This window comes from Halichoerus grypus, chromosome 12 (assembly GCF_964656455.1).
Source record: "Halichoerus grypus chromosome 12, mHalGry1.hap1.1, whole genome shotgun sequence".
Taxonomy (NCBI): Eukaryota; Metazoa; Chordata; class Mammalia; order Carnivora; family Phocidae; genus Halichoerus; species Halichoerus grypus.
In genome coordinates, this window is record NC_135723.1 from 80,333,359 (window position 1) to 80,618,367 (window position 285,009).

Consider the following 285,009-nt stretch of genomic DNA (forward strand, 5'->3'; position numbering starts at 1 on the left):
TCAATTAGTTGCTTTCTCTGTTGCAAGTGTCTGTCATTGCATTCTTTATTTAAACTAAGAATTTTGGAATTCAGTGTAAAGAATATGGAAATACGTGGAGCCAAAATTTTCAATGCTCTCAGTTAAACTTTGTATATTGCTTTTGTACACTGACAGCTAAAATTACAACAGTTAATTGTAGGCGGATCAAGCTAACTGCTCAACACAATAAAATGGCAAGTGATCTTTTAATACCTTCATTTTTATAATAAAAAATAGTTGCTTGTGTAACAAGAAGGCGCACCATGGTAGTTAGCCTATAAATCATCTTGCTACCTGGAAAGAAACAGTATATATGAAACAGAACATGGATGTTGAGTTATAGTCAAATTGATATCTTAATGTCAAGGGAGAATAATGTCATAATATCTAAGAATTACTGAAGCATGACTATGTTCCTAGCACACTTCCATGCTCTAGAATAATTTGCTTCATCCTCACAGTACTCTATTATTATCAACTTAAGTTTAAGGAAAAAAGGCACAGAGAAATAAAGTAACTTGTTCAAGGTCACATAGCCAGGAAGTTGTAAAGCCAAGACTGAAGTCTAGACTTTCTGAAGCCAGAGACCATAATTTTCATTCATTCATTCATTCATTCTTTCATTCAGCCATCCATACATCCATTTATGTATTTATGCATGTATGTAGGTCTTTACATTGCATTATAATTTATATACAGTGAAATGAACAGATATTAACTACATAGTTGAGTATTAAAAACTGTGTACACCTGGGCAACCACCTGCTCAATCAAGATAAGGAATATTTCCATCACCCCAGAAAGTTCCTTTGTATCCATTTTTAATAATTTCCATACCACCACCTCACCACCAAAGGCAATTACTACTCTAATTTCTAATACCATAGATTAGTCTTGCATGTTTGTAGTCTTCATATAAACGGAATATTATGGTATGTACTATTTGTTTCTGGCTTCTGTCACTCAACATAAAGTCTGTCAGATCCATCCATGTAATAGTTCCTTTTTCTTTGTATTGCTGAGTAGTATTCCATTGTATGGTTATACCTCAATTCCTTTATCCATTTGCTTGTTTCTTTTATTGCGAAGCAGCAGGCTATTGTATAGTTTATACCTCAGTTTGCTTGGTGGTGGAGATCTGAGTTGCTTTCAGGTGTTCAATGTTATAAATAAAGTTGCTATTAACACTCTTGCACAATTTTTTTTGGACATATTTTCTTGTGTGTTGAGTAAATTCTTGCATGTGGAGTCGAATCGCTGGGTAGTGTATGTTTAACTTTGTAAGAAACTATCAAGCTGTTGTCCAAAGTGGCAGTGCCATTTCACACTGCCTGCAGCAGTGTTCTTGAGTCCCGGTTGCTTCACATCCTTATAACATTGGTACAGCAAAGACTGTGCTCTTGCAAAATGAGTCTTCTGAAAACATGGGATGAGATTATACATAAAAAATTATGTCAAGGAATAATTAGCTAGTGAAAATAGCTGTGGTCACCTAACTTTTACTAAATAACTCATTCCCAATCACTGTTTGACATCTATTGCTTAGTCATCCACAAATTAATCTCTTATCCCTATCTATCAAACATTTCTAGACTGGAGCGCCTGGGTGGCTCAGCCTTTAAGCGTCCGACTCTTGATTTTGGCTCTTGTCGTGATCTCAGGGTGGTGAGATAGAGCCCCAAGTCAGGCTCCGCACTGGGTGCGGAGTCTGCTTGAGATTTGCTCTCTCCCTGTCCCTCTGCCCCTCCCCCTGCTCAGGTGCATGCTCCCTCTCTCTCTCAAAAAAAAAAAAAAAAATTCTAGACAAATAATAGAAAAAGAAGAAAATTTATGATCAAGTTATGGAGCACAATTTAGGAGTTATTTCAAAACTACTGACTTGAAGCAGCTGCATAATGATAAAATAAAGCTCAAATCAACTGAGGATTAGAAAATTCATTCTATTAAGTACCAGCATAGATAATCAACCAATATAGCATAAAGATATAGGGGGTAAAATACACATTGGAAAACTTTTGCCTCAGAGGGAGACCTGATATGGATACTGATTATACAAGCAGTTTGGCTAATCATACATTTGACATAAGACAAAACTGTGGGTGTTCAGATGCCCATGAGGCTTTTGGTCATAGGTAATAACCATAATTGTCTCCAACTAGTGTTTGCTTTGAATATACCTAAATAAATGTGGCTAAAACATACACTTTTATAATTCTTTCATAAAGTAAATGACTGACAAATAAAATTTTTTCCTAAAGTCAACCAATTCTACCCTGTAAGAATGATATATAGATTGATAAAATGGTTTTTTAATTATGTCAAAAAACCTTTAGAAAACCACTATGATTTTTCTTTCCAAGGCTCAAAAGAACATAATTCAATCTGGCAGCTAAAATTTTGAAATCAATTTGCAAAAGGCATTTAACTAGCAGTTAATAATCAGTGACAGGCTCTTTGAATCTTCCTAATATCAGTAATAAAAGTTTTTTTCTCTTAATTGACCATATTAAAACATCTTCCTTTTTATAGAAAATAGTTAACATTTTAGTGATCTTGTTAAAAGTGTTTCTATGTTACACACACCAAAATTTCCATAAGAGATTAATAAGTTTTAATGTATTATATATACTCTTACTGTCATTTACTGCAAATTCTCAAGAGTACCAAGGGAATAAAAATCATTGATAGTTTTCTATAACTTCTGATTTTCTAGCATATGCAATTCATATGGGTTATGTAAATAACTTTTAGTATTTATTAATGGTGTTTTAAGAATCAACAGTTTAATTAGCAAAATGGTGTTTCTGACCAACCAAAGAAGTAAGCTTATTTTAAATACCTGACTTGCCTTTTAAATTAGAAAACCTTATTATATTTTCAGTATCCTGGGGCATTCACTGCACCAGCTCACCCTAAGGACTTTGCTAATTAGCCCCCAAAGGTTACAACGATTGAATCTACAACTGCTTACTCAGATGGAACTCCCATTCATCATCCTTCTCATTTTCTCTCAACTGTTTATGTTCTCTTGTGGCCTCATTGACATTTATGGTTTCTATGCAGCCCATAGTTAGCACATATCATGGCAGATGAATTCAGAAAACTTTTCTTTTTAGAATAATCACCATCTCTATCCCATATATGTTTGTGTGAACGAAATACTATGAAGAGATGATGGCACAGACATTAACCTACTTTTGTATTACCTTTCAGTTAGGTCAGCCATCCTTACAAGAGTAGCTGCTAAGTGGTTGTAGTATATTTTTATTTAATTGATGAACGGTCTTCCAGGATATCCCATGTTGAACAATAATGAAGAGTTTAAAAAAATACAAAGCCTATAAAATTTTCATCCATCTTTCCCAAACTAAAAATTCTACTTTTTTTTAATACACTGAAATAGGTGGGAATTTCGTTATTTGCTTGCTTGCTCTCCTAGAAACAAAGAAATAGGATTGCAGAGAATTGCTTTAGTCATCTTTGACAAGAGATTGAATGAGCCTAGTGTCCTGTTTATACAGGATGTAACTAGTAGTTCATTGTTTAAATTAACCACATGGGGGTCTTCTGTAAAAATATGTTTATGAAGTTTATCCTTAATGATTCTGATTCTGAATAACTGAAGACCCAAGAATCTGCATTCTTAATAGTCCCCCAGGTGATTTTCACCAGGATGGTTCACAACCATATTTGAAAACCCTGGTTTTATCTGTGGTACTGTCCTCTTTAACAAGACACATGAGCTAACTGGATATAGACAGATACAAGTGGTTGGCTTTGAGAGGTTACTATGATGCCAAGGACAGCATTCTGGATTCTTCCAAACCTCTCTCTATTTCTGATTCACTTTCCCTTTGCCATGCCAAAAATTCACCCTCATCTGTGTCTTAAAGAGGGGAGGTTAAGTGGGAAATGTCTCAGGACATGTGCTAAGTGATCAGGTTAGGAAATAAAAAGAAGCACCCATTTTGTGATAAAGGAGTAGTTATGACAATTGGTGGATACACAGATATACAGTAGGTTTGGGGGAGAGGCGATGAAGATGAAAGAAAGCAGCAAACACCCCCACCTGGACTGGTCTGAATAGAATAGGCAGGGGGTATGGTCAAGGGGAGCCCGGTAGCTGAGACTCCTCAAACTGGGTTGCTGCTCTGCACAGGTAACCAGAAAAATACAATACAAAAGGAGTGAGCTTATTATCACACTTAGCATTTGACCACAATTTGATTTCTCCCAGATCTCACTTGATTTTCAGATGCCAAGACTGCAAAACTATATAGATACCATACCTTTAAAAGATAGAGTGGTAAATCCTTAAAATGACCCCCTGGCCTCCTAGCTGAGTCTGTCACCACCATCCCCTTGATTTTCTTACTTCCAAGTTAATGCACCTGCCATCCAATTAACACCTCATTTAACTATACACCTGAGGCCTTTGCTTCAGCACTCTATTTTGAAACAATTAGCCCTCTACTGAATAGGGTAGTGTGATTATAATTAGGTGGGAGACACAAAGAACAGTGCTATTAAGGCTTTGTGAAAACCCTTAGTGGAAGTGGGGTCACAATAAGAGAAACAAATGAAGTTAGGATAAAGACAACTTTCTTTTAAACTGTGGGATGTTTTGGTGCATAGTATTATTTACATTACTTATATTACTTTTATCAACTCATAGCAGTGAATTTTCTTATATATTACATTCTCTCAAGTATGAGGACCTGTAATATTTTGTTTGAAATTATTATCATATATTTTGGTCAAATGAAAACTTGTAAATAGTTGTACCTCTGAATTTCAATTCTACCTAGAGACAATTGGGATTATTTGTAATGAAAATACTGTAGTATTTTATAAATCTGAGTGATTTTTACATACAAATATGAATTTAATTTTACCTGTAAATTTGTAAAATCTACTAATAAAAAACACATATTTGTATTTTCACAGCTATGTGGATTTTTCTTTATTCTAGATTTTTGTCATATTAAGACTTTCTAGAGCAGTGCTTCTCAAACTTGAAAGTGCATGAAAAATGCCTGGGGCATATCTGTAAAAAGCAGAATCTGGTTTACTAGACATGGAGTGAAGACTTTTAATTTTGCATTCTAGCCAGCTCCTGAGCAATGCTCGTGTTGCTGGTTCAAGGGCCCACTGTGTAGCAAGGTTCTGTCTGGAATATATCTCCTAAGTAGCCAAAATGGGTTTTCATTGAAGAGGAATATTCTTTTCTATTTCAAATGTTATGTTTATGAATTATCACTGGAACACAATGAGACTACATTTCATAGCAGAAACCGATACATTCTAGTCCTTTGAAAGTTCTTTATGACATATGGTATCTTCAATGGACTTCAATTTTTTTCTGGTACTCTATATAAAAAGGCTTACCACTCTTGCTATTTTAGATGAGAGGTTTAATTAGTATGCATTAAGGAAATACAAGTAACTTGACCACTCATCCTCTCACTCCCAATCTGGAATCATCTCAGTAGTAAAAACCCATAATATATTTATTTGATCATTGAGGTGTAGAAATGAGTGAGGATAGGTTCCTTTTTATGCCCTTAAATCTGCCCTTAAGTCAGCACACAAATATGTCTTTTCTAGAGAAGCAGCAGCTCAAATGAGCTAATTTGTAAAGGGTAAGACACTTAACTTTGTTAACTGGCTGATATAAAAAATGAATAGCAAAAGAGAGAGAAGACAAAAATAACTCACATGGGGTCACAAAAAAGCAGGGAGGGAAAAAGAGGAAGAGTCAACAATAGAAGCCAAAAGTGAGAGCCAGTGAAACACTGAGGGTTTCTGACCCCATGGGTCCCACATAGATGTGCACATAGGAGGCAGAGGAATGAAAAAACTTATTCCACTTTCCCCATCCTGAGAAATAAAAAACCAAGGGGTGGTGGGAACCGTTTTCTTCAGTGATCAGGAGAGTTTAGGAGCAGAGCTTAAATTTGGTTTGGGAGTGAAACAGACAGCATCTGGGAAGACACAGTTCAAAGGAAACCAAAAAAACACAGGCTTCAGTTGGGGAGAGGCAGGACTTCAGTGAATGGCAGAGGCTTCCCACCTGGAGATAGTAAGAAGGAAGGACCTTGTGCTGGTCATCCCTGGGGCATGTCCACTCTGGATCAGCGTGCCATCACTTCATTCATTCCTGGAAAATCACATCACCGATAAGGTGTAGACTCTGGGTGCAGGAGGTCACATTCGGTCTCACCCAGTCCTGCTCCTCCAGTTTGTAATGCAGTGGACTAGTTCCCCCCAAAGGCTAGTGACTGGTCCAAGGTCAGATTTTAGGCAGAGCTAATTGTGAAACCCAGTTCTCCAGACTCTTAGTCCCTGCTTGTGTCACAACAACAAAACCCACTGAATGGTGCTCTACTTGGGCATAAGATGAAGGTAGAGGAAGGATTAAGAAGAGAGAAGGAAACCCCTCAAGCTCCCCTCACCCCCACACACATGTGTCTTAGTAAGGGACCAGACAGGATGGCCTGACATGGCATGTCATCTTAGTGTAGCCTTCAGTGCTTACAAAGAAACTGTGATTAAAGAAATGGAAATACAACAGTTAAGATGAGCTTCTATCAGCTTCTATCATCCTTTTTCTCCCAGATCTCAGTCAGATTTTAAACCATTTTACATACTTGTAAGAGTTAGATGTGAATTTATATATGTAAATGAGCTTTGCAATTATCAAGGGTAAAAATTTCCTTTATAGGCAAAGACGCCTTTAAATGTATGATCAACATTTTTGACAATAAAGATATGTGTTTCATTTCACAAAACATTCTTACTTTCAGAATGTTGTAAGTGCAACTTAATATATGTACAACTTATGAGAGTTCTAATCAATAATTCAAAAAGCAAAGCCTTGTTTCAATATGCTGTAGGACACTGTGTATTAATAAGGGGCATATTTGTTGGTCCCAATATTTGCTTCCCCAAAACAATAAAAAGCTGTATTTATTTGTAACATAATTATAATAGAAAGGCTAAATTAGATGAGGAAAATTTGAGGCAAAAATTTTCCCCAAAAGACAAAAGTAATTATTCTACCAATAGCAATTTATTAAAGGCATATAAATTCAGATATTAAACTCCAAAGTACATTGTAGGCTGCATTTTTTATTCAGTTTGTGAGTTTATTGACTAAGCTTAAGGAAACTGCAAACTTTAGAATTCCTGTTGTTTAACCTATTTAGGGTTGAAGAGTCAAGTTATAGTTAGGCTATCTCTCCATATAGGAATTAAATGTGAGTACTCCTATTTGTATATAATATCATATATTTTTCCCTCCATTAAATCCTCTGAACAACCAGACCCTCTGAGGCAAAAATTTTTAAGCGACATTGAGTCTTTAACTCAGAGTTAAAGTGGCCTTAGGTGACAGAAGTATCCTGGACATTTCCTCATTATACTCATTTGTGAATACTGATAAATATACTGGGATATTCAGTTTACATACTAGTACCAATTGACTCTCACAAATGCCAAATTTTCTTTCCTGTACTAACAGGCAGAAATTGACCATTTAGATTTTTTCCATGAAATAGGCCAGCTGTTGGGAAAGGTCAAATAAAGACACTAATGTTAACAACTAGAAGAACATTTATAAAAACTAGAAAAGAATAAACCACAAGGTTAAAAGGAGCCAGGCATATTGAGCTTTACCTACAAGCACACAGGAGGTTCATTTATCAATTATATCAACCATTTTTCTGATGCAGCGTTCCATAGGGCAGTGCCATTAAAAAATAAATAATTGTACATTTGTAAAAATCTAGTAACTATGAGATGCAGGATAGTTTAGGGGCTAAAGATGTGCTCTTTGGAATCAGATCTCTGGTTTAAATCCCAGTGCTGTCACCAATCTATGTGACCATGAACAAGTTACCAGGCAGAAAATCACAGTCCATACCTTATACTATTAATAACCAGAATAATCTTCCCCCAGAAGATGCCCCGAGATAATAAACTATGCTGCTTTAAGCCACTAAGTGTATGGTAATTTGTTGCAGCAGCAATTGGAAAATAATATACAACCTTGTAGGGTAGATGTAGTAAATATATGTAAAGCATTTAGAATGGTGCCCAGAACATGGTAAGTGCTATATGCACATCAGGTATTATTACCATAAATCAAATTATTTCACTTCTGTGCTTAAAAATCTGCTGTCTTCCCGAAATGCTGTGAATGAAATTAATTTGCTGAATTATATCTTCTAAAGTTTGTGTGCTTCAGTTCTGCTGACTTCTCGAAACGTTTCATGCCACCCTCCACCTCACCCACCCCTGCCCAGCCACAGTGACCTTCTTTCAGTCTCTCTAAAAGACAAATGCCTTTGAACCTCAGGATATTTGTAAGGGTTGTTCTCTTAACATGGGGAGCTTTTCCTTCATGCTTATCCCACCTAAATCCTACATACATTTCAAATCTATTAAAATAGCTTGCCTCAAAAAGGCCTTTCCTGAATACAGAAACTCTCTCAGAATATCGTATTCTTAATGGCCATAAGCACATGAAAGATGGTCAGTATTATTCGTCATCAGGGAAATGTAAACCAAAAACTGCAATGAAACACCACTAGATAACAACTGGGAGGGTTAAAATAGAAAAGACAGACAATAGCAAGTGTCAAGCAAGGATGGAGAAGAACTGGAACCTTCATATATTGTTGGTGGGATTATAAAACAGTGCAGCCACTTGGAAAACAGTCTGGCAGTTTTTCCAAGTGTTAAACATAGAGTTATGTTTCATAATGTATATAATGTTGTATGCCTGAAAATACTATACTATTGTATGTCAACTATCCTCCAGTTAAAAAAAATAGTGTGACCAATGATCCAGCAGTTCTACTCCTAGGTAAATACACAAGAGAAATGAAAACATATGTGCACGCAAAAGCCTGTCCATGAATGTTCACAGTGGCATTATTTGTAACAGCCAAAAAGTGTTAACAACTCAAATGTCCATAAACTGACAAATGGACAAACAAATATGGTCTACTCATACAATGGACTATTATTCAGCAATAAAAATGAACAAAGTACTGATATATACTACAACATAAATGAACCTTGAAAATATTATACTAAGTGAGAGAAGCCAGTAACAGAGATAGCATATGGTATAGTTCATTTACAGGAAATACCCAGAACAGACAAATCCATCAAGGCACAAAGTTGATTAGTAGTTGCTAGGGGATGGGGGAGTAGGGACTGGGGAGTGACTGATAATGGGTACTGGAGTTTCTTTTGGGGATGCCAAAAATGTTCTCGAATTCTGGTGATGGTTGCAAAACTTTGTGACTATACTAAAAAATATTGCATTGTATATTTTAAAAGGGTAAAACTCATAGTATGGGAATTATATCTTCAAAAAGCTGTTATTTTATTTTATTTTATTTTATTTTAGATTTAAAGAATACTGCATTCTGTATCATGGTAGCAACTACCATAATTTGAAATCACTGTAAGTTCTAAAAAGCCAGAAACATATCTGGTTTTTCTTCATTGCTATGTTGTACTCCCTCTGCTGCTTATCATGCCAGGTATGTGGTAAATGTTCAATATTTGCTAAGAAGTGAAAAGGATTCTGACTGGTATGTGTAAATGACAACAGCAATGATGATGACATATGGAAAACTGCCATCAGTTGTGCCTAAACAAGGCAACTAAAGCTAACCTTGAAAACCAGCTCTGTTTCTAGTTTTCTTTTCTTTAATTTTTTATTGTTATGTTAATCACCATACATTACATCATTAGTTTTAGATGTTGTGTTCCACGATTCATTGTTTGTGCATAACACCCAGTGCTCCATGCAGAACGTGCCCTCTTTAATACCCATCACCAGGCTAACCCATCCTCCCACCCCCCTCCCCTCTAGAACCCTCAGTTTGTTTTTCAGAGTCCATCGTCTCTCATGGTTCGTCTCCCCCTCCGATTTCCCCCCCTTCATTCTTCCCCTCCTGCTATCTTCTTTTTTTTTTCTTCTAGTTTTCTTTTAAATCAAGTTCACTTGCTGTTACCCGATTCCCATAGCAACTGAGCTTATCCACAATATTCATTTCTGAACTAGCTTCAGAGAAGCATAGAATGTCATTTTTGGTCAGAGAATAATATGGGGCATCAGCATCCTCATGATGCCACTGATGAGTACATTAGAGCCTCAATCTTCTGGCATGTTTCCTGTCTTACAGAGCACAGACATGGCTGGGTCTTTGCTGTTCATCAAGATATCCTTTGTCTTTCTCATATTTACTCATTCAACATGTGTTTCATGCACCCTTTCTCCAGGTGATAAAAATATAAAAATTAAAACCACCAGATATGCCCTCAAGAAACAAACAAACAAACAAAAGTCATAGGGAGAGAGATAGAGGGTTGAGATAGTTTTTTTTTTTTTAATTTTTTTTAGAGATTTTTTATTTATTTTTTGACAGAGAGAGACACAGCGAGAGAGGGAACACAAGTAGGGGCAGTGGGAGAGGGAGAAGCAGGCTTCCCGCCGTGCAGGGAGCCCCATGCGGGGCTCAATCCCAGGACCCTGGGATCATGACCTGAGCCACCCAGGCACCCCAAGATCAGTTTTGTAATAGAGTGTCCTATTGGAATGTGGAGGGAAACACTCTAAGAAGAGAACTGCCTTGGTAGTTTTGCTACATCTGCCATGTAATTCCAACCAAGCACAATATCTAATACCATTCATCTATGATTTAAGACATTTTATTAAAGTCCTACTATTTGCCAGGCACTGTTCTGCTGGGGATATGGCAACAAAGAAAAATGACAAAAATTCCTGCCCCCATTGAGTTTACACCGCAGTAGTGGAAAGTGAGTCAAAAAAGTTAAGTAAAATAGGGGCGCCTGGGTGGCTCAGTTGGTTAAGCGACTGCCTTCGGCTCAGGTCATGATCCTGGAGTCCCAGGATCGAGTCCCGCATCAGGCTCCCTGCTCAGCAGGGAGTCTGCTTCTCCCTCTGACCCTCCCCACTCTCATGCTCTCTCTATCTCATTCTCTCTCTCAAATAAATAAATAAAATCTTTAAAAAAAAAAAAAGAAGTTAAGTAAAATAAATGGTATTCCAGATGATAATAAATGCTGAGGAAGAAATTCAGCAGGAGCGGGAGGTAGGGAGGGTGGGCATACAAATTTGAATGGATGGTCAAGAAAGACTTCAATGGGAAGGGGATATTCAACAGGCAAAGACCTGAAGAAAGTGAGCTGGTGGGCGTGGTGAACTAGCTGGGGGAACACTACAGGCAGAGGGAAAAAAAAAAACAACCAGAGCAAAGTCCTGAGGTGGAAGTGTTCTGGTGTGTTGAAGAAACATCAAAGAGGCCCAGGTGACACGTGTAAAGTGAGCAAGAGGGACCTAAGTAGGGGAATAGGGTGCAAAAGTTAAGGAGGGGATTGAATCTCACAGGACACTCACTTTTACTTTGAAAAAGACAGGAAGCACTGAAACATTTCAGAGTGAGTAGATCTGTTACCTTTCTGTTATTTGTAACAGATCATATTGTTGTACTGAAAACAGGTATATGGAGGAGGGAAATAATGAGGGTTGAAGCAGGGAGACAATGTTGGGAGACTGCTGCAGTGATCCAGGTGGGTTATGGTCCAGGTGACTTGGACCAGGGTGATAGCAATAGAAGTGATATAAAGTGATGAGGTTAGGGGTGTAATGTGAACCTGGATCCAAGGGGATTTGCTGATTAAGAGGATGGGGAAGTTACTGGTCATCTTAACAAGACAAATTTCAGGGGCATGGAAGGAACAAATGCCTATTCACAGCAGGTTTAAGAGAGATGGGGAGGAAAGGAGTTGGATGCAGATTATAGACAACACTTCTGAACCGTTCTGTTTTAAAATGACAGTAGGTGGACAGGAAGTGGGGTCAAGAGAAGGTTATTTGTTTTTTAACAAGGAGAAATAATAGCAATTTTTATATTAATGGGAGTGATATAGCAGAGAGGAAAAACTAGTATGAGAGAAAGGGATAGCCAAAGCAACTGAGGAGATGGGAGAGGGTGGGAGCTTGTACAACAGAAACAGTTGTTCCATTAGGAGCATCGGCAGTGAATCCACAGTCATGAAGACAGAGGGTATAGGCTGTGATGATCTAGGTGAGTAGAAAGGGTCTTATAGTTTTGGGAAGTTGTCTTCTTTTTTTTTCCCTGTTAAGTCATGAAATAGAAAGTAAGGTTTTCAGTAGAGAGTGAGGGTGGTGGAAACAGAGTTGGCCATGTGGGGAAAAAGGTGAGGGTAAAAAGTAGGCAATCATCTAGGAGAGAAAGAGAAAAAGAACTCAAATATCCAGGTGTAAGTGTGGGAGTGACTGAGGTTGTGTGAAGGACATTACTGATGGACAGGAAGTCCAGGAATAAGAGGCCAGAATATCATATATAGATATACTGAAATCAGTCAACAAGAATCATAATAGGGAAAGTATTACAAAAGAGAATAAGCTAGAGCTGAAATCTTCAAGTTTTACTAGACTGTTTGGCTTAAGTTTAAGCCTCTGTTTTCATTTTTATTGAACACTCAGTCACAGTTTCAAAAATGTTTATCTTTTACCCATTATTTCCTTGCTTTATCTTCCTTTAAACAATTAAGAATGGGAATTTACAGCTAGCCTGTGACTAGTACGTCTATGTGAATTTTTAAAATTATAAAGCACATAGTGAATATAAGCATATACCTACAATGAATCCAAACTTGAAATAGTCAATGATTTATATCTCGAAAATTTTCTATTGCGTAGAAGAGAAAAAAATACCAATTTTATTTCTTTTATACATAGTTTTAGAGAAAAGAAAGTTTTAAAAAGATGTGGCTGGTAAATGTGTGCAAATTTAAAATGTTGCAATGATTGAGTTCAATGACTCTAGCTGGTGAATGTCTAGCCAGAGAAGAATGTTAAGCAAAACAGTCAAAAAACAATCATAAGTGAAATCCATCACAGACCCATCACTTCACATTCATCCATTAATCTTCAGCAAGATGCCACCTGTGAATCACATGAATTTCTGGATGTGGGAGGGCATCATCTATAATACCCAGTGTTAATAGATAACCATCAGACCCGTGCTCAGTTGCTTACTGGTGATGGTGATTGATCTGTTCTTATAGAAAGACAAAGACTTATGAATTTTGGACCCCATTTTGAAGCAGGGTTCTACATGCTGCCCCATCAGTCACCTACAGAATATTAATCAAACTCTAGCTATTTTTAGTTTCAGATGGTTCAGTCCTTTCCAGACTGGATACTGGGGAAGTGATGTATAAGATTAATGAGGGACCTAAGTTGATATTGGAGGGCTAAAAGCTAAACAGCTGAACTGTTTGGGCTATATCTCAAATTGTAAGCCTATTCCCTCACATGAGAAACACAAACCAAATACGGTAATATTTATTAACATTTGAGGACCCCAGTGACCAAAAGAATTCAAATGTCTTCTTTGTAAGTGATCTCAAATTAAAGCATGGAAAATTGTACATACTGTGAAATTTTCAGCACTCATTTTTAGTTCATACATAGCAATCACTCTAAATTTGTTTAAAGGTAAGTGTTTTCATTTGCTATTTTTAGAAAAAGAACTTTAATGTGAAAGAACATGAGGGCCATTTTAAGATATGGACATTAAAAGAACCAAGTAAAAATTCAACTTAAGGAAAAACAAGAGGTTTGAGGAAAAGGAAGTTTGATGAACAAAATAAATATGTGTGCATGGGTGAGGACAGGCATAGAGTGGTTTACAAAATTTAGGGCAGCATGACCCACCACCAATCATTTCCATCTGCACTGTAGAAAAAAACTCCATAAAGAAAATCACCTGATGTTCTAACAAAATCTCAGTAAAATTGATGCAGTAAAGTGACCATCATGAATAACACATTTCTCCAGTTATGTGTGAGAAGGCTGAAGTTATCCCATGAGTGCTATATGATGTTATACATTTGTGGTTAAGTAACCCATCTTAGCCAATTTGAGTGGCTATAACAAATTACCATAGACTGGGTTGCTTAAACTACATTTATTTCTCACAGTTCTGGAGGATGCAAGTCTGAGATCATGGTGCCAGTATGATCAGGTTCTGGTAAGGTCTCTCACTTGGGTTGCAGATGACTGACTTCTCATTGTATCCTAACATGGTAGAAAGATGAATGAGCTAGCTCTCTGGCTTCATCTTATCAGGGCATAATTCCATTCATGAGGTCTCCTCCTTTATCACTTAATTATCTCTCAAAGTCCCTACCTCCAAACACCATCACAATGGGGATTAGATTTCAATAAACGGACACAAATCTTCAGTCTATAACACAGGTGTTGACTCATGAGAAAAATAGGGACAAAGATATATTGGAACCAAAGAGAAAATCAGAGTAAAAGTGTGAATTAGAACAAAGCCACTGGAGCAAGAACATTGATATTTATGTATCCATATAGTGGATGAAGAGGAACTGAGTGAACCAAGAAGGAACTGCTAGAAGAACTGCTTTTGGAATTTGACCCTGGGTTGAAGGATAAGGAAAGAACTGATTATGTTGTTCTTCATGTAGAATCCAGGGTGAGGAGCAACTAGTTCGGTTTTGTTTTGTTTTGCTTTTTATCAAAGCTGAGCTTACAGGTGCAGAAATAATAGTATTATTTTAAATTAGCTGTTATAGGGGTGCCTGGGTGGCTCAGTTGTTAAGCGCCTGCCTTCAGCTCAGGTCATGATCCCAGGGTCTTGGGATGGAGCCCCGCATCCTCCTTCCCTCCTGCCTTCAGCAGGAAGCCTGCTTCTCCCTCTCCCACTCCCCCTGCTTGTGTTCCCTCTCTCACTGTCTCTGTCAAAAAATGAATAAAATCTTAATAAATAAATAAATAAATAAATAGGCTGTTATACCGAAAACCCAGTCAGAAAAGGGCCTTAATTTTCCACCAAACACTGGTAGTTAAGAGAAACAGACAAGTCGAACAGAGAAAGAAACATGTAATAATCAATAATTCGGAAATCTAGTTGATCTTTGCAACAGTACTATCAGTCTATACGCTTGCCTACCTTCATACACTTTGAATACTAACATTTTCCCCACTGATTCTCTCCTACTCATGAAAAGCTAAATATATGACCTTCTGAAGACACTCCTGGGTGGTTGGTAAGAGAAGTTGAGATGGAATATGAAAAACTATTATTGAGCCAACCTATTGTCCAACTGCCCTGTGCTGTCCCGCCGTCCCTCAAAACTTCTAGTATCATCATTCTGGATACATGACATAATCATAGTTCCTTATCTCTTTGAGGTTAGGAATGGCTATATGACTTTTTTTTAATAGAATGCAGGTGGAGGTGATATGTGTCACCTCTGGGCAGGAGCATTTAATTGCCATTGGAGACTTTTCAGAATTCTCTTCATGGCTCCTGCAATCATGGAAGCATATGTTGATATTGAGATGCAAAGCTGAGCTGTCATGTGGAGGACAGGTGCCTGGAAGGTTACCCGAGGTACAGTGCACTCTGTTTGAACAAGATTTAAACCTTTGTTTTTAGGCCACTGACATTTGGGGGTTGTTTATTACTGAAGAATATCCTAGCCTATCCAGATTAATACAAGCTCCAACCTCCCCAAAGACTCAGAATAAACCAATGAAACACCTTAACTCTTTGGTATCAAGCTGGCAGACAATTATGTTGGCAGGTAGCTTTATGTTAGAAGACTCATTTGCAACTCTATCACTGAAGTTTACAAGACTGCCTTTTAGTATTTTTTTATTAAAATACAACCCTCAGTGCAGCTATATACTGAAAATTGTGTGCCAAATAAATTTAATTATGAAACAACTACCCTATTGACTACATTCCATATACCCACTCACCTCTACTTGCTAGGCTGCCTTTGAATTGCAAGTCCTTTAAAGGAATGCTGATTTAGCCTAAGACCCTAAGATTTCTTCCACATCCTTTAATTTAGATATAAAATAGGACTGTGTTTTATTTTCAGCCTTTTATTCATTTCATAGGACTTCTTTCTAAATACTTTTGCTATAGATCTGGGTCAGAAAGATAAATGAGCAAGGTAGTACATATTTTCAGTTTTGTGGGCTCTCTGATCTCTGTTACAATTTCTCAATTTTGTCATGGTAGCAGAAAAGTTCCCACAGACAACACAATAAGTGAATGTGCCTATTCACAAAAATTAACAATGGGCTGGTTTTGGCCCACAGATAACAGTTTGCTTTAGGTGTTACTTCCATTTAAGTCACATCCATATAATTCCATATTATCAGCTACTATTATAGCTTATTTTGGGAATATATTAATTAAATCACCATGCCATCTGACAACTCATCTGATACTCTACACAATCATGAAATAAAATACATACCCTATTTATGCTCTAGGCTTAATATCCTTTTTTAAAAAAATAATTTCTTACAATACTAGTTCTGGAGGGCTAGATGCAAAAAAAGAAACTAAATGTTCTATCTTTGTAGGATATTCATAAGCCCATTTTTGCCCAGTATTATATTTTAAATGGACATCTTTTATGGAAACATCTATTTTTTGCTTCAAACAAATACCAAGAGATAAAAATCTTGGTGAGATGAAAGAGAGAAAGAGATGATAGTAGCCAGTGCAGAACAGAATGGATCTGTAAAACTGTTTTCAGAAAATGAAATCATGACTGACATGATCTAACATCTCTCCCTCAGGAAGACACTAGCCCATACCAATTTAGGTCTGTGTTTATTAGTTCAAAATAAAACATCTCTGAAATAGCCGCATATACAGGAGACTGTTGGAAAGAAGAGGAAAGGAAGAGAAAGAAAAAAAATGCATATATCTGAATCTCCTAGAAGGTAAACAAAATAGTTTTACTCTTTTTCATTTCAATCTCATGTTAATTTCTTTTAATGCAATATATATATATTTTAAGTTTTTATTCAAATTCCAGTTAACATACAGTGCACTATTAGTTTCAGATGTGCAATATAGTGATTCAACACTTCCACACAACACCGGGTGCTCATCACAGCGAGTGCACTCCTTAATCCCCATCATCTGTTTCTCCCATCCCCCACCCACCTCTCCTCATAACCATGTTTGTTCTCTATAGTTAAGAGTCTGTTTCTTGGTTTGCCTCCCTTTCTCTCTTTTTTTTTTTTCCCTTTTAATGCAATGTATTTTGAATTACTGGGGCAAAGAAGCAAACAAGGAAGCCAGCTATGGCAAATGAATTCAAGCACAAAGTTATTTAAAGAGATGAATTATGATAAGACCCAAGGCTATTTTTGTTTCCTGCTTCAAATAGCATGTGTATGGGGGGAAAATATATATATGTGACACAGTAGTGCAGTGTCTCAATGAGCTCATTAGAACACTAATTAAAATCAATTTTATTGGCTTATAAAAGATATATGAATGAACTTTGTCTTTTAATGTATTTGGTTCGTTCGTTCCTATATAAACTCCTGAATATACCCGTCAGTTGGTTTCTAAAGAAACTGGGATAAGTCAAGCTCCACTTGACTGCTTCATTGCTCACTTAGGATATAACCAAGGACAAGATCTTCTTCAAAGGGAGGAAAATAGATTGATGCAGACTGGAATGGTTCAAGCATGAAATGGATTGTAATGTGCCCCTGTATCCCAACAAAAAATGGAAGCGCTTCTGTGTTCAGGGTGCTTTCCTGCAGTGTACGAGCCACGGAGCTGGAGATGTCACCAAGCCTGAGCAGCACTGAATACTGAAAACAGACCGGCCGAGAGATTTGTACACAGACAGACTTCGGATAAAAGCTGGCTCACCTACTACAAACTACAGGAGCTTGTGCAAAATATTTAATCTTTAAAAGTTTTGGCTCTCCGCTGTGAATTGTGCAAGACTGTTGAATCACAGATCTGTACCTCTGAAACAAATAATGCAATATATGTTAAGGAAAAAAAAAAAAGAAGATAGCAGGAGGGGAAGAATGAAGGGGGGGAAATCGGAGGGGGAGACGAACCACGAGAGACGATGGACTCTGAAAAACAAACTGAGGGTTCTAGAGGGGAGGGGGGTAGGAGGATGGGTTAGCCTGGTGATGGGTATTAAAGAGGCACGTACTGCATAAAGCACTGGGTGTTATGCACAAACAATGAATCATGGAACACTACATCAAAAACTAATGATGTAATGTATGGTGATTAACATAACAATAAAAATTTAAAAAAAAGAAAGAAAGAAACAGATGCCTGCCTCAGTGGAAAGCTGGACCTGAAAAAAAAAAAAAAGTTTTGGCTCTCTCAACTATTAGGCTGAGCTATATTAACTGCCAATATTTGGCTATTTTTAATCTACAAAACTGGCAATTTCATGATTCATCATCTGCATCTACATCATTCTATGGCTGTGATTAAATAAAATGTTTCTAGAAACTTATAGGTGCCGTATGAATGCATTTATAATTTTTTTTACTTCCTCTAAGAAAAGCGATTGATTAGCAGGTATTATTTAATAATAGTTGCAATTCATTTTACTTAATAGATTTATATACACAAATTAATAATTGATAAGTTCATATTTGTCACTAAAGAAACATAAATTGCATTCTAGAATAATTGATTTATTTGTGTATATACTCTGTGGTCCTGGGACCCTAAAGTTTATTTCATTATTGGTAGAGTCTTTGCCAGTAGTCATGTCATCAAGTTGGACATGTTCTGTGCAATAACATGCTCTCCTGACATAGTCTTAAGACACCTGTTTGATACCTTTCTTATTCCAGGTTAGTATGCATTTGTAAAGTTCATTTAATGATACTGGCAAGCTCTGGTAAGATGTTGCAGCAGTGATTTCACTTGTGACCTCCATCTGCATGAATAAACCTCCAGGTATAGAGCAGAACTCCATTATTAATTGAAATGGGATCTGTTTCTTACACATACATTCAGCTCCAGCCACGCTCAGTTGTACAACACTGAAATGCGCAGATGTTTGCTTTAAAAAAAATACACATTCATAAAATTATTTAATTCTTTAACTGAGGGCATATTTGCACAGCATTATAAAACCTGGGAATTTTAGTCAAGTATCCATTTCATATATCTTAAGTTTGAATTAATCCAAGGTGAAGAGTTGAGTGTTCTTATGGGGAGAAGATTGAAGCAGGACAGCAGAAAATGGTCACTAAGTCTCTAGGGTAATTAAGGAATCTCTAATGAGTACTTTTAGAACTGAAGAAACAAATAACAATCCATAATTAATAATGAGATGTGACAGATTTGCTGATAATGTTTATAATTATTATTAAACCACGAAAGGCACTTGACACCCATTGGAATGTAGCAAGTGTTTTGTGGTTGCAATGCATCTCCTACTCAAATTTTTCAAAATGATTTTTAAATACTCTATTAGGTTAAAAACCCTCAAGAAAACCATTTACAGTCAGAAGGACACATCACCCTTCTCCTCCTTTATATCTGGAGTTTACTGAAGGTGACATCAGTGGGAGAGGCTATATACCTCCATGGTTTCAATTATACTCTGCAAACTAGAGAATGTTAAATATTTTATTAGTCTTTCATCCTCAATTATTTCACAGGTTGCAGACAGTTGTGGAAATTACTGGAGATAAAATCTGAACACTGGTGAATTTTCTGGAGAGTCAAGATCCATTGGAAACTAGGCTGAAACCAAAAATCTTGGCCAAATTTTAGAAGGCAAATGTTGGGACACTGGGGTGGCTCAGTCGGTTAAGCGTCTGCCTTCAGCTCAGGTCGTGATCTCAGGGTCCTGGGCAAGCCCTGCATTCAGCTCTCTACTCAGGAGCGAGTCTGCTTCTCCCTCTCACTCTCCCTCTGTGCTCTCTATTTCTTTCTCTCTCAAATAAATAAAATCTTAAAAAAATAGTTTATATAGAAGACAAATGTTCCTTGACAAAATTTTCCATCAGATAGCCTCTTACTGTGTCCTTGTGAGCTTTGCCCACTTCCTACAGTCCCATGGTCCTTCTCATGCTTTAAGCAGCCATGGTCCAAAATACAAAATAGGTTACTTTCGTATCCATTTTTAATTTTACAGATTATTTCACAATTATTTTATAGTTTACAATAATGGTAACTAATAGAGTAACACTCACTATTAGTAATAATTACATTTTATCTTCAGGAGAAAGTCCAAAAGAGTCACTAATGATGTAAGTTTTAAGTATCCTAATGCCGATAGAAGATATTTACTGGTAGATATCTTGAGAAATTTTCAAAGCATCCTAGTGACATAGTCCTATGTTTCTGCCTTACGTAACATCACTCCTGTTACAAATCAATCAAGAAGCATTAATTCTGTGCCCAGTACTAAGGTAGATGTTGTGGAGCATTACAGCATGAGATAAAGTTCTTCTGAAAAATATCTGGCTTTTTTTAGCCTTCTAGGTATCGCAGTGTCATTGGAGAATGCCTGGCTGCTGGAGGAAAATTGCCCAGAAGCCAAAAATTGCAACTTGCAAAAATCTAACCAGAGTACAATGGGAGCCTTTGGTGTGAACCCCTGAATAAAGATCTAGCAGAGATCTTATTCAGAAAGCAGAAGTTCCCCAGAAGAGCTTTGCATAGAGAAGCACAACAAAAAAAAGAAGGAAACAAGTGTCACAAAAGAAAAACCTGGACTTTACAACCACGTGTCTTTTACTGAATATCTTGTGGAATAAGCATTTGAGGAGATCTGGGGGGTGGGGAGAGAATTCTGTTTTCCTCCTTCGAAGAACCATGTGCAGGCACCCCGTTCAGCCCGCATCTCTGAGGGTAGTTTAGCCTGATAGACTAAGGTCTAAGGAATAAGGACAACAGGGAAAGTCCTTCATTACTTGAGAAAAACCCCTCCCAATGCCACCTTCTCCCTCACACCTCCCATCTATAACTAAATTCATGCTCAAATGACCAGCAGTGCACGGCAGCACGAGTGGGAAAATAATGTAGAAACTGCAGCAACCCGTGGAGTATACAACTGTGAGTGAAGTGAACTTACTTACTGGCAATGAGGTTATAGACTGATGGCCTTTGGAACAGGGATGACAAACAGACCGCCCATGGAACAAATTTAACTGACAAATGGGTTTTAAATGGGTTTATTTTCTCAGACATGTAATTGAAAGTAGACAGAGTCTTCTAACAGAATATAAAAATTGTATCTTCCCAGACAGCGAATTTAAGGCTTAAATGTCTGCCTTTGCAATCATTACTTTCACAATATTCATTTTAAACCACCATATCCTTAGCTTATTCTAAGAGGGAAAAACATGAATGTTAAAATATTAAGTGTTAATGCCCGGTTTATCTCTAAGCATTATGTGACTTGAATCCTTAAAAACTTTGTTTGAATTATACGGTAAAGAATCCTGTCAGTAGAACTTTGGATAACTTTTTTTTCATCTTCCTCAGTTAGCTTGGAAAGAAAAAAAAAATATTGTACTATATTGTAAGTAGTAAAAATAGTTTCAAGTTAAGCTTAAAATCATGGTCCATGGAAAATCACTGGGGGAGGGGGGTGTTAGAGAAGAAACAATCTGCACGGGGAAACAAAAACTACGGACACTAAGGAGGTCTTTTTGTTTTGTTTTGCAATATTTTACAAATATGTCTTCTGAAATACATTGGAGGTAATTTTACACTTTTATTATGAAGATTTAAAAAATACCTGCACTACTTCTCTTTTCAAAATATTATAGTTTGATTCTCTAGTGTAATTAAAAACAGTTGAAGACCAGTAATCTCTGATGTTAATAATAATCCCTTTTACTCCTAACTATGTTTTCCTCTCATTATTTCCTTACACTGCCTTGTTAATTATCACTTTCTACAGTTTAAAAGTTTTTCCCTAGGGAATATAAAACAAGAGGAGGAAGAATTTAGCTTGAAAGTATAATTCTTTATTTTTCTTTTTCCAAACAATGTTGACCTAATTTTATGACACCCACTTTGCAAATTATAACAGAACCTAGTTCCTTAATTACCTGAAATATCAGAAGGAAGTATACTAATAAGGTTCAGTCTCTGGCACTATATTCTTCATATATTATATCCGTATCCTCAACTTATTTGATTGCTTTAATTAAACTGAATTTATGAAAAATGGCTGTATGAAACGAAATACAATGGCCATTCTTAGAAAACATCTATATCAGTATCTTTTATTTGGTATCCATTCCTTTCTCCTTTGAATGTTAGTGATGTCTTCTCCCTGAGGTTCTTTGTGTTTTCTCATGCTAGAAGTGAAAAGAATCTCCTTCCATCTCTGAGGTTGCATAACATGATAAACATGCCCTATTCTGCAATAAGACAGAATAGCCTCATTGGTTTAGAATTTTTCTGGGTCCTGATGTTAGCAAAACTTTTAAGAGTAGGATGGATAGCAAGCTTGGGCAATACTTTAAGCTCAAGTGACCTGCATGCCATTTATTTACCCAGCAGGTGTATCGCCCAAAGGTAAGATCTGATTGGGTCCAGGTTGCCTTACTCAATTCTGGGGTGTCCTTCCTGGGAAAGTTTATGCTAGGTCAATTCAGTGGTGATATACTTCTGTTATATCAGTACTGTACTATTTAGGTTTACCTTTGTGACAATCCTTAGTTTGTTGCTAGATAGCTGAACTAATTTATTCCCTACAGGTTTCAGAAATCATGTATAACATACCAAAATGAATCATTTGGAATATATATATATATATATGTATATATATATATATTTATATATTATATATATATATAAAATGTTAGGATTCCTCAGGTGAAAATAATAAAATATCCACCACCTTGGTCTTAACCCAGTGAGACAGGAATCAAATTTCAGGCCTACAGACCTGTAACAGAATAAATTCATATTGTTTAAGTCATTAAACTTATGGTAATCTGCTACAATAGACACAGAATACTAATGCACTGAATTAGGACACGTGGATTGGACAAATTTAGACCCACTGCTGAACATGTCACAGCGGCAAAGGGAAATGCTATGAGCTGGCTGACTGAGGCAAAATTAAGTAACCAAACAAATTATTCTGGAGAGAAAGATGGGGTAAGAATCAATGAGCCTACCTTTGGAGCTGGGAGAAGCAATCCACACGATTTGTGACTGTCTCACAATAAAGAATAAATGTGGATGAGAAGTCTAGAATACGTTCTTTAGTACACTTACCTCAGAAGGCACGCGAAACTGGCAGGTACTTTCAAGACTCGATGGTCTGTTCAGCCAAAGGTCATTCAGAAAAGTGGTTTCTTCTTTTCTTTCTAAGAGGGGCATGGATTAATTTTTCTTCCATGTCTTACAACTTCTCTTGATCAATGTATTTTTAATGTCTGAGGAGGCTGTAATCTGTCACAGGGTCTGTCTGAAATGAGGTGAATGATGTTTCATGCTTGGAGACTGCTTGCTCAATGCCTAATGGAGGAAAGAATGATTCAGTGGAAGAAAAATGAGGCTGAGACACAAGTATTACCAAGTGTTTATGGGAGGACAATGTTTTTATTACTTAGAACAATATAAGATCATAAACGCATGAAAAAATATTACAGCAACCTGTTTAAATTTATTATGTAATTCTTGTTCACTGAGGTATTTCAAGAATTCTTTAAATGTGTATTAACAAAGACCTATTCTCTTAACTTTTTATGCTTATTTTCATTTCTGGCATAAAGTAAATGCTCCATAAATATTTGCTGCCATCAATGCTATTTTATCTATATAATGAGTATCTACAGTATATGAGATGACTCATTTCTTCCTGAGTCATCAGGAAGAACTCTGAGATATGAGGAAGACTATTTCCCTCTAAAGGTAAAATTAATGTCAGCCCCAAATAGGAAGCAATAGATCATTTCCTAGACATGTGGGAACAGTAAATTTGGCTAGAAACAGAATACAATTTAATCAGTGAAGTTAACACAGAGGTATACAGAAGTAAATTCTTTCAGCTTATCTACCACTTTCCAAAGAAGAGGGAATCAAAATTGTGAGGGACATGGTCATTTCAGTCATGAAAGGCATTTGCCCGGGCATCTTCATGGCCTAGAGGAGCTAGCCTTCTGGACCTGTCATTTCCCTTTAATCACCAAGTAACTATGTGGTTACTAATGCAAATCCTCAGGTTCTTTGATCTTAAGACATAGCACCATAGATAGAGGATATGAGAATATGTTTATATGGCCCCAAATAAACAAATTAATTGATATTCTTATCACATCTAGGCCAGTGAGCTTGTCATCCTAATCAAATTGTCCTAAGTAATACTGAAAGAGTTCAAGGCCAAAAAAAAAAAAAAAAAGAATTCGAACTTAGGCAAATTCAACTCTATAGGGTCTCTTACCTCATGGCAACTTCACACCTCAACAAGCCTTTGGCCTTTCTATTAAAAAACTCTACAATTCATTAAATAAACCTTGGAAATGCAGCCTAATGGTTTCTATGGAAAAGTGTGTATAAAGTTATAAATAATTTATAAAAATGTAAACCTTTTTGGAATACTTTAAAAGGCAGGGATTGTCTACATATATTCTATTGTTTTAGGGCTGAATGTTACTTTTCATATTCTAATTTTTATAAAACATGGTAAACTATGGATAGTGGCTATGCCTCTGTATTTTTCATAATAGTTCACTAATCATACTACCTAACCATGGTTCTCAGTCGGGCACCACTCCACAGTTTCCCAGAGACATGTGTAAATATGGGAGGTGGGGATGAAAAGAGAGGAGGTTTCTCTTGTCAAAACTATTAAGAGATTGTGGTATCTAGGTCCTGAAGGGTCAGGTATAGTCAACTTGCTGCAACATTGGGAAATCACACCTGAGAAAGAACAACAAAAAACTGTCTCGTCTCAAGTGCCAACTGTATTTCTGTTGAGAAACATTGCTCCTAGCTTCTTAGGATATAAGAATTGATTGTGACTTTCTGAGGTTATGATTTAAAACAGAAAGACACTGAGTGCATTTCCTGCTGCTAGATCAGGAAACAGTATCACCAGTCTGACTTTTTACTCCCATATCATTTTATACAGCAGTGGGGGGGGGGGGGGGCATGGGTGTGGGTATAGCTGGCTTTGCATGGGTTTCTTTACTCTTTCAAAGGCTCTAACAATAAAAAATATTTTCTCTCCTTTTTCAGTGGCCAAAGCCTGATGACACAGTGTTTGGGTCTGTAGGAAATGAAAATCTTGTAAACTTGTAAAGTTAATTTGATCAATCAAAGCAGCCAAGTCAGATAGCTCACCTTGGTGACAAGGCATTGCAGAACCGAAAACAAAGTCCCAGTCCTCATTCAGCCTGGCATGGATCAGTCATTCACTTAACACTTATAATTATTCAGTAACACTTCTTTCCACTAGACTTAATCATCCAAAGGTGACCATATAGGGGGAACCTCTGATCACCCATGCATTTTCTCAACCAGATTACAAAGACCAGCATTATATGCACGCTTTGCTGATGTAGAAATAGTTTGAGATACAAACAGGGGCTGATCAAATATCAGAGCAGAGCTGACCATTTACACAAAGGCATTCATTCCAGAGACAGATGCAGCTGGGGCTCACAAGCCTACCCTAGACAAAGACTCTTCAGCTAAAATCCTTTATGAGTGAGGTTTAAACAATCACACAATCAGTTGGCATTACAGCATCCAATCTTTTTAAACTTGGTGACCAAAGATCAGTCCCAACCAGTGAACTTTCTAATTGTTGCAAATATCATGTAAATGCCTGGCTTGTCCTGCCCCAAGTTTTTTAGGAGATAAAAGTTAATTCAGAAACAAAGTTCTATGGAGGTCAAGGAAGGCTTCTAAAGAAACATTATTGCGATTTTTTAATCTCTTGCCAAAACGAAGAAAAGAAAAAGTTAGATTTCTGTCCAACAATCTCAAAATCAGCAAGACAAAGAAAAATAATCCAACCCCCAAAGGCAACAAAAGGCCCATTTACTATCTGACACCCTGGGTGGACTTTGAAGCCACACTTCTCCAACAATCACTGTATTATGTCCATAGAATAATGCCAACCTATTAATGTGGGGTTTGTTCAATCAATTTGGAATTCAAATCAGAGTAAATCAGGATAGAAGGCTGCCCTAACACCAAGTCACTAAGGCTAATCAAATATAGAGACAAAAAACAAACAAATAAAAAAGTCTTCATTCCAGGAGTAATAAAGGCAAGATTACAACTTAAAGAACTTGCCCACATTAGCCTAACTATATGGTACAAAAGCATATTTTCAAAATAAAAGAAAACGTGACCTTCATGACTTTCAGGGACTCAAATGTGATTTGTGGTGTCCCTCATGTCCTCATGCTATTTCACAAAAGAACATATTCATCTTTACAAACTGTTCTTAAAATTTTTAGGCTTTAAACTTGAAATGCCAATGTGACAGAAACAAGCTGTAAGATATTTTAAATATCTACATGTCTAAAACTTGCTTTTATACAGAAACATGGAATGTGTTTTTAGAATGAGTAAAGCACATCCCAACATAATTTCTCCATTACCAAAATGCTTCCTGACTTAGGTCACTGTACCAAGCCTTGGAAGCACTAGTAATCAGAGCCCACTTAATTGGTAAACAGAATTAGAACAATAAAATATTCAGGAATAAAAGTCATTAGAGGAAGAAGTAGATAGAAAAATATGATTATGTCATTTATATAAACTACTTTGAAATCACAAGCCCTTCTAGACATTTCAAATGTTTTCTCTCTCCATCTCCTTCTCCCTCTCTCTCTCTCTCAGAGACACTATTCCCTTAAACTTCCAAATTCCGCCTGAGACAAACTTTCACATTTTATCAAGTTCAAAATAGTTTATTTGATTACGGAAAAGAAATCCTAGTTGGCCTAGATTTCTAAATACATTATCAAAACAAATACAAATAAAAGAAATATTACAAGAGACCATTTTTCTTAAAATTCAGGAAAATAAATTATGATTAAATAGAAAAATTTTAAATGTGTACGGTTATGCTTAAATTCAGGGTATATAAAATCACATGTCTGTCATACAGCAAGGCATTCAGTGCAGAAGGTTTCTATGGATTTCACAGAATGTATTACATATGAGTTATTTATATTTCTTAAAAATTCAAGAAAAATATGTTTAATTTAGTTTGTAGAATTGACAACAATTGGACTAGCAGGAAATGGAAATGTCATTTAATAGCTATGTGATTGATTAAAGTATTATTAGTTCAAGAGGATGCTCACTTTGAGATTGATTAAAGTATACTATTTTTTTTTAATCACTCTTTAAGTTCTGAGCATTTGAGCCACAAGACTTCTAATCCTCTACAAATGTATAGAATGCACCAAAATTCCAGGAACCAAAGATCTCATAACTGTGATAGTAAATAATAATTGTCTTCTACTTATACCAATACAATCTCTTCAGTCAGATTTATTATTATCCTATTTCAGATTGCAATATTTGGGGTACAAGTGTGGAAACACAACTCAGCAAAATGAAATGAAAAATCAAGACTGAGAATTGTGAGGCTGTTACATTCAAATATATAGGAAGTCAGTTTTCTAATAACCATGATAGGTGGTCTCCTATGAACCATACAAGGGCAGTCTAACATTGACGAAGTGAAGTTACTCTAGCTACATACAACAGAAACCCATTGCTGGGGCACCTGGGTGGCTCAGGTGTTAAGCGTCTGCCTTCGGCTCAGGTCATGATCCCAGGGTCCTCGGATCGAGCCCCGCATCGGGTTTCCTGCTCGGCGGGAAGCCTACTTCTCCCTCTCCGCTCCCCCTGCTTGTGTTCCCTCTCTTGATGTGTCTCTCTCTCTCAGATGAATAAATAAAATCTTTAAAAAAAAAAAAAGGAAACCCATTGTAGATGAACAGCAACTTGTTTCATACAAATTCTGTCCTCATGCTACTTCACGCTTGCCTTGGCTTTTTGCATGCCAACCTTCCTTAGGTTGCCAACCTTCCTTTGCATGCCAACCAGCCATTCTTAGCTCTTGAACTTGCTCTGTTTTGTCTCCACAACGAACCTTAATAAAGTACAGCGGTCTCCCCTTATCCACAGGAGATACGTTCCAAGACTCCCAGTGGATGCTTGAAATCACAGCATATATATATATATACACTACATACTGAACCCTATATATACTGTTTCTCCCTAGGCATACACACCTATAATAAAGTTTAATTTATAAGTTAGGCACAGTAAGACATTAACAGCAATAATGAAACGGAACAGTTATAACAATTTACTATAATAAAAGTTAGGTGAATGTGCTCTCGCGCATACTTGCAAAATATCTCACTGTGCTACACTCACCCTTCTTCGAGGATGATGTGAGATGATAAAATGCCTACGTGAGGAGAGGAAGTGAGGCGAATGACGTGCGCACTCTGACGCAGCGTTAGGCTACCATTGAGCTTCCGCTGATTCGTCGGAAGGAAGATCATCTACTTCCGGAGTGCAGTTGACCGAGGAGCCAAACTCGGAAAGTCCGGAAAGCCAAGCGGCTGGTAAGCGGAACTAATAGAGCAGAACTGCCCTCTGCCTGGGCTCATCACCCTCCAGTCCTTTTCTAGCGCTTCCTCAAGGAAATGTTCTTGGACATTACCACTAGGTCAGTTTCCCCTATGATATACTCTCAGAGCACTTTTCTTTCCGAGCTTTTCTTTCTAAGCATTACTCACGCTTTCAGTAAATATTTGATTGAGGAAATAATGTTTAATGCCTGAAGGTGCTGCCATAGTGTAAACTCCAAAAGGGCCCGAACTGTATCTAATTCATATACTGTTAGGTCTCTAGGATTTAGCACAACGTTGGGCAGTGCAGTGTTTAACTGGATGCAGGGAGTGAATGAGGGAAGGAATGAAACGGGAAGAATATTAAAGTGACTTTTTAGATACTTGGACTCAATAACTTTAGGGTGGAGAATTTTGAAGATTCCATTGTAGCACCCAGATGTTATAATTTGTCTAGAACATATACTGTGTACATGGCCATAACTATGTATCTAATATCACTTGATTAATGCTGGACTGCTAATTTTACAGTTTGAACCATCTTATGAAAAACCTTACTTTCTTCCTTTTTCTTTTGCTGCTGCTTCTTAACTCACAGCCCTGGTTTTCCATCTGTTTTTGCTAAACTGTGTTTTCTGCATATTCTTTCAGTTTAAAGATTTATTTATTCTTTCATTGAGTAAGTATTGAACACCTACTTTGTGTTATCCAAATTAACACAAATGAAATAGTATTTCATAGATTGTTTTAAGTGTATCAGTTAAGTAGAAAAGAATTATTTTTTATAATTCCTGGAAGGAGATCTCCTAATCTTAGAATTCCAATACTAAATCGATACTTAACCAGGGTCAAATTACATGACTTGCTGTGTCAGTTAACTTTTCAGAGAATCCATTCTGTATACATAAAGAAAGAGCTGGGTAATATCAGAAGTTTGAGATCATTTTGAGCTCTAAAGTAATGTAATTCCAGTCTATTACATAAGCCCTATGTTGGGTAATTTCAAATTAAAAAACTGACAGCATAAGTAGCAAAGCACAACAGGTATTCAGTAAATACTCTTCAATTGCCCATTCACTAAAAGACCAGGCCAAAGAAAATATAGCATGTATTTTTCTACTCTCAGAAAGAGGCCATTCAAATACTTTCTTATATCTTTTGAATAATAGTTGCATATTTTATCAAGAATATACAGAAAAATAACTTGAATTTTAAGGGCTGATATAAAAGCAGACATAGAAATAAACCAAAATATCTAAATTGTGGGGGAAAAAAGGAGGAAGGGAATACTCATAAAACATGATTGTGAAATTGTAGAAACTTTAACATGTTTTTTTCTCCCTCTTTATGAAAAAGTTTAGCCATAATCAGATATGCTGGGAACACTCTTCCTAGAAAGAGAACATAGAAAGCTGAACCAACAGAACGTAATTAAAGAGTACTTTAAAATTGGAGATGAATTCAAATGATCAGGAAGAGGCTTTAAACTGTTACCTTGGAGAATCCTTGAAGACTAGAAAAGCCCAACTATTTTTAAAATGAGGGGCAAAGTTTGGAGAAGAAAATTTCCTGAATATCTTATCTGAGTATCTTAAATGTTTCTTAGAGGAACCAAGCTCCCTGACAAACATTTTCCAGTTCAGGACCAGGTGTGATTATAGGGGAGAAGTTGCTACACCTGCTGCTAATTAACACATAGTATTTGAGTGCGGGATAGAGGGAGGGTAGGGCCTCTCCTGTGAACACAGGACATGTGGCATGCCAAAGACATAAGGCTGATATTACTGCTTGCTCACTGATATGAGCTTTAGGAATATGGACTAGTCTGCAGGAGTGTAAGTCTGTGTTTTGAATATCTGATGGTAACAGCATCTTCTGTCGTGTCAGGCCAGCTCTTCATCTCGGTAGTCCTGAAATGGAACATTCTGGTTGACACAGTGTGAGTATTGCTAAGTAACTATGGAGGTGAGGAAAAATGAAGTGTGTGGTTTTTTTTTGAAGTTCATAGTACTGCTAGGAACTGTAGCACATAATAATATTGATATGTATTGACAATATTGATATAATAATAGTGGCTAATACTCAGTGAGTGCTTACTCTATGAAAGACACTGTTCCAGATATGTATTAATTCATCTACTCAATATTATGGGTCCCTAGAACTATCAAACATGAGAGAATATTCATATACTTATAATTCAGTCACAAGTTCTTAGAAATTCTAAGGAATTGTACAAGGCTAAAATGAACAAAGGAGGAGTCATCACAGTTATTTAGAACATCTAAGGCAATTTTTGTCCAAGTGAGGTCCCTAAGAGAAGCACCTGGGTGCTTAGCCCACCATAGACTTAATCAGATTTTGATCCCATGGCTCAGAATTAACTTGGAAAAGAGATGGTGTCTCATGTGGTAAATAATGGACCCAAGACTTTTCACACAATCAGGGAACTTTTTGAGTATGAAATATTCAGAGTCTGAAACAGAAATCCCTGTATGAATAAAGTCTATAAGACTCAGAGAGGTAAAGGATTTGAATATAATCATTGCCATACACATCATGAAAATGAATTAGTAATTTAAATTCTTCCCACAATTAAAAGCTTCAACCAAGATGACCTTGCTCATGAGTTCCATTGAATATTTAAGGAGAAATAATAGCAACTCCTCAAAAGTTCTTTCATAAAATTAAGAATGGAACATTTCCCAGCTCACTTTCTGAAGCCAGTATTACTCAGATAATAAAATCAGACAAGGACATCATAAGGAAAAACATACAAACTATAGACCAATATTTCTCAAAAATAGGAAAGAAGGAACAAATAAGTCACTGGCACTTAAATCCTCCTCTGATTTTGCTTTCAGGAACCCCATCTAAGATGATAGCAATGCTCCAAATTTAAAAGAACCAAGAAAGAGGGGAGGGATTAGGAAGGAAATTCTATAAGGGAAACTCCTATAAAGGACATTACTGGGGATAATTGGGAAATTTGAAAATGTACTGAATATTAGGAAATATGACTGTTTCGGTGTTTAATTTCTTGGCTGTGATAATGATGCTGAGTTCAGCAGGAGAATGTTCTTGGTCTTAGGAGATACACGAAGTGTTTACGGGTGAAGCAGCACTAATATCTGTAACTTATTTTCAAACAATAAGGAAAAAATAAAGCAAGCACAGAAACTGTTAATTTGTGATTCCAGGTGAATAGCGAACTTGTGTGTTCACTGTTGTTGTCTTTTGATTTTTCTGTTGGTTCATCTTTTTAAAAAATAAAATTGATTAGAGAAGTGCAAAACCCATGGATATGACTATGCACCTATTACAGTGGCTAAAATTTTTAAAAATTAAAAACTAGCAAGTACTGTTGACAATATGGAGAAAGTGGAGCTCTCATACATTGTTGGTGAGAGGGCAAAATGGTATAGCAACTTTGGCAAACAGTTGGTTGTTTCTCATAGTTAAAAAATGGACTTACCAAGTGACCCAAAATTTCTAGCTGTTTACCAGAGACACAGAAACTTACGTTCACATAAAAACCTATACATCAATGTTAATAGTGACTTTATTCATAATCACCAAAAACTGGAAACAATGCAGATGTCCCTCAATTGGGAAAGAGAGGGATACACTGTGATACATCCATACAATGGAATATTACTTAGCAGTAAAAAGAAACAAACTACAGATACACACAACAACATGGGTGAATATCCCATATATTATGCTAAGTTAAAAAAGCCAGAGTCAAAGGCTATGTATGGTATAATTCCATTTATAGGACAGTCTGCAAAAGGTAAAGTGTAAGGACAGAAAACAGATTAATAGGTGGCCTGGGGGTGAAATAAGGAGTTGGCAACAAAGACACATGGAGGAACTTCCTAGAATGATAGAACTGTTCAGTACTTTTTAGTGGTGGTTACATAACAATGTGCTCAGGACTATACGCGAAAGGTGGTGAATTTACTGTATATTTTAATAAAAATTTTGTATTAATTTTAAAATTAAGTAAGTAAATGTTATTTAAAAGGTCATGTCACTCCTCTCTCCAAAATCATGGAATGGAGCCTTAACAGGCATAAACAGCAGTCACTGCAATAGCTTCCCAGGCCCTACATCATCTGGCATCCTTTTAGCTCTCTGATCTCATCTGGTACTTCTCTTCTCCTCCCTCCAATTGTTCCAGCCACATTGGCCACTTTACATTCCTGAAACCTATCAAAAGTGTTCCTGCCTCAGAGCTTTTGTACCCTCTGCCCTTCCCCCAAATAGCTATGTAACTTGTTTACTCCAGTGTTACCTTTACAGTAAAGTCTTCTTTATAACCTCAGCTTATACTGTTACTCCTTTTCTTCATGTTACTTTTCACTATCAAACATACTGTATATTGTACTTTTAAATTTATTTGGTCCAGTTTCTACAGCACATGCACCCACAACAGTGTTTAACATATAGTAGTACTCACTATTGGTTGAATAAGTGAGTTGAGATACAATGAAACAGCCATTACTTAACGAATGCTCTACACTCAGTATCACTTGCATACTTTTTATAACACGCTAAAATCAATCTTACCATAATTATTAAAGAAGTGGACCTTTATTCTAATTCTACTTTTATGAGAAAAAAAAGCAAATAATGAGGGAAAAGAGTTATTAAGAATGTATTTGTAAAAACAAGTATCAGCATTTCCTTAGAATAAACACAAATTCATCATTCATTCAACATAAATCACTTAGATCTAAAATCACTTAGATCTGATATGGAACAATAAGCATTTGATCTTTCTCCTCTGTGAAGCCTTCGTTCTTACCTCCTTCCAACTGCTGGGCCCTCAAAGTCTGTTCACCTTCAGCTTCTCACCAACCTCTCCATGTTTCATGCACACTGCAATTAGCACATTAAATTTTATTTGCTTATAAATATGCCCCTTTCAGCAAATAAACTACTTGATGGCAGGAATCTTAAGGTTAAGAGAAGTTAAATTATGTGTTCTAACTACCTTGCCTAGCACCAGGCACAAAGAAGTTTAATAAAGGTTCATCAAGTTAAATATGAGTTGATTTTTGAAGTCATAGATTTGAAGCCTTCAGAATTGTGAATCATCCAAGAAATGCTAAATTGATTATGCTATCCAGTTGTAGATACAGGTGTAGATATTTTGAAAAGAGTTTTGCTGACTATCCTGAAACTACTGAATTGATTTTGTTCATGAACTCAAACACTATCTGTAGAGATATCTGGCCAATCAAAATTTTATCAGACTTAATCTAGGTGTGTGTTTCTCTTTTTAAGGAAACTTTGAGGAGGGGAAGACATGGGACAGAATCTCGATTAGAGAAAAGTAGAGCATAAAAGGGTAACAATGAAAAAAAAAAATACGCTGCAGGAATTCTTATGAGAAAGCAATGAGCAAGGCTATGGAGAAAACTTCCAAACCACTTTACACTTGGGACAACTTCATTGGAATTATCAAAGTTTCTACTTTGACAGAGATAGGATTCAGTAAGAAGGTGTAGGTTTCAACTACTGAAAAGTCAAAAGTCAAGGATAAAAGAAAAAAAGAAATTTGAGTCCCAACTGCCCTCATTGTGGTTCAACCTTTATAATAGCTTCCTAATTGGTTTTTCACTTTTAGACTCTCCCCAACAGCCTGTTGAAACTGTTTTCAAATTGATCTTCCTTTTACAGAGTTGCAGTGATGTTTCTCCAACGCTCAAAAACCATTAAAACCAAGCCACATTTCCTGAAGGACTCCATCTAAACATCTTTCAAAACATGACCCTTTTATAATATGGTCTCAATGCATATTTTCATCAGCATATTGCACGAGGCTTCTTTTTTTTTTTATTATGTTATGTTAATCACCATACATTACATCATTAGTTTTTGATGTAGTGTTCCATGATTCATTGTTTGCGTATAACACCCAGTGCTCCATGCAGTACGTGCCCTCTTTAATACCCATCACCAGGGTAATCCATCCCCCCACGTGCCTCCCCTCCTCTAGAACCCTGTTTGTTTTTCAGAGTCCATAGTCTCTCATGGTTTGTCTCTCCCTCCGATTTCCCCGCCTTCAATCTTCCCCTCCTGCTATGCCCACATAGTACAGGAGCCAAAATAGACTATTCATTTATTCTTCAGTCATACCCCATAAGTCCTCCCTCTATTCCTTTGTTCAATTGGCTCCCTCCTCCTGGAGTGTCCACTCCTCACACTACCTTTTATCAACCTTCTCAATGGACTAACCATCCAGTTATCTTACACAGCCTTTCACAATCTCCTCAATTCTGATGGCTCTCTCTCTCTTCTCTGATCCATCGTGGGACATTACACCTCCCTAAAAGGTCCCAGATTATACCATTGTTGTTTACACATTTATCTTATTCCTGCCTTCTTATCCCACTCCTGCCTGGTTTTATAAAGTCTGACACTAAGCTCTCGTTACTTTTATTTACTATAGGTAATTTCACGGAGCATTTTCTACATCATGTGCTCAGTCAATGTTTTATGATTTATAAAGTTGACTAAATATCATGAGAGACACTGTGGAATCACAATTGTTGATATGCTCAGCAGCCCAAACCGAGTTTAGGCATCCTCGAGAAGTTTTCCAGAGATCTATTACAGGGATCTGTAAGAAGACAATGATGCCTTGTTTTCATTCCCAAATCCCTAGAGGCAGGCATCCTACACAACTGCTGGAACTTAAACTCCTGAGGGGAATCAAATAATTCAAAAGGAGAGGGTTAGTTTTTTTGTTGGAAGCTTATGGAATATCAATTTAAAGGTAGTATTTGAATATTCAAGTGTTCTAATCAAGATACATATTTTATTATTCCACTACTGTACTTTCATTCCTTTAAAGAAATTAAGTCACACAGATTTAACCATGTTTGTTTTTTAAAAGGAGAAAAGTTAGAATTCAGAGTGCTTCAAAGGTCAATGTTCAGAGGAAATTAGATAAATACATGGTGTTTTAGTCCTTGATTCTGCTCATATCGTAATGGGAAAACTTGTAGCTCTACATGATGCTTCAGAGATAAATAATAGTAACTCTGCTGTCTATTCATATTTTATAAATATTTGGAAGTAATCTTACATCTGTATCTGAATATTAAAAATACAATTTTGTCTGAACATACAACATAGTTTTATATGAATCATGCACATAAAATAGTACTATTAGAAAAACTGCTTTGTAACATGGTGATTACCTGCTTTAAAGGAAAATAGAATTTAAAACAATAAGGCTGATTTTAAATTGTGCGTAGAACCAGTAATTGTGTATTTAAGGCAATTAAAAGATTTATTGAATCTTGGTTAAAAGTAGATTGACAATGACATTAAAGAATAAAGTATAATTTATTTGGTGCTACTTTGTGAATGCTTCTTAACATCTCACGATACCATATACAATATACTTCCAATCACAACTCAAACATAAAATAACCTACAAAAGCACATGGCTATAATCAATATACACTGATTATATTTTTAAAAGAAAGAAAGTTAGCAATTAATTAAGGTGCAGTAACTTTTTTCAAATAAAATATTAGCACCATACCAGATAAAATGACCTAAAACTACTGGCCTCCTCATATTTCTTAAATAACTAAATATAAACATTTTTTTTCAAAGCACAAATATTAATTTGCAGAATCAGTTCTATAGTAGTTAATATTTCTCTCTTTTGTTGCATTTTTTCCCCCAGGAGGGAAAAATATGAAGTAAAAACTTTCACAGGATCTGAAAATCAAATAAATCTAACCAAACAAAAGGTTGTCCTTCAGCAATGAGTTCCCACAGAAGCAAACGTGGACATTTCCCGGCGTATGGTACTAAAAGGTGAGAGTTCAAGTTCTGTGGTATATTCGTTGTCATTGTCATCGCTGGTCACTGTTGAAGACTTCTGAATGCACTCATCACAGCAACAGCAACAGCACTCCATAAAGGCCCGACTGAAGGGTTTGCAAAGACAGAAGAGGAGGACAGGGGTGACACAGGACTTAAAGAACAAAAGGAACTGGCTGATGATATAAAGCAAGTCCATTGTCTGCTGAGAAACCCCTGTAGCCATGTAGGCAGTAACAATGTTGCAGATATTTTCAGGAATAATGCAAAATCCATATAAAATGGTCAGAGCCACTACTGTACAGTTCATCTGGCTTTCTAGCTGAATCTGTCGTTTATTCCCCCGGGTACAGGCTTTCTCTGCTTTGCGGATTTTCCTTGCAGTCACCAAAGAGCAGGTGATGGTGAAAAGTGTGGGCAAACAGAAGTAACAGCCAAAGTACCACCAGAGTCTTGCACTGTCATAGGTAAGGGCTAAAACGTAGATGGTGTCCGGTAAATCTGGGGAGACCTTGATAACACAGCGTTCCGCAGGAGCTTGGCCACTAAACCCCAGATCCTCCTTGCTCAGCTGGCGGAGAACAACTTCCGGAAGCGCCAACAGTAGGGCACCAACCCATATAACAGCAAGCTTGGCAGTTGTTGAAGAACAGTTCTCGATCATTTCATAGTACATCTGCACGTTGGTGGCTGCCCGGAAGCGGTCTATACACAGAGCACATAAGGTGAAGGTAGTGACTCCGAGGGAAGCAACCTGTGGGAGGAACACGGAACACATTTATTCTGGGTGATCTCTAAAAGATCAGAACACTAGGCAGTAAATACAGATCGGCAAAACAGGACAAAAAAAAAAAAAAAATTTCCTGGAATGAGGCATGGGTAACTGGGTTGGTGTCTTTAGCTGAATTATTGTAAGATAAAAATAGGAGGGGAAAATAAAGAAATGCAGTGGTTCAAGGGTCATGGAGTCAAAAAATTTTACAGCTGAAAGGATCCATAAGGATCAGCTAGTCCAATACCACTTTATTTTAGAAAAGAGCAGAGACACCTCAAGAATTTCAGTCACCACGAAAATGCTGGCCACCAGAAGATCCAGATAAGGAGTAAGGATAGTTGAGTGCATCCCATTTTCATTACTGAAAAGGATAGTCATGTTTTTCAGTGTGTGGGTCAATAGCATGCCTCACACACAGCAAACATTCAAGAGCTTATTAATTCCAACAAATGAGTAAAGATCTCCAATTTCTCCTAAATGCAAAGTATTTTAATATTATTTTCAAATACATACACTTGTGGAAAACAAGAAAGGGAAATTCTCCAGGGGTCAAAATCAATGAAAAAACAAATGCCAAACAGGTCAGTGACCCCTCCCCCTCCATGTTGCATGCTTGCCCTAGGGACATCTGCCAATCCTGATGAGAGTTTCAAGTTGGTTTTAACTAGGTGGTGGGGCAGGTGCCCAAGTACACAGAGGCAGGAAACAAAGCTAGAGCCAGTGTACGTGGGGATTAGGTCAAAGATCCCCTTATGAATTGGGAACTCCCCGAATAGTGACATCTTCATGGGTATGAAGAGGAAAAATAGAAGGAAATAGTAGAGAAACGTGTCAACCTTATATGATTTGGATCTAGGTGAACTGGAGATAAAAAAAAAAAAGAGCAAATTCTAACCAGGAGCTCAAATTTACACTGGCCTAAGGCCAGAATTCACACCATCCATGTGGCTCAGAAAAAAACCAAATTACAATTTTAAATTGTCCCAGGCACCTGGTAGAAGAAAACACAAAACCTCTTTGGAAGAATGCACCAGACCGCAGAAATCCACAGATAAAATCTGAGGGAACATGGATTCACAATTAAAAATCACAATATGCAAGAGACAATCCACCACTATGAATTTATGTTGCCCAAAGAAGCAACTTACTGGATCAGGTAGGCATAAAATAAGTACAGTTATCATGAATTAAGTACATTTATCAAATTTAAGGTTATATGAGATACTGAAGGAATATCAAAAGATGGGAGATAGAAAACATAACCATGAAAATATGCAAAAAGGAGCCAGAAACAATGTCTAGATGTACCAGCCACAGGAAAATTTCAGATCAGAAAACCCTTTGACGCCGACCACACAGAGCACTGCATGCAAACTCTTATATGCATATGGTCCAGACACCTAAATAAATCAACTAAAGGTTAAGAACCAAAAACATGTACATATTTTTTTTCACACAGAGAATATAAATGCATGTTCCTAATGTAAACATACTATCATTCAGTAGCCTGTAAAATATTTACAAACATCCTACACACTCTCTAATGCGTCGTATTCACCACAAGCATACATTTATTGCTATGGACTCTGGCCCAAGCACTCTGCTAGATACTGGGGATATACAACAAGAAACAATTCCTCCCCTTAAGGAGGTCATAGTCAACCAAAAGGGGGAAGGTAGTTCTCAAAGGCACAAGATAAACACAGTAATCATCTGGGAGCATCAAATTTACTCAACTATTTACAGGAAATTGAAATAATTTAATTTTTAATAAATGTAGTCATTATTTATATATTTAAATAAAGACAATGAGGATAGAAGGTAAAACGTTCATGAGGTTTAAGATGAAACAGGAGACGAAAACTCTGTAGGTGGGAAGGATGTTTTGGGGTGTACCCTAGGCTCTCGGATATGTGCACTCACTCTCCTCTGTCTGCTAGTGGGAATGTTCAAGAAGCACAGCTATAGGTCATGCCTTGGCAAAGGGGCAAGGAAACAGATTTATATATATATATATAATGTTCCTGTCTAATTTGTTAGAACTCAAAGGGATCATGTTGAAAAAAGGAAAACCATTTGTCATAACAATTTTGACACTCAACACATTAGTTGTTTATCTGCTACATTCAAGCTGTCACTCTTCCCAGAATGATGGCAACTTGCCTTATGGATTCTATGAGAGTTCCAATGTCAAATACTCTCCCCTTTTTTACACGCTAAACATTAGTCAGTGTCTACTGGTTCCACTATGGAAAATAAGGACATCGCATCCATGCCCTGACTATTCTCATAACTCTTAGTGGAGACAGTCTGAAAATGAGATATAATGAGGGCTTAAGTGTATGAAAAGCAAAACTGAAGAAAAAGTATGATTCATAATCTAGATCAGGGCAGATCAAGACGACATGGTTGAGCTTATAACCACGATTCTTGTACAAAATCTTCAGAAAGTTTCCCATAAATACCAGTATAAGAAATATCCATCCAATATGACTGTCATAAAAAGTCAACTCTCCATACACCTTTTTATTTTTTCTTAAAGATTTTTATTTATTTATTTATTAGAGAGAGAGCACGAGTGGGGAGGAGGGGCAGAGGGAGAGGGAGAAGCAGACTCCCCACTGAGCAGGGAGCCCAATGCCAGGACTCGATCCCAGGACCCCAGGATCAATGACCTGAGCCAAAGGCAGATGCTTAACTGACTGAGCCACCCAGGCACCCTCCATACACCTTTTTAAAATTAACTTTCAAATTAACAAATTGTTCACCTTGATGGAAATTTATTTTGCCTCTATGCCAGAGATTCAAAATAATTCTAAAATTGAGGTCCACACTATGCAACTGTCTTAAGATCAGATTATTACTTTTCTTAATGTCAGTAATTGCCACACTTTGCATGGAAATCTGAGGACTGGCTATTTTCTAAAAGTCTGCATCAAAAGTATTATTTAGAAATTGCAGTATTTTATTTTATGGGTCTTTGAAACTTCACTTTATATATTTTTCAAATATTTTGATTCATTTCTCTATAAGAATGTAAAACAAAACAAAAAAATCCTCAAACTATCAAATGTACACAAATCCTCAGCAAGACTTTCTGTGCCATCTTCACTAACGCAAATCTTTGTCGCGTGTCCCTGTCGCCCACATATCCAGAGTCAGTCCACAAATAACAAAGCTACAGAGCAGTGCATTCTCTTAAAATTATGAATAACATTTCTACTGACAAAACAGACAAAATACTAGAGAGTCTGATGAGAGGCAATCTCTTAGAGGCTTGGCACATCCATTTCTTGATAGTTTTCGATCATTATTTACAAAGAACACATAACACTCAAGAGATAGCATCTTCTCCTCCAATTAATCTCCTTAATTTTAAACACAGAGATTTAAAATCTGGACCAGGGGTGCCTGGGTGGTTCAGTCGGTGAAGCGTCTGCCTTCGGCTCAGGTCATGATCCCAGGGTCCTGGGATTGAGCCCACACTGGGCTCCCTGATCAGTGGGGATCCTGCTTCTCCCTCTGCCCCTCCCCCTGCTCGTGCTCTCTCTTTCAAATATATAAATAAAATAAAATCTTTAAAAAAATAAAATCTGGACCAATTTGCACAAGAGCTAGCATTTGCATACCTACCTCCCTCCCAGTCTGTTACAAAGCATTTCATGAGAGGGAATAGCCAATGAATGCAGGTGGACATGTATTAAGACAGGTGTGTTAGACTGCCTCTCCTTAGATAGTTATAAACCGTGCTGCACATCCACTTTTAATTAGAAGACGTTTGCTGCTTCAAAAAGCAAAAAATGTTTTCTAGGTTCTGTATATTTCCTTGCACATGGTAACAAAAGCCGGGGCAAATTTTAAGCAAGATTTACATGTTCTCCAACTTTCGCTCAGGAATTCTACATTGTACTTTATCTGAAGATGCTTAGTTCTTCAGCCGTGTTCCCAAAAGCTTTCGGACTGAGCACCAAATGCGTTTGAAAGAATGTATTTGATCTGTAGTCCTCTTGACGAATCACAGATTGAGGGAAGCTTCCTAGGTTTCCTACACACATTGCAGGTACCCAGCTTCCTGTTGTCCAATCGTACTTCTCTCTGATCGTGTTCTCCTCAATTAGGAGCCAGCTGAAGCAGGAAGGTCACAAGTGCTGGGGCCTCCGAGGAAAACGCTGCCCCAAATGCAGATAGCGCTTACTACATAGTTGCCAACAGCAACCGCCCGAAGGCCAGTCCTGGGTACCTCCTCCCTCCTGCAGTGTTATTACTTCAGGTAGGTTTCTGTAAATTCACTTCTGCACTTGATTTTATGATGTGAAAGAGAAAGAAAGGTACAAAGCTCCCGCTCAGTAGTTTCCCAAATTATTTATAGAAGGCTTTAAACATTTGTCAAGAATCAACCTCAGAAATTAATTGATAAAAATCATCTGGATCATGGGTGGTGGGCTAATTTCCGCTTTCTCTGACATAAAATCTAACCATGCAATTAAGATTGCTAAACATTGGGGTAACATGAAAAGATTTCAGTCACAATTTTTAAATATATGTGTTTACTTACAGCTCATTGGAAATTCTACCAAGATGAATGGTGCAATGATATGCAATTATAAAACTGTGTCATAAATGCTGGATCTTCTGCATTTAATGACCATATCTGATTGCTAAAATTCAACGTCACTAAGAAATTTGCTCTTGGGAGTAAAACTGGTACGGGGTAGTTTCTTTTTTTGAAGCAACATCCAGAGAGATGGAATGAGTAAGATACAATCTCCTATTAATTAAACTGCAATGGGAGAAATAATTAACGTCAACAAAAGCAGAACTGTAAACACTTCTAATGGACAAGACTATTAATTTTGAGAATCGAGATCAGAGGAAAGCTGACAGCAGAAATTTTTAACTATTTGGGAAAATGAGATATGGAGTGTTTTGAGGGTGGTTGGCATCAAAGTGCACAAGCAAAGAGAATCAAAATAAACAACTCTGAAAGCTTTCTTTCATACAGCAATGTTCTGCCCATCTCTGTATCCCAGAGGAACAACAGCACGCGCCTTCAGCCCCTACCCAGCCCATGTGCAGGGCAGCGAGGCTTCTGGCAGCTCAGTGACCTGCAGCATCGCGTCAAGGCAGGGGACAGGCACAGAGTCGAGACCTGAGGACTCAGGTGGGAAAGCAGCAGCCGAGGTGCCAAAGCATTCTTCCCACTGTTCAAGTTCTCATTCGGTACAAACATCAGGCCATGAGAAAACCAGAGCCGCCATGTTCACTTCATACTACATTAAATTTGAGTTCACTCAAAATGATAGGAACAAAGAACACACGGACGCTTTATGAAAAACAGTTAGGATCCCGGCAGGAAGATCCTGAGCTATTGTCTTAGCTGTTGCTCCATTTCTCAGAAGCTTACTGCAGACAGACAAATAAGAAATCTTTTTTTTTTTTTAAGTATTGTGTTTTTATTTTTTTAGAGAGAGAGAGAGAAAGAGAGAGATGGTGGGGGGAGGGGCAGAGGGAGAGGGAGAGAGAGAATCTCAAGCAGTCTCCATGCCCAGCGCAGAGCCCAATGCAAGGTTGCATCTCACGACCCTGAGATCATGATCTGAGCTGAAATCAAGAGTTGGATGCTTTAACTGACAGAGCCACCCAGGGGCCCCCTAAGAAACCATTTTGAATGAGAGTAAGCTATGAAGGTACAACTTTTATCAAATAAATGGTACCTTTTGCTAAACTTTCTGATATAAATCAGTGATAACAATGATGGGGGGAAAAAGACCCATGTACTTCCAAACAAAATTTCTTTCATATGAAATTGAGTCAACATGCTTCAGTACAGTGAAGTGACTGAAATATCCTGATTTTTATAAAATAGGGCAATTTCTAACCAAAGCCATGACAACTGTACTCTAGCCTAACTTATATTTTACCTCAAAAAGATGTTTAAGTACGTCTATTTCTGTGCTGTCCTTTGTATACAAGTAACTCACAAAACAAGGGCATTATTGTTAAGAAAACCCATTCATTTGGACCATGAATGATAATCTATTATAAGTCTGTGGTTACAGGCCTAACAATCAGGCAGGAAAAAAGCAGGAGGAGCACAGGGTAGAGTTTCCTTTGAAACTCTAAATGGCTTGAGCTTGTCTGCCTTTGGCTTCCTCTTGCATTTTCCATAATCCTTACCCTTGCCGCACTTCAGGGCAACTTCTCCAGGAAAGAGGCACTTCTTTGATCACCAGTGGGGAGAGCATGTTTATCAGAGCCTCTGCTGTGAATAAGACGGCCTTTATCAAAAGGTCTTCCTTTCAGAATGCATGCAAGTCATGATACTAGGGTGGTAATACACTTCCATTAGTGTTTCCAAACCAAAACAGAGTGAGTGGGAGAGATCTGCCTCACCCCTTACAAACACGCATGGATCTCTAAAATGAAATAAAGCCATTTACAGCCGCTCTTCCACAAAGAGAAGACTTCTTCCCTTTATCAAAATTACTGAGATTTAATCTGACACACCCACATATCACAAATATCCATTTACTTCAATGATACCCAACATATTTCATCTATACTTGATTCCCAATGCCGGAAAAACACTGAAGGCATCAGCTGTCATTATAGTCTCATTCTCCACCTTCCTCCCTCTTGCTTAAGCTTGGTAACATTCTCTTCCTTATTTTAAAAACAATTGAGACTATTTAAAAGCTAACATAGCACTCCCAAACGTGTGTTGATTTTATAAATCTTTCTTTACTTTTACAGTCCGACCTTGACATAAAGTTTCCTACCAATTGTGACATATGACCTCTGTGGCACAGTATATTTCTTTCGCAGTTAAAAAAAAAAATTACTACAACTTGTCTAAAACATTGTAATTTGGTTATAAGTATGTCAATGCTCATTAGTATAAAAAATACCAATCAGCAAGATTAACATCATTTGTCCTAAGAGGGACGAAATCAACAGATCTTAAGGAATCTATTTAGTCTCAATAATTAGTATTTATCCCAAGCCCAAGCAGTTGTTGGTATTATTGTAATGTTTCTAATCAATCTTAAAGTGACCTGGAATCCTGGAATTTCTGTTGTTCACCTAGGGGTTCTGATGAGTTTCCAAAGAACAATAATAAATTTTCACCAGTTTTCCTTTGTTCTTAACGACATTAGTTTACATGACAATAAACCTAAACTAAAAACACATTCCTCATCCATTTGTGGTTGGGTAATTATGATTTGAATGACACCAAGAAACAATATTTTAAGACAAAATTTCTCTGCTCTTAACCAAAATCCCACCCTTGGTAGTCTATTAAGGAAGTACTTTTTCTTCATAAATCCTCCTATAAAAGACATGTATCTCTAAATCTCACATCTTGCTGTAAATGAATTAACAGATGCTTTTCCCATACATGAGAGATAGGAACCAAGAAGACAATGAAGATAGGCGAAAAGGCCCTCGGAGGTGGAGTGATGAGCAGGAAGTAAAAAATGGCAAACCTGAGCAGTCACAGACCTAATGAAAATGACTCATTCCAGTCCTGGATCAAATCAGTGACCTTGGCCTTGTTAATGCTATAACCATTCAAGTGTGCTGGCAACTAACATTAAAAACTATCATAAATTCACAAACCGAAAGTATTCTGTCTCAGGAACAAGCCTTGCACTGTGATTATATCCTGTGTTTTATAGAAGTTTTATGGAAAGTATGTATACCTACTTTTCAAATAGACCCCATATTTGAGGTTGCAGCAACCCCATTCTCCAGTCTACCTTGAAATTTTAGATGAGATCATCTCCTCTGGCACAAAGAATACCATTCTAATGAGGATACTTAAGAGTTAGTCTTGGCAACAAGGTTGTGTTAATTATTGGACTTTGGCAGGTCAATTCTTGGGAAGTAAAAGGACCAGAGGATCCCCAGAGGGTGGGAGCAGAAGTGCAATGCCAGAGACAAATCTCACTGCAGAGCAGCCTGCCCATCCCTTTCTGCACATAGTCCACACCCCAGACACAGATCCGTGTGCTTCCAATGTGACACTGTTAAATCTAGTAAAGAGCTAGTAAAGGTGGAAACATTCTATCAAGGTCCCTGCAGGGTAAGGGTAAAAGGCAAGGTAGATAGACCCCCACCTACTCAGCCTAGGAATCATAAACCCAGATCTATTTTGCTTTTCCAGACATACTTGCTTCCTTTTTGCTGTTGAAGGATGCTTTGTTGATATAACCAGATACCTTGGCAGTCCTTGGGAACTCAGGATAAGTCCTCACTCTGATTCTGTGCTTGAAAGATTAATTCAATTTTGAGAAAGTCCATTCTTTATGCTTCCCTTTCTATAACAGGGTCTAAGGGATCTATAATAGGGTCTAACATATCTCCCTTCTCAGCTTTTCTTCCTAGGTTCTCTAAGATCAAATTATTTTTTTTTAAGATTTTATTTATTTATTTGACAGAGAGAGCACAAGCAGGGGGAGCAGCAGAGGGAGAGGGAGAAGCAGGTTCCCCACTGAGCAGAGAGCCTGACACGGGACTCGATCCCAGGACCCTGGGATCAGGACTTGAGCCAAAGGCAGATGCTTAACCGACTGAGCCACCCAGGCGCCCCTCTAAGGTCAAATTAAGTAATAGGTACATTTTTGAGATTTTCAGAAGAAAGGGACTCAATTTAATGTACTATTATTACACTGTTAAATGAACCAATCATTTAAGTAAAATTTTAAAATTTGATTTACCTAATTCCTTATGGCTAATAAGGACTAATAATTCCAAAGCAGAGACGGTTATCTCAGGCATTGTATTCTAAATAATAATTTAGAATTCTGTATTCCAAATGAAAATTTCTAGGGCTGTCCTATCTGCCAAATTATCTTGCCAATGATTCTTATGGGCTTCCTATCCCACAAAAGATTGAGAAAACAAGAAAGCAAGAATTAAAAGATTTTTGTATTTGTATCTTTTCACCAGGGATCTAGGCTGTGTAGAATTTATGAAGACTAATAATAAGAATATAATAGAAAAAGAATTAGAGTGAGCACAGTTTTCACTTGAATTTGTCCATCTTTGGTCCTAAGTAAGTACAACTGTGAGCTGACTCATTCCAGGACCCATTCCTGACCTTCCATAATACCTTGTTTTAACCTCTAGTATAGTGCTCATTACACTGTAGAACGTTACTTTAAAAGCAGTAATGCAGATGTTACTCATTTCTGGAAACTTTCCCCCCTTTTCTCCCACTCCTTCTACTCCCATCCCCACCTATTATCATACCCAATACAGTAGGAAAGCTCAATAAATGTTTGATGAATAAATGGATAGTGAGTAAATGAATGAATGATGACATATGTGGAAAAGGATTATAGAAAATAATGAATTATTCAAACTGTTCTTTAATCAGGTATTGGGTACTGCTGTTTTATATATAATCCCTCCAGGCTGAATGCCAACAAGTATCTCTAGAAGGGAAGTAAAGAAAAATCCATTTCTGTGTGTACTTCACTGACAAGCTTTAGAAAAGAATGGCATTCTCAGTATAATCACTAGTTAAGGAAATTATTTAAATTTCACATTTGAATATCATAAACTTCTATTTCTTTTTTTTAATTTAATTTTATTATGTTATGTTAGTTACATACATCATTAGTTTTTGATGTAGTGATCCACGATTCATTGTTTTTGTATAACACCCAGTGCTCCATGTAGTACGTGCCCTCCTTAATACCCATCACTGGGCTAACCAATCGCCCCACCCCCCTCCCCTCTAAAACCCTCAGTTTGTTTCTCAGAGTCCATAGTCTCTCATGGTTCATCCCTCCCTCCGATTTCCGCCCCCCTTCATTTTGCCCTTCCTTCTCCTAATGTCCTCCATGCTATTCCTTATGTTCCACAAATAAGTGAAACCATATGATAATTGACTTTCTTTGCATAGTACTAGAAGTCCTAGTAACAGCAATCAGACAACAAAAAGAAATAAAAGGTATTCAAATTGGCAAAGAAGAAGTCAAACTCTTTTCGCAGATGACATGATACTTTATGTGGAAAACCCAAAAGACTCCACCCCCAAATTACATTACAACGCATACAGCAATTCAGTAATGTGGCAGGATACAAAATCAATGCACAGAAATCAGTTGCTTTCTTATACACTAACAATGCAACTGTAGAAAGAGAAATTAAAGAAACGATTCCATTTACAATAGCACCAAAAACCATAAGATATCTCAGAATAAACCTAACCAAAGAGGTAAAGGATCTATACTCCAGGAACTATAGAACACTCATGAAAGAAATTGAAGAAGACACAAAAAGATGGAAAGACATTCTATGCTCATGGATCGGAAGAATAAACATTGTTAAAATGTCTATGCTACCCAGAGCAATCTATACCTTCAATGTCATCCCGATCAAAATTCCAATGATTTTTCAAAGTGCTGGAACACTTTGGAACACTTTAGGAACAATCCTAAAATTTGCACAGAATCAGAAAAAACCCCGAATCACCAAGGAAATGTTGAAAAAGAAAAAACAAAGTTGGGGGCATCATGTTGCCTGATTTCAAGCTATATTACAAAGCAGTGATCACCAAGACAGCATGGTACTGGCACAAAAACAGACATATAGACCAATGGAACAGAATAGAGAGCCCAGATATGGACCCTCAACTCTATGGTCAAATAATCTTCGACAAAGCAGGAAAAAAATATGCAATGGAAAAAAGACAGTCTCTTCAATAAATGGTGCTGGGAAAATTGGACAGCCACATGCAAAAGAATGAAACTCGACCATTCTCTAACACCATACACAAAGATAAACTCAAAGTGGATGAAAGACCTCAATGTGAAACAGGAATCCATCAAAATCCTAGAGGAGAACATAGGCAATAACCTCTTTGACATTGGCCCCAGCAACTTCTTTCAAGATACATCTCCAAAAGCTAGTGAAACAAAAGCAAAAATGAACTTTTGGGACTTCATCAAGATAAAAAGCTTCTGCACAGCAAAGGAAACAGTCAACAAAACAAAGAGGCAACCCACAGAATGGGAGAAGATATTTGCAAATGACACTACAGATAAAGGGCTGGTATCCAAGATCTATAAAGAACTTCTCAAACTCAACACCCAAAAAACAAATAATCAAGTCAAAAAATGGGCAGAAGACATGAAAAGACACTTCTCTGAAGAAGCCATACAGATGGCTAACAGACACATGAAAAAATGTTCATCATCATTAGCCATCAGGGAAATTCAAATCAAACCACATTGGGATACCACCTTACATCAGGTAGAATGGCAAAAATCGACAGGGCAAGAAACAACAAATGTTGGAGAGGTTGTGGAGAAAGGGGAACCCTCTTACACTGTTGGTGGGAATGCAAGTTGGTACAGCCACTTTGGAAAACAGTGTGGAGGTGCCTCAAAAAATTAAAAATAGAGCTACCCTATGACCCAGCAATTGCACTCCTGGGTATTTACCCCAAAGACACAGATGTAGTGAAAAGAAGGGCCATATGCACCCCAATGTTCATAGCAGTAATGTCCGCAATAGCCACACTGTGGAAAGAGCCGAGATGCCCTTCAACAGATGAATGGATAAAGAAAATGTGGTCCATATATACAATGGAATATTATTCAACCATCAGAAAGGTTGAATACCCAACTTCTACATCAACATGGATGGGACTGGAGGAATTATGCTAAATAAAACTTCTATTTCTTATATAGAACCCAAATTCAGTAAACTTTGCCATACACTGTTCATAAATGGCATTATAAATAAGAGCTCATTCTATAACTTTTTAAATCCTTTCTGCAAAAGTCATCAGCTAAATATTTTTACTTGCATGGGAATGCAGGAAATGATTATAAAGGGATTAATGGGAAGTCATAAAATATTTGTTGAGTACCATTCGCACACACTGAGTTTATTTTCCCTGAGAATATTATTATTAGTGACTTTCAAATTGCTCATAAAACTGTATGTTTCCAATTAAAAGTCCATCAGAATACCTAATGGCTAATCTACAACTCAAGCAAATTTACCATCTGTCATGATAAATGTGCTCTTACTTGAATGTAGGGGTTCCAAGGGAATCTTTGTGGCATCGCATACCTGTATGGTAAATCATCTTCAGCTTCCAGGACCCTTCCTTTCTTACCTGTCAGTGCTAACTACAATCTAAGGCAATTAAAGAGCCATTTGTTTCACTCAGTTTAAAACGAGTATTTCTAAAGCCATTGGAGAATCTGGTTCTTTTCATCACAAAACACTGTAGATCTTTCCCAAATCATCTCTGGTCCAGAGGCCCTGGTAAGATGCATTTCCTTTATCCATCCTCCACCCTGATGCAGGAATCTTGTATCCCAGTAAAATAAAAATACAGTTAGGAGTGCCCGGGTGGCTCAGTTGGTTAAGCAAAGGACTCTTGATTTCGGCTCAGGTCATGATCTCAGGGTTGTGAGATCGAGCCCTGCCTCAGCCTTCGTGCTGGGTGTGGAGCCTGCTTAAGATTCTCTCTCTCCTTCTCCCTCGAGCCCCTCCCTCATTCAAAACTTCCAATTAATGTCCAAACAGAAATACATATTTAGCAGTGGATCTGAATCAGATGATACACTGACTCTGGTTGGCTTTCATCAAGTAATGAGCAAAGATCTGTTCCAGTTGCCACATTCAGTGCCTGAATTATTTGGCTTTAATCATTTGTTAGATCCTTAAAGGAATAGTGTGATAGGGAACTCCTATGGCAATCTCCTATTGCAGTCCACACCCAGACCTCCATATCTATCCATCTCTCTCCCTCCCTCTCCCCTACCCCTCTTTCCACATACAACTATCACTTTGAGTATAGTTCTGGTTTTTTTGTTTGTTTGTTTTTTCTGGTGACTATCTGATAAACCAGTTGAAAATGATGTGTCTGTTAGGATGGCCACCATCCACTCAGATTCTCTTCTCTCCTATCCCGTTTTCCTACCATTCCATCTGCCCTTGATCCTTAAGGGACTTACCACTGGGCTACAAAGGCATCAGAATCCTGGAATAGAAAGAGAGAAGTTATCAACTACAACATTTCCCAGTATATTTCCACTCATAGCAACATTAAATATGATAAAACTACTTTCTAGCAACAGACCCTGGAAGCTGGCTACTCTCCCCAAGGCTTATGCCAACAAATTGAAATAAAACAAGAGTTGAATGTAAATTACAAAGATATGTAATTTCTGCTGAAGAAACGCCTCCTATTTTTCTACACAAACCCAACTCTCCCCAAATTCCACTATCTCCTTAAGATTATGCTAATACTCAAGTTGTAGGGGGAAAAAAAAGAACTATGGTAGAAGAAAAGAAGGCAGAGGGGAAGATAGGAGAGAAAATTGAGAAATTTCTTAAGATTAATAAAATTAACTGTGGTGTAGCTATTATGAAAATAGAATGGAGATTACTCAAAATTTAAAGAGGTGCCTGGGTGGCTCAGTCAGTTAAGCATCTGCCTTTGGCTCAGGTCATGATCCCAGGTTCCTGGGATCATGCCCCACATTGGGCTCCCTGTTCAGCAGAGAGCCTGCTTCTCCCTCTCCCTCTACTGCTCCCCCTGCTTGTGCTCTCTCTCTCTCTGTCAAATAAATAAATAAAATCTTTAAAAAATTAAAAATAGAATTATCATATGATCTAGCAATTCTACTTTTGGGTATTTATCTAATGAACATGAAAACACTAACTTGAAAAGATATATGCAACCCTATGTTCACTGCAGCATGATTTGCAATAGCCAAGGAAACAACCCAAGTGTCTACCCATTCAACCCAATGGATGAATGAATGGATGAAAAAAATGTGGTGTACATATACACATATACACACACATATATATGCACTGGAATATTATTCAGCCATAAAAAAGAATGAAATCTTGCCATTTGTAACAACATAGATGGACCTCGAGGCATTTTGCTAGATGAAATAAATCAGACAGGAAAGACATATACCACCTGATCTCACTTATACGTGGAATCTAAAAACAACAACAACAACAACAAAACCACATACACACACAACAAAAAACCTAAAACAAAAAACCTAAGCTCATAGATACAGAGAAGAGATTGGTAGTTGCTAGAGGCTGGGGGTTCTTGAAGGGTATCAAAAGATACAAGCTTCCAGTTATAAAATAAGTCATGGGGATGTAATGTACAACATGGTGACTACAGTTAATACTGTATTGCATATTTGGAAGTTGTTAAGAAAGAAAGTAAATTATAAAAGTTTTCATCATAAGAAAAAAAAATGTAACCTATGTAAGGTGACAGATACTAACTAGAGTTATTGTAGTGATCATTTCACGATTATACAGATATCGAATCATAGGGGGAAGATTTTTGAGAAAGTTTAAACAAATATACTTATTTACAGTGTCTTTTACCAGTCTAAAACACTTTGTGATTTTTAAGAATATAAAAATGTAACCTACATAGCTTAATTTGATCACTAAAATAATCATCTTTGACACATTAAAAAGTGCAATTGACTCAGATGATTGCAGTTTTTAAAAATTTAATGAGCTACCAACTCTGGAACTTACTGTTAATTTATGAGAAGCAAGATGAAACTTAAGAATATAAAAAGCTATAAATTTCATCATATAGCAAATGATGTTAACTGGGTTAATTTTTACCTACCTACTGGGTAGAAAAATCTTTTTTTAAAAGATGCCAAGAAGGGACGCCTGGGTGGCTCAGTCGGTTAAGCGTCTGCCTTCAGCTCAGGTCATGATCCCAGAGTCCTGGGATCGAGTCCTGCATTGGGCTCCCTGCTCAGCGGGGAGCCTACTTCTCCCTCTCCCTCTGCCTGCCGCTCTGCCTACTTGTGCTCTCTACCTCTCTGTCAAATAAATAAAATCTTTCAAAAAAAATAAAAGATGCCAAGGAGCAGACATAAAAAGGAAACACTCATTGGACATTCTTGCCTCGTAGATGTTTGTCTAATAAGCAAACTTGAGATGAGGAGTCTGGCTTCCACGGACGAGGTATATATGCTTAGGATGATCATTTCTCCTCTCTGGGCCTCATGTTTCGTCTTTAAAGTCAGGGGGTTGGGTCAGAGTGCCATCTGGTTCTAATTTAACCTGATAATTCAAAAGCCACTGTGGTGCAGGCTATGGCTCCCCACCCAGATTGCCTCCCCACAAAATTCCTTCAGGTATGCAGGGCTGATTCCCCCTAGTACTGGTGGTTGGTGGCTCTCAGCTGCATCCCCCTCTAGGAATTGCCCTTTAGAGAGATCCACCCAGATCGAGGTTATGCCCCCGCTTCCTGGGAGCAACTTCCATCCAGTGACCGGTCCCTTAGGAGACAGAAAGTCCGGGCTGTCTTGCCTCATTCAGGACACCAGGCAAGGTCCTCCAGCCCGGGAGCTCCTGTGGTGTCAGCCAAGGTCTCCGGCATCTGGATCACAGTTCAACTTCTCCCTCTGCCCAGTCCTGCCTCCTTCATTCCCTACTAGGTGTTGAACCTGAGCGCATGCCCCAGTAAACTTCCTGCAAAGCAAATCTCCACATTTGGGTCTGTTCTTTCGGGAACCTGACATGGAACAGGCACTCAATCTCTCTTACTTCTGTGAAAATAATAGTGCCTCCTAGAGGCAGAAATGTTTTATTTTGAAATTTGGACTGTATTTCCTGTTCTCGTCATCAGAAATTATAGAGCTGATAACTACTATCCAATAATTATTTTCACAAAACATACTAACGAATTATAAAATTATTTCAGAAGAATAGGATAGGAATGTAGAAACACTACTTAAGAAACTTAAGATTTTCATTCATTACTTTAACAGTAAAAAGTCTAATTTTTAAAGAAACAAAATGAGTAAATTTTTTTTTTCTAACCTTTGCTTCTCTGGGGAAAATAAAGCCTAGTACTAATAACTAAAAAAAAAAAAAAAAAAAAAAATAGGTCTATAAAGAAGGGGGGGAATACAGAGAGAAAAAAATAACAACAGTTGTTTTAATAATAAAAAAGGTAAAAAATATTCTTAAGGAGCAGAGAATTAAGTTTAAAAATGAAATAAAAATGAAAACATACATTTTAAAAAAATCCTCAGAGTTAAGAGAGAAAGAAAAGACATACTCGATAAATACCATCACTCAAAACTCAGAGGTCTCATAAACTAACGAAAGTTTTTATATTCTTTTCTGAATTTGGATGGGATTCCTTTCTTTTAAAGTTTTTTTTTTAAGAACTGGGTAACTTCTTTTTTTCTTTTTTCCCCAGTTTCTTTTCTTTCTTTTTTTTTTTTGTTCTCTTTATATTGTTTTTTCCTCTAATGTATAAAGACTTCCATCATGCCCAGTACATTTTAGACAAGCCAATACACTTCTCTGTTACTGGGGGTAATTCTCCTGTTCACTTTATAGTTTACTTTTGTCTCATTCTTGCATATGTCAATTTCTTCTGCATTATTCCAGCAGAGAAATCATAAATCTTGACCTTGAAAAGGCAATTGATAGACACATTTCTCTTACATAAATTCAACTACCTCCCCTGCAATTCAAAAATGAACTATCTACCAAATAAATTAGATATTTCAGAGCTACTTGGCACCTGGCAACAAGAGAAACCTTAGGCCTTGGTAAAGTAGCAACAGCTGATTTAACCAGCATGGAATGATTCTGCATCTGATCCCTGCCAGGATAACAGAAGGTCTTATTTACTGTCTCTTCCCTTGGTTCTTCTAAGTAGGTACTGTTTTCTGTTTACTTATCCCCTAGCTTTAGGCCCTGGAACAATGTTGAACATAGTGTCATTGGCTCTGGTGCCAGACAGGATCAGGGGCTCTGGAATATTTACAGTTTCCCTTCTTCTGCTTCCATAAATGAAATGGGCAGTTTGAATGGAGGAAATCAAGGGCCAGCTGGCTAAAAACACAACTGGCTACAAAGCACTTGGGCTCTTTCCAAGAGCTGGTGTTTAAACAGAGGCCATTTAAAGAGCAAATTCCAACTACCATAATAACGGTTCAGGACACTAGCTGTAAGATGAAACAATAAAATTTTACTCAGCAATATTTTTGTTTCCAAAGTTTGGAAACTATTATATGCCCCCTTCTTCTTAAGAAATTTTTCTAGTCTTAGTCAATCCTTTAAAATAGCCAATCCATTATATACTAACAAATGACAAGTATATATTATATACTTAGTATATACATAGTATATATATATATATATACACACTTTATATATATATATATATATATATATATATATTTATACACACACACACACACACATATACATATATATGAATTCTGTGCCAGGATGGCCAAAGTGTTATTTTTGCCTAAGCTCATTCATACAAAATAAATAAAACTGTTAAGAAATTGAGAAGGAAAAGGAGAGAAATAAGAAATGACATAGAATTTAGATGGGATGGCATGGCAGACAGCCAAAGGACACTTAAACTAATTTGGGAGGTTATTAATACATCATGAAGCCAACTGACAAAGGCAGATTTCCTTTGTCAAATAAAATAGTATTTCCATTTTGATATTTAAGAAAAATTCAACAATCCTCATGGGGAAAAATCATGTTGGAGTACTACTCAATAAACAATACATGGTTTTTTGTTGTTGTTGCTGAGTTCTGGTAATGACAACCACAGAGTGGCTATTTATTAACCCTAGAATCTCTGATAGGTGCCACATCAGAAATATATATAAATGCCATATTCAGTGAGATAAATTTAAAATGTAAACAATTCTATACATGATGAGATCATAATTATTTCACAATCCAGGAGCAGATGAGTTTGAAGGTGAGCGAACAAAGCTGCCTCTCTCTCTTTCTCAATGATTGACATGAGAAATGGAGGAGGGACCCAGAAAAAAAGTAAAGGGGTTCAGCAGCTAGGTACGTGCATGGCGCAGCTGTTCTGATGCTATAAATCCCAGAAATGGGTAAAGCCAGTAGTTTGAGACCCCCTGGAAGCCATTACCTCTATATAGGGCACAATCTTGCAAGAGAAGTCCTCCAGCAGCCACTTCTTCGTCAGCTCGTGAAAGATGACGAGCGGAAGGCAGAAGAAGATGATGAGAAAGTCCCAGAAGGCCAGGTTGGCCAAGAGGGAATTGGAGATGCTCCGCATGTAGTAGTTGTGACACACGATGCACATCACTGCCAGGTTGCCAATGATGCCAGTCCCGAAGATCACCACAGACAAACACATGACTGCATAGGCTCCGTATGACTCCTGGGTCAGCGGGTAGAAGGGGTTCTTTAGTCGCAAGCGCCGGTTTGTGCTGTTCCCCTGGCGGGAACCCCCGCGTTCGTGGACCCCTTCACCTGAGGACCCATTCTGGGCCAGCGCCCTGCCAGGGGGTGCGATCGTCCGCCCTTCGTGCCCCGACGGTCCACTGACCATCTTGGGTGAGGTGTCGTGGTGGGAACCCTGGAGTTTCCCGCCTCTCCTTGGCCAGTAATAAAGGTCGCTGGCTCCGGGTTCTGTCCTCACACTCTGCTCCTGACCGTGCTCAGAAATGCCAGCGCCTCTGGGACCCTTCTCTTTCCCCTCTGAGGTCTGCAGGAAGAGTTGGAGAGCCGGGAGGTTCCCTCTCCCCAAAGTTCCAGGGGGCTCCTGACCCCGGGCACCTTTCCACCTCCAGGCTCCAGATGGCCTGGCTGGAGGTCCCGAGGGTTCTGCGGCCGACGCCTCCGCCCCTCTTCCCGCACCTGGGTCACCGCCCCGGGTGGCCCTTAGGTCCCACAAGGGCGCCGCGCGCACCGCTGCCCCCTGCTCCTCCTCCTTGGGCGCACGGGTTCTCAGAAGGTCTCCTGCAGAATTTCCCAGTCCCCACGCGTCCCTACTGCGACGCTGGCTCAGTGCAGGTGAACAGTTTTCCCCGAGGCAAGTTTCGTTCCTGGGCGAAAGAGCGGACCCGAGAGCAGGAGAGGCAGAAACCTTGAGCAGTAGCAGAAGCAGCAACCGCAAGGTGCGGGCGAGAGGCGCGCCCGGGGCCCGCATGGCTCGGTGAGGGCGTACCCAGCAGCCGCGGCTCCTGGTTAGGACCGACACCTGCTGCCTAAGTTGCTGCTGAGAGTTAAGCACATGTCACAACTCACCCCCGCCCCGGCAGTGGGGGACGGGAGATTACGGGGAGGTTGGGGGATGGGTCTTGGGTCACAAACCCTCCCCCTCTACAATCCTTCCTCTTTTGGCTTCCCGTGCATTTCTCAGCCAAATCCAACCCGAGCGCTGCGTATCCCCAAGGTTCAGAGAGGGAATCGCTGCTCCCGGTGGCTGACCTTGAAAAGTTGCAACCAACACCTGACTGTTGATTAATGTTGCGACTGGGAAAAGCCCGGACCAAGCCCCACGTTCCTCCCTGCCTTTGGGCGGTTGCCTTCTTGGTAACAGTTGCTCTGCCTATTTACATCCTTCCCATAGCGCCTTATCCAGTTCATAACAGTTGCTCTGCCTTTTTACACCCTTTCAATACCGCTTTATCCAGTTGTAAGCCGAGGTCGCTAAAGGGAGAGAAAAACAAGTTGCCCTTCTTCACATGACTGGCAGCCACAACCCCGCTCCCGGCTCGCTGGAAACGGGTAGCAAACAGCCAGACGCCGCGCAGATGCACCGGGAAACTCTTGCCCCACCTAACCCCAGCGACTTGTGAGGCTACTGCTGCCGAGGAGAAGCGGGATTCCAAACCCGCGGCCACTGTCAAAGTTGCTTCTCCTCCAGCTCAAAGTTGACCAGGGGGCGGCGCGGGCTGCTGGGCGGCGTGTCCTCGCGGACAAGGGAATCGGTGGTGGGGGTGGGGAGGGCGAACGCTGCTCCTCGGTGGACGGTGCCGGCGGCCGAAGGAGCTTGTTGCTGCGACAGCAGGCGCAACCCGGGCGGAGAGTCTGGTGCCTGGAACCGCCGCGGGCGAGGCGGTGCATGGCCGGAAAGGGGGAGGTGGCCCGGCCTCTCCCCGCCGCTCCAGTCGCTACGCGCGCGGGGGAAACCCAGCGCTCGGCTCCTTGCCTCCTCCCCCTCTTCTGCCTCCTCCGAGAGAGGCTGGTTTGTGGGGAGACTGGATTCCCTGGTGGGTTACGACTCACTAAACCCACACATGTTTCATTCAAGCCCTTTGTAGCGGCTTTCGCTCGTAGGAGCTGGAAGCCGAGAGGGAACAAGGGCGGAGGCGCGGAGCTAGAGATGGGCGGGACGCGTTAATTCCCCAGATGTCGGAACCAGCTTGACAGGTCCCAGAGACCCGTGCTTTCGCTTCCAATCCGCCGCGGCGGGTGCGCATGCCCAGGCCTTGGCCCCGAGGGAGTAGTAAGGTGAACCGCTCACCTCCTTTGGTATTCCCAAGAGCTGAGACTCGAGAGAAAGGAAGCTCAGAGGTCTCAGTCGTAGAGAATGAGCAGTTCGACAGTGGGACGAGGAGTGAAAATGTTTAGGATGAACCATTACCTTTAACACTGAGTTAGGAAGCATGCTGACAGGGGTTACTTAGAACGCTCAGAGTACAAAGAAAGTAGTTTTGTTTGATGAACTACTGGGAAATGACAGGTGGGAGGAAATTAACTTGAACAGAACTGCCAGTATGGCTGACCATGCCTTTCCAACCTTTACAATAAACCCTCCACTCCTGCTACAGTTGTTCAGGGTATAGTTAATAAGGCAAATATAATATAAAATAGACAAATTGATTAAAAGAAAAAGCGATAGAGGAAGATATAAATGTATTTTGAAATTTAAAAAGGCAAAATATAGAAAAACAGGAGAAAATACAATGAAAAATATGATGCCAATTGTGGCAGGTATAGAATAATGGCCCTCCAAAAGATGTCCACATCCTAATTCCTAATACCTGTGAAAATTTTACCTTATTTGGCAAAAGGGACTTTGCAGATGTGATTCAGTTAAAGATCTTGAGATGGGAAGAGTATCATGAATTATCATTCAGGTGGGTCCACTGAAATCACAAGGGTCCTTACAAGAGGGAGGTAGGAGGGTCAGAGTATTGTGGGGCAGTAAGCCAAGTAATGCTGCCAATCTCTGGAAACTGGAAAAGTCCCTGACTGCTCATTTTAGACTTCTGACCTCCAGAACTATAAAATAATGAATTTGTGTTGTTTTAAGCCACTAAGTTTGTAGTAATTTGTTACAGCAGCAATAATAAACTAATATGCCAATTAATCTGAAAATGTAGACAGCAGCAACAATTTTATTGAAAAATATTAACTACCAAAAATAGCTCAAGAAGAATTTTTTAGAAACCTAAAGATAACCATAACATTAAAGAAATCAAGTCATTCATCATTTCCTACCTATCAGAAAACACTAGACATTATCAAATCCTAAGGAGTAATTATACTTTATATGAAATGTTCCATAGCTACCCAATTAACTTTATGAAGTCGGAATAACCTTAATATCAAAATCAGACAATGACAGAAAAAGAAAAAAAAGGGCTAATAGCACTCATTTATACATTTACTCATTTACATAAAATAATTATCTCAAGTACATTAGTCCATTAAACAAATATTCTGCTCATGTTATATACAGAAGAGCAGTGAACAAAATAAAGGTCTGCTCCCTCTGAATTTATATTCTCTTGGGGGAGACAGATAATAAACAAATAAATATATAATATGTCAGATGATGATAAGTGCTATAGAGAGAAGAATGGAGAGTAAGGAAATAGAGTAATGGATGGGGGAAATCTGTTCTTTTATAAGCATGGCAGTGAAAGCCTTTCTAATAAGGTGATTTTTGAATACTTACATATAATCCAATAATCCCAAATAAAAGCCTGACAGATTCAACACCATCTTTTTTTTTAATATGGCATAAAATAGGGCTTATCCCAGAAATGTCAGGATAGCTTAATATTTAGAGTATTTTTTAATAATTTATGAAATCAAGCAATTTATGAAATTAAGGACAAAGACATATTAATCTCAACGGATGCAGAAGAAGCATTTGATTAAATGCAATCATCATTCATTATTAAAACTATTAGCAAACTAGAAATAGAAAAAAAGCTTCTTTAATATAACATGTTAATTTAAAAATAAAGCAAACATTAATGTCAAAATAACAGAAACATTCCCTTTAAAATGAAAACAAGACATCGATCACCTCTTCTATAATCAGCACTGTACTGAAAATACTTACCAATGAAATAAGACAAGGAAAAGAAATAGTTATAGTAAAGAAGTACAATTGGTGTTATTTGTAGATTAGATAAACCTATATACAAAATTTAAAGTGAATTAACATTTACATAGCTACCAGTTGTAACTTACCAGATATCAAGACTCATATAACTATAGTAACAAAAATAGCATGACATTGGTGCAGGGAGGACCAAAAAGACAAATGAAATAGAACAGAAAACAGGGAAGCATGCATAAACTTATGTGAGGATTTGATATAGCAAGAGAACTGCCATTACAAATGGATGGTTGAACTCGACAATAAATGGTACTGAAAAAAATTGACAATCCATAGAGGAAAAAATAAAGTTGTATTTCTTTCTTCATACTATATATAAAATATATTTCAGATTAAAGATCTCAATATGAAAACTAAGTATTTAACACATTGAGAAGAAAATATAGGAAAATGTCATTATGACATAAGAGTGGAAAAGGTTTCACAAGATTGAGGAAGAAAAAGTATAAAAGATAAAAATGATAAATATGATTTTCTTAAAGTTTACATTTCTGAACCAACAAGGAAACCATCAGCAAAGTTAAAATCAAGCCACAAAGTGGAAGCTGGCTGTGGTACAGAAGAAGGAGTAAGATCTAGTGCTGCCTACCAGTGAAAGTGGGTCTTTTAAAGACATAAAACATGCTATGGTACAGGTTTATAACTGCCCACTAGAAATACCTTATAGAAAGCTGAATTATTATTACATAAGTGATCATAACAAAATGATATAATTTCTATGAATTTGCATGCACATTGGTAAAACTCCTGAGAGGGCTTTCCAAGGTGTCCCCCCCCCCCCCCACAGCAGTATCCTTGTTTTGGGACATAGTTATTAAAGTTTTGTTCTGGGACTAAGAGGAACAAATATGGGAACACTCACGCATGTTGTGGTCTTGAGGTTCTTCTCTACCATTTTATCATTTTCTCTCAAATAATCCACATTCCACAGAGATCTTTGGAATTTACTTTTTGGTCTGCAATGGGACAAAAAGACTGGCTTCCAATATCTACAAAAACACCTGCAAATATAAGAAAAAAAGGTTAATTTTAAAAAGATGGACAAAGGATGAGATCAGGAATTTCACAGAGGAGGAAACTCAAACGACCATTAAAAATGTGGAAATATGGTCAATTTAATAGAGAACTGCAAATTATAATAACAATGGAATGCCATTTTACCTCTACTAGACTATAAAAGAGAATGTCAATATCCAACTGTCTGAGAGGATAGGAAAAAATGAGAGCTGACATAACCTGCTCTCGGAAGAGAGAGTAATTTGTCAATACCTTAAAAAGTTGATGATGTTTATACCTTGTGAACATGAAATACTACCCATAAGAATAAGCCCTAGAGGAGCTCTTGCATGTGGGCATAAGGACATCTTTACACTTGTTTTTAAGAATAAAAAGAATGGAAACATTGCAAATGTCAATCAATATAGGAATGGAAAAATTAATTGTAGTATATTTACAAAAAGGACAAACTAGATTTACACATATCAACAAGGCTGAATCTCAGAAATATAAATGTCAGGGGGAAAAAAGCAAGATTCGATTGACGTCAACTATACTATGCTGCCATTTATGTAACTCTCAGAAAGAACACAAAACACTATGGTAAACCATACATGATATACCCTAAAAGTAGAAAATATATAGAAGGAAAAAATACACATCAACTTCAGGATATTAGTTACCTCTGGGGATAGAGGGATGGGAATGGAATGAGAGAGAGCTTCTACTCTAACTGTAATATTTTGTATTTTGTTTCTTTAAAAAAAATTCAGGAGGGGGTAATCTGAGTTAATTATGGAACAAGAAAAAAGTAGTTGCTAAAATAAAACCAGAGATATTGCCTCCCCTCTTACCTCATTAGTTTGAAGTTTGGGTTTACAGAAGTAAGCTATTTTTATATCCTTTTAGTCTAGATCACAATAACATGTCACCTTTACCCAGAAAGGAATCCAAACTCAATAGGGACAAATCCCTTTTGCAGCCCTCCCAGAAACCCACTGTAACTTACACAGGCTTGCCCTAAGGAGGGCATCATTTTCAGGGTGGAAGCTGCAGAAGAACTAAGGTATCCAGCTTGGGGAGTTGCTAAGGAAAATCCTGGAGGAGGGGCTGCCATTGCCTGTCTGAGAGGATACCTCCTTATTCATAACCTGAACAATAGTGCCTTTCTATTAGGATGGCGGGCATACTCTGGCTCCTTAAGTCAGGGCTTGTTGTGGCCATGAATAAGACTATACAGAGCTCCCAGCCACCCTGCTGGAGCCTGGGACAATGTAAATCATTTGTCTTCTTGGAAACCATTTTCTTATCTGTAAAACAATGATATTCACACCTGCTCTCAGCTCTGCCCATTCAAGTCATTATGATGATGAGGCAAACATGAAAAAACTTCATAAATTGTACAATATTCATCTTTGTTCCTTTTAGTATTCAACTATTGGTTGCTATTAGCAAAATTTAAATGACATCAAGAACACAGAAGCCGTGAAGGAGATCATGCTTGATAAATGAAAGTCTGAAGTAATAGATTTATTTTATAAGAAAATGGAGAAAGGGGCACTTGGGTGACACAGTCCGTTAAGCATCCAAATCTTAGTTTCATCTCAGGTCGTGATCTCAGGGACCTGAGACTGAGCCCCTAGCCGGGCTCTGCGCTCACCGTGGAGTCTGCTTAGGACTGTCTCTCCCTCTGCTACTCCTCCCTCCCACTCCCTCTACTGATTGATATAAATCAATCAATAAAAAAAAAAGAAAATTGAGAAGACATTCACTTCAAAAACAAATGTCATTGAAATCTTTTCTCAAAGCTCATCTCACCTGTAACTATAGTTTTTGAAATAGGAATAGTCACAACTCATCTATTTCTGTAGATTCTACTATAGAAATATAGATCAGAAAATATGTTGGGTAATTATTGTCTGGTTTACATCAGAGATCATTTATCTGGACAAGAACTGATGTGAGGGGCGCCTGGGTGGCTCAGTCGTTAAGCGTCTGCCTTCAGCTCAGGTCACGATCCCAGGGTCCTGGGATCGAGCCCCGCATCGGGCTTCCTGCTCCGCAGGAGGCCTGCTTCTCTCTCTCCCACTCCCCCTGCTTGTGTTCCCTCTCTCGCTGTGTCTCTCTCTGTCAAATAAATAAATAAATAAATAAATAAATAAATAAATAAAAAAGAACTGATTTGAACATAGATTTTTCTGTGTCAGCATTCTACAGGGTTTATACTATATAATAATGATTTTTTTTTATATACAAAACAGAACACGTAAGCTATTACCTATCTCGGCATTTCTGTACAACCTATTACACTGTGTTTAGTGTTTGGTGTGCTGAAGTTAAGACACATTACAAAAATCAGAGAAATGACTATTTCAACTTTTAAGATACATCACTGAACATAGGAAGTTTTCCTCAGCATCCAATTCACTTCTCAAATAATATTTTTTTCCTTTTGGCTTCAGAGAATTCAAAAGGACCATTTTTCTAAAAGAAATTGTAACATGCAACCAATAGATTATTATTTTCTGAGATTCAAAATATGTCTTTTTTTTTACAGTTTGTCGTGGCAAACCCTGTCCCTAAGTTACTAAATGTTAGTTTGGTAATTTTTCTTGACTACCTACTCTATCCTTCCATTTGCCACATATGAAAGCCTAATTAGAATTAATGGTAAAAAATGCACTGTTTGGGATAAAACACTAATATGACTATATCTATCTTAAAAATAAAACATCAATGTTAAAAGTATTTAAAATTTTAAATGAAACAACAATAATTAAAATGGTCCTTTATTTGTGCCAGAAAAAAATACATAGCTGTTGGGTGGCATAAAATCTGTTTAAACCACTACATTATATTGCATAGCTAAATCTGTTTTTTTTTTAATTGGGAAGAAACTTGAATGCAGAAAGGGATAAAATTAAGGATTAATTAATGCATATATAATCAAACATTCTAACCTTTCACATCTCTTTACCACAGTAAATGTTTTATCAAATACAACCCACCCTTGGAGGAAAATCCATTGAGAAGCAATGATACTTAGTTGGCACTGAGCCAATAATGATACCCCAGGAGACCAGAGAACCTCAGGCTTTAGTCCCTCATAACTTCTCAAATAATATATTTTCCCTAGCAATTATATGACTTTGGTTTTACTCCTCTAAATAATCATAGGAAGCAGAACTTTTCAACACTCATCCAAAGAAAATGTAATATTATAAAGATATATATTTTACTTCCTTCTTCTATTGTTTGGATCCAAGCTGTATATTGCATCAGTAAGATTCCTTTTAAGACTCTCCAAAACAAATTGCCCTATTCTACTGTTTCTCCATCTCTGACTAAGCAGCATTCTTTAAATCAGTTTTCTGTGTAATGTTGATACTGAATAATACTCAAGTATAAAAGCAAATCAAGCCAAGCTTTTAATGCTACATAAGCATCGTCTTTGTTTAAAATACTAGTAAATTTGACCAGAATGCAGAGCCAATAAGGAAGATCATGCATTTCTATATGAGAAGTGAAAAGCTGAGATAGTTAGAAGGATTTCAAAAGAGAATACATCATTGAGTTGGCTGTCTTTCAGCAACCTTTTAAATTTTAGCTCCAGCAAAGAAATCAATTCAGGGGATACATCTAAGCCTTGAGTCTTGGCACTTGTAGCAATTATTTTCTTGATTAGTAGTTGAAATATAAATGGTTCTAAAACAAGGTTTGCTTTGTGAGAGTCATAAAACTCTACCCTAAAGATTGGTCAACAAAAGGGAAACAATAAACCTTTCCAGTATAATCTTTCTGCTTTGTTTGTATTCCCTTTTTTAGAAGATCTCCTTTAAAGATTTTTATTTTTAAGTAATCTCTATACCCAACATGGGGCTCAAACTCACAACTCTGAGATCAAGAGTCTCATGCTCTACAGACCAAGCCAGCCATGTGCCCCTAGAAGATCTCCTTTATATTCCTTTTTTAACTTAGTATGTGGAGAGGGTATGACTGGATATAATCACTACAATAAATTGATCTGATAATATAAACATATTGAATGGTCAAATTAATAAAATGTTAAGATTTGGCCCAAGGTAATTAAATTTGTACTTGAGATTACTAGTTCTTTAATGTTTGCATTTTCAGGCTACCATATGCAGCCACTTCCAAGGCCCCAGCTGGTCCACAGAGTGCTTTTTTTTTTTTTTTTTAAGATTGATTGATTGACTGATTGATTTTTAGAGAGGGGGGACAGGCAGTGGAGCAGAGGGAGAGGGACAAGGGACTCCACACTGAGCACAGAGCCCCATGCGGGGGTTGATCCCACAACCCTGAGATCATGACCTGAGCTGAAATCAAGAGTTGGCTGCTTAACCAACTGAGCCATCCAGGTGCCCCCACAAAGTGCTTTTTTAGGACTAGCTTTATGTTCACCCCTTCATGAACTCAATATCCTTCCCTGAGCACCTACCTTTTGGAGGAGGGAAGACTTTCATTTTGACTCTCAGAAAACAAAGAAGCTCTATTACAAGCTTCTCTTGTATTAGAGAGAGGACATATGTAATATGACTGAGGCCCCTTGCAGTGTTTCACCTTCTAAGGGAGGTGCCCTCTGGTGATGGCAAGCTGTCCACAAGGGTGGCCCTTTTTAGGCAGTGTAGAGTGGGGTAGTTTCCACGATTTCAAGATATTGAACTTCATGAAAGAATTTTACTTATAAAATGAGATCTGGCTGCTAAAAAGAAATTAAACATCAATAATCTAGTACAACGCCTTTCATTTTAGAAATAAGGAAAGTAAGGGGCGCCTGAGTGGCTCAGTTGGTTAAGTGGCCAATTCTTGATTTTGGCTCAGGTCAAGATCTCAGAGACCTAGGATCAAGCCCTGGGTCTGGTTCCATGCTCAGTGGGGAGTCTGCTCCCTCTCTCTCTGCCCCTCTCTCTCTCAAAAAAAAAAAAAAGAATTAAGGAAACTGAGATCAAAATGGGTGAGTAATTTCCCCTGTATCATGCAGTGCGGTAGAATAGAACTTGAACTAAAAACCAAGTTCTTTGAGAGTGAAGAGAAAGGGCCACCAGTCAGTGGTTCAGAGAGGCTACCCGAAGGAGGTGGATGGTAAAAGGGCAGGAGGGTAGGAATTGGTTATTAAAGTGGGAGGAGGAAGAATCCATGGAGCAAGCAGAGGGATTGATTCCAGCAAAGATGGGGAGAAGAGAAAAAGGATGAAGTGTATGGAACAAGTAGTTCGGTGTTGCTAGGAATAATGTATGAGAATTTGTGTTCTTAAAGAAAAAAAGCTCAATGTCTGTGAAATCACAGAAAAATTGTAGGGGCATTTCCCAGTAGAGAAGGAGTTCTGAGTGGGAAAAGTCATGGGTCTTCACTTCATGGACTAGCAAAATTGTTGTAATGATGGAAAAGGTAAAGCATATACAATCAGAGGGCACTTTGACAGGCACCCACAGTCAGTAAGTAACTGTTATTTAACTGATTTATTTTAGTTGCTTGAATATCAATGAAGAGATTGAAGTTTTTATAAGAACCATTTGTTTTGTCTTACCACCAGCCACACGCACTCTTCTGGGAAGTATGCCCATGCAGTTTATTGTCCTAGTACTGGCTCAGTCAAATTAACTGAAGTTTAGCCAATTAATCCCAAGCCTGGAACTTTGCCAACTAAGAAAGAAAGAGAAAGAAGGTAGAGGGAGTACCTCCACTTTAGATAGAACTTTAGACAGGAACTATTGGCAGCCATGTTTCCAATGAGGATGAGGGCACAGAGAAAAGCAATCTGTAGTTAGGAAGACCAATGAAGGAGATTCAGAAATAAATTTAAATAAACAATAAATTTATGTTTTAGATTAAAATATTTAAGACATGCATGAATCACTTTTTAATGACTTCTCACATTCACTGTTTTTCGATGATATAACCAACTATAGGTTCTACTTGAGTCAGATAAGAAAATTCCTATTATAACTATTTCTTTAGATATAGTAGGATAAATAATCCTTCTGTGGCTCCTTTCCTACTAGTCTCACAAATGAATCTCAAATACTTCCTTCCTTTTTGAATCATTCTTAATTATCAACAAAGCATAGATCCCTCCTGAACTATAACAACCTGAAAGAAAACAGCCTTAAGACAATTATCTTGGAAATACCATTAATAATTTGCTTTACTGCTATTTTTTAAAGAAAATTCATTCTTTGTCAAATCAGTCCATTCATCCAACTTTCCTGTACCATGCAGAACCAAGGATTAGTACTCTAAAGTTTTGAAAATTAAAAAATAAACATTATATCTTGACTAAATTAAATGAAGAATTACTATCTCCCAGAATGGTCTGTGAGGGGAGAAACATTAATTCAACAAATGCTCACAGGCTATCTGTTATGCACAAGACAGTGCGGTGTGCTTGTATGTACATTAAAAAAAGAAAAAAAAAAGAGATCTTATATAAGGAAGTTTGATATATCTATGGTTCTAGCTTTAGGGAAGGTTTCTTTTGATGAATTTAAACTAAGAAGTATGAAATAGACTATGTAAAAAGTGAAGGGAAATCCAATAGTGTAGCTAACATTCTCTGATGAAAGCACTTTTCCCTGAAAAATACAAGGGCAAATGTATGAATTTTCAAAAGATGGGCAACAAAAATCAGAAAATAAAAATGACAAGGGAAACTCTCAAGATTTAGGTTAAAGGTCATTGTTGGTCTAATCTGTATTCAATATCCTGAAAATTCTTCATAGTTTTCTACTAAAACCTATACACTGAAATAATACCTGACATATTTTCGCACTGCATGTCTTCAGCAATGCTTGGTTGCTAATGACAGCATTTGCTCAGGCGCCTTCCCTGCAGGAGAGCCTTTGGGTGGAGAATTTTCTATAACAGCAGACCTGCCATAGCTGATCTGTCAGGGTGAGTCAGACAGGCATTCTGCTCCCTGAGGATGACAAGAAAACAAATAAAAATTAAACCAAATGCAAACAGTTTCATCAAAGGCATTTGACAAATTAGCAGGTGCCCTAAGGAATCAAAAGCAAGGGCAGAAATAAAGAGCACTTCATTCATTGAAATCTTTTGATTTCAAAATTCTAAACAAAAAATTAAACCATCTCTTATGTCTTTTGATATTCCATTGCACAAATAGATGAGTCTTGAAACTTGGCCAACATTATATGTTTTCATGCACTACTCATACTCGTTTTCCACTCTCTCTTCACCAAGCTTCTACTATTCCAAGGCACAGTGCTGGGCACCGGGGGAATGTAATGGTGTACAGAAACTGACAAGGACTCTCCCTCACAGAGACCACAGCTTAATGGGGATGGGGAGGCAGTCATAGCAATTAAGTGTTCACACAAGTACGTGTGAAATTTCACTAGAAACAAATTCGACAAAGGAGAGCTATGTGATGCTTGGAATCTGTGACTGGATATTTTACCCAATTCAGAAGGTCTAAGATGGCTTCTATAAAGAAGTTCTGAAAGATTCTTAGAGGTTAGCTACTCAACATGGGGAGGGAAGGATACTCCAGGCAGAGTGAACATCCATGTCCTAAGGCATGGTGGCAGAAAGAGACTGTGATCAGTTGAGACTTTCGAAAGGAGGTCCCTGTGGCTAAAGCACAGAGTGCCAAGGTGCTGTGGCTGGCAACGGGGCTGAAGAGAGACAGAGGAGCCAAATCATGAAGAACCTCACTGACATGATAAAGGGCTTGCTTCCGTCCTGGGTGATCTATAAAGTCAATGGAGTGTTCAGGTGTGTGTGTGTGTGTGTGTGTGTGTGTGTGTGTGTGTGTGTGTGTGTGTGTGTGTATCTGCTGGGGGGGGCAGGTGTCATGCTATTTGAGTGGCAGATTCAGGTTTGCTTTCATACTCTACTGAATCACTTCTGAATTTTACCAACAGACAACTGTCCTTGCTAACAGTTTCTTATATGGTAAGACTAATTGGAGTTGAATATAAAGTGGCTTACATCTACATTATGGAAAACACAAATATAGCATCATATATAAAGAAAATATTAAATCAGTAGACATCACAAGTTTTGCATGTTTTTCACTTGTAACATAAAGTAGTATAATTTGCTATTCTTAACACAAAGAGAATCAAGAAAAAGCTCGTTCTGACAAAGACCAATTAAATGTTTGAATAATCACCTTTAAGCATAGACACTGTTGTTCCTGAGCAAAATAATGAATAAAATATCTGGTTACACTCAAAGATGAATAGTGCTCCTCTTTTAGAGAATTTACAATATAATAAATGCACAGAGGTTGGGAATATGAAAAATCTGAATATAGTCTAAGCACAGTACACTGAATGATAACATACAGAATAGTATATTAATAATAATATAATAACTTGCAGTTATGGTTGACTTTAGTAATAGCATGCAGCTCTTAGAATATTATCTTTTCAATTTAATTTAATAATTCAGCAATACACCTACAGAATTATGGACAATATTATATATGTCACAGAATTCCAGTTTTTAATTGATTGCCTGTTATATGCTAGGTGCTTTAAACATTTCCACATTGAATCTTTGGGGGCTCATTGATTGCAGGAAGGGCTGTAACAGAGCTTGAAGCCCAGGCCTGCTGAAGCCTGATCATGGGTAATAGAACCTCACTTCATCCCACCTCCATATAAACACTTGGAAAGGTGCTAATTTTGTTTTGCACTAGTTATTTGCACCTAGCGAGGAGGCAGGCATGAAGCCAGAGTCTCCGTAACAACCTGGTTGATACCAAGAACAGGGTCTTTAAAAACTCCTTGAAAACGGCAAAGGAAGCTTCTCCCACCTGGTGGGATGCTTACTCCATTCAGGCAGTGTCATGGGAAGCTGCACAGTTCCACTGGAGTCCTGGGAGAATATGAGAAGCCATACCTGCACCTCTGAAACCTGTGTTAACCCCTGCTTTATGTAACTGGGGCTGTTTTTGCTATCTCTGTAAATTTCCTAACCATTTGCCACTAAACCCTTTTATCTTTAGGTCAATCACATTACCATTTTATTGTGACAACGTGGAAATTATTACACTCACTTTAGAAATGAAGACACGGAGGCTCTGAGCATGACAGTAACTCTTCTGAATTAACAAGCAACAGAGTTGAGGTCCTGATCAACACAAGTGTGGCCTTTGTGGATGCGACTTTTAGAAAAGGCGAGAAGTCTGATGGCATAGTTACAGAGTGAGCATTATGAAGAGAATGAGAAGCACCATAAATGTGTAATTGTGATCCTAAGGAGAGATAATTTGGGGTTTTTTTTCATATTGCACATGAAAATCATAACGTGATATTACTAATACGTTTATCTTACCATCAAACTGTAAGTTCTATGAATACAGGAAGTTTATTTTATTCACCTGTGCAAGGCAGGACCAAGCAAAGGGCCATGCATGTAATAGACACATAATAAATACTTAAAAATTTAAACTTCTGAAATGCCTTTTGAGCTGAATTATTTCATTACTTAGTTTGAAAAGATGTAGTTTGGTGATTTGGGGGATATATTCTAAGAACTAACTCTTTCTGTGAGGGTTTTTTGGATGAGATTTACATTGAAATTGGTGGACTTTCAGTAAAGCACCTCCATCCTGTGGGTGGGCCTCGTCCAATCAGTGAAAGGACTAAATAGAACAAAAGACTGACCTTCCCTAAGCAGGAAGGAATTCTGCTAGCCTACTGCCTTCAGACTTCAACTGCAACATCGGCTCTTCTCTGGGTCTCCAGTTTGTTAGCCCACCCTGAAAAATTTGAACTTCCCAACCTCTATAATTTTAGTGTGAACCAATTCATCACTAAATCTCTCTCTCTGTTTCTTTAGATAAACTTAACTAACACAGTCAGTATTAACATAACTTTTTTTTTCTTTTTTTTTATTATGTTATGTTAATCACCATACATTACATCATTAGTTTTTGATGTAGTGTTCCATGATTCAATGTTTGTGTATAACACCCAGTGCTCCATGCAGTACGTGCCCTCTTTAATACCCATCACCAGGCTAACCCATCCCCCTACTCCCCTCACCTCTAGAACCCTCAGTTTGTTTCTCAGAGTCCACAGTCCCTCATGGTTTGTGTCCCCCTCCGATTTCCCCCCCTTCATTTTTCCCTTCCTGCTATCTTCTTCTTCTTCTTCTTCTTTTTAACATATAATGTATTATTTGTTTCAGAGGTACAGGTCTGTGATTCAACAGTCTTACACAATTCACAGCACTCACCATAGCACATACCCTCCCCAATGTCTATCACCCAGCCATAACTTTTTAATAATTTAAATGTTTTGATATATAGCCTTAATGGTGTACAGACTATTAAGGTGGGGTCATATCCAATATTTTTCTATTTATTTATTCATTCATCAAATACTTCTTGAGCATCTAGGATAACCCCAGCCACTTGTTCCAGGAGCTGAGGGTACAGCGAAGAATGGGGTTGCTTAAGAAAGTGTATATATTAATTTCTGAAAAACTTTTTGACTTAAATACGTAAGTCAAAGTAATTCACTCAATTTGGAAGCAAAACAAAACTTATTTCCACAGGATAGAAATATTTTACGTTTCTTTTCCTTTTAACTCAAGAAACTTGGAAACAACTTTGCCATGAAAAAAAACAGAAGAAAATTATTACCCACAAACTATTTTTCTCCTTCCTTTGTACCCTTTACTTCTTATTTCACCATATTGCCTTATCTGGCCATGTTTGTGTGTACCTATAGCTATCTGTCTATATCTACCATATAGTTATTATTTCTTTATAGCTATATATATATATATATATATATATATACACATATACATGTAAAATATATATTATATATATGTAAAAAATTATTTGCACATATATATAATATATGCTTCCATTTCCTCTAATACCATGTAAGTATGAATAATTTTAACTCCTCACATGACTTTCCCACCTGCTATGCCTCATTCTGCACAGTTGAAACCTCTGTAGCCTGAGACTCAGAGTAGAAAACAGACATTGCACTGACACAGCTACTTAGTGGTAGACCCAGGATCAGATGTCTTCACTCTCCTGCTTTTTCCTCGATGGCCCCAATTGCTTCCCTAGCCAAAGATTGTAGTTGAAGAACAGCTAGATGTCAATTTGCCAATAAAATGCCATTTAGGTTCCATTTTTCTTTTCCTTGAAAACATATATAACCCCTTTGACTAATTTCTGAATGTTAGAAACCTATTGAAAGATGTCATCATTTCAACATAATAACTTATGTTTACAGATTATATTTTTATTTATTTCTGAGAACAAATTTAATGTGAACTATTTAATTTACCCTATCAAATGCAATATCAACTCTGCTTTAAAAATAGGCCTAGATGTTATCAGTATAGTCACTCTTCTTAAGGATGGGGAGTATGCAATGTTCCCTCTCATTGTTAACAATAATAAGTGTTTCCATGCTATCATAATGTTTTAAGTAAAGAAATGAGGCTCATGACAATCATAGTGCAAATTAAAGCAAAATAAAAAGAATGCAGGAGGATTCTGTTAAGCTCCCAAGATATATAGCTAAAACCATTCTTTAAAGAGTGCAATGGCAATTCAAAACTTCAACCCTCCAAAGACCATGAATTTCTTTGTATTTCAGAACTCTTAAAGTATATGTGAAGAGAGAGATCCAGGATCCAAAGTCACAGTCCATTGTCTATATCAGAAGGCACTCACCCACATATATAGCTTGGCTCCAGCACACTTCAGACTGTAGGCTGGGAGGGAACTTGAATGAACCTCCTGATTTGAAAGCCCTCCATTTTTAGCTCTGAGTAGATACTGTAACTTCCGTATTCCTCCAAAACAATTTAGACTGTTGAATCTCAGATCTGTACCTCTGAAACAAATAATGCAATATATGTTAAGGAAAAAAAAAAAAAGAAGAAGATAGCAGGAGGGGAAGAATGAAGGGGGAGAAATTGGAGGGGTAGACGAACCATGAGAGATGATGGACTCTGAAAAACAAACTGAGGGTTCTAGAGGGGAGGGGGGTGGGCGGATGGGTTAGCCTGGTGATGGGTATTAAGGAGGGCACGTTCTGCATGGAGCACTGGGTGTTATGCACAAACAATGAATCATGGAACACTACATCTAAAACTAATGATGTAATGTATGGGGATTAACATAACAATAAAAAAATTAAAAAAAAAAAATCTCTGAAAACCTCAACAGAATCGAAAAACGTCCTCCCACCCCCAGCTGTGATAGGTCTAATTATGTTTCTCAAGGTCTCCAAACACTGCACCGCCATGATGTTGCCCAAACTTGTGGGGTGTTTCCTCTGACTGGGAGGCCTTCTCACACCTGTTTCTCCTGAACATTAGACCAGAATACCATGGGAAGAGCTCCCTCGCCTGACTCTAGAACGTAATACCACTGTGGGAGATTGCCAGGGTGGTTTCATTAACTGCCTCTTGCAGCCAAACCAGTTAATTTGATTACACAAAGTTTGCACTTTAGTTTAGCTAAATCTTTTCTGTATTTATCATCTTTCATTTGGAAATCCAAGTTTCATGTATAAACAAATGTATAATTAAAACATCAACTATAGATTGCATGTATAAACAAAATGTATAATTTGCACATTGACTACAGATTTTCTCCAGAAAAACAACAATTATTTCATATGAGGTTTTGGAATTAATAGGGATCTGTTCAGTTGTGATTTATGTGCGTTTCCAATCTGAGATTGTTACGGAGGAAATCGTGGCAGTTAATCAACATGCAAATGACATGTTTATGCCTGAGTTAAAATGAATTTTGACAGATGTATGAATGCCAAATATTAAAATTTAATGCTTTAGCCTTGTAATGAAAATGACACAAAGCACAGAAAAATCTATCTTACCTAAAGACATGCTGAAAGTCAAGAGAGTTTTAATTAATACCAGATAATTTTTCACTTGTTGGTAATAGGTGAAATATAAAATATAAATACTCAAAATGCCAGAAGAAAACACTCTTATACTCAAAACTTTACGTGGCACCTCCATCACAATGTGTTGTTATAATATTCATTCCAGTAAATAGAGTTTGCAGGCATGTCTTCAGAATTAAAATGAGTATATTTAAGTAACCATTCTGAGATCAAATTCTTTCTCTCTGTTCATAAATATTTGAAAATATATTACAGTTTCTGAATCTTAATCAAGAAAGTTCAACTTCTGTTAGGAAGGAGTTGTTTTGAAAAAGTATGAGATTAAAAGATAAACACAAAAGTAATTAAAGTAATTTTCAGTATTGTCACTCATCTGCGCTTTATTTAGTTCTCATCACTCGTTTGGAAGATCCTCAAATTAATATGAATTAACACTTACAGAGTATTCCCCAAATGTTAGCTACTATTATGTACGGTGCATTGTGCTAACTGCATTACATTCATTATCCCCTTCAAACGTCAGGAATTCAAGGAAATCTGAGCAAACCGAGGCCGAAGGAATGAAATATCTTGACCAAGCTCACGTTGCCAGGAAGTAGTGGAACTGTTTTCAACCAAGGTCTGGTTCCAGACTCCATGTGTTTAACCATCACACTGTAGATTTTGGACTAATTAATTGACTAACAGCTATGCTTTTTCCCATAATCCTTTGCCATTTCCTGAGTACACTACTGGTCAGTGAATCCACTGTGGAACTGGAGTTGAGGATCCAGGATAGCACCCAAAATGCCAAGACTGCAAGAAGGAGAAATACTAGCTTTTTCTATGAGAGACAACAAGAAGTCAATCGAGGATAACTAGAAAGAAGATAAGTGGATCTAGTAAGGATCTGGGAAGAGATTAACTTAAATGTTTGGGCTTCAGTGAGATAGATAGTAAGGCACCAAGTAGAGAGTGGAATGGGCATAACAAAATGCAGAATGACAAATGTAAAATGTCTATTAGAGAAATCTCATTATAAGTGGAGAAGAAACATGAACCATTCATTCGAAAGGGGTTATGGAAAGAAGGAAGAGAGAAAGGAGAAGGTGAGATGAAGAAAGAGGAACTAAAATGTGTTTAGAATCCTCCATGGGATAGGCATTTTTTAATATGTTTCACTCCATTTAATTTTCATATTAACCACTCTAAGCACAAAACACCTTAGAATATTTTTCCTCATTTTTACAGATGAAGGTACTAAACAACATTTTGGAGAACACTCAGCTGATAGAATTTAGAGTCAAGACTTGAACTGATACCCTTTGATCCGAAATGCCACGTGTTTAAGCCTAGGGAGGGAGAGAGTTGATGGAGAGGTATTTGAGATTTTGAATGGATAGTTTGCTTGCTACATTGGAAGCATTCTGCATATTATTTCTAATTTAAACAATTACACATGCTTATTGAAAGAAATGGGAAAAAATGTTCTAAAATTTCCTGTTGCTTTCTTTTTACAAAGAAAATGTTTGTACTTGTTAACTGGAATGTATTTTTACTAAGTCTAATAATGACTTTTTTTTTGTTTCCATTGACTCCATCCTTTAAAGGAAGGTCTACACTTGAAATGAGGTCTATCAGACCTTGGTACAGATCCCTGTCTGAATCTTTTGGGTGCAAAGGAAGAGGAAAGGAAGAAATTTACTTGATTAGCTGAGAGATCCAACAGACTGAAGGAAATAAAGAGGTGCATACTTCTCCTTTGAAGATACTGTGTTTCTTGTTTTGTTTTGATTGGCAACCAGAAATCAACTGGCATAGGCACTATTTTGTGTGCACAATGAACCAGGACACATTAGCTATGGAGGATGCAGCATACTCATTGTGATTTTAAGACCAAATAATGTCACAGCCTCCCCAGATGGTGAGCATCAAGGGTTTCTTTGAGATGTTCTCCACTTACTCCCAGGTACACTTTACTAAGAAATGGCAGTGTACATTTGCCCTTCATTCTTCTCCTTGTTCTACATGGAGAAAAATCTCTGTTTCTGGAGAGTGGCCCTCACTATTCTGTATTTAACTGCACCAGTGAAGGGTTTCTTTTCTTTTTCAATGTATATATTTGGTTAAATAATCCACTGTTCATTTTAATGGCAATCTGCATAGAGGGAATTAGATACAGGGTAATGTTGCCATCTTAAATCTAAGGCCCTTTTGAGGAGACTCTCTTCATACATTTTTAATAACATTTAAGTCTTTCAAAACTAACAAATGTATGTGGGAAATCCTGTAAGGGTTTTTTTTTTTTTTTTTTTTTTGGCATATTTGCAAACCTAGAGGATATCTCAAAGTACTTTTAAGTACATTGTATTAATGCAAGAAATAGATTGTAAATGTTTTATTTGCCTTCAAATAAATGGACCTAATGTTCTTGTCTGCCTTGTAATTATGTGTCACAAATTTGATTAAAATCTCAGGGAGCCTGCCTGTATAGGAATCTAAACATGGTGGGTCCTCAATAGCTGTTTGTGGAGTTTACAGAATAGGAAAAGTACTTTTTTTTTCTTTAGATATTTACTCAAGTTACATGTTATTTAAAGAATTTTTAAAAAGTCATTCTAAAGAATTATAAAGGAAGTCAAATCCTAAAAAGTTCTAAGCAAGTATTATTTATGAAGTTTGTTTCACTGCCCACAGGATGGTTACCGTTCTTCTATCCATTTTCTTCTATACTACTCAGGAAGATTATCCATTTATAGGGATAATCTGTCAATTCCCCCAAAGGCTGGTGTTCATGTTTTTTGGAGTGGTGCCTAAACATTCTCACAATTAATCCAAAAGACATGGACATACACTTACTGATTGCACTTCCTTTCCTTTCTAGGGATTTCCAGCCCTCTTCTTTCCTCTGAACTTTCGTTTTAAAATTTTCTGTTCCTCATCTCTATATATTTCTGGGGTCTATTTGTTTTTGATTTTATTTGTTTTCTTCAGATAGTCTCTTAGTTTTCCAAGCACCTTCACTGTGTGTTCCTCCCAGTCTTCCTTCCCTTTTATATCTGCATTTATCCTCTTGTTTTCTTTTCGCTCATCATGCTACTTTCCCTTTCTATCTTCAAGCCTTATTGCCCACATTCCCTGTTTTCTCCTTCCCGACCTCAAGCACTCATTTTATCCCTCTCCTTTTCCCTCCAAGATGACATAGTGCTATCATTTTACCTTACCTCCCATGCAATGTTTAATTTCCACTCTAGTTCCTTTTGCTTTTATAGTTCTATTTTCTTTCAAGGAATAAAAAGGAATAAACATTGAAATCATAGGGAAGATTTATCATTTGCTTTCTTTTTTTTTTTAAAGATTTTGTTTATTTATTTGACAGAGAGAGAGACAGCGAGAGAGGGAACACAAGCAGGGGGAGTGGGAGAGGGAGAAGCAGGCTTCCCACTGAGCAGGAGCCCGATCCCAGGACCCCGGGACCATGACCCGAGCTGAAGGCAGATGCCTAACAACTGAGCCACCCAGGCGCCCCTCATTTGCTTTCATATTAATTATGTTTGGCATTTTCCCCTGATTTTTAATAAAAGAAGAATACTTTATTTGACCATATAACATACATTCAATTTCTATGTTCCAGAGCAGATCTCCCAGGAAATTGCTGATGGGAAGCAATTTTTTTTTCCATTATGATATAAACTGCACTCTTCCTGGGAGGTACATATGTTTCCTTAACACAAGCCAACCTTCTCTTTACCACTATTGTCTTAGATCTTGAGTACCTCCATGTTCATCAGACTAGATTCCTGCCTCATCCTGTGTGACTCCAGTAGCCTCACTAACACTCCGGGCTGTCATTACTCCTGGGAACTTTTACTGTCTACTCTGAGGAAGTCCTCACTTCTTGTCTCTCTCAGAATTTGGCTTCCTCCTGCTTCACTGTGAAACTCAAACGCTTTCAAGTTCTATACCTTGAATGGTCCTCCTACTGAAACAACAAAAATGGTAGATGTAACATCAAAAAATCTTTTTCAATGCCTACCTGACCTGGCACAAAATTGAGGAATAGAGTCAAAATCTGAAGTGAAAGCAAGAACACGAGGAGGTAAGTGACAAAATTAGCTTTATCAACGGTTTCTGACAAGTCTGTGGCAGGACTGGGTAGAAGGAAGCGGGAAGTACAGCCTACAGCCTGGATACAGCATGGACCTCAGTATACTAAACTCTCAAAGTAAAGATGAATGAGAACTAAACGCTCTCTTTAGAAGACGATAACAAAGAACTTAATGTCTTTGCTGAGGATTTATAACCATTAGCAAGCTTTCACCTGAGCCTCTAGTCCAAATTATCACTTTTGTTGTCTGAAGAAAGTCTGAGTGGAAATTTTTGTTTAAAGAACTTCTGGTTTTGCCTGATTTCAAGCTATATTAAAAAGCAGTGATCACCAAGACAGCATGGTACTGGCACAAAAACAGACATATAGACCAATGAACAGAATAGAGAGCCCAGATATGGACCCTGAACTCTATGGTCAAATAATCTTTGACAAAGCAGGAAAAAACATGCAATGGAAAAAAGAGTCTCTTCAAACTACAAAGGCTAGTGAAACAAAAGCAAAAATGAACTTTTGGGACTTCATCAAGATAAAAAGCTTCTGCACAGCAAAGGAAACAGTCAACAAAACAAAGAGGCAACCCACAGAATGGGAGAAGATATTTGCAAATGACACTACAGATAAAGGGCTGGTATCCAAGATCTATAAAGAACTTCTCAAACTCAACACCCAAAAAACAAATAATCAAGTCAAAAAATGGGCAGAAGACATGAAAAGACACTTCTCTGAAGAAGCCATACAGATGGCTAACAGACACATGAAAAAATGTTCATCATCATTAGCCATCAGGGAAATTCAAATCAAACCACACTGAGATACCACCTTACATCAGGTAGAATGGCAAAAATCGACAGGGCAAGAAACAACAAATGTTGGAGAGGCTGTGGAGAAAGGGGAACCCTCTTACACTGTTGGTGGGAATGCAAGTTAGTACAGGCACTTTGGAAAACAGTGTGGAGGTGCCTCAAAAAATTAAAAATAGAGCTACCCTATGACCCAGCAATTGCACTCCTGGATATTTACCCCAAAGACACAGATGTAGTGAAAAGAAGGGCCATATGCACCCCAATGTTCATAGCAGCAATGTCCGCAATAGCCACACTGTGGAAAGAGCCGAGATGCCCTTCAACAGATGAATGGATAAAGAAGATGTGGTCCATATATACAATGGAATATTACTCAGCCATCAGAAAGGATGAATACCCAACTTTTACATCAACATGGATGGGACTGGAGGAGATTATGCTAAGTGAAATAAGTCAAGCAGAGAAAGTCAATTATCATATGGTTTCACTTTTTTGTGGAACATAAGGAATAACATGGAGGACATTAGGAGGAGGAAGGGAAAAATGAATGGGGGGGAATTGGAGGGGGAGATGAACCATGAGAGACTATGGACTCCAAGAAATAAACCGAGGGTTTTAGAGGGGGTGCGGTGGGGGATGGGTTAGCCCGGTGATGGGTATTAAGGAGGGCATGTATTGCGTGGAGCACTGGGTGTTATACAGAAACAATGAACAGTGGATCACTACATCAAAAACTAATGATGTATTGTATGGTGACTAACATAACATAATAAAATAAAATAAAATTTAAAAAAATAAAGCACTTCTGGTTTTAATAAAAAAAACAGAACTTTAAGGAATTGAAAAAGAAACCCAATAAAAGGATTATATGGCAGATGAATTGTTCAATGAATCCCAAGCAGAAAATGATAAATAAATTCATACCTCAAAATCTTATAATAACATTGTAGGGACCCCTAACAGCAAAGTAAAGATAGTTGAGGCACAATTTTTGCTTTCAATGATCTCACTGTTTGGAGACATGTAAAATGCCCTGCCTTTCCCATTTTATAGCATTTACTTTTGGAATGAGAGGCCCTCATGCTAATTGTTTCTATCAAAACTATTTGGCTCCTCCATCTCACTTTTGTTTCTCCCATGCCCCTGTTAACAGAAAGATATACTCCTGCAGACCTCTGATTTCATTCTGGCTCCAGTCCTAAGAATCCAGAAACTCAAGGATAGCAGTCTATCTAAAACAGGGTAGAGACTAAACATCTCTCCTCTCAATGCTGATCTTTGTGATTCTCTAACTTCTCATGTTTTCAGTCTTCATGCTTGTCTATGTCCATCCTGACTACATTGTACTTAAACACTTGTCTATATACTCCTGACTACATTTGGATACTTAGCTGATCTCTCATCATGGATTCATCTTCTTATCTTCACAAAGAATCATTGAGCCAAAATTGGAACACAAAAACTGTTCAGGCAGAATGACCATTATCCTCCAGTCTAGGACCCCCCCCAACACACACACACACACACACACACACACACAGAGCGGCACACATGCTTGCACACATTTCCAAGGAACTACACATGTTAGAATAGGGGAAACCATTGGAGTAAGACTCCAGGAGGACTGGGATTCAACAGGATCCTATAATGGTGAATCAGCAGAGGCTAAATGAGGTAGAGATGTCAAAGATGTAACTAGGCAGAAAAAGTAACACTGCAGTCATCAGCTTCCATCTGGGAGACTTGGCAAGGTAGAGAAGAATGTCACCAAAGGAAATTTTTTTCTGCCTGTTCTGAGTTATATAGACAGGCTCACTTACTATCATGTCATTCAGACTATACTAACCTCTACGCCTCCTTACTTCTGTCATCTACAGACTTCCGGGTAACTCCCTCTCATTCACTGAAGCCTTTAGTGTCTGACTCATGGTTTTCATTTCAGCCTCAGTTTTCATTTTAACATTGAAAAGAAATGTGGAGATCTCTTCTAGTGTGCTACACCACCTGCCTCCTTGGCTCTCTGCCTTCCATGACCTTCACCTCCACTTAATTTCCATCACAAGCTCCCAATGTCACATCCTGGGCTTTATCATCACCTGACATTCCACTTCTGAAATCTTGACTTGAAAGTCCCACTCTGTGCACAAAGTCTTACTCTCCTAGCTCTCTCAATCTGTTACTTTCATTAAACATTAAGTTTTACTTCATAGTGACCTCAGTTCTCTTGAAACCACTTTTATGTATTCCTTTTGATATTCACATCTTTTATGACACTTTAGATTCCAATGACCTTTTTTTTTTTATATTGCAAGTCCTGCAATTCTATTGCTTAAATAGTTTAGGAATCTGCACTTCTCTCTCTATCCCACTTCACCACCCCATTTCAAGTCACCATTACCTTGCACACAGGTTAACTAACAGTTTCCACATAGGTCTTCCTGGCCCTAGTCCTTCCAAACTTACCATCCAGCCCAATCTCTACACTGAAGCCAGAGTGATCTTTCTACAATACACATCTGACCATGTCAGTCCCCTCTTTAAAACTGTCATGACTTGTAGTTGCTTCAGGAACAAAGTACAAATTCCTAAATATCACTTCTACATTTTTCATGATCTCAAACCTACTTTCTTCACCCCTCTCTCCCTCTCTAGTTACCTTCTTGCTCTACCTCACTCCATGTTTCAGGTGGACTGAATTGTTTGGGTTTACTGAATTTGCCACGCTAGGCTTTTGCATGTGCTGGTTTCTCTTCCTGGAACATTCTTCTGTGATATATCTCCTTCCTCTGTTGCTTCCCAAATCCTAATCATTCTTTAAATTTCACCTTCGAGATCACATCTCTCAGGAAGCTTTCCCTGACCTCCCAAGTCTGAATTACATGCCCTTTCCTATGTGTTTGTACTTCCTTATCACAGCACTTCATGCAGTATCTGCTAACTCTAACTGTGGCACCTCTCATTAGATTGAGAGAGGTAAGGATAGGGATAATATCCCCAAGCCCTAGCACAGTCTGAAATACATGAGCTATTGAATAAAGATTAAGTGAATGAAAAAAAAAATCCCAACTCAAAGAGTCATAAATAGAGACATTAAATTAAGTAGACATAACTCTAAATCAGGATATTAAATTAAGAAACTAGAGGATTCCTATGAGATTGTGTACCTGGAAATATGGAAGCTTACCTGCCATCCTGGAAGGCTACTGGAAAAAAAAAATCAGTATTTCCAAAATGATTATTAAAATTGCCTTTACTTTATACTACATTAAGTAAACATTTATAATGCAAGAATTCTACTCTTTTTTAATCCATATTGAGATTTGCATGTGTAATCTTCATGTTCAGCACATGCACATTACCACTATAAATTACTCTCATGACTTTAAATCAGTTTATTTCCTGAAGAGATTTCTTTTACATTTTTGCCTTGACGTGATGGAAGGTGACATCTAGAGCACAAGAAATAGGCTTATATCAAATCTCTCATGACTTGCCTGATGATGGATGTACTGCAGGTCCCATTGGACTGTCTAGCATTTCTGACAGATTCTCCATCTTTCACACAGCTTTGGTTTTATACAAATATAGCAAGTGCCACAATCTTGTCTCCTTAATGCCTCAATGCCAAACCTGCTCAGGCCACAAATGTGTGAGAGAACACTGATATTCCCTTGCAAGTCTCCTTTTCCTGTAAAAATGGAAGTGTCAGATTATGATAATTCTCTCTCCATCAAATGCCTATAAAAGGCAGACAAACTGAGGGAAGATAAAAGTTAGCAAGCGGTATGTAAGAATAAAAGAGAAAATATCAAGCTGTTAAGCTCTCCAAGGCTGTCGTAACTGCTGTCATTTTGATAACATAGTTCTTGCAGACCATCGGGCCATATCCAGCTTCTTCCAGCTGACAAGTCTGAGGTTCCTGCTGGTCTTACAATTGAGAGATGTGTCTCAATGGAGAGAACAGCCCGAGAGAGGCCTTGTCCTCTTGTCATAATCACAAGAAGGTTGGGGAAGTCAATCGGCATTAGTAGTTTCAAACAAAAGTGATCATCATACTTGGGGGAAGTGGGTGTTCTATAAGTTCCTGAATCCCACTCCCTAATTCTGATCCACTAGATCTATTTTTGTTCATTTTATTTTGTATTTTTCTAATGTTTGATTAAAGTAAAATTTTACATACAGTGAAATGCACAAATCTCTTTCTTGCCCTCCTTTGGGTTAACTATTAATCATTATTCTGTTTCAAATCTTTTAGGCTTTTAGCTCCACCTCTGTGTTGAATTTTTTTTTCAGTAACTTATATGTAATTACCACCTGCATATTTAAGTTATCAGTCTACTTAGAGTTAACATTTTTCCACTTGAATTAAAATAGTAGAGCCTAACAGCATGACTCTATTTATCACCATTTTCTCTGTTATTGTTGACGTGTTTTTCAAACCCACATACATTCTAAACCCCACAATACAAACTTATAATATCTGTATCAAAAAGCAGTGGTCTTAAAGTTAAAGGGGGAAGAAAAAGATATTCTTTCACATATATGGACATTTTTATCTTTCCTGCTGTTCTTCAATCCTTTCTGAAGATCTGAGTTTGCTAGTGATTATTTTTCTTCAAACTGAAGAAAATCCTTTAGCATTTCATGTAGTGCAAGTCTGCTGGTAGGAAGTTACCAGCTTTTATTTATTTGAAAAGTCTTTGCCTTTACTTTTAAGAGATATTTATTCTGAAGATAGAATTCTGAGTTGAGAGAATTTCCTTTCAGCACTTTAAAGATTTTGTTCCACTGTCTTCTAGCCTCCACTATTTTTGGTGAGATTTCAATCATCTTTGGATCATTGTTTCCCTGTACATAATAATATTCCAACACACACATACACACACACACACACACACACACACACACACAACTTCTGACTGCTTTCCACATTTTCTCTTTATTTTTTGTTATTAGCAGTTTGATTATGATGTGTACACTTACGGTTTTCAATGTATTAATTCTACTAGGAATTCTCTAAGATTTTGAAACCTGAAGTATAAGTTTTTCACCAAATTTGGAAAATTTCAGACATGTTTTTAATATATATTTTTTCACATTTTCTCTTTTTGTCAGCCGCAGATTTCATGTATACATACATTAGACAACTTGATATTATTCCACACATCTTTGAATGTCTGTTCCTTGCCTTTAGCCCTTTTTTCTCTTGTTTTTTAAACTGGATAATTTTTACTGCTCTTCCACCATCTTCAATCTACTTTCAAATCCATCATGTGACATTTTCATTTCAGATATTTTAGTTTTCAGCTCTAAAATTTATATTACATTCTATTTTATGTTCAGCATTTTTCTGCTGGGATTCTCCACATGTTCACTCAGTAAGACCATCTTTTTCTTTCAGCCCTTGAACATATTTATAAAAGCAGTTTTAAAGGTGCTTTAAAATTGGTTAAAATTAAATTAAATTTAATTTAAATAAATTAAAATTGTTAAAATAATTCCAGCATCTTATCCATATCTGGGTCTGTTGGTCTGTTTCTGTTGACTGCTTTTCCTCTTGATCTAGCATCATAATTTTATTTTGCATATTTAGTGATGTTTGTTATATTCTAAACATAGTGGATGATACATTGGTGAGAAACTGGGTTCTATATTAGTCTCTGAGTGCTACTTTTTCCCCTAGCAGTTACATTATTGGTTGCTCACCCTGAACTTGTGAATGCTAGCTTTTACATATTGTCAAAGCAGGCCTAATTTTAGATTGTTTGTATCTCAGGGAAAATCCATTCGGCAAATCCTGTGATACAGTTTTTAGTCTACAAGTATGGTATTTGAATATAACACCCACGGTATTCATCAAGCCCTTTAATTTGCCACATGATTCTCGCTCCAAATGTCTGTCTTCCCTGTGGTGGGCAGCAGCTAACATCTCTATCGAGCCTTTTAAACTTCCAAGCTATTGTTTTTCATGGATCTCCGTGGATTCTCCCTTACGCTTACACAGTTACCAAGGATTTTAGGAAAGTTAATATTTATAATGTGGTGCTCCCTCCTTCGTAACTCTTTCCTTACTGGGGGGAAATTCTCAGACACATAGGCAGCCCTACATCCTGTCTCTTGACACTCAAACCAAGAATACTGCAGCTCTCGGCCTGAGAGCTGTCTCTTGCTCCCCTATACTGTGCAAAGCAGTGGAAAAGGACAAATGCAGTCCCCTTATGGCAAGGGTCAAATTCTGCTTTGGTCATTCTCCAGTGGCTTCATCATTTTTCTTTAAGATTTTGTAATTTGTAACTATGTGAGGTGATAGCTATTAAGTAAAACTTATTGTGATAATCATTTCACAATATACACATATATCAAATCATTGTGTTGTATACCTTAAACTTATATGATGTTGTATGTCAATTACATCTCAAAAAACGGGAAAAAAAAGATTTTATAATTGTTACATAAGGTGGGGCAGGGGGAATGTCAATCAAATACAACCTACTCCAGCATTACCAGAACGAGAACATCTGTTTGGTCAGTTGGCTGGTTGGTTTTTAAATAAAGCTTCTCTTTTCTTCATTCATTAAACAAATTTTTATTTGCTGAGCACATCTTACATGCTGGTCACTCTTCCTGACTCTGACAATGCAACAGTGAACAAAATAGAGAAATTCCCCATTTTTAGAGAGCTTAAATTCTAGTGAAGTAGGGAGATGCTGTATTTTCATTTTAGCTCGATTGCTCCACTTGTCACACATAAGTAAAACTGTGAGTAAAAGAACCACTAAGAGAATCAATAAATAATTTCTTAATTAGGGAATTCTTTTGTATTATCATAGTCCAAAAATATTCCCTGTGGCTATTGCTAAGGTGCAAGGTAAAGTGGCAATGTATATTTTTTCCAAAAATAAGCTATGGAAAATAAGTCACTTTCTATGTGGCTTGGTCTGTTTGACAGGATGCAATATTAGATCAATGAGACAACTGTCATTGACTTAAGCTCCAAGGGGCTCTGACATTATTGCTGCCTGCCTCCCTTTTGCTGTCCCACAGGATGAGAACAGTGAGGGTAAGAGACTCATGGGAGAAGCAGCATGGGTTGTTCGGCGCAAATCCATCCCTACTGGGGAGCCTGGGTGGCTCAGTCATTAAGCGTCTGCCTTCGGCTCAGGTCATGATCCCAGGGCCCTGGGATTGAGCCCCGCATAGGGCTCCCTGCTCCGCAGGAGGCCTGCTTCTCCCTCTCCCACTCCCCCCACTTGTGTTCCCTCTCTCGCTGTCTCTCTGTCAAATAGATAAATAAAATCTTAAAAAAAAAAAAATCCATCCCTACTTTTGGAAACAACTTGAATTGCATGCCCTTTGTGCCTGCTCTGGTCATGTCTGACCTTGACCTCAGTTCTGCTTTGTATCCAGGGAGGCTGACCCCTGCAGTCTGCTTTTCCCAGGCTCCAGGACCATCTGCAGGAGGAAGGGAAAAGCCAAGGAGCTCCTTTTTCTGCCTTTGCAGTAACTACCTTCACTTTCGAGGTTCCAGTTCCTGCCAGAAAAGCCCACTAGCTTTAGCCTTCATGTAGTAACCCACAACCATGGGTTACCATCATACCTCTGGCTCCTTTGTCCTTCAACCTGAAAATGGTGTGAGTTTTGATTTTACCAATCTTTGGATAGCCTCATTGCCTCTGGATAGCTTCTCCGCTCCTTCCATCACGCACGCAATCTACTTCCTATACTAAATTCCTTATTTTAAATACTGAGAATGGTTTCTCTTTTTTTGTTTGGTCCCTAAACAATTGCACGCTGCTAATGGAGGGTAACATTGTCTTTTTTTTTTCTTTTTTAAGGATTTTATTTATTTGTCAGAGAGAGAGAGCACAAGCAGGGGGAGCGGCAGGCAGAGGGAGAAGGAGAAACAGGCTCCCCGCTGAGCAAGGAGCCCAATGCGGGACTCAATCCCAGGACCCTGGGATCCTGACCTGAGCCGAAGGCAGATGCTTAATTAAGTGAGCCACCCAGACGCCCCCTCTTTTTTTTTTTCTTAAGAAGAGTTCTTTTTAAAATAGATCAATAAAAACCCATGTAGACACACACTAAAAAGAGGTGATAACATTTTTAGGCATTCTGACTAAAATGTTGCTTAAGGTCATTGTACTTTGCTCACACTAAATTCTGTAACAAGATGTATATAAGAAAGAAAACTATAAGATGACAACTTTTGTATGTGATAGATGGAATACATCTAAATCAAAAACAAGAAGATGATCTATAGATTCAAAGAGTTCAAATGTAATTTTAGATTTATGGTCAAGTGAATTATCTTAATCAATAAAAGATTAAAATTGCAAGAAACAGGACAGTTTTCTTGAGATTTGCCTGATTCTTAAATTTGAATATAGTTCTTACATGTTAAACAGCTGATTGGTTTACAGATAATTAAATACAAAGAGTCTTCAGGGGTAAACCATATGAATCAGTCAAAGGATCAGTGAATCCTAAACCTTAAACAATTGGTAAGCCCCAGCTTGGAGGAGCCTGGAACCACTATTATGGCCATCTTTTCCTAAGAAGCTACGTTATTTGCCTAAATGGATTATGAGATTATATATCATCATTTCCTTCCTTTGTAGAGTCAATCACACAATGCCTGCTTACATAGTAGTTGCTAAAAGATGTATTACTATACATGATTCAATAAATGAACTGACAAGGCCTGTCAGATACATATTTTGTGTTTGCCTAAAATTGCTAATAGAAACACTGCAGACAGGCCAAAATTGCAGTAAAACTATGTAAGAGCTTTTAATAGCTTTCAAGTTAGCCCAAATCCCAAACTTGAGGTTATAAATGGGAAAAGAAAAAAATAAATGGACTCATAGACCCACTCAGGCTTACTGATGAGAGATGAAGACAAGAAGGCCTCATTCTTTCTTATCCATATTTTTAGCAAACATGTGCACTTGATTGAAATATTAGCTATAAGAAGCACAAGTTTTTATTTTTAAATTTGTAATTTTTTTTTTTTTAGATTTTATTTGAGAGAGAGAGACAGAGATAGTGAGAGAGAGAGCACAAGTGGAGAGGAGAGGGAGAAGCAGGCTCCCCACAGAGCAGGGAGCCCAATGCAGGACTCGATCCCAGGACCCTGGGATCATGACCTGAACCGAAGGCAGACGCTTAACCGACTGAGCCACCCAGGAGCCCAAATTTGTAATTATTAAAGTAAAGTAAATATTGTAGGTAGTCTAACACGTTTTAAAAAATCTATTCCCATTTTTTGGGGATTTCTTGGTGATCTTACAAGACTTGAACATTTAAGTAGTCATATTAAGAACTGTTTTAGGAACAGATCAGAATTCATTACATAGAAAAAATCACACAGCCTTATTTTAAGGGCCTCTCTAAGGTCTTCAAAACTAGTGCATGAAAACTTGACAGAACTAAGTTTAAAAGGAGGCAAAGAACTCAGAGCACCTGGCCCTCCTGGCATGAGTTAGCCTCATGATCGCACCATGAACTGCTGGCCTGTTTCCCCTCTGCCCTCAGGAGCAGGTGTAACATATTTATCTTTAACACATCATCCTAACCCGCAATGCACATATTTATCTTTAAGACCATCATCCTAACCAGCAATGCAGAATGCATTAAAAAGGAGAAAGGAGACAGATTACAACTTTCTATGGATAGTCTTCCAGTATCTTGAGAATATACATCCCAAGGCACTCTGGCTCCACCTCCTTTATCTTCCCCATAAACCCTTTAAGGTTTCCTAAGTATTATTCAAAAGTCTTTGGACAGAAAATGTCAGAACATATGACGAGCCATTTTTGCTTCCTGGTCAGTCAATGCTCCCCTGAAGAAATGAAATGCAGACCTTGGATTTACTTAAATTGTGGATGTTGAGAGGGGGAGGGTAGATAAAGAAGAAACATAAATCTTAATCTCAAAACATTATCCAGCCTCAACGATATTTAAGAGAACTAATGATTTGGGAATAATTAAATTTTGTTCTGCTGATTTACTGAGTTGTTTTGATTAGTTCTAATAATTTTCCGATTAATGCTTGGATTTTCTAATATCAGATAATTTTTTCATATATTTAAATTTTTGTTTTCTTTCTCTATGTTTATGCTACTGGATCTGTTTCACAATTTATTACATCAGCCATAATCTCCAGAATCCTAAAAAGCTATAGAATAATTTCACATTCTTCTATTTTTCCTAAATAAAACAAAAAGATTTCCTATAACTCTCTATTAGGTATGATGTTTATGCTGTTGACTACAGTCATGAAAGAGATACTCTTTACCATGAGATCAATAGAAAGGAACAGAAACTTTGGTTATAGACAAAATATATGGGATTTTATTTTTGTTTTGGTTCGGTTTTTGCACACGATAGAGGTGGCATTCTAGTAAACTGGGAAAATTGTAGTCTTACCTCACTCACGTCTTACACCAAAATATAGTCTAGGTAGATCAAGGATATAAAAGCAAAGAATTAGACTATAAAAGTACTTAAGTAAAATTATGGGATAAATATGTTTTTCTTAGAAGTCTAAGAAATTTCTACATAATAACCAGGGAGTATAAAAGAGATTATTAATAAATTTAACTTCATAATAAAATTATTTTGCATGACAAAATAAATAAAATAAAACTCTTAAGCAAACTGAAAATGACAAATGGCAAATAGGAAAGAATGGAAGAGGTTCAGCCCAATTTCTAATAAAAAGAATGCCCTGGTAGAAAAGTGGGCAAAATTCAGATAAAGACAAATGAATTTGAAAAGAATTTCAGCATTGCCATAAATAAAACTTAAGTAAAAATGAGCTTCTTTTAAGTTATGGAAATTAGAGAGCCATGACATTTGGTAATATGACTGACATTGTTTGAATTCTAGGATTGCCACTTACTAGCTATGCAAAGTCGCTTAACATTTTCGAGCTCCAGTTTCCTCATTTGATAAATCACCAGTCATGCAGGGATCCACCCACTCATACGCCAGTATGTTGTCTGCAGTGAAGCCTCACTTTCCTCATAGCCGTCATGTGGCTGAAATTAATTAATATATATGAAATATTTAGCACGATGTCTGGCACTTAGGTACTCAATTAATAGCAGATAACTGAAAAGTCTACAATTGTAAATTGATTAGGAATGGATGCAGCTGCAAATAACAAAGAACAAAAATAGAAGTTTAAACAAACAGGAATTCATTTTTCATACAGAACAATAAATCCAGAAGTGGGAAGTTAGTTCAGTGTCCTGAAGATGCTATCAGGGACTCAGGCTCTTTTCTGATGTTGTACTCCACAATCTTCAGGGTGGAAGTTTCTGTATTCATACTTACTACCTCATGATTGTAAAGTCATGCCTCCATTCCATACAGGAAAAAGGAGGAAGGAACGAAAGGCGTAAAAGTTACAGTGGAATGCCAGCTCAGCTTCTCTCTTTTTATCAGGAAAGCAAACCCCTAAAAAACAGTAAACTGCTACTTATATCTCTGACTCAGAAATGTATTATATGGCCATCACTGGCTGAAATGTCTCTGGAAAGAAGGGGCTAGTAGATAGGTACTGGGTCCACCAACCAATTGTGTTCCCCATAAACAGAAACAGTGAAAAAAACAAGACACTTAGCAGTGGCTTTCACCTTTATACTCTTATCAAAACTCTTTATTGCTTCTCCCCCACACCTCCTCCCTACTCCAACCTCTGTCAACCACTAACCTCTTTTCTGTACCTATCAGCTTGGTTGTTTTTATATTTTAGACTCCAATTATATGAGAGATCATAGAGTTTTACCTTTCTCTGACTTCTTTTGTTTAGCATAATGCCCTAAAAGTCCATCCATGTTGTTGCAAATGGCAAGATTTCATTCTTTTTTATGACTGAATAATATTATATATATATTCATTTATATTCATTTAATATTCCATTATATCTAATATTCCATTATCTATATATCTAATATTTCATTTTACATATAATATATTCATCTATCCATGGACACTTACATTGTTGCCATATTTTGGCTATTATAAATAATGTGGCAATGACCATGGGGGTGCTGATATCTTGGTATCTTTTCAGTTAAGTGTTTTTGTTTTCTTTAGATAAATACCTAGAAGTGGAATTGCTGGATCATATGGTAGTTCTGTTTTTAACTTTCTGAAGAACCTTCATACTGTTTTCCATCATGGCTATACCAATTTACATTTCCACCAACAGTGCACATGGGTTCCCTTTTCTCCAGATCCTTGCTAACAATTGTTATTTCTAGTCTTTTTGATAATAGCCATTCTAACAGGTGAGAGGTGGCTTTGATTTGCATTTCCCTGATGATTAATGATGTAGAGCATATTTACATGTACCTGTTGGCCATCTGTATGTCTTCTTTGGAAAAATGTCTGTGTGGATCTTCTGTCCTTTTTTTTTTTTTTTTTTTGATATTGGGTTGTATGAGTTCTTTATATATTTTAGATATTCGTCCCTTATCAGATATATGATTTGCAAACATTTTCTCCCATTCAGTAGGTTGCCTTTTCATTTTGTTGTTGGTTTCCTTTGCTGTGCAGAAGCTGGTTAGTTTGATGTGGTCCCAATAGTTTATTTTTGCTTTTGTTGCTTTTTAACAGTAAAAACTAATCATTAAAAAAAAAAACCTCTGATATTTACACTTCTCTCTCTACTTCTCTATAACCCTAACCCCAACCTCACACCCACCTCACACACACACACCTAAATAAAAGGGAAAATAAGAAAAAATATATTACACTGCAAAATCATTTTGGCACTTGAAGATGTTCATAGATTTTAATCTCTGTTGCCTATAAAGTATTAGGGACATTTTTTTTGTATTTGTGAGATAATAAGAAAAGTGGAGACTTCTCCCTTGTACCAAATGCATACATCTTTCTCTACTTTATAATAAATATGAGACAATAAGACAAAAATATTGCACATGTGCTCAACTGGTTTCCTTACTAAAGTTTCCCTGTTTCAAAATCCCACTTCAAGGATAAAGACCTGAGAAATTTCATACCTAAACCCTAAATAAGTATTGGAAAAGATTATAGAATGCAGTTTCTCACACTGAATTTTAATCTGATTCATTTTTAAAATTTATTATTCTAATTCCAGTATAGTTAACATACAGTATTATATTAGTTTCAGGTATAAATACAGTGATTCAACAATTCTACACATTACTCAGTACTCATCATGATAACTGTACTCTTAATACGCTTCACCTATTTCACCCATCCCTTATCCACCTCCCCTCTGGTAACCACCAGTTTGTTCTCTATAATTAAGAGTCAGCTTTTTTTTTGGTCTCTGTTGGAATCTCTTCTTTACTCCTCTCCCCTCCATATCTTAAGTATATGGTGTCATCCTTTACATCCTTTTGTTTTGTGAATTCCTTGATTCATTATTTTTTAAAGATTTATTTATTTTAGGGTGGGGGGAGGGGCAGAGGGAGAGGGAGAGAAAATCTCCAGCAGACTCACCACTGAGTGAGGAGCCCAACGCAGGGCTCCATCCCACCACCCTGGGATCACTACCTGAGCTGAAATCAAGAGTTGGATGCTTAACAGACTGAGCCACCCAGGCGCCCCTTCCTTGATTCCTTTTTATAGATAGACTTAATTTTACTGCTTTTGTGCTTCCTACTTTTCTTACTCCTGCTTATGGAAAGAATCCTCTTTAAACATTTATTGTGAGGTTGGTTTAGTGGTGATGAATTCCTTTAACTTTTTTTTATTTGGGAAACTCTTTCTCCCTCCTTATATTCTCAATGACAGCCCTGCTGGATAGAGTATTCTTGGTTGTAGGTTTTTTCCTTTCAGCACTGTGAACATATCATGTTGCTCCCTTCTGGCCTTCAGTTTGCTGTAAAATCAGCTGATGCCCTTATGGGATTTCCCTTTTATGTAACTGTTTTTTTTCTCTTGCTGCTTTTAAAATTTTCTCTTTATCACTACTTTTTGCCATTTTAATTTCTATGTGTTGACTTTGTTCGGTGCTCTCTGTGTCTCCTGGATCTGGATTTGTTTCCTTCTCCATATTTGGATAGTTTTCAGCTATGGCGTCTTTAAATAAATTTTCTGCCCCCTTTTCTCTCTTCTTCTGAGATCCCTGCAATGGGAATATTTTTTACCTTAAATTCAATTTTTATTTATTTTTTTTATTATGTTCAATCAGCCAACATATAGTACATCATTAGTTTTTGATGTAGTGTTCAATGATTCATTAGTTGCCTACAACACCCAGTGCTCATCACCACATATTCCCTCCTTAATACCCATCACCTGGTTACCCCATCCCTCTCCCTTCCATAAGCCTCAGTTTGGTTCCCAGAGTCCAGAATTTCATGGTTTGTCTCCTCCCCATTCAGTTTACCCTCCCTTCCCCTGTGGTCCTCCATGCTATTCCTTATGTTCCACATATGAGTGAAACCATATAATTGTCTTTCTCTGCTTAACTTATTTCACTTAGCATAATCCCCTCCAGTTCCATCCATGTCGATGTAAATGGTGGGTATTTATCCTTTCTGATGGCTGAGTAATATCCCATTGTATATATGAACCACATCTTTATCCATTCATCTGTTGAAGGGCATCTTGGCTCCTTTCACAGTTTGGCTATCGTGGACATTGCTGCTATGAACATTGGGGTGAATGTGTGCCTTCTTTTACTATGTCTGTATCTTTAGGGTAAATACCTAGTAGTGCAATTGCTGGGTCGTACAATGGGAATATTAAGCTTAATGGTGTCACTGAGTTCCCTAAGTCTATTTTCATTTTTTTCCTCTCTCCTGTTCAGCCTGGTTGCTCTCCATCACTCTCTCTTCCAGGTCGCTCATTCATTCGTCTGCTTCCTCTAGTCTATCCCATGTAGTGTATTTTTAATTTCACTTACTGAGTTCTTCATCTCTGGTTCTTTTTTGTTTTCTCTTTGTTGAGGGTCTCACTGAGGTCCTCCACACTTTTGTCAAGTCCAGTGAATATCTTCATGACTTATTTTAAATTCTCTATCAGGTATATTGTTTATCTGTTTTATTTAACTCTTTTGCTGTGATTCTGTCTTATTCTTTCATTTGGTACATATTCCTCTGTCTCTTCATTTTATCTAACTCTCTTTGTTTCTGTGTTAGGAAAGTCAGCTATGTCTCCTGATCCTGAAACTAGTGGCCTTATGAAGAACAGGCCCTATAGTGCCCTGCAGTGCAATGTCTCCTGATAATTAGAACCTGGTGGTTCAGGGGTGTCTCCTATTATGTTGTACGTGCCCTGCTATTGTGGCTGAGCTGTATTTGCCTTCAGTCCTGTCATCTGCAATGGCTCTCTTTGCCTATTGTGGGCTGAGTTTGGTCCTTGTGTTGTTAATGGGCCAATCTGGGGCCACCTCGGTCTTGAGTTGTGTCAGATCAGGCACTTGCCAGAAATGCAGTAGTACTGAACTGCAGGGCACTTTTCCTGGGTTGTCCCTTGAGAAACTTTCATTGGTGGGCGGGGCCTGCAGTCAGACCAGATGTCTGCCCCAAGCCCACTGCTATGGCCACAGTTGGACTGGTGTGTGTGGTTATCTTTCCCTCTCCACAAGGCAGGAGTCACTTTGGAGTTGTGCTGGCCCCTGGTGGAGCTGCTTGCAGCTGCCAGACTTGTGACACTGCTTTGGATGGGCTCCAGCCAACAGTGTACTGGGGAAGGGGGGGCAGGACTGTTGGAGAACACTGGGGCAGGGCACATGCTGTTAGCAAGGTTTGTGCAGGTCTGTTGTGGGAGGGGACCTGGAGCCACTTTAGAAAACTCCTGCCACAGGGTTGGAGGGGTGAGTCTCCAGGAGAGTATGGGGGCAGGGAACATGGTGCCAGCAAGGTCTTTGCCAGTTTGCTGTGTGAGGGGAAAACTCCCACCAGGTACTGGGTTGGAGGAGGCATCTCCACAGGAGAACATGGGGACAGGGCACACTATTAGCAAGCTAGGGGGAGAGTGGTGGCACTGAGCTGCTTCCCACGGGTGTCCATGTGTCTAGCCTGGTGGGTAGGGGAGGGAAATGGTGCCCACCAGCCCCTTTGTTCCTCAAGTCTCCTAAAGTTCTCTGCCCCTCCAGCACATGCTCTGAGATCAGTAAATAAATCTCTCTCCCATATAGCCCAGATGTTTCTCAAACTTCTATGCTGTATTTCTGAGGGGGTTGTTCGTTGTGCTATTTAAGGGTGGGGACTCAGTTTCCTCTCATTCTCCAGGCTCTCCCAGAGCAGAGCCTGCTCATTTTTAAAACTACACATGTTAAGCCCCACTGATTGTTGGGCCCCTGTGCTTTTCAAAGCCATATGTTATGGGGATTTGTCTTCCCTGTGCCTGGGGTGTCTGGCTTGAGAATCTTATCCTCTCCCCTCTCCATGTCTATGGCATCCCTCTCTCCTATTGACAGTCCCATGGGTCCATCTGGCTCCTGACCATGTCTCCGCCTTTCCTACCCATTTTGATGTGGCCTCTTCTCTACATTTAGCTGTGCACAGTTTGTTCTTCCAGTCTTCTGGTTGTTTTCTGGATTCCTTACACTAATATGGGTGTTATCTAGTTGTATCCATGGGACAAGGTGAGATTAAGATCTTCCTGTCCGGGCGCCTGGGTGGCTCAGTTGGTTAAGCGACTGCCTTCGGCTCAGGTCATGATCCTGGAGTCCCGGGATCGAGTCCCACATCGGGCTCCCTGCTCGGCAGGGAGTCTGCTTCTCCCTCTGACCCTTTCATGCTCTCTCTGTCTCATTCTCTCTCTCAAATAAATAAATAAAATATTTAAAAAAAAAAAAAAAAAAAAAAAGATCTTCCTGTCCATCATCTTCCTTGGAAGTCCCAATCTGATTCATTTTAATCAGAGAATCTCTCATTTCTAAGAAAAGGTCATGAAAGAAGAGAATGACATACTGGAGAGAACCACAGTTTCAAATAAATACATTAAGACAGTGGAGAGAGGTCTCATCAATTGTTATGTGTGGTGAGAAATACATAAAGAGTAATTATTTGATGTGATGAAGGTGTTAACTAATGCTATGGAAGTAATCATTTTGTAATATATAAGTGTATCAAATCAACACATGTACACCTTAAATTTACAGTGTTACATGTCTTGACTTTAAAAAAGGATGACTGAAGAGTGAATGGATGACCATCAAACTAAATTAGACCATTCTCTGCCTCTGCTTATTTGAAATAAAATCAATATTAACAAATCAACCTTAACACATTTTTTCTTATATGAGGGAACACATCCATAAAATATTTATTTTGCTATTTTGTTCTACTACTACAGAAGGGCAAAATCTGGTATTTAGGACAAAGTTGTAAATAATCTTTGTTATTTTATTTTGTGGGGGAAATTTAAAGGCCAAATATATTTGCATGTGAGATCAGAAAATGAAGATTGCTAAAACCTCGAGAAAAGTTTTCTGCTGACCTTAATGAAAATGGTTTGCACTAATTTCATAACAAATAAATACCCTGATAAGCTTTACAAAAGCATCTTCTTTAATTCTTACAAAAGTTCACTGCAGAAGACAGGTAGTTAATAGTGCTTCAAAAGATGACAGATATATTTATACCTGAACCTGGAAAAAAATGCAGACCCAGGAAATAGAATCATCTGTGGTAGATAACACAGTAAGTTAATGTCAGAACCAATAAGATATTTGAGTCCAGTTGACTTTTCTCAGTTATAAGAACATTCCTGGCCTAGTAGAGATTCCCATTCTACTCAGAATCTCACACAGAGTTGTTCAATTTGTTCATGATAGCCACAGTGGATTATGAATTATTATTGTTACAGCTGATATTCATGCATATATGTTAAGTGAAGAGACAAAAGACTCTCCTAAATGAACCATGTAAACTATTCAGTAAAATTCACTGAGTAACAAAACTTTTGAGACTAAAAGTTGGAATCAAAGCTTCCTAAACTCATCTAAATTCATGCCTGGTTTTCAAATTTTAGAGGAATATTGGCTTTCCAATAGACTCAGTTTTCTTGTTTTTGTTGTTGTTGTTTTAGACTATTAGGATATGAACGGGCAAGAACAAGGACAATTTGGTTTGGGTTTAATGCAAAACTAATCTCATAGAACTTTACTTACGATACCTTTACTCAGATTTATTTGGGCTCAAAAGGAGTTGCTCTCTAAAGAGATATGGATAGCGGCTATATAGAAAAACTGGTTAGTATTCTGACATTCTCCATCATACTCATGGCTCAAATATTATGCATCTGATACAAAGTATTTTAAAGCTTGCAGCCTAAAGCATATCTGTTACATGTGCAGTAAGTTTTCATTTGGCATCACAAGCCCCAAATTCATCCCCTTTTCCTTGTGGAAAGCAATTTCAAATAAATTTCATATGGAGGAATAAACAAATCCAAAGTACACAAACCACATATATCTGCTCAGAGTCAGTGAAACAGAAAAATTTGAGTATTGCAGGAAAGATCTATCTAATGGATAGATTTTCTGCCTATCAAATCCAAAACTGCTAAAGTGAAGGCGATGACATGTATCAATTATCACAATTTTATGAGTAAGGTTTAAATGGCCTATTGCAAGCAGAGATTTGAATTTCCTTGGTTATTTCAAGTGTAAGTGTTATTTTCTCTGTAGCATGATTTTGGTATTTAAGGGTGTAGCAAAATTTATAATCATTAAAATCATGGCCCAATTCACAACTAAAAAAGGCAGCAAAAATTCCTGTCAAATCTTTTAATATTAACTTGAACTTCTATTCATCCACAAAGCCCTAACAAAAACTACCCTCATCACCAAGGACATAAGAAATAATAAATTCTGCTTAATGTTAACCTTATGAAAATGTGTAAGACTTATTTTACATAATATTAACTTAAAATCAGCAATGGTTTCCTTGAATTATGCAGTACATCTAAAAGCCCAGTGGAATAAAGAATTTTTCTAATGATAATTATGAATTGATATTTCAACTATTTAATAACATCTTTTTTTTTTTAAGATTTTATTTATTTATTTGACAGAGAGACACAGCGAGAGAGGGAACACAAGCAGGGGGAGCGGGAGAGGGAGAAGCAGGCTTCCTGCTGAGCAGGGAGCCCAATGCGGGGCTCCATCCCAGGACCCTGGGATCATGACCTGAACCGAAGGCAGACGCTTAATGACTGAGCCACCCAGGCGCCCTTTAATAACATCTTTAAATGGGATTTGCAGCTTAATTAAAAATGATAGACCATACATAGTATTCTACTTTATTGAATAGATATTAAATTAGTGATTTTACACAAGTTCTAAATAGCCTAAGCATTAGTAATGTACTGGAGTTCTTCCATTTTCCTATCAATCCTCCCTGGAGACATTGGATTCATTTTAACATAATGCCTCTCTTAGGTGAAAAGTGGAAATACCAAAAACCAGAGTGCTCTTTTTATTCGTTCTCTCTTTATCTTAGAGAGTAGCATCACGCTGTGAAGACTACCATAAACACTATGATACACTGAGACTGCTTTTCTCAAGCTGCTTCAGAAAACCACTTTTATTCTGCTAGGGTCTCTTCTCAACTATGCATAAAGTTACAACATGTTTATGCTTTAGTCCAAATATCAGCTGATAACATGATCCTCCTAGGATCCTGAAAAATACAGATAAGTTTAAAAAAAGGAAACAGACACCAAAATCCCAAACTGTCAGCATTCTGATGGGTTCTGCCTGTAATTTTTAGCATGTCTGTGATTTTGAGGAAAGGGACTCCCTTGTTTACTGCGGCATTCCCAGTTCTCATCTTGTCACGTGCTCTTAACAAAGTAAATGCTCAGTGAAATTTGCTCACTGAATAAATGCATTTGATTTACATACTGAAATGGGGCCAAACTGTTAATATACTTTTTTCATGTAACAGTAAATATAAGAATGTTCTAAGATTCTTCTAAAACATGATCTTTGAAGGTTGCATTATATTCCTCTTTTTCCCCCCCTTAGGTGATCAGTAATTTATCTAATTAGTATTCTGGGGACATTGTAGTTGCTTCTATTTTTTTTAAACATCATTTTTTTGGGCATTCTCAATTTTTCATAGTTCGTAAAAAAGGAAAAACTGACAGCAAGAGGACAGTTTTTAAAAAGCTTTAAATCTGTGCCACTAAACCTTACAGAAAAAGTTTAACTCCTAACAATATATGAAAGTGTTTTTTTTTTTTTAAATCTTCAGAAAAAGAATTTCTAATACATAGATGGGAATATTTTTTATCCATTGTCTTTGGATGAAAGGCCTTTTGAAGGTTTTCTCATGATCCTCTAGAGAGGTAGATTCTAAATAAACATTGTAATATAGAATTTATCTATTTAATTTATCTATTTAATTCATACTACATACACAGAACCATAGTTGTGAATTCTTTCTACAAATGGAAAAAATCAAATTAATTATTGTTCCAAGGTTGGAAGAGGTACCTAAGAGAATCTGGACACTATAGAAGTACATTATAAATTGTGAAGGGTCATTCAAATGTACATTATTATTTAAGTCTGTAATTTTCCATTTAAAATATCACCTACTTCCTAAATGAACTGCCAGGAACATAAACAGTATTAATGGTTACATTTTGGTTTGCCAGAACACTAGTGTTTGACCTACTAAGACTGAAATCAATTGTTAAAAAAACCTCCATTCAGATGAAGAAGGAGCTAAGTAATTGGTTTTCTTCTTTCTTAAAACACTGAAATGACTGTGGACAACTTAAAAGTTCTCCAAGAAAGATCTTTCAGATGCCAAAGAGATAGTCTCATTCTGGAAGAGGAAAGAAATGATTTTAAAAATCATCTGGTTGGCTGGTTTACAATCTGCATTTCTGAACTATTGGAGGACTTTAGAAAAACAACAGGTAGAAAGTGAGGTTTTTAAACTATTTTCAACATTTCAAAAAGCTTTAAAAATTGTACAATTACCCATGAGAAATCTGCGCTGATTCCTTGCTTTTGCTTAGGATTAGATGAATTTAGTTACACTAGTTACATTAATCAGACCAAGAGATACAAATCAGGTAATGAATGTTTGCAGAGTTGGATTCCCTTATAGGGGAAGTAACTGAATTATACCACATGGTTTAACCTCCTCTGCCATGATCCTGCGGGTGTAGTCCTGTCTGAAAGATTTGTCTTATCGCTGCCTTACAATAACCAAATGTTGTGCCACAAAGACTGAGGAATATACATGCAAGCCAGGTTTCAGTAAATTTTAAGTACTGAACATGTGTCCTCTTTATAAGAACAAAATCTTATTTTCTGAGACATAAATTATGTGTCACATGCTTTTTGTGATCTTAGAGTAGAAAGTAATTTTGCACATTCAATATTGGAAATTCAGTGCTTTCAAATAGGTGTCAGTTATGGTCTGTGGAACCATAAAATAAGCATTAAAGTATCTCACCAAATATCCTGGCATAAAAAATGCATTTTGATTTGCATTTAGATTTAACTAAAACCATAGGGACTCAACACTAGTAGTGTATTACATCATTATTCTTTGTTTAAATCTCTATTATAAGAAGAGACAGGTACATGGAGTCATATAAGCCTATTCCAAAATTAGATCCTACCAAATATTAAAAAAAAACTTTCCTGAGGACTTTGTGAGAAATAAGTGATGGCTAGTGACTTAATATAACCTTAAATATAAAAAAAGTATAGATATAAAATATAAAAATAACATTAAATATAACCTCTTTTGAGTAATAAGAGCACTAGGAAATCCATAGCTTTATTTGTATTTTAGTTTTAAGAGACTCAAAGAAACTGAAGAGACTCTTATAAACTGACTATACTGCCAAAGAATTTCCACATGACATGAAATTTACAGATGACATTTTCTTCCTTTTCTACCATTGCTTCAGAGTTGTGTTTTTTAATCAGAACAAAAATATTTCCATTCTTTTTTAGTGCTTGCACACTGTGCTATTTTCAAATTCCTCCATGTGAGAAGCTATCCCCTATTTTAAAGTAAGTATCAGCCTTACTGGCACATAATGATGGATGTTTATCTTGAATTTTTCTTTCTCTTCCTTCTCACAATAAGAATGAGATATTGAGAAAATGGGATTTGAAGTAATAAAACTATCCAAAATGACCATCTCAGCAGAGGATTCTTTGGTCAGTTGGTTCAATGCTATTCACTCCATTCCATTCCCATTTCTGTAGCAGCTTCACTAGATTGGACCTGAAATGACCCAAGTATGTAGCTGTTTCCCTCTGTCACCACTGCAGCTGGGTTTGCTTGGACATTAAGGAATCAGCAAAGTAGAATAAAATAAATCCCAAATCTTCTTTGTAAGAGAGTAGCAGTAAAGAGGATTAGTTTTTGTCACCAAAACTTAGTAATAATATCAAATCCTTTATGAGGGTTTCCTATGTTAAGTGTTTTTCATATATAATTTCATTTCATCTACCATGGACCCCTCCATGGTCTTCTGAGGTGGGCACTATTACTACTCAGTTTTCCAGAGAGGATAACCAACTTGCTGGAGGTCAAAAAGCCAGTGAGAGTGCGGCCAGAGATTTAATCCGTGCAGTCTGGAGCAAGAGCTGAGGGTGACATCCCAGGATCTGATGCTTTGAGAGCTCCTTCCCGAGATGATTAGAATACGAAGCCACGGTTAAGACCCACAGACTGGTCCAGATGCTACATCGAGGTGCTTCAACTCAAACACTTTCAGGATCAGGCAGTTAATATATCTGAAGCAAGCAGATACAGACCCCATCCTCTAACTTCTAGAATGGTACTAAATCTTTTACCTGCCAAGGAATCACCTGGGGAGATTGTTATAAATGCAAATTACTAAACCTCAGCCCCATAAAATCTTTGTTCAGTCTCCATCAAAACTACCTAGGGGTGCCTAGATGGCTCAGTCATTAAGCGTCTGCCTTTGGCTCAGGTCGTAATCCCAGGGTCCTGGGATCGAGCCCCACATCGGGCTCCCTGCTCAACGGGAAACCTGCTTCTCCTTCTCCCACTGCCCCTGCTTGTGTTCCCTCTCTCCCTGTGTCTCTCTCTGTCAAATAAATAAAATCTTAAAAAAAAAAAAAACTACCTACATTTTATTTTTAAATGCAAATTTCTGGGTCCATGGTAACCACTGCTCTAAAATCACTTTACATGCTAATACATTCTAGTATTCTCAGATTTTGAGTCTGGGCTCTCAAATAGGAGATGATCATTTTATTCATTCGAGAAATATTTCCTGAGCATCTATTATAAAAAAGGAATGTGTAGGCATTGGGTAAACAGCAGGGAATAAATCCAACTCCTTCCCCAAGGAGTTCATATGCTGCTGGGGAAGGGAAACAGTATGAGCAAATAAATATATGTCACATGAGTAAGTGCAAGGGAGAAAAGTCAGTCAGGGGTAGGCTTTCTGATAGGGTCACATTGCTACAAAGGATGTGAGAGAGTGAACCATGGAACCTGGAAGAGCTCAACAATGTCCAGACTGAAGAAACAACAGAAAAGTACAAAGTCTGTGAAGGGAGAGTTTGCATGGTATGTTGAAAAGACAGAGAGACCAGTGTTTGGACAAGAGAGAGAGAAGAAAAGTAATAGTATATGATGTTGAACAGGTGGTAAGGAAATGGATCACATTGAGTGCTGAAGGCCAGGTAATCTCAACTCTGTGTGACATTAGAAAACACTGGAAAATGACATTATCTGCCTTATGTTTTAACGGATCAGCCTAGATACTGTATAGAGGATATACTGTATGGGGAAACTGTAGGAACAGGAAGACCAACTGGGGAGCTATCGCCGTAGTTCAGGCAAAAGAAGATGGTAGCATGACCAGTGGTTAAGAAGTAGTCAAATTCCGGATATATTTTAATGAGTGTACCATGATGATTTTTCAAATGGACTGGATATGGGCCATAAATGAAGAGAGGGATCAAGGATGACTAGATCTAATGTTTTGGCATTTAGAGCTTAGTAAATTTGGTATAGGTAAAATACACTCCCAGCAAGTTCCCAGCCGGGTACCAGTGTGAAGCTTGTTTTATTTATAACTTAAGCAACATCTTCCATGGAGCACTGAAGGCAAAATACAGGAGTACATATCATCCAAATGACTGTGATTCATTAAAACCCATATTCTTCCTGACTTAAAACACTGAAAACAAGACAATTATTTCATTACCAGTAAATAGAGTAGGAAAAGGTAAAAAGAGCTTATTTTCTCAGTGATATTTATATCAGAAGGGAGTTGATTTTTAATACCAGAAAAATACAAATTTTTCCTGTAGTAATTAATGCTTCTAATAATTCTTGAGTATGTGGAGATATTGGAAACATTTTACATTCATCATTAACAATAAAAACAAAACAAGAAAGTACTTCAAATAAGAGCCAAAAGGTGGACAGTCCATGGAAAATTCCCCTGCTCTATTTCTTCCATCTTCAGAGTTTACATCCTACCATTTTGGATCAAATTTCTGCATTTTTAAAAAATACTATTAGTTACATAAAATATTGTTTAGTGTGCCTAATATAAAAATCCACCTTGCTACTCTTTGTCGAGATAAATAAAAGGTTTGTATCTACTACAGATATAAGAACTTTGTTAATAAGAGCAATGTAACCTGTTGCATTTTTCATGTATAGTTAAGTTTTGTTCAAAGCCTATAGTATCCCTTAGGTTAGGAATAATGAATTGTTTTAATAGTAACTCCCCTATTTGGCTCTTGCCTTCCTGCCCTATTTCGAAAGATTGGGTCCTATGTCTGTCTTTTATTTTAAACCATCTGAAATTCTTTGTGGATACAGATACCGTATGAATAATAAATGAATGTAAATGTATGAGCTGACTTTTAAATACATACCTATTTTGTACTCTGTATTCTTTTTCTTAAGCTCCATTCAAGCTTTGATCATTGTGCAGAAATATTTGTCAATGATTCCAAAATTTAAGTACAAGTTTATTGCTCCTAAACCTAATCTAATGGGAATAAACACACAGGATTTCCTATCTAACCAAATAAAACCACAACTATGCCTATCCACTGCAAGCTATGTTTTCATGTGACTCACAAGTTAATACTTTTGATTTTAAAATGTGTTCTCTTTCCTAATTACTGTTACGGAAGCTTGAGACAAAAAGTCATTTAAAAGGTAGCTAATTTGGTACAAGATTTTAAGTTCTAGAAGGACTCTGCCCTCCAATGGAGGACAAAAATCATTCTGAAGGAATAGGAAAAAAAAAAAAAAAGGTATATACCAGAGATTCAGGGTTGTATATAAAAATGTACTTGTTTAGAAACTGTAACAATATTTGATGGAATATATTAATAGATGATAAGAAGGCTTTCAATGAACACATGCTCCAAATCTTCAGACTACTGTCAACAGATGAAATGAAAGAAACCTTTCACACAAGTTGAAAACGTCTTAAAAATGTCTTTCTTTGGTAGTTGTGGACTAGGTTGTCAGGTAAATTCTAATATAGTACCCTGCAAAGTGAACTCAAAGCACAGAATAAAAGCAAGCATGTGCATGCACACGTGCACACACATGCACATGCTATACCAATGTGCCTTTATGGCCTAGATTTCAAGGGGAAAAAATAGACAGTCTCTGAACTATCCATGTTTCACCAGCTGGCACATCTGAGGGAGAGCTCCCATATACATTAATGCATTATCCTTATCACTGTAATTGATACCTAACACTGTTCTCAATCCATCATATGCAGTCCTGAATGGAAGGACATTTATCTCCATGTAAGATGACCATCACTTCGAAACCCTAAGTGATCTCAAATTTCTTAAGAGCTTAAATCACAATACTGCAGAGAAAAATAATACGTGGTGCTACTGATTCATTCCCTGGCTGCCAAACAAAGATGTGATCTCACATACCTGAGCACACTGCAGATTTCCTGTTTAGTGAGTTCTGATACTATTTCCAAGTACCAGAGGGAAGAGAAGAAAGATTACTAGGCCCAGATTTTACCAGCTGACTAGGTCTTTTTCCTGGAGTGGGAAGGAGGCTTTGACGCCATCCAGAGATCCTGCAGGGCAAACACGGGAAGACATATCTTTATTTCCCCTCTAATGATGTTTTAGAACTTTAGGGTGACTCATCATGGCCATCATAAAGCCTTTTTTGTAATGAAAAGCCTTACAGGAGGCATCCTCCTTTCTTACATTAACATAAATTCTTCTTTTTCTACAATGAGTCCTTTGAAGCATTAAAGAATATTTCAAGACAACTGTGTCATGGCAGAGTCCTAATCTGTACTAGAAGTTGGACAGGTCTTCAAAATTCTCATCACCTAAGAACCTCCAGTAGAAACAATGAAACCAGGTCCCAGGGGCTTCAGATTTATTTAAAGGGAAAATAACACCAGACAAATCACAGACTAAAGCAATAATAATAAAATATTATTATGAATAACTATAAGGCGATAAAGTCAACAAAATAGGTAACATGCATACATTCCTATAAAAAATTCCACAACTGTTTACAGTAAGAAATAGAACACTTAAATAGACCAAAAATCAAGATAAAAGTAGAAAGTGAAATAATCAGAGAATTCCCTAAAAAGTTACTTACGCTGAGTAATTACAAACAAGTTTCTCCTTCTATATGTATTGTTATAAAGAACAAGGTCTACTTTATAAAGTGACAAAAGTTGCAGAAATATATTTATAGCATGTTATTTTTAAAAAGTATACATACACATATTTACCCATTCTTAGGGAAAACAGTCCAGAAAATTATACACCAAACTGTTAAAAGTGGTTTCCTCTGGGGTACTAGTTAGAGTAAGAATTAGTTCAACTTCATATACTTTATGCTGTTTCAATTCTTACAAATACATATTACTTTTATTTTAAAAAATTCTGGATAAAAACAAAACTTGGTGAAACACATGGTCAAAATTCAAGACACTGAAAATAATCAGAAGAATCCAGCTATTTCCCCAGATACCAAGGAAAGCTTCCAGAAAGTGTAGAAGAGAATTAGTTGGATTGAGAGTCACAAATAGTGACAAACTCATGCTTTGACTTTGGAAACAGACGAGCACAGCTGGTTAAAGATTCTGGCCCATCTCTGTGACCTGCAAGTAGCTACAGCCCAGGAACTATACGGACTCAGAAACTGCGCAGCCAGTGCCCCATTGCGTGGAGACTGCTTTCTCAGGTAGACAGAGGTGTATTCAGCTTCTTCTATTCCATTCACACCAGCCTCTCTATATTCATTCAGAAACAACTCCCAATGTGCAACACGGCCAGGTATAAAAAAAAAGAAAGGGGGGAGGAAGGGGAATTATGCACTGCATCTCGGCCGGTATAGTTCCCTCAAATAAAGCAGTATAATGGAGTGTAGGGACAGAAAGAGCGTATGAGCAGTGCACTTTTCATTACCGTGTAATCGACTGCCTCAGATTTTCTAAGCTATGCCTTCTCTTCCTCATACAGAACAGGGCAGGGGCTAAAGAGACAATCCAGTAGTATCTAAAGGATGCTGCAGAGAATGGAATTTGAGCAAAAGGCTGTACACAAACTACATGCTTAAATTTATGTAATTTTATATCTGACAGGAAGGCTACCATTATTCACATGGACAGTAAAGGGGACATAGCTCAAATCGGGGCACAGTGAATGCCTGTCTACTTGTTGCTCCAGAAACAGAATTCTCCTAGCTTTCCCGGGTCCTGATAAAGGTAAGATGCACACATCATCACTGGATAAACACTATAGGTATTAATAGAACTCTTCTTGTTCAAAGCTGAAAACAAATGAAGACAATGTGAGGGTTTATTTAAAAAAAAAGAGAAAAGAGAAATGACCTATCCCAGTACAGATTCATGTGAGGAGTTTTATTTTATCAACTTGGAGACAGCACTGTGACCTGCCGTACCTTCTGACCCCTCCCTTCTAGACTCGGTGCTTCCTGAAGAGAAAATGGCTCTCTGGCCTTCGTATCCCCAGCATACCATCGATACTGAAATCAATCGGTTCATTCACAGGGTTCCTAAAACTTTTCCCTGAAGATGTTTTGAACTAAGAGTTTACACCCAAAACAGCAGCATCAGCCTCTTTTTCTACCATCTCCGACAAGATGGTAATTCAGTGATGGGAGATGGGTAGTTAGGTCTGGGGATGGGCTAATGTACTCAGGAACTAGAATTTGGAATTATTATGAGCAGAGGAAATCGAGTATTTGAACCTTTTTTGCCAATAAAATGTTAAAAGCCTTTTGAGAGTGTAAGAAAACGTAACACTGACTTCTCTCATAATCTGTTTCCAATGTTACTTCAAGTACGTAAGGGAGGACGCATTTGCAGAAAACCCCATGCTAGCTTGTTGCCCCAGAATCCTGGCGTGGTGGGCAGTGCAGCCTCTGAACAGATTACCAGAATGCGCGTACTGACTGGCACTTAGTAACCGTGTGAACTGCGTGAAGTCAGCTCACCAAGCCTCAGTTTTATCAGGAAAATGGTTGTTGCGAAACTCAGATATATGTTAAATGCTTTGCACAGTTCCTGTTGTATAGACAGTCTTAAGTATCTGCTATATTGGCATTCCTGCTTTGATTCTTTGCCGCCAATCACGCCTCAACTCAACAAAGGGCAAATAAAGAAAACAGGTGAAATATGTACATTAATTTATTCTTCACTAATACTGAACTAGGCATATGTGTATGTCTTAGTCTTTACCAAATAATATACATACGTCTATACATATATACAAATATATAGAAGTATTTGTATAAAACTGAATATTCATGATTTAAAATTTCACAAACACTGTCAGATAAAAAGCGGACTACTCTTTGAGTTAATATCTCATTCCATGTTCAGTCTGAAATATATATTACGTAAGACTATTAAAAAAGGGTAATGTAAGTCAGTAACATTGTAATAAACCTGACTGCTTTATCAGATCAAGGTGGAATGCAATAACTTCTAATATCATGTAGAGAAACAAGCAATCAAAAGCACACAATTCAGGTCTTAGAAAATGGATTTATCCTAAATTGGTCTATAGCACCGGAAGACAGCAACTCTGCCACATACACCTAAAGTAAACCACTCCTGTTAAGTACGCTGTAGCTCACTCAGAAGAGCACTTCTCCACAAGACTACTTGTTTAAGCAGATCCCTTTGTGCAAAACCAAACCGCTAGCCGTTACATACCTTGCACTCAGTAAAAGCTGAGTGAGTTAACGTAAGGACGTTTTCTAACCCCATACCCATGCTAAAATCATTAACAATGCTGATATAAAAACCAGGGTAGGAAAAGAAGGCCAAGCACAGATGGTGGTGGGCAGACAAATTAGTGGCTGACACATGGAAAAAACAACAAGGAAAGCGATTTTTAGTGTAGGGTACCAGAACAGGTTCCCCGAAAGGGCTGCAAGGGGTAAATGAAGACAGTCCTTCTTTATTCCCCTTTCTCCTTTATGCCCCTAGCCGCCACCATACTGGAAATTTTGAGCAAAAGGAACATTTTTAACTTATTCACAAGAAGGCATTAAGATAACACAATGTTATTTGTGAAAAAAATTTACACTGTGGTTAAAATGAAAGGTAAACTATATAGTTAAACCTTTTACATGTTTTATAACAATCTCACAGAAAATAATGTTTTCTAAAATTACAGTATTTTACATATGCTAAGCTGAGTGACAATATTAGATTACGTCTTCTGCAACTGTGGTGTCAAAAATCTGATAGCAAATGTGCTGCTCTGTTCCACTCGTGACATTGTACGACCTGATGAAGCATTCCAACCACGGATATGCATCTACAAATGAGAAAAAAATGTGACTTAACCATTAAACCTAAACAAATACCTCTGAAATATGTATCTAAGCATAATGCTTAGCTAGAAAAATTAAAATTTAATTTAGCTTGAAAAGTAAATACACTTACCAAATTTAATATTATCTACTCTTCCAAATACACACTGGTTTCTTGTTACTGTTTTGTAACAATCCTAATTTGATTTTTTTTCCAACAGAAAACAATAATTAAATGTAGGGTTTTCCAAATGTTTGACAACAAAGGTAGCAGCCATCTCATTCCCAACTTTTCTTCCTTTTCTTCCTGCTGCTGACCTCCCCAGGTTTTTTTGTTTGTTTTTCTTTTTTTTCTTGGTTGACTGCAAAGAAACCGAACCTGAGGTTCACATCAGCTCAGGCTCTTATACACCTGACTAGCTGAAACTCCCATCAGGTACCAGGCACCGAGTCCAGACAATGTTGGTAGCTGTAGGTGCTATTTCCAAGCTTCGGTCATGACAGCAATAAATCTATTTAATATTTCTAGAAAAGTTTCTTAATGCTTCTTCAAGTTCAAGTTTAAAAGACACTTAATATAGTCAATATTGGCAAGAGTCAAGCAAGACAGGCACTCTCCTCCACTGCTGGTAGAACTATAAATAGGTAAAACATTCTTGAAAAGCAATCTGGCAGCGTGTATCAAAAGCCTACCAAACCCGTGCTTTTTAATGAGATGTTTATTTCAAGAAATCTATCCAAAAGAATTAAAACCAAAATCAAAGCTGCCATCAAATAAAAGTATGTAAGTTAAACCTTGTTACAGATGTATAAAAGCTATCTTTTTGGAATTGTTACAATATTCAAAGACTGACCAGGGGAAAATAAAGTCCGATTAAAAATAACCTAAAAAAATTAAACTGACAGCAGCTAAACCTGCAGCTGGCAAAATTTGTTACTGATGAAAAATTGTTAGAAGAATCAAACTGTCTTACTATGATTGAGGTCTTCAAATTTCAATGTAAGCAGAAATAATGGCCACAAAAGGAAGTCAGTGGCAGTAGATGTAATCGATACGATTTGACCTGAACATCTGGTTGATGAATCAAATGTTATCCAGACAACTACAGCTGATAAAAAACAATTAGTAAAATAAAAATGCATAAAACCTGAAACTAGTTAATATTATGATATTAATAATATGAACAGAAATTCATGAATGAATTAAACTGGCTAAATGAAGCCTGTTATAGAAAATGTTTCTTGTCAAAATTTCAAATGTTTGTATGCATAAAAACAGTATCAAATGTCCTTGTGATCAAAACTGCCTCCCCTTTATTATATTTCAAAAAATTTAAAAATCTTTTCATTTCAGGAACTATGATTCTTAACTATTTTCTCCCTGCCACTGTCTTCATCAAAAGGCAGATCAGACAATAATTTATTTAGATTCAGACTTCAAAGTTTTCATACCTCTAAGTCTACAGATTAGATACATGTTAAATACTGTTTCAAGAAAAAGAATGATGAGATTGTTAAACAATATTATTGCCTACCAATTTTTATTCCTGAAGGACAAAACATATCCAAGATCATATCCATACTCTGCTGAAGGCCATCATTGATTAGGATTTCTGATGCTGGGATCTGGAAGAATTTGTCCTTAAAAAAAATTATAGAAGAAAAAAGGAAATTAATCTTTTTTTTTTTTTAAAGATTTTATTTATTTGAGAAAGAGAGAGAGAGCACTACCAGGAGTAGGGGGGAGGGAGGGGGAGGGGGTGAGGCAGACTCCCCACTGAGCAGGGAGCCCAACAACAGGCTCGATCCCAGGACCCTGAGATCATGACTTGAGCCGAAGGCAGATACTCAACTGACTGAGCCACCCAGGTGCCCCGGAAGTTGATCTTTTTTTTAAAGTCATAATTAATATGAAAAGTATTTCAATATTATCTAATTAAAATAATCTAGACTATTTTATTCTATCAAGATTGTAGAATTCAGAGTTCTAGTCTGAACTCTTAAAATCTGATTTACTACTTTAATCTAAAAAGTTATTGAGATATACATATAAAAAATCCAATTAACTGCTCTGACTTAATGATAGTAAGAATAATCGTATTTAGAAAAGAGTGATGTCTATCATTCTCTTTGTGTATAGGAAAAAATCTAGTGTTAAGTTTAGAAGAGTGTAACATATTGTTGTACATTTATTTATTTTTCTTTCCTCTATCAGTTTATACTATACTTTCTTGAAAGAAGGGACTTTGTTTGCTTTGTTCACTGCTATAACCCCATCATATACAACAGTACCTAGCACACAGCAGGTGCTCATTAAATATTTATTCGATAAATGGACAAATGAATTGTTTAGGTGGGAGGAAAAATTCTCTCAACCTTACCCCAGATTGTTTCCCAATGTGTGCAGTAAAAAAATTCGACCTTACCACTAACAGAAATCTGGCATCTGCCCTTGGCTTCTGGAAATAATCTTTAAGCCCTTCGAATACGCCTGTTAGGAATGTCCTTGTTTGTCACACTAGAGATATAGGGTGCGGAGGTTGGGGAATGTGATATTAGCTTGATCTTCAGAGGGGCTGAAAACTGAGATCAGCCATATGGGCTGTCAACCACGACTACATGACAGAGCCCCAGTGAAAACTCTAGACACTAAGGCTCAGTGAGGCTTCCCTGGCTCTCAATACACAATACACGTGTACGGTGACACATCATTATCAGGCTGGTAACACTGTCTGCTACTCCATGGGAAGAGGACAACTGGATGCTCCATGTGTGGAACTTCCTGGACTCTGCCCTATGCAGCTCTTCCCTTGGATGATTTTGATTTGTATCCTTTAGGTGTAACAAACCATAATAGCATTTATAACTGATAGGAAGTTACTGGGAGTCTTTCTAGTGGATTATCAAAACTTAAGTGTGGTCCTGAGAACCCCCAAACTTGGAACTGTTGTTAGAAATGAGGGAGGTTTATGGATAGCTCCCTAGCTTCACACAATATAACCACCGACCTTCCAAAGTAATTTAGTTCCCTTTAATATGGAAATGTGGAGACTTCAAAAACCTAGTGAAATGCTGCTAGACAGGAGGTGTGCTCACACCTCTGCCTTTGGCTCCTGGAGCAAAACTGAAGAGTCTCTCCTCAAATTCCTATTCTTCAATTTATCATTACATGGATATTAAATTTAGAGTCAAATCAAAACAGCATAAATATACAGACACCTTAATTTATGTGCTTGCATTTTATTTTTTTAAGTTGTCTTAAATCCTCTCAGTAATAAAGTAGGAATGAATAAATACATTAAAATTAAAAAAATATTTTACTTAGAAATATCTACACTACCTCTGTTACTTACAGAATCCATGAGATAAGCTTCCAATACTCCTGTTCCATCATCAAGAGTAAATGTCATTACAAACACATGTTGAAGGGGTACAATACCCAGTACTAGCGAAGGGAAAAAAGATCAAACCATATGAATCTTCTATTCCATAAAATCAAAGTAAAGTAAAAATTGTTGTATGATATTGTTAGTTTTGTTTATTAAAATAATTTAAGATAAACAACTTATATATATGCCTTTTGCTCTCCAATAACAATATATATTAAACTCATTTAGCAGATTCATTTTAGAACATTACACTATACCTATATAGGGGCAATGACTCATGAGCATTGATGAAATATTAATATAATGTATCTTTAAAATGAGTTGATAACTTGATAGAAAACATAAAAACTGATTCATGTACTACAATTCATTGCATGTTAGCCTCATAAAAGACAAAATTAAAATACCAGAATGTTCTAAAAAAATTTGATTTTGTAACGTCTCTCCCCTTTGTATTATAAATATAGGGATCACTTATTTTTTAAGATATCATCTAGTTGAATGGACAAAAATGTCAGAAGATGGGATTTCATGATTTGATAAGATGAGGAAGAAGAAATTAAAGAGATATTAAATGATATGAAAATTCATAGGTTAAAATGGTACTTTGTGTTTGGAAATGGGAGACATTTAATATGTTTATAAAATGAAATACTGTCTTTCATTTGTGGAATCCATATTTAAAAGGATTAATTAAGGGACAAGTAAGAAGAATAAATCAGAGTACAGAGAAATGAATTAGGGCATACAGACATGACAAAAATTGTTAATACAGAGGACTTGATTTGTAGGATTCTAAAGGTCTCCATAGGTTAAAACTGAGCTAATACCAAGAAGGGTGAATGTAAAATCTACCCGGAGGGACCACACACACAAAGAATTGCATTAAGAATGGGATGGGGAGACCATGCTGGAAAGCAGGGAGCTCAAATGAAAGGAACCTGGAATTTCACTGGACCACAAACAAAATATGAGATAGCAGTATCATACAGTTAGATTGCAAAGAAAAAAAAAACAAAACCAAGTATACAAATAAATATTGATACAATAAAATTTTCAGGCTAGTAGAAGCAAAGTGCCCAATTTTAGAGAAATAAAGGTTTTCTTTATATTCTGAACTGGCCAACATTTGCAGCCCTATTTGCAGCTTTTAATGCCAAACTTTGAGAACATTGGTAAAATGAGATGTTTACGAAGGAGGAAAACAAAATAGTAGGGAATGTGGGAAAATACCAAATGAAGTGAGGGTGCCTAGTTGGAAAAATAAAGACTCAGTGAAGGTTTGACAGATACCTTCAAATGTGCAAAGCCTGTTAATCTTACAGAAGGCATGTATTCTAATTCTAGTGGACAGAATGTGGTCCGTAGTTTTGCTTCACTAACAACTACTTAAAAATTAAGGGGTATGTTGCCTTGCAATGTAATGAGTCCCCTGTCAATGACAGAGTTTTAAGCCAATGCTGGATGATCACAGTTAAAGAATATGATATAAAAAGTTTCTTATTATTCCAGCTAAAGATGTGTAGTGGGTAAAGAGCTGTAATAGCCATCTCTAAAACTGTTTTTAATACAAAAATACTGTGAACTGGAGGGATTTTTCAGAATCTGTATTTATGATTAATAATCAATACTAAAACAAATTATTGAACATTAAATTGTAATGATTAAAGATACTGGCAAATCCTGGAAGCAAGTTTTCAAACATTTTAAACTTCACTTTATACTTTTATTATAATCACCGTGAACGGTTTTGTTTAAGTAAAGTTTAAACTTTAGCTCAGTCTTTGCTCTGGTTTTACAATATCAACAACTGAAATAGAATCAGTGAGGTCACCTTATACGAACACAGTTATAGTTGCGGGACACAGAAATTTGCTAACCTTCTGCCACAGAAGAAGGAATCCATGGTGTTTTATCAACCAGGGAATTTAGAGTTTTTATTGGTCTCAAAGTAGAACACTGTTTACATCTGAAATTAATGACAGAAAAAAACCATAGGCATTTAAAAATAATTATTATAACATTTAATTATAACTTATCTTCGCTGTTCAAACATGCACAGTTTGAAGTTAATTATTAAACAACAGTGTTGCACCTTTCATATTGTAATGCACATATTACAAGCAGAATTGTAAAAAAAAATAAGCTTTTTACAACAGAAGCAATCAAAAAGATAGTATGGTTCAGAATAAACAACTAAGTTGAGAACAAGAGAGAGGGTCCAAATTCACATTGTTAATTAATTTGGCTGATTTTGTTGGCAAAACGAAAAAGTTGAAAGAGACATCTCTGAGGACTCTTTCATTTGATGGCTCTGTGATAACAGCTAAGGTCTTAAGTAAATATAACCAATAGGAGAAAACTATTCTCAATAAGGAAGTCGGTACTAGCAAGACTTTGAATAATATATTCAGTGAACACATATTTAGAGGTTCACAGTTTATAATGCCTAATACTATACTTATCTTTTGTAATATAAGTCAATCTGAAACTATAAAATATACTAAAAATGCACATTATTTAGTATAGGTATTTTGATTTATATACAAACATACTTTAAGTACAAGTAATTATTTTTTATATCATCATAAGATTAGATGTTGATAAGAAAATATACTTGAATAAAAATATAAAAATCAATGTCCAAAAGGTTCATGCAGACTCCTTTTCATTTCTAATCTGGCAAAAAACAGAGGGTCCCTATATTAAATATTCTCCTCTTCCACCCTTCAAATACATAGATATTTCTTCTTTAACAGAAAAAGGCAATGGAATGAAGACATATTATTTCCTTAAAAACAGGCTGTGATATTAACTCTAGACATTGATAAAGCAAGTATGCAAGCTAAAAATTAAGTATACAAATTAAAATATAAGGGTAACAAGTAAAAATTAAGTACAGAATTCATTACTTCCAAATCAGTAAAAGTGGGAAAAGGGGAAAATTAAAAACATTTTTATAAATGAATCCAATAGAAGACTAGAGGAAAAAAATAAGCTAAATAATAACAAAAAAAGGGGAAAGAGTAGAAGTGTGAGTGCAGAACAACATAAAACATAGAAATAAAACCTAAATATATCAGTAATTAACATATTTTAAACTCATCTATTAAAAAACTAAAATCTAGTCCTAATTATTTATTTATGAGACTTCCTAAAATGTAACAACAAAGAAACATGAAAGCAAACCATCAAGAGCCTCAAAATATACAAAGCAAATACTGACAGAATAAAAGATCACAAACATACCACCACAGAGGACATTAAGCACACTCTCTAAGTGATTAAACAGACAAAGTTACAAAGGAAAAAGAAGTTTTGAATATGATTAACAAGCTTGTCTAATGGACATAACTAAACACTATTAAACATTAAACACAGCTATTAAAGAATACATGTTCTTTTTAAAATATAGGCAATATATACAAAATCTGAACAAACATTTTGGGATAAAGCAAAGCTAAATGAATCTCAAAGAATCATTATGATATATATCAAGCTATTTGGCTAAAAAGTAATCTAATTAAAATACAAAAAAAATATAGAACCTAAAATGCGTCTGTGAAAACTTTAAAACACAATTAAATAATTCATGGGCCTAAGAAGAAATCATAATGAGAATTAGGAAACATTTAGAAGAGAATAAAAAAAAAAAAGAACAAACACCACTACCTATCAAATCCTGGGTTAAAGCTATGGCCATTTTCTCAGGGGAAATATTATGGGCTTAAATGTAAATATTAAAAAATATACAAAAAATTAATAAGTGAGATAAGCATTCAATTAAAAAGGTTTGAAAAAGAAAAACCAAAGAAACCTAAAAAAAGTAAGTGCAGAAAATAAAGATAAAAAAAGAAAAGCCAAGGAAACCTAAAAAAAGTAAATGCAGAAAATAAAGATATGAACAATAATATAACAATAGCGAGTATCAGAACAAATCTAGTTGCTTTGGCAAAAAAGGTAAAAAAAAAAAAAAAAGGTGCAAATAATATTAAGTGGATTCATGAACAAAGTGGAGATTTAAAAATCATCAAAAGTACTATAAACACATTTTATGTCAATAAATTTAAATTTACATAAGAGATGAAAACTTTCCTAAAAAAAAATTCATTAATAAAATAGATTCAAGAAATAAAAAACCGGAAGAGATGTATAACTGTTAAAGAAACTGAAGCATTAGTTTAAATTCTGTTTAAAAAGGATCAGGTCCAGAAATCTTGAGTAAAGTAACTAAAACCTAAGTAAGCAAAATCTTTAAGATTTCACAAGCATTTTGATAAATATAATCATATTACTATTTTAAAAATTTGTAAAATAAAAGAAACCATAAAGTTAAAAAAGTACAAGAGAGACTACAAATTTCTTGAAATGCATGCCTGTTTCTAGCTCCTAATATATTCTGATTATCTTCCAATTCCTCAGTGCCAACTACTCTGTAACTTCCTGGCACAGAAACTTTGGAATTCAATCACTTAACTTTTATGAGGATACAGCTCTGAACCTTTCTCTGTACTATTATCTAAATCTTTATGAAAGAAAACAAACGAATATTAGCCCCTGGGTTAGCCTTATACTTAGCACATTGTAGGTAGTCGATACATATGCTACCAAAAGAATAAATATATACCACAAAAATCTAGTACATATAAATTGGTATCCATTGACTATATAGCAACTACTAGGATAAAATAATAAAAATTACTGCTATGCAGTTTTTAATTCCCAAAATTCCCAGATTTGAAAGCATACCCATAGTGATGTATTTTTCCTTGTATAAGGAATGGTGCTGAAAGATCAAGGACTTCCAAGTCTTCATGGCCAGATCTCACAGGAATTACACTATGAAACTTGTTTGCGAGTTTGTAGATTTCACCGAGTGTACCTCCTATTAACAAAGAATAAATAAATCCTTCAAGTAGTACAAATATAATGAAGGCAATTTCGAGTGTCTATTAAGTAACACATGACGTATAGTAAAAGACTAAGGGGACTGAAAGAAAAAGACAATGAAGACATGAATTTAGATGATTAATACATTTATACATTTATTGTAAAATATAATAATTTGTAAAGTTAGTATCCTGCTCTGATTTTTTTTTTTTTTTTTTAAGATTTTATTTATTTATTTGACAGAGAGAGACACAGCGAGAGAGGGAACACAAGGGGGGAGTGGGAGAGAGAGAAGCAGGCTTCCCGCAGAGCAGGGAGCCCGATGTGGGGCTCGATCCCAGGACCCTGGGATCATGACCTGAGCCGAAGGCAGACGCTTAACGACTGAGCCACCCAGGCGTCCCATATCCTGCCCTGATTTAAGAAACCACTGCACAAAAATGCTGAGACTTGACAACAAAACCAAAAGACAACTGACAGAATGGGAGAAGATATTTGCAAATGACATATCAGATAAAGGGCTAGTATCCAAAATCTATAAAGAACTCATCAAACTCAACACCAAAAGAACAAAGAATCCAATCAAGAAATGGGCAGAAGACATGAACAGACATTTTTCCAAAGAAGACATCCAAATGGCCAACAGACACATGAAAAAGTGTTCAATATCGCTCGGCATCAGGGAAATCCAAATCAAAACCTCAATGAGATACCACCTCACACCAGTCAGAATGGCTAAAATTAACAAGTCAGGAAATGACAGATGTTGGCGGGGATGCGGAGAAAGGGGAACCCTCCTCCACTGTTGGTGGGAATGCAAGCTGGTGCAGCCACTCTGGAAAACAGTATGGAGGTTCCTCAAAAAGTTGAAAATAGAGCTACCATATGATCCAGCAATTGCACTACTGGGTATTTACCCCAAAGATACAAAAGTAGGGACCCGAAAGGCTACGTGCACCCCGATGTTTATAGCAGCAATGTCCACAATAGCCAAACTGTGGAAAGAGCCAAGATGTCCATCAACAGATGAATGGATAAAGAAGATGTGGTATATATATACAATGGAATATTATGCAGCCATCAAAAGGAATAAGATCTTGCCATTTGCAACGACGTGGATGGAACTGGAGGGTATTATGCTGAGCGAAATAAGTCAAACAGAGAAAGACATGTATCATATGACCTCACTGATATGAGGAATTCTTAATCTCAGGAAACAAACTGAGGGTTGCTGGAGTGGGGGGTGGGGTGGGAGGGATGGGGTGACTGGGTGATGGACACTGGGGAGGGTATGTGTTCTGGTAAGCGCTGTGAACTGTGCAAGACTGTTGAATCTCAGATCTGTACCTCTGAAACAAATAATGCAATATATGTTAAGAAAGAAAAAAAGAAGAAGAAGAATGTAGCAGGAGGGGAGGAATTAAGGGGGGGAAATCGGAGGGGGAGAAGAACCATGAGAGACGATGGACTCTGAAAAACAAACTGAGGGTTCTAGAGGGGAGGGGGTTGGGAGGATGGGTTAGCCTGGTGATGGGTATTGAGGAGGGCACGTTCTGCATGGAGCACTGGGTGTTATGCACAAACAATGAATCATGGAACACTATATCTAAAACTAATGATGTAATGTATGGGGATTAACATAACAATAAAAAAAATAAAAAAAAAAATGCTGAGACTTGAGCAAAATACAAGGCTTGTGAAATTTTAACCATTTTCCTAAATTTTTATACAAATTGCTCTTTTATGCCAGAACACTTTGGTTAAGTATTCAAAAGAAAATAAAATTGAGAGCCAAAGTATAACAGGATTCTTATTATTAAATTTGCTATACACACTAATAATGTCTAGGTAAATGTAGTCTTGAGTTTGAAATAAATCTTTTAAACTTTCAGGTCAACTTTATATTTAAATACAGATGCAAGGGGGCGCCTGGGTGGCTCAGTCGTTAAGCGTCTGCCTTCAGCTCAGGTCATGATCCCAGGGTCATGGGATCAAGCCCCACATCGGGCTCCCTGCTCAGTGGGAAGCCTGCTTCTCCCTCTCCTACTCCCTCTGCTTGTGTTCCTGCCCTCGCTATCTCTCTCTGTGAAATAAATAAATACAGATGCAAACAGTTCAGATAATAATAATTCATGTATAGTGTTTGTTCGTTTTTCCTGAAAAATCCTCAATACTTCCAATTCTATGACAAAGTGGCCATTAAAAGCCGTCATGTGGGCTGAGAAGAAAGAGGATGCCCAGTGGTGCACTACTACCAGAAGGCAGTACTCTCTCTAATCACTCAAACCTACTGGTACCTTTTCTGGTGTATTTTTCACCTAGATTGATAATTCTTCCTCTCCAAGGAAAGAGAGTACGACTTATAAAAATACTTTCGTGTACTTCCTAAAATTTGTAATGTTAAACTCAATTGTGAGGGGGAGCACTTCCAGCAAAGCAGAGTAAGGACTTCCAAAAATACACTGCTCCATAAAAGGAAAAAGAACATTGGCCAAAACTGTCAAATTTGTTTTCGGAACTCTAGAAATTAACCAAAGTCTTGAAACAATCCAAGGAGTATTTATTCAGAAAAAGGAGATAAATCTTGGTAAGGACAGCAACTTGCCCGGGTCCCGTTCCTCTTTGCACAACTTTGTGGAAACCACAGTTCTGCCATGTCATACTGCAGTTAGATCCTAGCTCTGATTAAGGTTATAATACTCAGAAATTTGATAAAATAAAAATAGCTTGCATTTTGATGGAACACTTTTAAATTTTAAAGTGCTTTCAGATATATTTTCATTGACTTTCATTAAAAAGTGTTATTACTCTGGATATACTTATTTACTTAATATATATTTAATGAGAACCAGCTGCATGCCTGTTGTCCTACCCTAGATGCTGAAGATATAGAGATTAAAATAAACATGTATCCTGCGCTTTAGGGCAGTTACATTCTAATAAGCAAACAAATCTATAAACAGACAGATATAATGCAAATATAATACAAGAAGAAAAGTGATCTACTGAAAGTTCATATACTATGCAATAAGAACCACTCAAATCTGCCTGGTGAATCAGAAGACTGCTTTGTATGTGTAGATGCTCATTAAGTATTTCACATGAATTGCTGAGTAACAGGAATTACTGAGTTACTTCTCAACATGTACTAGAGCAAAAATTCTCAGAACAGCAATGGAATGGCAAAGAGGCACAGAGAAATATCCTGGGTTTAGGGTAGATATTTCTGCCACCAGTTTGATATGGCTGGAGGGTGGAATGAGAATTGAGAAATCGTAGATGAGATTGAAAGTTTGTGGGATGGGGGCGCCTGGGTGGCTCAGTTGGTTAAGCAACTGCCTTCGGCTCAGGTCATGATCCTGGAGTCCCTGGATCGAGTCCCGCATCGGGCTCCCTGCTCGGCAGGGAGTCTGCTTCTCCCTCTGACCCTCCCCCCGCTCATGTGCTCTCTCTCATTCTCTCTCTTTCTCAAATAAATAAATAAAATCTTTAAAAAAAAAAAGAAAGTTTGTGGGATGAGTGGTAATTAAAGATAGGATCAGGAGCTAAAGGTACTTCTTCAAGCTTCTTTTGAACCCTTAAGTTTAACTTGATTGACTTCATCACAGAATTGTGGGAGGCTGTGTAACATAGGAGAACCCTATGTTATACTTGATATCCTCTTAGCTGGCCCTACAAGGACAGTTCTTACAGAACCTGATAGGTCCAGGGCTTTATTTTATTTTTAGAGCACACAAATAGTCTTACTCCATTTTTTGTGTGTGCATGTGTCTGTGTGTTTTGTTTTTATATCTATTTCCTGGTAGGGTTTAAAATATTGCTAATGGAATAAGATACCACATTTCACTCACCAAGGTGGACAAATTTTCTTAAGTGCTAGTATATGATGATGAGGTTGGGGGAACAGATAATCTCATATGCTACTAAAGCATATGAATACTATGACAGCTTTATTCGAAAGTAATTGGGCAACATTTACTTAATTCCTTGTGCCCCCCTAATTACACTTCATCCAGAGGGAAGATAAAGTTCACTGTAGAGTTACTATGTCAAAAAAAACAGGGAACAATTCAGTTCCACTTCTACCTGTACTGGGAAAGACCTACAACTTCTCTATGATTCAGTTTTCTCATGTATAAAAAACAGCTTATAATAGTACTAACTGAATAGGATTATTGTAATTAAATACATAGAAATGAAAATCATTTCTGGTAATCCATAAATATGTTAAAATAAAAGATGTTCATGAAAATAATACCAATGGTAATATTCATGTGTATTCATATATATATGTGTGTATATATATACACACACATACACTAAAACAATTACATATTACTTTTATAAACAGAAAAATGTGAGTAATAAAAATGATCATAATCCACTGTAATAAAGATCAGTTCATTTATAAAATGAAACTAAAGATTTCTCTGCAAATTAAAGATGATGTTCTACTTTTATTATGGAATGTTCTCAAGGAAGAAAAGTCTCAAGGAAAATAATGAAACTTTAAATTTGGCATGGGAAAAAATATGTGGTATATATATGTGATAAACATCAGATTAAAATTAGACAAAAGTGGAAAGGAAATGCAAAAATAAATATGACTCAGTTTCATTCTTTTAAGACATATGTCGAGTTATCTTCACTTGTTTCAAGGGTCCCTTCCTTGACTTACATATCAATAGATGACTTTCATTCTACTTTTATGGAACAACAGTGACATCCAGAGGCCAAAACAGCAGCAACTGCACCTAACCAGCATCATCTTGATTAATACTCAGCTCCACAATGAGCCTGAATCTCATTAAGATTATATCCAAAAAGATGGACAAATGCAAACACTTGAGTTCAATGTATAACTTCAAAATGTCATTCAGATTAATTTATGTATGTGTATATGTATATATTTAAATCTACCCGTTATATATAATATACTCCATTTTACGGAAGTTAAAATAACATTTGACTTTATATGTCCTAGGTTGCCCCTAAAATACATTTAACAATCATTAATCAGAGAAAGACATAAGCAAAAGCTGTATTCTAGTAAAACAGTAACTAAAATACTTTACCTTCTATCAAAATCAGACAGTCATTTGAAAGTGGAAGAATACCATTATTTTTTACAAAATGAACAGTAACTTTTCGTTCTCCTTGATCTGTAGTGGTCCACATTTTCGAATCATATAATGATGTATTTTGTAGTTTGATATCTGGGGTTTTACTTGCACCCTCTTGTAAAATTGTATCCAAATCACCCTCATGTGGAACTTCTTGCCTAAAATCATTGACAATGAAATACAAAACAATTGGTATAAGCTTAGAAAATCAAATTTAACAAATTATCCAATTTAAAAAAATTGTTTATATGCTGATGAGCCAGCTACTTATTTTAAAATATGGAGATAGTTCACTTTGCAGATTAAATGACTCTTATTCAACAAAAAAGGTATTTGATGATACTTCATGACTAAGTAGATCCATACCATAATTACATTAACTGCCAGGAATTTCCTTATCTGGTTTTGTGATACCAAGGATCTTATAACTATTTCTAGCACCAATTAATTCTCCTCTTGTATAGAATGTTAAACTTCTCTGTGGGGAAAAAAAGACAGCTGCCCATTCAATATCTACTTACCACCTAAGTAATTCCCCTTTCATAGGGGACCTACTCTACAAATCAACATTCTCTTCGATTACTTTTAACTTAGAATAATAATTTTAAAAAGTCACCTGGTAAAGTATGTATGCAATAGAAATGGCATGATCTGGAATCAAAAGGTCTATGTCCTTATCCTGGTTCTGTCCCCAACCAGCTGGTGTAACTTTAGGTAACACCTCTTAACCCTTCTCAGATGATTTTATTTGTTTAAAAAAATGCTCAGAGAGGATGGCTTTGTTTGGCAAAGCTATATGACTTTAGAGAATTTGACAAACTGTAATTTAATAATACTTCAGCAAGTACCTGATCTCTGTCTTTATATTTTAATTCCAACTACCATTTTAAGCTCAAATGCGTAGCAGATGGTCCCCCATTTTATTTAAGGTTTGATGATCAAAAATCTCTACAAACAGTACCATACTTAGATTTTGGAGGGGAAAATATACATACATTAGTATTAGTGTAGACAGATGTGCACACACAAGTAAGTACTTTAAAATGGAAATGTACTTTATTTACACATTATATATTTAGAGGAAAGACAAATTGTATAAAAAAGGAAAAGAGATTAAAAATAATTTCAGAATGTCTTGAGCTAATAAGTACATATTCATTCTAATGTCTTATAAATTTATTTATATATATAATAATTGATGTTTGGAATAAAGTCTGATGCACTGAGAATTCTCAATGATTAATAAAAATTTAAATTATATTTAACATATTATAAGACAGAAGTTTGCCAACAAGGCTTTCTCTATCACTTAGAAATTTCATCCAGGGGCACCTGGGTGGTTCAGATGGTTAGGCATCTGCCATCGGCTCAGGTCGTGATCTCCAGGTCGTGGGATTGAGCCCCACATCGGGCTCCCAGCTCAGCGGGGAGTCTGCTTCTCCCTCTCCCCCTGTGTGTGCTCTCTCTGCCTCTCTCTCTCTCTCTCAAATAAATAAAATCTTAAAAAAAAAAAAATTTCATCTAAGCAGAATTCTCTATTTAAAAATTTTAGTTATTAAAGGTTTATTTTTAAGAAGTTTTTTTGTGAAGAGAAAGCCTCCCCAAATATATATATATATTTTAAGATTTTATTTATTTACTTGACAGAGAGAGAGAGAGGGAGAAGCAGACACCCCCACTGAGCAGAGCCCAACACAGGACTCGACCCCAAGACCCTGAGATCATGACCTGAGCCGAAGGCAGACACTTAACAGACTGAGCCACCCAGGCGTCCCTCCTCAAATATTTTTATAGTTTATTATTTGTTTGCATGTATCAGAGCTACTAAATTGAATTTCAGATTGCAAAAAAGCACCTACTTATCATTATTAAGAAATATCAGAACGACTTACTAAGATTTTAGTATTTTCTCTTAAAAACGTTACCACTGGAGCACTGGGTGTTATACGCAAACAATGAATCATGGAACACTACATCAAAAATTAATGATGTAATGTATGGTGATTAACATAATAAAACAAAAAAAAACAAAAAAAAGTTACCACTGTTTCAAAATACAATACACAAAGTCATAATTTACTCATTGCCAGGACTTAAACTGATATATATGAAAATGTATATTCATAAACATTATGAAATAGAAACTTCCATTTTATTATGGAAAATACTTACAGTGCATGACATTTAGGACAATGAAGTTTAACAGACTGAGAGAGTATTCTGGGCTTATATGACCTTAATTTTGCTCGAATACGATACTGTTGAGGAGCGTTTTGTTTCAAAATAGCACATATTGGGGTTTTCTCCAAATATTGATGATCTGTAAGTACTAAAAAGAATTTTTAATTAGAATAATCTACAAGAATAAGAATATTCATAATATAAACTCCCCAAACCAGATACAGAATTGAATTATTTAAAGTTATATTGTCAGCTTTGTTAATATTTTGCCACATTTATCATCATCATGTCTTTAGCTCTCTCTCCATAACATCTCCTTACAGATTCATATATATGAATCATTTGAGAATAATTTCCAGATATCATGCTCCTTTATCCCTAAATATTTCAGTGTGTATTTCACAAGAAATTTCATTGTCCTATTACAGTGCAATTTCCAACTTCAGAACCTATAATATTGATGTAAAATTATCATTGAATCAACAGACATTATTCAAATTTCTCCATCTGTCCCCCACTTATAATGTTCTTATTCAGAATTTTATTTTCAGGTCCAGAATCCAATCCTGAAGCATGTATTGCAATTATTTTTCCTGTCTCTTTAGACTCCTTTAATGTAGAACGGTCCCTCAGCTTTTCTTTATCTTTCATGACATTGATAATATTTGAGGAGTAGAGGCCATTTATTTGGGTGTGTCTGGTTCTGCTCATGATCAGATACAGATCAGGCATTTTTGGCAGTATGCTATACAATAAGTGATACAATTGTCCTTCTCTGTATCATATTAAGAGGCATATATTTTATCAGTGTTTTCACTCCTGGGAATGGTAACTTTGCTCAGTTGGTTATGGTGGTACTCAACAGATCTCTCCACTATAAATTTATTATTTTCCCCTTTATAATAAGAAAGTACTTGGAGAAATATAAATATCCCACTCCTCAGTAAACATTTAGGATCCTGATAGTTTAGGACCTACTGACGATTTACAACTAAATCAATTATTACTATCATGGTTGCAAAATGATTTTCTTCCCTAACTTCATCATTCCTTTTACATTTACTAGTCATCTTTCTATTGTAACTAAGGGCTTTCCATTTAATCTCATTTATTTATTCATTCATTTGTTCTTTTATTTACTACCCACATGGACCAATGGATTACTACTTTATTCAGTTTTATTCCATCGCTAGTATTTTTTATTTTAATGCTCATATTGTATCAAATTTGACATGCTCCATTATTAACTGAGAACTTCTTTACCTTCTGGCACAAGATGTTCCAGACTCATCTTATAATTCTCCTGTTCCAATCCTGGAGTCTGCTATTTCTATAAGCAGCCCTGACTCCTTTTAAGGGGGAGTATTATTTATAAGCCAAGATTTGTGCACCAGGTGCCTTCATTGCTACTGGGCCGTGCCATTATTTCAAAGCCCTTTAACTGGACAGAGATAGGGTATATATGCACACGTGTTCATACCTATACTTACACACATGCACCTATATGAGTATGTATTTGAATGAATACATATATACAAAGACCTGTTTGCATCGACTTCTGTATCTGTGTATAAAACCATGAGTACACACTGACACTTCCTATTCCAGTAACACCACCATAAGCTTCTTTCTTCGAGCTTTCTCCCATTTCATAATTATATGTTATTTCTCAAATAATGAGAAACTCATATTTTTTAAGAGTATATTACAGAATTTCATTTAATAGACGTGCTTAAAAATATTTGTTCTTAAATTTTTTTATCTGAGCTGAAGTAACAGAAAGAGGGCATCTGACAGATTTACTATCACTGCTAACATTAAAGTTTTGGGGTATATTGTAAGGAGCTCCTTTATGGGCACACAGCTAAGGGCACAGCATGAACAGATAAAAATTATGTCATATAAGATATTTTATGTTCTCAAAATAAGCCCCATTGCACTGTTAAATAGAGTATGTTTTATAAATCTTACATATATGTGACTTAATTATATAGTCGATGTAAAAACATGTATCTTTCTGGGTTCCATTTTATATAAGCCACTTAGGATGAGGGAGGGAAATAAAATATAAATAGGGATATATTTTTGCTCTCATGGATATCTGCTCTCAAAATTAGATAGGAACAAATCAGTTGGTAACAACAGACTTTATTATGCACACTATTATACCCACATTTCAAAAATGAAACATGGTCTTACTTGTAGCTGATAGTTGCTGACATCTTTCTACCTCATATAGTGATACTGATCCAGAGCCTACAGGAAGAAGGGAAGAAGAATTATACAGTTTTAAAATCCATTAAAAATCCCATGTGGCATTGAAAACTATAAATATTGCTGACTGGAACTGAAGAAAATCCAAATAAGAGTAAAATTTACAATGCTCACGGACTGGAAGGCTCAAAACTGTTAAGACATCAATTCTCCCCAAATTGATCTGTAGATTCAATACAATCCTAATCAAAATTGAGGAGGCTTTATTGCAGAAAAAGACAAGAGATTCTATCACTTAAGTGAATACGTGAAGAACCTAGAATATAAAATATAATCCTGAAAAAGGAACAAAACTGGAGGATTTATACTACCTGACTTCAAGACTTACTATAAAGCTATAATAATCAAGGCAATATGATACTGGCATAAAGACTGACAAACCTAACAACAGAATTACAAAAAAAGCCTAGAAATAAACCTGCATTTCATTTTTGATAAAGGTGGCAAAGCAATCCAAAGGGAGAGCAAAACTCTGGTACTGCAACAACTGGAAATTAGTATGAGGAAACAAAATGCTTACTTCACACCATTCTACTAAGTATTTCTGGCTGGAAAGCCCAGAAATAAATCCACATTTATACCCACTTGGTTTTTGACAGACACCCAAGTCATCTTACAGAAAGGAAACTAATGGTGCTTCAATGACTAGAAATTCATATTGAAAAAAATGTCTACCTCATACCATACTACTAGGAATTAAAAAGGAACTACTAATACATGCAATATGGATGAATTTCAAAAACATATAGTACGTAAAAGAGTACATAATGTATTATTCCATTTATTTGAAGTTCTGGAAGAGGCACAATTATCTATGGTGCAAAAAAAATCAGAATTTATGGGGCTAGAGTGGGGGTCAGGACTGACTGGGAAGGAGCATGAGGGAACCTCCTTCAACAAGCGTGATGTTTTAGGTTTTTAAAGGGATCTAAGTTACACGGGTTTATATATTAGCCAAAGCACCTGGAATGGTACACTTACCTTGTCCATTTCACTGCATATAACTTTACACCAAAAATTTAAAAAATCCTCAACAAATATTGAATTCTAGTTAATGATATTCATTCTGAAGTGTTTAGGAGGTGTTATTTATGTCTGCAACTTACTTTGAAATATATCAAAATATAAGATGGACTGACGGAGTAAAAGACAGAGAGAGTATATGACAGAGCAAGAGAATCCAGGTAGTAGGTATATGAGTGTTCACTATACAACTGTTTCAATTTTTCTGTATGTTTGAAAATTTTTATTATTTTGGAAAAAACACATTGTGAAAGAAACAAAGGGAGAAGTAGATAAGATAATAAACTTACTAAACTGAATAGGATGACTTGATGAACACTTAATCATAGGATTTTACTTTAACAAGAAAGCAGAAATAGTGAATATAGTAGTAAGTTTTAATGGTGCTTTCTAAAATGAAGAATTTGAGACTAAAAAAGTATCCATATTTTGCAATTACTTTAGCTTACATTCTATTACATATAGTAGTACAGTATGTTTTTATAATTTATTTTATGTGGCATCATATACAAACATATGAAACTGTCCTTCTTCCTCAACATCACTAATAAATGGCATAAGAATCCATGACAAGAGAACCTGAATGGACAACTTAAGCTGGCAAAGTATAATTTCAATGAATCTGATTACTTAATATCAGCCATTCTGCATTAAATGAAAACAATGGCAATAAAAGCAGTCAAATAAAAAGAAAATCAGTGTAAAATATATACATGGTCTCCCACAAACTGATACAAAAAAAAAGAAAGGTTAAAAAATCCAGCAGAAAATCAGGTAAAGGGTAAGAACAGACAATTCAAAAAAGAGGAAGTAAAAAGGGTTGATAAATATATAATATTTTCAGGTTTCCAAGTACTCAAGGAAACTAAATAAGATATCACCTTATATCTACCAAACTGTCAAAATTTACATATAGTGGTAACCTCCAATACCACTGAGAGTGTGAGGAAAGGACATTTTCCTACACTGCTATTTGCATATGAATCCTATGACATTCTGTCATATAATCTGACAGCATCTATTAAAATAAAAGATGTGCTTACGCTTTGATTTATCAACCCCTCTTTTAGGAGTTTATTTTAGAGAAAGAAAACCAGGAATGTACAATTGTTCAAGGATGGTTTTTAAAGCATTATTTGTTAAGAGCAAACAACTGGAAACAACCTGAATGTCTATCAAATGGAAAATAGCTGGATTTATAATGTTAGAGTCACATTATAAAATACTGTGCACTATTAGAAGAATGAGTTTGAGTAACATGGATTAGCCCATAAAAAGGTCTATGATCCACTGATAAAGAAAGCAACCGTATAGTATGGTCCCATTTTTTAAATTTAAGTAGGCTCCATGCCCAGCATGGAGCCCAACGCAGGGCTTGAACTCACAACCCTGAGATCAAGGCCTGAGCTGAAATCAAGAGTTGGATGCTCAACCAACTGAGCCACACAAGCGCTGCATTTTGATAAATATTTTAAACAGAGGGGAAAGTCAGGTCTGTCTATGTACAGGTATATATATTTGTATAAACATGAAAGTGTTGAAGACACCACACTAAACATTACCTCAGGAGTGGGCACAAGGGCATGGGGAAGCTGTGTAACTTGATATTATGACATGTATTAACTTTATAATTTAAAAACAATTTAAAAATCTTTGTAAAAGGAGAAAAGAGATTTCAAAAAGTATAATTACAAATTATGCTGTCCACAAATGACTGTCAAAAATTGAAGTAAATTGACCTGCTAATGGTAGTTTAAGTAATCACAGATCAGGCTAAAATGCCATCACCAAGGTGCTAGGAAATGTGGAGAGTTTTAAGGCAGAGAGAATAAAGAAATAAACTTAAAATATGTAAAAAAAAAAAAAAAAAAAAAAATCAAATAAGCTGTACTTGAATCTGACTGACTTTGCTATTAGTTAATAGCTAAGTAACCCTGGGCGAATTACATGACCCCTATCACTCAAAGCCTCAGTTTCCTTTCTGTAAAAGGGACAAAATAATTTCAACCTCAAAGGAGTGCTGTTAGGATTAGGCACTTAGTACCTAAACCAAGCAATACATGTTAATTTTAATGCTTATCATTACTGGTATAGAAAGAGAAAATACTCTTAAAATAGCTTATATCATAAGGGAAGGAGTTACACTGAAAAAATAAATATGGGATAAAAACATGACATAGATTCTAGGCCCCAGAAAGTACCAGCAGATATTAAAGCAAAATGGTAAAGGAGAAAATCTGTAAGATTTAAATTTAGATTTGAATAGTCACCTATTCAGGCAGGCAATAATATAAATACAGAACTAAGTGTTTAAGATCTTGTAACTAGGAACTTGATGAACTTGATAAAGACTGGGAAGCAGGTGTATTTCTAAAATATGTATGATCAAAAAATAATCTAGCTCTTTGAAATAAAGTAACAAAAACAACCATTGTTCATTTTAGAAACTGACAAGCAAAGTGGTTGCCTAGGAAATACAGAATTTTAATGAATATACACACACACACACATATACATATACACACACAATGTAAACATACATACATAAATACTACATTTTTAACAAATCAAGTAATCCCTACCATTCCAATTTGAAAATGCAATTATACAATTCAGGGAGAAATAATGTTTACCTTTACATAGGACACAGATATAGATTTAGCCTGTTCCTTTACAATGAATATGGATTTAACAAAAAAGGAGAGGCAGAGATGGGAAGATATTAAAAAAGAGAACTAATACTGATAAAGCCATTTCAGTTAGCAAAGACTAAACTGTTAACATTAAAAACTGTCCTTACTTGAAAGAGTCCGAAAGCTGTCCTCGTGCTCTGAATGACATATACCATCAAAACACTGAATGGCTGTCAAATCAGCAGATTCTAAAACCCTATAATTGAAAGAATATAATTTCAAATCTAATTGCACAAAACAAAGTCAGTATGATCAGTTTAGTTCTATCCTTAGAAACCAAGAAATCACTGAAATTGTATAAAAATTATGTGTGTGTGTAATGGCTCTCCTCAGGTGGTCTGGGGGTTCTAAGGCACCCCAAATTTAAAAAAACCAGATTCTAGAAAGATATGAGTAAAACAGTAGGACAATGAAATGCTGCAAACAAAAATAAACTGGGAATTTAATGATGGCATTCTGTCAGAACAATCTCATTCCAGTCCAAAAGAGAAATACTATGCTCTATATAAGGCAATATGAGGAATAAAGAAAACTGATACAAGATTATTAAAATAGCTTATTTAATTGGTTTTAAAAGTCATGCTGATTTCAATATATTAAAACGTAAAAATATTATTTCATTTCAACTTACTGAATGGGTTTATTTTCTAGAGCTCTTTGAAGATATGCAGAAGATTTATTTTTACTTCTTTAGATTACTGGCGAAAAAGTTTCTGTACACAGTGAGCCCTGGAGATACTTCACAAAAAAGAGAACTGCCTATGTAGCAGGACTTACTATTCACTTTCTGGGCACATCTAAAAGTTTTTAAAATATGATACTCCAAAACACTTCTGTTACCTATTTTATCAGTCATAGGCACTTTAAAGAGATATTTTTTCAGGATTAAGTATGTTTGGAATTCTAGATATGTATCAAGTTTTCCAAACTCTAGCTAAACTCCAGGTTCAACTGTTTGCTGGTGTACTTGGGAAATGTGCCAAATGGTGGAAGGAGAGCACAAGCACAGAGCAGACGTAAGTGCACAACTACTGGAAACCTTAGACCACATCCCCAGCTCTGCTACTATTTAGCTATTTGAACCTACAGTCGCTTGATTTGTTTCATTTGCTTCATCTATTTAAACAAATGGATAGTTGGCACAGGTTATGAGGATCAATTACAAAGAGCTTACCGGATCCATCCACCCCAGTCCAGAACAATAGTATCTTGGAAATCAGCTTGATTAATACCTTATTTACAATTTCTAAATAGGCATATAATTTGCTTACTTTTTCAGTTGGTCCACATCAGAATTACTTTCTGGCAAGACTCTGATTCCCCGGCCGTAACTGGTACCCCCGTGGAGATGAAACTCTAGAGCTAACAATGTTGCTTGGTTCTCCGAATTCACTGACTGAAGTTTGGTATGGAGGCTATAAATTCTAAGAAAACTTCCAACCTAAAAATATATTATTTATTATTTAGAAAATGAAGAAAAATCAAACAATTTCTGATACATAAAATACTTAAGCAATATAGGGCATAAGACCAACAATTAGGGGTGCTGACTAATCAGAAAGGATCCTGGTATGTTTTACTGGTGTGTACTGGGCATCAGCCCAAAGGACACTATATCAAAACCAAAACATGTGTTTTTGTGTGTGTGTGTGCACACGTGTGTATACATATATACATGGATGTGTGTGTATGCATGTATATATGTATGTTTATATATACCCATGTACATACATCTACATATAATATGTAAGTGCATGTATATATGCACATATATATGTATCCATTTATATATATTTTTTCAAATGGAAGACATATTTCCATGTCAGAGATATTAAAGCGTGAAATAAGATTGAGTCTTAGCATTGATAAAATGGAAGTAGTTAAGAAACCCATTACCTAAATCAAACTCAAACTTAAGCCCTCTATTTGATTTGGAAAACTGTCTGAGGTTTCTGAAGATAACTTGTTTTAGGTACTTTACGGTAAGATTTGGGGTGCCTGGGTGGTTCAGTCGGTTAAGCATCTGCCTTCGGCTCAGGTCATGATCCCAGGGTCCTGGGATCGAGGCCCTCATTGGGCTCCCTACTTGGTGGGGAGCCTGTTTCTCCCTCTCCTCCCCATTCATGCTCACTCGTCTCGCTCGTGCTCACTCGTCTCACTCATGCTCTCTGTCGCTATCTTTGTCTCTCTCTCAAATAAATAAAATCTTTTAAAAAAAGATTTAATTAAATGATTGCTAAAATACTCTCATTATGAGAATACTAGAAATTTTTTTAGTGTAATATTAAAATATTCTCCTATTCCACAAGTTTTATGGAAAGAAAACTTTTGTAATAAGCACTGTGTCTGTACACTATAATGTGAAACACATTTTATGAGTTCAAATACAAGATTAAACCAATTATAATTCTGAACTAAATGTTCTATAATTTAGATGTCTTGTTTAATCTTTTTTTTTTTTTTTTTAAAGATTTTATTTATTTATTTGACAGAGAGAGACACAGCGAGAGAGGGAACACAAGCAGGGGGAGTGGGAGAGGGAGAAGCAGGCCTCCTGCGGAGCAGGGAGCCCGATGCGGGGCTCGATCCCAGGACCCTGAGATCATGACCTGAGCTGAAGGCAGACACTTAACGACTGAGCCACCCAGGCGCCCCTAGATGTCTTGTTTAATCTTAAAAACGTCTTTAATTATAGACTATTTGATATTCTTTTAACGTAGAAGACTTAAAATGATAGATGTAGAATGTTTATCAAAGAAATTGACACCTACTCAAAAGAAAAAGCTATATAACCTTTTTCCTCCCAATAACGTTTTTGTGAGGAGGAGGGAGGAATTTAGGTCTTTTTTCCTCTGACTTCTTCCACTGACATCTATAACATGGCAGGGGTGCAGGGTAAAAAGAGTCAGAGAAGGAAAACATAGAAATTTCTAAAAAAGAAAAGAAGACAAAACTGATTTTCCTCAGGGTCTCCAAAGTAAGATACTGGAAGAAAAAACCGACTCTATTTCTATTCACTGTTATCTCACTCTTTCTGAATGTTTATCATTCTGTGATTCTTTTTAAATATAGGGAATACACTAGTACAGTTCATGTATATACAAAGCCCTTAAAGAAGACCTAAACACATGGGGGTGCATGGCTGGCTTAGCCAGTACAGCATCTGACTCTTAATCTCTGGGTCATGAGTTCCAGCCCCACTTTGAGGGAAGAGTTTACTTAAAAAAAAAAACAAAATTTAAAAACCACCTCCCTCTAGATAAAATGCTCTCTTGTACAGATACAAAAAAAAATTTTTAAAGGCCTAAACACATGGAGAAAGATATCATATTCATAAATGAAAAATTTCAACATTATAAAGATAGTAATCCCCCCAAATTAATCTTTAAATTCAGTGTAATTTCAAACAAAATCCCTAGTGTCTTTTATGGAATTTGAAAAGCTGACCTGAAAATGTATATGAACATGAATAGCAAGTCAAGTTTGAAGACTAAACTGGGAGGGGATGGGGGAGGACTTGCTTGATCTACAGAATATCATTTAAAAATAAAGCTATAAAAAATAAAAATAAAGCTACAATAATTAAGACTCTGTGATGTTAATGCAGATACATATATGAACATGGATATATCTTAAAAATATAATTTCAAAGAAAGAAAGCAAATTACAGAATAATATATATACCACATACATTTTTCAGAGATAAGTACATAAAATAAAAGCATAATAAACATGGGTGTACATACTAGGACAAATAGAAAGAAGATACTAGGGAGCAAAAAATAAGAATGAGCAGAGGTACAAAGAAGATTCAGTATGTAGAGATTTATGTCCTAAAAATTAAAAGTACCTGAAATTAGTGTGGTAAAACATTTAAAAATGTTAAATTTAGATGATAGGCACATGGGTATTTATTACACTAACTTTTCTACTACTGTCTTTCATAACAAAACAATAAAGACCAAGAAAGAATTTATTTATATAGTTTATCAAGATGACAAAATGTTATTTCCAGAAATTCCTTCTGGAGGCAGCATTGTTTTTTTTTTTAAGCTTGCTAAATATACTATGAAATGTGCCAGATGTTCTACTATAATAGACACATATTGCTTAGTCTTGTCAGTAATGGGATAAGATTCTAAACATACAAGTGAGGGAGTCAAAGCCAAAATTATAAAAAATATACTTTCAAAAACTGTGATAAAAACCCATTTCAGTAAACATCAAAAATAAAGCAAAGCAAATACGGCTATTAAGAAATTATTATCCCTTTAGAAATAATTTTAATCTTCCTTACAAGCTATCAAGAAATTCCCTTTAATGTTTTTAATTACCTGTGTATGTCTGAAAATAACCAAACTACAGCTCTTGGGTCACTGAAGGCCAAAACATAATTATGACTATATATACTTTTAATTATTTTTAAATTGTGTCAGGATAAGACTGATTGGAAATACACTGCTTTAATTTCTAGACAAAAAGTTCGAAATGTCTGTGTGTACCCATGTATATGTGGGTTTATGCATGAGTGCTTGTGTAACACTTAAAAAGCAAAATTGAGGAAAAATGTTAAGAATGATTTCAATTGTAAAATGTATATAAAAGCCAATTATACTTTAAGATTGCCTTAATTATTCTCTTTATTAAAAAAGTATTTTTTCCTGTTCCTATACAATAAAAATCTGTTCCACGTATTTCAGTATAAAAATGCAATTTCAAACAGCTGTCTTCAAGTGCTGATAAGAATTCATTTGTATTAATGTCATTGGACTCTGGGGATTTCTTAATATCAAATGGTATAGAGGTTGCCTTAGAACAAATAAAATGGGATGCCAATATACATTAAATAAAAGCCTACAGTTACATTACTTATACAGAGAAAATCCTTTTCATTTTTCTATTATGAGAAATATCTTTTCTGCATTTGGGGCAGATAGACGTTTCTGCATTTGGGGCATTTTTTTCTGCATTTCTGCAATATTTTCATTGCAGATAAATAATACAATGTTATGATATCTTCAGAAAAAGATTAAGTGCCCTATATTTTCTTAGTCATGTGTGCTCAGAGCACCCTCTAGTGGGTGAGATAAAGCAGACAAAAAGGGAGCTGAAAAAAATCAAATAAATTCACAGCCCTCATTGATTCACTCATTCACTAGTAGATATTATTTTCTTCATCCTTAGTAAAAGGAAAGTACTGTGCTAGGTGTTGTTCAGGACTTGGACAAGGGAATCAGGACAAGCAAGGGGGAACAGAAAGACCTATAAAAGCAGCATAAAGGGAAGGGAATTAAATTGTGAAAGTAGAATCTAAAATAAAACGTAAATCTTTTTCATTCATAAGAATGAAAATACATATCTATCTGTATTTTTTTTACGATTTTATTTATTTTACTTGAGAGAGAGAAAGAGAGCAGTCAAGCAGGGGGGAAGGCAAAGGGAAAGGGAGAGGCAGGGACCCCGCTGAGGTCATGACCTGAGCTGAAGGCAGATGCTTAACCCACTGAGCCACCCAGGTGCCCCAAAAATCTGTATTTAAAAAAGACTCTGAATTGGCTTTATCATTACATTTATTTTCAAAATAAAGTAATCAATGTAGAGAAAATCAGGGAAAAGCATCAAAAATGTATCTTTAACAGTCAATTTTCTCTTGGTATGTTAGGTATGAAAACATGTACACACACACATAAAGGACAAGAAAGTTCAGTTATCACCTTCCTGGACCCTGACTTTAATCTAATTTATCAATTTGAGTTGGGTAGGCTTATTTGTGTGTGTGAGGAACTATTTCCTTCTCCAAGAACATTTATTTTACAAAGGGAAACTGGACATAAAATTCAGATCTAAAACAACTGCAATTCACTTTTACTATTTTCTTCCTATAAGTAGGCCATATAACTTTCTGTAAGTAGGCTGTATAACTCCCTAAAGGTAGGATGGAAGCTATTTGCAATAAAGAAAATCATTTCTTTATACTGCTTAAAAGGACTGGTTGTGGAAACAAACACTAGATTCAAATACTGGCTTCACCCAAGTAGCCATGAAATCTTGGGCTTAACCTGTGACTGCTCAGTTTTCTCATTTGTAAAATAGGAATGGCGACAATACTAACTGCACAGGATAGTACTAAATACATATGATGTGCTTAACAAATGTTACTCTTATTATTGCTATTATTAATGATGCCACTTGTTGCTACAAAAGATACCTGCAAATAAAAGAATTAAAAGAATAAAATAAATAAAATATTCCCAATATTAATAATCAAGAAGTGTCATATCTGGACTTGTACCTAAAACCTCAAAAGCAGTGAGCAAATTCTAATAAACTGTACAGTACAAACACACACAATTAATGATATATATTAAGAAGTGGATTAACAATTTCTTAAATTAATGAGTACAAAGTTGTAGGCTAGATTTTGAAAAATTAATTAATAAAGCTTAACATTGAAGCTTATAAATATTTTATACGACTTCATACAATTAAATTTTTCCTTACTATTTTTATAATAAAATTGTGTACAGCTTTAAAATATTCAGGAAATGTTCTTTAAAAAGTTGTTCAAACCACTATAACTTAATGCATCTTCTAATAATTGAGTTTTTTTCTAATAGCTTATTTTCAATATATTTTACAAATTAAAGATTAAAGAAAAAATACATTTGGAGTTAATTTCTCGACCTCAAATATCATCTATAAATATGATTTATCCCACATTTATAAAAACAAAAAAAAGAGCAATATTTGCTACTCAACATCACCTTCAGAGATTTTGCCACTTGAACATGATTATCATAGACTAAAATGTCTACTGTCAGATTCTGCAGCCGATGGATATGACTTAAATCTCCTTCAAGTACAAGGTCTTGTATTAATACTCTCCAAGATGGGAATGGGGTCCTGGTGCCATCCCATACCTGCCATAATAGGGTAGAGTGAAGTTTAATGATCTTTCTGTGTAACTGTAGAGACTTTTAAAAGAGTTCTATCTGCTGGTAATATAACTTAAAAGTAATTAAACGTATTCCCCCAAATATCTGCTAAGCTTTAAACATGGCGTATATTCTGATTATAAAAGGACTACATAGATATAGGACATGTAGAAAATGTAAAGAAGAAAAAAATTCACACTACCTAGAAGAAAGTACTAACATATTGTTGAATTTACTTTATCTTTTTTATCATCTTATATATAAACCCTTATGACTATATTTGCTAATTTTCTTAAGTATAAATCCCTAACTTTTAGGAATGTATTCTAAACTTTGCTCATTTGTTCACTTTGTTCTAATTTGGAAAGGCCTTTAAAAGTACAGATAGGAACATTCTGTTTATGTTAGAGACTGTGAATACAAATGAATGAAAATCATGGGTGCTGGAAAAGGAAAAGATATATTGGATTGCTATGTAAGCTACCTTGAGATAAGCGGGCATAGGACGAGGAAGTATGCACCATACCATCCTCAACATGTGAGCTAGCCTGTGCTGGGCTAGGCTTTTAAGAGATGGCTATGCTTTGCTATAAAAGGGCATGACAAAAGACATCTGGCATGAGGTAAGAATGCCTCTGTATGTAAGAAATTTGGCTGGACAAGAGAAACAGGCTCAATGAACAGAAAACACTGCATTTCTACAGAGAGGTTGTCTGCCAGGGTCAGTTTACAGAGGAAGTATCTAATAATGTTGGTGACTATGCCAGGTTTCAAATAAACAGTCACTGAGTTTGGGTCACTCACTGTTGCCTAGAATATTCAAAGAACCAGGACAAACACTTTGGGAATAGTTACATTATATGTCCCAAAGGTTTTTCTCCACTTGGAATTTGTTCCTTCATTTCATGTATACTGTTTTTGTGACTTTAAAATAGCTTTATACACGAATCTACCAGTCTTTTGGGGGAGGAGCTGAGAGAGTAGAGTGTTGCTACATTATTTTTATGCTTCAGTTTTAATCACTTACAACTCAGGTTTTTTTTTTTAATAAATTCTGGAACTTTTATAATTTTGTATCAATACTTAATCTGCTAGGAATTTGTATATTATATATAGATCTGATTCCTTTTTCCAAATAGATAACAATCACCATTTAACAATCTGTCTTCATCAATTTGAAATGACAATGTTATTTTTATCATGAATATATTATATGTACAATGTAAGACTGATTCTGAGGTTCCTAATCTTTTCCATTGATCAGTCTTACTATAATCTTAATTACTGTAATTTCATAATATGCTTTGATATCTGATACGGAGGTCTGAGTTTTCTTGTCAAGTTCTTCTTGTCTTATTCTTGATCATTTACTGTTTCTAATAAATTTCAGAATCACAGTCAATTTAGAAAATATGGTTTTAATTAAAATGGCATTTTATTTTAGAACACTTTAAAAAAGAATCAAAAACCTTTTAATAGTCCTACTTTTCTTTTATGCTCCCGCTTTCTAGGTTTCCTCACAGAAGGTCAGGGATTTCTTGCCCGAACTGTCTCGTTTTACAGTCTTTGTGACATTGGAAGAACTTTTGTTCAATTATGTGTTCTATTTATTACTAATATGTAGCAAAGCTATATTTCACTAATGTTTAAACCAGTTATCTCACTAAATAATTTTATTAATCCAAGTAGCTTTTCAGGCCATTGTTTGGGTTTTTATAACTTGAGCACTGACCTTCTTTTTCTCTTTCTTTTAAAAGAGTTATATCTCTCACTTTTTTTCTTATCTTAGTGAATTCTTGAGATTTCCTGAACAATGTAACAGAGAAAATAGTGGGTATTTTTGTCTTGTTCCTGGCATTATTGACTTCAGAATTTTACCACTAATTATTTTGATTAATTTATAGGAGAAATTGTTTATCAAGTTAAGGAGACATACTTCTAATTCTGTTTTGCTAAACATTTTCACAGATATATTTAACATTCACAAAGAGGATTATAATTTTCCTTAAAATTAAACCATTTCTGATTTCTAAAAATAAACTGTGGATTACAGTATATTATTGTTTTAATATGTTTTTGGTGTAGCATGTCTACAAGAATAATTAAAATAAATTAGTATCATAGTTACTAATATAGGAAACAACACTAGTATCAAATCCAAGCTGAGAAAGAAAATAATTATGCTACATTCCATGCTTTTCAGACCTCACTTGGAGTAATGTCTGGCTCCTTTTGTGTTTAAAACATAATTTAAAAAGTTATTTCTGGTATGTGATAGGAAAATCAATTTCAGAAAAAAAATCACTCAAAATTTGACTTCCCAGAGATAATATAAGTAAAATATTGCTATATATTCTTTTTAATGTACTTTTACTATGCATATATTTTAGTATATAAATAAAACTGCATTAATTGCCAGATAGAATATTATGAACATCTATCTTAATAACCATGTCTACAATGTCATTTTATTGTAACAGAGTATTCCATAATATATCAATACTTCACACAATTCTGTTAGTAATGAGTGTTTCCAATTTTTGTTACTGTAAGAAATAAAATATTCTTTTAAATGCATTTTTCCACATTTACAAAATAAATTTAGAAAATTTACAAAAATAAATTCACTTCTGAATGCTGTATTTTAAAATAACATCTAAATCAAAGCTTTCACTTATCTGAAAAAGCTATCTATAAAAATGGAATGCATGCGTATGTTTTGTTGCTTTAGAGTGAATGTAGATTCAGCCATGTCAGCTAAAAGGTGGCAGATTTTATCTCAGAATTTAAGAATTTTCTAACACAGCAGTCAAAAGATCTACACTCATACTCTGCAACGATTACTTGTCATTGGAAGTATTTGGTGATTAACAAATGCTCATCTGTTAAGGATGTCACTTTGGGCAAAAAGTATGACCAGTTGACCGAGGATTCCTTCTAATTTTGGATGATTTTACTTTGCTTTAACTTTAGCTGTCATACTTGACTTAAATTTTTTTACAGCATGCAATTACTTTTTTTGGAGTATGTCATGTGTATATAAATGTGCTATTTCAACTTTAAACACTTCATCTTTTATTCAGGGATTTCTATCTTCCTCATTCCTTAATAAGGGCAAAGTATAAATGATAAATAAAGCTACACCCAATACTTGTGCCTCTGTACTCTGTTTCTTATCCTATTGTTTCAAAGAGTAAGAAGATAAAGAAATAACCACAGGAGCCGAGCTGAAGCAGTGTTTGTTTAAATGTATTGTGTGTAGGATGGGCAGGTGAGGATTAGTATCAGACAACTGTCTTTTTCTCTAGCTATTCATGAGTAAATTGGGGTAAGTATAAACAAAGATTAGATGGGTCTTATGTTACTTTTAAAAAATCATGCTGATTTAGAAAGAAAACAGAACAGAACAAAAATGAACATTTCAAAACCATCTGTGATCTACCCAATGAAACAGGCAGTGAAATGACATGGGAAGAGAACCCAACATGAATGAGCCAAGAAAGTAAATGAGAAGGAAGGCTACCCTGACAAGGAAGCAGAAATATGCATATGTAGAAATGTAACTAAAATACAACATAGAAAACAACTTTTTATTTTATTAATACTAAAATAAGAAATAAAGCATAAACTATATCTAAACTATTGATAATACTATTTTTCTCTGGAAGTATAAAGAAGTTCAAGAGTAGAGTTGCATGAATATCTAAGTTCATCAAACATGGTAAGTTAGATTTAAAGTTCTTATTATAATACACAGTATGCATATTTATCCCACCAGAATGAAATATAAGCTCTTTTTAGATACGTAGGTGGTGCTAATTTACAATTTTAAGTATTTAAAATACCTACCTTTAGAAGAAATGATGCTCCATCCACTTCTGCTTTGCCCAAGAGCTGACAAGTCAGGTCAAAATACTGCAGTGGTTGAACATCACACAATTTTACTAATGTCGAAGAAGGTGAAATATGAGTAGATGCCCAAACACGTAGAGCTTCTACCATTTTGTGGTCCTCGGCAGTGAAGTTAAAATACTTGCTTGAGGTACGAGGTATGATAGGAGCTCCCAAAGTTCCCTCAAATGTCAAAGATGAAAAGCCAGAGCTGGTGATACCCTGAGTCTCCTTTTTATATACTTGGATCTAAGAAAGTTGGGCAAAGCAGAAAACAAAACAGCTGACGCAGAACCCCAAAACTCAAGAAACTTGAAAGATTAGAAAGTCTTGCCAGCATAGTTCAGAGGATATAATTATTTAATATATTTTACTTAATTAGCATACAAAATTATAAAATCAACTGGGCTGTACCAAGATCCACAAGCACCATGTAAACTGTAAAACACTATGTAGTATTTATTTCTATTTTTTAAAGGTCTAGGTGGTCGACTCCCTGATACTATAAGGCTTGCACTTTTACATTTATTACTTTTCCTACTAATGTATAATTTACAAAAGGAAAAACATAGTGACAATTACTTATGACCATTACAAGGAAAACTAGAACACTCAAAGTACAAGACTTCAAAGTGGGGGCACCTGGGTGGCTCAGTCGTTAAGCGTCTGCCTTCAGCTCAGGTCATGATCCCAGGGTCCTGGGATCAAGCCCCACATCGGGCTCCATGCTCCGCAGGAAGCCTGCTTCTCCCTCTCTCACTCCCACTGCTTGTGTTCCCTCTCTTACTGTGTCTGTCTCTGTCAAATAAATAAATAAAATCTTTAAAAAAAAAAAAAAGACTTCAAAGTGAATAAAATGCAGTGAGGCTAAGATTTCATCAGTCTGAGAGCCAAGATAAGCCACAAAGACTCTGGCTTTCAAATTCCTGAGACTCGGCTAGTATATGCATGTGCATTACCATGGTTACATCTTCTTCATTAAGCAATCTTTTTGTACTTATGAAATGCCCCCCTTTCAATCCCCTGTAATACTCCATCTGATATTAATATAGTGTTTTCATTTTCCTTATGCTTCTTGTTTGCTTGGTATATCTTTTCTACAGTTTTACTTAGAACTTATTTGTGTCTTCATTTCTTGTAGGGAGTGATATTTGTTCTTGCTTTTTTATTCAGTCTATTTTTCCTTACAAAAGGAGTGTTTAGTACATTTACGTAAAATTATTGATATGGTTATATTTAAGTCTACTATCTTATTTGTTTTCCTTCTGTATCCCCCCTTTTTTGTTTTTTAAAAATTGTTTTTCTACTGTTCCTTTCCTCTCATATTTTGAACTTATTAGTATTCTGTTTACCTCCTCTGAGCTATGAAAGAATCCTTATCTCAAAGTCTATTAGGAATCAATATAGTTCTACTACATAATCCCTACTTTCTGTATCATATTCCCCACTTGCCCATATCCCATTTTACACTTTCTACTGAAAGTGTAATAACCTCTGAAGGTACGTACTAACCTTTTGGTGGTTAATTCCACTTAACCATCCTAACCATCCCTGTGCTATCATTCATATTTTTCTACATATTTTATAAACTCCACCTTCCTAAATGTTACTGTTTTTCTTTTAAAGAGCCATTTATCTTTTAGTGAAATTATGGGAAGAAATACACAACAGTATCTTTCACCATTTATCACCATTTCCTTTTTTGTTGTTGTTTTTGGTCATTTCCTAACCATCAAGTTTCTGGTTGGTAGCATTCTTTTTTGTCCTGAACACCATCCTTTAGCATTTACTTATAGCAAAGATATGCTGGCTGTGGATTCTCTCATTTTTGAAAAATATTTTCTCTGGATACAAAATTCCAGGTGAATCCATTTTCTATCACCACTTTAAATTTATCATTGCTTTGTTCCTCAAATGCCATTATTTCTGATAAGAAATCAAAGATGGCTGGTATTACGTTTCCTATATGGAATGTGTTATTTCTCTGCCAGCTCATTTCAAGTTCTTTTTTCAAATCTTTTTCAATGGTACACAGTGATTTGTTTAGGCATGCTATTCTTTGTGGTGCCATGAATGGAGTGCACTGAGTTTCTAAAATCTGTAAGTCAATGTTTTCCATCAAATTTGGAAAAATTCTGGTCACTTCTATGTATTTCTATAAGTATTTTTGTTTCCCATTCACACAGTTTTCTTGTGCATTTCAAATGACACGTTTCACAATTTTGATATTATTTCACAGGTCCCCAAGGCTCTGTCAATCTTTTGTTTATCCTTGTTCTTCAGATTAGATAATTTCTATTGATCTACGTTCAAGTAAAAATGATATAGCTAATCTATTTAGCCTATCCAGTAAATTTTTCATTAATAATAAAAATATTAATATATATATTCACGAAAAGATATGTATTAGACTGTTTATAGCAGAATAAGATTCTCAAACTGGATGTCCCACAGAATATATAAATTGATGCATTCACACACTTACCAATGAAAATGAACAAAGTGAAACTATACACAGTAATATGGTTGAATCACACAAGCATAAGCCATACATTAAAAAACAAAACCTACAGTCTCTTCTCTTTAAAACAAATAGAACTGAGAGATATATATCCTACTTCAGTTAAACAGCAAGAATAACAACTAAAAACATTAGGAGGGAAGAGTGTACTGTCTGAAACAATAGTGTGTGAGAAATAAGTTATTTTTTGAAGTTGGGATAAACTTGCTACGATGATAATATTTCTATTTCCTTTTTAACTTCACACAAATATTCTCTACTACTCTTCTATTCTCAGGGAAAGGCATTAGAGATCAAGAAAGGTAATTTCCACCAAAACTAAGAACAGAACATACCCAGAATATTGTGCTCACTTATGAGCATCGCACTGACCATGAGGGACACAGATAAACTGAAGCATTAGAAGAAGAAGATAATGAAAGAGCTTCATGGAAACCCATCTAACAAGAGGAAAAGATGAAGGGTCAATTGAAATGCTTAAAACCTAAGGGATTGAAAATATTAAAGTACTTATTTTTTTTAATTACATACTATTTAATAGCTTTACCTTCATATTAAAGGTTTCCTTACATTTAATTGTTTGATAGCATATTTTGAAAAGTACCAAAATATCTGTTCATGTTTTAATACATTTTTCATAAATGAAATCAACTTACTTTGATTTTATACTTAATATCTCAATGCTTTCACTGTACTTGAATTAACACAACAAACAGGGGAAAATAATATAACCTCTCAATCATTATAGAATTACTTTATCAAAAAGTAAAAAAAAAAAAAAAAAAAAAAAAAAAAGAAAAGAAAAAAAAGAAAAAGCCCTGTTGGCCTAGGGCTTTTTTTTTTTTTAAACCCAGCTCTACATGGAAACCTTTAAAGCATCAATCTACATTCAGAAATGAGAAGACAGAATGCACCAGCAACTCGTCTTAATCATGGTATCTAATACACTTCTTGTGGAAGGAGCACAGGCAGTTTGTCCAAATGAAGAGGTTTCCTAATATTAATTATTTGAAGTCTGGTATTATTTACATTTCTTCTTGTCTCTTGAAATGCTTGATGCCATGTTCTGCCACAGCAACCACATAATTAGGGCTAATTAGTATTAGTGAAAATACAGAGTTCTCTTCAAACAGATATGAGTTCTGGACAATCGGAATTATACCTTCAGCCTATGAAAGCGAACAATATCTCCATTTTTATAAATTATTGGAAGGGCTTCATAATTTCCACTAAAGAGCAGGCAGGTTAACTTTACATTTGTCTGGTCCACAATTGTTACAACTGAGCAATAATCTGGAAAACACAAACATATTTTACCTTTTAGCGTTTCAAAGCATTTGACAAAATAAGAATATGGTTGAATTCAAAACACCAAACTCTTATCCTTTTAATTAAGCCTTCTGAGAACAGGATCAAAACACAGAGACAGTTTCTTGGCTCTCAAAATGCACTGTCAAATTATTCTGCAAGAGTGTTCCACAAAAGTTAATTTTATAAAGTTTAGTAAAACAAAAATAAAATTCCTAATTAATATAAATTGTCTGGAGGGGTGGTAACTTTTTTATTACTTCAAAGTTTAGAAATCACAAAACAGATAAACATATTCAAATAAAATATAATTTATAAAATGAACATAATTAAAATTAGGGTGAAAACAAAGACTAGAAGATGGTTGAAGCAAATGTGATGAAGAGTCTATATACTACATAAAGATTCTAGGAAAACTGCTTATAAAACCCAGGACTTCACAGTGCCAATGAAATTCAAAGGAACAAACAATTCCTAGAAAATTATATTAACAACAAACTCAAAAGAAAAAATGAGGATTTGCTAGTTTCTTATAGATGATTACACATTAGAACCAGAAACATATACACTTTAGCTGGCAAAAAAAATGTAATAGTTGGGATGCTATAAAAATGAAAATTTCAAATACTGGTGGTAGTAAAAACTGTAACAGATACTGCCTTTTGATATGCATGTTTCAGAAAGCTGCACACTGAGAAAATGTGTTGACTTCCAGTCCTACTCAGTACCCTAGTAATTACAACATCAAGATAGAAAAGCATAAACCCAGAACAGTGAAGGAAGAGAGGAGAGGGGAGTGAAGGAGCAGGGGAGAAGACAGCAATATGTTTCGGGAAGATGGGAAAACAAAGGGTTAGGGATAAAATGAACAGGGGAGACAATCCAGAAGATAGTATAAAGTAGCTACAATGAAGATGGGAGTCACTGGGATTAAGGGTGGCAGTGAAAAGTAGAGTCAAAATCAAGGTTAATTAAAAGTTTACACATAAAACAACTGTTTCAATAACCATCCATCCTGACCTCTACTGCCCAGGAAAATGATTTCAGGTTGGGAGGCAGAGTATTTAAACCAACCACTTCCAGGACCACATGCTATTTCCAAGGACATTTCACTGATTAACCAGGAAGTGCTAAGGCTTCCAGTGTGGGGTTACCACCCAGAATAAATCCCTCTGCATTATCACAATAGGGGGCCTACAGCCAGATGGGCTGGTCTCTTTTCACCCACCATACAGTGACACTGTCAATCAACGTGCCCTATGAAAATTCTATTTGTCTCTCAGATTTCCCATTCAAGAAGGAGATCAAATAGGAAAAACAATCTTGAAAAAGCACAAAGCTGGAGGTATCACAATCTCAGACTTCAAGATGTACTACAAAGCTGTAGTAATTCAAAAAGTATGGAAAAACAAAGTACTTATATACAAGCAAACAAGATGAGAGTCTATAACCTAAAATAAACCATACCTACATTTTTAAATATAAAGACAGTAAACAATCACCAGATATAGAGCAAAACTGGAAGGCAGGAAGGAAGGAAGGAGGAAAATGGAAAGTGGATGGGAGAGAAAGAGGTGGAGCAGAAGAGAGCAGGAGTGGAAGGATAGGGAAAAAGGAATGGGAGGGGAAAGGGAGGAAGGGGGGGTGAAGGAAGGAGGGAGGAAAAGAAATCTGATTCTGTGAGGAAGGGGAAATAATTTAGAGAACATTAAAAAAAACTTAAAATCAAAACCTTGGTAAGCATCTTCAAAGAGTAAATAATATTACATTCTCATTTCTTAATACATCAGCAGGATCCACTGGAACCAAATTTATATTGAGTTTCCTTTTTCAGTAGCTCTATTTGGGAGGAGTACTGTTTCACGACATTTTTTTTTTCTCTTAGCAGTCTTACAAACTATCAAAGATCAATTTTACTTATTTTTAACAGAATGACACATTTTTTTTTTGCAATTATCATATGGCTCTATTGTACCATTCTATATAAGTCTACGATGCATTATGGAATCTTAATCATCTATATTCCTGTATCTTGTTTTTGTTTCCAAAAAATGACTTGGTGGACTGCAAAGAACACCAGGGGACCCTGAGAATAGGTTCACTATCTACAGGGTCTTTATAGGGCCACTGCTAGCTTTTGCTGTGCTTTCCTGCAAATTAGAAAAAGCCTCTCCTTTTTCAAATAGAAATACTGCACAACCTGAAGAGCTTTCCAGAGGAAGTTTACTGAGCCCGAGAGAGTAGCAGTCTTGGCTGCACACACACATGTATCTTCGTTCTGGCCTTTTCTTAAAAACCAGCAGAAAGAAGGACACATAAGCCACTTGCAAGGCACACATTCCTTCCCTTCTCCAGGCCCTTCCCCTTCCCCATTCCCCCGGGAGTATCTATGTCACATTCAGAGTTAGGGTGGTTAAAGTCTGTGTCAGGTTCAGAGATGGGGTGGGAATGGACTGCCGAGAGACAAAAGCAACCTCAGGGGATGCCCAAAGAGCATCATAAGAGGTATGTGTGTGCCAAGTAAGTGCCTGCTTGGAATTCTGAGTGGGTAAATATGACGGCTCCATGTGCTGTCCAGATTTGTGTAGAAGAGAGCATTCCCCAGCTGCATCAGGACTTGACTGACAAGCCTGAAATCGCCACACTTGCATGTTTTCATGTAAGTGACTCTATGTGGATGCAAATGGCATCTCCTTACATGGAGCATATTTGTACACCATTTATCTGAGCCATCACATGCTAAATCCCTGTTCCTTACTCTTTTTCTCTTGGCTTATATTTTCTCTTTTGAAAGTATCATCCACGACTTTTAGCAAGTTTAAGCCAAAGAGACTCACCATGAGTTCAAATCCTTTAATATAATAAGATTTTATTAACAAAGAAAGAAGAAAACAAAAATTCAGATTCAAGAAAACAAGGGCATTTAAAAAAAAAAAAAAAACCTGTCCAGGGGCACCTGGTTGCGTCCAACTCTTGATTTTGGCTCAGATCGTGATCTTGGGGTCTTGAGATTGAGCCCTAGGTCAGGATCTGTGCTCAGCAGGAAGTATGCTTGGGATACTCTCCCTCTGCGCCGCCCCCCCTCCCACTCACAGATGCAGGCTCCCTCTCTCTCAAATAAATAAATAAAATCTTAAAAAAAAAAATCTGTCCAATAATTTGCTCTCAATAACAAAAACAAATAACAATCTAAATGAAATATTAAATAGCTTTCAGGTTCTTTCAATTAGCATGATTCATGACCAGAAACCAAGCTACCTATTTTAACAAGTACTAACGAGGCAAACTGCTAAATGTTTTATTTTACTGCTTCAAGGAAGTGAAGTGTCTTACCAAATAAATAATCCATCAAAAATGGCTACATAAAATAATAAAGATACTTTCTTTCCCAATGCCTCATTTTAACTCATTCCCAAATGGAGGAAAAACAACTTGTGAAATTACAACTTACAACTTCATATTTTAATAATGAAATTACAAAACTAAAAGATAATAGTCCATTTTCTTGATAGCTAACACCAGCAGGAAAGGCATGAAGAGTAGAAAGAACTTTCATAAATCAGTATTCTCACCTTATCTACCAAAATAGTACATTTAGGTGCTAATGTAATATAAAAATAAATATAAATTACTTAAAACATATTTTAAGATATTAAAATAGATATTTAAGCTTGTCAAGTCTTGACTTTAGAGTAAGACTTCATATGTAAACTGCTGACATAGTATTTACTTTAACTCTTAACTTCATGTAACCTGATATAAATCTGGAAAAAATAACAAATGATAAATTAAGTCCTATATTCTGCAATCTTGAGTAATTCACCTAATTTCATCAGCATGATTAAGTGTAAATTGCCTTGGAGTTTTATAAGGGAAAGCTGGTAATTCATCTAATCAAAGAAGCATGCATGTATAAATTATACAATCCATAAAAAAATTCCTCCATGAAAGTTGTTTCACCTCCTTGTTATCTACTATAGCACTATTTATAAACCAATCAGTATTTCAGTAAGTTTCCATTTGTATAAAAGTTTATTACTGAAACACCCAAGTAAAAGTTATGACAGCAAATCACTGAATCAAGGCAATATTATATACTACAATCTTACTAATTTTACAAGGAAACTTTACTACATATAGTAGCACTCGCTTTATTATGCTGGTGTGAAATTATATAGATTTCCCCTCATGTTTTAATTATATTTAAAAAGGTAATGAAAGGAAGGAAAAGAGAAGAAAGCATAATTATGCTAGAGATATACATATTAACACACACACACATACATATATATACATATACATATATATACACATACAGATTAAGCACAAATAGAGGGGTGCCTGCATGGCTGAGTCAGTTAAATGTCTGACTCGTGATTTTGGCTCCAGTCATGATCTCATGGGTTCTGAGATCGAGCCGCACATCCAACTCCGCGCTCAGAGGGGAGTCTGCTTAAAGATCTCTCCCTCTGCCCCTCCCCACACTTGCGCTCACATTCTCTCTCTGTCTCTCAAATAAATAAATAAATAGATCTTTAAAAAAAAAAAAACCCACAGAATAGATAGGCATGTAGGCTGATATTCTCTGAGTTCATAAATGTTATTCTGGAGTTTTACATTTTACTCCACGTACTGAGCAACCACAGTAAATGGTATTCCTAGGTATAAGGATTTATAGTAATACTTAGCAATGATCTCTATCTTCACAGAGTTTATATTAAAAATAAGAAAGACAAACAATTAGAATAATTTGTTAAATAACTATAAAAGTATATTGATATTCAGCAATAAAAATGAATACATGCTACAACATGAATGAAACTCAAAATCATTATGTTAAGTGAAAGAAGCCAGAAGTAAAGGCCACATGCTGTATGAGTCTCTATATGAAGTATCCAGAAGGGGACAGAGACAGAAAGCAAATTAGTATGAATATTGCAGATGCATGCAACATATTCCTGTAAGTCTTAAAAAATACTGAAATGATAAATGAAGAACTAAAAAACTGAGCTTAACAATAGGACTGCATTATTATATCTCTAAAAAGTTCATGTGGAGATTGTAGCAAATACTCTAATGATTAAAAATTGGACATCTGAACAGTCCTCCTCTTAATTAAGGAGAACTATCACAGGGTCACATACTGGGAGAAGAAAATTCATCTCAGGCTCTCTGTTAAGTGTTGCTCCATAGATCTTTATATACAGGTATATATATTATACGTGACTTATACATCGCATTATTTAATAAATTATTTTGAAACAAGTGGGCTGCCAACAAAAAGATCATTTTGCACTACATACAAAACAAAATTCCAGGCAATATATGCAATATCTGTTTTTAAAAATATAAAAGAATTTTAAGAAAATATAGACCACTACTTTTCAGATCTTGTATTGAATGGGTAAAAGCCTTTCTAAACAAAATTATGACTCCAAATTGTAGGTTAAACATTTGTATTTCAAAGACCATCAGCACTAAAACTAAAGTACTGGGAAAAGCATCTTAACAGTTATGACAAAAAAGAGACTAATATCATTAATACCTGAGAAGCTTCCAGAAATTGCTGAAAAAGACAACCAAACTGAAAAAGAGAATATATTTTGATTTCCTCAATCATGATGTGTAAAGTGGTGGAAAAGTAGTAAACTGAAATAGAAGAACTTAAAAATGCAGATGGAAATCAACACAATTTGTAATTTGAAAGTAATTTTTGTGAACCTAAATATTACTAGAATCCCTTTGACCTGAGAAGTAATGTAGCAAAGCATTCCATTGATAGCTGCTTAAAACATTTTACCTGTAATAATTCTGAGTACATCTTTCAAAGACCAACTGCCAACTATATTATAGTTCTATCATATAAATAAGGTTACTGATTACATATATGTTAAAAAATCAGTTTTACCCTATATAGAAACCATAAATACAAAAAATACTTTTTAAATTATGGTCTAGAATATAAACAAAGTGTACACCACAAAGTATCCTAAGTCTTTAATAATGATCCTTGAAAAAGACTGCTACAAGAGCATAAAATTATGCATCAATATCCTGCAGACATTCCATTACTTAAAATTATATTTAAGTCAACTTCTTCAGCAGTTAGCTTTTCAAATTGAAAAGTTCACATTTTCATTATAAAAGTCTGACAACTGTTGCTGCAATTCCAAAGTCTGGAATGTTGGCCTCTTCTTCCTCATCTATCAACACCCAATTTATCCTCAAAAGTTCAGCTTAAATGCAGTTTCTCTTAGAAGACTTCCCCCTGTTGGCATTAATCTCTCCATTCTCACTCCCAAAGCACTCTGCTTATTTCTTAAGCTATAGCATACAACAGTGCCTTAGCCAGTTGATTAAATTTAGGTCTTCCTCATCTCCCTCACGATAAACTCTCTGAGAGTCTATCACTTTATCACTATGGACAACAACTAAGTCCAGTACAATGCTATACAAGGCTGGCAAAGAAATCGTTTAATTGAATGAATAAAAGCATGTAACCTAAGTTTTAAGAAAGAATGAGGAAACGGTACTGATTTTTATGCTCCATTAAAGCAATTCAAATTATAAACTAATGAAACATAAGGGTGATTTTCTAAATTAGCAGGCTAATAATTTCTTAGAGGAAAAGGTCATAAAGGACAGAGTCAGTCCTAGGATATGAACTGAAAGCCAGATGGAGACCTCAAGCTTCATCACAGTCATTCCTGAATATAAGCAAGCAAGCAATACAAAAGTTCAGTGAGAGGGGAAGAAAGATCTTTCTCCACCTTCCTTTTCCAAGTGGAAACCAACTTCTTATTGGCATGGACAAAACAGCAGGAAATAGTAATGAAGAGAGGCTTAGCTCACCTCTCCAAGGCCTTAAAGAGATAAGTAATAACTAACAATGCCCCCTAGATGTCTTCCCATTCCTGAAAGATAGCCAAGCACTTGCGAAGAGTCTTACCTCACTCAACTAGACTTAATTTTTCAGCTCTTGGGAAATGGAAAACTCCATGCCTGCCCAATCCACAACCTCCATCCTTTAGAATAGGTAAATCCATTGTTCAACTTTAATAAACTCAAAAGGATGGTATGTTTTACAATGAAGAGTCTATCTTATATAGCCAACAAGTGGAGAAATAAAAGTGGAGTCTTATAAATTGAGGAAAGACTAAAAAATTGAGGAAAGACTAAATTAAATCATGAACTATTATAATCATTGTATTGTAATTATTATCTGTCTTAAACATTCCTTGAGTGTAGAAAGTGACTTAGATATCTTTGCATTTCCCACTCTAGTATAATACCTGGCATATAAAAAGTACTTAATAAATGTTTGTTGAATAAATGAGCAAATAAGTGAATGAAAAAACAAAACTATATTTATTTATTTATTTATTTATTTTAAAGCAAAACAAAAACAAAACTGAACTATTGGGACACTTCATCAAGATAAAACCTTCTGTACAGCAAAGGAAACAATCAATAAAACTAAAAGGCAACCTATGGAATGGGAGAAGATATTTGCAAATGACCTATCTGATAAAGGGCTAGTATCCAAAATCTATAAAGAACTTATCAAACTCCACACCAAAAAAACAAAAAATCCAGTCAAGAAATGGACAGAAGACCTGAACAGACATTTCTCCAAAGAAGACATACAGATGGCTAACAGACACATGAAAAAATGCCTAACATCACTCATCATCAGGGAAATCCAAATCAAAACCTCAATGAGATACCACCTCCCACCAGTCAGGGTGACTAAAATTAACAAGTCAGGAAACGACAGATGTTGGCGGGGATGCGGAGAAAGGGGAACACGTTTACACTGTTGGTGGGAATGCAAACTGGTGCAGCCACTCTGGAAAACAGTATGGAAGTTCCTCAAAAAGCTGAAAATAGAGCTACCCTACAACCTAGCAACTGCACTACTAGATATTTAACCAAAGGATACAAAAATAGTGATTTGAAGGGATACATGCACTCTGATGTTTATAGCAGCATCAGCAATAACTAAATTAGGGAAAGAGCCCACATGTCCATCAACTGACGAAGAAAGCAGCAGTATGTATATGTACACACACACACACACACACACACACACAATAGAATACTGCTCAGCCATCAAAAAGAATGAAATCTTGCCATTTGCAACAATGTGGATGGAGCTAGAGTATATTATGCTAAGCAAAATAAGTCAATCAGAGAAAGACAAATACCATAAGAGTTCAATCATATGTGGAATTTAAGAAACAAAACAGGTGAACATAGAGGAAGGAAGGGGAAAAAAAAAAATAGAGAAGCAGGCAAACCATAAAAGACTCTTAACTATAGAGAACAAACTGAGGGTTGCTGGAAGGAGGAGTGTGAGAAGATGGGGTAATTGGATGATGGGCATTAAGGAAGATACTTGATGTAATAAGCACTGGATGTTCTATGCAACTGATGAATCACTAAATTCTACCCCTGAAACTAATAATACATACTATATGTTAACTAACTTGAATTTAAATAAAATCTAAAAAAACCCCAAACCAAAACCCAAACCAAAAAACTTCCAAAGATGCATTACCAATTTTAAAATATAAAAAATATAATTCAACATACATGTAATTTTACATCATACTAGATGCTTTAATCTCTCTTCGATGATTCAGAAGTGTCCTGGATCTTATAGAACACCAATGAGTTATGAATTATTCAGTAATTAATAAATTCTTTTTAATGTGGAATATGGAGTTTGTTACACTTTAAAAAATTAAAAGACACTGGGGCGCCTGGGTGGCTCAGTCGTTAAGCGTCTGCCTTCGGCTCAGGTCATGATCCCAGGGTCCTGGGATCGAGCCCCGCATCGGGCTCCCTGCTCAGCGGGAAGCCTGCTTCTCCCTCTCCCGCTCCCCCTGCTTGTGTTCCCTCTCTCGCTGTGTCTCTCTCTATCAAATAAATAAATAAAATCTTTAAAAAATAAAAAAATAAAAAATAAAATAAAAAATTAAAAGACACTATATAATCATTTAATATGCAACCAATATTACTCATACAAAACAAAATAATCAAACAATAATGCTACATGACATTAATGTATATACATCAAATCATTCTCCTAAGTGAAAATATTTTTACACAACCAAAAATAGCGTTCTAGAGTTAGCTGGGATGTTCTACAGACAAGGAAAAGAAAAACTCCTAGGGCCCTATCCCAAGAACTAAAAGAAAACAAAATACATAGGGTCTCTCAAAAGTCCAATGTTTTGGATACTGCTCTAAGAAATTTGATTATAATGCTCAGTTTGTGGCTAAAATAGGTATCCTTTTATAAGATAATGACCAGCAAGAGATAGATCTGCTTCTTGAAACATTGTAACATCCAAAATTGTTCAAGTTTAATCAAACTGCTTTCCAAAAATGGAGAATTTTAATGGGAGGCAGGTATGAAAACCAAATAATTTTGGAACATAACGCATTCCTGAGGTTAGCTAGGGAGCCACAGGCGATATGCCACATTATGTGGCACCAAAAGACTGAGACCTGTAGGGTCCCAGAGTTTGAGGAAAGAAAAAGAAAGTGGAGGGGGAGAGATAGAGGTGGACAGTCAAAAAATGACAAAAATATTTTGGCTATCCTCTCCCTTCCTCTGGACTCAAATATTAGAAAAGTAAGCACAAACAGGGTTCCCTCTACTCCTCCCATTTGCTCATAGAGCAAGCAGGCATTATGATATTAATAACAAGCAAGCACGACCCACATACTATTAAGTCTATTATCTTACTTAGCAAGAACAGACAATAAGAACAGAGTAAATGTGTCTCAAGCTTAAAAAAATGGTAGGCTATTTCTTAAAATCTGAGACAAAGCTAAAATTAAACTTAATAGGCATTAACTAAAAAAATATCAATGTTACCTGTGTAAGGCAAAAAACTTACGTACCTAACTCTGTCTAGCCAGCTCTCTGAAGCATAAGTAAATGTGAGGCTTTCAAAGATAATTGCTATAAAATCTCAAAATCCTAAGGCAGCAATGACCTTGTCTTCCTACATAAAAGAGGACATATTATGTACCCCTGATGAATCATTATCAAAATCAATTTTGATGATACAATGATCTTTTACTGAATATTGTTTCCATAATTTTTGAGAAATTCTCGGTTTTCATGATGAATCTTATCACAATTGAATAAGAATGTAACTATCTATATTGTCCTTTTAACAACAGGACTGATAGGACTTCTATAATAAAAAGCTACAACTCTCCCAAGACTGAATATAAAACCTGGGAAATAAGCATTTGCTACCAGAAATAAGACAGCAGCATGCTACAGGTCATATGTAATCACTACTAGTATGAAGAGGAAAGTCTTCCAGAAAAATTTTAGTCAAGAAGTACAAATGCTAGAGTGTACCAAATAGCCTCAGTGGCACTGAATTAAAAATTTATAAAATAAATTTTAGTGAAAAAATTCTAGCTAATGATATAGAGCAGAATAGACTTCTTTCCATTTACCTAAATTTGAGCTGCATAAAGGTAATTTTCCTCCATATAACTACTTATGTACAGCTGGATGTAATATTTAAGATTTGGTCCCATATTTGCAAAATAATACTGCTTTATGTAATACAAAAAAGGCACAGCTGTGGATTGTTCCTGTACATTTATTCTGGTACATCTCAGTAGTAATACTAATGAAGTTGATCCCTTCCTCAACACGAAAAGAGCTATTTGTCTGACTCTCCTACAGATGTTGAAGGATGAGTTCTATCAGTAGAAATAAAAAGTGTAACTAAAGTTATGTAATAGATAATTTTAAAACTTTACCGTCTTGCTAGCAGTAAAGACATCTCACTATATTTTAAAATATACTTTAGAGTTTCAATGAATTTGTGATAAAATTGATGATCTTCATTTTAATTTAGTATCTCAGAAGAAGTAGAGAAACATATCATCATTGTAATAACAGATGGTTTATTACTACTCATGAATTTTTTTATTAAGGGACTGGATCCAACTACACATATCTGATAGAGATATAAAATACATCTGAATATGTAATAAAAATTATAGTTCCCCAAGGCTTTCATTATAGACACATGATTTAATAACATTGTCAGAAGAAAACATGATTATGCTAAGACAATTTAAAATTAAAATTGAGTCATCAATGTTTTAAAAACAGCTATCATTTTATTCTATACTACTATCATTTGTTATTTTTGAATACACTTGCTGATTAGTAAAAACTTTCGGTGACAAGAATTAGTGACATATCAAGCGCAGAAAGTTTTTAAATTCTATCTTCTACCAAGTCAGGTAGAAATAATTGGCAGTAATGTAGCTTATTCCTAAATTCAGCAGGCCAATGAGAGCCACAAGATAACACTCACAACTGGAAGAGGATCATAGTGATCACACCTTTATAGCAAATCTACAGAATATTAAGATTCAGGAGACAATAAACCTGATGATGCAAACAAACCACCAAGATGAAAGTATGCAAATATATGTTGAACAGTATGATAGCGTGGAGAATGTAGACTGTAGGAAAAAGTCAAATGAAAATATTTGAGAAATAAACAATAACTTCTCTGCTTCAACCTTACTGTTTAACATTCCCTTTCTGCTAAAACAGAAATCACCAGAGTTTTCAATAAAACATCCCTCTGCAGCCTTCAGACTTAGTTACCACCTATTTCAAATTTCTCTGGATTTCAGTCTTCACACAGTCACTTTCATAGAGTAAGTCTTCACATTCTGCATTAACAAAATCCTCTGACTACATGAAAATAAGATGTTCCCCTCACCTCCCACTAAAGAGTATACTTCGAGTTCACTCCACAATAATAAAATTTATATATATATAATTTAATAAAAGTATTTTTTAAAATATAAACTCAATGAGAACATCTTTGTTGTAGTAGGTAAACTACACGCAGTAGGCATGCAGTAGATAAAGACAGAATTTCATCAACAACACTGTTTTGCGTTTTTAACATCTCTAAAATATGGCTACATCTAGAGCGCCTGGGTGGCTCAGTCGTTAAGCGTCTGCCTTCAGCTCAGGTCATGATCCCAGAGTCCTGGGATCGAGCCCCGCATCGGGTTCCCTGCTCTGCGGGAAACCTGCTTCTCCCTCTCCCACTCCCCCTGCTTGTGTTCCCTCTCTCGCTGTCTCTGTCAAATAAATAAATAAACTCTTTAAAAAAAAAAATATGGCTACATCTTAAAATTGACAGTGAATCATAACTTAATTGGCAGAGCTTTTCTTGATGATACATACATAATGGTGCTTTTACAAATGCTGTTTCAGGTTAGATTAAATAGATTAATAACTTAAATTTAGTTGAACTGAATTAAACCAAGGTAAAGGTATATGGTCTGTTTACTATATTAACTCTCTGAAAACTGAAATTCATTTTTTTGATTCTTTTCTATGTCAGTATCTAAAAGCTTTTATTATTATACAGAATTAGTAGGTTATATCTTAATTTATCTTTAAAAACAACCAAAGTACTATGCCTTTTGACTGAGGTGCTTAATTTTTTTACATTTGAAGTAATTATTGATAGGAAAGGACTTACTACTGCCATTGTGCTAATTGTTTTCTGTCTTTTAGCACTTTTGTCCTCCTTCGTCCTTCCCTGATTTTTTTTTATGTAGTGACATACTCTGATTCCTTTCTCATTTCCTTTTGTGTATCTTCTGTAGGTATTTTCTTTGTGGTTACCATGGAGTTTACATAAAACATCTTAAAGTTATAATAACCTATTTTAAGCTGATAAATATTATATATAAAAACTATACTTCTACTCTTCCTCACATACACTTTGCTATTAATGTTATAATTTGTATCTTTTTATACTGTGTATTCATTAACATGTTCACAGGTAGTTATTTTTTATACTTTCATCTTTTTTAAGTTCTATACCAGAATTAAAAGTGATTTATATACCACCATTATAGTATTAAAATATTCTATATTTGTCTATATATTTACCTTTTCTAGCCTATTTCATATTTTCATATGCTGTCATGTTGCAGTTTAGCATCCTTTTCTTAATTTAGGCTTCGGAATCTAAAGATGACACTTATTTTATAGATGAAAATGGCCAAAAAATATGCATCCATGTTGTTTGGCAATTATAAATCAGAACTGAGGGGCACCTGGGTGGCTCGTCACTTACACGGCTGACTCCAAATTTTGGCTCAGATCATGATCCCAGGGTCCTGGGAAAGAGCCCCACATTGGGCTCTGTGCTCAGCAGGGAATCTGCTTGAGGATTTTCCCTCTCTCCCTCTCTCTCTACAACCCCTCCCCCAACTCACCTGCAACCATGCACGTGCATGCGCTCTCTCTCTCTAATAAATAAATCTTTTTAAAAATAAATAAATCAGAACTGAGCTTCTAAGACTTAACAGTATTGAAGGAGCTATGTTTCTGAAACCAATAAAGCAGTTTCAGCCCATTAAAATCTTCACCAATTTTAATACCTACCAGTTCCTTTGCTTAGATATGGAGGCTTAAAGAACTTCACAACACCATAGACATTGACAATTGTACCACCCTTAAGTTGATTCAGGGGTGTATATATATAATGTGTTGCTGGAACCTAAGAAAGAGAAGACAGTGAATACATCAATACTAAGTATTTACATTTTAGAATAATTTTATGATTAAATTTTTAAATTAACAACCAATCTAATTGCATTTTTTTCCTTTTAAGTTTCTAAAAAGAGGATATAGCCTGAAAAAAAAAGGAAATGCAGAGCTTATAAAGAATACTATACAAACCAACCAGGTTTTCTTAGAAAGAATTCTGATGATAAATTATGTAATTTGTACACAATTCTAAGAAATGCAATTTAAGAGATTTTGGTTCTGGATTTTAACTTTAAGTAATATCCCTTCAAAATTTGTGGTATATATTTCTTTTTTTTCTCCCTATATTACTATAAAGATTTTACTTAGGCCTAAAAAGCCAGGTTTTGATTGTAAATGGTATATACATTAAAAATGGTAAAAATAGAAAAGAAAAATTATCTGAAATAATTGTACATAAGTTTGGAAAGAAAGGGGAAAGTGATTTACACGGACATATCTGCATATTAGTCAAACAATCCTTAAAAGGGTTCACATATCTGGCCCCATCACCCATCCATCCCACCCACAACTGGAAATAAGGTTACTACCTACCACACTACGAGTTAAAACTTTAAAAATCAAATCAAAATGAGTTAATTGGCTTTTTCAAGGAAGCTGATACTTTAGTTCAAATATAAGAAAGGCAGTGCTTAGAAATCTTATCAAACCTCAATATAAAAAAAGTTGTAGCTCATAAATGATGGAAGAAAAATAATGGTCAGCATATGGGACAGAAAAGAAAGATACGTGCTCAGCTGACAAATAACTAGATCCAAGACATTAAAGTTATGTCCCTAATGTACAGATGAATGCGGCAGGCCAGCACAGCTCGATGACACTAACCATTATGGTCATCCATGTAATGTACTTGTTAATTCATGAACAACCAACAACTAACTTCTTGATTATAATTTGACTTTCCATGTAAATAGACCAGTATATATGTGCAGATATTCCAAATAAAAGAACAACCAGGTATTAATTACTTGGTAAATACAGAACTCAAATTTAACATTATTAAAGGTAGAGATTTTGTTTTCCCATTGTATTACTATTTTAAAATTAGACTATAAGTGGATCTCATATATATATATATATATGGGATGCATACATATATATGTATCATATATGTGTGTATCTTTATGTGTGTGTGGGGGGTGAGTATTTTAAGTTAAATTGAATATCATCTTACCAAAGACATTGATTCTGCAGAAAAATCCCTTACAGATTTAACATAAACCTGAAAACAAAAAAAGAGGATTTACTTGTATACAAACAACCTCCAATGTGATACAGACCTTTAACTGCACCAAAGCTACACACTTAACTGTGTAATATTCAAATTCACTAGAATGGCACAAAATTATGGCTTACAAATTAAGACTAATATGTGCAAAACTGTCTAAGTTTCAGTCTAACCCATTAATTTCACAATATCACAGGACTACCCCTAGCCCATATAATGCCCTTGTGGATACTACAGAAAAACAGGCAGACGGTGGCCTGCAACCACAGGACTTGGCCCAACTCTACTTCTCTGACAGCCTTGACCAAACTGGTGGTCTCCATGTGTGCACATGTGTGCACACGCACACACACACAGGGCTGTGGGAGGAGGGGTAAAGTGGGAGGCAGAAAATGATCATCTCTGTAAAAAATAAAATAGAATGAAATCAGTTTTACCTAAAAAAGGGCACTTGATCAATTTAAAGTGAAATCAAGCAGACCATCAAAAGGGGCTGATGGTGTAAGAGCAAAGAATGAGATCAGGTCTAGAGTACCTATAAAGTTTTAAAAATTCTATTAATAAATATTTTTAAGGGATCTTTCTTTTCTACCTGGAGTCATTCTAAACATAAAGCCAAGAAAAGAATTTTTGCTTTAAACTTAAAATATTTAATTAAAATAATCCAGTCAGACTAAATAGTTTATCTGCAGATTTATAGATATACTGCTCCTTTTCCATCCCCTTAGCTCATTAAAACCACAAATGATTGGACTAAAAGTTATACACTTACATAAACAGTTGATTTGAAGTCCTCAAATGCTTTCAAAAATAAGCAATGTTTACCATCTCTGCTTGTAGATGAAGATGCTGACAAGACAGTAAATCCAGCTACTGCAATGGTATCCTACATAGGAAAAAATGGTTTTAAATCATCAAAATATCTGTAATTCTGAATGTCATATAAATTCTTATATTATTATTTAAAAACAGGAGTAATTTCCATAAAATGGAAAACTGGTTAGCCTAAATTTGTTTAATGCTTCCTGAATATAAGATTGAGACTACTACTTCCTCGAAAAGGACATCAACAATGTAGCCCTAGACAAGTGTAATGTCTCATTTCATTGACCAGGAAATCACTAACTAAATCACTCAAAAATTTTTATTTATTTAGTGGGAGTTCAAAAATCAATGTTTATCTCAATTTATATGAATAAGTTTGCAGAAATAAACAATGAGATAACAGATGACCCAACAGTATTAAGAATGAAATTTAAATGAAACTAAATGTCAGAGTTGAGAAACTACATTGAGAAAGACATGCCATTAGTATAAAAACTCCATATTGTCACAAAGCTAATACTTGTGCATATAAATCCAGGGTATGAGACATAAATAAGAAATTTCCATTGACATACTAATAAGAAAAAAATATTTTCTATCTACTTAGGTTTATAATAGTAATAAGAAGCCAGTCCCCATTTATTCTTGTTTCTCTCATTCTTTAGTTAAATCTCCTTTTCTTAATTTCCAAGTACTGGAACATACACATTCAGCAAATTTTGTCCTGCTGCACTATACATATATAATATGTAATAATATATATTATATATATATAAAATTATCCTACTCTTCTAATTTTTTTTTTTTTTTTTAAGATTTTATTTATCAGAGAGAGAGAGACAGAGGCAGGTAGAGGGAGAAACAGGCTCCTTGCTGAGCAAGGAGCCCAATGTGGGACTCGATCCCAGGACCCTGGGATCATGACCTGAGCCAAAGGCAGACACTTAACTGACTGAGCCACCCAGGCATCCCCCTACTCTTCTAATTTTAATACCAAAATCTTAAGATACATAAAAATTCCTGGGCTTTAGGCAGCTTCCTTCAATAATCCTAATTTCTACCAAACAGAAGCCTCCCGCGTTACTGACTTTTGCTTTGCACATGCGAGAAAGGGTCTGGTGTCAATCCGCATTTAGATCCATTAAACAAGGCTGTGAATACCTTGTAGGCAGGGGTCACGTCTCATGTCTTTTTTTTTTTTTTTTTAAGATTTTATTTATTTATTTGACAGAGAAAGAGTGTGTGCGCGCACAAGCTGGGGAGCGGCAGACAGAGGGAGAAGCAGACTCCCCGCTGAGCAAGGAGCCCAACGCGGGACTCGACCCCAGGACCTTGGAATCATGACCTGAGCTGAAGGCAGACACTTAACCAACTGAGCCACCCAGGCATCCCTAGGCAGTTTTAAAGGGGAATAAAATAAATAGTAAGACTGCTTCTGGAATAAATTACTCTTAAAACTGAAAAATAATGCTTTCAACTGACTAAAAATTCTGATTTAAATGAAAACGAGATTTTAGTCAAAGATTTAAAGTTGTTTAATCAAACTAACAGGGGAAGATAAACAGAAGTAGGGGAGTTTATCAGTTCTATATTCTCTTAAAAGCACAAAAAAAATAACCTATCTCATTTTCTATTTTACTTAAAAATGTCTTAAATATTATATGGAAAGAATACACAAAATGCAAGTGTTGTGCAGATGAACATTTTTCTATTTTTCTTTATAACCTAAACTTAAGTATTTATTTTATGATGGAGAAAACATTTTAAATAGAAAAAAATCACTAAAAGAAGGACATCAGCATTCATAAGAAAAATTTTTTCAAAAGATTAATTCTATTTTAATATTAGCAATACAATTCAGTAAAACGTTATAATAAAACTTTTCCTCTAGCACAAATTTGACAACATAGAAATAACAACCAAAAATATTTACAAAAACTAATGTTTAATTTATTATATTTCTAAATATGAACTTACATTTGAATATACCTATATAAATTGCATGAAAGGCCCTCAGTGATCCCATCCCAATCAACCTGGCCTGTTTTATTTCCATATACGTCTATTCAATACTATAAAAATCAGATTCTCTTATATTCGTAGTGCTTTGCACATATATTCTTTGCTTATTCTGAGCCCCACTAGTAATAGCATTTTTCTCTTTTGCATGTATCTAATCCTATCTATCTTTTAAAACCTGGACTGTAACTGCTTTTCTTATGAGGTCTATCTTAGATTGTCTCTCTCTGAGAAAAATAATTCTTCCTTCCTCTGAACTCTCCTATGCAGTATTTTAATATTTTTCATTTGTGTGTTATTTACAAGTGCTTCTTAATGTTTTTAATGCTCTTAGAAGTCTATAAGATCCCTGGGACTAAGAATGTCTTATCTACCTTTATATCCCATAAAAGAGACAGTAAGGGGCTTCTGTTCATAGTTACAAGTATATGTTGAATAAATTAATACTGGTAAAATTAAAGTACAAACCTAAACAGAAGAGAGAAAAAAATGGCTCTTAGAATCCAGTTACCATGAATTTACAAATTGTAATAGCTTTTAAATTAATTCAAATGCACAGAGGATAAGAAAGATAAACATATAATAGGCAGTATTAGTTTATATAAACACTCATTAGACTGAGTTGAAAATGAGATTTAATATGCATTGTTCTAAGTTCTAAGCTTCTGAAAAGAGCATACTGAAGCCATTCAAACAAGAATAGGAATTACACAGTTGAGTGCTAAGAATGCATTCTGATATACAGAGTAGGTATTTATTTCAATCTGCTGAAAAGAAGTATTAGGAAACCAGCCTGAGAGAATACCATATTACTAAAAGTGATAAGCCTTTATCAATATCTGTGCAGGAATGTTCTAAAAATAAAAACACATTTGGTATACCTGAAATCTTTGAACTAACTCAGGATACCAGATATCAGCAAGTGGGTCATTTTCCTTTTGTGTCATTTTTCTGTCACAGTGTCTTAAAGGAGTGAGACTTTGTCATTAAACAATTTCCTTTTTGGTTTAGCCAAGAGGAATATTTCTACCGCAAACCAGTTTCAGAGAAAAATCAACGAAAACAGCACAGGTTTTTTTAACATAAAGAAGCGTTCTTAAAAATCAATAACAAAAGGAAAAAAAAAGCAGACAACTTATTTGCATATTAACAGATGTCATTTTTACATACTAATATCTTATAATGTAGAACATAATCAGTGGTGGAACAAGAAACAAATCAATACGTGACTAAAAAAATGTAAACTACAAGACTAGCATATTAACTTGCTAATTTTTAATTGAGATTGTAACCAAAATTCTCAAGTTGTTGCACTTTTAGTAAGCAGGAAAAGGACACAGAAAATATGAAAAAACTGATAATCCAAAAAGAAAAACACTTATCTGACTTTAACAGGCATTAAGTAATTTTTACTATACTCACCTTGCAAATCCTGTTATCATATTTTAAAACACCGATTAAGAGTGAAAGACTGCAGGGAGAAGCCAGGAATCTGATGTCACTGGTAACAAAGTGACTGAGAGAAAATGTTTCTCTAATATAAAGAATGTATTTTATGAGTGTTAACATCAATTTGGTCATGGAATTTAATTGGAAGTAATATAGATAATATTAGCATAAAATCCAAAATCTTTAAATGGTTTACAAGTCACTATATAATCTGATGCCCACCACCTCACCAGCTACCTACTATGTGACACACCCTGGAATAGTGCCTTTTGTAATTTTTAGCATTCCAGGCTCCTCAATCAGGGCCTTTGTATATGTTGTTCTCTTTTACTAATCAATCCACTCTCCCAGTACCCATCTTCATTCTTTCTGCTACTTTTCTGATTCTACTACTCAATCTCAGTCATATCACATCTGGCTAAAGTAATTAATTATGTAATAGTTGTTTAATTCCCTCTGCTCCACTGAGCACTGTCCCATGATGGCAAGGTCCATTACCCTCTTATTCAGGACATCGAGCACAGAAGACCAAAACATTCAACAAGTATCTGGACAATTAAATGAATATGTGTATATTATATACACATATATATATATAAAATACCTTCATTAAATCTTAACTAAACTATACAAGTACTACAAAACTTATTTCAAAGAATCTTAGCATTTCAGAACTGAAAACAGGACTTTAGAGATCACATAATCAAACACCTTCATTTTTCAGATAAGAAAATAAGGGCGAGAGAGGGTAAATGAACAGTCTAAGGTCACATTCAGCTAATTAGTTGTAGATCAAGACAAGAATCAAGATCTCCTAATTTCTAAGACAGGCACTACTCTACAACATCTTTCAGAACTAAATCTCACAAGGAAGGAAAACAATGTATTGACAAATGTCTGTAATTCCGATGGTTTTGTGATAAAATATTTTTTAAACTTTCAAAATACTTTGAAAAAGTCTTTCCCCATATTTTATGTCCATTTATTAAATGTTAAATCTTACTTTAAAGGAAAGCTAAAACTGAAAAAAGTGTCTCATACGGAAAAAGGTTCAATTACAGGATATATATTCCTGTAAAATGTATCATTAGTCTAGCAAAGCAAGGATTAAAATTTTGTTAAAAATCATTTTAATGTTTAGGATTTTTTTTTTTTTTTTTGGTAATCAAATGTGGAGCTAACCTTAATGGAATAAACCAGTGACAAAGAAAGGTTTAAGAATTGAATTAGAAAATCCATTCTTCTATATAAAAAGTTTTACCTTGGACTTTCAATAATTTTTAACCTTACTACTATAAACTCTAAAATAAATAGCCTATTTAGACCTCCCCAGTGATCAGCATTCATGGATTTTAAACCCAGAAAGATTTTAAATTGTGACCTCAGTCTTCTACCATTATATTTTAAAAAGGAAAAACTTTGACTTACCATTATTAACATTCTCTGTTATCTGACAAGTACTAATTAGCTAGTGTAGTTCTATTCTGTTTTAATGAATACCTATTTAAAATATATTTCAATTGCAGAAACACCTTTCATATGTCAGTTAGGTAAAATACGACTATCTCATACATTGTACATGTTTTGTACATGCATTGCACGTGTTTTTCTAATTCACTGTATTATAACCCTTTTATTTTGTTTCCAAATAATAATTTAATATAAGAATCTTAAAGGAAAAAGATAAAAATGTATTTAAAATATAAACAGATCCCTAATATTCAATACCATGTATTTATTTTTAAAACCCTTCTCTAAAGATGTCCAAGATATGCTGTAAAATAAAGCAATTTACAAAACATGAATAAGTACTGTCATTTGATGAAAAATGTGCATATATAAGCTTATCTACATGCATATATAGATATATACATACATGCATAAATATACAGATATACACACACACACATAAAAGCTGGAAAGGTGCAAGATAAAGAAGCAGTGGTTTTATCCAATTTTATCACACTAGGCAATGTGAGTGGCTTCAGAGGAAAAGGGGCAGCTTCTGCTTTTCTGGTTATACCCTTCCACACAGCTTGAATGTTTTTTAAAACATTCAAGACCAGTCAAAAAGACTAAGCAAAAAGAACAAAATCTTCTAAACCAAATTATTTACAAGATCTAATCCAAGTCCACACTATCTTCCTGAGGCAGGAAAAGAATACAGTTGTGGAGTTAGAGTAGTATCTCCACTTACTGCAAGTTCTATAACAATACTTAGGATATTACATTTGTATGGAATCTTATAGATTACAAAGTGCTTCTATACATGTTTATCATTTGAGCCTTTAGTAACCCTCCACAGTGATGGTCATTTGTAGTTTTATGAAGATAGCCACTGTAAAGCTAAGGTTTGTTATAGGACTTCTCACTAAAAATAATACAGGATTTTTACAAGACACTAATTTCTAATATCAAATCATTATTATTTCTGTATAATGTGGGCACATAACTAATTACTCTTGGAACTTCAATACTAACTCAACTATACACCATAATAGAATCATATGAAATTCTGTCCTTAAAAAGCAGTTCTTAATGATTGTGGGTTCATGGATCTTTCTGAGAATGAGAGAAGAGTTAAAAATGGCCTTCTCAGAGAGGGAAAAAAAAAAACATACATACATTTACATACACATTGAATTGGTTCAAGAACCTCTGCTGGGGCACCTGGGTGGTTCAGTCGGCTAAGCTCAGCAAAGGAGTCTGCTTTTCTCTTTCACTCCCCTCTGTACTCTATCTCTCTCTCTCTCTCAAATAAATAAATAAAATTTTGGGTGCCTGGGTGGCTCAGATAGTTAAGTGACTGCCTTCACCTCAGGTCACGAAACCGGAATCCTGGGATAGAGTCCCACATCGGGCTTCTGGCTCAGCAGGGAGCCTGCTTCTCCCTCTCCCCTCTTATGCTGTTTCTCTCTCTCTCTCTAATAAATAAAATCTTTAAAAAATAAATAAATAAATAAAATCTTAAAAAAAAAAATCTCTTCTGATGATCTCTTCTGATGATCTGTACACTACTGGGGGTTCAATGAAGATCCCTGCACCCTAGAATACTCATCTTCATCTACAAACTGATGGTCCTTTCACAAAAATTAAGTGGGTTTAATTTTTACAGCTAGTTGACTCTTAAAAAAAAGATGCTAGAGCCTCCCTCCTTACCATGCATTAAACTGTCTTTTTTCTCTGGCCGGAATTTGAAGCAGATAGTTTAATGTCTGACTTACTAAAAAATATCAGGAGAGAAGAAAGGAAAGGCAACTTTAATGATCTTAGCAAGTTGAAAGGTAGCGAACTATAATTTCCTGGCCCTGGTCTGCAAAATCTTTAAAACTGTTAAAAGTGGACCTCTTGGGGCACCTGGGTGGCTCAGGAGGTTAAGCGTCTGCCTTGGGCTCAGGTCATGATCCCTGGGTCCTGGAATCAAGTCCTGGATAGGGCTCCCTGCTCGGCGGGAAGCCTGCTTCTCCTTCTCCCACTCTCCCTGCTTGTGTTCCCTCTCTCGCTGTGTCTCTGTCAAATAAATAAATAAAATCTTTAAAACAAAAAAAAAAGGGGACCTCTTTACAGAATGGAAAGAGTTCATCTGAAATAAGAACATAAAACTACATTTCATATTTATTTCATATATTCTGTAATTCATGAAAACTAAATATTACTAATTCAATGTATTAGGGCAAAACTTCCCTGTGCATACCTAGCAGCCTGAAGAATAAGGAAGCTGTTAACAGCATTTGTTTGGTTTTGTTTACTTTTTTTTTTGGAAGGATGGGGAGTCAGAGAAAATATCTGTTATAGCTTAGTATCACATGCAAATTAGTCACTGAACTGATGTATTTTTCATTTTCCCCTATCTCAACAAAGTATTGTAACATACCACTTTCTAGTTCAAAGGAAAAATGATATGTTGTTTTTCTAAATGAGTGAATCTTCCCCTGTTAAACACCTAATGTTCTCGCTTTCATCCATATTCTCTCCCTTTTCCTCCCTCTCCACCTCATTTCTGAAGAATATGGCCCTTAAAAAATGGCATGACTTCAGATCTTCTTGAGCACTGAATTCTTAATAATTCAGAACTGTCATCATGAATATTAATTATTTTACCTAGGCCGAAATAAAGTCATGCCTTCAAGGGCAAGAATAAGAATAACAGGAATAATAGTAATGACAACATCCCTTTACTGGAGGCACCCACAAAAGTGCCCCATCAAAATAGCTATATAGAGCTACTGATTCCTACCCTACCTGAGTGGCCTGAAGCAGACTGTCAGGTCACACCTCTTTTTCAGTATATTTGCTTCTGGAACTTTGCTGTGCCATACCAACTAGATTAGAACTATGTATCTCCAATTTTTAAAATTGTACCTAAAATTACTCTACTTACCATTCTAAGAGAAAGTCTGATGAAATGTCATAGGAGTTTTAGGACATGAATCACATAGAAAATACCTTATTTCCTTAAATTCTAAAGTAAGATTTTAAGATACACCAGGAATTTAATAACAAACTTTTCACAGAAGGGAAAAATCACTCCACTGATTCTCCTTTCCTTTATTCAAATTATAAATTAGGAAAACATTAACTGATTTACCACCTCTTTACAGAAGCTTTGGCAAAAAACACAAAACTTGAGTTTGGCAATCTATTCCCAAAATACTTGTTAGAAGAAAAAAAAAAAGGTAGATGTTCTGACAGTTTCTGTGAAATAAATCTTTACTCTAGACTCCAAACACAGGTTTTACAAAAATAGCATCATTTCTGAAGTCCACTGAATTATTTATAAAAGATCAGTTTATGAAACCATAGTATGCCAGAATTATTCAGAATTCTCAGCTAATCCAACATTCTTACTTTATATTTGATTAAATTTATATCTGGAGATTATCAATGGTTACTCAAAATCCAGTAATTAACTGGAAGCCACACTCCTGGGCTCAGACCCAGCTGCCCTTTCTCTACCCTGCTTTTCCTCATTGGAGCTGCATCCAGTTACACTAAGATAACAAGTCATAACAATAATAACAACAGTGGCCACACACTGAGTTCCCAGGTAGTTCCAGCGGTAGGTACATTTATCTCTAATCCTAACAACAATCCAGAAAGAGAGGTATTATTACTCCTATCTTGATTCTTAAAAGATTTTAAAATTTTTATTGATTTTAATCTAAAGATTAATTTTTTAAACATAAAAAATTTTTAAAGAATTTTTTTTTATATTTTATTTATTTATTTGACAGAGAGAGACATAGCGAGAGCAGGAACACAAGCAGGGGGAGTGGGAGTGGGAGAAGCAGGCTTCCCGCCGAGGAAGGAGCCCGATGTGGGGCTCGATCCCAGAACCCTGGGTTCATCACCTGAGCCGAAGGCAGACGCTTAATGACTGAGCCACCCAGGCGCCCCTAAAGAATTTTTTAATCTTTCAAGATTAAAATAAAAAAAGGCTGCACAGCGTTAAGCATTTTGCCCCAGTCACATCTGCTGGGATTTAGACACTGACCCCCTGCTGTGTCTGGACCATGCACTCATACTTCTGAGCCTTTGTACTTGTAAATTCCTGGTCAAGAATACTCTTACTCCAAATATCTAAGGACCACTTCACTTCTTTCAAGTTTCTGCTCAAATGTCACCTTATCAGAGTCTTCATCAAATTAAAATATATCCTCACATCTCTCTCTCCCACTGCTTTATTTTCTCCACAGCATTGTCTGCCACTTGAAAAATTACGTTTATCTGTTCACTGTCTACCTTTCTCTAACAGAAAGTATGCTGTATAAGAACCTTGAAGGACTCTAATTTTCTATTACAGAACCGTATTGCCTAAATATTGCACTGCAGACATGTATTTTTTTTAACTGAGGCAAAATATAAAACTTGCCATTTTAACCATTTTTAATCGTATAACTCAGTGGCATTAATTACAATCGCAATGTGTGCAACCATCACCACTACCTACTGTCAAAACATTTTCTTCATCCCAAGTGGAAATTCTTTAACCATTAAGCAAAAACTCCCCATTCCCCCCACCAACCCCGGCTCTTGGTAACCTCTCATCTACTTTCTGTCTCTGTGAATTTGCCTATTCCGCATATTCATATAGGTGGAATCATACAATAGTTGTCCTTTTGTGTTTGGCTTCTTTCACTTAGCATAACCTTTCCAAGGTTCATCCATGATATAGCATGTATCAGAACTTCATTCCTTCTTATGGCTGAATAATATTCCATTATATGAATATATCACATTCTTTATCCATTCATCTAATGGACACTTGGGTTATTGCCACCTTTCGGCTATTATTAATGAGGTAGTCCCCCTCATTCACGAGTTTGCTTTCCATGGTTTCAGATGCCTACTGTCAACCGTGGTCTAGAAGCAGATGACCCTCCTTCTGACATACTGTCAGAAGGTCAGTAGTAGCCTAACACTACATCACAGTGCCTATGCCATTCACCTCACTGCATCTCATCATGTACACATTTTATCATCTCACATCATCACAAGAGTGAGCACTGTACAATAAGATATTTTGAGAGAGAAACCACATTCACATTAATTTTATTACAGTATATTGCTATAAATATTCTATTTTATTAGGGATTGTTCTTAATCTCCTACTGTGCCTAACTTATAAATTAAACTTCTTATAGGTGTGTATATGTAGGAAAAACAGTGCATATAGGGTTCAGTACTATCCATGGTTTCAGGCTTCCAGTGGGGGTCCTGGAACCTGTCCCCACAGATAAAGGGGGGGAACTACTGTAATGCTGCACTGAACATCGTTATACAAATATCTGTTCAAGTTCTTTTCAATTATTTTGTCTGTATACCTAGTAGTGGGGTTACTGGGTCATACCATGATTCTATGAAGAAATGCCCAACTGTTTTCCACAGTAGCTGTATCATTTTACACTGAGTGGATGTAGGACCTTTGTCAAAAATCAATTGCCCATAGATAAATGGGTTTATTTCTTGACCCTTAATTCTGTTTTGTTGGTATACATGTCTATCCTTATAACAGTTCCACACTGTTGATTACAGTATCTTTGTGGTAAATTTTGAAATCATAAAGGGTGAGTCCTCTGACTCTGTTACTCTTTTCCTAGATTGTTCAGGGCCCCTTGAAACGGTCTATGAATTTGAGAGTCAACCTTTCCATTTCTAAAGATTGTTAGAATTTTGATAGGGATTGCACTAAATCTACACATCACTTTTGTTGGTATTGATAGCTTAACAATATTGTCCTACCCAAGCAAGAACATGGATGTCTTTCCATTTATTTAGCTCTTATTTAATTTCTTTTAGCAATGTTTTTTAACTTTCAGTGTAGAAATCTTTCACCTCATTGGTTGTATCTATTAATCGGTATATTAGTCCTTCAGATGCTAACACATATAGAATTGTTTTCATAGTTTCCTTTCCAGATCACTTATTGTGGGTGTATAGTAACAACAGATTTTTATGTGTACATTTTGTACCCTGCAATGTTGCTGAATTCATTTATCAATCCCAGCAGCTTTCTTTTGGATGCTTTGGGATTTTCAAATACAGAATCATGTCATCTGAGAAGACAGACAGTCTTACTTCTTCCTTTACAATTAGGTGTCTTATTTCATTTTCTTATTTAACTAGCTCTGGCTAGAACTTTCAGTGGAATGTTGAAGAGCAGTGGTAAAGGGAGCATCCTTGTCTTGTTCCTAATCTTAGTGAGGAACTTTGAGTCTTTCACCACTGAGTTTGACGTTACCTGTGAGTTTCTCATAATTGCCCTACAGTATGCTGAGGAAGTTCCCTTCTATTCCTAGTTTCCCGAGTGTTTTGATTACAAAAGAGTATAGGATTTTATCAAATGCCTTTTGTGTATCAGTTAAGATGACCATCTGTTTCTTCCCTTTTTCTATTAATGTGATATGTTACAAGGACTGATTTTTTTAAGCTGAACCAAACTGTACTCCTGGGATAAATCCCACTTGGTCATAGTGTCCACTCCTTTTAATATGCTGTTGGTTCAGTTTGGTAGCATTTTGGATTTAACAGGCATGTATTTTGAAACAATGATCAGAAAATAATACAAAAATACAGTTATAGCTTATATTATTTTTTAGTTGTTAAGAATTATTTTTTAATTGAGGGGGAAATGTACATATCTTTAAGACATTCTGTTAAATACTAAATATTAAAATGAAGTGAAAGGAAATATTATCCCTTTTTATGTCAGTGATAAGTTTTACAACCTCTTTGGAATGTTGCAATTTTAAAGCTGTTGCTTAAGTATCCTTTTTACATACCTGCAAATATATAATGTAAAAAAAAAAAAAAAAAAAAAGATCTACAGGATGAATGTAACATCAATAATTTAAAATCTACTCCTAAAACAAAAAGTAACAAGAAAATAATTTACCCCTTCATAGAAAACTTTTGCACAGTCCTTTGCTAATTTTCCAAAAAATAATACATTGATGGTGTTGATCTCTGAATTTGAATTTTCTTGTTCTATAGAGAAAAACACACATACAGAAAAATACTAATTAGATACAACAGTTTCACACATACAAGAAAATTGATGACAACTACATTCTAAAAACTATAGTTATTTCAAAATATAATTATGAAGGATAATTAAACTTTTTATAATTCACTTTTAGTTTAATACCTTAAGTATTGCAAAGATCATGCACAGAATACTATTAGGTACTAAAACCAAAACTGTAACAAGCTTCAACTAGAATACATTTTATAAATTTCTATAAATATCACATTAACAGCATAAAATAACTGCATTCTATTTATTTTCCATGTTTATAATAAAAAGAAACTGAATATGGTATTCAATTTTTATACTATATAACGTATCACCCCCAAAGTAGTTTACTTTTTCTGAGCTTCTAGTAATCTACAGTGTCAGCACATTAAGGTTTTTATTTTGTTTTGTTTTAATTTATTTATTTGACAGAGAGAGAGAGAGCGCAAGCAGGGGGAGCGGCAGGCAGAGAGAGAGGGAGAAACAGGCTCTCCGTTGAGCAAGGAACCCGACCTGGGGCTTGATCCCAGGACCCCAGGGATCATGACCGGAACTGAAGGCAGACGCTTAACGGACTGAGGCACCCAAGCGCCCCTCAGCACATTAAGTTTTAATAGAGGTAAGTGTATTTTCTCCTCCAGCATGCACAAATGAAAGAGTAAAAGAGCAGAGTGTGTGTAAAGACCAAACTATGATTTTAAAAATGAAATTTAATTGGGGGAAAAAAAAAGAATTTCCACAATGTTCACTCTCCAGAGATCACCTTCTATAACCAATGCAGCAGGGCCAAATGCTAAGACTGAATTATATCATCTGAGGAAAGACTCATTCATATCAGCTTTCAAATATTCAACTACTCCAAGAAACTGCCATCATATCAGATTTTTATGCATCTATAGAGTATATGAAAGATCTTTCCCAAAATGATAGTCTCTTTTGTGTAACCTAGAACTCTTGAATCTGCTACTCTGTCAGGTCTGGTGGCGCTCACAGTGAAACCACCACCACATAGCTGACACTGACCTCTTCAACTCCTCAAACCAAGTGTATACATAAACTGAAACACTGATGTTTCTCAAATACAAAAGCACAGTGGTTTCTAACCATAACATAACACACTGTTAATATCTTAAATGACCTATCAGATGTCTGTGTCTGGCCATGATGGACTAATAGAGACTGGGTTTATTCTCCAGTCTTAAAATGACTAGAAAACTAAGAAAAAATATATGAAACAACAGTCTTCAGGTATCAGACAACAGGGAGTGCAGGAAAGTGATCTGAGAAGGAAAATAAGGCAATATCCCTATCTTACTTCCTGGAGAGTTTCCAGGCAGCAGAAAATGGAGCTAAAATCCAAACAAAGCTCAGCAGCCTTCCCTGAATTCAGAAGAGTTCAGATATGAGGATACCAAGGTGGCTAGAATGTGCAGGGCAGAGTGCTGAAGGCAGGACAGCAGCACAAACAGAGAGTGCTCTGGCGATCTGAAGATGGGGGCCTTCGAGTCTTTGGATGAATATTTATCTCCAAGTATACGGAAGGCAAGTACCTCATGAAGAGGAAGAACCACTTGAAAGGAATAGGCAGAACAATTCTGAGACTCACGCAGGGCTAGGAATTTTCTTGTTTCAACCAGACAGAATGGAATCCACACACACGAGGCATAGAGTAGAATTGTCAGAAGGGTATTTCCTTAGTGATATGGCCAAATTAGCCTGAAAATAAAGGCTGTTCTATACCCACCCCAACAAAGCTAATCAAACTGATTCCAAGAAAATTAAATGTATCCCAAAATAAAGACACATAATAGTTAAAGGATGGATAACAAATAAATCCAACATTTGCTAATATAAAATTCTAAATGTTTGGTATCCAGTAAAAAAATTACCAGCCATGAACATGATGAGGAGAAATGGAAGATATAAAAAAAAAAAATCTCAAAATGAACTTTCAGAATTGAAAAATATAGTATTAGAAGTTAACAGTACACTGAATGGAATTAACAGATTAACTGAAAGTAAAATGTTACAGAAAACCGAAAAACAGAGAAGAATCAATGAAAAGAAAAGCTGATTTTAAAGATCAATAAAATAAATATCTAGCCAGAATGATCGGGGAAAAAAATGAAAGAGTAGTCACAAATTATCAATGAATGAAACAGGACATCACTATAAACCCCACCAACATTAAAAGTATATCAAATATATATTATGAATAACTTTATGCCAATATACTTGACAACTAAGATGAAACAGATAAATTCCTTTAGAAACACAAACTACTGAAGCTTACTCAAGGAAAAAAAGATAAAAAAGAAAAGCCCTATTAACAAATAAATTACACTGAACTTAGGGTTTGGAACTTGCCCATAAAGAAATTTTCAGGCACAGGTGGCTTCACTGATGAATTCTACAAACATTTAAGGAAGAAATAAAAGCAATTATAGATAAACTCTTCCAGAATATAGAAGAGAAGGAAGCACTTAATAGCTCTTTTCAGGAGGACAGCATTACATTGATACCAAAATCACTCAAAATCATTACAAGAAGAGACAGACATGGAACAATATCCTTCATAAACTTAGATGTAAAAATCCTTAATCAAATATTTGTAAATTAAACCTAACAACGTATCAAAAGGATGATTCATCAGGCCCACTACCTTATCATGCTATTTTTTTCTTCAGACCACATTTCTACCTAATATTACTTATGTAATTATTTATTGAATTTATTTACCCCTCTAAAATGTAAACTTCATGAAGGCAAGGGCTTTATTTTGGTCACTGCTATATCTCCCATACCTAGAACAGTGTCTAATATATAACTGGTTTTCAGTAGTTACAGAATGTTGTAGTTCAAAGTCTGTTTCCCATTCACTGCTGCAGGCCATTCTTCAATCCAATTTTAGGCTTCAGATGAGATCTATTTTGGTCCTCAAATACTCCATAGCTCTTCCTAGCCTACCAGGATTATTTCAGGGTTACTAGGAAGAAGGCATAATCTCATATAACTACACCTAGGTAAAAAATAACATGCTGAAAGGAGTGTCTTATAAGTTAGGTTTGCTAAGCTGTTTAGGTCACACTAGTGAAACCAGAAGTAGGGGGACCAGTTAGCTATTGTAACAGTTTAGATATGAGATTAAAGGAATCTGAAGTAAAATAGAAGAAATGGGTGAGGGGGGAGAGGATAGATGGTACAGAAAAATTTAGTGAAAAAAAATTTCATTCTATAGTTCTTTACACTACTGTGTATGTATTACCCATTAGAAATCATTTTTGTGCTTATGTGTGTACATATATATATTAAGTTATCCATTTGTAGATTATAAGAAAAGGTTAAGCAGAAACGGTCTTATTAAATTGTATACCTTGTAGGGCAATCTTCAAAACAGCTGTTCTGTTTCCACCATAAGTTAAAGAAGAAATAAGTGACAGTTTTCCCTAAAATGAGAGAAAAATAGTTATACAGAAAACCCAAAAGAGCTTATTATAACACCAAGAGATAAGTTAAAATTAGAAAAACTATTTTAAAAGCAATAAGCTTTTATTTTTTCAAAAAAATTCAAAGTACTATGTTCAAGTCACCATATTTAAGAAATGAAAGTGATTTTACTAAAGAAATTTCAGAAGGCCTAATTATTTAGGGTCATAACTTAATTTTTTAAACAATCTTATTATTAAATATTATCCAATTCCTCATTTTACAGAGAGATGAGCTGGCTCAACTTCAGTTTCATGTTAACCCCTATAAGGTTGTTTCTACTGAAGAAAAATGAAGAGTTTGCTCCTAGAAAGAAATAAACAATAAATTAAAAAATGCAAACTGGTAATCTCATAAATAAGGGCAGTGTGGACAAAGCAATGAACTAAAGCACACATAAAGTTTAGTCCTCATTCTTCTGTAACTAACCAGCTCTGTCACCTTAAAAAAGCTATTTAATCAGCATCTCTCAGATAAAATGAAGTATTTAATCTAGGTAGTTTCTATACTTTCTTCTGGCTCTAAAATTTAATGATCCTATGAATAAATACATTATAGGTCTCTTTGAAAATTTCCACACAGAAATAAAATGTATTTAATAAAATTTAAAAATGGATCTCTAATACATTATCTCCCACACTAATATTCCAGACTTTGATATAGCCAACAACAACAAAACCTATGTTCATACACCAATTTTACTTATAAGACAGGAATCAAAAAAAAATTAAAATAAGGCTATCAGCTATGCATGATTCGGTCAAAAGTAAAATAGTTCCATTTAGGAGGTAGAAAGCTGTAAAGAACAACAAAAAGTTGGACAATGTAGAAATTTCAACCTTTTTTTGACCCACCAGAGAACTGAAGTCAGAAGACAACTGACTAACCAGAAATCTAAGAGAAGTACTTCCAATAAGAGAGGGGCAACAGTGAGTTGAGGTCACAAAGCAACCAACTAATCAGAAATCTTAAGAAAGAGAAGATCCCCAAGGAGAGATGGGTGGTAAGCACTTGCTTACCTGAAGTAAATGGCAAATGCTGCCTGACATTTGTCAGAAAATTCATCTAACATTTTTAATGAGTTGCTGAAGGCCAAGTGTGGGCTAGTGAGAAGACATGGAGCTTGTGGGAGCTGCAAACACAAGGGGAATTCACACCCACTTACAAGCTCGTCTCCAAAAACCTGATGACAAAGTCAGGCCAGGAGTCAGGGCAAGGGTGCTAGCAGTTACTGTAGGAAAGCCTGCCTGAGTCTTCCCCATCTTCCTTTCAAAACAAAGTCCTTAAACTGCTGGGAGAAAGACAACAAACCTATGAATCTCATTAGAGCTTTGATTAAAATGCACTGCAGAAAAAAACACTCTCCACCCTTCTAGGGATAAGCAGAAAGAGGTATACAGGTGTGAGGGCCAGACCTACAGCTAGGGACAGGGCAGAATCACTGTAAGACCTCACCCACAAGACCCAGGTTAATCTTTTTAATCTTTGTCTTTCATAACTATTCCAGAAGCCTTTCCCTTACCCCAAAGGAAAAGGCACTCTGGAGCTGCTCTCACAAACTACAGGGGACTCTGAAAGTTAACTAACTGCATCCCTCACCTGACGGCCCCAACCATGAGCCAGCAGGGCATGGCCCAGCTCCTGTACCTTCCATGTAAGATACTTTCAAACTTTTCTACAACTCTTACATGGCAAATGAGCTGGACAGGTAGGCCAGATTTAACTGACTGCTCTCAAGTGGTCTCTCTGCAAACAAGGACTAAACTGAAGTACCGTGAACTAGGTAGGGGCCGTGAGGCTTCCCAGCTGGCAGAGCACACAGGGGAGCCAGTCAACCTGTGCCGCCTGAGTGACCTCCGTCCTTTCTGGAGGGTCCCCAACAACTGTAAACTCTTTGTTTCCAAGGGTAGCATGTATGCCCTCAGTATTTGTGCTTCCTGTGTGAAAGGCAGAAATCAACCAAAAAAAAAAAAAAAAACAGTGTGATTTGCTCCTAGGGATGGTTGTAAGAAATATTCGAGTTTTTAAGGAAACACTTTTAGTTGATTATGTGGCCCTCAGTTATAAATTAAGTAGGCAGTTTTACTCACAATAAGAGTTATCCCATTAGAAAGATAGTCTATAATTTGTTCCTGTCTTTAGCTGAAGTGAGCAAAGAAAAAATGGAAGTTGAACTAAACAATAAGCTTTGGAAGTTTAAGGATGACTTGAATAGTGAGAGACTTCCAGGGGGATTTATGTCCCCAGAGTTCTGTGTTTACATTTCAATATGGGATGAACCCTAGAGACAGTTCTTTACATTCTAAATAATGTATTTACATTCAGGAGATGAGGTTTTTCTGTCAGGAGGGGAGGGTAAAGCTGGAGAGCTGTCCTATATAAACTCCCAGATTCATAGTTTCAAGGTTCCTTTTCTACAGTGCAAGAAATCCCCTTTACACACACAGAAAGACTTGTGATCCTCACCATATTGCCTTGCATGAGGAAGATGGGGGATAGAAAACTGATGCAGTCACTGCTGAGAGTAAAAATTATAGTTGGCCTATACTCCAGAAATCTCATGTTAGCTTTCAGGATAAAAGTGAATTAATATTAGATATTAAAAATGTATCACCCCCAATATAAGAGTGGAGTTTTCCTAAGGTCAGTGCCTCTCAGATGGGATACAAATGCTTTTGTGCACAGTATGAACCTAATCTTTTTGGCTCCTCTCGAGATCAACCAAATCTACTGAACTGTATGTAGCACACCAACATAGAATGTGGATTATACACTGTTGCTTGAGAACTACTTGACCACTTGACATTTACCCAAATAAAATAAATACCTATGTTTACATAAAAATTTGTACATGAATGTTTATAGCTGCTTTACTCATCATTATAAAAAACTGGAAAGAATCCAAATACTGCTACACTGAGGAATGAAGAAATGGACTGTGAGGGAATTCTAGTCACCAATAAAAAAGGAACAGTACTGACCAACATAACAACCTGGAAGAATCTCAAATGCATCATGCTAAGTGAAAGAAGCCAAACTAAAAAGGCTACATAGTAGAGGACTCCATTTACATGGCATTCTTAAAAGGCAAAACGTATACTGTCAGAAAATTGGTAAAAATTGGTTGCCAGGGGTTAGAATTGGAGTAGCAGCTGACTATGAAATTTTGGGGAGTGACAGATTCTTATACAGCTTAATTATGTTTGTGATTATATGTTCTTATATATCTGTCAAAACTTGCAGAACTGTACACTAAAAACAATGAATTTAAGCAGTAAAATGCATTTAACAAAATTCAAGAAACATATATAAGAGGTATCTGCAGGTTAAAAAAAGGGTAAGTATTCAAACTGAGAGTTGAAAAATAAGAGACTCATTCAGATATATGAAAGAACAGAAATATACTTTGACCTAACTTTTTAAAATAAATGAGCATGTTCATGAAAATGTGATAATCATGAGAAATAAGTAAAAGGTATTTCCTAGTTTTAACCCCACTGAATACTAACATGTTCACTTACAGCTAAAAGGAATTATTATAATAAAAGAGCTAAAACTGAAAAATATTTCACTAACACAAGTAGGAACAAATATTTAAAAATACAGGTAGTTAGTAGACTGCATAATCAGAAGAAAAGAACTTAGCAAACAACTGTATCATTTAAATGCCTCTATATCAAGCACACAAAATAAAAATGCTACAACTAGATACAACTCAGTAGTAACTTGTATTGATAATTTGTTAGAAAGAAAATTGAATCACAGCACTTTATTAATAAAATACATAAGAAACATCACATTAGTCAGCCAAATGCAAAAAAGTTTGACAATACTAAGTATTTGATAAGACTTTAAATGCAATGAAGTAGAAAACCAACTGTAATCCATAAAACTGTATTTCATATGAAAGAAAATACCAGGGAAATGGAAAATAAACATAAGAAAATATGTAAGAAACAAATGTCTATACAGAGAATATTGATTAGAAAAGCAAAACTGAAATGTAGCATTATTCTCTTTCTTTCACTATCAGACCCATTTTACTAATAAAGCCCCTACCTCATTCCTATTACATTCTTCCCCTAGTCCCTAACTCAGGCACAAGAACTAAAATGAAAAATTCACTAACTATGCATAACAGAATATTGGATATGGCAGAAAAAAACATTCAATGAACTTGAAGACAGATCAATAGAAATTAATTTGAAAATTTCACTCAGGCAAAAACCAAAACAATACTGAAGAAAATGGAACAATACCTCAGAGACCTATGGGACAATATCAAACAGCTTAACATACATGTAACTGATATCCTGAAAGGAGAAAAAAGTAATCAGGTGGTAGAAAATAAAAATTCCAAGAAACATAGCCAATCATTTTCTTAATTTGATGAAAAACATTGACTTATGGATCCAAGAAGCTCAGTTATACATAAGCAGGAGAAATTCCAAGAAAAGCCACACCCAGGCACATGAGAGTCCAACTGCTAAAAACAAAAGATAAATAAGAAAAGAGCCAAAAGTAAAACAGGGCACATTATGTAAGAAACAATGGAAGCCAGAAAGCAACATAATATGTTAAAAAGTACTGAAAAGGAAAAAAAAATGTCAACCTCTGATTCTATATCCAGTAAAAATGATCTTCAAAAACAAATGGGTGATGGGTATTAAGGAGGACACTTGTGATGAGCACTTGGTATTGTATGTAAATGATGAATCACTAAATTCTACTCCTGAAACTAATATTACACTGTATGTTAACTAACTAGAATTTAAATAAAAACCTGAAAAAAAGAAAAAAAAAACAAAGATGAAATAAAGGCATTCTCACATGAATGAATACTAAGCAAATTCATCTCCAGCTGTACTACAAGAAATGCTAATGGATGTTTTTCAAGATGAAGGGAAACTTGGGTCTACTGGTAAAAATAAAGCACATCAGAAATAGTAAATATGTCAGTTGGTATAAAAGACTATGTTTTTGCCTTCTCTTAATTTCCTTAAAAGACAACTCCCCATTTAAAAGCGAGAGCTAACATTGTAAGGTGAAGTTTATAATACACATAAAAACAGATATAACAGCTCAAGGAACAGGGGAGTAGGAAATGGAATTTTACTGCTGTAAAATTCTTCTATTTGTCAAGTGAGAAGAATGAAGCAGGACATGAGAAATAAGAATTGTCACATGAAAAGTGGTACAACATTAACTCTAAGCAGATTTTAGTAAGAACGTATATTGTTAGTACTAAAGTAACCATTAAAGACAATAATAAGGCAGGTGTTGTTCAAACCAACAGAGAAAATAGAACAGAATGGGGAAAAAATATTTAATGAACCCACAGAACTCAGGAAAGAAGGAAAGAGGATCAGAGAAAGGACAAATGGAAATCAAAGAGCAAGATGGTATTACTTAAACACCATTATAAAATTACATATAAATTAAGCACTCCAATTAAAGTCTGTCTGAGATTGACAGAATGGATTAAAAAGCATGACCCAATGACATGCCATCTAAGGTATACTTAAAATATAAAAACATAAATAAATTAAAAATAAAAGATACACCATCCAAACAGTTAATCTAAGAATGTTGGCAGAACTATATTACCACATAAAACAGATGCTCAAAGAGTTACCAGAGATAGAGAGACATCTGATAATGACAAAAAGATCCATTCATCAAAAAGAAATAACAATCCTAAATACATATGCACTTAATAAAAAAGCTTCAAAATAGATGAATACTGACATAACTAAAGGAAGAAATAGACAAATCTACAATCATACCTGGTATTAACACCTCTCTCTTAGTAACTGATAGAACAAGGAGAAATAAATCAGTACAAATACAGACCTGAAAACACACTCACACAAGTTTATACCATTAACATTCATAGACCACCAGGCCAGAATGTGCTGAAAACACATTCTTGTCAACTACGCATGGAATGTTCAGGAAGGCAAACCACATGGTGACCTAATTAAGTCTTAATAAACTTCAAAAAAACTGAAATCCTGCAGAAATTACAGATCAGTAACAATAACATATTTAGCTATTACAATTCCTAGCTTACAAATGGAAAAGATAAGGCATAGGTAGATAAAATTACTTTCCCAACTACATAGCTAGTAAATGGTGGATCTGTGTTATTAAATGTCCCCCATGTTATTAACTCTTTAATCTTAAACATCCTTTTTAAATGCATCCCTTCCTCTTCATTCCTTCACAACAAAATGTATTCTTTAATATGAAATGGAATATTTAAAATGAGAAATCACAATTATTTTTGTTATTGATAGTTTACAACAATTGTATTTACTTCATCACTCGTTATTAGTAATGTTGTGTAAATTTTTAGGACTGTTGACAAGTTTGAAAAAACTTCTATTAAGTTTCTCTCCTTTATAAGCTGTGAGATTTCTAACAATTGTCCTTGAAGTAGCTTCAGATTCCATAGTTTCAGTACCTATTTTCATTCACTAACTATATACACCACAAGCTAGGTGTGACTATATATTCATACCCTGGTACAACTTTTTTTTTTTATGTTATGTTAATCACCATACATTACATCATTAGTTTTTGATGTAATGTTCCATGATTCATTGTTTGCGTATAACACCCAGTGCTCCATTCAGTATGTGCCCTCTTTAATACCCATCACCAGGCTAACCCATCTTCCCATCCCCCTCCCCTCTAGAACCCTCAGTTTGTTTCTCAGAGTCCACAGTCTCTCATGGTTCATCTCCCCCTCCGATTTCCCCCCCTTCATTATTTTTCCCTTCTGCTATCTTCTTTTTCTTTTAACATATAATGTATTATTTGTTTCAGAGGTACAGGTCTGTGATTCAACAGTCTTACACAATTCACAGCATTCACCATAGCACATACCCTCCCCGATGTCTATCACCCAGCCACCCCATCCCTCCCACCCCCCACCACTCCAGCAACCCTCAGTTTGTTTCCTGAGATTAAGAATTCCTCTTATCAGTGAGGTCATATGATACATGTCTTTCTGTGACTGACTTATTTCGCTCAGCATAATACCCTCCAGTTCCATCCACGTCGTTGCAAATGGCAATATTTCATTCCTTTTGATGGCTGCATAATATTCCATTGTCCTGGTACAACTTCTGACTCCATACTTTTCTTCTACACTAACCAGTGTGTGGGAATGTTCCTGGAAAACATTTCTACACCAGGAGAGCTGGCATATCCTGGCTATAAATGCAAGTAACTGCAAAGCACACAAATACATCTCATTAAACCTATTCCACAAGTCAACTTCCCCTTAGCTACATATTCCAAAAATGTTCTCAGCCATTCCAATGCCACTGGATAAGACAGGAAATGTGATGGAAGGGGAAGTCAAAATGGAAAGAGACAGCAATCTTAACCATTTTAGGTTAGAACATCCCCCTTGTGTAAATTTTACAAATATGAAAATGTAAATTCATTTCTAAGACCCCTAACATGGTCTTGGGCTTGTTCAAGTAAAGTCTTTGAAGCCTGAGCTTCACTAATTGCAAAATAATTCTGTCTCTGCTCAATGAGATTATGGTACATTATTTTCACTGAGAACTATGAGACTAGGTAAATTCCTTGTCCAAAGGCATGTTAATGATATCATTATCTTGACCACAGTAACCAGCACTTACCGAATGCTTAGAATTCATTAAGTAAGCACTTTACATTTAATCCTCATTGCATTTCTATGAAGTAGGTTCTATTATAATTCCTAGCTTACAAATGGAAAAGATAAGGCACAGGCAGATAAAATTACTTCCCAATTTCATAGCTAGTAAATGGTGGATCTGTGCTTGAATCCAGCCAGCCTGTCTCCAGGGCTTCCACTCCTTTTCAGGATGTTAAACTGCTCTAGGAATAAGTTTGTGAATATGGCCTATGAGTTTGAGTATGAGTGTACTCGGAGGAAAGGGGATAGGGTGAGGGCAGAATAGAAGAGGAAAGGAAATGCAGATAAATTTTTAAAAATTGAATTTGTTTTATTTCACTTTAGTGCAGCAGTTGTGAAGTTGATTGTAGGTAGTATAAAAGCCAATCACTGTTAACCAAATGCAAAACTGACTCAGCTAAAATTAAAAAACTTTCCACTCCTATTTCAGGACTATGACTTCCATAATCAAAATATCAAAATACCACAACATACTCTTTTTCTTTTTTTAAAAAGATTTTATGTACTTATTTGACAGAGAGAGAGCACAAGTAGGCAGAGCAGCAGGCAGAGGGAGAGGGAGGAGCAGACTCCCTGCCGAGCGGTGGGAGGGGAAGCCCGATGTTGGGTGGATCCCAGGACTCTGGGATCATGATCTGAGCCAAAGGCAGCCGCTTAACCGGTTGACTGAGCCACCCAGGCGCCCCACACAACATACTCCTTGAAAGACATTTCCTGCTTTCACTTTCTCACCCAACATTCAATCCTCAAACCACTAAAAAGCCGACCCAGCAACATTAGTCTTCCCAAGTGACCAATATTTTCTTGATTATTAAATCAAACAGAATCTTTTCAGACCTTAGACTGAGCATTTAGCAGTAACATAGCAAAGACAATGAAAATTCAAATCACAGCTCAGCCACTTATTAGCTAATCTTGGATCTAACCTTGGATGAATTACTTAACCTGTATCTGTTTTCCCAACTATAAAATGGGAATAATAACATCTATTTACAGGGTTCTTTCAAGAATTAAAACAGAGAACATACGTAAACCACTTAGGAGAGTGCGTACCAGAGAGCAATTTATGTTAAGAGTTACTGATACTACTCCTTGAAACTTACCTTACTAAATATACAAGACACCACTCTCTCCTGGTTTTTCTCCCACGCCTGTGGATTATCTCTTATTCATGCTATCTTCTTAACACTGACATCCTTCAACACATCTCATTCTATTCTTTGGCCCAAATCTCCCTGAGTAGGAACCCTTTGAGCTCCAGAACCCCAAATCTACCTGCCTATAGGGCATTACTACCTGGATACCTCTAATAACCTCTGAAAGATATCCAAAACTGAACTCATTATCTTTCTTCTTATATGCATGGCTATTATCTTCCCAGGGTTGACAGGACTTAAAACCAGGGAAATTTCCTGAACTCCTCTTTACCTCTCTCATCTAACCGTTCTCCAAGACCTGTTGATTCTGCTTCTTTATCTTGTCAGTTCCAAAGCAGAATGTCTAGATTCTAACACCAGCTCTACACTTATCAACTGCATCTCAGGCCAATCACTTAACCTTTTGGAAATGCAGTCTCCTCATTTACAGCCAAAGAATAATAGGACCCAATCCATAGAGTTTTGTGATGATTAAATGAGTTGATATATGTAAAGCACTTAAAATACTACCTAGTTCCTAGAAAGAGCTCAATGTTAACTTTTGTTATTATTATTATTTTATTACTATTTTGTCTGTCTCCTTCCCATCATCTCCTCTGCCCCTGGTTCAGACCAACATCAACTCTAAACTAGATTACTGTAACTATGTCTTAACTAATTAATTATCCTTCCTCTAATCTTGCCCTTTATGATATATTCTTCACCCAAGAGGCAGAGTAATTTGAACTCAAAGTGAATCATGTCTTTGTCCTGCTTAAAATCTATTAAGGGTCTCCCACAGTTCTTAGGGTAAATTCTTCAACATGCACATGAGGACTGCTTATACCCAAAATGAAAGGTATAATCTCAGTCATCCTTTAAGTTCCAGCTCCATTTTCCTGACCTAACTTGTCAGAACCAAAGGTTCTCTCCTAAATGTTCACATACCACAATTCTAATACTAACTTATTAATTATAATTAGAGATTAGGTAAACTGTCCAAACCCAAAAGAATTCAGTCCCCTTTAGTTCAAGGATCATATTCACTCATCTTTGTACCCTCAAAACTTACTCCAGTGTATCACAAAAGAATTCAATAAATGTTTGCTAAATGAACGCTAAATAATTAAGAATAATAGCCTCAAATAGTCACAAACATTATGACACACGTAAAACTATTCCTAAAACAACCCTTACAAATAAGCTCAACATAAAAATGAGCATTCCTTTTAGAAGAAAAAAGCATTCTGAGTTATGAAAATTCTTACCTGGATGTACTTCTTGCTATAATCACAACCTGGCTGTAGAGAACTGAAATCTACTTTGTTTAATTCACTTAGCAGCTCAACTTCAGGCACTCCATTGACTTCTTTTACTAATTCAAGTGGCATATCAGATCTGCTTCAAAATGTTGTCCAAAGCAAATTCAACTAGAGCAGTTGACAGCTTGCTGCTGAAAACACAAAGACCAGTGTTTTACCCAAAGTGTAGTCCGTAATTTTAAGCTTCTTTGACTCACTTTCGCTTTTTCTTTCCTTTAAGCTGGTTAGTAATCACTCTCGGGGGTAGAGTGGATTATTCTGTAATTTTATAACAAGGATCAATACATGCGTTCCCCTAAGACATTGAGACTCAAGCCTTCTTTATTTAGTTTTCTTTTTAAAGGAGTACCTCTAAAAGCCAGTTTTAGGATCTGTGAAAACTACACTGACAATGTCCTTTATCAAAACTGTGCTTTAAAATGTACAAGCTACTGGGGAAGGGGAGGGTGATTGAAAAATTTGGTTTTCTTTTTTAATCCCTTAGCAGTTGTAACAGTGTGTACTCAAATTGGGCACCAAAAGGTTATTACTCCAAAATATATCTGCTGTCTCCTTCCTCCAGCCCCTATACAATTTCGAGGACTATTGAACTGATACTGACTTGTACTTTGTAGTCTCAATCTCATTTCTCAAACGTCCGAGTGGGACACGCACTAGTGTCAAAACTTAATTTTAATGTGTGAGCATCAACCTTCCCTAAGCCAGTTGAGCTCCGTGAGGGCGGGGACTTGAACTAACTCCAGGCAGAGGCTCACAAAACGCCAAGCAAGATACTGAACACAGCAGGCTCACGCTAAAGACAAATATGAAGAGTCTTTCTGCAATAACTACACCAAATTTTGATCTAAACTAAATCAGTCTCTTTATCATACCCGTTCACAAGCCGAACCACTTCACACCCACGCAACGAACTCCCACACCGACTTATAAATTCACTCACCCACACTCTAGAGAAAAACAAGGAAGTTTAGAAGGGCGCGCACGTGACGTCACACGCACGCGGCGGCCCAGTTCTCACGCATGCGTACACGGTCTCTAGGGCTAAACTTACTGCTCCCAGGCCCGCGGAGGACGAACTGCATGCATGATGGTTCGTAGGCCTAAGGTATCCTGGAAGTTTCGCATTATAGGTAGATGGTGCGGGCCAGGGGGAGGATGAGGCCGTGGTACAGTATCCACCAGGAATTTTCGCTGCTCCCCTCAGCCCTGCCTCCGCTCAGTCTCCCGCGGTCCCGGCTGAAGGCGCGGGAGGGGGATGCAGGGGCGGTTCGCTGGGTGATTCATAAATCCTGTAACCAATAAGAAGTCTTTTCCAAACCCCGGGCGGGATTTGAAATTAGAAGCTCCTGTGGGCAGGGCACTTCCTATAACCCCCGGTTTTCTACTTCAGAAGCAATCACCCAAATGCATATTTTACAAAGAAATAATTTCATCAATGAGTAATGCTGTTTTTAGATAGGTTGGATTAACTTCTTCATTGGTCTATAGGGCTATAGCTTGGGGATATAATTAAGACGTATTATTAAATGTGAATCTTTTGCTAATTTCTGATTTATATTTCCGATCATTTGATGAAAGTGAAACCCACCTCAATGCAAAGACAGGATGTAATAAATAATTACCTAAATATTTCCAAGGCTAATTTGGACTAAAATATCCGCTGTAGGTACATATTTGCAGGTGGAAATAACTCTGTTTAAGATAACTATTTTTTTTTAGCAGGAAGCATTCTGCTAGCCCACCTTCTCTTTTCCCTCACACCGCTGTATTCACATACCATGCGTAAACCAGCGGTGACAAGAGGCTGAGCTCAGGAGCTGAACTGTCCATTTAAAGAAAACAATGCTTAGTAAGGCTTAGATCCCCTTCTTGTTCTTATCCTAGCCTCACCCAACTCAGAAATACTGTACTTTGTCCCTAAGTGAAGTCCCCTACCTTGGCTCCGGATTCTGGCCACTTTCATTTCACCTCCTATCATTAGTTATATCTTCTCTCAACATATTTTCAACTTCTCCTTATTCTTCCCCATCGGCATTTAAACATATTCTTCCACAGCCTAAGCTTATTAAGGGCAGGGAGAACTGTTTACTATTATATGCTTAGAGCCTGCACAGTGTCTGGCACATTGTAGGGGCTAAATATTTGTTGAGTGAACAAATGCTCAGGAAAAAATGTTTCTCTTTCCTCACCTCTGGCTTCCACCACTCCATCTTGGCTCCACCCCCACCCTCATTACACTGAAATTGCCTTTGCCAAGATCACTGAAGACTACTTTGTTGCTAAGCCAAAAGAGCACTCTTCATACTCTTTAGTCTTTCCTACTCATCTTTCTAAAGAGCATTTTCATTTTGTTACCACATGTTTAGTTTAGCTCTTTTTCTATAGCAACGGAATCTTTTAAAGTTTTTCTCTTTCTCTAGTTAGCCTATGAATGTCCGTATTCTATTCTGACAGAGATATCTATAACTGCTTTTTTGGTTGTGATTGTTCTCAGTTTCTCTGGGACCTAAATACTTCATGTACATCCACGTAACTTCCAATCTTGTTTCTTGTTCACTATCTCTCAGTTAGTGGCTGGGGATACATATGACTCCAGAGTCTATACTGCTTTCCCTCACATTAGCAATTAGTTTGTATTCATTCTATAAATGAAGAAAATTGAATATGAATATCCAGTACAAGTGAAGTACAATGAGAGAAAAAAGAATGGATCAACTAGATAAGGCTGTGAAGACATAATGTTAAAACAATCCATTACTGTTTTTCTACGTCTATTGAAGCAGCATAAAAAAATTCCAAGACTAAAAAAAAAAAAAATCCAAGACTGACAATTAATGTATTATCTATTACAAGTACAATTTTTAAAGTGCAATGAAGAAATTTTTGATAAAAAACTACCGTTAACTTGAAAATGAGAACCACAATGAGAGGCAAGTAAGTATTTCATTTGGGATTAAAGAATTTCAATTCAGGGAGCACAGAATCATAGAAACTCAAATAGTGTCCAGCTTGTAGGGTAAAAGCAAGGGTTTTTATGAGGAAAAGAAAGGGAGCCAATTACATGAGTTGAAGAGGGGGGGGAAGTTTCCTGTGGGTATTAACGAGTTAAGTTATTTTAGGTTATACATTGATTGACTACTAATTCTATCTTCAGAAATTTCAGACCATCGGGATTGTTAAGAACAGTTGCAATTGTTAAGAACAATTGTTAAGAATAGTTGCCATTTTGCAATTGTTAAGAACAGTTGCCATTTTGCCTAATCCAAAGTTTATGGCCCAGTTCAAACAAAGACAGGTAAAGCGCTTTCTCTGCAGTGGCCCCTCTGGCTCTATTTCAAAATAACTGTAGTCATGACAGTTTTTCGTACTACAACGTGAAATGCTCAATTTTTAAAAAGTTAAAATGAGATTCTCACTAATAAATAATGACTACTAAAAGTGGATGAGTATTTTTATTAATAAAAGCATAAATATAAAGATATGGTGCTGTTTATAAGTACTTGAGCAAAGATAAAAGGAATTAATCTGCATATTTCTGGTACTTCTGTAATGGAGACCAAGCTCCTGTTCACCGCACAGTAGGCCAATAAGTTGAGAGGCAAGATGTTGGGGTAAGGAAAGTAACTTTATTTGGAAAGCCAGCAAACTGAGGAGATGGTGGACTCTTGTCCCAAACAACCATCTCCCCTGGTATAAAATTCAGGCTTCTTTTATGTTAGCAAAAGGGGGAAGTAGGAGGGGAGGTTGGAGTCAAAAGGTGACTGACCTCTGTAGACATCCCAGGAGGCTTGTATAACTTCTTTGTCCTTGGTCAGTTGATCTTTACATACAGGAACCTGGTCATGCCATTTCTTAAACATAGCCTAGTCAGTTCTATATGTATTTCCTTATCTCCTTGGAGAGGTAGATTTGGGGTAAAAATCAATTTTTACAAATCTTAACTGTAACATGCCTATGTGCAGGGCTAAGCAGAAATTTCTAAGCTATAGGTCACAGCAGCAAAATAAACAGAAGCAATATGGAGTCAGACATGCTAAGTTTCTCCCTGATACACTTCTTCTCGTTAGCATTTTCACATTGCTCTTTACTATTTACTTTTTAATCTGAAACTTTGAATTGAATCTCCTAGTCTCCCAGCACTTCAAATTTATTTTCTTGGGCAATAATTGCTGCATCATTAACCCATTTCTATTGTGATTTACAATTTTCCTGCAAGTTGTTGTTGGCAAGTTGCATCCCTATAGTTTCTGAGATTTCCTAGCAGATTTCTTAGCTAGGCTACATTGGTTAGAGTTCATTTCCCTGTAATCTAAGGGCATTTTTGTCCAATCCTATTGAACATCTAGATCAATTTATAAACTCCTATTTCAATGAAGCATCAAATTTTTATATTGTTATATATTTGAAACAAGATAACTCAAACACAAATTTATAGCAAATTTATGTTTGAATTATAAATTTAAATGATGAGATCTGTAATCACTAGTGCATATTAGGAAGGTAGCATAACAGGGAATCCAAATGTGCAAAGCAAGGCATGGGCTAAGCAAGAAGGGCCAAGATTTTCATATGAAGAGGAAAGGGTCATTCTCCTGTTTGAATCATGCCGTCTGGCACCTAGTGACTTATAGTGTGTAAAAGGGTTAAGATAGGCTGACTCAACAGAGATAGCCTTCTGTTGAGTTATACCAATGATATATGTTGAGATGGAAAAAAACAAACAAACCTGCATTCACCAAAATTAACATGAGTATTAATTCAGAAAAAGATTCTCTGACAAGTTGGCTTATAGAATAAAACCGAGACTTGGAGGTGCCTATGTATGGGAAGAACCATGTTTCCTAAGAATATGATTGGTTCTTCAGGTTTCTCTGTAGAGGTGGGGAAGAGAGAAATTAAAGAGGAACCACCAAAAAGCTAGAAGATGTGTACTCTCTGATGCTGTCTTCCATTCACATATTTAAAAAAAAAAAAAAAAAAAACTTTACTAAAGTAAAGTTACTGAGCTCACAGTAAGGAAGCAAGGACCTTGGTATATGTTCAGATTGATACCAGTATAATTGAGGCCGCACACAGAAGAGAGATGCAGAAAAATAAGAGGAAAAGACCTGCTGGAAATTAACAGACATGAAGGATAAATTAGAAGATCTTTCAACTTCTTAACACTATAAAAATAGGGGTTTAGGTCTAGAGTTTAGAGTGCCTCTTTTATACGTGCCGTATATTTTATACCATGAGGATATGTCCTGGAAAATCCTGCAGTAACACTCACATATAAAACCTTATTTCTGTGTAACCTTAGAATAAAAAAATGCACTGATGGCTTGTTTGTTTTGGAAAGTCAGTGGTCTAAAAGTTGGAGAGCACCATAGCAGGTAGCTATTTATTAGCCTGATATTTTTCTCTTTTTTTTCCTTCTTTTTTGAGTGACCCAAAATAGGTACACTTTTAAAACCTTTATAACGAAAGATTTTAAGTAATGGAAAATTGATTAGGAGGTTGCATGTTTTTTAAATTCATGATGGTTATTTGGAATAATTGAGAACCATTTGCTTTAGGTTCAAAATGCATTTTTGACACAAAAAGACATTTCCTAACTTTGTAAGATCTTCTATTAAATAGAATCTGCATTTATTCATTACATTCATACATTTTTTTCAGGAATGGAAAAGTCAACATCACAGAGTTCCCTTGATGAACACTGAAGGTATTTTATTCGTTTTTCACCTGTATACAATAACAGTGAGACTTTCTGTGGCTAAATGACAGTGTATCTTTTCTTCCCACAACTTGCCCATCAAAGATTATGCGTTGTTAGAATGATAGGGTTGTAGCCTACTGTATTAATTAGAGGATAAAATATCATTTGTGTTGGCCCTACTTTTATCTAGTTCTCAATAGTAAAAAATTAGTCCAAGACATCTTTCCTATGATTAGAGCAGAATAGAATGATTACCATATAATCACATTGGAAAAACTTCAGTTTAATTAGGGCATATTCAACCCAGAGTGCAGTGTCAGAGTCTGGCACATCCAAAGGAATAGAACAGATGGAGAAAAACAAATACTCTGCCATTCCTACTTATTTTCATATTAAGATGGTGTAAACAGGTCCAAGGTCTAGAGGCATGTTTAACAGTCTTTTAAGTGTATTAGAATTTTTTTAAAAAGATAAAAAAGAAATACATTCTATTTTGTTTTGTGTTTTTACCTGACCATTAAGATTTTTTGTATACGCCAAGTAATCTGCTAATTCTATCCATATTAGACTTCCAAATGCTAATAATATTGATCAATCTCATCCCTAATTTTTCCTTATCTTAGAAATACCTCTTTTTTTTCCATTTATGCCTGATTTTCTTTATATCAAGTCGTCTATTCCCGCATCAAAAAACTCCTATCCTCTTTGCCACAGTTAACAGATTCAGGAAGGAGCATGTAACCCAATGCAGTCCAAGGAGAGATGAAGAGATATTTGCTGGAGGCTACCGGGGGAGATTTTTTTTCTGTCTCTCTGTAGAGATAACATGACACATAACCTCCCCTTTTACTGGTACCAAGTGAGGAAATCTGTAGACCTGGCATCCAGTCCATGGATGACTGGGCATCCATTCCATGACCAAAAAGGAACCAAATTTAAGATGAAGCCAGTCTATGGTGACAAATCTAAGAATTCAGATTTTATTTAATTAATTAATTTATTTTTAAAGGCTTTATTTATTTATTTGAGTGAGAGAACATGAGTGAGAGAGCAGAAGCAGGGGGAGCAGCAGAGGGAGAGGGAGAAGCGGGAGAAGGCAGCCGCTTAACCGACTGAGCCACCCAGGCGCCCCAAGAATTCAGATTTTAATTTCTTGTCCATCCATTATCCTACAACACCTTGACATTCTACTGGTGAATCACTCCTTTCCCACTCTCAAAGCAGTTATATGTTCATGATTTCCCATTTATGTCTTTAGCTCTAGACATATTTCCAAAATTTATATTTCCTATGAATTCCAGACTTATATTTTCAGCTGCAAACTAGATATCTCCACTCAGATGTCTAGACGATATCTCCAACTTTCAAACCATATCAAACCTAAAAGAGAACTCTTGATTTTATAAACCCTCAAATTGCTCCTCTTTAATACTTTAGTATTTCCCCTAACTCAGTGAACACCACCACCTTCATGTAATTAATCACTCAAGCTAAACCACCTTGAAGATACCCTTAATTCTTCTTATAAAAGCCCATAACCAATCTGGAAGCAAGTCCTGTTGTCTCTATCTTCAGAACATATCCCATCCTGGATCCAGTACTTCTTACCAACTCCATCAAGCTAATTATCTCTCACTATTTCAAAGCACAGACTCCTAAAATGGTTTCAAACTCCCATTCTTATTTTCTTATATCTGATTCTCTTCATAGGACCCAGAGTGATTCTTTTAAAATATAATTGGAAAATGACACTCCTCTATGCAATATTTTTTAATATTTTTTAATTAAAAAAAATTTTTAAGATTTTATTTATTTAAGAGAGAGAGCACACAAGAGGAGGGAAGGACAGAGGGAAAGGGAAAGGGACAAGCAGACTCCCCGCTGAGCATGGAACCCATGGAGCTCCATCCCAGGACTCTGAGATCAGACTTGAGCCAAAGTTAGGTGCTTCACTGAGCCACCCAGATGCCCCCTTTTTAATTTTTTTTTTAATCACACCCAGAAAAAAATAATCTGCCTTCCACCACGTTCACCTCTGTATTCAAATATCCTCCCTAATCTCTCTGCTAACCAGAGACTGCCTTGTAGGGTAGCTGGCTTTGGGCCACTCCACAGATCCATACTCCCTAAGGTCTACTATCAGGGCTACCATTGGCCGAAGCCAGAGGGTATGAGATAGTAATGATGTCTGTACATGTCAGCCTTCTCAAGCAGAGAGCAGGTCAAAGAAGAATGACAAGAAGGTCTGGAAGGCAAAGAGAGGCTATATGGCATGTCCTTCTAAGAATTTTTATTCCACTTTTTGAAGACTAATTTACAACTATCTATTTTCAGGATATGGATTAGGAGGTAAATCACTTACCCGTTAGGAATTACTGAATAAAAAAGAACAAGTCCAGACAGTGAGTGCCTCAAGGCAAAGCAAACCTAACTGAAACTATTTGTTTTTGAGGATAAATAAGCAATCTGGAAGGAGACAGGAACAAAGACACTTTTCAGGACATGACTGGGATTTGTGATAAATTGTTAATTTAATTCCAGTTTCATAGGACCCTTTGGTAAATACAATTATCTATTACTGTAGTTTAGTACTATTGTAAATCCTGGAAGGCCTGCTAAAATAAGTCATAAAATATTAATGTAAGGATGAAATATTAAAATTATCAGACTCTTCCCTGAAATTTTACATGGGATAATTTCTATAAACCTATATAAACTTCATAATTTTCTAGCTTTCCCCAGAATCAAATAGTAAAATACATATTACAGCTAGAGTCACATTTGTAGATTGATGGTTTAAGCATTTTCTACTTATAACTGCACAGTTTGATTATATTCAGATAGCTCCAAGTTTTAATATGATTTTCCAAGTTATCTTTGGCATATCCCCCATTTTTTAAGGCAAGAAAATATAGGGGAGCAATATTTGCCCCCCTTCCAAATGTATCTGTTTGGCATGTGGATTATTATAGGCTGATTATTTTTAAGAAACAGAAGGCTCAGGAAAAACCTTTCACCTTCTCCCTAACTGCCTAAAAGAATTCAGATAGAGGACCTGTTACAAGAAGTGAGCTATTATCATAAATAACCACAGTATAATATGAACTAGGTGTGATAGAGAGGAATTTAGCAAAATCTGTTAAAATTCCTCTGTGTGTTCCATTGTTTTCAGAATGGCCCAGCAAACATTTGATTACTAAACAGTGACTCTTTTTCATCTTCCTGTGAATTGTTTTCTTTCCCTTTGAAGTCCCAAACCTCTATGCCCTTGTTCTTAGTTTAGAAAGACCTATATACCTCACTTTGCCTTACTGTCTTTGGAATCTCTCATGTTTATGTGCATTCCCCATACATACATAATTAAATTTAATTTTCTCCCATTAATCTGTCTCTTGTCAATTTAATTCTTAGCCCAGCCAAAAGAATCTTGAATGGTAGAGGAAAATTTTTCCTCCTCAACACAAACATAACAATAATAGCCATTTAAGTTGGAGTGCAAATATCCACATTTTTCATAGGACCATCTGTACTATGTCTGCACCTTGATATTTTCATTCTGTGGTGATGACTACCACAGAGAGGAAAAACATGGGCATTACCAAATATGTAAAAGCCCCCAATAACCTAAATCAAAAGTTTAAAAAGGCCCCTTTCAATTAGGACTATTAGATAATATCTACTATCTATTCTTCAAATCGTTGCACCATGACTTATGCATAAGGTATAATCAGGCCACTCTTCTACCATTACGGCTTTTATAAGCCATCTCATCTTTTACAAACACATGGAAAAAACATTCTGCAAGTGACAAATTCCCTCACAAAAAATACCACTAAAACAAACCTCCAAATTTCTAGAAAAGATAAGTCTACAAGATACTACATTACCTTCTTAGAAATGTTTAACCCAGGCCACAGAAAAAAACAGGTTTCAAATCAGTAATCACAGAAGTGTTGAACAAGGACATTGGATGAGACGGCTGACAAAATATAAAAACTCTCTCCAACCCAAATCACCTTTAAATGGCCATATATATTACAAAATAATATATCTAAAGTGGTTATGGAAAACTAGAATATCTTTTATCAATTAGTCATGTCATTTGAGGAACCCATTAAATACAGAAAAAAGAGAAAAGAGGCTTACAGAAGAGGATTGAGCACAGATGTGAAATGGTACCAAAGGATGCTTCAAGCTCAGAGCAACACATTCAAACAGTTGGGGAGGCCCCCAGAGAAGGGATTATTTGGGTGAATGCATGTGGAATAGCTGGACAGAGTCCTCTCCTCCCCTGGGCATCAGCTACATTTGCCCTTGGAGCAAAGTGGCAAGGGTGAGTGCATGCATCATTGAAGCCAGACATAATCAGACAGAAATTTCTGGCATAGTCTACCAGCATTTTGCTCCCACAGTCTCCTAAGGCCAGCTCTTATGTCAGAATGTACATCCACAGCTAGGCAAAAACAAATTATCAAACAAAAATATCACCAAAATTTTGAGGAAAATGTGCTTTACTAACATAAGTTACCAAACCCAATTTGACAAGAAATTAATCTCAAGATTGTAGAAAGCAGATGGTAGACTTTAAAAGGAATGTAATTAACTTATTCAAAGTGAGTCAAGATGTTAAAAAAATATCAGAAATAATAAAGGGACCTATTATAGATGTAGGATATTAAATGAGTATAAAATAATTGGTGTAACAATTTTTTTTGTAAGTATGAAATATGTAATATGTAAATATTAAACAGCACATTACTGCACAAGCAATGGGACAAATAAGAAATCAAATGGCAAATCAAAATATGTCTCAAAACAAAGTATGTCTCAAAACAAAAGAAAAAGAAAACACGATATTCCAAAACTTATGGGATACAGCAAAAGCAGATATTAGAGTGAAATTTATGCTATAAATGCTTGTATAGAGAAAAAAAAAAAAGTTCAAATAAACAACATTAATTGTAAAAATCTACACCAATAAAATTTAAAGGCTAAATGAAATGGATAAAATTTGGGGAATATAAATTAGCCAGATTTGCTCTAGAGTGATAGAAACTGAATTAATGAGCAATTATAGATAAAATGTTAAAAGATCTACTCTTAAAAAATACATGATTAAGACATTTCACTTTTAAGCTGGAGAAGAAACAAAATCTCTGTCCACTTCTAACAAAGAAAATGACAAATGGAAGTAGAAATTTTATATTAGATGATATTAGCACAGATAATCCCAAACTTTAAAATATTTTAATAAAGTATACCATGTGTATTGAATAGGGGACCATTCTGAGAGAGAAGGCTAAGAGATCACTGACCATTTTAGATGATGAGCAAATCTGTCAGAGCAGCACATTTCCAAAGTGGTTGGTGCCATCCAGTGGAAAATTAACTCTTGTGTTAGACATCAGGCTCAAGTGCGTGGGCTGAAAAAGCCTTCCTAATCCTTTGTCCTCATGGAGTGGCAAGGGAGTTAGAGTTGAAGGAAAAAAAAAACCTACATATATTCCATTTTTGCAACAAAGCAGTTTACCACACTCTTCATGTTAGCCCAAAGTAGTCATCCGGTCTCTTCCCACATCAAATTCTGTAAATAACTGAGGCCAGAAAGGACTTCTCACGTTCACAATGCAGCATTATAGAAGGAACATAAAAGGCAAAAAGTCATAAAAAAATTAAAAGCTAAAAACAAAGCCAAAAAATATTTTAACATGGAGAAGATAAAAACTTTGGTGAAGTATTTTTCTATGGAATCAAGTAGCTTGATTAAAGAAAAAATTCTCGGGTGCCTGGGTGGCTCAGATGGTTAAGCGTCTGCCTTCGGCTCAGGTCATGATCTCAGGGTCCTGGGATCGAGTCCCGCATCGGGCTCCCTGCTCCTTGGGAGCCTGCTTCTCCCTCTGCCTCTCTCTCTCTCTGTCTCTCATGAATAAATAAATAAAATCTTTAAAAAAAAAAAAAAAAGAAAAAATTCTCCATGCATGAAGATGTTAAGACAGAAATACAGGAACTCAAAGAAGAAATAATAACACAACAAAATAAGTGGGAACAAAGATAAAACCATATGTGTGATGCAACAGTTGAAGCATCCACACCATTGAAAACAAATCTACTTAAATGAAGGACAAATTTCAGTATATTGAATTATGTAATAGAAAAAAAAGCATTTAAATAATTAAGAAGAAAGATATGTGAAAACTTGCCAAAAATAAATCTATTATACACGTACCCAGGGTACACATAAAAAAGAAAAGAACAATTAAAACAGAAAGTAGACTTAAAAATATAAATCAAGAAAAAAAATCCTGAAATTAAGAAAACTTGACTCAACAAATTGAAGGTGGACATCATATTCTAATTAAAATGGACTCAGACTTATTAATACTGTGACATTTTCACATAAATTTCCTGGACTTAAAATTAAAGAAAGATTTCTATGGCACATAAACCACCAAAACTAAGTAAAATTTAAAAAAACTCACTTAAGATTGGTTTGAACCTTCTCTACAGCATTTTTCAATGTGAGAACAAGGTAAAGCAATTCTAGGAAATCCTCAAGTAGAGGAAGTGTGACTCAAATATTTTGTAAAAATTTTGGTTTATCTATAACGGCAACAGACAAGTGATAGCGGCTGACTCCCTTGGTATAGCCAGCTCTGAAAATATAGGCCATTTGCTTTCATTTGGGTAACCTATGTAATTTCTACCAGATTTAAAAGGACTTCTTAAAAGCTTCATAGAAACTTTAATAAGGAAATATGTCTTGTGAACCTCTAACACAGGAAGGTAAAAGAAATGTTTCTCCTACTTTGTTCTTACTCTATGCATTCTTTTCTCAGAGCACATTCCCATAAGTGGGTTTGTGGTAATGTTGTAGAAGTCTTTCCAACGCAATTCTTTTTAGCTTGTCAGTTATCTTTCTGGGAAAATAAATAATGGTGCATGGACACAAATGAAGAAAGTTTTCTTTTCCCCCCCCCACATTTATAAGCATAATTTTATTGGGCTGAACTTATATTAGATATAAATGGTAAATGTTTTGAATAATTTTAAATTACACTATGATATATATTTCCTTTCTTAATGAAAACCGTCTGCCTGGGATATCACTCATTTTTTTTATAAGTAGTTAAAAAACAGATATCCTTGATTTCTCTCTTTAGCCACTTGTATTTTCTGCATCTTAAATTGTTGATATATGGCAGAAACTCTCTCTTTGCTTTTTTTCTTCATTTCCAATTTCCCTCTTCTGCAAGGGCAAATATAAATTAAAAATAAGAGACTTAATTCTCCATGTTGAAAATAAGAGACTCCGCCTCACCCATTTTCTTAGAGAACTTTAGAAAACTTGTAAGTTCTTTCTCTGTCTCCTTGAAATGTATGTAAATCTTTTTAGAAGAAAAATAGACCTCTTACTAGCTTATGATCCAAGCATATCTCTTTCAAGGACCTATAAGCATCTCTTTGAAATATAATTATCAAGAGAGATAGCATCCTGATCTCTCCCCATTTCTGTAGCTTCATTTAAGTGGCTGCCTTTCTCCAAGTTACAAAACTGCCTCCTATCATAAAGATGTGAGAAGTTTGTCTTTCCTTTGGATAAAGCCAATTAACTAACACAGATGGTCACGTCAATTACCAGGTAAATTTAGAATGAACTATGTGTGGTGGCAAATAGTTCTGTCAAGTTCTCTTTCTTGGTAAACTAAATTCCTCTATTCTAGATTTGGCATTTAATTAAAAAAATCTAAACATAGAACTATATATATTTTTTTATTCAGTTTTTTTTTAAGATTTTATTTATTTATTTGACAGAGAGAGAGAGAGACAGTGAGAGAGGGAACACAAGCGGGGGAATGGGAGAGGGAGAAGCAGGCTTCCTGCGGAGCAGGTAGCCTGATGCGGGGCTCAATCCCAGCACCCTGGGATTAAGACCTGAGCCGAAGGCAGACGCTTAACCAACTGAGCCACACAGGTGCCCCTTTTTTATTCAGTTTTATCTGGCTATAATCAGCTCATATATTTTTTTTTCTAGCAGGGCTTTTTGAATGTCAACGTGTTCTCCAAAGTGTTAGCTATGATTTCAGTTCTGGATTAGTAACAGATTTGGTAAGTGTATCTTTTATTTTTCCTCTAGGTGAGAAATTGACTAGCATTAGTTATTCTCTGGAACAATCTAATATCCAGAGAGATAATAGAAACCACAGAATTGAAAATGTATGTCATTCAACACATGATATAATAATACATTATTAGATTGAGGATGTCTTGAACTCATCTATAATGTTTATATATGCCAGGTACTGTTCCAAATAGAAATATGAACCCAGTTAACCTTTATCACAGCTCCATGAGGTAGTACCATTATCATTCCATTTACAGATGACTAAACTGAGGTACAGAGTGGTTATATAACTTACCCAAAAAAGCCTTATATAGTAAATAGTAGAACCAATATCTTAAACCAGAAAATCTCACCCCAGACTCATTGTTTTAAAACCACGCTCAATTCCTGTTCTATGCCAATATATTACTTTGTAGTAACATTACAGTTTTATCACATGATAGATGAATTCAGTGTTATTTTTATTATTGATAAAATCTTTGGCAGTATTGTAAAATGCTTTTTGTGTTTATGCTCAGAAATTTATTTTACCAATTATTTTCATTAGTTCTAAGAACCCTTTTTGAAATAGTAGTAGTTAAGTAGCAGAAGCTAAGAAAGACACTAAGAAATGAAGTTATTTAATTAAGTTTCCATAACTGGATCTGAGCATTTTTATCTTGGAATATAACTTCAAGCACTGAAATACTCTGAAGTTAACACTTTTTAAGATAAATAGAGGAAATTCGCACCTCTTGGTGTTAAATTGTTCCAGGCTGTCTGGCTTCATAGCAGTTTACAAGAAGCTAGTGCATTGATTTATAGCATGAAGCCTATCTCTGCAGTCAGAGAGGCTAGCTGTTTTATTATTTGGTAACTGGAATCTTAGATTGTGAAAACACAGCAAAATCTATAGTGAGAAGAGTAAGCCCTCACAATCTGTTTTTCATATACAGAGCTCAAGTCAAACTTAAAGTAAATCATCTGAAAAATAAAGATATTTTAAAATGAAAACAGAGTCATATTTACTCTTAATTCTTATGGTTAGCCATTATCTTATACTGATCTTCAAAATCTTTCTCTGAACACATATATCAGGAAAACTGCTAGATGAACTATAACACCAAAGAGAATATAGAAAATGTATATATAACAAATGACAAAAACTTATACATTATATTTGTACTTGACATTATTCTTGCAGTTCTAATTTGTTTGAAATATTTAAGAATTATTTTAGGGCTAATTTTTACTTTTTAATGTCTAGGAAATGAAGTCATCATTTTCAAAATCTGTATTGGAATGGGCCAGAAATTTCACTTTTTACTGTGAATTTTTATCTATTAAATATGAATAATGCAGGCAGTCATACCTTTTCCCTTCATCTTAACAGGAAAAGTTCTGAGATAAATATAGTGAGACTTTTCTTCCTTGCATTTTGGGGAGAATGCAGTTTTTATTTATCAATAACTAATTGAGAGACAATTAGATCTTCTATATATTTTAGAAAAAGCCCTTTATATTTATTTTATGGCACTATTGCCATTTGACATCATAGAACTCAAGGGAAACTTGTATTTATTTATTTTTAAAGATTTTACTTATTTCTTTTAGAGAGAGAGAACATGAGCAGGGGGAGGGGCAGATGGAGAGGGAGAGAGAGAATCTCAAGCAGACTCTGTGCCGAGCGCAGAGCCCAATGTGGGGCTCGATCTCAACCCTGAGATCATGACCTGAGCCAAGATCAAAAGGCGGTTGCTTAACCAACTGAGCCACACAGGCGCCCCTCAGGGGAAACTTTTAAATAATGAATGATATAAAAGCAAATAAGCTACAAAAACAGATATGCTGAAAATAAAGTTTTATACTTTCACCTGAAAGTGAAAATGAGTAGATTATTTCTGCAGGGGAAAAAATATTCTTTAGAAATTAATTAATATAATAATAAAAACAGCACTTCTAAAGATTTTAAAAGATTAAATTATGAGAAAATGAGATTGACATCAATTGGGAAATGTAACTGAGCAAAACAATTTTTTATGAAGTAGGTTCAGATAACTAAGGCAGACTATATCAGCTGTTAATCATGTTGAGAAAGCATGTTTAAAGCTTCATTCTACATCAAATGTATAGAATTATGCAAAGCCAAATACCCATTTTAATAAATTGGAAGTGTGCTTAAATTAGATTTTCATCCAAATCACAAGTTCAAAAATATATGAAATAATTTCAGCATGTTATATAAAATCAAACAGTTTTACATTCTGTAGACCTATCCATCTGCTCCTGTAAAATCTTTGTGTTGAAGCTAAGAAAAATTACGGTTATACAACGTAGTACATATAGTTATGAGGTGTATAGCTTAGCAATTGTTTTAATTGATGGAGTAAGCCATATCAGTAAATTTATACATACCAAGCACATTTTATATCTTTGTTTTTGCTTGTCTTTCCTGAATAAGCTAATAGAAATTTAATACAGATACTGAACTTGCTAGCTCTCTAAGATAGAAGTAGTCAAAGTTGTATGACTAGAAAATATTTTGGGGGCTATGTGAAATCACTTGTGTTTTGTAAGAAAACCTCTGATTTGTAATTAATGTTTTGTTAAAATATTTATTAGGAAAAAACAAGTGTTGGTAAAATGCTGATATATTGCTTCTCAAAATGTGTTTGACGGCATACAACACACGAATAGCTTTCCAGAAACAAAGACATTTTGACAAGAAAAAAACTTAAATGTTTAAAATTTTAGTTTAAAATATATTTCATAGATGAACTTTTAGAATAACATCATCAATATGAATAAAATCCGAGCTTTAAAGTAAAAATATTAGAAATAAGTATTTATTTTATTACCCCTTTAGTAGAAATGAAAGATGGATAGTCCATCTCAAGAATTACAAGTAAATGTTCTCAAGATTATTGTGGTTTGTTGAATCATTTCTATGCATTAATAATTGAAGTTAGAAAGTTTCCCATAGCTAATTATTTTTTTTTTCAGTAAAATGGTTAAAATTTTCTCTGGAACCTTTGTTCTGAGACCTTAAAAATCAATTATTCAAATCATGTATCTCCATGAATGTTTCATTGCAGTGAGGGAAAAACAACATTTAGAAATTGTGTGCTTCAGTACAATACCACCTGCCTTTATATTTGACTAAATGGTTTCCACTTCAAGTAAGTACATTCTGTATTATATATAGAATGACAGACACCAATTTCTTTTTATTTCAAAATCCATATGTAGGGGCGCCTGGGTGGCTCAGTCGTTAAGCGTCTGTCTTCGGCTCAGGTCCTGGGATCGAGCCCCACATCAGGCTCTGGGCTCAGTGGGAAGCCTGCTTCTCCCTCTCCCACTCCCCCTACTTGTGTTCCCTCTCTCACTGTCTCTCTCTCTGTCAAATAAATAAATAAAATCTTTTTTTAAAAAAATCCATTTGTAAATTAGTTATTTGAAACTCAGAATGCATGTTTTCCTAGAAGAAAAAATATTATAATATTAATTAACTCCCAAGGTAAATCAGGCATACATGTAACTCAATGTATAACTAAAGAATAATAACAAAATTAATGTAATAATTCCATTTATTGAGTGGCAACTGACTTACTCTAATTATTAGTACGTTGGCTTGGATCAAATTATCTCATTTAATCCTGATAATAGCTTTGTGTATTCAGTATACAAATGGTTTTAGAGTATTCATGTTAATAGACTTTAGAATACTTATTTTTTGTTTCCATAGGAGAATATAATCCATATTTGAACTTTTTCAATGGTATTTGAATTTTCAATGTGGACCTTTGAAGTTGTCAAACAAAAATAATCAATATATTTGAATTCTGCTTCCAGCAAAGATTTTGACCAAAATATCTCTGCTCCCATGAATACTTAGAAGACATAATAAATTGTAACTCAAAGTGATAGATACAGATATAAATATATAAACATATATCTATATGTATGTTTGCAATGAATGAATGCAAATCTTGAAGTGTTAAAAATAAAGCTCAATTAAGAACAGAAGTTGCTGTACATCTAGGAGGTGATTATCAAATTCAGAGATGAGTTACAATGCCCAAAGCCTTGACTTTAATGGCCATGCAGAAACAAAAGGTGAGACTTTGGGGGGCAATTAAGACATGAAGTTGGAATGAAGGGACTTGCACAAATCTGAGGTTCTCTGATTTTTTTTTTTTAATCTGTGGTAATAAAGGGATAACAAAATGTTTCCAGTGACCTAATATGAATCAAGTTATCATGTGTATGTTCAGTTCTCTGGGTAGTAAACAGAAATATCTCACAAGAATTCAAAACCAAGTGTTTGCTATGCATGGGTTTGAACTCTGATCCTAAACTACTGTTTATATGCCTGAATCCTATATGTGTAAATCCTGAAATAGAAACATTAAGTATTAAAATTGGTAGTTCAGGTTATAAGGATAGATCTATAGATAAATGGAATAGAAGGAAGAAAATTGAAAGTCCAGAAATAAACCCTTACAATTGAAGCCAGTTGATTTTTGACAACGGTGCTGTATTAGTCAGGGTTGTCGGGGTTCTCCAGAGAAACAGGCCAAATAAGATAGGTCTGTGTGTGTGTGTGTGTGTGTGTGTGTGTGTGTGTGTGTGTGTAGATAGATAGATAGATACACAGATGGATAGGATAGATTTTAAGGAATTCACCTTCACAGTTGTGGAGGCTTGGCAAGTCCAAAATCTTTAAGGTAGGCTTGCAGACTGTAGACCCAGGGAAAAGTTGCAGTTTGAGTCCAAAGGCAGTCTGCTAGAGTCCCCTTCTTGCTAGGGGGACATCTTGGTTCTATTAAGGCCTTCAACTGATTGGGTGAGGTTAACCTACATTGTGGAGAGTAATCTGCTTTACTCAAAGTCTACCAGTTTAAATGTTAATCTCATTTTAAAAAAACTCCTTCACAGAAAAATTCAAAATGTTTGACCAAATATCTGGCTACTGTGGTCTAGCCAAGTGGACATGTAAAATTTGCTGTTATAGGTGCCAAGACAAGTCTAGAGCAAAGATTGTCTTTTCACCAAATAGTGTAAAAAACCCCAAATATCCACAGGCAAAAGAATGAAATTGGACCCCTTCCTTAAGCCATACACAAAAATAAACTCAAAGTGGACCATAGACTTAAAAGTAAGAGTTAAAACTATAAAATTCCTGGATGAAAACATCAGAGTAAAGACATAAATCTTCATGAACTTGGATTAAGCAATGGTTTATTAGATTTGACACCAAAAGCCATGTGGACAAAAAGGAAAAAAATTAGACTACATTGGACTACATCAAAATTCAATTGCTTTTGCTGAAAGTAAAACCATCAAGAAAGTGAAAGGACTACCTACTGAATGGGAGAAAACATTTGCAAATCATTTATCTGATAAGGGACTAGTATCCAGAATATACAAACACTTATAACTCAATAATAAAAAGAGAACACGTTCAAAAAAATGGGAAAAATAATCTGAATAGACACATCTCCAGAAAATATATACAAAATTCCAATAGGCACATAAAAAGATGCTCAACATCATTAGCCCATTAGGGAAATGCAACTCAAAATTATAATGAGATACCACTTCATACTCACTAGATGGCTTATAATAAAAACAATAGATCATAACAAATGTTTATGAGGATGTGGAGAAATCAGAACCCTCAAACACTGCTTGTGGGCACGTACAATGCTATAAACATGACAGAAAACAGTTTGGCAATTCCTTAACATGCTAAACATAGAGTTACCATATGGTGTAGTAATTCCACTCCTGGGTTTATACTCAAAGAAAAATGAAAATATACATCCGTGCTAAAACTTATACATGAATATTCATAAAAGCATTATTTATAATAATCAAAAAGTGAAAACCACCCAGATGTCCATCAAATAATGAAAGAATAAGCAACATGCAGTATAGCTATACTATGGGATACTATTTGTCAGTAAAAAGGAAAAAAGTATTGGTACATGATACAACATAGATGTACTTTGAAAATATTATGCTCAATGAAAGAGGTCAAGACACCACATATTACATGATTCTATTTATATAAAAAAATTCCAGAATAGGCAAATCCTTAGGACAGACAGTATATTAGCAGTTGCTTGGGGAAGGGGAAGAGATGAGCAACTTCTAATGGGTACAGTCTTTCTTTTTGGGGTGATAACTTTTTCTAAACTTAGATTGTGATGATGGTTGCAGAATTCTGTGAATATACTGAAGCCGTTGAATTGTGTGCTTTAAACTCATGAATTTTATGGTATGTGAACTCTATCTCAATAAAGATGCTTAAAAAATGATTCCTGGGTGAGCATTTCTCCTGACACACTTGGAAAAAGTAAATGTAAAACTACTTTGAAGAGATATTTTTTATAATCTATGCTGCACAAAATGCCTATGGAGTAAATAGTTGATTTGCAAGATAAGATCACAATCAAATATTTTAAAAATCACAAGGAAATGATTTACCTGAGAACCAGCAAATATAAGAAATATATTTGAAATATATAAAAGAATAATAAAACAGTTTGAGACAGAAAATAAAATTTTATTTAATATAAAGCCATATATGAGTGGAAACCATAAGAAAAGAATTAGACACTAGGAAAAAAAGGCAGACTGATTTGAAAAATCATCGCTTAAACCTTCTAAAAATTAAACAATTTTAAGGATTCTTGAAATAAAGATGAACAATGAGCAGGTCAAACAGTAGATGAAATAAAGCTGAAGAGAAAATGTTGAATGATTGGCTGGTAAAATTTCTCAGGATGTAGCCCAGAGAGATAAAAGATTAAGCAAATGAAAGAGAGACTAAGACATGTAGAAGACAGAATAGAAAATCCAACATATATATCAATATAAGTTAAAGAAGTAGAATAAAAGAAGGGCAATATTTGAAATGATAATGGTTAAAAGTTTTTCCAGGTTGAGGAAAAATAAGATTCCTTATAATCCAGAAGCAAAATGATTTCTAACCAGGATAAATACAAATAAAGTTATACCAGTAATATCCAGTTGAAACTGCTGGACACGAGAGGCAACAAAAAAATAAAGACAATCAGGAGAAAGAAGATTACCAGGAAAGAAAAGGTGAGGAAGAGGAAGAGATTAACTACACAGAAATAACATTTGGACCGCAGCAGATATCTCAAAAACAATAAGAAAGCTTAGAAAATAAAGAATAAATAATAGTCTCACGATGCTTAGAGGAAATAACTACCAGTTTAGAGTTCTATACCCCACTAAATAGTTCTTCAAGAGTTGGTGGAGGGTGGAGATATTTTCAGATAGAGGACTTTTCGTTTGCTGGATTTTTGTTTTTAGTCACTAGAGACCTTCCATCACTTAAAGTACCACTTAGTAATTTACTGTGGGAAGAAGAAAATTGAACCCAGAAGGTAGGAGCAGGATTCATAAATGGATGATAAGAATGGATATTGATAAATATGAGGTAAACCTAAATGAAAATTACTGTAAAAATAATGACTAATCGTATGTGGTTTAAAAATCAGACAAGGGGTGCCTGGGTGGCTCAGATGGTTAAGCGTCTGCTTCAGCTCAGGTCATGATCTCAGGGTCCTGGGATCGAGCCCCACGTCAGGCTCTCTGCTCAGCAGGAAGCCTGCTTCTCCCTCTCCCTCTACTGCTCCCCCTGCTTGTACTCTTTCACTCTCTCTGTTAAATAAATAAATAAAATCTTAAAAAAAAAAGACAATGAAAATGTTAGACATAAATTACAGGGAAGGAGTTAGAAGTTACTTATATCATGGGTGGGGAGTATAAGGATATTGATTAATGTTAGACTTTGTCAGGTTAGGTTACACATATTAGAAACTTAAGGGGAACCACTAAAATAACAGAAAAATAATGTATAACTTCCAATAGTTTAAAGGGGAAAAAATGGAATAAAGACAGTTGGTCAGTGCAACTGGAGACAATAAAGAAAAAAAGAACATCAAAATACAAAGTAAGTTGGCAGAAATAAAATACTAAGAAACACAATAAAGGAAAATGTAATAAACTTGACAATTAAAAGGTGAAAATTTGATGACTGGATTCCAAATTTCCAGCTATATGCTATTTTTTTGGGAGGGGGCAAAGGCAGAGGAAGAGAGACTCAAGCAGGCTCCACACCTAGCATTGAACCTGACATGGGGCTTGATCTCACAACCCTGAGCTGAAACCAAGAGTCGGACACTTAACCAACTGAGCCACCCAGGCACCCCAGCTATATGCTATTTTAAAAGGTACATCTTAAACATAGTAACATGGTAAATTTAAAAGTAAGAGGAATAAAAATCATATACCCGACAAATATTAACCATAAGAAGCTGGTGTAGGTGTACAACTCCCAGGGAAAACAGTTTAAGGTAGAAAACAGTAGTAAGGTTAAAGAGGGTCACTGTAAAATGATAACTTTAAAAAAACTTCACTAAGACGATGTAATAAGAAAAAAAGAAAAATCCATTTTCCTATTACTTATGCATGTATAATTCTCAAAAGGTTTAAAACTAGATTAGTCCTACTTGAACAAACTTCCTTTTATTCCTTGACATCTCTCCTTGAAAGCTTAGAACACATTTCTTTCACTAAGCCTTCTAGTACTGATTTTTTTCCAACCTTTTTCTGTCTCCCCTTTTGCTCTTACATGGCATATTGTATATCGAGTTATGTGGGAAACCTCACAGGAGCTTTGTCTTTTATGTGTTTGTAAGTGCCATGTACCCTTACAACTATTATAAATAAATAATCATCATCATCTTGGGATAAAAATGAAACATAAAAGTGTCAACCTTTCAAACAAAAATGAGTTACCTTTCTCTCTTTAACTATACCTTAGAGATGCATTCTTGTAAAATTCTAGAAACTCAAGTATATTATTTAAGTTAAAAAAAGAAAAAAAGTGTTGTATCAGTCTAGAGTGAACAACCATCCTGGTTTGCCTGATTTTAGCACTGAAAGTCCTGTATCCCAGGAAACTCTTTGGGCACCTGGGATACTTGTTTGCTCAATAATATCACTTGTCTTTTAAGAAAGCCAAAGCACATACATCTTATATCTTTTATTGAAAATTCATCTAAATGTTCAGGCAAAAAGACCAAAAGTTAATATCCATAATGGAGAAAAATATTAACAGTTTTCCTTAATCTGAGTCCTCTATTTCTGTTGTTAAAAAAAAAAAAGTCCACATTTTTGTAGCCTATCTCTTTAATTTGATTAAATGTAGGGCATCTTATTAAGTGCGAAGTTTGCAAAGCAGTGGAAATGGCTTTTCCTTTAAACTAACATCTGTCGTCAAGAAGTCTCTGGTGTTCCTGGAATTTTTATTAAGTATGCTCGAGAAACTCACAATTATTTTCAAGCGCCATAGCATCTAACAAGTTGAAGACGGTGAAGGAAGTATAAGGCTAGTAACCCATTCTTAAAAAGAATGCATCAGAAATGTTTCTTAGCCTTGCATTCACCTATATTGAATAGTTTTTTTGTTTGTTTGTTTGTTTTTTGCCAAGGAAGTGGATAAAATTGACCAGAATTTACAGGCAAGGAGAAAAAGTATAGTTAGATTATGATACATTTCCATAAGCAAATAATATAAACCTCTCTACTATCTGAATTATAAAAAAAACATATTTTCCACATCTGATAACTTACAAATTTAAATTTTCTCATGTGGTCATTATGGCTCTGGAAACCTAATAATATTTTCTCAAAAGTGTTCATCCGCTTACAAAACTATATACTAACTGGTAGGGAGTTCCAATAGGTCAGGAGTTCCAATAGGAATAGGAATTGGAAGTTCCCCCTAATCTTTAGGGGACTCATATTTTATTAGATATCAAAAGTAAACAAATGAGTTTATTTAAGTAGAATAAAACTGTATATAGGAGGTGCCATCATTATAACAAAGAAATTACTGAGGTGTGTAGCAAAAAATTCACAAAGGATATGATGCTTGAACTGGATCTTGAATTCATTCATTCATCCATTTGTGCATGCATTTATCAAAATTATTAAGCATCAGTTCTGTGCCAGGCACTGTGCTTAGTGCTGGCTATCATTGTTTGTTGGTTTGTTTTACTTCCAAGATTTTATTTAAATTCAAGTTAGTTAACATATAGTGTAGTATTGGTTTCAGGAGTAGAATTTAGTGATTTTTTTTTAAAAGATTTTATTTATTTATTTGAGAGAGGGAGAGCACAGAGGGAGAGTGAGAGGGAGAAGCAGACTCCCTGCTGAGCAGGGAGCCCAATGTGGGACTCGATCCCAGGACCCTGAGATCATGACCTGAACCAAAGGCAGACGCTTAACCGACTAAGCCACTCCAGCACCCCAAATTTAGGGTTTTATCACTTACATATAACACCCAGTGCTCATCACAACACGTGCCCTCCTTAATGAGTTCTGGCTATGGTTGTAAACAAGATAGAGAGGCTCCTAACATCACATAGCATACACTCTATTAGGAAGGAGAGACAATAAACATATTCACAAATAAATAAAATACATTAATTTCGGATGGCAGCAAATGTTATCAAAGGAATAAGCAGGTGATATGGGAGAGGCCACTGGAGGAAGCTGAGGGATGGGCAGATGGGATGGGGGTAAACAAGGGCATTTCAAGGGACAGGTCCTTTTAAGCTGTCTGGCTCCTTTCTACAACATGAAGTTGGCATTTCACGTAAGTGGTCACCAAAATCCTTGCTTTTTCTTGGTAACTGTCTTAAAGAATAAATCCTAACGTTACATCTACCACATTCTAATTTGTCTTTAATCTTTCACTCTTTTGACTTCACATCTTTTTTCTCTCTTTATTGTCTTGCCAGACTGTTATTTAACACCCTTTTCTTGCTTGCAAACTTTCCATATTCTGATTCCTATTTTTTCCCTGGCATGGCCAGAAGTAAAGGGAGTCGGAGAACAGGAGATGAATACCAAGCCAGAAAGCCATTATCTTCTGTAACTTCCAGGACAATACATATAGGAGCAGGAAGAGCCAAATAAAATTAAGAATAGACCTCAGAGGAGTGGAGTAATGTAGAAAGAAGAAAAGAGCAAGAAGAGAAGGTCCGGATATTTTGCCATTAACAGGGATGAAAGAACTAAAATTCTACCTTATTAGATACAAACACGGGAGTGAGTCAGACTCAGATGAAAGTCCAGAGTTTTTAGAAACCCGCCAACCTTTTGGCACCAACTGATACTGTTACGAACTTGGGGACCAATTCCTGGTTATATATTGAACTGTAGGACTGATGAGCCAAAGCAACGTTTACCACTAGAAATGTTCTATCACTGTAGGTCTGTGCTTCCTTGCTAATCAGCCCTCTGTCCCCGAAGACATTTATGATCTGTTCCAACAACTAAAAGATGGGGAGTTAGAGTACACAGTATATGGGGACTTATATTCCTCCTGCCATTAATGTCTACTTTAGAACCAAGATCTGAAGAGAATGATCATCTTTTACCTCTACTCTGCTTGTGTCTACCTTGGCCCTATGTTGAGCAAATTCCAGTGATTACAGTTGCTTTGATGGAAGACTGTAGCAGGTTATAACAATAACTACACAATTATTATGTTTCAAGGTATTACTGTCTTAACAGTTTTTTAAAATGGCCTTACAATCAGAAAAAAACACAGCAACTTAAATAGAAACACTAAATGATCCACAGTCTCACTGATGCTTGTGATCCTTTTTTACTATTTTCACTGCTAATGCCTTAACTTACAAGGTAGGTGAGAAATTCATTCAGAGATTGTCATTTCCTTCACATACTTAAAAGAAAGCAGAAGAGTCTGTTTAAAATGAGATATCTTGGTTTGGCACCCAAATATGCCTTCTTTTCATTTAGTGTTACACTAATTAGTTCAGCACTATCATCCAACTGTCAGATCGTATTTACTTCAGTTAATTTCATTTCCACCCAAAGCTTTTCCATAAAAGTGAACAATAGCTTATTGTTTTCATCAATAATTTGTCATAGTGACTGCTCTATATTCAGGTGTAATATTCCTTATCTTGGAAGATAAAAAATTCTGTGCGCATACATGGACATATAAATACGAGTTTGCTGATAAATTCTAGCAAAAAAAAATGCACACACTTTGCTAATGAGCTATTTCATAAACAAGGAGTTTTTGTTATATAACTTTGTATGTGTCTTCAGGGATATTTCATTTTAATTTTCTAAGTGAAGGGAGGACAGTATAGGCACATGACATTTTTTAAATACAAACCTAAAATTATTTTTAATACATGTTCACTAAGCATTTAACATTATAAATATTTGCCCTAACTATTTCTTTATAAGATACTTAAAAATTACATGTGGCTGTATTATCTGTGACATGACAGTTTAGTAGCCAATTAAGTTTTGAAAGTTGGTCTTCTTTTAGAAGTGAAAGAAACAGGCACAAAATAAACATTCTATACTGAGCAATTATGAGTAGGATGTTTTTAAGGATGCAAAAAGTTATTTTTGTGAATGCAATTTTACTTCCAAGCGCTGGCAGAATTATTTATGTATTTGTCTATGTGAAAAGAGATTCATATTTGAAAACATTATCAAATTTTTCCCTATTTGGTACAAATTTGTTCCCAAATGTGTCCTAATTCTCTCAGTGCATCTGGACAAAGACATTTGCCAAGAAGATAAGCAGACATGACTCCTAAGATGACTAACTTTTTGGTCCAGGGAGGAATGAGGTTTGTTCATCTCCCAACCACTTTTTCTCTGTGTGGACGATTCTTGGCTCTCCTTGGTAGACATAAACATGCACTCAGGATTGGCTTAATGTAAGGGGAATGTGTAAATCTCCCTAGGCATGATTTCAAGTTATCTCTGGTCTAGGCTTAAATTTCAAGGACTGGGAGAGCAATCCTTTGTGTCTCCCTGGGAATAAAGGTAAACTCCAGGACAATGGGATTGGCAGGACAGCGTCAATGGGAGATGAGGAGGACTAGGGCATCTAAGATAAAGAGGCAGGTTGACCATAAAGGAGGAATTTCAGATTTGCTATAGATTTCTATTTCTAGAATTAATGTTTAACTTTTATAAATTTTGACAAGATTTCCTATATCTTAGTATTCATTAGGGTGAAAGTACATTCATAAGGAACACTTTAGATCTTAATGTCACAAGAAGTACAGCATCCTGTCCTAAAATATAACTTTTGAAAGATAATTGCAGAGTTTTGGCTTTGAATGATTTACCATGTCCCATTCCAATATGCTCTCATTGTTAGGGGAAATGGGAAAAAAAGTGTGATTAGTAGTTTGGGCAGGTAGGAAAGAGCAAGTCTAAGGTGAATATTACTAAGTATTTCTAATGTTCATGGTTCATGGCATAATTATTCATAAGAATGAAAACAGTGAGCATAACCCAAATGTTCAACTATGAAATATCTGTTGTAGATATCATGAGTGTTAGACATTAAGAAATACGCAGGTCTTTGGGAAATGTTCAAAATACATTAAATGAAAAACTAAGTTATAAAAGAGTAATCCATAGATAATGTCTTAAATACATTATGTAGGGGACATGGGGACATGCCCCGCAGAGCCCCCCCCCTTCAAGGATAGATTTCTTGTTCAGCCACAGGGCTGTGGTTGGCAGACAGCTTCTGGCTGTCAGTTCCTTCTGGGTCAGCCTCAGCTTCGGGGAGCTGCTTTGCCTGACCTCACTCTCTTCCTGGGGCAGCCCACACCCAGCACTTGATGCAGGTTGGGGTAGGATTCAACAATCTGGACCTGACATAAACCACTCTGAAAGGTAAGACTTGCGCTCGAGCTCCTCCTCAGGTTGGCTGAGATTTTTCAGACCTGACAAAGTTTGATTTCTTCCTCCACCCAAGCCTGTTTTTCCCTTCCCTTTCACATTAAATCCTGAAAAACATCTTCCATCTAAAACTCTGTGTCAGCATCTGCCTCTGGAGAACCCATCTGTGGTAGAATTCCCCCCAGAGATATCCATATTATAATCCCAGAATCCTGTGAATATGTTACCCTACATGGCAGAGGGGACTTTGCAATGAGTAGAGATTATTTGGTGGGCCCAGTGTAAACACAGTGGGAATTAGGAATATCAGATTGAAAGGAGGGGATATGATTAAAAAAACAAAACAAAACAAAAAAACAGAGGTCAGAGTCAGAGAGAGATTCCAAGATGCTAGTTTGCTGGCTTTGAAAATAGAGAAAGGAGACATGAGCCTAGGAAACCTAAGGCAGTCTCGAAAAGGTGAGGAAATGGATTCTTCCCCAGAGCCTCTAGAAGGAGCAGACAACTTGGTTTCAGCTTAGCAAAACCCATTTGAGGTTTCTGACTTTCAGAACCATGAAATTGTAAATTTGTTTTAAGCCTCTAAGTTTGTGATAATTTGTCAAAACAGCAATAAGAAACTAATTTACCACCCAACATCTCATTTTGTACGATATCATTTTAGTGAAAAATATTTTTCAGAGGGAAAAATCCTGGGACAATATATACTGAAAGGTATATAATATTTATCAATGAGTAAGATTTTCCTATTTTGCTTATTTGTTTTCTAGATTTTCTATAATAAATACATGTTTCTTCTGTAATACATGAATTTTTAAAGCAGAAAAAGAATTGTCTTCATGACTTTAATCAAGATACTCAAAAGTAATAATGGAATACATGGACTCAACAACCTTTCTTTTTTTTCTTTCTTTTTTTTTTTAAATTTTATTATGTTATGTTAGTCACCATACCATACATCATTAGTTTTTGATGTGATGATCCATGATCCATTGTTTTCATATAATACCCAGTGCTCCATGCAGTACGTGTCCTCCTTAATACCCATCACCGGGCTAACCAATCCCCATTCCCCCCTCCCCTCTAAAACCTTGTTTGTTTCTCAGAGTCCATAGTCTCTCATGGTTCATCTCTCCCTCCATTCCCCCCCCTCATTTTTCCCTTCCTTCTCCTAATGTCCTCCATGCTATTCCTTATGTTCCACAAATAAGTGAAACCATATGATGATTGACTTTCTCTGCTTGACTTATTTCACTTAGCATAATCTCCTCCAGTCCCATCCATGTTGATGTAAAAGTTGGGTATTCATCCTTTCTGATGGCTGAGTAATATTCCATTGTATATATGGACCACATCTTCTTTATCCATTCATCTGTTGAAGGGCATCTCGGCTCTTTCCACAGTTTGGCCATTGCAGACATTGCTGCTATGAACATTGGGGTGCATATGGCCCTTCTTTTCACTACATCTGTGTCTTTGGGGTAAATACCCAGGAGTGCAATTCCTGGGTCATAGGGTAGCTCTATTTTTAAATTTTTTAGGAACCTCCACACTGTTTTCCAAAGTGGCTGTACTAACTTGCATTCCCACCAACAGTGTAGGAGGGTTCCCCTTTCTCCACAACCTCTCCAACATTTGTTGTTTCTTTCCCTGTCCATTTTTGCCATTCTAACTGGTGTAAGGTGGTATCTCAGTGTGGTTTTGATTTGAATTTCCCTGATGGCTAATGATGATGAACATTTTTTCATGTGTCTGTTAACCATTTGTATGTCTTCTTCAGAGAAGTGTCTTTTCATGTCTTCTGCCCATTTCTTTGACTTGATTATTTGTTTTTTGGGTGTTGAGTTTGAGAAGTTCTTTATAGATCTTGGATACCAGCCCTTTATCTGTAGAGTCATTTGCAAATATCTTCTCGCATTCTGTGGGTTGCCTCTTTGTTTTGTTGACTGTTTCCTTTGCTGTGCAGAAGCTTTTTATCTTGATGAAGTCCCAAAAGTTCATTTTTGCTTTTGTTTCACTAGCTTTTGGAGATTAAACAACTTTTCTAAAGGAAAAGTGAGAAAAGAACCCTATTGATTATAGTAATAGAATAATCCTTCACAAACAGAATTGTGAAATCAGATCAATTCAAATGGATTAAATAACAGCTTAATACATGCAAAATTAAGTCATTAATAATAATAATAATTTAGTTTCATTCAATCATTCCTCTGTTTTTTTGTTTGTTTGTTTTGAGAGGCAGGGGGCAGAGGGAGAAGGACAAGCAGACTCCACACCCAGCACGGGGCCCAACACAGGGATCGATCTCACAACCCTGGGATCATGGCCTGAGCTGAAATCAAGCATTGGACACTTAACCAAGTGAACCACCCAGGCGCCCCTCATTCCTCTGTTAATGGTGGTTATTCATGTTGATTTTTTGTTTTTAATTTTTTCTTCACCATTAACAATGCTACCATATATCCTTCTACCTAGATTTTTATCTATTGGCTCTTTAATGCTTTTAGGATAGATTCTTAAGAAATGAATTCCTGGGTAGAGAATTTATATATTTTCATTTCTAATAGATGTTGTAAGATCGCTCTGCAAACATGCTACAATTTAAATTTTCACTAGCAATACATAGGTACTACCCATTCCCCAGAGTGCTCTTTTAGATTTTTACAAACTCAAGACACAAATGATATGACTGGGCTTAGGAAGCAGGCAGAACTTGCAGTAAAGGTGATTTGAAACTTAACTCAAGGTTTTTGGCTGGGAAATGTTTATATATATCCTATTTCTGATTGAGATCGGTCCTGAGAGCAAGAGGTTGAGTGTATGACCCACCTTTCCAGTCTCATCTCCAGTTAGTTACCTTAGCTCTAATCCAACCACACTGAGATGTATTCTCCTTGCCATCCTTTCATTGTTCACAGTTTGATTTTCTTCTGCCTGGAATGTTGCCTATTATCAATCTATTTTCATATTATAAGATGATGGAATCCAAGAAGTTCAGAATTTGGGGGGGAGACAAGATATGCATATTTCCACCGAACCCAGTATACATTGCTTTTCTCCTGACTTGTCCTTTAACACCTAAACTTAAAACTGTGCTAGTGGGAAGCTTTCCCTCATTTCTTCAGCTGATGTTATTTTCACCTTATTGGAATCTATAATGCTTTGCTTGTACTTTTTTTTTTTAAAGATTAGTACAGTAAGTACCTTAGAATTTAGATAGTCTTCTTCAAAATTAAAATTTAGGTAGTCTTCTAAATTAAAACATCCCTGGAGGAATGAGTTGCCCTTACATATCTTTATATACCCCTCTTCCTCCCAAAACAGCATCTTATAATGAATAGAGATGTAAATATTTATTGAATGAAATGTATGCCTGTTTATAGTACAAATGTGAAACTATTAGCAGTTATGGCAAACAAAGTAAACAACAACAAAATCCCTAAATCCCACTAATATGCATAAGACAAAGACTTTGAGAAGTTTTCTTCTCAAAGGAAACCATATCTGAGGCAGAGAAACCATACCTGTAGAATCAGGGGTATATTTATCCAAAGTCAGAAATTCTAATAATTTTGAACAGTCCTAAATTCCTGTAATGAATGTGACCAGTCAGCCTATAACCATTTGTTATAGATTTAATTGCATTCTCCAAAAAGATAGGCTGAAATTCTAATTTCCACTATCTCAGAATGTGACTTTATTTGAATAGAGGATTGTTGCAGATGTAATTAGTTAAGATGCGGTCATACTAGAGTACGGTGGGCTCTTAATCTAATATAGATAGTGTCCTTATAAGAAGAGAGGAGACATAAGAGACAAAAACACAGAGAGAACACCATGTAAAGATAAAGCAGATATCTTGGAGTGGGTGCCTCTACAAACCAGGGTCACTGAGGATTGTCAGCAACCACCAAAAGCTAAGAGAGAAGCGTGGAGCAGAGTGTCTCCCTCACAGTCCCCAGTAGGAACCAAACTTGTCGATACCCTGGTTTTGGACTTCTAGCCTCCAGAACTGTGGGAGGGTAAATTTGTTTTTTTTTAAAGATTTTATTTATTTGACAGAGGGAGACATAGTAAGAGAGGGAACACAAGCAGGGGGAGTGGAAGAGGGAGAAGCAGACTTCCCGCGGAGCAGGGAGCCCGGTGCGGGGCTCGATCCCAGGACCCTGGGATCATGACCTGAGCCAAAGGCAGACGCTTAATGACTGAGCCACCCAGGTGCCCCGGTAAATTTGTTTTTTGAGATCCTTCAGTTTGTGGTAATTTGTTATGCAGCCCTGGAAAACTAATATGCCATTCTTCTCCCTTATCCTTTGTTCACAATAAAAATTTAAATTCAATGTTTTTAATAAGCTGATGGCCAACTGGTATTTGAGAAAAGTTGAGAAGGTGAAAACTATTATTTGTGATTACCTCTTCAGGCAGTGGGTAGAGAAGCCCCTTGAGGAACTGTAATGAGGAAAGCCAAACACAGACAGAATGCTATGTCCCAGCCAGGGAAGTATCCAATGGCCAGGTAAGTAGATAAAAGGGACAAAGCAGAGGTCTAAGGTTCCTGTATTAATCAACATCAGGGAGATCTGAAGAAATTGAAGCAGCAGGTAGGCTGCTTGGGTTGGTTCCAACACTGATGGATCAGAAGTCTTCATCAATTGAAGGAACAAGGGCAATGTAACTCGAGAACAGAGACACAGAGCCAGAGGAAAGAGAAAGAAAAGGAGTAATTCTGAAGTTAAGGCTGTTTGTTTCCCCAAACTTCAACTTCCTTTGTTCTTGCCTCACAAAGACAAGTTTCAGTCTTAAGGAACTCTTTCTTGCCTGGATGCCTATAGAGGTCTTACAATCTAAAAACAAATAGATGAGTACCGCGGGATTGCCAGAGCAGGGCAAAGACACAATTTTCTGGCGGAGGTAGTTCTTATATTGATCATTTAAGCCAGTCTCTTCATAAAATATTAACATTACAAGGCTTAGTTAGAAGATGTTAACTGCTGAGAGCTCTAGTGAGGTCTGAGTTTATGTTGGACTGTAACTCCAACATAATATTTTTCTTTTAAATCAGTAAACACAAAGACACGTTTCTTTTTCGCTACAGAGGAAACTTCAGAATATTATTGTGGAACACCCTGCAGGTATTGCACAGTAAAGAAATATTCCTCATTTTAGTCTAGCATCTGAAACTTCACATAGATATAAAAGTATACAAAAATTATTGTCAACATCTCATGCCTCCAACTTTCATTTTCAGCCTTCAGAGTACAGTCAGTGTGATGTTTTGCCCAGAGACTGTTGTTATCCCAAATGAGAAGGAATGTGTGGTGCTATTAGAAATGAATATGTCAAGCTATAGTCAAGCACCAGGAGATGAATAGGGTAAGTATGAGAATTTTTCAAAGATATGTCATTGCTCTAGAGTAATACTTGGGTGCTCAAATGGCAAAGGAGACTCGTGGCAGAAGACCGCAGAGGATGTTTCCCTCCATTTATATAAAATGGGAAATCAAGGTCTGCAAAGACCTTTTGAGGTTTTGGGTTTTTTTTTTGTTTTATACAGGATATTTAAATGAAACATTATCTGTGATGTCCTAATCTGCCAGTTCATTCACTTACAGTTGACCCTTGAGCAATGTGGGTGTTAGTGGTACTGATGCCCCCCCATGCAGTCAAAAATCCCCGTATAACTTGATACCCCCAAAACTAATAGCCTACTGCCAACTGGAAGCCTTATTAATAACATAGTCGATTAACACATATTTTTAATGTTATATGTATTACATACTATATTCTTACAATAAAATAAGCTAGAGAAAAGAAATGTTATTGAGAAAATACATTTACAGTACTGTACTGTATTTATATTTTAAAAAACTACCTATAAATGGAACCATGCAGTACAAACCCATCTTCTTCAAGAGTCAACTGTAGTAAAATTCCACAAAACCTTTCAAATATAAATGGGATACAAAGTGATAAATATAGTTCCTGTGCCTTAGGACTATATATAGGGAAGAGACAGATGTATAAAATTAATCATAATTTATGGCAGAATGTGATAAATCAATTATAGAGTCAAATCAAAATCTGTATGTATACAAGAGAGCATAATTCCCACCAGAAAATCAGAGGCGTTTTCTTGGAAGATATGGGATTTGAGTATTTGAACAGAGCTTTAAAAGTTAGGTGAGGTTTCACCAGTCAGAGGCAGAGAGAGAGAGGAATTCAGACCAGAGACTAGCAGTGAAGGCTTATAGATGGTAAATGTAGAGGTCAGGTAAGAATTCTAGTGTGTCTGGACTATAGGGAACGAGGACAGTCATTTGACATTGAGATCACAGAGTGCCTAGAATGCCAAAGTTAAAGTAGTTGTATGATATTCCTTGAGAATTGGCAAGTCATAAAAATATTTTAGTGAGTCATAGAGTCTTTTTTTTTTAAATCACCTTCCACTCAACACATCAACTATACAACTCTTTCTTGATCTCATTACTCAGATGACAGATTGCAAGTTTTAGTCTGTTTTCAGAGATTTACCCTTCTTTCCCTTTTCCCTGACAGCTTTTCTCTTCAGATTCTAACTTTTGACATTTGATACATAAGTCTCTGAACTACAGTGTTTGTGTTGAGTTATTTGATCAAGCCATAAGCTTGTATTTGTAGATTATCAATATTTGTTTTAAATCTTGGTAAAACTGAGCTTACCCTGTGATAAAATTTTGGCATGAATGTTAACATTAGCTCAGTGCTTCAAAATCAATCTGACTCACTTTACATTAACTTGATTTTTAGCATGAGATCCACAAAGATTACCCATCTAGCATCAAAATATGATGTAGAAATAAGATAACTGAATTGACATGTATTCCTTAGAGCAACTCTATCCACTGTTTCTTTCTCCAAAACAGTTTTGACAGCTTGTCAAACATTTTCTCACAAAGAGTCATCATATGACTACCTTCATCAAACTACCTGTCTGTTCACACCCATTCAGGCTTAAAACAGAATCAGTGTATATCCATTTGTTTCTAGCATTGTGAATAAGAATTGCTCAATTCAACACATCCTGAGAGATAACATGGTCTAATGGATTGAGCAACAAATAGAAAGTTTAAAGTTTAGGCATCTATTTCTGGCGGGTTTTTATTTTTATTTATATTTATATTTATATTTATTTATTTATTTATTTATTTATTTATTTATTTATTTATTTATTACAGATTTGTCATATACTTGAGAGGATTTTACTTCACTTCTGTCTATATTCTCTTGTCCAGCTCCTAAACTTCTTTTGTGGCATTTGCCATCTGTCATTAAGAAGATGATGCTGATGTACAAGATACGATCTATAGAGGAGAGCATTATTTCTAAAAGCTCTTGGGAAGATATTTATTGAGAAAACACCCTCTCTGTTTTCTTCTCCAGTTATAAGTTCTTGCACCCTGATTCATTGTGCAGCTCCAAATTAAAAAGAGTTCTCGGGGCGCCTGGGTGGCTCAGTCGGTTAAGCGTCTGCCTTCAGCTCAGGTCATGATCCCAGGGTCCTGGGATCCAGCCCCGCATCGGGCTCCCTGCTCAGTGGGGAGTTTGCTTCTTGCTCTCTTTCCTGCCTCTCCCCTTGCTTGTGCTCTCTCTCAAGTAAATAAATAAAATCTTAAAAAAATAATAAAAATAAGAAGAGTTCTCATTCACGCTTGTTAAAATTCTTGTCACATTTTGCCTCTGTTTTTAAGATGTTAGTTCTGTCAAAGTAAAATGTTCCATATTACATTTCTATTTCTTTGGGATAAAAATGAAATCTAAGCTATTTCTAAAGGAAAAAAAACTTGGTTGCATGGATGCTTGTGTGCTTTCTGTCTCTCTCTCTTTCTCTGATTCTGTCTTTTTCATTCTTGAGAATGATTACAAAAATATGTGCTTTCATGAACTACCCCTACCCAATCTTGGGGCTTATATATTTTTTGATATCAATTATTATGTTGATAAACCTATTTAACAGTTCAAATTTATTTTTTGAATATGCGTGAAAAGTGGAAGACACACCACTTAATCTGCACACAACTTAATCCTTACTATCATGAAAGCAACTTCATTTAAGTTCTACATGCATCTCAACTTATCTTTAAGAAACAAAATAGTGTATGATATATCAATAAGGACTTTAAAAGAATATCTGAAAATAAAATATTCAGTGTAAAATTATTTTTCAATTGCATGATGCCACACGTTTTCATTATTAACTATTATTTTAAATAATTCTGTTTTAAGTTTTCCCATGAGAGAAAGAAGTTTTAAACTGGCTGCCAGGATTAATTTTTTATTATTTTTTAATTTAATTTTTTTATCAGGAGTAATTTTAAAACCAGGAAGAAAAAAATAAATAAGAAAACATGAAATGTCAACAACAGTAAAGATGGTCAAAGAGGCTTCTTAGTCCTCTTAACTGAATGGCAGGTGACCAATGGAAATGCTTTGCAACCTTTGATGGAATTATGCATCAATTCCATCCTAGCCTTTTAAGAGAACTAATGGCAAACACTTTATATTTCTGTGATAATCAAATTCTTTCTTTCACTATACTATGCTTAAGCATATTGAGTCCATTTATACCTAAAGTAATACAATTGACTTTTTTTGTTTGTTTTGTTTCAAGTTTTTATTTAAATTCTAGTTAGTTAACATAGAGTGTAATACTGGTTTCAGGAATAGAATTTAGTGATTCATCACTTACATATAATATCCAATGCTCATCACAAGTACACTCCTTAATACCCACTACCCATTTAACCATCCCCCACCCATCTCCCCTTCAGCAACCCTCAGTTTGTTCTCTGTAGTTGAGAGTCTCTTATGGTTTGCCTCCATCTTATTTTTTCTTTTTTTTCTTCCTTTCCCTATGTTCATCTGTTTTGTTTCTTAAATTCCACACATGAGTGAAATCATATGGTATTTGTCTTTCTCTGACTAATTTCGCTTAGCATAATATATTCTAGCTCTATCCACATTATTGCAAATGGCAAGATTTCATTCTTTTTGATGGCTGAATAATATTATATATATATATATATATATACACACACACACACACACACACACACGTTTGTATATACATATATAATATGTGTATGTATATATATGTATATACATATATACAATATATATATACATCATATCTTCTTTATCCATTCATCAGTCAATGGATATTTGGGATCTTCCCAAATTTAGTTATTGTTAATAATGCTGCTATAAACATCGGGGTGCATGTGCCCCTTTGAATCAGTATTTTTGTATACTTTGGGTAAAACCTAGTGGTACAATTGTTGGGTCATAAGGCAGTTCCATTCTTAACTTTTTGAGGAGCCTCCTTACTGTTTTCCACAGTGGCTGCACCGGTTTGCATTCCCACCAACAATGTAAGAGGGTTTCCTTTTTTCCACATCCTTGCCAAAATCTATTATTTCCTGTGTTGTTAATTTAGCCATTCTGACTGGTATGAGGTGATATCTCATCATGGTTTTGATTTATACTTCCCTGATGATAAGTGATGTTGAGCACTTTTTCATGTGCCTACTGGCCATTTGTATGTCTTCTTTGGAAAAATGTCTATTCATGTCTTCTACCCATTTCTTAACTGGATTATTTGTTTTTTGGGTGTTGAGTTTGGTAAGGTTATAGATTTTGGATGCTAGCCCTTATCAGATATGTCATTTGCAGATATCTTCTCCCATTCCATATGTTGCCTTTTAGTTTTGTTGATTGTTTCCTTTGCTGTACAAAAGCTTTTTATTTTGATGAGGTCCTAATAGTTCATTGCTTTTGTTTCCCTTGCCTCAGAAGAGTTGTTTAGTAAAAAGTTGCTAAGGTTGATGTCAAAGAGGTTGCTGCCTGTTTCTCCTGGAGGATTCTGGTGGTTTCCTGTCTCACATTTAGGTCTTTCATCCATTTTGATTTTATTTCTGTGTATGGTATAAAAAAGTGGTCCAGTTTTTTCTGCATGTGTCTGTCCAGTTTTCCCAACACTATTTGTAAAAGAGACTATCTTTATTCCATTGGATATTTTTTCTTGCTTTGCCGAAGATTAGTTGACCATATAGCAGTGGGTCCATTTCTGGGTTTTCTATTCTGTTCCATTGATCTATGTGTCTCTTTTTGTGTCAGTACTATACTGTCTCAGTGACTACAGCTTTGTAATATAGCATGAAGTTGGAATTGTGATGCTTCTAGCTTTGCTTTCCTTTTTCAGGATTTGCTTTAGGTATTTTGGGTTCCATACAAATTTTAGGATTGTTTGTTCTAGCTCTGTGATAACTTGTAACTATCCTAGAATACAGTGCCCTTTTATATCAGTATTGAAAAATACTATCACTTCTGATAGATTTGGCCTATCTTTCTCAATGTCAGTTTTAAAACTTAAAAAACAATTTGATTGGTATCTGGAGAGTAGGTTTCTGAAAAGTCTAGACAGTGAGTTCTTCAGAAAATATTTAAGTCTCAGTAACAGGGAAGCTCTTGATTTTCTTTGGATTTGAAGTAACTATTGTAAAATAAATGGATTGTTCACAAGATTTTTGAGCATTTCTTTTTCTGTAAGTATTTTATTCTATTGTATTATGCTTGCCTGAAAACTGGATAACTTTTTCAGATTTCAGAACTTTATCAGTATTCTCTTTCAGGGATGGAAATGCATTTCTCTCAGTAAGTGAAAAAGTTGATGGCAAAAAGGTTTGTCACCTTTGAGTATGATTCACTGTCATCCTCTCTCCAAAATCTATGAAAATTCAACATGAAAGATATTATTCTTTTAGGCGATGACATAATTCATACTCACAATGATTCACCTGTATTGTATTTGAAACCTGCTTATTTTTCTGCATCCTAGAATGAAAATAATTTGGTTGATGGGATTCTTTGTGATCTCTAATACTATTCATTTAAGCTGGTCTTTAGTTATAAAATTTCTCTATGCTTACATTTTTCTAAAGTTCCAAATAACCAAAAGTTCTCAGGGAATAGGAAGATGCCATTACAAGTAGAAAGATTAGCATATCACAAAGACCAAATAACAATACAAAGAAACTGAGATTACTGATTTTCCTCTCAAATATTCACCTAATGTTATTTGAAGACTTTTGTTTAGCAATGCTGCATACACATCAGACACTCGATTAAACCTTGTTCAATAAATGAATGAACTCCGAATAAAACTTGGATTTAATTTTTTTAGTTTAGTTTATTTAATGTGATATTAACATATTTTACTATATCATTTTGCTATGTCCAGATGATTTTATTACTTTGTCAAGGAGAATTTTTTAATAATTAATTTGATTTTATAATACATAGGTTATGAAGTAACCATACTTGGAAGATATTAGATAAATAACAATGAATATTAAAAAAAAAACAACAACTCATCACTTTCCACAGAACATGTTTTAAACTAGTCCAGATTGTTTCCTTAAAATTTTCATATTTATTTAATTTACTATTTCAAAATTTTCATTGGTACCTAAAGACTAAATTAGGCAATATTTCTGCTATCTGTAAGGATCATAATGACAAAAGTTTGATACTAAAAATATAGAAGAATATTATATGTAAGAAGGAACCCTTATATTTAGCCTATATTAAAAGAGAAAGGTAACATACATCTAGGGGGATATATCAGTTATTTTCTATTCATAGATAAAATGTGTTGGCAAAATATTATTCAATATTATGTCTACTTATATATCATTTTGTTTCAGTGATATTGTTATACATACCCTTTATTTCAATAATGTTATATTACATATTCCTATTAATGTATGACAGTTAAAATTTCAGAATAAACATACTTTTCTCAAGAAAAAGGTGACCAGATTACTCACTTCATAGAACTTAATTATTTTACACTTTAATAAAGCATGATTACTTTACACTTTAATAAGATCTTAAAGACAATATAGCTTAACTCCTATTGTCTCATTTCCCTTTCTTCCATCCACATTTCATACATGGATATTGAGGATGGATGAAATTATATGTATTTAAGGTCATGCTATAATTATTGACAGGGAGACAACCAAGATACCTGACCTGCAATTTGTGTGTTTTTGCCCACTACACCATTCTATTTCTTCCCAAATTTTCGGCTTTTAAATAGCAATGACTTATGGTGAATCCAAGTCTTTTAAGCCCAATTTTCCATTAGTTCCTTTTAATCTGTGCATAAATAATATGACCAGCAAACCTGGTTGAGATAAGGGGCATTCACAAAGTTCAAGGGACATGTTTAAGACTGTGCATGTCCTTAGTATAAGAGCCAGTATCATAAATCAAACCTAAGACTCTATGTTCAGTACATTTTTCACTATATCACACAGTTTTTGGTCTAAATGTGCATTCAAGCCAGAGCATATTACCATATGGGGGAAAGGCAAGGGTGGTTATGGCCAAAATATGTAAATGAGCACCTGCTGAAGACCACCAGAGCCATCTGCTGCTTGGATTCTCATACCCATTTGCCGACCTCTTTATGCTAGCTTTTTCTCTCCATTTTTCAGGATGTGAAGGGAGGGCCACGTTCTGTACAGATTTTAAGGCATTAGCAATCTTTGAGATTACCTCATAATGAACTTATTAAAGAAGTACCTGCTTGATTTAGTGTGCTAGGGTCCTAAACTGCTTGAAGACTCTGTGGGTCATTCTTAGAATGCAGCTTACAAGAATACTTAAAGCTAGCCTTATAGATTCTCAGTCATTCATTCCAGTATTCATTTCAGCATTGACCATAATTGTTGATTTATGACCTAACTTTTCAATTCAAATCAATGTACTCACTAAATACCTTTCCTAGTCTTATCAGCATCTATAAAAAAGTCCTTTTGAAGATCATTCAATTGATATTAACATTAAAAAAAATAAAGCATAGTCAAATGAAAAATTGGAAAAGACAGAAAAAAGAATAAAAGACACAAGTAATCACACAGGCACAACTGTTCAGTTTAGGTATATATTTTTCATTATGAGTGTGTGTATAATTTGTATGTAAATTTTAAAATATAAGTAATATCAGATCAATGTTATTTATGTATATTCAAAACATAGTTAAATCATCTCATGTGTACAAATTTTACCATTTAGCAATATCCCATTAAAAATGTATCCTTTCATCCAGTATTATTCTTCAACATCATTTAAAATGGATTCATAGTGTTTCATGATTCATAGTGAATCATGATTGATTTAAACATTCCCCTCTTAAGACTTAGGTTGCTAACAAAATCTTTGTTCAAATTAATTTCTGTGAAAATCATTGCATATATATCTAATTATTTCTTTAGGAAAAGCTTCTCAAAGTGGATATTGCTGTGTCAAAGAGTATGAAACTTACTCCTAACAGATATTCTTAAAGACTTTTGTATGGTGAGACTTTTGAGGTGACTTCATTATCCTTCTTTTTTTTTTTTAAGATTTTATTTATTTATTTGAGAGAGAGCAAGCATGAGTGAGAGAGAGAGCAGAAGCAGAGCGGCAGAGGGAGAGGGAGAAGCAGAATTTGGGGAATGGTTAAGAAGTGCCTATAGTGAAAATCTAACATGGGGCTCAATCCCAGGACCTCGTAATCATGACCTGAGCTGAAGGCAGATGCTTAACTGACTGAGCCATCCAGGCATCCCTCATTATCCTTCTCACCATTAATTTCCATTCTTGAACATTTACTATGTGCTGAGCGTAGTTCACATTACATGGATTTTCTTGTTTATTTTATACAACAAAATCCTTGCTCTTTACTATTATTTTGCACAATTTACTGATTGGGTAGAATATAACTCAAATTTTATTATATTTTTTAACATGCTTGATCATGTCAGTATCCTTATGTTTTATGTAAGCTGGCTTTATATACCTTTACTTACTACTGTTAATATTCCCTCATGTGTCAAAGATCTTTTATTTTTATAAGGTAGAGAGGGACAAACTAGAAAACTACCCTGCTAACTCCCTCATGCACTTGTGACAAAGACCTTCCTTCAATCAAATTGTGGTTACAACTACTTCCTACCATTCTTTTCATCATTTCCTTCCTCTCAGGCCATTATTTCCAAGTCAGGTGGGTAATTCATAGGCGTGTGCTCATTAAGAACCATTGCATGGAGTCATTCTCTCTCCGAATTAGACACCAACAAACAGAACTGACTTCTAAAAATAATTAATGAGAATTGATTTTGCTACCAAATAGAGATACTATGGAAGAGAATTTGGGGAATGGTTAAGAAGTGCCTTTAGTGAAAAGCGCCACACTACATATTACATTACATGTGGGTGATGTAATGTTATATATCCCATATTTTATGTAACAACAAACTTTTTGGTAATGAATTACTACACCTTAACTGGTAATTCTTTTTTGACTCATGATACAGAATTAGGCAGAAAGGGACTTCTGGAAATATGGTATTTCAATATTAAATCATTTTATGCAAATCATTTCATTCTATTTTTACTTTTTAGCTTCTAGTTAGGTGTTTAATTCTCCTGTGTTGGTATGTCAGGTTACATATCTATGCTTGTCAATGGATTATAATGCACATTTATTAGTGACTTCTTTGCCAATAATAATGTTTTAACAAGAATAACTTAATATGCTGTCCTTTCTATACATGGATCAATAAAATTGTGGAATAGATGTAATAAATAAGATTCTTAAATATATACCTAAATTATGAAAAATAGTTAAGTCAATTTAACTTTCTCAAGAGTATTATTTGCTTATAATTTCAAAAAATTATCACTTTTTTATAGTAATTTGAACTAAATAAAATTTTAGTCAATTCTCTTGAGAATTCATTTTTAATCATCATGCTTCTCTAATTAAAAATAAAAAAGCTTTGTAGCTCTTAGAGCTATAGTTATATTTTGTGGTTTACAATGTTATTTCACTACAAAGAACACTTTTCAAGTTATTTTCAACACTTTCAATACTCTAAACTTTTAATAAGAGTAGTTTTTAGTTTGATAATCTAGATTTGTTAACCAACTGTCCCTGCAAGTGTAACAAAAAGCTTCTATGAGCTTGGAGAGGAAGAACATGCTGGCCAAGGAATTTATCACTTAGTTTCACAAGCCAAAAAACACTTTGGCTCCCATTAAAGCACTTTTGAGAGCTACAATATTTCCCCCTTATCTTCAGGGCATCCATTCTACACCCCCAATGGATGCCTGAAATTGCAGATAATACCAAACCCTATATACACTATGTTTTTTTCCTATACATACATATCCATGATAAAGTTTCATTTATAAATTAAACATAGTAAGATATTAACAACAATAATAATAAAATAGAACAATTATAACAATATACTGTAATAAGAGTTATATGAATGTAGTCTCTCAAAATATCTTTTTTTTTTTTAAATATTTTATTCACTTTCAAGATAGAGAGAAAGAGAACACAAGCAAGGGGAGGAGCAGAGGGAGAGGGACAAGCAGACTCCGGGCTGAGCACAGAGCCTGACATGGGGCTCCATCCCATGACTCTGAGATCATGATCTGAGTTGAAATCAAGAGTCAGAAGCTTAACCAACTGAGCCACCCAGTCACTCCTCAAAATATCTTATTGTACTGTACTCATCTTTCTCCTTTTGATGTGAGATGATAAAGTGCCTACATGATGATAAGAAGTGAGGTCAGTGACATAGGCATCATGACATAATGTTAGGCTACTACTCACTTTCTGCCCATTTGTCAGAAGAAGGATCATCTTGACTGCAGGTAACTGAACCCACAGAAAGTGAAAATGTGGAGAAGGGGGGACTCCTATACATTGAAAACAACCATAGTGTCATGGGTGTAGAAATCCCATCTTTTAATTCTGAAGTTTAATTTTGGTTTTCCCAAGGATTTAGCAAAATTTCCAGTTTGATCAGGCTACCTTTTTTATTGTGGAGTGACTTAATCTCTCCCTCTTTCTTTGAAATTTTCCTGCTAGGAATTGGCACATACCAACAAACACGATGGCCTCATTTCTTTCCCTAAACCAGTTTTTCATTGGCTTTGTAACAATCAAAACAAATTTCATTTTCACCTTTTATTATATGTGCCATTCATGCATTTTTAGTTTAGTACTGAAAACCCAAGGGTACCACTTTATTTTTCACATTACTGACTTTTTAATTGTAACTAATTCATCAGAAGATTTTGGACCATGCAAAATGGCTTATCAGAGTTGAGATCAGCATGCATTCTACTGAAGCCTACTGGGTTTGAAGCATCAGCTATCCAAGATCTCTCTCATGAAGCATCAGCTGTGGGCCCTATATTTTCATATTCCCAACAGTTGGTGTAGTCATGGGGAATCAGAGATAACTAAGCTGGAAGAGATTTTTAAAAATCATTTGGTTCCATCCATTTGTGCTATATTCCAATGTAACTCATCCCAATTGCCATTAAACCATGCTTCTAAATTCTCCTGTTTTGTTGATCTTTCCAGTGAAATAGCTCTTGCATGTTGCCAACCTATTGTTAACTTCTCATCTTTATCCTACTTCATTTTTCAGCAGCATTAGACATAATTAACCATGATAGCCTTCTTGGGCCACTCTATTCTCTTGACTTCTCTGCTATGACACTCTTCAGTGGGTGCTGCTTCTCATCTTACTTTTCTGGTTCCTTCTTTTATATCTGATTTCTAAACATCCCTTGTGCCCCAGGGATCAGACTTAAGCCCCTTTCTCTTTTCTCCATAGATAATTTCATCTAGTCCTGTGGCTCTAAATACCATCTACATTCTGTTGACTCTCAAATTTGTATCTTTAGCCTTGAATATCCAGGAACTCTAGATCATGTGATATGTCCACTTCCGTCTATCAATATAGACATCTAATAGACATCTGAAATTTTACATGTACAAAAAAACTAGTTGGTTTCCACAATCCTTTCCCTTGCACTGTGAACTTACTCAAGCTACATACACAGTGGCAACTTTGGAGTTCTTTATTTTCCCTTAAATCCCATGTGAAGATGCACCAGCAAAACATGTTAACATTACTAGCAAAACTAATCCAAAATTGTAGCAGATTTATTATGTGTAAATTACCCCCTAAATATATCTCCAAAGAAAAGCCACATGACACTCTTTCTCTAGGCTATGAGAAATAAATGGTGAGTGGAGTGCCAACATCTTTCAGAAATGAATTGTGGAGAATTGTTTTCTCTAAAGTAGGGGTACTCATGGTCTTACTTGTTGACGGAAATGAAAATATCAACCAAAAAATATCAAAGCTACTATAGATTAGGTATGGACACAAAAGCTCAGCAAAAATCAACAAAATGGATTTTTGTCTCCATGAGAGACACTACAGATGAAAAGGACTCCCTGATTTCTTTTTTTTTAAGATTTTATTTATTTATTTATTTATTTATTTATTTATTTAATTTATTTGACAGAGAGAGAGAGAGCATGCACAAGCAGGCAGAGGGAGAAGTGGACTCCCTGCTGAGCCAGGAGCCTGACGCAGGGCTCCATCCCAGGACCCTGGGATCATGACCAGAGCCAAAGGCAGATGCTTAACCGACTGAGCCACCCAGGCACCCCAACAACTCCCTGATTTCTATGAGAATCTCCACACCCCAAGGTTGTAGAGAGCAAGGAGAAATACTTAACTAACAGAAACAAAGTAAGTATGGGTGGCTCAATAGAAAGCAGTGTTGGTGTGGCACCTAGGATAATCTAATTTACAAACTTTTGGTGGTAGGTAATGATGGGATTATGACTGAAATAAATGGGCAGCTCCTTAAATAAAGGAAATGCCGCAACAATAGTAAGTATGTCCTATGAATATCCCTCCTAGTCTTCTGTATAGGGACCGGTGGCCATTTCCACAGAAGCTCTATGATGGGAAAGAAAAATACTGAATATTCTTGGTGACTTTGGACACTGAATTTCATCTTGAATGAGCAGAAATGCCACAAAGGTGCTCGTTAGAACAGGAGATTATAGAGATAAGGAAATAAAGTGAGTGCTGACTTTAGTTCAAACATATGTTAAACCTAGTATTCATTTCTGTGCTTTTTTTCTTTTTGAGTGGATGGATGGGAAATAAATATACTGAATATTTCAATTTGAGTCCCAAGGGCAAACAGCACACTCAAATTAGGATAATTCTAGTTTTTATTTATTTGCTTTTAAACAAAGGGGCTAATTTCAAAGGCATATGAATGTTGTAGAGGAACACAAAGTGAGGGAAACACGGGCTAACAACAGTGCAGTTTTTACCATCCCTAGGCCCAAAGAGATAAGGGGAAGGAGGGATTCCCAGAAACTGAAGGTAAGATGGGAGTTTAGACAAGAATGCTTTGAGAACAGCAACTTTCTGTCAAGGGATGTAGGTAGCATGACTTGAACTCACAGACTGGGAACCAGGAAAAGAAATACTCTGACTTCACTCCTTTGCAAAGAATCATTAGCTAAAACTACCCAGACATCAGAGGACTCAGAATTTCATGATGTAATCCATACAGGTCAGCCTCCTGGGTAGAGATCAGGATAGAAAAGGATGGAAAGTGAATCTGGAAGGGCAATATCAGGCACATTCAAAAACTGACAAACTCCTCACATTGGTCCCCTGACTCAAGAAGAAAGGGACAGTGTGGGGCAAGGGAAGATTCTAGAGCTTTTTTTTTCTTTACGAAAACAACAGATCAAAAGTAATATTCATACTTTTAAGTTGTAGTTTTGGTGATTCTTATCACATCCTTATTTAACCATCTGGCTTGTCAGGGGCAGAAGATGGATGCATTTTGGAGAATATTAATAGATTACCATAAATGTAGTCAACTGTTGGTCAAATTATGGTTTTCTCACTGAAGATTTTATTTCTACCTCCGGTGAATGGTAAGCAGATAATAACCTTAAAAATGATGTTTTGTCTTGCCCAACATAGCCGAAAACTCCAGACATTTGATTACACTGAGCAGGGATAGTAATATAAATTCATAGCCTTGTCTCAAGGATTTATGCCAAATAGAGCCTTGATTATCTTATCATGCCATAGGTTATCACTGGCCCACTGGTGGCACTAAGCTGACAAGACCTAGAAAGCCAGAATTTGTTTGTGCCTTCAATGCCCACGTAGGACAAGTATGTACCAAACGAAGGGTAGGAAATCCATGGAAATACAATTTCCTGCAACCTCATTAGAGCTTTTGGGGGATCAATGAGTAGGGTGGCTGTCTGCTCCAAGGGACAAGTTGCTTCATCATATTTCACTTACTTTAAGAAAGACACACAATGCTTGTTAGACTGCTTGCTATTTTGATGCTTTGTGTAATTCAAAAAGGCAAAAATTCAATAAATAAATATAAAAATGTGCATTTATCAATATTTTGAGGTAGAACAAAGGCTTTCTTTGTGCAAAAAAATAGGCTTTGTTTTTCTTTGCTTAGATTACTAACAGTATTTTTTTTTTTATAACCACATTTAAGCTTTTCTAAACTGGGTGAGAACTTAGAAACACTTGCAAAACAATGTAAGTGCAGAGATCTTTACAGACATAGTTTTTATTATTATCTCACACCTAACTGATCATAATTTTTAAGAATTTAATTTTATTAAATATTTCCATACATTTAACTTAGTTTTTAAAGAATCAACTTTTTTCACATTCATATTTCACTAGTTTACATAATAGTTAATTAACAAGCAATTTTAGAAGCAAAATATACACAAATACACATTGTATTTATCAGAATAAATACAATGGAATTTTGGCAAGCATATAACAACTCAATTAGTAGACATAAAAGTGTATGTGTATATAAAAGCATTTGTTAATTCTGCAAATAGGTAAAAGTTAAGTGGAGATGGGTTAAGAGGGCTTAAGTTTACCATATTTTTGTGTGTACTTACCCAAATTATCTAACAGGTGATTTGAAAGATGACTTACTTTTAGCGGGACCAAGACCAAGAGAAGGGCACTGTGTAAACAGTTTTACTTCTTAGCCCTTATGGTCCAATAGATCCAATGGTGCTAAAATTGTGGCAGATCAGGATACTGTATGGGCTCTTAAAGAACCCCATATTTTAGTGGTCCAACCAGCTACCTAGTGAGGCTAATTACATTGGACAACTTCTCTCATTCTCATGAGAATAGATATTTATTTTGGAATAAAACAAAACACCCAAAACAAATAGACTTACTAGTACCAATGTGCATATAGGAAAAACATGAAGTGTTGACCTAGGCTATTTAATAGAAAATAGGATATTGATACACAGTAGGAACAGAGAGGAGTATGAACAAAACCCAGCTGGTTCCCTGGGGAACCTCATGGTACTTGACCCAATGGTAGAAACTAAAGAAAGACTACTATAACCCTCCAAAGTAAAACCACCAGATCATAGGAATGAAGATATGATCACTATCCTGAAGGCATCCTAATCTTACCATCTTAAAAGTACTAAAGAAGTCTAAGCATCACCCCAAAAATCTGAATTTAGAAATAGATGAACAGATATGATGCTGGCTAGGAGAGTGTAAACATATACTAGGTATATTGGGAAGTCAAAAGTATAAACTTTATTGGATATTTTTCAAATTTGGCTACCCAACATTCAAACACCTTTTGATTTGGGAGGATCACAAACTAGGCAGAAAGGTTTTATTTATTCTTTAGCTTCTATGGAAGTTAAAGTGGGGTATATAGCACTACTCCTGGCTTTCTGGCAGTTAAACATAGACTTCAGATCTAATTCAGCTATAGAGATGCTCTAGCTTTAGATACTCAACTTTGACGTTGCTGGGAGGAAAAATTTCTTGTACTACCCTTCAAAGATTCTTTCAGCTGGTCTGAGGATTAAGTTGACAGGAGACAGATAAACAGGAGAAATCAAATTTAATTTTGTATATACAGGAACCCCATGTATATGAGAGGTTCAAAGACAGAAAGGTAATATGAGGTACATGTGCCATCCTGAGTTAAGGAATGGGATGGGAGCCGGGGGTTCAAAGGTGAGGAGGGCAATTCACAGGGCACTAAGAAGAACAATATTTGGTAATTAGGTGTTTGCTCAGCCATACAGATGGGCCACTCAGGTAAAATTTATCTCTAGTAATAATCAATTCTGGGAAAGACGCTCAGTTTAGATTTTTCTATGTAGTTAAAGGAGGAGCAAAAGTTTCTCTCAAGCCTACAGGGTCTCAGTTGACTTCAGCTCGAAGTAGTCCACATGCCAACGTGGCACATTTTGGGAATACTTGCTCTGAACCCATTCAAGGTTATGAGGTAAAGACAGGGACACTTGTTAGTGTTTATTTTTATGTCGATGCCCAGTACTTTGAGACCAATGGTGTGGCAGTGAATGTTCAGTCCTTGCCGCAGTGAGCAGCAGGAAGTCAGCAAGTGTCTAATCGCAGGTCTCCTTGACCTCCCATGGCCTTTACTTACTTTCCAAGCTTGCTTATTTGCATACCAGCTGATTCTTGGGGGTTTCTCTAAATCCTTTTATAAATTCCTCCTCTGGAATAGTCGTCCAGGGCCAGAGCTAGATTCTTTTGTTTACAACCAAGAATTCTGATTTGGTAGTGTATTTTAAACACATACAAACATATTTTGCCTTTCACAACAGGCATAGATTTAGCACATTTATGTGGCAGGAATGCCAACTAGGCTAAAAACTCTTTAAAGACAATTAAACCAAGCATAGAATTGTACGTTTATTTGAGATTTTCTTTTCTTTATTAATGATATTCACCTAGCCCATTCGTATACTTGCACAACAAATACCTACCCTATACATTAGCTACTATTTTTACAAATGCTTAGAATTAATATTTACAAAGTTGGCTTGGAGTTTTCCCTTTTCAATATTCTGCTAGAATTAAATATATTATAACCTTAAAAATAAAAGTACACCTACTATTGCAAAAATAGCATATGGCATACAATTTTTTTTTTTTTTTTGCTTATTGATTTTAATTCAGCCTAATATTTGTTGAGCTACTACAGCCTTCTCTTTGGTTTAATTTGCATTGTTTTTTGTCTAGTATATGAAGCTGAACATTGAAAAAAGTTTGTTTATATTTACATTTCTTCTTTTGCAAATAATCTTTAAAGTATGGAAGATTTTGTGTTATACATATTTTCCCATTTTATTAGCCCCTTAAATTTACTTTTATAATTTTTGCCATATCATAGGAAAGTTTTAAGTTGCTATTTTCGTGAACACAACAATCTTTTCTTGGTATTTTTCTCCTTTATTTTTGATCCTGGGCCTTGGTTACACTGCCACTATTCCTTTGTCCCTTAATCATGGGGGAGTCATAACAGCTTCCTGCTGTTGCTACATTTTGCATTACCTTTTTGGTTTTTCACCAATACCATTATAGGAAAAATCAATTTTCTGTATTAAACTCTCTTTGTTTAAAATGTCTGGATGGGGGGGGTATTTTTAATTAACTGGAAAATCTCTGGAATTTGTTTCTCTAAATAGTATAAGAAATGAATTTAACTTGATCATTTTCTTAACAATTTGACCAGCTGTTACAAAAAGTTGTTTAATCATCCAGTGTTATACTGAGAATTAGAAATGCCACTTTAAAAAAAAACACTGAATAAGTCTGTTTCTGTACTTACCACCTGTTCCATTAGAGTTTCTCTATAGGTATGCCCCTCACAGTTTGTTTATAATCTGATAATATCTGGAAGTTTAAGATTGTCACCATTTGATGTGGTTTTCAAAATTATCTTTGTTATTTTCTTCTGTTTATATTACTTTATTATATTTTTCCATTATATTATTCTCTCAGAAAAATTGCTATCATTTTTGTTAAATTTGATAAAGAATCCTTTAGGATATTTGTAAGAGTGGCATTACTGTAGAAAGAACAAACATCTTTATAATAATCTATTTTTGTAGCTAGGAACATGAAATGCTTTTCATTTGCTCAAGTTTTGTTTTAATATTCAGTAAAATTTTGTAATTTTAATTATATAGGTTTTACAGTTATTCTTAGATATTTACTCTTTTTTAGCTAAAAATCAAAAATATTTTATTATATCGTCTATTAATATTTTAGAAAATATATTATAATATTTTATATTATATATATAATATAATATTTTAGAAAATATATATCTATATTAACAAAACACTGCATCTGCATAATTAGGTATTTATTGCAGCATAGCACAAAAACTAGCAATTTTACTAAAATTTTCACTGGTAAAGAAATGGCAAATAAAATGTGATATATATAAAACAGTTAAAAAGATGGGTTAGAAGGGTACCTGGATGGCTTAGTTGGTTAAGCAACCAACTCTTGATTTCAGCTCAGGTCATGATCTCAGCGTTTGAGATCAAGCCCCATGTCAGACTCTGCACTCAGTGTGGCGTCCGCTGGAGATTCTCTCCCCCCTCTCCCTCTGCCCCTCTTGCTTGTGCTCTTTCTCTCTCTCTAAAACAAATAAACAAATCTTAAAAAAAAAAAGATATTTTTATAGCATGGACTTAACTCTAAAACTTATACTAAGAGATATTTTATTTAAAATTTAAAATACAAAAATGTGGAACTCATATGAAAATCTAAAAAACAAAACAAACTAACAAAGACACAAAGAAATAAACCAACCAAATAAACACTCTTCAATGCTGAGAATAAACTGGTGGTTGCCAGAGGAGCTGGGTGGAGGATGGGTGATAATAGATAAAGAGGATTAAGAGGTACAAACTTCTAGTAGTGGAATAAATAAGTCACAGAGATGAAAGGTACAGCATAGAGAATGTAGTCAGTAATATTGTAATAACATTGTGTGGTGACAGGTGATGGCTACACTTACCATGGTGAGCACTGTGTAATGTATAGGATTATTGAATCAATATGTTGTATACCTGAAACTAATATAACACTGTGTGTTAATTGTACTTCAATTAAATTTTTTTGAACTATGGAATATATCTATATACCAACATATATATATATATAAAAAATATATAAATATATAAATTTGAAAAAAATTTAAGCAAACTCATTAGCAAATTAAAAATACTACAAAAAGGTATTGAAAATAGCAAACTAACTCCTCCATATCCAGCACTCAGATTAAACAATTAGCAAGGTTTTATTGCATTTTCCTTATCAATCCCTTTTGTTATTGTTGCCAATACTCATATTTTAAAGCAAATCCTAGACCTAATTTACCCCATGCATACCTCAGTATGCATTAATTGTTAAAAAATAAGAGCATTTTCTTAATATGTATTAATGCTATTTTCACACCTAAAAATGGTGTTATGTAATATGCCATCCATATTTAAATTTCCCTGACTTTTTAAAATGTCTTTTTACTGTTGATTTGCTTCAGTTAACATTAATGTGTCAAATTAGTGTTTTCTTTTTTTTTAAAGATTTATTTATTTATTTATTTGAGAGAGAGAGAGAGCATGAGGGGGAGGGGCAGAGAGAGAAGGAGACAGACTCCCTGCCGAGTGGGAAGTCCAACACAGGGCCCCATCCCAGGACCCTGAGATCATGATCTGAGCTGAAACCAAGAGTCGGATGCTCAACCGACTGAGCCACCCAGGTGCCCCCTCAAATTAGTGTTGTTTCTTAAGACTTTTGAAAATCTGGATCAGTCCTATTTCCCACTGCCCACATCCCCCCAACTTCTTTTTTTAAAACTTTTCTTTATACCTTTGACTTATTGTAAAAACTGAATCAGTTGCTCTTAGCAAATGGATTCTGGATTTTTGTTTTCTTCTTTGTGGCTCATTTAACTTGTTCTTCGTCTAATTATTTCTTCTTTCTTGTTAAAAATGTGTCTTTTAATTGTATTTTTTCTGATGTAAATATTGTGATAAAGCAATATATTGTCTTTTATTTGTTTTTAATCTGGAATATATTTTATTTTAAAATATTATATATATTTATTAAGAGTACATTTATCTTGATGAGCACTGAGTAATATGTAGAATTCTTGAATCACTAGACTGTACACCTGAAACTAATATAACACTTTAGCTATACTGGAGTTAAAAGAAAAAAGAAAAAAAAGAATCTTTCAGGAGTTGAAACAGACATTGTATTAGTAATCACTGCTGCTCCTTATGCCCTTTCCTCATAACCTGAAGAAAAAAAATCTAACAAATAATAACAAAATGCCATGTCATTAAAATACAACCTCAAATCTGTTCTCCTATCCTTCATAGAAAACTGTGTGTAATAATAGTAATAAAAATTTGTTTTGCCCATACAAAAAATATCAAAAAATTAAATATTATATATATTTATATATTTAAAGACTTTATTTTCTTGAGAGCCATTTTAGGTACATGGCGAAATTGAGAGGAAGATACAAAGATTTTCCATTTACCTTTGCCCTCACACATGCATAAGGCTCCATTATTAACATTCCCCTTCCAGAATGGTACATTGTTGCAACTGATGGGCCTACAGGTCATCACCCAAAGTCCATAATTTATTTACATTATGGTTCATTCTTGGTGGTGTACATTCTGTAGTTTTGGGTGAATGTATAATGACATATATCCACAATAATAGCATCTTACTATATATTTTAAATATACAGAACACATAATTTATTCCCAAGTATGCATGAGCCAGCTCTATCAATTCTAACATTCCTCTATTTTTGACTTAAAATTTGGAAAATAAAAAAATACATTATATACTACTGAAACCTCCTACAGACCATTTGTCAATCACATTTTCCTTCCTCCTCTCCTCCCAGAAATAGTAACTCACTTGAATTTGTTGTTTATCAATCCTATGCATAATTCATACCATTACTTTACATGTACTTATTCACAATGAATATATTATGTTTTGTGTTTCCACAGTTTTTATGTGACATCATACTATATGTGTCATTTGTAACCTCTGTGTCATTTCTGCTTCTTTTCATTTCAGAAGATGTATCTGCATTTAAGGGGTAATATGTTTTCATTTATGTCTGTGAATAGCTAAGTGTTGTTATTTTTAAAGTTATTATCTGATCTTTCTAATAACTTATATAGTAAATTCATGATCTGATTTTTATTTTCACGGCTGGCTTTCCTCATGAGCATTCTGTTTTGTCTGCTGAATTATTTGACTGCATTTTTATACTTTTTCTCTCTTCTCCTCCATTCCCCTACCTGTCAGCCCATCCCCTTTCCTCTCCTTTTATCTCTCTCTTCCCTTTAGAGGATTCAGAAAATTGCCATTGCTTTTACCTGGATCTTTGCTTCAGCCCAGATCCTGTTGTGCCTCCTAACAACATTTCAACCCACCCACCACCCAACAAGGAGGTATCGGTTATTATTGCTTCGGGCCTTTTGACAGAATCCCTAGAGCAAAGGCCAATGGAGCATGCCAACTACAATGATTTCATCAAAAAGAGATTAATTTTTCTCACATAAGAGAAATTCTGGACACAGGCTATCCGTGAAATCATAGATGTCCAAGCTTTTTCCAACCTTCTGCTTCCCCATTGTTAGGACGTGATTTTCATCCTCAAAGACTCCAGAGAGCTCTTATGCTTCCATGCCTCCTGAGGGAGAAAGGGAAGTGAAAAGGTCAATAGAGCATACCAGCTATACTTATACTTGTACAAAAATTGCTGGAAATTCCACTAAGTATTTTCCGTTTATCTTCTTGACCCCATTATGTGTGTGTGACAACTTCATCTCCACGGGATTCTGAGGAGGCAAGTATTTTTAATTGGACATATTTTTTAGCTGAGAAAAATCAGGAACATCTTAGTAAGGAAGAAGGGGAGAGGGAACATTGGGTGGGAAACTAGCAGTGATTTGACAGAGATGTTGGGGTTACTGCGGATTCATCCTCCAGGCCAGGGGCAGCTGTCTAGGTGTCTCTGCTCACTTGGCTATGTCCCCATCCTCTCACCTCTTCCAGGCCTACAGCTTCTTCTTTTCTTTTTTTTTTTTTTTAAGATTTTATTTATTTATTTAAGGGGGAGAGTGAGTGAGAGTGAGTGAGCACCAGCTGGGGAAAGGGCAAAGGGAGAGGGACAAGCAGACTCCCTGCTGAGCTGGGAGCCTGACATGGGGCTGGACGTGGGGCTGGACACGGGGCTAGATCCCAGGACCCTGAGATCATGACCGGAGCTGAAGTCAGATGCTTAACCTACTGAGCCACGCGGGCACCCCTGGACCTATAGCTTTGTATAAAGGAGGATTGGTTAACTCCTGCTGGCAGGATTTTACATTTTTTCAAAGGATTGCTCAAAAATAAAAGAAGAATATGTGATAGAGACCCTCAAAGCCTAAGATATTTACTATTTAGCTCTTTGTAAGAAAATTTCGTGTCCCTGTTTTAAAGCTCCAGGCTCAGGCTCCAGCAGGTTTTCCCCTCATCTTCCTTTTTAGTTAACTCTAGCTACTAGATATTGTGGAACGTTTTCACTTTCCCATTACTCTATAGGATTTATGTTTCCTACTCTCACTTTCTGCTTTAGCTTGGAAGCCCAACATCCCGCAACATCATGCAACCCATGAAGCCCATGCAACTTCATCCCACTCATTATATTATACACACGCATACACATCTACACACACACACACACACATATATATATATATATATAGTAATGACAGTGAATGACTCATGTATCCCAGTTTTGAGTTAATCAGCAGATGGCATTTTGCTAGCTACAGGAACTGCTTTAGTAGGTTCAGGGAACATGAGCTCAAGCTTTTGGTTAATTAAGGTGGGAAGTGTTCTCCCCAGCTAGACATACAAGAGGAAATATAAAGCTCAAATACCTCTTGCAGACCTCCCATGATCAAGGTGAAATCAGTCTTAGAGCAAAACTGACATTGTGAGGGGCAGAGGAGGCGGCGGAGAAAACAGAGGAAACCAATCACAAATTCTTTCCTGCCTCTGGATTTCCGTTTACGTCCTTACTGTTTTAAGTTTTGCCACTCAGAGTGCCCCATGGACCAGCAGCCTTACTATCGTTTGGGAGCTTGTTAGAAGTGAAGACTCTAAGGCCCTATCCTAGACCAACAAAATCACAATCTGTATTTTATCAGAATCTCTGAGTGATTAGCAGACATCAAAATTTCAGAAGTATTTCTATAGCTGTGGCTCTCTAGATGTGTTTTGTGGGTTCCTGAGGACTTCCAAGGCCTTTCTGTAGAGTCTGGGAAGTCAAACTGATTTCATAATGATAAGACATGATTTTCCCTATCTACAGTACCAGCTACTAGAGTCTTCATATTCTTAGTGAGAAATAATGCAGAGGGAGTTTTTCTCCCTCTTTACTTCATAGTGGACTTAGCAGTTCCTGATTTTTTAGCACATTTGTCTCTTTCTTCTTATGCCAGTGATGTGATTATACGTGGAAGAACCCACTCTTAGTCCATGGAGTTTAGGTGTGGATGACCGCCTGCCCTTACTGTTCTCTGAGTAAGGTAAGGAGAGATAACCTAAGTTTGGCCAATTAACTCATTTAATTCTTTTGGCCAGTGATTGATTCAGAAATTGGAATATGACTCATGTTGGTGCATTCAGAAGAAATCTCAATACTTGTTTTTTTTTTCTGGCAATATTGGGAACAAGAAGCTCTCTTTACCTTATTTTCTTTTTGAAAAGGTAGTATAGGCTAGCATTGCCAGGAGTTCCCTTTGGAGATGACTTCTCTGTTATAGCCAGGTATAGAATTTAGGTCTAAAATAACTTGGCTTAGAATGTTGAAGCATATGCTTATGTTACTGAAGTCCAAGTCTATTTTGTGAAACAAAGGTAAGGTAGAACATTAACTAAAACTTGGAAATTTACCAGTTCTCATTCATTTCCTTCTAGATACTGGTATTGATTTTTACTCATCTCTGTAATTGATGATACTGAAAACATTATTTCCCCCTCTATTTTCATGAGTTTTTGAGTGAAGTTTGGGTAGGCTTCATGAATATCAAATCCAGGTATGTTTTGAATTGAAGGTTCTAGCAACCCTTTTTTTTTTTCTCTTTCAATTCTCAGTACCTAGCACACTGCCTACTTCAGAGTCATTGCTGAAATGAAGCAGGAAGTTTTGAATATAGGTACTGCAACTTCAAATCCTTCTTTGGCTACAATGAACTATTATGTTGTTAATTTTGTGAGGAGTCAAAAACATTTTTTCAAGGTTGACATCCTATTATCCTACAAGAATCCTCAATTATATTTTGACTTCTAAAGCTTCAAAGAATATTATGAAAAACCTTATAGAAAAATGTCCCTTTAATGTAATATTTATTGTGTACCTAATATAGGCTGGGCCTTACCTTGGCTTGAATAAGATACACTCCACAATCTCCATACTCAAGAAAGACCATGTTTAGGGACGCCTGGGTGGCTCAGTCAGTTAAGTGTCTGCCTTCGGCTCAGGTCATGATCCCAGGGTCCTGGGATCAAGCCCCACATCAGGCTCCCTGCTCAGCGGGGAGCCTGCTTCTCCCTCTCCCTCTGCCTGCTGCTCATCCTGCTTGTGTGCTCTCTCTCGCTCTATCTCTGGCAAAAAATAAATAAAATCTTAAAAAAAAAAAAGACTGTGTTTGCCATATCAAGGAACTTCGACATTATTCAGCTGACCACAGCTACTTACTTTGAAAAGAAATCCACTTGAAAAACATACAAATCCCTCCTAAATAATTGAGATTATAGTATCTTATATCTCCCTCCTTCTGTGGGAATTATTTATATAGACAAGGGGGATCCTTTAAAATGTCTTGCGGAGGACAGAGGCATTCTAAAAACAATGGGAGATGGATCAGATGATAGACTTGAAAGGTAGATTTCAGGAGTGGCGCTGTGAATGGAGAGGTAGATAGAGCTGAAGAATTTGAGGGGTGATAGGATCAAAGGAATTCTGTAAGTCAGGGCTTTAACTAACTTATTTACTGATATTTTAGTGAGAAGAAGGAAGCTTTAAAAATAATTACCCCTTAGGGTTTCATGGCCATAACCAGTGGACTTTAGATCTGATAATATATGTGATTTAACTTTACAAATATGGAGCCTATTTATAGCCCCTTTAGAGAATGATATTTATAAATGTATTACATAAAGGGGAAGGGGTTACTGCGTCATGAACTGAAATAATGAATTTATAGCTGTCTTTGAGACTTTTGACAAAAGATGCCCACTTACTCCTTCACTTTAGATTCAATGTCATACTCATGTATAGATTTTTTTAATTAATTAATTAATTTATTTATTTATAGCAGGAGAGGGAGGGGCAGAGAGAGAGGGAGAGAGAATCTCAAGCAGACTCCCCTGCTGAGTGTGGAGCCCTATGCAGGGCTCAATCTCATGACCCTGAGTTCATGACCTGAGCCGAAATCAAGAGTTGGATGCTTAACCAGCTGAGTCACCCATGCGCCCTGATGTATAGCTTTATACTCTCTGAAATAGTCTAATATCTGTTGGTTCCAATTTTACATAGATAATATTAAATTAGTTTTCATGACCCTGACTGTGACCTTTTCCTAAATTTCTTCTGCTCTTTATTTCTTTACCTTCATTGTAATTTGCATTTTTGATTTTATAACTTGGTTGGTTAGAGTAATACTTCTCAATTTCTTTTACATCATGACATACCTAAAAAATGATATATGTATACAGGACATGAAAGGCAACAGATAAGGCTGCTTGCTTTAGGAGACCACAAGCCAGATGCTCTAGCCTACCGTACCTTATCAGACCACTCGACACTGGAGGGAATTGCTACCTGCCCACAACCCCATAGCCCATTCACACTGGTTGGAATGCTCTGGGCTGTGGAATAGAACTTAAAGTGCTCATGACTATGGGATGCACACCTGCACTGTCAGCGAGTATTGTGATAACATTTGACATATCATATAGCACCAAGGCCACCTGGCTCAAGAAACAATTGCTAGCGGTCACGTAGGGATCTTGCAACATGGTATACAAAACTCAGGACAACTTACAATCATTACAGAGAACATGACTGAAAGCACATATTTTATTGATGAATGTTCAGGAGCATTTGATAGGATATTGTAAATACCCAATTCTTTTATTTCATAATGAGAACACTTGAGACTAAAGAAATTATGTGTATTGACTAAAGGTTAAATGACTGGACTGTAAGCTCTATGAAGTGAGGGATATTTTGTTAACTGCTATATCCTGTTGCGTAGTGGAGTTCATAGTAGATGGCAGAAGTTTTCTAAAATGTTGAGTGAATGAATGAACGAATTGGCCAGGGTCACACGGGTAATGACAGCCAAAATGAGACTTACAGTCTTCCATCTCCCAGTTCAGTGATTTGATCCAGTGTGTCTAAGACTGTATGTCACATTGTTATCAATGCTCTATGAATAATTCATTATGTGGCACAAAGCACAAAAGGTCAGAAACACATTCTAGAATTGAATATTTTAAGGATTTACCTTCTGTTTTGTAACAGTTCCTATCCATCACATTCATAAATCAAACATGAAATATTTGGGTTGCCATAAAGCTTATATTTATCTTAATATATTTCTGTAAATAGAGTTAAAAACAACAAAGTAGGTCTTAGAAGAGCTTTCACAAATTTTTTTCTTTTTTGGTAGTTACAATATTTTGCCACTTTCTTCAGTAATAGAACATATTTAGGTTTGTCTTTATTTCCCACTAACTAAATAATGAAAGGCAAAGCTTTAAATAAGTAATTATTGATGTATCCTATATGCATTAAACTCAGAGTGAGCACAGTCACTGAAAGGTTATGTCACTCATGAATTCATTAAACATTCATTAGCCTCACCTCAGGTATAGGTGTCCTTGTTTACATATTTTAGATTTGCATACACATGCCCTGAACAAGATTTTAAAAATGTTTATGACCCTATGACCACCTTAATTATGAATCCCCAGGTAGATATTTGTGAAATCCTTACCCAGTGTGGCTTTCCCCCCTCTACCAGGTTTTTAAGCAGTTCAGTATACAAGGTGACACTAAGATAAGACAAGTGAAGTTTCAGTGTGGGTGCCTCCATCTTCCTCCTGTGATTCCTGATCTCATGGCTGCCAAAGCCAGAAGAGACCTGGGGTAAAATGCTTGGTCATGGGGAAGGCTGTTATGGTTGGCCTGGCAGTTGGGGAAAGAAGAAGGCTTCAATTTTTCACAGTGAATGACATTCTCATTCTCTAATGTATGGTCTTAACCCACTGTTTGAGAATTGTGTTTCACAGAGAGACCCTCCCCCCCAGACCGAAAGATATTTAATTCTTTGATAAGGTTTTTGTGAATATTCGTGTGGAAATCCTCCATGTGATCCTGGGATAAGGCTGCACCACTGGAGGTGTGTAATCTGTCACCTGGCCTTTGGGCTTGGTGAAATCTTCACTAGTTTTTGTTAGTACCAGATATTTTCCAATAGGTCACCAAAATTCCAGCAGTGATGGGCAGAGATGGATGCACAGGGAGGAACCTTATAGATGATATCCAATTCTTCAGTGGAGATCTGATCAATCTTATTTAACACATAGATACAAAGGATATAGATTCTGTTTCCTTCCACCATGTCAATGAGGTCATCTACTGTGGCATCACTATGCAGAGCCACGCCGGCATTACTAATTTTATATTCAGCCAGAATGCTCTTCACAATTTCAGCCTCCAGCTCACTTTGACGGCAAGTGACAGTGAGATTGATGCCTCCCTTATCCTTCTTCTTAAAGCCAATGTTAGGGGGTTTGCTGTTCAAGTGAATGCTAAAGACTTTCAGCTTGTTTTCAATGATCCTCTCATGTCCCAGTGGTTTCAGGACATCCAGAACAATCAGGATCAAGTTACACACTCAGGCCACTGCAATGACTTCCTTTACTTTTTCCATTCTTGGCACCTTCATTGATAACTGGGAGATCCAGAAGCTGGGTCTTGGCACCTTTGTATCTGATTACACCAGGAACTCTGGTGAGAGTAGTGAACTCAGGCTGTCATGTTGAAATACACCACTGCCAGGTTACTGAGCAGTGTTGACTTCTCTACAGATGGAAAATCCACAAACCCAGTATTTGAGCATCACCTGCTTGGCCACATCAAAATCTCCTAGCCCACTACCACCACCTTCTGGAGTAATGAGTTCTCTGCAAAGCTTAGAAAGGCAAGCCTTAATCAGGCTTATGTGGTGTGCAGTGGCCTTGTTTTTCTTGAGTCTGAGCCATCTCAGCTTCAATCTCTGTGATCTTGGTTAAAGTGCCACTCCTGGTGGCAAATCCCAGGGGGTGCAGTGGTCTCTATACCGTCTCCTGTCACACACCTGATGCAGATTAGCCAGTTCCATCAGGTGCTAATGCAATGCACAGATGAGGTACTTTCTCCTTCTAGTGAGAGATCCACCTGTGATGCTTACGGAGACACGGTGTGGAGCATTCTCCTCCCCCGCCCCCCCAGCCAACTCCCCATTTTTTTTTAAATTGTTTTTTGTTTTTTTGTCATTTCTTTATGGGGGAAGGGGATGCATCATTCACTATGGAGCTTGGTGCTGGCCCCTATGTGCACACAGATTTGTATTGCTGAACTCTGCACACTGAATAAAACAAAGCAGAAAGATGAGTTTATTCAAGGGTTTTGACCTGCAAACCGGGAAACCCAAGGCTATGGGAGCTGTGAGTTCCGAGTTGCTCACAGACTAAAGAGGTTTAAAAAAAAATGTATTTATTTGAGAGAGCGAGAGAGCACGCGAATGGGGCGGGGGGTAGAGAAAGAGAGAGAGACTCCTGGAGGGGCAGGGAGGCGGTGTGGGCTCCATCCCAGGACCCTCAGGTCATGAGCTGAGGCGAAATCAAGAATTGGTCGCTTAACTGACTGAGCCACCCGGGCGCCCCCAGACTAAAAGGTTTTAATAAGGCAAATGCAGAATATATTTGACTTTTTCAGCTGACTGCCTAGTGGTCTTCTTCCTTATTTGGATCAGGGTAGCCCAGTCAGTGGAACAAGGAAGTCCCAAGATGACAAAACAGACTTGGTGTTTGGGGATTGGCTGGCGTCCTTCGCTGATTTTTGAGAAGATCTGTAAATTTCTGTAACTTAGGTAAGTTTGTTTTGTTTTTCTTAAATGGGACTGTACTGCCAACTTCATCGTGTCCTTGATACATGTGACCCCACTTCTGTTTTAGTTCTACAGCATACACACGTGTGTATACACATCCGCAGGAGGCCGGAGCTCTGACGGGTTGAGGAGCTCCAGCTCTTTTGTAAATGAGGGTATTGGAAAGAGGCTGATTCTAACAGATGGGTGGCTGTACCCCTACCCTGGTGGGAAGCCAGCTCTGTCTGCATGACTGGATAAAGCACTGGGGGTTGGGTGGGAGTGGGGGTAACTAGATGGTGAGAGGAGCTCAGGTGGACATAGCATCGCTCCCACCCCGTCGTGGACTGGTGGCCAGGTCTAGCCCTGCCCCTGACGTAGGTCACTGGGCTCTGTGGGGACAGGGCCTGAAGACTCCACGGGCTCCATGGGACCACTCCTTGGGCTCTTCACCATGCCATACTTGTCAGAGTCCTCGACTCTTCATCTTTCATAATTTATATTAATCAAATGTTTGGGGGAGAGGAATGAGAAATTGAATGATTTATTATAAATGATTAATAGCAACTTGGCAGAGTGATGTGAATTATACTGCTGTCCCTTTCACTCTTTCTCCTCTAGGCTGTAGTGTATAGAAAGCAGACACTAAAGTGGTGATTTAGCAACTGCCACATTATGTGATTTGAGATATGATGGAAAAAGGAAAGGTTACAGAATTTAAAGTAGGGAAACACTAACAATTTGGGTTTTTTAAAGAAGTTTTTATTCTAAAAATTGTGGGGTTTTAAATTTGTAGTTAATACTAGAGAAGAGTTTGAATTTTGTTATGAAAGGGACAGTTTATTCACATAGAGAAAAGGGTGTATTGATTAGTAGGAGTTACTATGTGGTGATTTAGAATAAATTTTGCCAAAAAAAAACCCCTTAATTTCAGGATTTGGAAGGGTTTGGGTGGTATACCAGAAACAATGTAACGTGTTCTTAGCTAATCACTTAACAGTTTTTTAAGACATGCCTGAGGGCAAAATAGAGACATGCAGACAAGATGATTCTAAAGATGAGCAAACTTTTAGTTGTTACAAAAACGTAACTGAAGATTCCTACATAGCAGTTGCACAAATAATTGGCACAATTCTGTTTGAAATTTAGTAATGGCTTAGAACACAGAGGCATACTTATAAAACTAATTAACATTCATCTAGCAGTGCTAAATTAATAGCTAATGTAATCTGGAGTAGAATCAGAATTCAGAAATATCTCTAAGAGTTGGAAATAATGGGCTCGATTTGATAAGAAAGTATATCAAATGTCTAGAATAGACAAATTCATAGAGACAGAAAGTAGATTAATGGTTACTAGGGCCTGGGGGAAGTGGGCAATGGAGGGTGATTACTAATGAATAGTTTCTATTTGGAGTGATGACATGTTCTGGAATTAGTTAAGGGTAATGGTTGCATAATTTTGTGAATATTCTAAAACCTACTAAATGTACACCTTAAAAGGGTGAATTTTATGGTAAGTGAATTATATCTCAATAAAAAGTTTAAAAAGACATTTATGGCTAATAAACTAGGAATAGAACAAAAACTTATGAAAAACAGAAGGAAACTGAACACAGTAAAGAGTTTTTATCTTGCACAGGTAGCCAGGTAAGACTAGTTGCATTCAAAGTAACTTATGAGTTAAAAAATGAATAAAAATAAAAGTAGTTATTATCTCCATTATTGTTTGGCATTGTTTTAGATATTCTAACCAGGGCATATGTTTTAAATATTCTAACAGGATATATATCATATTTAAATACTGGAAAAGAGAAGGCAATGCTATATTTAATGCAGATGATTTGATTATCTGCAGAGAACACACAAAGGATTTAAAATGAAAACATTTATTTTTATTTTATTTTATTTAAGCATAGTTGACACACAATGTTACATTAGTTTCAGGTGTACAACATAGTGATTTGACAAGTCTATACATTATGCTGTGCTCACCAGAAGTGTAGCTACCATTTGTCACCTTGCAACACTATTACAATACCGTTGACTATATCCCTTATGTTGCAGCTTTCATCCCCATGACTTATTCGTTCAAAATGAAAACATTTAAATTTGAAATTGAAAGAATTCAAAAAGGTGGACGGATAGAAAAAGAATTGTTTTAAAAAAAAATCAACAGCTTTCCTATATGTTATAAACAAACTAGCATAACAGAATATCAAATGGAAAAGAGAGCTCATTCACAATAACTGTCTAAATAATAAAATACTCAGGAGTTAAATTCATAAGATATGTGCAAAGATGAAACCCTTATATGGGTCTCAGAGATGGATAATTGTAGGAAATTGATTGAAAACAATTTCAATCAGAAGTTGTTACAGAATTTTTGGTACAGAATTGGTACAGAATTTTTCTAGGTAGAGAAAATATTTTTTAGGTAGAGAATCCAAAACTTCTATCAGATTTATAAATGGCTTTAAGAAACAAGAAAGTTTACATAACCCTGTCCAGTAAGCAGCAGTGTCTATAATAGTTTAATAAGAATACATTGAGAAAGAGGTAGAAGAATAGGTTGATAGATAAACAAGTGGCAATAGACAGATAAATGGAGGCATATAGAAAATCAAAAACTCAGGAACTAGTATATTTAAGTATTTGGTTTGTGATAAAGGTGACATCTCAAATAGTAGAAAAAATGAATTATTAAATGATTTCCAAGAAAATTATTTAGAAAAAAAATGTATTTTCTATTTCTTCCCATACACCAAATTTCAGATTTATTTAAGAGTTTCTATAAAAATTAAACCTTAAAAAAGTATTGGAAGAAAATATAGGTTAATTTTTATGTAATGTATGTCTTGAAGAAGGCCTCCAGTCATTATTAAGAAATGAATATTCTTTTGAATACAGGAAAATACAGGAACTTTACATAGGGTATAAAAGGCAAATAACAAATTGGAAAAGCACTGCAATATATATGACAAGGTTTAATGTCCTCAATACAGAATACTCTCTAAAACACTTCAAAGAGAAAGATCAAAAGAAAAATGATCAAAGGCCAAGAAAAAGCAATTTCTAAGAATACAAATAACCAGTAGATATATAAAATGTTCAAATGTACTAGTAATTGAAGAAATGTGAATTTAAATAACAATAATATATTGGCTAATATTAAGAAGTCTGATAATACCCAGTTTTTAAGCTGAAGTTAGGAACAGACTTTTCCATTCATAGACTGGTGATCAGGGTCTAAATTGCCATCATGTTTCTGAATGACAATTTGCCAGTATCTATCAAAAGCCTTAGAAATGTGGGTAAACTTTGACCCAGTAATCACTGTTCTCGGAATATACCCTAGGGAAATCATTATGTAAATGCCCACAAATGAATATTTGAGAAATATTTCTGCAGCATTTTTTATAATGGGGGAAATTTTAAACAGTATCAAGTAGGTTAAATGAATTATGGCCATAGTAATTTCCCCAAATCATCATAAAAATATTTCCAGTCCCACATGCTTTTCCTTAACCTTGTCCCTCCCCTGTTTGCAGTTGGAGTCTGTTTTGCCTCCCCCTAGACCTGGGTAGGACTTTGTGGCTTTCTCATTGAATAGAATATGCTGAAAGTGATGTTTAAAGGCAATATGACTTTCCATCTGGTTCTGTCTCTTTTAGAACTTTTCTCCCTCAAAACCCTGTTTGTTGTGTTTCCATGTTGTGAGGAAGCCCAGACTACATGGCAAGGTCACCTGTAGGTGTTCTAATAGAAAGTCAGCATCTAGTATTCATGTAAGTGAGTGAGATTTCAGATAAAACCAGCCTCCAGCCTTTGAGCCACTACAGCTGATTCTAAGTAGAGCAGACAAGTCTGTTGAGTTCTTCCAAACCGTAGATTTGAGAGCAAAAGAAAGACTGTTGTTTTAAGTCACTACATTTTGAAGTGGTTTCTTACATGGCCATAGTACCTTGAACATTGTTGTTATATCTAAAACCGGAATATTGTGAAGCCATTTCACACAAAAATATAGATGAATAAATATGTATCTTAAAAATTTAAAGACATTTACAAAGTTACAGCTTGGAAAACGTTCATAAGATCATAGAATATATATAATTACATATTGTATGTGTGCACAAAAAATGCACATAAATATCCAACAGCCAGCATATGTATGCATAGAAAAAGAGGTTGACAAAATATTTACCAAAATGGAAATGCTGGTTATCTTCAAATGTTTGGAATAAAGGGATGATTTATACTTAATTTTTATTCTTGCTCATTTTGCTTACTTGCTATATTTTCTAATTTTTCTTAAAGTGGACATTGATCATTTGTTCAATAAGGATGAAACAAATTTGGACTTAAATTAATCAACTGATGAAATACAAAATATGGATGAGCCTGGCTCAATAGCTGTTCTTAGAAAAAGACCGGAGTTTTAGTTGATTACAAATTCAAAATCAGCCAAAAGTGTTCTGTAACTGCCAAAGCGTTAATGCAAAATTAGGCAGCAATTACAAAATTCAAGAGTCCAAAGCACTGGAGGCCATAGTCCTATTATATGACACACTGAACAAATTAGACTTTGAGGTATCACAGTTTAAGAAGAACTGCAACTGCATTTCTTCCAGAAGGGACTGACCCTGATGGTGGTAAGTTCTGAAAGAGGGTTATGAGGCATAGTAGAAACATCAGGGAATCCTGTTGTGTTAGGAAAGAAAAAAAAGACTAACAGATACAGGTATGGAGAAGTAGGGTTAGACTTCATCTGGATAATTTTAGAGAGCAAGAATTAAACAATAAATGAAAACCTCAAAGAGATAGATTCAGCTCAGTTGAAGACAATACTTTCAGTTAAATTGAGATATTCAAAAATTAACCAAAGAATATAGTGAATCCTCCTCTCCTCCAGGTTCCTGGATGTCAGGATGTTTAGATGAGAACTCTGTACTTCATGAGGGGGTCTTCTGGGGTATCATTTAAAGTCCTGTTCCTGCCCAAATCTACAAGAGTCTCAGTCATAGGATCAGAGCCCCAACAATACACTCTCTGGGCAGGATTCTGTAAAGTCACTCGTTAGCATACCTTTTTCTAACAGGATAGCTTTCTGAATTCCCAATCTCTGCTGATTAGTACAGCTGAGCTAAGTTTGGTGGTGATTTTTCTCAGAATTAAGGATTCCTATTTCTGAAGATGATGTGTGTTTTTAATTAAGTCTCCTCATTAAAACTTTCTAGCTTTGATTGTCAGTGTCTGTCTCCATGCAGCACATAATAGATATTTGGCCATTTCTTATTTAATCTGATTAATGCAGAAAGCTCATCTTAGTCATTCAGCCCCACAAAGTGAATTTAAAGCTTTTGTTTCCCAGATAGGCTGAGTGTAGATCTGTTTCTTATGTACTTCTTTTAAGTGGGGTTCGTGACACACCTTAAAATTCTGGTTAGCTACAGAGAGAAGATTTTATCAAGTTGTTTGAAGAAAAAAGATATATTTTTTTTCTCTATCAGCAATTATGAGAAAACAATTTAAGTGGAGCATTTGAAAGAAAAATAATCTTTTATTAAAAAAGGAAGAAGAAAATAAACTCTATGAGTTTTGTTAAGACCCATGCAATTTTCCTATCATGAGAATCCTCGCCCCTGGCCCTGCCCTCTCACTCATGTTTAGCTAGCACTGATGGATTTCAGGAGGTCTGTATTTGTAATAAAACACCACCCTACCTTACCTTGCTAAAGCATATGCACAGGTCTCTAAACACTTGATATTTGGACCAAATGGTCTGCCTCCATTACCTCCTTCCATAGCTCTCCTTTGGTCTTGCAAACAGGAGGTGATGAGTGGGTTATGAAATAAGAGCATATTTCCAGAAAATACATGGTCCCCTTCTTTTGGCTTTCATCTAGATACATTCAAATAACTGGACCCAGGATGTGGCATTGAAAGGGGGATTTTATGGTACTTACAAAATAATCAAATTTGATTTGTTAACTGTACCTAAAATGAACATAGGCAGTTCCTAATAATATAATTCAAACAAAATCTTCCATAATAATAATAGCAGAGAAACTCTGTGTATAAAATTCAGGAGAAGATAAAGTTATGTTATAGATATTTAAATATTCCATTTACTAGAAATGATGTCTCTTTGGAATACATCTAATAAAGCATTTTCTGAGGAAATTTAAAAAGACAAATCCCCATTTAGAAGATAAATAATAAGCAAAAAGAAGAGATATATAAATGTATGATATAACTGTCTTTACTAATCATTTGGAAAGCCTTTTCAGCAAAAAATCCCAGTGTAGACTATGTGCAGATGATCTGTACTATTTACTATCAGTCAAGATACAGATCACTTTCTTTCTTTTTTTTTTTTTTGAAGATTTTATTTATTTGTCAGAGAGATACTATATAGTGAGCACAAGCAGGGGGAGCTGCAGAGGGGCGGCGGGAGAGGGAGAAGCAGGCTCCCCGTTGAGCAGGGAGCATGATGCGGGGCTTGATCCCAGGACCCTGGGACCATGACCTGAGCCGAAGGCAGACACTTAACCGACTGAGCCACCCAGGTGCCCCCAGATCACTTTCAAGTAAAATTAGTCCTAGGAATAATCCATATTTGGCTAACTTTTGCTTTACTAGTTGTAAAAATTCCTGAACTACTTGCCAAATTGGTGAAATGTCCTTTTCCTTGTGGGAAGATCCATATAATGGTATGTGGAAGAGGAGGACTTACACTGATTCTTCTCTGCCCTTTGGAAAAGGACCCACTCAATTGGACTTATCACTCAATTCCCACTGGTGAACCCTGTCCATTTGGTGGGCAGTCCTTGAATACTATGACTTTTCATTGATCAAGCACCAGAGAAATTTTATCTCATTGACAGATATGATTATATAGAAACAAAAACAAACAATCCTCCCCCTAAATAAAGGAAAAAACACCTCCATTTTAGCTTAATAATATTCTCTACGTGTAAAGGATTAGAAGATGTAGAGAGTAATAGATCATGAGGTTCCCTTCATTTCCCTCTGAGAGTGGTTGCATATTTACCTGAATTAGGCATTGATTGCTGGGTTTGGGAGCATCTCAAGTTTGGAAGTCAAATTCATAGTCATTACTAAACATATGTTGAGAAATCATGACCACGTTTTCAGATCTGATCACCTTCTCTGCCTTTGCTCTGCCCCTACTCTTCTTCTAGCTCAGCTTGTAGGAGTGGTTGAATATATGGGTTTTGGGTTATGATTACCTGGTCCCATCCCAGCTCTATCACTTACCAGCATGTGAGATGGACAAGTCGCTTAACATTCTTATGTTCTGGATTCTTTATCTTTAAAGTAGGGATAGTGCTCCTGCCTCATGATTTTGTGCAGATTAATAGACTAATGCTAGTAACAAGCTTAGTGAAAAGTCTTGTGGAGGCTATGGTGTAGGACTCAATGACTATAGCTATTATTGCTATTATCTTAACAGTGTTTGGTATACACAAAGGAAAGAAATAGCAAACCTTGCTCTTTGCACTGATTCTGTTTTCCACTAGTGTATGTGTTATTGAGCAGGAATTTTCTTTTCTGTGTGCTCCGTGGTTGCTACTTTTCATTCTTATACATTTTAGCATTCTTTTCAGGAGAATAATGTACCCATCTTGAAGATTCAATACATATAAGTGCCATCTGCCAGCCATATCCCAAAGAAACTAAATATAATTTACAGGAGTCAGGTGTCAGAAATCTGAGAAGTATACCACTACTATAGGAATTTCTTTACAGGCATACCTCAGAGATATTGCGGGTTTGGTTCCGGACCACCACAATAAAGTGAACATTGCAATAAAGTGAGTCAAATGAATTTTTTGGTTTCCCAGTCGTATAAAAGTTACATTTATACTATACTGTAGTCTGTTAAGTGTGCACTAGCACTAGGTTTAAAAAACAATGTACATACCTTAATTAAAAACTTCTTTATTGCTGAAAATCGCTAACTATCATCTGAGCTTTCAGCGAGTCATAATCCACTGACCACAGAGATCATCATAAAAATATAGTAATCATGAAAAAGTTTGAAATGTTGTGAGAATTATCAAAATGTATTACAGAGACATGAACCAAGCAAATGCTTGGAAAAATGGTTCCGGTAGTCTTGCTCGACACAGGGTCGTCACAAACCTTCCATTTGTGAAAAATGGAATATCTGTCAAACACAGTAAAGACAAGCACAAGAAAATGACATATCCTTGTATTTAGTGACACAAAATTCTCTTTGTCTAGTAAAAGTATTTCAAAGAAAACAAAAGAATAATTTCTCTTCTTAGGAAATAATTTATACATTATGATTTCTTTAGGTTCCAAGAAAACACAAATGCTATTGGCAGCAAGATTAAGTGATGAATCTAGGTTCATCTATAAACTTGATAATATCAGTGATTCCTAAAACTGGTAGCTCATCAAGACCCTCTGGGAATTTTTTTTTTTTTTTTAAGACTTCTGTAAAATCTGGATCCATTGGTTGCTGATCAGGTGCAGGAGGAGGTGGGGATGTGGTTGAAGTGTGGACTAGTGGCAACAGGGCATGGGAGTACCAGACAAGGACTAAAGCTAAGAACATTTCAGATTATGGCACATCCTTCCTATTGCTCTGACACTCTGAATTTCATCCTGACTTCTTTGAATTTCCTTAGAAAGAAAATTTGGCAAAAAAATAAAAAATAAAAAAGGCAAAGCTATAAACAGTTAGTGGCGCAGTTGTGGTCATTAATTTTGCAACTGCCATCACCATGTCTCTCAAAGGGCAAGAATCCTTAGGCTGTGAAAGTATTTTGCCCAAGAGGCCACATGAGAGACCAGGAGGCATAGGACCAAGAACTAGGCAGACATCTTCTATGTTTGACCACCGTACTCAGTGAATATACCTGATGTAAGCTTCTACTTTAAAGATATCAACTTAATTCTGAGAATATGGATGTGTTAGGGAGGGTTTAAAGGATTATTCTAACACAGAGGACCCATCCGTACACCCTCCAGACTCTTAACTCTCTTTGGTGTTTTGAAGTCCTGATATCCTTCCAAAGGAGATGTTTTCATAATTCTAAGACTGCTTGAAGTCTCAGGGCAGTAGAATCGCCTTTGTTTTGTGGTACTTGGAAAGAAGCTGTACTTCCTTTAGTTCTCCTCATTTCAGTAAATGCAGCGTGAGCATACATTCCACTGTGCCTGGTGTTAGAGTGTGCAAAACGGCCACAATACTTAGCAGTAGCTCTCACCAAAAGGTGGAGTCTGGTTCCCCACTCCTTACGAGAACTGAGGATTGACTTTGTGACCTTCTTTGACACACTGAATGTAGTAGAAATGATGAGTTACAAGTCATATGATTTATGAGCCTAGGCCTCAAGAGGTCTTGTAGCTTCAAATTTTGTTGCTTGTAAAACCCTGTTGCGACCCTGTGAGTGAGCCAGCCTGATCGATGATGAGAGACCAGAGGCACATTTGCTCCAATATCCCTGGTTGAGAACAACCAGACATATGAGTCCATAGTGATTCAAAGACCATCTTAGATTCTGTAGCCACCTTCAGACTGGCCTTCTCCAGTCTGCCTGTGAGCCCAGAGGAAATCCTCCAAGCAGGATCAGACCACAAAATGCTTCTAACTAACTAACTCAGTTAAATAAATGTTGTTTAAATCCAATGAGTAGTATGTTATAGCAAAAGGCAGCTAATACACCCGGGACAGTCCTGGTGTGGACCCGTTGTCATACAGTAACCATCAGTAATGCCTCCTTTTATTCTCAAAACTATCTTTGTTTGAGTAAAAGTTATAAAGTCTGCTTAAGCAAGTAGTACCATCAACTACTACTTGCCAGGCAAATTTTACACTGAAAAATATAAATTAGATAGTTTCTTTCTGGTTTAAACTCCTTAAGTGAATTCCAATGTTATTTAGAATAAAATGCAAACTCTTCCAGCCTCTATAAAGTCTTATATAATCTGTCCCCATTCCCACCTTTGTAGATTTCACTCATGCCATTCTCCCTCTGCTTCTACCGTCCAGTGCACAGGCCTCCTTTTTGCTCCACAAACAGCAGCAGTTCTTTCTTAAAACCTCAGGGACTATGTTTTTCTTTCTATTTGTAAGTTCTTCCTTCTGCTCTACACGAGCTGCTGCTTCTGATCCTTTAGTGCTGGGCTCATCCCTCCACTCAGAGAGGCCCAACCTGAGTCTTAAAAACAGCACACTCTTCATTTACATCATATAATTTATCACAAAATGTTATTTAAAAAAATAAGTTAGTCCACATGATACTATCAGTCTCTCCCAGTAACAAGTAAGTTCCTCCGGAGGATGGCATTCCAGCGTCTTTGAGGAACACCCAGCAGAGAGGAGCTAAATACATATTTGGTGAATAAATGCTATATGCTCAACTCTGAACTTAGAATGTTCGGATCCTGGATTGGAGGGTCTCCTCTTCTGTTTCGAGAGTGTTTTGTTTTGACTAAGTCACTTACTCTGGCGGCACTTGTTTCACCATCTTGAACATTAAAAAAAAAATGGGATATTAAATGTGATAATGGAAGAATCCAAGGTCAGCTAGAAGGTGTTGGGAAATGTCAGCTCTTATTGTTCGCCTTTATCTCTCCAAATGAGGTGATGCTTTTTATATCAGATATATACTTATTTAAAATGTGTTTTTGATAGGGATTAAGTGCTTTCCTTACAGTTCAGCATTGCCTGTACTTATCTCAAAAGTGAAAAAAGCACTGCCAATCCCATCCTATCCCCTTCTGCATCCGTGAATTATTATTTCTTTGGTGAGTCTGATTGAACTGAAGGCAAAACGAGCAGTTGTGGCTCATCTTATTGTTAAGTCTACTCTCATGTATTTCTTGTCCATCAGATTACAGCTTTTTAAAAAAAAAAAACATTTTGAAACAGACAAGTAGATTCATTTTTTTTTGTTATAGGTGTTTTTCCCCTTTCAACTGAAATAATATCTTGAACTGATATCTCATCATCCCACCTCAGTATAGTTTGAAAGTGATGAGACTTGCTCCTGATTTGATGTTGAATAATTGTAAAACTGGAATTATGGGGATCAAAAAGCTGGTGCTGTTTTCAAAGAAATACTAAATATCAGTAGTTGTAGATAGAGCACAATGCAGCTTTCTATTAATAAAGTGACTAGTGAGCAGTTATATATTACAGTGAGAATACATTTCACAAGGGCCTTTCAAAATGAATATGTAAAATAATTCAAAAAAAAGGAAACAAACTATATTTTTGTAATATATTTTTCCCAAAAGCATATTCATAACACTTATAAAATACATATTTTTTGTGTGTTTATAAATTACCCTAAATATTCTGTTCAAACGGGACTGACCATGGGCAAGACTGTGGTATTGACGGTTTGGGCCTTGGCTTTTCTCCTTTCATTTGGTATCCCTTGCCAAGTGGAGCATCAGTAACACACATTCAGGGTAGGTAATATTTTTCCTCTTTTTTTTTTTTTTAACAGGAAGTGTAACAATACGCACATAACAAACCTTTCAGAAAGTACAAATGTGTTTATAGTAAAATATCAACCCTCCTCTCACTATAGATTCTTCATTCCCCCTGGAAGTAACCTCTGCTGAGTTTCTTTTATGTATCTGTTCTGTGCATATGCATATATATTTTATATACATGTAAATGATATTTATCTTAAGTATTACGGAGAATCTCTTGTCTCCCAGGTGGTTCTCTCCTTTGGAAACTGTCTTAACCTTTGTTTCTCTCAGATGCCTCATCTATATAATTAACCCAACTTCAGAGAGTTAATTTGGGATTAACTGGTTATTATTCATGAAGCCCCTGGAAGAGTTCTGGCACAAGGGAGCCATTCTGCGTTAGCTGGTATTGTATTCACATTTTGCCCAAGATCTTGCATCACTGATTGACATAATTACATCTTAATAAGGGTATTTAAATTTTGAATCCAAACGATTTCATCTCAAAAAAAAAAAAAGTTCTATGGTACAGACTATAAGAAGCTTCACACATAGACAAATTCTTACCAAATTCAAAAGAGGATTAAAAATCCTTTAAGCATGAGCTTAGAATATGCAGTTTATTTACTACAGAGCAAAGTTTACCTTTCTTTAGATGCCTTTGTTCTATTGCTAAATGTCGGAGGAAGATGAAGTAATATAGATAAGGACTTTCTTTGTCTTTACTCGTTTGTTCATTTATTCATTTAAAAATATATGTCCTGTATACTTTGTATCTACACAAACCTAGGTGACTCAAAGGCAAATAAAATAATCACAGTCCCTATTACTGTGGGGTTTCCAGGGTGGTGGGGACGAAGTTTATCAGTGAAATAATTATGTATATAATATTAGTAACAAAATGTGAAATACAAGATGTATTTGTGTGTGTGGGTATAACCTAGTCCAGTATAGGGTGTGAAGGAGGCCCTTTCGGTGGAATTTTGAAGGAAAATGTTTTGATCTAATAATTTTATTTCAAGCCAGTTTGTCATTCAATTCTGAAGGCAACTGAGAGTTATTTTCTGTTATTGAAAGGATTATAAAATATAACTCTCATATACTTCCCTAAAACAAATTGTTAGATGATATATTCCAACAGGCTCTCTTTCTCATTCTCTCTTTTTCTTGACAAAGCCCTTCTTCCTGTCCATATAGAAATCTGCAAAATCAATGTGGAATACTTAAACAAATTTCTATTAACTTTACCTGATTTCTTATGAATTAGAGTTTGTGTTAGTTTATGTCACTGTGCTTTTAGTTTTAGTGTGTATTATTAATAATTATTTTAATTTTATTGGGCTTGTAGTATTTCTATGAAAATAAAAACAATTATTATAGTCCTCATACCATAATTTATTTGCTCTTTCTCCTATTACATATTTTGATATTATAAATGTAAACTCTGTTAGACAATATACTGCAATGAATAAATGTGTGCATCTATATAATTTTTCACCTGTGCAAGTATATCTGAAAAATGTTATGTGTTGGATTGTTGTATCAGAGGTTTCTGTAATTGTTACTTATTGCCAAATTTTTGTTCATAGTTATTGCACTAATATATATTCCAATCAGCAATGTGTGAAGATGTGTGTTTTTCCATCATCTTACTAATGGAGTGTTTTCTCAAACTTTCCAGTTTTTACAAATATGATAAGATAAAGTGGCATCTCAAAGTAGTTTAATTGTATTTTTCATTATAGATGATTTTGAGCATCTGTTTATTACTTGCATTTCCTTTTCATGACCTTTGCCTATTTTTCATTTTTTAAATTTATTTTTAGTCAATAATATATTCTAGTAAGAGTAGTTCTTTGTCTGTGATAAAATTACAAATACTTTTCCTGGGTTGCCTTTTGGGTTTATTTATGGTATTTCTTGACTTGTAGAATGTTTGTTTGTTTGTTTTTTTAATGTAGTGAAAGTTATCTTTTCTTTGAGAACTCTGGATTCTGAGTGATGGTTAGAACATCCTTTCCTATTCCAGGTTTATATGTGAAGTTTATATATGAAACTCCGTAGCTTCCTCCACTACTTCTATAGTTTCTTCTTCTTCTTTTTTTTTACAGTTAAATTTTTGCTTATAATTATTACTTATGAAATATGTCAGAAAAGAATCTACCCTAATTTTACTCCAGACTTCTGGGGGAGAAGAAACTGGAGTCCAAGTTCTATGAAGTAAATTGGGCTCTGGTAGATGCCTGTAGCTTTGAAGAAAGACCCAGAGGATACAACCCCAGAGTGAGGGTGAAGTGTATATAAAGAGGCCTTCAAAGAGACTGAAGTTAGCTCTGAAACATTTCCATTTCTGGGAGTGGATGAAGATAATCCCATGTTCATAGTGCCCCCAGCAGAAACAAAAAATAGATCACTTCTGGAAGAAGCTGATGTCATTTTAGGCCCCAACTGAAATTATTTATACAATCAATTTTGCAAATACAATGTCTGGAACAAAATTAAAAATCTCCAAGATATCAAGGCACATGAAGAGAAAAGACTGATTTGAAAGAAACCCAAAGAAACAGGCAATAAAAAAGACTCATCAAAGACCCTGAAATAACAAGTTTATTGGGCTAAAGGAGATAAAATATGAACTTAAACATTTGGCAGAGAATTGGGGCTCCTGGGTGCCTCAGTCTGTTGAGCATCCAACTCTTGATTTCAGCTCAGGTCGTGATCTCAGGGTCATGAGATGGAGCCCTGCGTTGGGCTCCATGCTCAGCGAGGAGTCTGCTTCTCTCCCTCTTCCTTTCCCTCTGCCCCTCCCCCCAACCATGGGTGCTCTCTTTCTCTCTCAAAATAAATAAATAAAATCTTTAAAAACATTGGAGAGAATTGGACACTATACAAAATTGAAATTTTAGGACTAACAAATATAATAACCAAATTTATAAATAAATGGTAAAGATTTAACAGCATATTAGATACAGATGAGGACAGCATTTGTGAATAAGTCAGAAGAAAATATCAGAATGAGCATGGACAGGTTGACTGAAATAAGAGTGTAAGGTACATAAGTGGGGCATTTAATGTAAATAAGATTATTGAGAGAAAGAGAAAAGAGGGAATATAATATTAAGAAAAATGTAAGAAAATGTTAAGTGTATAGCTGACAAAAAAAGATGAAAGCAGCAATGATCACAGGCAGGTGACTCTTCGCTAGAAAATTATGTGATCTCAAAGATAATGAAATAGTAACTTCAGAATGCCAACAAGTATCCTTTATTGAGAGAAAAATTTCATTGAGAATGATAATGAAGTAAATAAATTTTGAATGAACAATAACTGCACATTTGCCATCAGTAACCCAGCCCCAAAGAAAATGCTAAAAGGGTTTTATTCAGGCAAAGGAAAACCTTTTTCTGATGGAAACTCAAAAATGCATGAGGAAATAAAGAGCGATGGAAATAGAAACTATATGCTCAAACCCCTTTAATCTCCATTTTTACTTTAGCCAAAGTTCTGTAATAGATGATTTCAGTCTGACTGACATTTTTTTTTCATGATTTCTCCAGCAATTTCCGAAGTAGATCCTCAAGGAAGTTCATGGAAACAATAACTTGACCAGGATATTGCTCAGTGTTGATCATTCTGGGTCACTTTTACTAGGTGACCCTGTGCTTTTCTAGTATGTGTATTCAGCAAACACTTTTGGAATTGCATACTTAAATATTATAGGTTTTTTCTTTCCATGTTTTGCTTTGGAGGCTCCAGTTATGTACATATTGGCTCATTTTGCTTGTCTTCTGTACTTATTACATCTAATTCTCCTCAACTTTAACTCCCTTTCTTTATGTTGGATACTTACATTTGTACTCTTTATGTCACTATATTTTCACCAGTTTCTCTTCTCCTTTGTATTTCTTCAAAATTTGTCATTTCTGTGATTGTTTCTATTCCTTCTACTTCTTTCCCAAGTTCTAACAGCTCGCACATTAGTTTCCCTGTTGTGTCACCATCTTGCCCTGAGTTCTTATATTTCTCCTTGGGTGACTTCCTTCACAAAAGAGATGGCTTCATTAAGGTTTTTTTTTTTTTAATTGTGACAAAATAACCGGTACCATTTTCATCTTGTTTATGGTGAATATTCTTTGTCTATTGGTAGGTTTTGCTGCTATGTCTCACATGTTTTATAGTATCCTCTAAATACTTGATTAAATATACCTACAATCCCTCCCTGATTTCTGGCGATTTTGTTGGCTTATTCTTATTTTACATGCTGTCCAAAACTCAAATATTTGTCCTGAGTCAAAACTTCACTATGTGAAATTCTGTGTAGGCTTTATTTGAATTTATCATTTCCTCTCCCGTATTTATGGGGTTCGCATTGTGTGTCAGGCTTTGCACTAAGCTCTGGGGATAGAACAGTGAACGGTAAAGGCAGGTTTTCTGTTTTCATAGGGCTTATAAGGTTAGTAGAGGAAAAAAATTAAATAAGCAGATTCAATACGGTGCATGCTAAGTACTGTAAGAGAAGAAATATAGGATACTATGGAAACACATTTTGATAACATTAAATGTTTATATTCTTCTAATGTGTCTTGCATAAGTCCTGTATTTTGGGGAGAGTCAAAGATTCTCCCGTAAGTGTTTAACATTTGAAAAGAGTCATGAAATGATTCCTAGAGGAAGAAAGGTTTAAACTGAGATTCATATCTAACTCAGAGTGGTCTAAGCTAGTCTCCGTGTTCATAATAATATATAGAGATCAGAGAAAGAGCAAAAGAATATAACATGGCAGATGAAGGAGTTTCATTGCTTTGTTTTCATTTTACGAATCTATCAATAGAGGAAATCTCTGAAACTCCTCATTTTAGAAACACAATTTGGATTTTATTTATTTATAAAGATTATTTATTTGAGAGAGATAGAAAGAGAGAGAGGGAGCAGGGAGAGGGGCAGACAGAAAGGGAGAGGCAGAGAATCTCAAGCAGACTCTGCACTGAGCGAGGAGCCTCACATGGAGTTGATCCCCTGACTCTGAGATCATGACCTGAACAGAAACCAAGAGTCCCACACTTAACTGACTGAACCTCCCAGGCGCCCCAACAATTTGGATTTTAAATAGGATTTACTAGCCCCCTGTAGGACTGTCTTCAGAAATAGGAAAAACCGAGAAGGGCATTAAAAAAAATTATTCCCTCTCTCTGTGAGAAACCTTAGATTGAGTTAATACTCAGAGTTAGCAGATTTCGAGTAAAATATAATCCTTTGGCTGATGTTCCAATGAGGATTTGGAATATTCTTTCTTTGGAAAATCCTTGTTGGTTAATGTCGCTGCTGTTATTCTTAATAACTATCCCATTGTGAATCATTTCCCAAGATCCTTCTACTCTTTGTCTTCCTAGCACCTTCCCCCAGCCAGACTTTGAAGTTTAAAATACAGGTATTCCCGGGGTGCCTGGGTGGCTCAGTCATTAAGCGTCTGCCTTTGGCTTGGGTCATGATCTCAGGATCCCGGGATCGAGCCCCACATCGGGCTCCCTGCTCTGCAGGAAGCCTGCTTCTCCCTCTCCCACTCCCCCTGCTCGTGTTCCCTCTCTCGCTGTGTCTCCCTCTCTCAAATAAATAAATAAATGAATAAATAAATGCCTAAAAAAAAAAAAAATACAGGTATTCCCTGCGCTTCCAAAGTTTGTATTACACCACTTTGCTTTTATGAAAGACCTACATCAGTACCTGTTTTTGCCACCCAATGGAAATTCGAAGAGGATTTTTGCTTTTACGGGAAAAAAGCGAAAATGGCGTTCAGCATTTGTTTTGCAGTGAGCAGTTATAGAAGCCGCGTGCACCCCAGCAGCAAGAGTGGCGCCACCCAGCGCCTTTCCCAGGAACTACACACAGCGTCTCAGCCGCAAGCTGCTATGGCTTTGAACCACGTCGGTGAACCTCTGTGTTTATCTCAATTTATTTTCTTCATCTGTTAGCAAGATGTATCCAAGGTATCAACAAAACCTATAAGAAGTTATTTTGTGGGCCTGGGAATGCTTAAGATTTTTTCCATATACAATTGATCCTTGAATAACACGGGGGCTAGGGGTACTGAGCCCCATGCAGGCGAAAATTTGCATGTAAGGGTTGACTTCCCCAAAACTTAAATAATAGGCGGCTATTGACGGATAGCCTTGCTGATAACGTACAGTTGGTTGACACATTTTCTGTATGTTGTATGTATTATATCCTGTCTTCTCACAATAAAGTGAGCTTGAGAAAAAATGTTAAGAAAATCATAATAGAAAATATATTTACACTACTGTACTATATTTATTGAAAAGCAAAATCTGCCTACAAGTGGCCCTGCACAGTTCAAATTCTTGTTCAAAGGTCAACTGTAAATTAATGATAGTTGCTTCCTCACATTAGGGCCACTTCAGTTTACAAAAGATTTCATAGGAACCTACCTTCAGATAGCGGGGGGGCCCCTATATCTAATGTGATCTAGACTACTGTGAAGCAGCTTTGGGGAGTCTTCAGGATTCTCCCTTTGAAAGCGATATTTTAGGCCTTATCTGTGGATTCCTGCAGCTTCATGACAAAGACTGCTCTTGACCTTTTTTTTTCTTTAACAGTTATCACCTCCATAAGACTATATTAATTTTTCCAATATTTCTACTCTGCACAGCAAAATTCTATAAGGAATAACAGCATTTTTTGTCCAAGAGCTGTCAGCTAATTGCAACTCTAATAGTATCCATATGGCAAATTTCCAGCCTGTCAGCTGTGATACAGCATTCAGGCTGGCTTGCTGGATCCTTCCGTTTGTTTTTGTGTTTAGAGAAAGCACACAAACATTAACTAACCTATCATACTGATGTCACAAATGTCAAAGTCTTGTTACAATTAAATCCTCTGAGTATTTCCTTTTATGTATGAAAATGAAAACATATTTGGGCAACTGTAAATGCATGTTTTCTATTTTTAGGATGGAAACTACAGCTTGTTTACTTAATTGATTTGGCAAGGAAAAAAACTGTTAGGAGAAAAACAGAACAACTAATCTCTGGTCTCTTCTCATTTATCCTGTGTTTCCAAATAGAAGCATTTGATCCTTTTTGTGAGGACACATACCCAGCGAGACTAGAAATTTGCAAATTATAATGAACTGCAAGTAATAGTGTGAATTCTTCTTAGAGTGAAGTCAGAGTAAGAGAATAATCTGACAAATACGAGTTAAGCTGTTTTTTAAAACTGTGATTCTGTAAAAAAAAAAAAAAAAAAAAATGTGTGGGTGAACAATGGAAACCTAAAGAAGGTAATATTTTATTCCCAGAAACGTAAGTTCCAAATCTCTCTGCGGTCAAAATGTGAAAATGAAGAGATACAAGGGGTCCAATTAACTTTACTCTTTTGATATTGCTAAGTTCACTTTCTGGTTTTGAGCCTGGTAGGTGTTAAAGTTATTTCTCTCTTAGGTTCCTGTGATATAGGGACATAATGATCTCTGACTAGCTCCTACCCTTCCTCCTACTTGTCCCCAGTTTTCTGGAAGTCTACTTTATCTAGGTTTTTCTGTTTATGTTACATAGTGTGGTGCTAAAGGAACTCTGGAACTTCACTACCTGAGTTCAAATCCTGGTTCTACCACTTACTGTTGTGTAACTTTAGGCAGGTTACTTAATATTTTTTGCTTCAGTATCCTCATCTGAAAGTGGGATGATAATAAATAGAACTAACTTCATAGATTTGCTAAGAGGAAATTGTATTTATCTACCATCCATCCATCCATCCATCCATACCACAGATGGATGTAATATTCATTACCATTATCATCATTTTCCCTGTGAGAAAATGTTTGTCTACTGACCCACAGGGAAGGCTCATGCCTTTTTTGGACAACCTCTGAAGACTTAAATGATGCCCTCCCTACATGCAGCAAGTTCTTCATTGCTAATTTTGCACCTTTGGCACAGTTATCTGGTGTCTCTGCCTTTTAGACTTTCTAGTCAACTGTGTCCCCATCCAACCTCAGGAGACACATATTGTTAGGATTGTTATATCTGTCAGGTGAATTAATCTTTTCATTATTGTGGTGATGAATTTTACCTGTCAACTTGACTGGGCCATAGGTGCCCAGTTATTTGGTCAAACATTATTCTAAGTGTGTCTGTGAAGGTGTTTCGGATGAGACTAGCATTTCAGTTGACAGACTGAGTAAAGCACATGCTTTTCCTCAATGTGGGTGGTTCTCATCCAGTCAGCTGAAGGTCTGAGTAGACCAGAAAGCCGACCCCCTGGGAGCAATAGGGAACAGCTTCTGCCTAATTATCTTGGACCTGGAAGATGAGGTTTTTTGTTTTATTTTGTTTTTTTGTTTGTTTTGTTTTCCTGCTATTGGCTTTCAGAATGGAACCACACCACTGTCAACTGTAGGTCTGGAGACTTGTTACCCTTCATAATTAAATGAGCTAATTTCCTTATAATAAGTCTATAGATAGATAGATCGATCCTATTGGTTCTGTTTCCCTGGAGATCCCTGTTTCTCTGGAGAACCCTGAATCGTTAGGAGGTATATGTCATTTTCCTCCTTACCTTGATGTGTATATTGTCTGATATTAGTATGAACAGTTTTTGTTTTTTTTGGTAGTTGTGTAGCATATATTTTCATCCTTTCTTTCAAACTTCCTGTGTCTTTTCATATGTAATGTATATCCATTTTAAGCAGTATTCAGTTTGGTTTTGTTTTTCTATCCAGCCTGACAATCTTTTAAAGAAATTTGGAGTATTTAATTGATTTCAATTTCATATAATTAATGTACTGATGCATGTGGAATTTAAATCTGTTAGCTTACTTTTTTTCCCCTCTTTTTTCTATTTGGTTTTGTTTATTTTTTTCTCCATTCTTATTCTCTTTTGGAGTAATCATATAATTTTTAAAATATTTTTTATCCTTCTATTATCTTTTTCATTATATACTTATATTTATTATTCTTTAAGTGAAATCTCTAGAGGTTTCAGCAGTCTACTTCTTATTAATGTTTTTACCATTTCCTGGACAATACACTAAGCTTACACATTTTAAGTTCATTTTTCTATGTCCTGAGCTTTGTGCTATTGTTGTCGTGTTGTATATATAAACATAGACATGCATATTATATTATGTATATTTGTATATATATGCAAATACATATACATATGTAGGATATGAATATGTGTGTATACATACACACACACAAATACATACACATACGTAGATACATACACACACACACACATCAAGCTCAGGACAGTCAGTCAGTTTTCATTTAGATTTACCTTCATTTTTACACTTTCCAAAATTATTCATCCTTTTGCATTATTATGCTTCTATTTCCAAAGGACTACTTTGTTATATCTTTTAGCACAGTTGTCCTTGAATGACTTTTCTCAGATGTTATTTATTTGAAAATTTATTCATCACACCATCATTTTAAGGATGTCTTCACTGGCTGAAGGAATCTAGGTTGGCATTTATTTTTTTCAGTACTTTGAATCTGTCACTTCCTTGTCTCCTGACTTGCATCATGTCTGCTCAGTGAGCTGTCAGTCTTATTGTCTGTCGCTCCTTTGAAGGTAAAATGTCCTTTTTGTCCTTCTATCTTCTTTTAAGTTTTTCTCTTTTTCTTTTTCAGCAGGTAGACAGCTCACATGCCTAGGACGTTTTTTCTTTATCCTCTTTGACCTCAGGGCTTTTTGATGTCTTTTATGTTTGATGTTGCTGGCTAGTTTTTATCCATCTTGGAAAATTCGCTAATATATCTTCAAGTATACTTTCTTTCCATTCCTTCTTGGATTCCAATTTCATGCATGTTAAATATTTTCAGTGTTCTCATATGACTCATTCTCTGTTACATATTTAAATTTTTTTTCCAACTGTGTATTTCAAACCATTAATTTTTTTACTGATCTGTTTCCTAGTTATTAATCTTCTTTTATGTGGTATCTAATCATTTGTTAAAATATCTGTTAAGTTTATAATTTAATTTATTGTATACTTTCTAGAATTTTCAATAGATTGTTTTTAATAAATTCAGTTTGCTAGTAAAATTCCCCATCTTATCTATTTCCTGGACACATTAATTGTAGTTATTTTAAAGTCCTTGTCTGATTCTTGCAGTATCTAAATGGACTACCTTTTTTCTATCATCTGGCTTTTGATGTGTGTGTGTGTGTGCATGAGAGAGAGAGAGAGATTTGGTTAATGCCACCATTTTGTAGGAAAAGTTATAGAGGTACTAGGTGATGTTTTCTTCCTCCAGAGAGGATATAATTTCCTTCCTATTGGAAGGAAAAGGCAAAGAAATCACCTTTATCCATACATGGATTGAAACAATTTCAGAATTTCTGAGTGCTGTTCTGGTTCCAGTTTATCTTTACAAACTGCAGCCCTTTGGGAATTCCAACCGAAAGCCCTAAATATTTCTCATAGACTGTCCTCCTTGGAGAATCTTGAACTCCCAATTTTTATAACCTCAGAAGTGAGACTGCCACGATTCCTGCATAGCTTTCGAGCCTTTTAACAAAAACTTTTTCTTATTTTCTTGATTTTTCTCTTCTGCCTGCTCAGATTAGTTCTAAGCAAATGTTTCAAGGGAAAAATATAGGGAAGAAGTATGTTAGACTTGCTTCTTTGTGGTTCCCAGTTTCCTAGATCTTGGTCTTTCAAGTAATGGCTGCCTTATAATCCTGTTACCAGATAGCTTCCCAACTGACTATAAATGTGAGAAGATTCACGTAAATTTTTAATTCCAGCTACCACGCAGGAAACACTATAGGCAAGTCACCAGGTAAGCTCTCTTTAGGAAATTATTATATTTAGAAGGAAAAGACTGATAGCTAGCTATTCATGGACAAAATAAATGCATAATGTCCTAAAACTGAACTTTGGGGTTGTTTTGCTCTACCAAAAACAGTAGTAACAACTTTAATATAAATCCCTAGGATAGTTTTTCTTAAAATAAAATTAATATTAGCTACTAAGTGCCTACTCTATGCCCCCATGGCCCTACATATTTTTCTTGGAGTTTATCTGCCACACAAGTATTATGTGCAATGTATTATTATCCATATTTTACATAAGAGGAAGAGAAGCTCAGAGAATTTAAGTCATTTGCTCAAAGTTACACAGGAAGTGACAGAACTAGATTTCTTGTTTGTTTGTTTTGTTTTGTTTTTTAGAGAGAGAGGGAGGGGAGGGACTGAGGGAGAGGGAGAGAGAGAACCTTAAGCAGGCTCTACACCTGGCATGGAGCCTGATGTGGGGCTTGATCTCAGGACCCTGATATCATGCATGACCTGAGCTGAAATCAAGAGTCAAACACTTAACTGACGAAGCCACCCAGGGGACCAACAGAACTAAGTTTTGATTCTAATTCTACGGTCTGTTTCCTTTCTTCATGTGATTTTGCTAATTAACTATAACAATTTTTAATCATTTCTAATTTATTTTATAAGTATTTCAGTATAATGAAACTTATAATCATAATTGTGTGTTATATATTTAAGTATAAATGGAGATCTTTGGAAAAAATTTTTAAATGTTATATTTTAGATTAGGAAATGTTACTATGAAATTTCAAAGAAATAGATTTTGAAGTCCTCCTTAGGCAGTCTCCTTATTGTGTGTTCTTTTTTTTTATTTTTTATTTTTTTTAAAGATTTTATTTATTTATTTGACAGAGAGAGACACAGCGAGAGAGGGAACACAAGCAGGGGGAGTGGGAGAGGGAGAAGCAGGCTTCCTGCCGAGCAGGGAGCCCAATGTGGGGCTCGATTCCAGGACCCTGGGATCATGACCTGAGCCGAAGGCAGACGCTTAATGACTGAGCCACCCAGGCACCCCTTCTATTTTTTTTTTTTTTTAAGATTTTATTTATTTGACAGAGAGAGAGACAGCGAGAGGGGGGAACACAAGTAGGGGGAGGGCAAGCAGAGGGAGGAGCAGGCTCTGCTGAGCAGGGAGCCTGATGCGGGGCTTGATCCCAGGCCCCTGGGATCATGACCTGAGCCAAAGGCAGATGCTTAATGACTGAGCCACCCAGGCACCCCTCCTTATTGTGTGTTCTTATGCAAATCTCCTAAGCTTTCAGAACATCAGTCTCTACATATTTAAATGTGGGGATATTAACTACTTCATAGAATTTTTCTGAGGACTAGATGACTTACATGCCTGTGAAATTTTAAGGAAAACTCCATGTCTTAATTAGTTTCTTAATTGATGTTATATTTTTTATCATGATTTTTATTATTATGCATTTAAAATCAAAAAGCCAATGAGTTTATAGGAGATCTACTAAGATAAGAGCTTAGAGAAATGCTTACCTAAGAGTTGTGTTATTATACTTTTTTTTTTTTTTTTTTTTTTTTTTTTTTTTAATATTTTATTTATTTGACAGAGAGAGACACAGCGTGAGAGGGAACACAAGCAGGGGGAGTGGGAGGGAGAAGCAGGCTTCCCGCGGAGCAGGGAGCCCGATGTGGGGCTCGATCCCAGGACCCTGGGATCATGACCTGAGCTGAAGGCAGACGCTTAACGACTGAGCCACCCAGGCGCCCAGAGTTGTGTTATTATACTTTTAATAAAAACAATTACTCAACTTCCTTTTTGGTTCAATTCCCTGCATAGTTTAGACTGAAGCTTTTTCTACTCTGGAAAGAGTATGGTTCAAAAGTCTAGAAAGTTTTCACAAAGTTGAGTTACATGATTTACAGACTGATTTAAATTTATGACCCAAGAAATACTATTGCTATATAAACACTAAAAACTGGTCAGTAACACAAATTTATTAAAGAAAGCTTATAAAAAACTACTCTTATCTTCTTCTTTAATGCAATGATGGATTTATTAGATAAGGGAATACTGGGGATCAATGTGCTATATATTATAGATTCAATAAATTGTTTGATGAAATGTCACATAGCACAGTACCAAAAACATCAATTTTAAAATACCAAGACTTAAATGGTATTTATTTAAAAGGCAAGCAGGGTCAGAAGGAAGAATGATCGGATATAAAGTTACCCTAAGTTTGTTTGGCTTAGTCTGTCCAGCTTCTGAGCTTTCTGGCATATCACACGCACCTCTATTACGACATCAGTATAGTAAGTTATGGTTATTTGTCATTTTGCCTTCCCCACTATACTACAAGATCTTTCAGATCAGAGAACCATATTTATTCATCTTTGGATCCTCAATGTCTAATAAAATGCCTGGCATAGATTAGAAATTCCTTTATTACCTGAAAATGGTCAGTTTCATAATTAGCAAAACGTATTAATTTTAATCTTAAGCTATGTCAAAATTCTCAAACTTTCCCAAGGTGTGCAAGGTTGAAAAATATTCCTCTGAGAAAAGAGACATTGTACATGAACAGATCTTGTTTAAAATGTTTTTCCTTAGTTGAAGAGAAGACAATAGAACAGAAGTCACGGCAGTGATCTTCAGTTCCTCATCTGTAAAACAGGTGATTGAAGGAGTCAATGCTTCTAAAGTACTTTGTTTTGCTTTGAAAATACTTCTATGAGATCAGCTTTCCCCATTGTAGTGTCATAGGTACAGTGCTCAGGGACAGGAATGTAGAAATGGATTCCTCACAGCCAGCCCACCTCACCAGTGTGAGGAATCTGCTAAGAATTTAGCAGATTAAGCTTACCTGAGAGTGTGCCATTGTAAATCTGACCATACAAAATGTGCTATTATCGTTTAAAAGAAAAAGATATGCATTTGAAACAAAATATTGTTGTCTTCTTGGTATGGGACTTCCTTAAAGTTAAAAGTTCTGTCATACAACAATTAATTGATCCAGAAGGATTCATGATGAATAAATATATTTAATAAAACCTATCAGTGTGATTTAGTATTAATTGCAAAGTTCCTTCAAATATAACAGCTTCAGGTATATAACTAACTTGACTGCCAGCTAACAACAGTTTATTATGTATTTTCGGGAAACATTAGCAGCTCCCTGAGAATATAAATATGGAGAAAGTAGAGCAGGAACCATGGGGCTAGGTGAATATACAATATAACCTCTTTATGAGACAATTTTGGAGAATCTTGAAAAGAGCTAATATAAAGAAAATTTTCACTAATCTTTCTGAAAGTAGATGTTTTGTACTGAGAAATTAATCACACAAAAATAATTGTAGGAACTCTAGTAATCATGCACATCAGAAAAATGCATTTGAGGTATTTCATTTTTTGGTCTACTTATTGAAATTTCTTTCCTAAAACTAATTATTAGACAAAATTCTGCCTGTTTTGAAATACTGAAAATAAAACAAAATGCAGATATTGTTTTTTTAAAAAAAAATTGTAACTATAAATTTTCACTAATCTTCTTTTCTACATTCTCAATATAGAGTTAAAATATGGAAAATGTGGAATTTAAAATAGGGATAAAGAAAATGCAGACATTTATTTACCAACGTATAAGAAGTAGTACAAAACCCAAAAAAGAAGTCAAAAATTTCAATGTGAAGTTGAGATGAGCTGTTTGCAGATCCATTTCCCGTATGATGTGTGTAGTTGGGGTTGGGGGGAAGGGAGGAAATCCTTAACTAACATGTTGCTTAAAATTGTCACCAAACAGTGTCTAACTTGTACCTGAGATCCTGATTACTGTAGAAGATTTAAAGTGGTAGCTCTTTGAAAAACTAATTCAGGGACCCATAAATGACAAATAAGAATTTTTGCTCATCTAAACTAATTTTAAACAGACACTGAAACGTCTAGAATTTTGTAACCCGTTGAATGAAAGCTAACTGTGTTATATATTAATAGAAAAGTTTAGGTGAGTGGAGATTTAAGAGAAACACGTTCTAGTTTTTCCCAATATAGGGGTAAGAACTTAAAGGCCAAATTGGGGTTTATTGTCTGCATACTGGATTTTCTTGCAAAGCTTGAGGTGAGAGGACAAAATAATTGGGAGGTCTTCTATGCATTGGTTAACAAAACAGCTATTCAGTGATAGGGACTTTGAGCACAATAGAAAAAAAGTAGAAGAAAGTAAGGGTAAGAGAAGTGGTAGGGGATACAACACAGGGAAATAGAGTCAATGGTGTTGTAATAATGTTGTATCGTGACAGATGGTGGCAACACTTGTGGGGAACACAGCATAACGTATAGACTCCTCTGATCACTATGTTGTACACCCGAAACGAATGTAACATTGTGTGTCAACTGTACTTCAATTTAAAAGAAAAGAAATGATTTTAAAAAGAGAGAGCAGTAGTAGGGAAAGAAAAATGAGAGGGAAAGATGAACAAATGAAAAACAGTGAGCATTAAATAGGAGCCCTTTGAAGCAGATTGTGTATATTAATAAGTAGCTTTTACACCTTCTCAGAAACATGAAATATAGCTTCAGCTTCCCACAGGATTTATGTGTTATTTATATTCTCTTCAACTTCAGCCACCATTATTGAGTCCTCTTATTCACTGCTGGTGCTCTGAACTGTCACATTGTAGGGTCTGCTACAAGAGATCAACCAAACTACCTCTTCACAAAGAATGGGTATGTAGGAAATGAATATATATTGAGTACCCATTAAATACTATGCATTTGTGCTGTCTCTTTTTTTTTTTCAGATTTTATTTAAATTCTAGTGCTATCTCTTTTAATTCTTATACTTTACAACTAAAAAAAATCAAATTTGAGAAAAGGTGAGCCAAATTCAACTGCAAGGTTTATGATATTTTATTACTGTCTACTCTGATCTTTGCTTAGTTGTTAAAGGTAAGTGGATAATATTTAAAAACAAGAAATAAATTTCTGCACTAAGTAACTTACATGAACCTTGCTCAGATGGTTAGCAGGGTAAGGCTATAATTATAAGAGACGACACACAGAGAATGTTGCAAGTTATTCAAGCAGTGATGAGTTTTCTTGGGACAAGGTTGGCAGTGACAGTTGTGTCTGAGCTGAATACAGAAATGTTCTCAGAAGCACTTTATAAGTGAGATTAGAATGGAGATATGTTCTATTTACCCACTTAAGCTCAAACATAGTTCCTCATTTTCCCCTCAGTTAAAATTCCGAGAAGCATGGAACATTGTGTCTTACATCATAGAGGACAAAGTAATAATAAGCAATAGATATTAAATTAGTATTTTCTTAATTACACTCATAACTATAGCAACTGCATTCTTCTGAATTTAATGACTGTGCATAGTCTAATTCTTCAATAGCACAAGTATTTAAATTATAGCTTTCCACACCAGTTTAAGTAATCATCTAGCAATTTTAATAATCTTCATTAAATGGTGAAGCAGCTGAAGTTAGTGTTTAATGATACTCGAAAATCTATATTATTTTACTTTCTTCATATTCAAAGTGTCTACACTATTCTGTCAATTTTAAGTGGTGCATTTTTCACATTTTAACATCTCTGAAATTAAGATGTAACTTTAAGTTAATGTGATAAAAAAAAGCATTATCACTGTCATGGAGAATTGGCATTTTTTCTTAGTGGTAGGTACACCAAAAAATGGTGCATTTTACAATTAATGGCATCTTAGATTTAGTGAAATTAAACATAAGGCAATAAAGGCATACAGGCAATGTATTCCTGTAGAGATTTCTGAATGTCCAATAATATTTAGATGAAAATCTTTAGGCATTACTTCTTTTAGGGCTACACATATGTTTAAAAATCTTCTAAAGTGAAAAAAAATAAAGTCAAGTAGAATAACTTTAGGACTCAAAGGATGATTTGCTAAGAGTGGACTTTGAATCATGGCGCCAGGTGCTGGCAGGTATGTGTCTGGTCACAGTCTATTTCTGGCACCACTGATATCTGTTCCAGTTGCTCCAATCTTAGCTTTTTATCCTCGCAAATCATGTGACCATGGCCAAAGACTTACCCTCTTTTAATCTCAACAAATGGGAATATAAAATCTAACTCCCAGAACCATAAACTACATGAGATGGCAGATGTAAATAAGTAGCACAATTCCTAGCACATAAATATTAATTTTTTTCTTAAAGAATGGGCCTTGAAATAAACTCCATTTTGAAAATTGAAATTTGTCACAGGTGGTAGAAAGTATTCCTGATTGCTGGCTTAGTCTGACTGCAGACTGGAATGACAGTGTGTTTGAACTAGACCCTGTTAAAGCAGAATCTTGAGATTGAATATCCTCTGCTCTTTTTAGTACATGATTAGCAGGACACAACAGGATGAAGGATGGGAAGAAAAAAACTCCTGTTATGAAGTGATTATACTCATCAATCAAAGGTCTACACCTAAGTTTCTAAAACAGAAGGTGTGAGCGTCATATTGGGAGCATCTTACTGTGAGATGAGCGATGCAATTAAATAACAAAATACTTTTCACATTTTACACCAGGTGGCTATAAGCAGAATCCCTGCATGGGTATATAGGTAACTACTTATGAATTCAGTCCAATCATCTCCTCAAACTGTCTATCTCAGAGTTTGAAATCCCTATCATTAGAGTTACTTTGGTTTAACTACATGATCTCTAGAAGGACATTGTATACATGCACAACTATCACACAGAAGGGGAGAGAGATTTTGATTCATTGGCATATAGTAGTATGTCAGGTTAGATAGGGAAGGAAATAGAAATCAAGCCAAATAAGTTTGATGAAGATGAGAGAATTTTAGATATTCTCAGGAGAATGGCAGACTAACAGCAGGAAAACAAAGTGAATAATCTGTCCAGATGGGAGGCTTTAGGAGCTTTGTTATTGGGAAAAGAATAAACATAAAAATTATAGTTTTGAGAAAACTGTAGAAATACACTGATATCTCACTGCTGTCTCCAGTTACTGGCATAGAATGTGGCAAGGAATAAGCCCTGAATAAATATTTGTTGAATAAAAGAATGAGTGAATGAATGAATGAGACATTTTTAAATGAAATATACTTTTACTGTCTGTATATTGCTAAAATATCAGAGTCTAAAGTGAATTACATCTTTATGTGCTTGTGTGAGGCAAGAACATCACAGAGCATAGACAAATCATGTTGGATCAGGCTTTTGTTGATTTTTAAGAAATGTAAGATGATCTATAAAACATCTAAACTTATGCAGTAAAGAAATGACTTAATTAAGATGGCAAGATCTTGCGTGTGTGGACCATGAGTTTTTTTCATCTTTGTAATCCCAGTGTTTATCATAATGCATGAAATATGATAGGTATTCCGTAGGCTAAATAAATGGGATTCTAATATATACAGTTAATTGTCCAAAAGCTTTGTGCATATTTTGTCTAATAAGCCAGAAAATTGATTGTATACTTACCATGCAGGCCTCGTCAATGGCACGCCTCTCTCATCTATTGATGGGTTATAATTTGGTTCATTTAATTGTGTTTATGTTTTACTGTGTTGTATTTTCTTTGTGAGGATGCTTGTTCTTCTGCCAAATTTTTGCTTAGCCACATTTACATGTGTACTGACAAATTAATATATTTCAGTGGCCTTATGTTTCTGTTGAACAGCCAGGAGATATTTTATTTGCAGCATCTGTGTATTTTAAAATATCATTCTGCCTAGGAGATGCCAATTTTTCATGTAAATGAAGATGAAAAATTAGAATGAAATATTGATAAAATAAAAGTGAATCTGTACAGTTTTCTCAAGATGTGTACCCTTCCTGAATTTTCTGATTTAGTTCCATAAGGGAAAGGGGTGAGGGGTAGAGAAATTGGAATGTACTAGTTGGTTATGGTCTTTGAATTTACAAATACCTTATATTCACCCCTATTTTGAGACTTTGAATTCTATCAAGGTGGGGCTACTCAGAATCTGGGAAAGGTACCCCTGCTTCAAAAATTTCCACCATACCACCCATATTGATTTAACCCATTACCTTCCATTCTCATGCCAGTGGAGAATTCTCAATCTCTTAATATTTACAAATATTTACTTGCGATCTGAAAATCTTTGGAAATGGCAGTTAACCCCATATTAATTGTTACTGAGCCTTCTCAAGGAGATTGCTTCTGCTTTCATTATCTTGTTTCCAAATTCATTTGAAATGTATCCAATGAATTTAAGGGAAGAATTAGTGAGAAGAGGCTCAAAATTTAGAAGCCAGAGTGAATTGGTGCAGGTCTAACTGGGAAATCTGGGTTAACAAACTTCCCTTTAACCTAGTTATGTCCTCTTGGTTAAAAATTCTCAGACTTTCCTCTTCCAAGTTGTTATACAGGAAGAAAATGTTACATGACTGAGAAATAGTGCTTTTCAAATGACCAAAGAACAGGGGCGCCTGGGTGGCTCAGTTGATTAAGCATCTGCCTTTGCCTCAGGTCATGATCCCAGGGTCTTTGGCTCCCTGCTCAGCGGGGAGTCTGCTTCTCCCTCTGCGCACCCCTGCTTATGCTCTCTCTCTCAAATAAATAAATAAATAAATAAATAAATAAAAATTATCACAGAACAAAGACCTTTTTGGCAAAGTCAGTCAACAAAACTTACTCCTTTAGAATATTGACTACAACCCATACTAACTGGCTCTTGTTTTCTATTCTACAAAAGCCAGGAAAAATTAATGGTAAGAGCAACAGTGTTATCTAAAAACTGCTAATAGTTGAGTTTTTTTTTTTAAGAAGAAAATTGCTCAATTATTAATTACATCAGGGAACTAAGATGGTCATTGTTGTAGCAAAGATATTCACAATATTATAATAGATGATCCTTGATCTTTGCAAATTTAGAGAACAAGGATAGACATCATCTTTTTATAGGATATGTGGGGTATGACTGACATTGCAAAATATAATATGGAAAAATTTGATATTATCACACTTATTGAGAATATAAACATATGTAAGGTTCTGGATTTTAAATAATATTTTAAAGATAGGCAAAAATGGAAGTGATAACTCCAATGTCTAGAAAAGTGTCAATTAACAGTGATCAATATATATTTGTTGAATGAGTAAATTTATAATAGAGTATTTTTGGCAGGTTATAAACATTGTAGACAGATATAATGGGCATTGAAAATCCAACATTCTTTATCCTTCATATTTTGTAGCCTGTACAAACCTTTTTTATTTTTCAACACTTTACTTTTTTTGTCTAAATATTAATGAGAAATGAAATTGAGACATAAGAAATTTGATATTTCTATAATAATTTCAGTGCTAATATTTTGATATGAGGCAATTTTGGAGCCAATATTCTTTTTCCTCTAGGGAAGTTGTGTCAATTCTGATGGTGATAGTTTAGAAGGTTTCTTCAATTACAGATGAGACATAGTCGGGGGTGGGGTGGGGTGGGGAGAGAGATAAATGAACATATCCATTTACGAATCCAGTATGAGCAGAATAGTTTTGTCTGATCTAGCTTGCTGAGAGGAATTTATCTCACTATTCCAAATTCATTATTCCCAAAGTTTACAAACATCCAGGATATATATGTGCACCAAGTCTGAGCATAGCTTCTCTGAAAATCAAGGATCAAGACTGGTGCTTGTGGAAGTTGCAGTCATGCATGATTAGTCATTAATTTTTTTTTGGATGCCCTTAAATGAATGTTTTTCAACTAAAGTGGAATGATTGGAAGGTAGAGTATAGATTAGGTATATATCAGAATGACTCAGCAATTTGAGAATTTTGCAAAAATTCCTGGGTGATTGTGATGAACCTCCCATGGGGGAGCCCAACAGGGGAGATTTGCATATGATGTATGTTTTTGCTGTCTTTTTCAAATTACAATGCCCCACTCACAACCCATTCTGATTTCAAAGACATAATTCCAAGGTGAGAGGATTGTTTTTTTATTTTATTAAGTTTTTAATTTTAATTCCAGTATAGTTAACATACAGTGTTATATTAGTTTCAGATGTACAGTGTAGTGATTCAACAATTCTATACATTGCTCAGTGCTCATCATGATAAGTGTACTCTTAATTCCCCTCACCTATTTCACCCATTCCCCCACCCACCTCCTCTGTGTAAACATGAGTTTGCTCTCTAGTTAAGAGTCTCCTTCTTTTTTTCCCCTTGTTTGTTTCTTAAATTCCACATATGAGTGACATCATATGGTATTTGTCTTGCTCTGTTTGACTTATTTCACTTAGCATTATACTCTCTAGGTCCAACCATGTTGTTGCAAATGGCAAGATTTTATTCTTTTTTATGGCTGAATAACATTCCATTGTGTATATGTACAACATCTTCTTTACTCATTCATCTTTTGAAGGACACTTGGGCTGCTTCCATAATTTGGCTATTGTAAACAATGCTGCAATAAACATGGGAGTGCATATGTCCTCTCAAATTAGTGTTTTTGTATCCTTTGGGTAAATACTCAGTAGTGCAATTATTGGATTGTAGGATAATTCTATTTTTAACTTTTTGAGGAAACTCCATACTGTTTTTCACAGTGGTGGCACCAGTTTGCATTCCCACCCACAGTGCACAAGGATTCATTTTTCTCCACCTCCTCACCAGCACTTGTTGTTTCTTGTGTTTTTAATTTTAGCCATTCTGACAGATGTGAGATGATATCTCGTTGTGCTTTTGATTTGCATTTCCCTGATGATTAGTATGTTGAGTATCTTTTCATGTATCTATTGGCCACCTGTATGTCTTCCTTGGAGAAATGTTTGTTCATGTCTTTTGCCCATTTTTAATTGGATTATTCATTTTTTTGGTGTTGAGTTGTATCTATTCTTTATATATTTTAGATACTAACCCTTTATTGGATATGTCATTTTCAAATATCTCCTACTGTTCCGTAGGTTGTCTTTTAGTTTTGCTGACTGTTTCAGGAGGGTGTTTTTTAGAAAAATTGCAATTGGTTCAGAAATAAGACTGCTTATTTCCCTCTCCATTTGGGGGATACTGCTTCCATATTTACAAGGCTTCAGGAAGGTGTTGTATGGGTGGTTTTATGCACACTACATATTTGCTAAGGTACTGACATTTTTCCATTATCCAAAGTTAAGAAAGACTCTGGGCCTTAATTAGTGGGGTGATTTTCTAGCTCATTTTCAGATAAACAGAGAACTTAAAACCAAGTTTATGATTCTTAGGAAGGAAATAGAATATGATGAAAAGATTTCATCCTATGTAATGTAAATGTATATAATTTGCAGAATGAATAGTCTTATGATAGGATGTGGCAATAAATACATGAGATAGATTTTATTGTCTGGTTTTCAGAGATTATTTTTTTCTCTTTACTTTATGGTTGTATCTCTGTAGCTCTCAATACTCATGGGTATAAAATCACTTTTCCCTGTCCTTAACAGTTTTCAGTACACACACAAATCAAAGAAATCATGCCATTTTCACTTTACAGATGAGGAAACTGAGGCTCAGAGATCTTTCATACCTTAATTCCCATTTTATTGTTGTTTATGCTAGAGTCTGACATTGTCTATCATTTTTACTTTACATCTATAGAAATGTGCCTGAGCATGAATAGCTGCCTCTGTTAAAAAAAAAATAGAGTGGTTTTGCTCCATTACCCTCCCTTTCCCTCATTTATATCTTATTGCTTATTATTTATGTCTTTCTGATGCACTATACGGCTCACATAGGCCACCCTCTATATTCATGCTTTCCAAGTATCTAACAGCAGAAGTTGAAATGTTACTATAACATATTAATTGAAGTTGTCTTCTAGGTAACATTTAAAATATAAGTATTCCTCTTATAAAACTGGACAACCACTGATATCAGGACCTAATTTTACCTTTTTAGTATCTCTAGTATCTAACACATCACAGATTTTCATTAGATATTTGCCAAATAAACTGATTGTGAGCAAATATTTAATACCATCACTTTCCATCTTGTTTAATTTTGTGCTGGGTTAAGGTAAGAAAATACCTATTTATGTAGACATTGCAGCGTTTAGAGTTGCAGAGATACTTCTCTATCACTGAAGCTACTTTACTATGGAAATGCTGTTCCAGTTAACAAGTATTTCCTAAGCGTCCACTCTTTCCTTAACCCCAGACTAGGTGTTGCTAGATTAGCAAGGAGAGCCTGTGAAGCATTTTATTTTTCTTTACTGCCTCCAAGTAAAATCTGTTATAAAACTATGGCCATACTTGAGTTATTTCAGAGGAAAACTATTCAGAAGGACAGTTCCATATTTTTCAGGCAACTTAGCAGGTCAGATGCCTTTGGTTTCTTTGCATGACTGAGTTAAAGAGCTAGAATGTATATAAAAGCCTAGCGAATTGTATTTGCAGTTTCACTGAACAGCCATAGGTAAAACTGGACTTTTGGGGTTTCAAGTGTAACCACTGAAGTGGTTGCATGTGATTGAATAGCAACTCTGTTGAAAAACATCAGTGAAGACACACAAGTTGCTGGTAGGACATTTGGGGGTTACAGTTTCGGTTTGCTCTTTGTCCATATGAAGACTCTCTCTTCATATATATCACCCTCAAATGAAAAATTAAGCTAGGAAATAAGATTAACTTGTTTTGAAGAAGGAAACTAATTGCTAATAAAACAAAACTACCTATGACAAATCTCAAGCCATTATTTCTGGGTAGAAAATTTTCCTTAAAAATCAAAGCTTTTAAATTTATAATACTGATAAACTGGGTCTGTTAAAATAATCAATAAGAAACTTTTTTTTTTTATTAACCACTGCAAGTATTTAAGGATGTCGATGAAAGTGAAAATTTTTAAGGCATAAATTCCTTAATTACTGCTGAAATCCAAATTAACATGAAATTATTAAAGTCTAAATAGCATTTGCCAATGTATCATCTGGGACACATTTTCTCCTGGCTGTGCTTCCTACCACTGCTGGATGAATAGTCAATAATTATTATTCGGTATCACACATTTCATAGAAACTGTCAGAACATGCAATTAGTCAGGAATGATAAAATGGCACTAAAAGAGTTAGGAATAATGAATTGGCAATATAAGTCACCAATGTGTGATACATACATTTCTTAAAATGTTTTATAGCCTACTGGTTATTAAATGTAATCATGACTGGTGAAAGCAGATGAAATTTGATTTAGGGACTCAAATGTTTAACTCTCACTTCAAAGTGGACCATGTTTGCTTGATTTTCTTGGCCCTCACTATACAGTAAACCACTGTAGAATTCTCTGTACTGAAATCTTCTTGAGATCCAGGGCCATTCTCTGAAGGCATTTATTATAGAAATTTGTACAAATACCTCAGCTATAATACGATTTCACAGCATGAATGCCATGAACATTAAGCCTCCAGAGAAACTATAAAATGTTTGCAACAGCTGAGCTCTAAGGTCAGAGTTTAAGACAGAATTGATTACAGAACTTTAACTTTTGATATAACTTTTAACTTTTCAGCACACAACCTAAGTGGTCAAAGAATGCTAAATATACAGCCTTATTTTTTAGTTCCTGCAAATAAACATGGGTTTAAGGTGACCTTAAACATCCCTGTTATCACTGGTACCTTTCATATTTTATTTTGTGAAATCACACATACAGATACATAGTATAGTCCCCCTTATATATCAGGAGATAGTACTGAACCCTACATACATTATGTTTTTTCCTATTCATACCTACCTATGATAAAGTTTAATTTATTAATTAGGTACAGTAAGAGATGAACAATAATAGCTAATAATAAAATAGAACAGTTGTAAAGTGTACTGTAATAGAAGTTATGTGAATGTGGTCTCTTTCTCTCTCTCAAAATACCTGATTGTAGTGTATTCATCTTTCTTGTGATGATTTGAGATGATAAAAGCCTGCGTGAAGAGACGAAGCAGGGTGGATGGCGTAGGCACTGAGACTTAGCATTAGGCTGCTATTGACCTTCTAATGATACATCAGCAGGAGAATCATCTGCTTCTGGACCGTGGTTGGGCATGGGTCACTAAAACTAAGGGAAGTGAAACTGTGGTTTAGGGGGTACTACTGCATGGTTTTGTAATTTAGACTGTACTGCTCCTAAAAACAGGCCGTGGCAATTCTCATTTTGAAAGATGCTTAAGCTTACCAGGCATAATAACTTAAATCATTAATTAGTAAGAAGTGATGATGTGTTATGCTCCATTTCACCTTTGATTGTTGAAATTACACCCTAGAGGTAACTACATTATAGTGATGGATGAAGTATTTGGAAAATTTCTGTGATCCCAGAGTTTCTGGGATGCAAAAGAATATTTTACAGGTGTGTAACCAAAATAGAGTAGTTTAACATAATATTTCTCACCCTATAATTCATATTGAACTGCTCATTTATGAATTCTTGAAGGTGGTGACATCTGACATATATCTGAAATGGGAGACTGAATTTAATATCCATAATTGTCAACATTCATGTTTCATTCTCATACTTGGCAATATTATACTGACATTACAGAAGAGTGGTATAGAACCTGCTGTTATGTAGCAGATTTTTTAATGATTTTCATTTTATTTAATTAATTAGTATTTTTATGGCTTTCATTTTATTTTTTTATTAAAGTATAATTGGCATGTGACATATTGGTTTTAGGTTACAACATAATAATTTAGTATTTGCATACATTGCAAAATGACACCATAATAAGTCTAGTTGCCATCCATCACCATACAGAGTTACAAATTTTTTTATGATGAGAATTTTCAAGATCTACTCTCTTAGCAACTTTCAAATATAGAATATTGTTGGCTATAATCATCATGCTATACATTAGCACCCCAGAACTTATTTGTTTTATAGTTGGAAGTTTGTACCTCTTGATCCTCTTCACCCATTTTGCCCAACTCCTATCCCCCTCCCTTCTGGAAACCACCAATCTGTTCCTTGTATCTATGGGTTTTTTCTTTTGTTTGTTCATTTGTTTTGTTTTTTAGATTCCACATATAAGTGAAATCATATGGTGTTTGTCTTTTACAATATGACTTATTTCACTTAGCATAATATCCCCAAGGTACATCCATGTTGTCACAAATGGCAAGATTTCATTTTCTTTTATGGCTGAGTAGTATTCCATATATCACATATATATCATATCTTCTTTATCCATTTATCCACCAATAAACACTTAGGTTATTTTCATATCCAAGCTATTGTAAGTAATGCTGCAATGAATATAGGGATACATATATCTTTTCAAATTGGTTTTTGTTTTCTTTGGATAAATACCCAGCAGTGGAATTACTGGATCATATGTTCAACTTTTTGAAGAACCACCATACTGTTTTTTATAGTGGCTACAACAATTTACATTCTCACCAACAGTGTGTCCCTTTTCTCTATGTACTTGCCAACACTTGTTATTTCTTTTTTTTTTTTAAAGATTTTATTTATTTATTTGACAGAGAGAGACAGCAAGAGAGGGAACACAAGCAGGGGGAGCAGGAGAGGGAGAAGCAGCCTTCCTGCTGAGCAGGAAGCCCAATGCGGGGCTCGATTCCAGGACCCTGGGATCATGACCTGAGCCGAAGGCAGTCGCTTAACGACT

At 35.8% G+C, this 285,009-nt stretch overlaps 2 protein-coding genes, 1 long non-coding RNA gene and 1 pseudogene across 10 annotated transcripts; 1 reads left to right on the forward strand and 3 right to left on the reverse strand.

Moving 5' to 3' along the window:
• Positions 1 to 35,862: 35,862 nt before the first annotated feature.
• Positions 35,863 to 57,279, reverse strand: GPR37 (G protein-coupled receptor 37). Its single transcript, XM_036110153.2, has 2 exons — positions 55,111 to 57,279; positions 35,863 to 37,124 (listed from the first exon to the last, which is right to left on the reverse strand). The coding sequence occupies exons 1-2, from the start codon at positions 56,134 to 56,136 to the stop codon at positions 36,306 to 36,308; spliced, it is 1,845 nt and encodes a 614-aa protein (XP_035966046.1). The 5' UTR covers positions 56,137 to 57,279; the 3' UTR covers positions 35,863 to 36,305.
• A 47,212-nt stretch (positions 57,280 to 104,491) lies between these two features.
• On the reverse strand, positions 104,492 to 186,740 carry POT1 (protection of telomeres 1). Of its 7 annotated transcripts, none has more exons than XM_036120484.2 (21): positions 186,527 to 186,740; positions 185,422 to 185,603; positions 175,209 to 175,281; positions 171,716 to 171,807; positions 159,800 to 159,913; positions 158,974 to 159,021; positions 157,635 to 157,749; positions 144,015 to 144,145; positions 140,290 to 140,580; positions 136,270 to 136,425; positions 130,777 to 130,946; positions 129,613 to 129,701; positions 125,715 to 125,771; positions 123,507 to 123,663; positions 121,287 to 121,492; positions 116,071 to 116,206; positions 113,202 to 113,290; positions 111,286 to 111,377; positions 109,468 to 109,573; positions 108,907 to 109,041; positions 104,492 to 107,937 (listed from the first exon to the last, which is right to left on the reverse strand). In XM_036120484.2, exons 2-21 carry the CDS (start codon positions 185,542 to 185,544, stop codon positions 107,825 to 107,827), a joined length of 2,493 nt encoding a protein of 830 aa, XP_035976377.2. In that variant the 5' UTR covers positions 185,545 to 185,603; positions 186,527 to 186,740; the 3' UTR covers positions 104,492 to 107,824. The 7 variants fall into 7 exon arrangements, with proteins under 7 accessions (XP_035976377.2, XP_035976376.2, XP_077915651.1 ...); XM_036120483.2 differs by having other exon boundaries at positions 185,422 to 185,606; XM_078059525.1 differs by lacking the exon at positions 186,527 to 186,740 and adding an exon at positions 186,416 to 186,470 and having other exon boundaries at positions 185,422 to 185,606.
• Positions 186,488 to 220,420, forward strand: LOC118555491 (uncharacterized). Of its 2 annotated transcripts, none has more exons than XR_013442856.1 (5): positions 186,488 to 186,580; positions 191,137 to 191,182; positions 217,499 to 217,593; positions 218,326 to 218,450; positions 220,292 to 220,420. It is a non-coding gene; the product is annotated as an uncharacterized LOC118555491 (long non-coding RNA). The 2 variants fall into 2 exon arrangements; XR_013442855.1 differs by lacking the exon at positions 220,292 to 220,420 and adding an exon at positions 219,633 to 219,676.
• Positions 220,421 to 245,048: 24,628 nt separating this feature from the next.
• LOC118555494 (developmentally-regulated GTP-binding protein 1 pseudogene) lies at positions 245,049 to 252,965 on the reverse strand (annotated as a pseudogene).
• Between the last annotated feature and the right edge of the window lie 32,044 nt (positions 252,966 to 285,009).

Bases quoted from the DNA above. Each gene is read 5' to 3' on its own strand.
- GPR37 (XM_036110153.2), bottom strand. From the start codon at position 56,136: ATGCGGGCCCCGGGCGCGCCTCTCGCCCGCACCTTGCGGTTGCTGCTT. The intron at 37,125-55,110 runs GTAATGGCTTCC...TTCCTCCCACAG, and splicing joins AGATTGTGCCCTATATAGAG to GTTGCTTCCCTCGGAGTCAC.
- POT1 (XM_036120484.2), bottom strand. From the start codon at position 185,544: ATGCCACTTGAATTAGTAAAAGAAGTCAATGGAGTGCCTGAAGTTGAG. The intron at 159,022-159,799 runs GTAAGTGTATAA...TTTTGTTTTCAG, and splicing joins ACTTCAAATCAACTGTTTAT to GTTTATGTTAAATCTGTAAG. The intron at 121,493-123,506 runs GTAAGTATTTTC...CAATGATTTTAG, and splicing joins TGTCCTAAATGTCATGCACT to GCAAGAAGTTCCACATGAGG.